The sequence below is a fragment of the Atractosteus spatula genome, chromosome 4 (assembly GCF_055471065.1).
Source record: "Atractosteus spatula isolate fAtrSpa1 chromosome 4, fAtrSpa1.hap1, whole genome shotgun sequence".
Lineage (NCBI taxonomy): Eukaryota > Metazoa > Chordata > Actinopteri > Semionotiformes > Lepisosteidae > Atractosteus > Atractosteus spatula.
In genome coordinates this window covers 60274276-60561775 of record NC_142709.1, presented here as the reverse complement: position 1 = coordinate 60561775, position 287500 = coordinate 60274276, and the positions used below count along the sequence as shown (strand labels likewise).

Below are 287500 nucleotides of genomic sequence, written 5' to 3'. Positions count from 1 at the left end.
GATAATTACAAACGCCGCCGCACGTGTTAATTCTCTTCAGACGTCTTACCGTGCGGCAGGCTGCATTATTTAAGCCGCCCTTACCCGCATAACACTGCTCGGTATTGAGTTCTCCACCTGTGGCTCTACCTAGCGTTACTTTCCCTTTGCTTTATCGGATTTTCTGACCTCTTCGTTTTGCCTTCGGACTTTGCTTCTCGTCTCGCCCCGTGGATTGTTTGCTACCCGTACTATTTTTTGGTATCGACCCTGTTGCTCTTGTTCCGACCACGAACCTGTCTCTCGTTCTGGATTGTTCGCCACCAGTGCCTTTTACGGATCTCAACCTACCTTTCGCCTTCGGATAACGACCCAGCTCCTGGATAGCTCTGTCCGCCTACTCGCCGCCCCAGGAATCCTGCATCTGCATTGGATCCTTTTTCATCGCAACCCAGTCTCGTTACACAGAAGACTTTAATGCTAAAATACAGTAGGACTCTGACCAGATCAACAGTAAAAGATTACTTAAGATGATTTTACCTGTATCTTAATCAATTCTTTACATTGTTCCAAAGAATGCTGATCTCAGGTGACTCTTGTACAATATTTAGTATGGTTATTGTTATTCTGATTAAATAATACCTTTCAGTCAGAGATCTTCAATTATAAGATGATTTTGTTTGAAATAAAATTAATAAAAATAGATCTTCAATAAATGTACAACACCTTCTTCTTCTCCAAAGGACAATGAATACGAATTAAAATTAATATAGCATTGTGAGAGCAGCGTTCATTTAAATTGGATAGGATTGATTAATGGAAAAAAACTCTAATTAAAATCGAATTTAACCAGCATGCAAGGGTCATTGCTGCTAAAGAAAGATGCATGCTAATGATTGATGTCACACATCACCGTATGAAGCATGCATAGGCTTGCTGAGATCCCTGCAGTTTGCCTTCAAGAATGCACACTTATCTAACACGGGTACAGGTACTGTCCGACCTGCACTGCAAAGGAAAGCTACAGTATATGCAGTGAGCAGAATAATTAAGGGGAAAAATCTCCTCACCGGCCCTCACTAGAATGCTGTGTTCTGTACTATGACTTCTAATTAATTATGGGAAAGATAATTCATTATTTTGTGACATTTGAGGTGCTATTACAGTATAACTAAACATTAGTTTGTGTATGTTGAATATATGAATACATGAACCTACATTTTATGTACAGTATATTGTATTCTTCTGCATACAAAGGGTGTGTGCTTTACACTACTTACATGGCAGTATGCAGTACTTATTTTAAAGATATGCATTCCATATTGATCCACAAACGTAACACAAATTGATTCTTCATGATTATACTACTGGACATTATATCACATAGGTATGCTTTTAATTTCTTTTTCTTTTATATGACATTTAAGATACCCTGATTTATGCAGACAATATCTCCCTATCTTTGCTTCATCTGTTTACCACATTTGATTCCATTCATGCTGTATCAGGCTATAAAATTAATTGGGCAGTATTACTTTAAAGATCTGCAAGGATGAAAACTGAATTAACTTTTCTTCTGTTACTAGTTGAACAGGATATATACTGCATCTTGTTACAGAGATTTATTCCTCTCTGTAAGCTATCAAGGAAAACAGATTTTAATATATAAAAATAAACAGGTAGAAACAGACATAGACATATTTTGGATTGTGAATTCATAATTCAGAGTTATGTCTAAATAATAAAAATGAATGTTGTGCGTGCCTTGAATGTCTGATTTAATCCAGACATTCCTGTACTGTATACTGTATGGCATCCTCTTAGAAAAAGGTTAATCAAGGAGAACAGCAATTACACATTCAATCTGAGCATTCTTCCCTTATCAGTACTATCCACTTCCTGTCCATTCATCAATTAGCAATCCAAACAAACACATTATCTTGAATGCCTGCAACCTGAAAATGAAACTTTTATTAAAGGGCTTCTTAAAATCTAAATATACCTACAGTATGCTATGTGTGCATCCTTACTGTAGCCACTTCTTCATAAAAAATCTTACAAGTTATTTACCCTACTGTAAAATCCTTTTTCCATATAGATGATCTTTTACTTCAAGAAGCACTGCACATACTGTGGGCAAGCAGCTCTTGGAAAGAAACTTTTATATTGAAATATTAAGGAAGTTTGACCTGGATATGTCACGGATGTTGGAAGGGACGAACCGTGGAATGGCAGGAGAGCGAAAAAGACCCTATGCGTAGCGGCGAGATGGGGATTAGCCCAGGCTCAGCTGTTCAGGAAATGGCATACAGAAACCTATGCCCTCAGGCCATGGACAGGAGTGACCTGGTGCTAGGCGAGTCTCAGAACATCTGAACCTCAATGCTGAGCAAGGAGCAGAGCAGACACAGGAAGTAAATAGGCTACACAACAAGACACACCAGAAAGACATGAATAATCACAGGGAACTAGGAACAGGAGAGAAGTAGAGCGCCCTCTAGATGTATTGGACGTGACAGGATATATTTGGAATGTGTCTTGGCAAACAAGTATGTAGCTACATTTTGTCATACAGTTTAGAGACATACAGCTGAGCTGATATTATATACAACTATTCCTGACCTCTTTCTTTATTCTTTTTTCAGGCACAGTAATGGTATTTAAGGTGTTTTTATGTATATTTAATCCAATTTCATATACAATACTACATGAATAAGAATAATACGGTGTTTGAAAATAATATACAACAACATTCATCGACTGTTAAGTTAATTAATTTCTTGAAACTGCAACCTTGATATACAGTACTGTCAAGAAGATCCTTAGGACAGAGAATTTTATCTTCAGCATGGAAATAGAACACAATGTATTAATCAAGGAGCAGGGCAGCACACAGCAACCAGCATTCACGATGTTTTCATTCTTTAAACCATTTCATCCAGAACGGGGTCACAGGGCACCCAAACCATTTGCATAATAAAAATCCCACCTTTGTGTAGTGTAGTGGGATTAGTCTGAGCATGTGCCAATGTGCCATTATAGGGTAGCACGGTGGCACAGTGGTTAGCATTGCTGCCTCAGCTCTGAGGCCCTGGGACCAGTTCCTGACATTCTATCTGCATTCTATTCCTCCAGGTGCTCTGGTTCCTCCAGCACGCCGAAGAAATACTACTAAATTGACTTCTGGGAAAGCTCGGTCTCATCCGGGGCATATCCTGCCTTGGACGTGTTGCTTGCTGGGACAGACTCCGGCTCCCCTATGATCCCCTCTGAACTGGATGAACCAATAAGATAATAGATGGACGAGCCATAATACTTACTTCATAAAGTGGTACAGTATGTATACAAATCAATTTTTTAAAATCTTTTTAAAGATTTTGGGGTCCTGCAAAATATGTGCGACTTATGTTGTGGATTATTTTTTACCAGTGACCTCCAAGAAACTGCTTGAGTAATAATTAGCCACATGTACCAAAAAAGCTCATGGACCGGTCTTTTAAGTATAAATGCTTTGTTTTCATGCACAAAAATTTTTTATTGAGGCTAAAAAAATATTCGAAACTACTGTAAGGAAAAACAAGAGAATGGCCAAATAAAATTTGTTTTAGATAAATATAATTCATTGTTCAGGAATTATTAGTTGATCTCATTTGGCTTTGTTGTATTTCACCTTCCAAGTAAATGATGCTCCACAAATAATGGAACTTAATGCTTTATTTTCTTACAGTTACAGACTTAGGGAATAAACAACATTACAATTCTAAGGAAACACACAACAACCTATAAACAATCTCCCAGTCTGTCGCTTTCTGACGGAGGTTTGGTATTGATTTAAAGATGGTTATTTTCTGCCGATGAAGTGCTCCACTTTGTTTGGCGGTGCAAATCATAAGAATTGCCCTGAAAAGCACACACTTGAAAATATTGATTAGACTCAAGGCCAAAGTTACTGGACATTAACATATTGACAAGAGATGACCATGAAAAATCATACAATCTGTCATTAAATTAGCCATTTTTAAAAACCTCTGTATATTACTGCTTGGAACTTGACCAGGACAAATCACAGAAACAAAAAATGATTGGTAAGCGATATTATCATTATTTCTTTAAATAAAAATGAAAATGGATATTTGAAAAAAAACTTAAGACACCTTGTATTAAATTTTAAGTGTATGTTTATTTGCCTTCAATCATGGAACAGTTATGTATGGATCACATGGCTAGCCCTCAAGTAAACAGTTTTTTTTATTTGAAACTAAATCTACAACCATGAGACATGTAATTCTAAGACTGCAGAACCAGGTCAAGAAAAGCAAAAAGAACTGATAAAAAATAAAGATATCTAATGTTTTAGGTTACGTCGTATGTTGTGGTATTATGTAATGTTACAGTATATCTGGAAACACATTGAAAGTTATTGTATTTTGACTTTTACAGAAATGCCACTGGCATTCTTGTGGTAACAAATTATGCTGAGTATGTTTATTTATAGCAGTTTCAGTGCAGACTCTTCACATGTGATGCGACACTTTGTTCTTATTTTAAAACTTCAAAAGATGCCTTTCAGAAATAAAGGGTAAAAAAAGAAACTTATGGTAAGGGTGAAATGTATTATTGATAATGTAATAGTAATGATAATGTTGCTTTATTAACCCTATACAATTTCTTGCATTAGGAATTCATCTTTTCACATACTCCAGCTTGCTCACCATGAGACACAAACATGGAGAGAAGCTTGGGGTCAGAGTGCAGGGTCAGCCATTGTACAGCACCCCTGGAGTTAAGGGCCTTGCTCAGGGGCCCAACAGAGTAGGATTCCGCTGCCAGCTGCAGGATTTGAACCAGCAACCTTCTAGTCACAGGCACAGATCCTTAGATACAGAGCTCCCGCTCTGCCCAATTGCTGTATTACACCCATTGCTCGCCGGGATAGGCTCTAGCTCCCCTCCAACCCTTTATTGGACAAAGTGGTTAGAAAATGGATGGATAGTTGTATTATCTTTATCAGTAAATTCCAGAAATAACAAAATTAAATGACAGAAAATGCTTGAATTTATAACTTGCAAATTGAACCACTTTTAGTTCTTTCTATTTCATTTTTTTGGTTTCTGTAGCACAAGCTTTGCCCTTACACCTTTGGCTTATATTATTGAGAATGTATTAATTTAGTTTCTTTGTACTTGTTTGCAATCTATATATCTATTTTTTCCTTTGCACACAGACGTAATGTAACTTTGTGAAGTGAACACTGTAAGTCACCCTGGATAATGGTGTTTCTAAGTAATAATAACAGCCACTCTTTGACACTGATAAGTCAAAAACATATTACTAGAAATATTGGAAGAATGTAGACAAAAGTTCTCCTCAATGGATGGAGGATAGACAAGATGCACATGCTTGGGTTTCAGTGTTTTGCTGATGATTAGATATTACTGCTGCAGTTTCTGCATTTCACAGCTGCTTGTCTGTATTAAGAACTTTTTTTAGGCTAAACTGTGATAGTTCTGAGGAGCTTATTAAGCTCCAGCAACATCTACATCTAGTTTGGTAATTTTGCTGATGGTGCTGAAATTAACCCTTTCACCATGTTAGAAAAACTTATTTTGACTTTTTTTTCACTCAAAGCTTTCATTAGAAACCTCTCAAGAGTATATATTTCCATCTGCATAAAACTGCCAGATGTTCTATAAAAGCTGATTTATACATTTATATTGTGCAATATAACTTTTTTGTGTACTGTTCTGGTTTGTTCTTTGTGTGTTCTGGACTGTGAGTAACTCTTCTTAGTGCACTTCTCACTGTACTGATTGTATTGTATGTATTGTATTATTATTATTGTATCATTTTGTTACACTGTTGCTGTGTTGTCTGTGTTAAGCTGCTGTTGCACTGTAATTTCCCTCATGGGATCAATAAAGTATCTATCTATCTATTTGAGTTTATTTTGACATTTTCCTTCTTACATAAAAGCCATAGAACTGTCTAGCTCCAGTTTACGTTAAGGACTTACATGCGAGTATTGTCTGATAATCTAAGATCTGCTGTCTCAGGATGCCTTATTCTACCTAAAACCAGGCTCATACAATGGGCAGTAGAGCTTCATGATTGTTCATGCTGCTTTAAAACCTGCTAAAAATATCACTACAGCTTTTGCTGTATGTTTGTATCACTTTGTATCTGTACACTATTATACCTCATATTTGTATAGTCACATACTATACATTCACACATACTATTTTATTTCTGAAAATGTATTATTATTATCATTACTAATAATCTACATCTTCTGTACAACAATAGTTGCAGGCACAAGTTAAATTGCAAGGTCTTTCATCCATCTTGTGATTTAAATATAATTGCACATTATGTAATAAACATCACTGACACTTTATTATCTTGCTAGTATTGTGTGAGATAATGAGCTGGCTTATTTGGACAATGAGAATAGACCTTTTGTTTGCCATCTTCCACTTATCAGCAAACAGACGGACCTGTTGCTTTAAATGATTATGAATAGAAATAGACTGAATTGTATGCAATTATATTGAATTGAGACAAGACTAATCGCACTAGCAAAATACCTAATTTTTTTTAATTTACTTTAGGCTGCAATAGATAAATCCTTGGTAATTATCAAGCATGCGGACGCCATGTGCACACAAGAAACTTTTCATAAAGGGATTCATCATGTTAAAGAGCAAGAATTGAGAAGATATCATTTTACTGGGGTTTTAACAGTTACTTTACCTTTTTTTTTCCCTTTAGAAGTTCAAATTTCTGTCCTCATCCTTTGGTTTGTTTCTTTGTTCCCAGAGACAATGAAGTCCACAGCCACAGGAGGGCATCTCATCTCAAAGTGTACTTGTACTTAGTCAAGTAAAACTGGTAGCTTCACTCACACATTCTGTTTTGATTTAAATTAAGGAGAAGTACCTTGCTTCTGTGCATTACATAAACAGTTTTACTGACCATTGCTGACATGTTACTTTTAATTACAATTACATCTTTTGAAGCAGCAAATAATTGCAAACAAACCCCCTGCCAAAAAAAACCCTGCAATGTGAGCACTCATGACACTCACGTTGTGCCTGCTTCCTATCTGATCATGCCTTGAGAAGGATCATCACGTGCTTCTAGGAAATGAGTACATATACATTACATCACATTAAATAATAATGCCCAAACAATACCCACAAGCCTTGATCACCCCACTGAAGCAAATTAAAATGCTGCAGTTATAATGACATTTTCCACAACTGTTCTGCTATGTCATCGGAATTCCTTAAATCCATACAGCACTTTTCTTCCCAAAGATTTCAAAGTGCTTTACATACAAACCCACTTCAATCATCACTGAATTTACTGCATGAATGAAAATAAGAAAAATGGGAAAATGATATGAAAATCAGCAATGTGGGCTGAACAGACATTGTTCTTCCCATAATGTTCTCTGTTTAATATTTTTGTCTAAAGGTACCTACAGAATTGCCCTGCCCCTTTCAAGATAAGATCACTCTATTGGCCATATACAATTTCTTGTATGCGGAGTTTGTTTTTTCGTATACCCCAACTAGCTCTCCATGAAACACACAGACAGGGAGAGAAGCCTGGGGTCAGAACACAGAGTCAGCCATTTATACAGCACCCCTGAAGCAGTTGATGTTAAGGGCCTTGCTCAGAGGCCCAACAGAGTAGGATTCCTCTGCCGGCTGCAGGATACAAACTGGCAACCTTCCAGCCGCAGGCGCAGATCCTGAGCCACAGAGCCACCGCAGCACCCAGGGGCAGAGGTTCCACCGAGATGGAACCTGTGGTTCAATGTGGTTCTTTTAAGACCTACTGTACAATAGGTCAAATTAACTTCTTTATTGTTAGGTTTATGCACCTATTTTTCTATTATAAGATCTATTTGTCAATGTTGGACATGAAATGAAAGTGTACACATTGTGGATCCATGAAAATGTTGTGCATTCACCCTTTTTTAGGAAAGATATCAACAAGAAGGCTGGTGATTTGAAAGAGTCTCATGTAGTACTGGTAGTACATTATAATACACTATCATGTCCCACAAATTTGTGATTTTGCATGTTGCTTTGCAGCCAGGTAACAGTTGTACAGTATCTACTGAAAAATTAAAATTCTTTTACCTGATTAACGCACTGTGCTCTTTGTATGTGCAGGTGAATTGGCAAAGTAATTATCGTTTGTCATTACAAATGATCAATTAAAGCCAAACTGATAAACATAAATTGCTTTCCTGTATAGTGATTTCCACGACACATGGAAATTATAAATAACCACATATACCTGAAACAACATGTATTTATAGGCATTGCTGGCAATGCTTTAAATGTGTTGCATGTTCCACAATGAGGATTAGCTACTAAAATGTTACAGTTTAAAAAAACCCGCATAAACATACTTTAGCAATTGTTTAGTCTTTTACTTTGCCTTCACCAACGTGGATTAAAAAGATCCTAAGAGCAAATCCAATACAGACAATGTGAAAGGTACTGTATGAGCTGGGTTATATAACGGAGTTTAACCATCACCTCAACTGGTTCACATTACACAATTTAAAACATATGGTTATTTTTACTCATTGACTAAAAAATGAGATTTTTTGGTTTATTGCTGATATAAAATGTCTGATCGAGGTGCGAGTGGATTATTCTTGCGCACAACCAATTCCTTAAACGGAGCTAATGCAGCAGAATTTACAGTAATCTACCTACTGTATGAGTGATATTCTATTAAATTCTCTTCAATCTAATCGATAAAATAGAAATAAAAACTGTCAGATATTTTCTGCCTAAAACGTTTTTGTGTAGAATCGCGCTTTGAGCGGTAATGATTTTTCATTGACCAATCGCTCAGATACACCGGCCTAATGTGAATGAGATGTTTAGGACCTTGGACAGCTCGCAGTGGCTCCTTCATCACAGGTTTGTTAAAAACAGCAATTGACACCGAAATTTCGATAGTTTTGCTGATAGATTTGCTGTAACCTGAGCATGAAAGAAAACCACATAACTGCGACAAATTCACAGTTATTATCAGAACAAAATAACAAAAGGATAGCCGCAGTTTCGCAATCTATCGAAAACGCATGGCATACAGTAGGTGAATTTCTGATTAACGTATTGTACAGTATGTCAGGATTAGCCAGCGGCTATATCACCCTGCAGCTCTCAAGCGGCTACCCACTGAAGCTAAGCAGGGTTGAGCCTGGTCAGTACCTGGATGGAGACCTCCTGGGAAGCTATGGTTGCTGCTGGAAGTGGTGTTAGTGGGACCAGCGGGGGGCGCCCACCCTGCGGTCTGCGTGGGTCCTAATGCCCCAGTATAGTGGCGGGGACACTATACTGTAGTGGGCGCCGCTTTTCGGATGAGACGTTAAACCAAGGTCCTTACTCTCAGTGGTCATGAAAGATCCCGAGGAATTTTTTTGATAAAAGTAAGGAGTTATCCCGGTGTCCGAGCCATATTTCCCCCCCTCGGCCTTTACCGTGGCCTCCACCCTGTATAATTGGCTGCGATGGACTGACGCCCCGTCCAGGGTGTACCCTGCCTTGCGCTCATTGCTTGCCGGTTAGTCTCCGGCTTCCCGCGACACCGTACGGTATAAAGCGGTTTGATAAATGACATGATATCTCAGGATTGACCTATGCAGGGTCTGCTGTCAAAATCCCAGACTCTTGGCGTCTGTGGCTATGGTTGGAGGCAATTGTACCCGATTGTAAACGCTTACCCTGCTTTACACGATTAGTTCCTTTCAAAAAGCTCTTCCTCCCAAGAATCAAGTGACTTTTCACCGGTTTTTAAAACCTACAGTATTTTCCACACGTCCCAGTTAACCCTTCAAACGTTTTAAATAGGACTCAGGCGATCAAGGCATCCCTGGGATAGCTGTTTGATTTCATGTTTCACGAGAGATCTGTCTTTTTGATCAGATTACGGACAGCGCATCTAGAATCTGTTCTAGGAAGATATCAGTAGCCAAGATTATCCTCAAACTAGCATCCTTCAGTTCACAATGGCTAATTTCTTCCTAAAACCTTTTCATGCATTTCAGTTTTTCACACTTCTCCTGAACGTTTCCCGCCACATTTCCATTCGTTTGGGCACTGTTTAAATATCACCGAGGCTGGCCGTGCTCGTTCTCATATACTTTTTTCTTTAGTTCTCCTGTTTTATATCATGACACCTTCTCTCTCTTTCCTTCTCCCCTACCAGAAGGACGTCCTAAGGCACAACAATCGGAACTCTTTTCATTTACCACTGTTCAGCGGGGAATTAACCTCAAATTGTTCTGATTTCGCTCCTACAGTGTGTACAGTAGTAGTAGTATTTAAAGTGACTCGAATGCATCACAGTCAGTCATGAATGATCAATCAAAATGACGGCAAAAGATTTGTCAATATCCAAACAACCTATGCTTTATTATTCTAAAATCAAACATGCACAGTGATCGGTTTTTTTTAGAGATGCACAGATGGTCGGTATGCATTCTAGCACAATTAACTACCGCCTCGTCACCTAAAAGTTCAAATAAAGTAAGTCCTCTCCAAGCTAAACGTACTGCATTCACCATAGCCCCATAATAGTGAACATCTGCCTCGATACTAACGGAGCATACTGTAAGTGTAATGTCAACATATTTTATTAAAATGCGCACCTTGACAATCAATAAATGAACGGACAACTAAAACAAATTGAACACATTTTACTTGCACAGCCTTCATCCGAAATATAGTGGAGACCGTTACTTAAACTAGTTACTTTTATAGTTACTTAAATAGTATAATAATAGCAATAGTAACACCTACGAGAGCAGCAAACAAGAAGTACACCGTACAGTATCTCTGCGATTCAATAGAAATATTTATTATTGGTCCTACAACCTCTAAACAGAAACATAAAACATTAAATGGAAGGCACGAAACCCGACATTTGGCACTCTCTCCTCCTCTCTAGTCCTCTTGACCTATATTCCAATTTCAGGTCAATTTCCCCAATGAAGATGTTCTCTGAAATCCTCCACCTCATATAGTACAGTGCGTCAGCTGGGATGGAGTCGATATAAAAACAGACTGGAGGCACACGTTCTGCTGTTTGTGACGATCTGAGCTACCACATGGTGGAGCACAGCCAACTGGAATACTTTCTAAAGCTAAAGCGCCACCTGATACTTGCTGGGGGAAAAAAACTTTCGCAAACGATAACTGAGATTTCAAACTTTCATCCTGTTATCATCCCTGTTTTCTTTTTTATTTGTTTTCAAGGCAGTTGCTAACAGTCTAGTCAAACTTAAATGGATTGCGATGTTTCTAAAATTCACTGCCGAACAGTAGCTCAGTTTCTAAAAGAAAACGTACACATATATGTGAAAGCTGTACACACGGTGAAAATCTGCGCCAAAAGAGTATCGTCGCTATGATAGTATCCAACGTGAGCCTTACCTGCACAAGTGTGCAACAGTGTGTCAGCGGCAATGACGGGAATGCAGAGGCACCCTCAAATAGCGACCTGTCCCCAACCGGACACCTGGTTGTTGCCGTGTGTTTAGGTTTAATTGGAAGTCTTGGCTTTTCTAGCAATTTCCTTGTTCTGCTGCTGTTCTGCCGCTACAAAGTGCTGCGCTCACCCATAAACCTGCTGCTGATGAATATTTCAGTCAGTGATATGCTGGTCTGTGCGGTGGGGACTCCGTTTAGCTTCGCAGCGAGCACGCAGGGACGCTGGCTCATAGGGAAAACTGGATGCGTCTGGTATGGGTTCGTCAATTCTTGCTTGGGTAAGTTGTGTGACCAGTCTTGCATTTCTGAAAGCGATTAGTCTATCAAGTTATTTTGTGTCCGCTCGCATGAAACTGAAAAAAAAAACATGGATATACACGTACTATTGCACAAATTGCTTGCTCGTTTTATAGATCAAATGTCTTTTAACGAATACTGGTTCATTTTCATAGCTTGTCTGTGCGTTTCTCCGATTTCCACTTAATTACGTAAACATTAATAGTCTTTATTATACGCCGTACTGTAGCTCACTCTCTATGCCTCACACCGAGATGTCCACGGGGGATTTTTTGGATTGAGCAGATATTAATAAACGTTTCATTTGTACCGCAAAACTTCGTTATTCTAGAGCGTGTTCATTTCTTACTCAGAAAACTTTTTTTTATTTTTTTTCTCTTAGAAAAGGGCCTTTGGAGAGAAAACACCAGTACATGAGAAGACATACTGTATATACAGTATGGTTACATTTAACTCAAAAGAAAAGCAATTCAAGTATTCCAAAATCCCCATTTATCTGCAGACAGATCTTTATGCTTTACCTGCTGTACATTGCGCAAGTATTGTACAAACTGCATAATACTGTATGAAGTGGCTGCTGGATCTCTCCCTGTCTTTGTGTATTAAAATGAACTAATGCATGAATCAATTTTTTACTTATCTGGCGAGTGAAATATATAGTAGGTTACCCGAAGGAATATCTAGTATTCGGTAGCTGATGTGTTCCCAGCAAATTAATGCCTGCGCTGTCGGCTGCTACCTTCAGTGGCAGAATGTATAATCAGAGACAAGAAATTGTTCCTCACTATTTTGCTTATATTCCCGAATGCTGTGTTGTGGCCAGAGTATCAATAAAATCCTGACATGAAATACAATCCATATAATTTGTTATATTTTTCTGCTTTATTGTAATGTTTAAGTCAATCACGTTATTCAAAAACTTCTGTCTTGTTAATTGAGCAACCTTTGGAGAGAATAAAGTTTTTGAAAGAAAAAAAGCTACTGCAATATTGGATTACACTCCTAGAACTCAAAAGGTATTTAATCCTGGATCAAAAAAGATAGCAATTCAGATGTGAGTGTAGATAATATGAGTTATAAAAATGTAATTTTTATGTAATTAGATGTAAGCAGCTAATAAGATAATACCTTTAGGAGCTGGCTAGGACATTAAAAAATGAAGTTATGAGTGGCGTTCATCTAATTTGAAAATAACCTCTCATGGACAGACTTCAAAAAGACAACTAATTTTCCTAAAGTGCTAGAGTTTGGCATCATAAGCAGTTACTGTTAAAACGTCACAACATGAAAAGCTTGTTGGCATTTGCACTGGAATTGCTGTTGGGTATCTAAGAAGTATGTGAGTGTGAACAGAATTACTGAGTGAAATCCAAGACAGCATGGAAAACGCTTTCAGAGAAACAAACCGTTCATTTGGAGTTGTCACTTTAGGGCTACAGCTATTAGATCAAAACCCCTGTCTGAATCTGAAGGAATGAAGTGGTGAAAGAACAATGATGTATTTTACTCCACAAAGATATCCATGAAATGTTCCAGTGATTATAAGATGCTTCAAGATGGGTTTATTGCTAAAGGGGATCCTTCCCCTTTTATATAAGGAACAATAAACCAATTGTAAAAAAAACTAACTACAGGATGAAATGTATAACTATTGGAAAATAACTGCAGCTGAAAAGATTGTTATTCACCACAGCATTAAAGAGGTTAGTTGTCACCAGAAAAAAAACAATCATTATAATATGTTATAGTGACAGTTCTGCATCACTTTGTATACATGACCTATACACCGCTTGTGTCTGTTGTGTCTGCTTATACACTACATTGCTAATGGGCTTCCTTTTAAGAACGCTTAACACTGATGTAAAGGGGTGTTGTGCACTTGGATTAGACAAAAAGTTGAAGGAAAGGTGTTGTCCAACTAGAAAAGTGTAAGGGACATATGCAGATTGTAAACCTTTTATCACCTTCCGTCTTTTATTTTGAATATAAAAACGTGTGCTATGGCTCTTAGTTAAGAAAATGTCTGTTTCTTTGCAAAACTCTACAAACATACTGTATAGTGGAAGGCTTTCAGTGCAGGGTGCGTGTGTTCTCAATCTTGTTTGCACACTGAAGTCTCACTCATACTCAAGTCCAGATTCACCATTAAATGCATACACTCAACACATAATTAAGCTTTGGTATAAAAATGGTAAGAGGCACATGTACTGTGTGCAAATCTATTGTGCTGTTTGATCTAATTACCATAATACATATGTGTATTATAACACAGAAGCTGCAAGCTCTTTTCTTTTGCTACAAAGTAGCACAAGAATGAATACTTGCCACTACAAGAGTTGAACGGGGTATCAGTTACTAAGTTACACACTTAGTTTAAATAAATAAGGGGCAACACAAGCACTGAAACCAACAACTTTGTTTTTTACTTACAGTTACACAATTTAATGCCCATAACAGAGACATAAAAATGTATTTAAACAAATGTCTTTAAACCAGAATTGAAGAGATTTCAACAGGAGGGTTATTTCACTATCACAGCTATTTATTAAACAACTTTTGCTTCAGTTCACTGGCTCCTGGTGATAACTGTACAGTAACAGTTGCACCTAATTAAAAAGCATTTGAAATCCAAAAGTCTTTTTAAACCTTTTTAAAAGATGGTGATGTTTTTAATACTCCAATTTAAAAATAGTCATTTACTGTACATGCTGTTACATTGATACAACAGCTGAGTTCAAGTCAGTCACTGGGAAGACTGTTATGATTGCAAATACTCTTTTTATTAAAGAAGTTCTACAATATAAAGCTATGAATCTTTAGACTGTCACTGCTCATTGCTGAGTTAAGATGAACCAATAAAACTCCTCACTTCTGCCATATGGAACACAATTGAAGCAGCAGTTCTTTAGGTAAAGAAATAAGTTAAAGTAAGAAAAATCTATAGCTGTAAGCTATTTGAAAGAAATACTGTACACAGCAGTCATTTGACTACAGGTTATTGAAGCAGGTTTTCTACTGTTCGGCTGCATGAGCTGTAAAGTATCACCTGTGTGCTATAACCAAATCATGTGGAAATATTTTGAAAACCTCTATAACATGAAAGTTATAAGGTCAGCAAAAAGTTGACTTTTTATTTGTAGATTTTTTTAACTTGTGTGTATAAAAATATTATTTGCATTTTATGGTCCAACCCATTTTCCCCTGAGAAAAACATTGTGTCTGGGTTTTTGTACAGCAAGGTTTACACTGCTTGTTGAAACTGCAAATGTGAAAAATATGTATCTTCAACAACTGTGGGATCTACTGAAGGCCAGGAATACGTTACCACTTTCGCCTTTATCTTATGAGCAAATTTAAACAAACTACAGCACAGTTTTCATCTGTCTATTTTCTGTAACTGTTTTAACATTAAAGGGCAATAGTGTATCCAGAAATCTAACACAGGGAGCGCAGGGAATTTGAATTTCACCCTGGGTGAGACTGGTTTAACACAGGGCACTCACACACATGCTATTCACACATGCACACAGGGGCCAAGTCAGAGAGGCAAATAAACCTGGAGAGCATGTCTCTGAACTGTGGGAGCAAACTGGAGCCCCCAGACAAAACTAAAACACATATGGGGAGAAAACACAAAATCCATCAAACCCAGGACACCACAGTTTTGAGGCAGTAGTTCTAACTCACACACCGTGGTGCAGCCAATACCATACTATACTATGGTATAAAAATAAAATTAGTCTACTGTTAACTGACAATACCCATTTCTAAACACAACATAATTCGTCCTTATAGAAACATGCAGCATGAGTCCCAAATTACAAAAAAGAAAAAGAAACAGTCTACCATGATATTTTATTTGATGTCTAAATCAATGGCAAATAGCTTCCTGTCATTCTTTTTCTTGAATGCTTTTAAAGTAACAAAACAGCTTCATTGGAAATGTTTTAAGTACATGATGAGATATCACTTTTTGCATTAACTACTGAACACATCTTTACTTAAAAATTCCGTCTTTAAAGGAAGAAGAAGGTAAATGCTTCTTTTTAATGTCTTTGGGCTTTTGTGATACTGCAACTTGTCACCTTTAATGAAATTGTCAAACACCTTATCAAAACCAAAAGCTTGTGTTAATTATCAGCACATTGTTCATATTCAGCATCAGGTAAGAGAGAGAAAAAAAAACAGAAACTTAATCACCAGGGTATTTTTGGTTTCCTGGAATCATATTTAATTTGTACATGAATCCTTTCATGTTACTGAACACTTTATATTCTTGTACAATGTTGTACTGACAAAATAACATAAACCAAAATGGTCTTCTTAAAAGATTTCTATAGATATTTTTAAATGTGAAATTAATCAGTTTCTAACAAACCTCAAAGACAGTCTGTAGGGGCGTGTTAAGAGCTTTAAAATGTCAACAAGATTGCTTTTGTACCATGTGAAGATCAGAAGTTACAGTGTCTTCAAGGAAGTCTGAGTAGATACAAAAATGCCCCAAACTGGCTTCTTTAAACTACCATATCTCGATAACTATTATTATATATTAAATATATTAATACCTCAATTCGTTCCTCCACAGAACAACTTTATGTACCAACATTTAATGAATGTTTGAGATAGTCATGCCAAAATCAACTTGATTTCATGTCTCAGTGCTATTTAAATTTCATTATGGCTTTACAGTTAAGGGCTTTGGGCTGCTATCATTTTCTAACAGAAACAATGAAAGACTTCATTCAGATTGAATATTTATCGAGGCAGACATCTCCATTCAGCTTCTAGGGATAGCAAAAGGCGAAATAAAAAAAAAACAGTGAAAAAACAATTAAGCAGAATTGTGAGAGTCATGAGGGAAAGAGGAGTAACATACAGTAGCATTTAAAGATTTTCGATTTGCAGTAGGAACAGAAATGCCCTGTTCTTTATAGCTGTTTCTAATTTTTATGAGTTTAAAAAATCCTGGAATTAGTCTGTTTTCACTGAAGGAGTGTGCAATTCTGTGCAATTCTATTCAGATTAAAGCTGTTCTGATTTAATGTTCGAAATGCAACTTGTCACATTATACACTGGACTTGATAAGAAAAAAAAACGGTTTTCCGATTAACATGCTGGATTGTTTTTGATGTTTAGGTATGGTGTCTCTTATCTCCCTGGCTGTCCTTTCCTATGAACGGTACAGTACAATGATGGGCTCAACAGAAGCAGATGCAACCAACTACAGGAAAATTGGCATTGGAATAATGCTGTCCTGGGGGTATTCTTTGCTGTGGACTTTGCCACCACTCTTTGGCTGGAGCAGCTATGGTCCGGAAGGACCTGGAACTACATGCTCTGTGAACTGGAATGCAAAGGATGTGAACAATATCTCCTACATCGTGTGCCTCTTTGTTTTCTGCCTCGCTCTTCCTTTCTTTGTCATCATCTACAGTTATGGTAAGCTGTTGCTCACAGTCAAACAGGTGAGTTAAAAAAAAAAACTGATCGCAGACTTTGATGTCAAACCCTAGTCTTTTCTACATGCAGTATACATATCACACTTCCTGCTTCCTCCTCCCCATCTTCACCCTTGCAGCAGCTCCCTGGCTTTTCCTTATAGAGACACACTGTTCTCATTCTCCACAGGTGAGTAATACCAATAAAGCTCACTATTCAAATTCAAAACTTTGGACTTCCAGTTAGTCACCGTTTTAATTGGAATACATGACACAGAGCTGCACATTGCCTGACATTCCTGCTTTATCCCATGAAAACACTTTCACTTTGCCTTCCAGCTATAGAGGTAATTATTTATGCACAATGTGTAATTGGCACCAAAGCTCTTACCTTATTTTAATATTTCCTCCTCAACTTAAGTGGTTTTGAGTTACTACAGTAGTTCTCTTGCTTTTGTATTCCACAGAGCCATAACATAATGGGATTATTGATCTATTTGTAGACACTTAGCTTGCTGCTTGAAAAATCCCAATGATAGTAGTACTTGAAAGTCTCAAGACAAATTTCAGTAGCTTGTTGGCTCTCCAGTTAGGTGAGATGACTGTGCTGAAATTTTCCTAGGCAGAAGATACATTCCCCTGCTGTGCTAATGGGAACAGCGGTCAGATATACAGTACTGTATTTACAGTAGTTTCTTTTAACTAAGTGATTGATTGCTAAGTAGTAAAAAAGGGAAAAGAGATACAGAACTAAAGAAGTAAAGCTAGCTTTGCAAAAATTCAGGGTGGGATAACAAAACCTGGAATATGACTGGAATAACTGTCGATTGTGCTGAGTGGTTCGGAAGCCTGTGTATTTCTACATCCTATTGTATCGCTGGCAGGGGAAATAAATCTGCAATACAATATGTGTGCCAGAGATTATATGTGCATGTCTAGTGTGGTAGAGTGCAGCAGCTCTGTGATGTATTAATGCACTTCTAGAGCACTTTCTTTTTAGCTTTTCAGGCACTAGTGTTAAAGATTCCCTGGTGTACCCATGAATGCATTTCCCACAATCTAATAGCAGAATAGAGAAGGTCTGATAACCTTCAGCCAGAAGAGAACTGTTCAGTCAGAAACAAAGGGGGTATTGGCAGATACCTTAGTTGTATTCAAGTGGAAATTATTGTTGATTAAACAATAAAACACATCTGAATGTCCCTGATTTTCAGGCTGTAAAATGAAAGATAATCAACCAGATAACAACTGATGCTGACATGCACTATGCAGATATTTAAGAAGATCACTCCTTAAATAGAGTGGGTTCTGAAATACATACAGTACAACACATTTTCAAAAATGCTGCCTAACAAATTGTACACGCTTTAGACAAAATTTTCTTACTTAAGCAGTTTGTCTACATTGGGGAATTCGTAGAATGTTGAGGGTTAAATCAGTATTGAGCTGCTGTGGTTTTAGTGTAGCTGTAATCTTACATTTTTTTTCTTCATTTTGTCATTCAAGACATGGCTCTTCAGCGACAAATCTTGCTCCCATTCAGCAGAAAATAAAACATGTGGACATGCTTCTCATACCTGCTGAGCCATTCCTCTTTCAATGGGCTACAGCCTCCCCAGGGCCTGACAGGAGAATTAATTCTGATTATCTCACATTTCAGATTAATGTCACCGCAAGCCTGCAGGTTCCAGGCCACTCCCGGGAAATTGCTCCCTGCTAGACAGCCAAGGGAGCCCTGGGTGTTTTAGCCTGCCCCTGCCCAGCACCACTCAGTCAGTTCTGAAGGGTTGCTTATGTGATAGTCATGGTTCCGCGCGGGGTTATGCCCCCCACCACCTGTTCTGTCCCCCACACCTGGGGCGCGAACCCGGGGCTCCGGTGTAACGCAACAGGGCACCAACCGCGTGAGCTAAAGGAGACCTCCCCCAGCCCAGGCAGCTGAGGACCCTGATACGCGCAGTGAGGGCACTGATGTCACCACACTAGCTCCGCTACACTTGGGCATTCCCAGTCACAGCTGGCTAGAGACATTGTACTCAACCTGAGCTTGAGTGAGCACCTTGGGAGCTCCAAATAGTTATTATATAGTTAAACTACGTTGCTGCTGCAAGTGCTGCATGTTGCACTGTGACAATAAACGTATAGCACAGCAGTCTTACACTGAACTGTTGGGCTTCCAAGTGTAGAGCTTTAATTGGTCTACAGTGGCTATGAGTACACTTTTAAATGATCTGAAACAGAAATAAACGTAGCTCAGGTGGGTAGCTGCATCAGGATTTTAACGCCAGTGGCCACCTGTTGGATGTAATACAAGACGTACCTCTTTTCAACAGGCTTCAGCTTGTGGGATTCGATCTCACCCAATTCGTTTGTGCAGTCGGTTCACTTGCTTATGAGCCCTAGACGACACATTTTGTCCCAACTCGTGATCAGCTGGACTCAGGCCTGGTGAGCCAGGCATCCATGGTGTACCTGTCAGATTCTCGCCTCACAAGAAAACCTGTTGTCACGCAGACAATATGAAGATGTCTCATTTCCTGTATACTGTATAATAATATTTACAAAATTCTGGTCATTGTACTGGGAAGAGGTGCAGCCATTAATGGCTGGACTAAGTATGAGGGTATACCAAAATTTAGTTATTATTTGTCTTCTATCAGGATAGCATGGTGGCACAGTGGTTAGCAATGATACCTCCCACTGCTGGGGCCCTGGGTTCAGTTCCAGACTTGAAGTGCTATCTGTGTAGGATTTGTATGTTCTCCCTGTGCTCATGTGGTTTTCCTCTGGGTTCTCTTTTTTTCCCCCACAGTCCGTGAACTGTAGAGTGAAACAGTCACAGTGGTAGGTTAATTGGTTTCTGGGAAAACTGACTATGACATATGACTATGTGCATGTCTGTGTCTGTGTGTCTGCCCTGTGATGACCTGGTGTCCAGTTCAGGGTGTATTCGACTTTCTGCCCATTGCTTGCTGGCATATGTTATGGCTCCTCTGTGACAATGAATTGGATAAAGTGGTTAGAAAATGAAGGAAGTTATGCTTCTGAATATTAGATCTGATGTAGGATTCTGTAGTCACTAGTACAGTATTTCTCTGCATTAGCATAACTAGTATTTCTATTAGCATAAGCATAAGTGTCAAATGTGAAATATCTATGTCATGCCCTCTTCCAACTGCATTAGTTAAATAATTTGTGGTTAATATGCTTTATAGGAGCAGAGTAACCAGTTGACATAAATATAATTGGCAATGCTTAAGCTTTTTATTTAAATTAATAGCTTCAACAAGGGACATAGCCTTGTTGGAAAGCCTGCATGAGGAGTAGGAGCTTTAATGAATACAAGGGCATTTAAAGTGGTTTGATTAATTTCACTATGCTATTGATGTTTCCCATGTCTTTTTATCTCAACTCAGCAACTCAAGGAGCTAAATTAATTTAGATTGACCTTAAATTCTCTTTACTTTAGTAAAATGTTTTTTATCACAAGCTGAAATTAAGTGACTGCTATTTTGTTTATTATAAATTAAATGGAAAGTCAATAGTCTTTTCAGTCTATCCATAGGAGATATAAAGGATATAATGTGGTAATTAGAAAGTTGCAATGATATTCAAAAGTTTTTGCTGTGATAATAGTAGCAGAAGCATCAAATAAAAATTACATTTTTTACCATAAACAGAACATTGTGGATGAGAAATAAAATGAAAGAACTTCACAGATAATAAAGTCTATCATTCAGTCTATTTCTCTCTCCTGTGTGCAGTGGTGCATAACATACAATACTGTACCCGAGGACTCCCTTTGAGTTTCTAAAAGCGGAACAACTGGTACTAGAGCAGTCACTTTTACTTCTAACATCTTCCTTTTCTGTTTGAGCAATATCAGCCCTAGATTTCTTTGGGTGGCGGTTTTTTAAGGTGCTAATACTTAATGACTTCTCACAGAACAATATTAAATAATGGATTAGTCCATTTAAAAAACCCATTTATTCCATAAACAGACAGCTACCGTATGTTAATGGTACTGTACTGTACAGTATATACCTTCAACTGTATTCTTATTACCTCTGCCCATCAAAACATAGTATTTCAGTTTGGGGGTGTAGTATTGACTTGGCGGAAATTAATACACTTAACAACGTATAGCTTTTATCCATGAGCACAACTGTTTTTTTATTTCTGTATTATGTCTCATACTGTTCATTTCGGAAAACTGCTGTGCAATTACTCTATAAAAGGAGGGTACCTACTGTATGAGCCCATTTCATGAGACATCAAGCCTTGATTAAAGCATGTTTTTGTATTGGGCTATCAACAATAACGGCAGCTCTATTTGCTAAGTTTGTATGGGCTACGGTGAACTTTAGAGTGGTTTGGGTCATTTATTCAGCTTTGTGCTTCCGAAAGCAGTACTTAAATTACATTTCATCATGTCCAATAATATTTTAATGTTCTGGCTAGATAACTGTTCTCTTGCTTAATTGCAGTAGGACTGCAGAAAAAACCTGTCTGAGTAATTGTTATGTTGAAACAGATAGAGGTCTTGAAATTACAATTCTTCGATTTCAGCTTTCTTTATGACCATTATACAGTAGTTATTCTGATATACCCTGAGTTAAAATAACACTTCTGTGCTTATATACAGTATAAAAACCTTACATTTGGGGTTCTCTTAAATGAAGACATTTAATGGTATTATGATTTAATTAGGTTTGTTTAAAGGGTGTAATTAGTTCTGTGAATTATTTGCTTGCTTTAAATGATGTAAGTATAATACACCTTCACACTGTCAAAGTGGATATACTGTATGTGCTGTTTATACTGTATATTTGCCAATTTGTAGAACAAAATTACACTGGTCAAACTGAGCCAGCTAGCTTCCAAGTAGTTATTTTTCTTTCTAGACATAAGAAATAGAATTCATATATCATTGGATATGATTGAGCTATAATAATTTTCTCTTCTGTTGCAATAATTTATTTTTCAATAGATAAAATGAAATGGACTCATCATTTACACAGCTTATACAGTTTCAGAGAAATTGCCTTTTAAAAGTGACCTTTTAAAATGTTTTTCCTGGCTTGAGGACAGGCTATCTACAGTTCCCACATATACAGTTATTGTGGAGAGTCAAAATTCACCACAATTATGTCCAAAAGGAAGACGTAGAAATGACATGATTTGCACCCACATCTTTTCAGCACATCTTCAATAAGTGCTCTGTCACTGTCTGATTTTCTCCTGCCACTCATTCTAAACAGGGCTCATCATTATGTGCTCTAAGTCAAGGAGTACACCACTCAAAGACAAATGCCATTTGTACTGTATATCTCAATTTTAACCATAGCAGAACATAGAATGTTTGGGATCAAGATGTTACATACTGTAAATTTCAAAGCAGCAAAAACAACTTTGTGTTTCCCCCCAAAAAAACAATGGTCTTCAAAGACTGTACTGTACATAAGACTATATAAATAGAAAGAATTTTAAAGAAAATAAACCATTGCTTGCAAAATGTGCCAGAGGACGTTATTCGTTATGGCGCGAACCAAAAATCCCCCAGCAAAAAACACAATCAGCCTTCGTTTTTCAGAACAGTCTCATGGATGTCAGTCTCTCTCCTTCCATTACATGTTATATCACTCTTGTAGTGTCATATAAAATGACAGTCCTGATGTTGGTGAAAGAAGAGTCATTTATTACGCTTGCAAGCGGGAGAGTAGCTTACCAAAGCCAGTCTCCCCGAACGGTTATAAAGTTAGTCTTTTTATACAGTGTTACAAACAAAGTATTAACACATACTGTACATCATATGACTTGCTAACTGTCAACTCAGCCCTTTCCGTTCTTATGCTGGTCCGACAGAAAAGACCTTCTTATATGGCACTTTGCCAGAACTCAGCATTCACAAAACAGGATGTTACACATTCCGCATAGACGTTATGATAAATCATGAACAGACAACAGTTGCTAAACTGACTTTTAAACAAGACTTTAAAGATATAAAACCCAAGAGGAAACTATAAGAAAGTGCATTTAAAACCCAGAAAAAGAGGCTCTTCTTTTCCTAAAGAGTTTTGTTGGAGTAAGGAACAAGCTACCTAGCTGGGTGTTGAAGCCGGTATCCTGGGTTTCTTCAGGAAACTGCTGAATGAGATCCTTGGATCAATTAGCTACTAATTACCGAACAGGCTAGACAGGCTGAATGGCCCCTCATTTGTTACCGTTCTAATGTTCTTATGAAAAGCTGGGGTCTTATGTCACATGAAACTATGTCAGTTTCATTAAAAACATTTGACCAACAAATTGCAGGAAAAATTGAAAAACACAGATTTGAGTTCTTCTAAAAGAATTTTGGAAATCATACCTGCTGTGCATTTCAACAAATGTTTTATTTGTCTTTGCTCCTTTCTTACTCTGCATAATGTGAACCTGTGTTTTTTCCATGAAATAAAATTTCAGTCAGATCTGTTTGCTATTTAAATCTCAACCACTTTCCATTTACAAAGTTAACTTATTCCATGGTCATGCACTGCCATATTCACCTTTTGCCTTAAAAGTACTTATTCTAGCACTGGTTCTGGAGTATTCATCTTTGTTTCTAAAGATAAATCAGATTTAAAGACTGATAGAAGAGAATCTCACTCTCAGTCATTTGTCAATATGTATAAATTCCCCGTCATTCCCTGTCTGATAGTAATACGGTGCACTTTGTCTAATTTATGATGTGACATTTTGAAATATCCACATTAATATAAGGACTAAATGATCTGGGGATTTAGACATGTCTTTTCTTGTAAGAAGCTTGAAGCTGTTAAAATATTGATGGGGAGCTTGTCCAAAACTCCTACAACTCTTCTTGTAAAAATTCACTTCTTGTAATTAAACTTATTTTAAAAATAAACTGGAACATGTCTGCTAACTGAAACAGAAGTTGGAATATAAAATTATATAAATATAGGAAACATAAGAAATTATATAAATTATAGGAAAATAGAAGACGTATTGTAGAGAACAGAAAGCCTTTTTGAATGGCATGGTAATAGCTGGTGACTGTATAATAACTTTCTCTCATTGTTCAGTACCCCAAATATAACACATTATTACAAACATCATTTTAGAAATACCAAAGAGGTTGGATTTCTACAGAGGCATGTCATTCAACATGATTCCTTCTGTCTTCAACATATAAAACAGTCACTGAAATGATGTAAACAATTTTAAATGCTGTACTGATGTGACCAGAAAGGGACGTGACCTGGGATTCTGTAGCTTTATTACTTAAAAAAGCATGAGACTCCCTTCTGCTTGGATGGAGTGTTATTCTGTTACAAGATTGCCCATTTATACAGCTGGGTGGACTGGATCACTCGGTAGTGGAAAATAACAGCACATGGTCTACAAAGGAACCATGACTTCTAAAGAGTCCTCCTTGAGTTTCTCTGGAAGTGACTTCTGCACTGCTTCACTTATGGCCCACGGAAACTTGGAATGACTAATTATAGGAAATGAACGTCTGTTGTCAGAAATTAAATATTCAGACCGTGAATGATTTACTGTGACATACTATAATATGTATCTATAACAGACATACTGTAACTCTTCTGAACTCTCTGATACAAACTGTATGCCAGGAATGTGCTGCTACAATATGTGAACAAGATTTGATGAGCCAAGTTGTACACAGACCAGGACTACTGATCACATCCACGTACTTTGAAATCATGTTGCTGCCTTATCAAAAAACAGCACCTGTAAAAATAACTCCTCATATTTGTGGCACAGTTTTTGATAGTATCAGTATCTTGACCTTAACATACTGTAGATAATCCATTGATCAGACACTCCACTTAGGCTCGTAACTGGTGACTGCTTCAGATAAATCCCTGATAAGGAACTTTGCAGATCAGATATGCTGTCTTTAATTTCCAACTTCACAGGTGGATGGGCATTGTTTATTTTATACCCCAATGCTTAGGTATAAACTCCATGCTCTGCATTGTTCTATGTAACATCTTTGTACTTTTTCCCAGTATGATCTATCACTCTGTATAAATAATAAATTTCAATGTTTTTGTCTAAATTATTTTCACATTATGCCTTTTTGTGTTAATAGCCATTTAAATCAGTAGGAGATTATACGTAATACATTAGTGCTCAAGAAGCCAATATTTATCCTCTGACACTAACAGCCAGGCAAATACAAATTAATATATTTTCACATTATTAGATCTTAATGTTATACAGTAATTCTAATTATTTCTGTTAATTAAAAATTATATTATCAAATATAATGTGCAGACAAATTAATCAATAATTTATTATGTTTTTACTTTGCTGGGCATATAAATCATTATTATGCAGATTGGATAATATTAGAGCTTAATCATATGAGAGCTTACTCAATTATTGCTGGTATTCAATTTAATTGTACACTATTGGAAGAGTGTATACAATGGCACATTCAGCAGTTGTGTTCCTCAGCATGATCCTGGGACAGAACCAAATTACAACAGTTATGATCTATTTTCTATTCATTTATGTTCTGTGGGCAATATAAATTTTGCATTTCTCCCTTTTTGTCTAGACAGCTTTAATAGCAATACAAGAACAATAGAATAAAGACTAATTTGGGTGATTTGTGAGCAGCATGTTACTAAAGTTACAAATAAGAGATTATCTTTCTATTAAATTTAAGTGACTTGAGGGAAAAATAAATGTGGGTTTAAATTGTTTTGTACAATCTTTTTTTTTATAAAACACCAGTATGCAATGCCCTACAAACTAAAATCTGTTGATTTCAACCATCATTGTTATTTTGAAAAAAAGAAAATTATCCATTTCTTGTCTGAGCTGCTGTTTTTAACATACAGTAATATCTATATTTCCCAACAATAAAAGGCATTTTTAAAGAAGTAGAAAAAAGGGGAGATAATTAAGACCCAGGAATGCATACATTTACTCTGTGTTATTCCCTAAGTCTTAATATCTTCTAAAAAATTAACTTTAGTTCAGTAGTTCGGTTAGATCCTAATGAATGCGAGAGAAGAAGATTAAGTATAAAGTATCTGACGAGGCTCGTCTAGCTAAAAGAATAGCAGCCTATCCAAGGCTGATGCAAGATTTAAACATGTAGCCAAGTGCAAGTGACCAAGATTAGGACCTAACATCCCTCCTGAACTTCTATTATAACTTGTGTTATAAATCCATTTATGTCCCATAAACGATTTATGAAGATCACATTAAGGTTGTCTAAGGTAGTGATTTTTAGATTCAAAGGGTAGAGGACAAGGAGTTACAATACCTGCATATTCAGTCAGTGGCAGAGCAAAGCAGTGAATTGTAGACTTCATGATAACAAAACACCTTCATTAGAACAGTGGACCTTGTGACGTTTCTGTAACTGAAAACAATGTGCCTCCCAGAAACTCTCAGAGGGTCTGTGAATTTGTTCTGTTAGTGGGTGTGGCACCTACTATTTTTTTTGCTGGAAGTTTTCTTCCATTGTTCAAAACATCTAAGCTTGCTGTGAATATCACCTTACTGTTTATTCAAAGTTATGCTCTCTGTATAGTACATCTCTAGAGATGGGTTTAGATTCATTTCAGCTTTACATAATTCATTCAGTTTGAATTGCACTCAACAGGAGATGAGAAATGAGGTAATGATATTTAATTTTTAGTATAAGCTTTAAACTTAAAATTTGCAAATGAGACATGATAAATTATACACTGGAAACTATGCCCTAAGATTATTTTTAATACATCTATATTATTCATTTGTAATGGACCTTTGCAAGGTACTGTTAATAACACTGTAATATGCATCTATGGGGCATATGGATGGTACAGTCTTGAAGCCTCTTTGAATGACAGAACCCTGGCTTTCTTCAGGTTTTTGTTATGTTATGGTCTTCAAATACAGACTACTGTACAATTTCAATGTCATAAAATATATAAAGCTCTTAAAGATGTACTTTTCCATGTTTTCAGACAAATAGCTCTGAGAAGGCAGACATCCAGTGTGATAAAATTAAAAGGACTAGCTGTAACAGAAATCTGGGTAAAACATTTCAGACTCCAGTATGACACAGAAAGAAGAATCCCATAGGGTATAAGGTGGAAAAAATAATAGAAATGTTCCTTGCAGTATTAAGTGAACCATGTAAGCATCTCCCTGAAAAACTATTAACCAATGACACTTTATGCTCAAAGGATAGTGGAGCTCTTATCCAGATACTCTTAATGCAACAAAGCAGATAATCACTCAGATTTAGTCAAGTTGCATAGGTGCCAGGTGTCAGGATAGCTGTGCTTAACCATTGAAATGAAGCAGACACACTGAAAGACATGAAAAAAAATGAGACAGTACTTATGGTACTTGCCCCGATGGTACAAAGAAGCCAATAAAAAGTACTTTGATCTAAAAATACTGACAATAGCATACAGCCCCCCAAAAGAACCTGCCTGATGTATATACATTTATAAATATATCATTCAGTTATGTCTTGTTCCAACCAATGTATGTCTTCTAACAAAGCACATTTTTTCACATTAAAACTAGTGACAAAGAAAAGCCATTTAATATGACAGATCATAAATCCCTGAATTTGCAAGGTGTATATCTAGTTTATTTACTGGAGCATGAGTGGTACTGTGTGCAGAATTTACAAGAAAACGTCAAGTAAACATAAATCCATAACAAGAATATTTATCTGTTCAATACACATTCATAATTACCCAGCGATGACTGGAATCAAGTACTGGGTATGCACCAAGGTGAATTTAACAACAAGCAGTTGCAAACTGTCACAGAAATCAGTAGTGCAGGTCTGAGATATTACAATACTGGTCATAACATCAAAGTGTAACACAAAGCAGGTAGACCTGTCAAATGGGTTCACAAACACTTGATCAGCAGCCTAGGACCCGAAGAATCCACCAGCACATAGTCATCAGCGGATGTCTCAAACATGGCACTTATGAATGACTGAGTTTGAGACATCTGCTTATACACCTGTATGATGTTATGCAGACCAAGAAATAATATTTTGAGAAGCTTTGAATGACTGTGGTGTATTTTAAGTGTTAGGAATGTGTCAAGCATGTTTCATTTAGTTTCTTTTTGTACAGCTATTGCATACTTCAATAATCTACCACTCATTTACAGTTTAGTTTATGGTACATTGTAATATTATATACTGTATAAAGTGTAGTGTATATTAAATAATGTTCTTCTAGCCTTGTCACATAACACTATAGCAAGATGTCTCTGTGTGAATGGTATGCCCCAAGAACCCAGAAGTACTCTATTAGACTTCATACACATAAAGGATTCTACACTATATACATTATACACATTATAGGATTCTACACTGTATTCTCCAAAGATTGTACAAAGCAAATAGTACACAATGAAGAGAAATGATCTACATATACAGTACATTCACCCATATCATTTTGTATACTGTACATGAAAAATGGCTTTCCTCTGGTCCCAATTCATCATCTCTTCTGGGCAGCATGGTGAATTATGGCCAGTTTGCTCAATATAGCAGTGGGTTTAACTGCTGTTAAAGCTATATAATATACTGTATACCAACATGTACTGTACCTAACATTTTTCTTCCACTTCATCTGTCTGTCTCCAAAGGAAGGCTTTGGAAATTCGTTTCCCTTTACTTATGATTCCTCCTGGCTAAAATGTTTTTAAAAGTATAGAAAAAAACATGTAGCAATCATAAAATAATGCTGGTGAAAGAAAAATTAAAAGTCAGATACTAGAAAAAGTTTTTTTCAAGTGAAGACAAAAGTGAAGTGGCACACCGTGTACACAAAGTGTAACACTAAAACACAGTAAACCAGAATCACTCACGTGGATGTGGAGTAAACAGATAACATAATGGGCTAGATACTTATTTGCTTCCTTTATTTAGAATATTATTTAAACCCAGCAATTCTAAAATTAAGAAAGCCAACAGAGCATGTTTTCATCTAGAAATATTTGTTCTCGCATTGGCCTTTGTTGAGCTGACATCCAGAGTCTGAAACAGTGATTTGAAGAGCACACACAGCTCTGCTTCATTAGAGGGAAAGTACTGTATAATTGCGGTGGTATCTTCTCTAATGCTACAGCTTCGCGGTATCATCTCAGCAGTTTTGTCGAATCCTAATGAAAGTGGAGAAACGGCGTAATTTTAATAATGAGATTTGAGAGTAGGGCTGTCTGAACCCTTTCCTCCCATTCATGAAGAGTGAGCCAGGGAGCTGGTGCAAGAGTGAAGATAGGGTGGTGGGAGGGATGCACATATACTGTAATACGCGCAAGCAAATAACGAAGAAGTGGGATATTTTACGCAGGCAGACGAAAGTGTACGGTATTAGGATTTGACCCACTCCTGCAAGTTTTAAACCCCCATTCAGTAGTTCAGGCCAACCCTAACTGAAGTGGAGAACAGGAGTAATGATTGTGAAGGGATTCTAAGTCAGATCAGTAAGCTGCTGAGACAGAAGGTACCATTCCAAGGTAAACAAGCACAAAAATTAAGCTGAAGCAAAGTCAAAAACCAAGTTAGGGCCGGAAGAACAAGGTCAAACTCTGCAACCAGCGAGGAACAAAACAGGAGTCATAATCCAGAGCAGGCAAGGATCAAAAACAGAGCAACACATGAAGAGCAGTGAGACTGCTGAGATCAAAACAACCAACTCCAAGACTGAGCAGTGCATGAATCTAGAAGCTGGTTTAAATAGTAGCCTTAAATGATAGTCAGATGCAGGTGTGGGTGATAATTACTGAAGCAGAGTGGTGGAGAGTAGTCACAGGAAAGCTTCTGATGCAGGAGATGCCCAGCAGGCAGAGTGCTGGTGCTAAAAACAGCATGACCATCGTTTCTGACCCACTGCCACAGAAAATCTTAATTTTAAATTGCATAATGTTACCGTACATCACATGATACGAATAGTGAGCTTAATTGGGTTAACTCATCTAGTTAAGGAGAAAGACAACAGAGCTCTCACAAAACAGATGTGAGTTATGAAAACTAAGCATAAAATATGAATAAAAATATGGTTAGCAGAGCAAAATCATGAGAGGGAAGTGAAATGCCTAAGAGATGTACTGTAAAATGCTTTACAGACCTACTCACAAAATATTACTTTAAAACCCCATTAAGATTCATGTTGCATTTCTTTCTTCACACAAGAAATGTTTAGATTTATAGTAAGTTAGAGAAATGTTGGGAAACCAGTCACATCTTTTAAGTAAATGCTAATGTTCATCCTATTGACAAACCATCCTATTGAGTTTCCACAAGAGAAGAACTGCAGCATGCTGTCTGTTTTTCTTAGCCTTTCCTCTGAAACCTTGTTATTGCAGCTTTCTTGGCTGTTCAATAACTGAAAGATCTTCAGGGTGCAATGCTGGGTTCCACTGATAGCTATCGTACAGAACAAGCTGAAATTAAGATTTCAGGGCTCTCAGATGTTTTATTTCTATAATGTTGAACTGGAAGCCTGACTTCTAAAATCTATATAGCCAAGATGGACAGAATCTGACCAGCCCGCTGGGTCTTTTACACTCATCGAAAAGTGAGAGCCATTGGATAATTAATGTCAACAAGGAAGACAGGACTTCAGTTTAATGCTTCATTTATTGGACAAGATTCTAACATCATGCTGGGGCATGTGACCAGAGGCAAGCATGACACACTTCCAAGCAACAACAGTGCCTGCACCTGCTGTTTCTTAGAGTAATCCAATCCAATTTAAAGCATGACCGTATCCTTATTACTTTATCGCATCTGACAACATAGAAGATCAGTACATACCTCAGGTAAACTGGGTCACCACATCAGCAAATTCCTTTTATGGTGAAAACCGAAATAATTTTAGGTCTTTATTTTAGTATGTCTGCTGGTTGGGGGCAATCCCAGTGTAAAACAGTTTAAAAACTACAGTATTGTTACTTTCAATACCGTTCATTGTAACCAGTGAAATAGGCAGTTATTGTAAAAAGGCAGTGAGGGGAGTTTTCCAACTAAAAAGGAAAAAATATGATCTACAGTATGCTACAGTAACATGCTGTTGACTCCTGTTGTACAGTAGGTGTTTTTTTTACCTGTTTTCACAAGATTTCTTTTTCACACAGAATTCTTTATACTGTATAAATATCCACTATGTTGTCCTTGTTGTTTATGATGATAAAATGAAAAGTGAAATGCATATATTCTATTATACACTCAGGAAAATACACAACTACACAACTCAAGATTCATATGTTATTGTATGCTTCTTATTTTATAATTTTATTTATTTTACAGAATGTATTCCGCTTTAAGAAGACCTAAATCTGTTATATACAACTCATTGAAATGTTACTGGATATACTAAAAAGTTTCAACACAACGCTGGGTTTTCTTTCACTAAAACCTCATTACAAAAAACGTGTCACAGTCATCACAGGACAAGTTAGTATACTGTATCTCATAGCTTTCTCCTGAGTACTGCATTTTACAGGTTTCCCTATTTCTGAGTAATGTATTTTAGCCCAGAGCTGAGTGGAAAAGGACTACAATGTTTTTTTTTTATTCCTAACAACTTGTTAAAACTTCTAGGTGAGGTTTAAGAATGAGGACTAAGATGCTGGACTGTATTTTGTCATGCGTAACAGCTACCAGTACTGTTATTGCCATTTTACTGTGACTGACTAAATGAATGATGACAACAGACTTAATGCCAGATCATTTCCCATGCTGTAATTGCCACTGTAACAACAGCTGTGACACTTTGCAGTGGCCATTAAATAGGAAACCGTTAAGCTGTGTTCCACAATTCCAATAGTGGCCTGCAGGCTGTTTTCATCATCACTGAGAAATATATTTTAGTAAGATTTTCACTAAGGAATGATAGTTTTCTCTGCAAATCTTCAGCAGTTTTAACACTCTGCCTCAAATGGCTCTTAGGCCCCTCACACAATTATTTCCCAAATAAGGGATTGATAAATAGATGTGAGTTATGATAACAAATATAAATTAGCTCTTGCCATTTCACATTTCCTGGGGGTGGAGGGTAAAGAGCTAACTAAACCACCTTTGCATATTTAACATCAAATTTCACTCTTATTAGGACACGTCAGTGTGACAGCATGTTCCTTGTAGGACAGATAGGTCAGCAAAATATTTTCCAGAAGACTGCTCTTCTTCCCCAAATTTTAAACACAGCACACAAAAGGCATAGAAAATCAAGGCAACAAGGCAACATGGTGTATCAATTATTGTTTTAAAAGTGTGTTCTGAGACTCACATGACTTCATGTACTGTAGATCGCGGAAATACTCAGTTGACACCCCAGGCAGGGTTAGGGTTAGGATTTACACACTACTTAGACATTTTTTAAGTTCAGCGCTGGATTTTGGAATTCAAGTCAGGTTTAGGACGAGTCGTTTTTGGCTCCTACTGTATATGAAATGTTTTGTTTCTGAAACTCCCAGGGGCCTGGATAGCGTGGTCCATCGCGCGTTCATTGTATCCCAAAACTGAGTCGGTTGGATCTAAAGTTGTAACCAAGCCCTGTTGAATCTCATTCACTTGCAAGAGCTTTGATCAGTGATCTTGATTGTTTCCCACTCATACCTTTAGGTTTGGGGAACATGTCAAAATCCAGTGCCTAGAGATGTTCATATATACTGTACATGCTCTTCAGAAATCCTGCCTAGGTCCTTTCCGGAATGTATGATTTTTTAGTGAGTACTTTCAGTAAGGTTCATATGCCACCTTTTTCTTTTATGAGAATAACAGATGACAAATACATGTGAGCTTTCAAGTATGATTTTTTACTAGATACAGTATATACAGTACAGTATATATCAATGACTGCAGTTGTATTCAGAGTATTTACCAAAATGTAATTGTTACTTGAGAATTTATTTCTCAATTATAATTTAATTAAATTGATTTTAAAACTGAGTCTATGGGTGGTAGGTTGGCGCAGTGGTAAGCCTTAATGCCTCGCAATGTTAGGGCCCTGGGTTCAAGTCCTGGGGTGCTATTTATGTGGATTATTGTATCTGCTACTCTATGTTTTTTAAGTGTTCATGTGTATTTTTTCTGGGTGCTCCAGTTTCCTCCCACAGTCCAAAATCATGCTGAGTTCTGGGAAAATTGGCCCTGGTGTGAGTGCGTGTGTGTCTGTCAGTATGTGCCCTGGGATGGACTGGCATCCTTTCTAGGGTGTATCCAGCCTTGTGCTTGTCGCTGGCTGGGACAGGCTCCAGCTTTCCCATGACCCTGTATTGGATATAGCGCTTAGAATATGGGAAGATGGGAATATTGTACATCATAATTATGGTATTTGATATATTATTTGCTTACTGTATAATTACACATATGCAATTATTTACAATTACCTGGTAAAGTTAAAAATTGCATGTGTATAGTGTAGTGTATAAAATAGGATAAATAGTGTCTTTGTAATTACAATAATAATTGTAATTGAACAATACCATGTTAGTATTTGATTCCAAGTTATATTTATATAAGTTATATAAGTGTGGTTGAAATTATAAGCATTAAGTTGTGTTTCTTGTCAGATACAGATACTGTACATGGCCAGGAAGACTTACTACACAGTACTTTAGCCGAGAGGAGTCAGTACTGATCAGTGAAACTAAAGGTGTTAAGAAACCTTATACAACTTGTCAAGCTTCACATTACAATACTGACTTCATTTTGTAGAAACACTAGCATGCTTATTGCCTTAGGCAGCAGGTTGAAATGGTGCTTCTGTGCCATTTAGAAGGTATTTTATGATGCATCTGCCAGTGCTGACAGCTCGACATGTTATACTGTATATAATTTCATTCAGTTGTCCTTCCAGATCGAAACATTAAAAAATAAAATTGATCAGGCTATGACAATATTATTTTAACTACAGTTAATAATTCTTTTTAGTGCAAACCATTTTGGAATATTAACAGTTTATTGATATTTTTACCACTGACATTTTGATAATAGGGTAATGGATAATAATTTCAAGCCATTGGTAGCTGAATAAGGCATTTAAATTACAAGAGCAAGGACATTATATTTTTTGCTAATGATCAGTTTAGAAAGGACAGCAATAGGTTATAAACACAATTTGTTTAAAAAATGCCTTTTTTTCAAGAAGCAGAATTCATGATGCAGATGACTTTTTTAAAAAAACCTATCATATCATATTTACACATACAAAAGAATTCATATTGCACCATCTATTGAAACAGTAAAATGAGTGACAGCTCACACTGTTGGTATTTCTCACTGTTGTATGTGCTCAAATGTCACCAGTTGTGTTGGCAACAAGTGAGGCATTTGTCAGTTAGAGAGCTGCCTTGAAAACGTCAGTCTGTGGTTAGCATTCTGAAAAACCTATCTTCAACTTCGGAGTTAGTGAGCAAACATTCTTTATTTTGGAGTCGTTCCAAAATAAAGTTGTTCTTATTTTTTCCCCATGCGTGTCAGCACCATCCTTCAGTGTTTTGGTTCCCTCGATATGATTGATATATTTTTTTTCCACAGGCGGTCAGGCTCTTCAACAAGCTCCTGGTACCTATTGCACCTACATGTACTCCAAATCTGGAAACTTAGTTCTTTTTTTGCCTAATGGCAGGCATACTGTCTGATGTATTCTTTGCACAATTCTTTGCACAATCCTGTAAAGTAAATTGCACTGTGCATATTGCACTTTATGTACCCTGTACCCTGTCAGAAATGTCTGTGTTTACGTTGTCTATCTATAGCATTGTTTTGTCAGTGCCTTGTCTGTATTGGCACCGTAGACCTGGAGAACGATATCTCGCCCCTCTGTATACTTGTATATGGCTGGAATGACAAATGAACTTGAACTTGATATTGATATGGCAGAGGAAAAGGACTGACTGTACTTAAAGGCAGCATCAGTTTCTTAATCTCTATTTTTAGTTAAGGGTGCTTAACAAACGCTTCCTGCGTTTTGTCTCAAAGGTCAGTGTCGTCAACACCGTTGTGGGGCGTTCCCGGGAGCAGCGCATTCTCTTCATGGTGCTAGCCATGGTGATTTGCTTCCTCCTGTGCTGGCTGCCCTATGGGACTGTCGCCCTCCTGGCCACTTTCGGGAAGTCTGGCCTTGTGACTCCAGAGGCCAGCATCATCCCATCCCTTCTCGCAAAGTCCAGCACAGTTTTCAACCCTATCATATATATATTCTTGAACAAGCAGGTGAGTGACTGGTGCTCTTAAGTCATATGGGATAAGAAACTATTTAAATAAGATAAAATAAACTTTCAAGGTACTGTATCAGTCGGACTTCTGAATTGAAGAACTGAATTCTTGGGAAAGGTTTTAGGTTGCTAAAATTGCCGCTAACACCCAGTAGCCATTCTACAAATGGCTAGAGGAAATGTGCAACGATGAACCGATATTGATTGGGCACAATGTATTTTGATGATCATGATGAACATGATCTCTTGGGTTATGAAAAGCCTTTTTAATTAATAAAACTTTTCCCTCCTTTAGTTTTCTTTTCTTTGTGTTCTTTTAGAAAAAAAATATGTACAGTAGCTTCCTTTTGTCTAGGTTTTAGCCAGGTTTTATTCAACTGAAATGTCACACATGGTACAAAAATGAACACAACTAAATAGAGTTTCTGCAGTGTCAAGGAGTCTTGGAGATAAAAATGTTTTTGATGGAACCTGTATTCTCCTATGGTGTTTCATGCTATGTTTTACTATCAAAAATGTGAAGCAGTCTCCATCAGATTTGTGCTCCTGTAGTTATTAATGGAAACAAAAAGAGCATGACTGACAGGGAAAATACAGACAGCTGCTGAGGGGCATAGTAGAACTTTATAAAACTGACACCAAAGGCATCCTCCAGGACATGAAAAATGACTTTGGTGACAGCAATTAGCTCTTCTAATCTGCAAATATTCAAAGACTTCAGAACCTGACCATATTCTTATACCTTTCCTTCCAAATTGTTTTTATTGTTATATGTTATTACTGTGTTTATATTTATTTTTATTATATGATTTATTTTTTATATGATGTCCACAGCATAAAACTGTGACATGACATGACACTTCTTTCTTTGTACAAAAACACACAATATATACAAAGAGACAAGAGACACTGTTGATTCCATGGAAAATGTTTGAAGTCTGAGTTCCAGGTGTGTAATATGATATGTCCGTTATAACAAAACGTGTTATTTGTTCATTTATTTCCTATTTAAACATGTGTAGTACAGTAGTTCTGGGGAAATATATACCTTTCCTTTATTATTCTTTCTTATTATATTATAAATACATATGAAATAATTATAAAAAGAAATATACTGTACATTATACTTTTTATGACTATTCATATATACAGGACACAAATAATTTTAATAAAAAAGCTATTTAAAATGTCTAAAAATAAATACAAAGTAAAATAGAATTAAAATGCATGATTTGTCATAGCCCATATGTTTTATTGTATATACTATAGATGCTGTGGGTTTCACTGTTGATATATTAATTTGACAGCTAGTGTGCAGGTAAAACTAATTACAAATACTAATTACTAAGTACAAATAATTTTAGCACCAAATTTGTGGAAAATCCTTGCATGTGGAGTAATTATCCTGGAGCTTGATCATCTTTGGCATTAAATGAAACTTTAATAATGATTAGATTGATCATTAGATTCAAGATAACTTGATTTATCATCAGAGCCCTGTTATTTAATTGAGAAACCATCATAGATAATCAAAATGTATTTACATTTAGATACTGCAGATTTAGGACATTAACATTTCTTTTGAATAGATGTGTAAGATTAAAATCTTGTGCATTGGTGATGTTCCTTAACTTTATTATAACTGTCTTTTCCTTATAATGCTCTTGGAAATGGAACAACAGGAGAAAAACATTGTGAGAGGTTATACTTTTAATCACTGCTTGGAGCAACAATTAAACAAGCTTCAATTTATGGACAATCGTAGATTTTTTTTATTTTTTTCATTTTTGCATTTTCTCACTTCATTCACCCAGAAGCTAAAAGTTTCCCTAATTTTTGGATAGTTAAATATTAACTTATTAGAAAACACTCATACTTCTATAGCCTACATTTGTCTGTCATTCTTTCTTTCTGTCAGTCAGTAGTTTCATGTGAATGATTTCAGAATGCGATTGCTTATAAAGTGTGAAAGCATGCACAGGGAACCAGTGGAGAAAGAGAAAATTCAGTTCTCACATAATCCTTCATCTACAGTAGGCACAACTCATCTAACATGTATATACAGTAAAACAACAAGTACAGGTTTATTCCATGCTGAAAACAAGAGAGACACAAAGTTTCAGCTATGGACCTTCTTCATATGTCACCTGAAGAAAGGCCCACAGCTGAAACTTTGTGTCTCTTCTCTTTTCAGCATGGAATAAACCTTTGCTTGTTCCTTCGGAGCCTATGCATGCTGACGCAGCTACCCACTTGAATTTGTACAGTACATTTATTACATACTGCTTTCCCTGTGTGTTCTCTCATAGTCACAAATATAGACTTTATCTTTATGGAAAATTAAATAGAAAAGATTGTCTTGAAATATCTCAGTTTAGTTGAGTCCAAAAGTGACCCTGGTTCACCAAAGGTCCGCAGAGAATGGGATGATTCAGAACAGCCCGTTGAAACTAGCCAGCAGGGGGCACACAAGCAAGTTTCGCATAGCCAGTGTCAAACCCTGGACTCCCAGAGATGGAGGACATCACAGCTAATCACCAGGATACCATTTTGCCCATTATTATTATTTAATTAGCATGTGCAATTGTTCTTCTTCAGCTTATATGCCAGCTACATTACTTTTAATCTTTCCTTGCAAGAGTTGAACTGTCTCCAGATGACACTAGCTAATGTTTATAAGTATTTTAGGACACAGTTAAACTTGCCATATTTCATGCACACACGATCTCACAGAATGTCTCATCCTGCCAATCACATTCTACGTTATAGGCTACAGCTCTGCAGAATCATCTAACAAAAAATGGATAGACATGAAAACAATATGCATAACTCCTGCTCCCTTTTATTTCATTTGGAAAGGAAAGAATAAGAGAGAGGAAATGAAAAAACAAATTTGACCCTCCATAATTATGTCTGAATTTTGAAAGTGTGTATAAATGTACGTCAACTTAAAACATTCCAAATCTAGAAAGAAATTAACAGAGTGCTAGTGCTACAAATGTAAAAAAATGATATACTGTAAATTTAATTTTCTTATTTTCAGATACCTTTGTAAGTCTTATCTGCTGTATTTGGTACATACTGTATAACCAAGACATCTCTGATTCGTTTCTTAATTTTACAGGACATGGAGGGAGTGGCAGTTGTAAAAACGTGATGACACATGGGGATATATATAGTTTGGTGAATCTATTTTATAATAATGACAAGGAGTGTCTCCATGTACTGTAATCACAAAACACTGCGCACCACTGAAGTAGAAACATGTATACATCATCTGATGGATTTCCTTGACCATTCATCATGCACAGTTCATCCATTAATCTTGCCTGTCACAAGGAAATGTGACATACAACAGGATACAATAGGAATCTCATGATGGATGTGAATATCCCATTTGAAATGAGAACAAACCTGATCAATCTTCTTGTCTCTAATTATTGGCATGCCGGATGCTGGTGTGACCATGATGCTCTTGGTAATAAAAAAATGTGTGTTAATTAATTTCCCACAAGGCATTGATTTTTTAAAGTCCTGAGATTGCTGGTTAAAAGGTGAGAGATGTATGCAGAGGTAGAGGAAAAATACATCTAAAAAGTAAATATGGAAGAAGAAATAACTGAAATTTGTCCAACCAAAATCTCATGAATAGTTGTGTGTAACCTCATTGACATGCAGTACATATTATGTAAAATGAACATCAATTGAAATGAAACTAATTAATTGAAAATGCAGTTACTTGTGCTGCTGGGCACATTTCAATTTCAATTTCAATTTCAATTCACTCTTTCATATTCCTTCAAAGAGGATATCTTTGTAAAGATGCCAAATGGATGCCAATTTGAAATCAAAACAAATTTTCTCTGAGCCTAAAGCACAGTCATGTCCAGAAACACCATGATAAAAAAACAAACAGCTGCAAAATGATGTTAAATTTCAACACAAAAATGTATTTGTACATTTTAATTTACAAATATTCAAACTTGTAATCATAGGCTTCTGCTTTTTGCTTTTCCTTTCTAGTTTGGTCAAGAAACAGGCACACAGAAAGATGCTGATACAGTATCTGCCATTTCCTACACCATCAGAAGAAATCATTTAGGATACGAATATATTAAATTACAGCAGAATGGCATGCTAGTTTTCCTAAATCAACACTAAATGCTCAAATACAATGCATGCTGCAATTTAATAATCTGCTAAAGAATGGTAGAGAGACCAGACACTCTCCTCTTTACCTATCCATGGCCTGATTATGTCAAAAAGACAGTGAAGGGATGCATTTTTTATCTGATTTTTCCTGACTGTACAAGGAGGAACCCCCTAAAGTCCTGTTGGTATCCAGGAAGTTGGCAATATTATTTATCTTTGCTAAACAAAACTTAAAGGACAGAATATACAGTATTTTACTTTTCAGCCAGTGGTAGTGACACAGATTTAATTATTCCTTTTTCTTATGCAATAAATTGTGCTTATATATCTGAAATAAATGAAAACAGAGTACTTATTTTTTCAGGCTTGTGCTGAGTTAAAACATATGAACCTCATAATGTAGGCAAAGTTCTTGCTGGGTTTTATCAATGATGCTATACTGTATGAAACATACATTCAGACCTTAAAGAATGTTTGTACAACGCCACTTCGGTTTCTTGCTGTACTCTTAATACCAGCTTAAAATCATCAGTGCTCTCATTTCTTCTGTAGTCTATATATTGGAATATACATGTGAATTTTGCACTCCAGTGTTTTTGTTTGTGTCAGTAAGATCATTCTAGGAGCTATTTAAGCTCCTAGATCAATAAAACTTTCAGGAATTAGGTTTTATTCTAATGGCCGTCGGAAATATATAATCCTGTATGTCATTTTCAGTCTTCAATTCCTCCCAGCCCGTACTATGGTAATTGTGAGTTGAGGCGAGTTGAAGACTAAAAATGCTGTACAGATACAAGTAGCATTGTCCCACTATGAAGAGAAGAAGACACAAGGCTGGGCCTCAGGAAGGGGCCTAGAGGACAGGGGTGAGTAAAAAAAAAAGGACATTTTTTGTTTCACAAAAAAAATGTCATCACTGTGTGAATCCATTTTGCATGCTGTTCATTACATTCTGTATGCCACAATTCAAATTCTCTTAGAGCTAATAGTAAGTGCCCTCAACTATGTGGTTGCAATTAGTGGTAATTGCAGTTTATCTCTGTAGGGACTTAATTGCTTTGCTAGGTTAAATATTGCTAATAGAAAACAAGTGCTTAAAGACAATCCAAAGTGTCGCACAGCAAGCCAGTGCTCCTCCAAACGCTCGTGAAAACATTGCATCTTCCCTGAAACAAAAGACAGAAAATTGCTTATAACTGTAAAGAGCACAACTCTTATCCCCAAAGGCTTTCAAACCATTATTATGGTTCTGCTTAAGTAACTGTCACAGTAGGTGAAATCCAAGATGCAGGCAAAATTAGGATGTAGACAAAATTTTAAAATGGCTGCCATTCAAATGGAAACACAAATATGAAGTGTTGCTTTTTTCTTAAATTATGGAGTGGGACGTTAAAATAGTCAAAAAGGATCTTTGAAAAATATTTCCATTGTTTGGTTCCAAGAAAAGTGTCAGGGATTCGAATGAATCGCTTTCCTTTATAAAAAGAAGAAAAGGTATCAGTATTCTTTATCAATCTTTGATCCCCGTGCTGATTCATACCTATATGTCCATATTAACTCGGTTACAGGGTGCTTGAAAAGTTTATTCAAGATTTAATGTAATGACATTGTACATCAGCAGATGTTCTTATTCTAGGCAACATTACGGCAAGTGTAAATACGGGAACAATTGTGGTATAAAATAAAGTGCAGAAATGTGCTCACCCTGTAGGTATGGAAACCTTGTTCACAGTGAGCAGGTGCTATTACCAATATACCTTGTCCGTAATTGGCAGTTGTTACAATTGCCCAATACTGTCACGGATGTCGGAAAGGGCATGCCGTGGAATGACTAGGTGAGGAGTAGAGACCCTATCTGTAGCGGTTAAAGGGGCAACACGGAGGTTAGCCCAGGCTGAGGGGGTCGGACGATGTCGGTAAAGAAACCTATGCCCTCAGGCCACGGACGTGGGGTGACCTGGTGATAGGCGGGTCTCGCTACATTCGTACCCTCAATGCTGAGCCAGGAGCAGAGCAGACACAGGACGTACAGCAAATAGGCTACACAACAAGACACGCCAGAAAGACATGAATAATCACAGGGAACTAGGAACAGGACAGAAGTAGAGCGCCCTCTAGGTGTACAGGGCATGACAAATACATTCTAGGACCCCTGTAAGGATACGCTGGGAGCAGTTCTGAGGTCTGTGGGTAGTTCATTCTACCACTGAGGGGTAGGGTGGCGAGTGAATGAGCTCTGGGAGCAGGAGTGCAAGAATGGAGAAAGGGTAGAGAGAGGGAGGAGGTGCAGGACAAGATGGACAGATACTAGTAGCAGGAGATTAGTGCATGAACAGCACAAAGTTGTTCTGGTCACTTAAAACTAAAGAGCAGGCATCAGCCTTCAAGACATGTGTCCAGAGAATTAGTAGATTCTGTTTGGTTTGACATTGTATTTTAATCTTGATTTGTACAGCTAACATATTTTTTTGTATGGTACCTCTGAAAGATTTCAATTAGCTCTGATGTAAACTGTTAATGGATACAAGTGCTGTACAGCTCATAGCCAGAAAAGCTGTGCTATGGGGAGAGAAAATTTATATTGGCGATTCAGGATAATCATCTTCCTGATGTTCCAGGAAAACTACAATGCTTTTTCATCAAAGAGACTTGTCAACTTTTACAAATCAAATAGGCAGCAGGTGTGGTTAAAAATATGATTAAACAATCAGACGAAAGAAAGAAATTTCAAAAGCTGTGCTGCAGGCAGTTTCTCACTCCAAGTACCCCTGGTGACTCTAAACCTAAGACAGAGTAAAATGATGGTAGTCAGGCAATGTTCAGAGACCGTGAAACACCTGCTCCTGGATAATTGGTGTGCATGGAAAGAGACCTTGCACTCCCATCAGGTGCAATTTATTGTTATTCAGTTCGCTTATATTGTATGCTAATTATCTTCCAACTAAACTTTATAGCTCATTAATCCTGACATGAAGTTCTCGTGGTCTGAAAATTTAGAACAGAAAGATTCTATTAGCACAGAAGAACTTGTAAGAGTGTCAAATTAATTGTCAGCAGGATTCCTTAAACCCTTTACTGAGCATGGAAAATAAATATTTATGTAAAATGTATCATTGATGCTCACCTAATAGAATCTGTAAAGGATTTGGTTTTATTTTTGTTTGGGTCATCTGGGGCATTATACATGCCATTGTAGGCTGTTCATAAACCCTGGGTACTTTGTTGATGATGTTGGCAATGTTTAGAAAATCATTTGAAAACCTGAACTCAAAACAAAACAGGAAAGGCTCCAATCCTCATGGTTTAGTCCATTGACTCTAAATGGTTACCCATGGGAAAAACCTGAGGTGACCAAGTCAAAGTTCAGGGCACCTCACTGGAGATTCAGCAGCAAACCTCTGACAGTTCTGCAGAAGGATAATAAGCAGCACTGAGCTCTACATGCTCATGAACTTAAGCAGAAAACTGAAATGCATTTGAAGTACCAGGTGCTATGAAACAAAAAGTTTTTGAGAATGTTTTCACTCTGTTTGTTTGGATACCAAAATGCAGTAGCAAATATCTAGGAAAATAGAAATGATTCCCAGCACATCACATATTAGTGTTTCAGCAATGACATGTTTAATATCAGTATCATACATCCATTATCAGTTTTGATAAGTAGCACAAATATATTTTTATCATGTCACTGTACAGTTGTTTTTGGTTCTCTTTTGTCAGGTCACTTTTAATTTTAATACATACCAAATTTAGAGTTATTTTACTAAGCTCTTGGATAACTTAAAAAATTGAGAAATAGCCAATACCATTGTCCAAATACATATAATAACCTTTAAGCAGCTTCATGTCTCACGAACACGCTTATCAGAAATTGATTGATCTCGTCAACGTTGGTTGTTTCATTTTGAACTGTTAGGCTTCAAACATCATATATGATTTTTTGGAATTTGGTTTTAATCTTTACACATTGCAGCCTTTTGACAAAGGAAATAATTTTAAAAATGCCACACTTAATGTATTCATTTCTTCTTTGATTGTTATTCAGAGTGCAAAGTTAAAGAAATGTAATGATGAAGTCTTGAAAAGTAGCTTGTGGGGCTGCTTGAGCATTAATCTATAAAGCACTCCAAATATCATTTTTTTAATCTACAATATGAATTCTTAGCAAAACTATAATTGCGGTCTGGATTGTTTCCCGTTCACTCTGTGGTTTAATTCCAAAAACGTAAACATATTCTGTCTGATCAAAACTCTTCTAATGCCACAAACTTATGAAAGGCTCCTAAAATGTAAATATTTAACATTTACCTATAGACATATTGCTGTAATCAGCTTAGAGCTAGCCCACTGTAATGTTTTACTGCTCAAGTTGAACAGGGAAATACAGTTGCTTCATGCTCGACAGCATTAATGCTCGACAGCATTAATGCTCGCTAATCTTACACCAAACAGCCATTTACAGCTTGGCCGAAATGGGGCAGATATCAAGGGAACTTCCCAGTCACGGCCAGTAACAATGACCTTCGTTTCTGCCTTGTGTTGTTTTGGATTAATATAAATTGAAGTGCTCTGTTTGTTTTGTTCCTTGCCAGTTCCCAAGAGCTGCTACAGTATTTAAGAAATGAAAAGTTCTGAAAATCAAAATACTGTACATGTCACTACCAGATATTGGCTGTGAAAAAGTATATGGTATTTAAACCCATTCTTGTTAATAATCAATCATTTCCATTGATTATAATAATGAAAGTAATGTTATTTACTAATTATATTAATGCAGCATACTAATCATAACGTTTTTTTATATTGTTCTAAAACTGTTAAGACATTTAAAGAAATATGAAAAGCTAAAATCTAAAAGAGTTAAGGAGTTTTTGATACACTTATCACTGTTACTTTGGCATTCCTTGGAAAAATGTAGTATACTATAAGTGTACCTTCCACATCAACAGTATACTAAGTACACTACGTTTTCTTGAGGAAAACTGCATCAACCCAAGCCGAGACATAAGAAATAATCTTAATAAACAGCAATTGAAAAAGTTCAGGGAGTTAATCCACTCTCCTCAAAAACAGTAGTTCAGGAAGATAGTGGTCTACTGTATCTACCAAATTATCCCATTGACAGGTTATAGTGGTTTCAGGTCTCCTCCGTGGTCTGAACTCCAATCCACATTGGTCAGACTTTACTGGCAAACTTAGCAATGCATGTCATTGAATATTATTTCTCTTTTTGATGCTTAACAAAAATATTAATTCTACCTATTACAGACTAGGTAGGTAGTTTTGTTAGACTAGTGTGTGCATTAAATCATTAAAACATTTTCCTAATAATTGTTCATTAAAATACCTCCTCATTAATTGGTAAAATACAGATTTTGGTGTGTAAGTGAGGAGATCTTTGGGCTACATGGACTTCCATTGATTTGTGGTGTAAATGTAATTTACCCAGTCAGTCAGTGAAAGAAACCTTAACATAAGGAGCAGGAGTAGCTGGGGTTCAATTAACTAAGTCATCGTCATGAACATATAAAATATACAAACTACTTTCCATATTAAATCCAAACCAAACTCATGTTAATAATTACCTAATATCATGAAGCTGTATTGTAAGAATGGACTCTTGGGAGTTGATTACATTTTGTCACTTACTAACATCTGAATTTAAGCAATCTTTTATCTTCCATGTTCTAATCTGCTGCATGTGTGCTATGTGGAGCATGTTCTCCCCATATTCTTGTAGGTTTCATCTGGATTCCTCCCACAGTCCAAAGATATGTTGTTAAGTAAATAGGCTTCTGGGAACATTGCCCCTGGTGTGCGCCTGTGAGTGCCTGTGTCTATGTGTGCCCCGTGATGGCATCCTGTCTGGGGTGTGCCCTGCTTTACGCCCATTTGCTTGACAGGATAGGCTCCGTCTGCCCTGAAACCTGTGTGGACAAAGGAGTTAGAAAATGGATGGATGGGCATGATGTCATTAAAGGAAGTACTGGTAGCTCAGCGTTTAGTCTTGTTGTGTTTGTTGGCTGTATTCCTTCCTGATGTGCAAAGATTTGTCAGAATACATCAGAGTTCCATTAGTGTGAGCCGAATGATAACCGGAGCAAGTCTAACGTATGTACAGTGACCCTCCTCACACCTTTTTGGTGTCACTGGCACACAAGATGCAGAGATTTGTACTAAAAAATACAAAGCTGATAAAAGCCCACTTAGGTCTCCCGGGGTGATTTCAACTGGTACTCACTTGTACTTGAATGACATTTAAAGTTTAAAAATTTGAATGTAACTACATGAGAAAATGTACATGTAACTTTTCACCATCATGCTCCCCAAATAACCAGAGTATGCAGCAACGTTTAAAGCAGGCAATTAATTGCATTGAAATGTGTTTTTAGTGTTTTTCAAGCATAAATCATAACCCAAAAGTAGGTAAATGCATCCACTTTTTCCTGTCCTTCTTTTTGAGCACTCTAGCACACTTCTGCTATTGTATGGTTCATAAGCACTAAATAAAAACTGACGCTTTTCTCAGTAAGACTTAAGCATGTGAACGTACAGTAAGTCTTAATATGGAAAATGTCATCTGAACTTGTGGTTGTCTCCTGCCGCATATCGACTTTGCACTGATAACTCTTAAAAGATTAAAGTCTGTCTAAAAATACTCATTGACATCCATGTACAATATGAGGGATGATGGGAACTCAGGGCCCATAGGGAGCATTTGGCTTCTTTAGGTTGATTGACACATTCTGTGCTGACTAAAGATAGTTCAGGTGGGGAGCTGCGTCAGCATGCGTAGGTTGCAAAGGAACAAGTAATAGGTTTATTCCATGCTGAAAAAAAGGGAGAAAGAGAACACAACGTTTCGGCCGTGAAGCCTTCTTCAGGTTACCATTTTTGAATTCATTGTGTTACCACATCTGTAAGTTTCGGATAAAAAGTATATACTATATAAGCCTTATAAACTTGAAAATAATTTAGAAAATCACTGTAAGTCTTAATGGTGTCTACATGGACTATTTCCAGTACAAACATGAAAACAGTTTCACGATGTAACATCTTTGATTAAAGTGGACAAAACATTGAAAATCAAAGAATTGTAACAATTCATTCAGCTTCCCGACAAATATCTTTACAATTATTAAAGTACTAGGCTAAGCAACGGTCCTGCAATAAAAATTTACATAACCTTATACAGTATGTATCTGAGATGTAATTAGTCGAGCATTTAATCCTATTAGAGAGATTAACAAATAATTAGCATTAAAGCTCCAGTCTGTCAAAAAGGGAGGAAAAACATCTGAAAGATACAGGCTCTACTTGTAGTATAGAGGAAGAGGAACATCAGCCACTAATAGAACATGCTAGAATGATTTGAATAATTTTGCATTTCCCTTTTTATGAGCTTTGTTCTCAAATTAATTTCCAAGCAATGTGGATTTTAATTTGCAAGGTTTTTTTTTTGGTTTTTCAAAAATTAAAAACATCCCCGTGGTATGAATTTAGTCTTGGGAGTTTTTAAACGAGTGACTGAAATTCTAATTACAGTAATAATTGCTCCACATTATTACTTCTCTAAAAGTAAAAGTAAAAACCGGATTGATTCAATAAAACAAAGTGCAGAAAGTCAAAGGAATATCGGAAAAGAATGGACAAATAAGCGTAAGAATCACCAAGTCATCTGCTCCACTCCTATGTATCATGAATTGAAGATTTTCACATCTTCCGATTTGATCGTGTTTCTGCCTTCTGTCTCAGTTCTCCAGATGTTTCCGTGCTTTCCTGATGTGCCAGCGCCCAGCGAATGGCTCCAGCGTTAGGAGTTCATCCAAGACCACGAAGCCGTGCCGTGCTGCTCGCCGGGCTATCAATGACAACCTCAACTTTGCGGTGGCTTCTGTGGGTCACCCTACCACCCTCATCCAGAACCGCACCGACAGCGTGGGCGAGAGGGGGTCCTCTGGGGACGCATCAAAGCCGCCCGTGTTGCTCGTAGCTCATTACAATGGCTGATTGCTGACTTACTGTAGGTGTCGATGGATGCGGAATCGATGTGGAAGCAATTCTCTCGCTGAAACATGCCAATGAGACCATTTTTAACGGGTATTTTATTTTTTATATTAAACTGTTCAAAACTTAAGGGCCATTTTAGAGAAACGGTTATTTTTTATGTTAAGCAATTAACTAATCCGATTTAGCATTTTCATGCTTTACACATCTGCAATAATCTATAGGATGTATATATGTAAAATACAAATGCAGAAGGAGGCGTACACTCGGAGGAGGTACAAATACTGATCAGGGATTATTTATTGGGCATGCGATATTGATATTGATACATATTTATATAAAATATTGATAAAATAATGATTATATTCATTCATCTTATAATATAGCTTGCAGTTCCTTTCAGAAGTACTTTTAACACACAATATAACTCTTAAACTTAGCCTAATTAAAATATTATCAGCACATAATAGCAGAAACCAATAAACTATGAAACTCCTAGTTTGAGATGGGAAGACCACAAAAAGTACATATCCTATGTTTATGAATATGAACTCCTACTCATAAACATATAAATATAGAGCTATATACATACTTAATACAAAATATACACAGATCTGATTAAAAGCTAGAGTCAAAATAAGTCCATATACTGTGTAACTTAGTTGTCAAGCCACAATTTTGTGCATCACATATTCCTAGAAATCTTTGGGTATTTGGCTGTTTTGTGAAACAACTTTACCCTTTCTTACAAATTTGAATATGCAAAAGAGATCAAGATGAACCATTTGTCAGAATACTGTAGATAAGAAGAAGACTGCAGATCTCTTAGGTTGTATCCATAACATAAACATTTTCTTTCATTTGTAAACCAAAAATGATGCAAACAATGTTGGGCTATCCTCACTAAGTATATTCTGTAGTGTTCGGTATGGTTAGGAGAATTTAATATTCTGTGTTCACTTTTAGCTCAGTGCAATTCCGAAATGGTCAAAAAAGAACTTAGGACAGGTAGTTGAGAACATGCAAATTTATTTTAAATGTATTTTATTATATTCATCAGCTGTTTGTTGGCATAAAATGAGCGATGTGGTGTATCCAGTGAAGGTTAATTTTATTTTTATAGCTATTGACTTAAATGTACAACAGCTCAATATTAGTGATCCTCTGGTTTGGGAAGCTTCTTGAAAATATTAAGGTCTGAATATATTTTTACCTGTAACATAATCAGAGTTATAATAAACAATTTTTACCTTTCATACGCTACATACAGATTTTTAAGAATACTGTAGATACAGTATGTGAGGGAGTAAGAGGCTTTAAGAGAAAGCCATTGACTAAGGAGGAAAGCCAAGGTAAAGGCTAGAAAGTGGGAGAGTGAGAGGGCTGTGTGGAATTGAACACGCCTCTATGCTAGCTGAGAGTTGTATAACAACAGCCAAGAGGAAGGGGGCATTTAGTCTGTCTCTGGGACCAGCAGAGGAAGGAGGGCTTGAAAGCAAATGGTTGAGCTGGCTTACATGCCTATGGGGTGTCAGGTGCTGGATAGGAGGCCTGTGTGGTCATTTGTATGCGAAGCATAAGGAGAGAAGGTCAACACGGCACAGCTGTAGTCCTGAGTACTCCCAGGTGATAACATCCAGAGACCAGTGGGTGTTCTGAGTGTGAGAAATAAGAGAGAACAACCCAGCTGCAGATGTGTCAAAGGGTGCAAATGGTCATTATGGGTGGCATGGTGTCCCTGGCCAAACAGGATTGAATTTTCTGCTTGGGGGGAAGATAGGGAGTGAGGAGTTGAAAAAGCAGACATGGTTAAGGAAGTGAGTATTGGGATTAGATGATATGGAGTGAATCGGGTAGAATATTCAAGGCTATGCATTGAAGGAAAGAACTGTGAGAAGAATCAAGAAACGTACGATTATGCAAACTTCCCTGAGAGTTCTGTCAGTGAGGGTTGATGACAGACGTTAAAATGCAGAAAACTAAGGTGACGTGCTGGTAGAGTTGTGATTAGTGGTGAAATGTTGGCACTGTCATAAAATGGTTTAGATCTTTTCCTCAGATTAGATACAAATGGAGACCTTATAATTCTGTGTGAAATTTGAAAGTAATTCTTCTTTGTGTTAAAGAGACTTAAGCACTGTTTTATGCTAACTGATCCCAGTATTTTACATTCTGAATGTAATTTAAGTAATAACACCCTACCATTAGGATATTAAGGTTTTGAATTTTATCAGTTGTAATGGCAAAGCGATAATATAATCTGGTTTGTGAAAACAATAAGGAACTTTTATTTTATCCACTGGAACAAATACTGCTGCACAATGAACATTTTACATTAGCAATGTTATTTACACTCTACATTTAAATAGTGAGGTTTTCTATTGAGTATTATTCTTGTAAACTGTAGTTTGCTGTCTGCATGAAAACTGATTTGTTCTACTCAGAGGATGTTCAGCTAAGAGACAAAGCTGTCATTTCCTTTGTAGACCAGATAGCGATTCAGTGGCAGCAGAGAGAACAGTGGAATGCTACCAAATTTGTAATGTTTTCATTCTGACAGTGTTGCATTTCTTATTGAAAACCTGTCAGTATTAATTTTGTTTGAACTGTTTCATCTGTGCATGTTTTCTGTTTTTTGTTTCTTATCAAGATTTGAATTAAAAGCCTATTGACCCTGAGAGCTGCTTTAGTAATAATTAAACTGATTTTCAGAAACTTAATAAGGGAATGGAACGTAGAAAATACAGTGTATTAACATCTAACTATAAATATACTGTACTTTCCATGAAATAATTGTTGTTTGGGTCTTTGTGTGTTTAACTATAAATTGTTAACATACAACGAAACATTGACAAATATCGACAAAACATTACAGCATTTCCATCAAGACGTCCTTAGGTTCACTATAAACATTCAGATCTTGTCTGACTGCACAGTAAAATCTTGTCTTTGAGACAGTCCATGCTATAGACTGCTTGACGTTTTTTTCCCTGTATAAAATCACACAGTGTGTAGATGTATAGTACCTATGAGACCACATTTAATTACAATTGTAATGGTTCCATTGCAGATTGTGATACATAGGCTGAGTTGGGGTATTTTTGTCATTAGTATATAGTAGTCCTGTAAGTGCTTATGTCTTGTGGTCTTGTGTACTGTTGTTTTTATGTATAAATGTAAAATATATTCAGATATGTATATATTTCTCATTCTACATTTATGGAATTTATTTAATGAAAGTTCGGGAGGGATGACAACAACCATGCTCAATCATTCCCAGCTGTCAGCGATTAGCAATCACTCCGTCCTTCCTCCACCGAACGCTATAAATACCAAATGCGATATCTCTCTTCCCCTCGCGTGCGACTTTAGCATCCCACCTCCACCCCAACTCCACCTCTGCAGCTGCCCCTTGGTTACCCTGCGTGGGGGTCCTGGCCTCCTCGTCCTACGGCCAGGAGGTCGGCCCTCAGCCAAGCGGGTTAAGCCAAACATTCGCTCCACAATAGTTCGTTACGCTTTGATTTTGGGCGTTGTCATTCCTCGTGAAACTATTTTATAACCAGTGAACCTATGTGTACACTATGTCCTTTGTGCCGAATGTTCTGTAGATGTAAAACTGCTTAATAAAAGTTCTTTGAAAACCAAGAAGTGTCTCAGCTCAGATACAATATCCTTTATCTAGAAACAAACTTTAAGTTTAAGACGTTAAGTGAGGCTTTGTTTGAAACCAGTTAGTTAAGATACTGCACACTATTATGCATTGTATATTTCCATATTTAGTGGTGCTGTTAAGCTTTTTTGTAATTAATCTTTCAGGTAAAAAGATCACAATACTGTGTACAGTTTGTGGGTGTATATAATTAAGCACACACAGACCGCTCTTTCAACTAGAACAGCATTATTTTCTTCCAGCTCTCCTGGATTTAACACTGTACAGTATGTCAGGAGAAAACAGAACACAAAAGCACAAAGATGACTTGTGCCTATTCCTCTTTTTGAGGAGACAAATCAAGGCTAAACACACACATTGATCAAGTGAGATGAACTTTATAACAAGTTGGTATGGTAATAATAGGCAATGGCAGAAACAAACTGGCAGTCTGTACCTTTTGATACAATATTGGTGGAGGTTCCAGCGTGATAAGACAATGCGAGAGGCTTGATGCCACCAAGTTTGCAAAAATTAAAATCCTCTAATAAAACCTAAGAGAGCACTCATTTCTGTCCTGTAACTGACTGTACACCTCACTTTTCTATTCTTCCCCCAACACCAGTTTTAGTTTTGTCTTGTACTGTATTATGAACTCCTTAAAGACCCCCCCCCCCCCCCACAGTACTGCAGCCCCACAGGTAAAAGTGGAATTTGTTTTTCCAATCCGATCTAGTAACGCAGGGATCTTACTAAATTAATTTTAGCCCCTCGTAGCTTTTCAAATACTTTTGGACACAAATCCAAATCGTTTAACTCCAGCTGAGTGCTGAGAGTCCGAAAAGTCTGACGGCACGAAAAAATCAGTAAGGTTCCCTGGCTCCTTGCTGTCAGAAGCTGAGCTGTTCACAGCAGAGGCAGTCCACACACTCAACATCTCCATGGCGCCTGGAGCACACACTGGTCACCGTAGTTACCATTCTAGAGTGCACTACTCATTCTGAGCGCCAACATTCTCTCTGTCCCCACTACCCCTGTCTGAACTGCTTCCCATTGGGACTGGGGGATCTTTTAATCAATAATACAAGACAGTACCATACATACTGTACCAATATACAGGTTGGAAAAAGAGACCAAATGGTCCAAGAGTAGTAAATGGCATTTAAATGTATGCATCATACATCAGTTAAAACAAAAAGAACACATGAAAGGCAATAAAGCACAGACCAGAAATTATTTTGTAAAACAAGTTAGTTTCTGAAATAAGAAATTATATCAACACAACAAAATATCATATTTGATGGCAACTTTAATAAAATGCACTTCATTTTGATCTTCATACTTCTTTCACATTCACAGCTAAAAGTTGTTATAACTGTTATAAGTGTGCAAGGTACTGTATACGTCTAAAGGAATTAAAACTACACTTAATACAGACACCAACAGAAAGACAGCTATTTGGTAAGGGATGATATCTGATGCCATTTAAAAACTATCAATATGTCCCCTGGGGCTGTCTGCCTTGTATTTTTAACTTAATCTTGGAAATGAATGATCAGTGTACAGATGTAGCCATTCAGAATGTGCATTAAAACTAACACATTACAGGGGATGCGGTTTGCTTCACTGTACTGCGGCGTACTTCCTCGTGGTGATTCACTGGCCAAAGACGATCGTTATGTTGCACTTGTGGTTCGGTTCAGTTTATTGTCGTATGCACAAGTGCAATGAGATGCTTATTTGCATGTATGCTCCAATACAAAGACATTAAGGAAACACCAAAAACATAAACACAGAACAGCAGCAGCAACAACAAGTTAAATAGCATCCAACTTAAAAATAACATCAGTGTGAGCCAGCTCACACTGTTTGTACCTTTATGCTCTTAAAACGCTTACCGGAGGGAAGGGAGCGAAAAATGAGAAAAACAGGTTGACTGGTATCCTTAGCGATACTTCCAGCCTTCCCGAGACAGCGAGTTGTAAGAATATCAAAAACAGAGGGGAGCTGTACTCCAATGATGGACTGGACTGACCAGATCACCCCCTTTAACCCCCTTTTGTATTTCTATCTTGTTACGGTACTGCCTTTTAGCATCCCTGATAGCTCTCCGCAGGTCATACCTTGCCTTCTTATAAAGGTCCAGATGGCCAGATTTAAAGGCCTTCGATTGTGCCCACTTCTTATTTCAGATAGTACTTCCTACATCAAGAGACAATTTCCACCTGGAATTTTCGCCCTTAAATATTTTGTTATATCTGCAGCAGAACGAAGCAGAAAGCTTTTAAATTGAAGCTACCCATATGGCTTTGAGTGTGAGCAGTCATTTTTTTTATCTCTTAATGTGTCCACTCAGCAAACAAAGATATGAAAAAAAAACAGCTGGTGAAACTTTCTTTTTGGTCTTCAAAGGTCAAATATTTCCATTTCTAGGCCTGAAACTGTTCTCAAGAAGCTTGTAGGCCTTGTCTTAGGTGTCTAGTAGCTTGGATAAAAATGTGGGACAAATTTATCAATTTGAAACAGTTCTACATCATTTTTTGAAGACTGGACCTGGAATTAAATTTTTCACCTTCCCCCAAAAATTTAGTTACTGTTAAACTAAGTTACTCGAAAGCCAAGGAAAATAGGGAAATACCTATTGCAGTTGCTATAAAAAGCCTCTAGGCACTGCTAGAGAGGCTTTTCTGCTGTTAGGCATTGGAAAAAAAACTTAGAGTAGCCTACGGTTGTAAAACAATGAGCACTGATAGGAATCTAATTGATCATCCCTTCTGTACCAATTATTGACTGCTGCAATACAGGTGGAAGGCAACCCGAGACTCCCCGAGGAAGTCCCATCCCCAAGGGGCTCTGAATGGCTGAAAACACAATGAATGACAGCATTTTTCACCAATCAGATCCGTTTGTTCCAGGTGGGTTAGTTCAAAATTCGCTTGCAAAAGCTTACCCCTTTCGGTTTCCTCCAGGTCTGGAGATGAGTAAAAACTAAGCACTTTGTGAATATATAACTGCTCTTTTGGATGCCTGAAATAAGGTTAAAACATGGGATTTATCATTTTTTTGCTGATTTTGGCTTTTGCGGTCATGTTTTGCTGGCTTATCGATTACCTATCGACGCTCTTATGCGAAAGTGCATCAGCCAATAAAGAGCATAATAAGTGTTATGATCGATTGCCGTGGTGTAGAACAGTTCTGAAAACCTTTTTGTGAAGCTCCCGTTGTCTATTTTCGACTGATGTGAAGTTTTCTGTAAAGGTTTTGTGGCTTCATTTGTTAAGCACGATGAAATGAGCATCGCGTCCCATTGCCAATAATAGACTCCGCAGACACGGGGGCGGGATCACTGAACACATTGGGGTTTTAAACCATGGGTCCTGACTGGGGAGAAAGAGAACTGTCTTTGTGGGCAAACAGTCATCCACGCATTTCTTAACAAACTCGGCTGACGACTGTAGTGTACTCATGGAGGTTCGCTGATGAACTTTTAAACACAGTTCACAGATTCAAAGCAGTCCTGCAGCACTTCATCTGTCTCCTCCATCCAGTGTTGAGCTGTTCTTGTCGACACATGCTCCCGCTTCAGCTACTGCTTGTAAGCCAGCAGGAGAAGCACCGACGGATGATCCGACTGTCCGAAATGCGGTCGAGGGATGGAGCGGTAGGCGTCTTTGATAGAGGTGTAGCAGTGATCAAGAGTATTCGCACCCCTTGTTGGGCAGCAGACATGCATCAGGGTAAGCAGTTTCATAGCTGTTAATGGTGGCATATAATTCACTGAGTGCTGCTTTCACTAAAGGAAAAAATTCTGAAAAAACAGCTGAATATAAAAATAAGTTTCCGAACATCAAAGGTTAACAGTATTCATTTATGAATATAAATACATTTAGCTGGTTGTAGTAGGATAGGGTATTCCACTTTCTTCCTAAACAGCTGTATCTAAATTAACTTGGTCACCTGTGGTTATTTTGGAAACAGTTTAACGTGCCTATTACATTTCATGTCATCACTGTTGGAATGAACATTAAAGGCTTGTTAAAAAAAAAATCAATCAACCCAAGTGACAATTTGGTTAGTGGTACTGTAGCATTTTTGCCTATAATCTACAAGGTCCCAGGCTCACTTCCTGGCCAGTGTGCTAGTTCAACTTTTATGAATTAAAGACTTTCTATAACATTGAAATCAAATAATATGTGTATAGTATTTTGGATATATTTATTAATTATATATACCACAGCATTTATATCTAATTAAATGCATAGGCTGCATAGGCTGCAAATAGGTAAATTTTTATTCAATGCTGAAAGGAAAAGAGGCTGTGGAGCCTTCTTCTGGTGTGAATGAGCAAACGTGAGTACTGACACTGGGGGTGTAAAAGATCTGGCCGGCAGAAAAGACCAACAATCTCCAGTTGTTTAATGCCACAACGTTTCAGCATGAAGTGGCTTTAAAAAGGCGAACAACCAACACTGAAGATCAGTGGTATTAAATCACAATCAATCCTGCAGAGAATGGAATGATGGACTGTGGATGAGAGGTGCTTGTTGGCTCCTTCTCGTTTTACCCAACTTCCACTAAGTAGAGGAATCATTGCTCTGAGCTGCTGTAAGGAGGGTATAAAACTGAAAACGCAAATGCTCCCTTTCATTCAAACCACATCAAAAGAGGCTACAGAGGAGGAGACAAAAACACAAAGATAAATATACCAGCCTGGTTTGAGAAGTTAAGCCTGATTTATTGCGACAGCTTTGATGTGCTCAATTCATGCGTTTTATGAACCAGCGTTGCAGTTGTATTCTCATTATCCATGCTGCTTCGTCTCGGGGTGACCTGATGCTAAAGACTTGGCAAGAATCTTCACTGTGTGATGAAGCTCCTTTGCACTGAGCAGGGGAAAGGCTTCTTCTCTCTGAGACTCCCTTTCGAGGATGCATGATCAATTCCACTGGGAATGACTGACTCGTGCTTTGAAAGACGGAAAAGGGTTCTTTTTACAGTTAGCAAAGATACTGTACACAATCTTACTTATTCATTAATATGTCAATATATCAAGAAAATGTTGCACGAGGTGTTTATTAGTAGGTTGCCATGAAAACCTGTTCTCTTTATGTTGTCCACGCCAAGCAAATCTGCACTCACGAGCTTCTTTCTGGGGATGTACAGTATAATTACACAATGTGTATGGCATCAGTGTCTTTTCTGCAAAATCTCAAAAGTAATATAAATATATACATGTGACTGAAATGAATAAAGGAAGAGTAAACCTTTACTGTATACTATGATTCTTTTATTATTGTATATTCACTTTATAGCGGGTTTAATACTAATACTAAATTTATTTTCATGACTTAAAACAATCTTGATCTGCAATGTGATTAAAATAGCTTGGAAGTCAAAATAAAAATAAATGATTTATTGTCTTCCATTAATAAGATTAGCATCCAAACAAGCAAATACTTTGTATGATCTTATAGGCTACGTTTTGATTTTAAGTTTCGTGTTGATAGGAAATTTAAGGCTTCTCACGGATTTGTTCTTTCACAAAAGGGACAGGTCCTATATGAAAAATATCTTTTTAATGCACAGACACGTACAGTATACTATACATTCATGTGATGGACAGCTTATTGCAAGACATACCTTGCATTCTAAAATAAGGAACAATTTAAGCAAGAGAAGAGACAGGAGAGCATCTCATGCCTACGAACCATCATTCTCCAGTGATTTCAAGCCACGATGTACTGAGCAGAATTGAACACTCTTGTTCATTGTAATGCTTTACTCTTTGGAACAAAAGCTTTTCAGAAATGGTTAAGAGGACAGGCTCACCTGTGAAGGATTATTGAATTTATAAAAGCAATCCCACCTACATTAAAAAGATTTATGTCCACTGCTGGGAGCATTAAGGTGAAGTTACAGGGTTACGTTTATTAAGGGAAGCTTCAACAAATGAATTTGTAAAACTGTGTGAAAAACATACAGTATGTATATACACAAAAAAAAAGTATAATATTAGAATCTGGATTTATTGGCTGAGATTCTATCAAATACTTGATCCACCTGCAAATGGCAAATTCAAGTCTTCATGGTATCTTGTTTGCCAAATTCTAATTTTCTTTCGGCCATAATATTGCCCTTTTGTAATATATAATTCATCTTTTAAATACATGTTATGTGTTACCAGTGATACTAAAATAGTGACATATTTAAACAGGGAAGGTACCATTCATTGTATTCACAATGCTGAAGCCTGAGCAGGTTGATATTTCAAAGGCTGTAGATGATGGGTTTTTCTCTCCTGTCGAACTGTACACGGTGACTGAATACAATACTTCCAACAGCATGGAAAATTCAAGGTGGCCTTCTACTGCTGACAACCAGAAAAAAGAAACAGAAATGCTGTTTTCTGCTTGCTCTGGGATTCTGCAATTCTACAGTATGTCCCTCACCTTCTCAAGAAGAAGCTGACTTTCTCTCTTCATTCTTCATTGCAAACCCCAGTCATGCCTAATTTCATCACTAATGGAGCCTGAATTATTTTTCTGGCTGAGATCTTACATAACGTTTGTTGTATAGAGGATATTCTTAGCCACATTTTTCATCCTTTTTATCCAGATTTGGCTGGAGACAGTTATTACCCTAACTGTACCAAACTTTCTAACAAAAAGAGCGCAAGATAATAAAACGTTTAACTAAAGGTCTGCATTTTCTAGCTTTGTTTTCATTTTTTGTCCGCTGGAGGTGCATATTTCTATGTGCGCCCCCATAATTACCATGACGAAATACAGCCAGTTCGATAAGGCACGCATCATAATCCTTGCCAAGAGCAGGCTGGAACACGTGCTTGAATTTCAGAAAAAGAAATTGCCATAGGCAAAACAATTACAGAGATGCGTTGCTGAAAAGATTACATAAAAACAGGTTTCTCTATTAGTTTATATTTTTAAAATAAATACCAGTACCTCTTTTCATTCACATTGGAGCACTTAGTTCCACATGTTAAATTCATGTAATACCATGTGCCCATCTGTCTGTGTGACACCCGACGTTACTGAAATAATGCATAACTACTGTAGGAGTAGCTTTGATCGATACAACAAGGACTGAGTGTGTCCTGTGCGTCCATGCTGTATGACTTCCAAAATTATGGCTGTACATATATCAGCAACAGATGAGACGGGTTGCTGTTTCACTTCATGACAGAGCTCACTTCTCCTAAATTATTCTAATTAAAGCTGATTGGACAAGATACGGTATACATCAGAGTAACGCCTGTGATGATAATATTTCTGGTAATAGTCATGTTTTCCAAGAGAAAAAAAAAACTGTAAAAGCTTAAATAGTAAAAATAAACAGCACCATTGTACAATGTTGTGCTAGAATTGAAATGTATGTTTTTGTTTTAATTCCAGACCAATATTTAACTTCTTACATTATGTACAGTCGACACAGTATACTGTATATACCAGATATTTCTGGCCCGAACAGAAAGAATCACAAGAATCACATGGTACATTCTAATTATCTTGATGAATCATATTTTATACCAGAACAATGATTATTAGGAAACAAAATACATTTTTGTCATTATCTTTGCATTGCAAAGCGTCGGTATAATGTACTGTGCTAGAAGCATCAAGCAGGAATATATTAGTGTAGAGATAACGTAATCCATGTCACAGAAATTGGATTGCATGTAATGCTTGAAATCTGCCTGTTAACACTGTGTATAACAAGAATGAGGAAAATACATATTTAAGTATTGTTTCAGAAATAGCAAAATACTATTTTAGAAATTAAGCTCAAGTGTTGGTTATCACAGTGAGACAATATTAATTAACATAAAATCTTCTCTGGGTATTTATTTACTTTTTATACAATAAATATAAAATAGGAGTTTTCTCCTTCAGAATTTTATAAAGGTAGATGGAATTCTTTATACATTGCTCATATATTAATTTGTGCTTCATCCAAGTATTTACAATACTTGAACAGTACTTGAACAGTTTAAGTATGAACAAAGGAGCTGGAGTTAACTCTAAAAAATAACTGTCTGAGTGTCTTTTCTTCCTTGGAAATCTTTAATTTCTGCAAATAGCAGAGGAAATTGGGATGACCTATATTTTCTAAAAACAAAGTATATTATCACCTTCTTTTAACTGACATTTGTTGGACATCAAAAAGCAAGGCTTAGTTGTTGTCTGGTAAGATTCAGCAATTATTTTTGTTCACTTAATGTCTCTATCAATTCCTTCCTAAGAATACTACTTATTAAAAAAAAGTTTATCAGCACTGCATCGAAGCTCTATAATTACCTCATTAAAAACTGTATTTTCCTTTCAGTTTTCTTCCTTTATTTTAATTAAATTAAATTCTTCTGAAATCCTGAAATTAATTCTTCCTTTATTTTTATGTTAATTAGTAATTGTATTTCTCATTCATTAGAGAGGCCATATAACTTATATATAAGATATAAATCTTACAAGTTATTATTAATATTCCTTACACTTATATAATGTTTTTCTGGACAGTCCATTAAAAGCATTTTTATAGGTAATGGGGCCTCAACTCCACCACCACCAATGTGCAACCCCACCTGGATGATGAACAGTGTGATGAAGTCACTTCAGAGATGGAGATTATTAGGAGGCCATGATTGGTAAAAGCCAGTGGGAAATTTGGCCAGGACGCCAGGGTAACACCCCTACTCTTATAGAGAAACGCCCTGGAATTTGTAATGACCACAGAGAGACAGGATGGCACCTTTTCATAGTATAGTTGAACTTGAACTTGAACTTGAACTTGAACTTTATTGCCATATGTAACTGGTACATGTACTGGTACAATGGAATTCTTACTTACAGAAAGTCTCTCGATTGTTAAAACAAGTGTAAAAGCACAAAGTGCAGACAGTGCATCAAGACAATATACAAACAAACAGTAGACAATGTACAAGTAAACAAGTAAACAGTCTGAATGTAAACAATGCAGACATGTAAACAATGACTGGAGATGTGCAATAAATAAGAAATCATAATGAGGTAGATGGTGTAGGTGTGGTCCGAGGAGCATGGCTAAATGTGTTCGCCAATCGCACTGCTTGTGGATAGAAGCTATTGAGGAATCTGGTGGTAAGTGTCCGTATGCTCTTGTATCTCTTGCCTGAGGGCAGTGGGGTGAAGAGCTCATGCCCAGGGTGGTGACTGTCCTCTGTGATGGCCAGAATTCTACCACGGCAGCGGCCCTCATAGAGCTGTTTAATCTCTGTGAGACCACAGCCGATGATCTTCTGGGCCATATTGACCATTCTCTGCAGTGCCTTTCTTTCTCGAGAAGAGGTGTTGCCATACCACACGGTGATCCTGTTGGTGAGGATGCTCTCGATGGTGCAGCGGTAGAAGTTCACCAACACAGGTACTGGCATCCCTCATCACTTGAGGCACCTCAGGAAATAAAGGCGCTGCTGAGCCTTCTTCAAGACAGAGTCCGTGTTCACAGTCCAGGTTAGATCTTTAGAAATGTGAATTCCCAAAAACTTAAAGCTGGTGACTGTTTCCACTTCCGTTCCATCAATACTGAGTGGGCTGTGAGTGTGTGGCCTGTGTCTCCGAAAGTCCACTATTAGCTCTTTCGTTTTATTTACGTACAAGTCCAGGTTGAACTACTGGGATATTAGGAACCCACACAGACCACAGGGTGAGAAACCTCTACTGGCCCCACTAACACCTCTTCCAGCAGCAACCTTAGTTTTTCCTAGGAGGTCTCCCATCCAGGTACTGACCATTTTTAATGGATTACAAATTTTATTTTTAAATCAGTCACTGGTGGATGGATAAAGGTTTTGAGTTAGGAAATTGATACATCTTTCAGGGTTGCAAAAACAACCCATTTTTCACTTTTTGGTTTTACAGAAGCATTAAGGTGTGGTCATGCAGTGCGAAGTGGCCCAGTGGTGTGGCCTTGAGCCACGATACCTGCCTGTTATTTGAGAAAAACAGCAGAATGAGGCACAGCTGCGCTGGGGGAAAGCTCTGAATTACTGGCGCTCGAAAGGAATGAGATTTCATGTGAAGGAAAGGCGCTGTCAGGCTCTGCACAGAATTAGCCAATACTTTAGGCTAATTAACATGCTTCACAGACAGGAGGTTTTTGCTTTAAGTGTGATGGCGTGGCTTACTAGACCTGTGGGACACAACGGGTTACAAGGTAGCTTGAGGAAGTCTGTAATGAGGTGCATCGTGGTTTCTATGCAGGCTAGCAGCATGGTAGTTCGTTTGCCAGGCCCAATGATGATGAAGTGAGCTGCTATGGAGCAGGGTTAGTGTGCCTGACCAGGGCTGACAGGCAGCATTAACAGCTGGGGGAGTTGAGCAAGGTGGCAGGGTATCTTCTTGCCACAGCTGAGAGACAGGAGGCTAGATGGCACTGAATGAGTATGGGGTACTCTCTGCACTTTAAGAAATGCGAGCAGATGGGTGGTCTTTGAAACAAAATAAGAGAGACAAAAAAGAAATGACAAGCCTGCTACCGCTGTGTCAGGGACCTAAGGGTTTATTATAGAGAGGTGTCCCTGGCCAAACAGGATCATCTGGGAGGTGACAGCAGGGTTAATCATTGAGATAGAACAGAAGCCCAGCTGAGAGAAGAGCCTTTGTGAAGAGAGAGAACGTGGAAGCATTTGACAGATCTAAAGCAAGAATGAGAGAGTATGAGAGTAAAAAATAAAAAGATCAGGAAGTCAGAATGTATATGAATAATCAAATGCCTAGTAATGAAGAGTTAGAGAGAAGACGGAAAGAGTGTCAAACAGCAAGAGACCTGTGTGTGAGAGAGAGAAGAGATCTGGGAGGTTCCGCAGTTGGAAGCAGTCCATTCAGCCTTCCACAGAAGGGGAACAACGCAGAGCATAGATTCTAGGGGGAATCCAAACAGTATAGCAGAGTGGACACAGGCCATCTAAACTGCCCAAAGACAGGTGAAACGCCAACCGTGTGGAGTGTAGATGAGGAATGTAAAGGAGGAAGGGCCAGCGCTGTCACAGCAATATATTTGTTTGAAATAATGAAATAGCACTATTTTTAGTTAGACTATATAAAGTCTCACTGTGCTTTGCATCCTCTATTCAGATTATCACTAGGTATAGCATAAAAACTGCATTTGAAATTGTTCACTTGTGTAATAACCTATAATCCCCCCCACCCCCCTCCCAGAATGTGCTATAATTAATTTCAGATGCTTCTCATCCAGCAATACTCCATAGGTGTCCTCTCACATTTAATCATTTCAATACCCATATCACTGGAGAAAAAGCTAAGTAAATCAGAACTAAGTAAATCAACACACCAGAATATCCTAATTAATTCTCACTCCAAGGTCTCTGTTTAACAGATGTGATTACTCTTTCATGCTGTTATTTGAACTTAATATATAATATTTCTTATCAAGGGATTTGTTTATTCTGTAGCATCATCCTTATACAGTATGTGCATTGTTCTAAACTACTGATGGGGACAATTTTAATTACAAGAAGATGTTGAATCCTTGAACTTTAATTGAAACCTCTGGTCTTCTCATTGTGAGAACAGTGTAGTGGATCTTTGTGTTTCAGAGTAATTACTGAATTCTATTCCAAGAGCGAATGTCACGTTGCATAATTAGCAACAGAAATAAACTTTTGACCAACAAGTGATTTCAAATATCCTTTGAAATTGTCTCCAGGTGAAAATGGATACCTGTCTTGATACTTTAATTATGTATCATTGTGCATACTGTATGTATTATATATTCACACAGAATATGAAAAGATTTTCACCTACTTCATTGATATTCGTGATTGGTCTTATAATACTTTAATTATTATTGCAATAGTTTCTTGTTCTTCTTCCGTCAATTTTGAAATCTGTAAACGACATACAGTATATATAGTATGAATCCTAGTATTACTTTTCCTTTACAGTAGCTTCTTTCATTATGGCAGTGTGTAAGCACCCTCTTAAAAAAATGTCCTATCTCGGTCTCTGTTCGCTCTTGAATCCCTCTTCCATGCCAGCGAGATGAGGGGATAAATGGGTTGATCTGGATTTGCAGTGAAAATGGTAAACTTGCCGTGGGTGACAACAGTAGCCTGCAGGTGACCATGCACAGAATCCATGGCACTCTAAGCCCCAGGAGTTGATTTGCTCACAAGAGGGAAGATTTATTTATCTTCTTGAACGTGCAGTATCATGTCAGTCACATGAATCGATTCCTATCTGCAGCAAGTGGGCACAGTTTGCTAAATTGCTTCCACATCTCTGTACCCTTCTTTTGAGTTGGATTCAGATTAAGATAGATGCATGCGGGCACGCATGCAAGTGTCCTTACATTTTACAGTGCTTTTACGATCAAACAACATTGTGAACGCAAGTCTTTTTTTATATTTCATTGTAGGTGAAGTCACTGTTTAAACAATTGAATGCTGTGAAATCAGTTGAACTATCAACCTTTAATATATTTGTCTTTACTAGCTGCAAATTTTAATATCTACTGTATTTACCAAAACAGCATTTGTTCACTCATACACTATTTTATGCCTTAACCTCTTCCCACCATATTCCTTTGACTGGTGTTTTCTTTTCTAACGCATCTACAGTATAGTAGTGTCTGGTGGAAATCCTACTGTATAGCAGGTGACTTTGTCTGTAAGGGGAATGATTTAACATTCTACAAGGAGACTGCAATTATTCATGACAGAAGCTAAACATGGTTTGAAGTAGACCAGAATTCTGGCTGGCAGAACATTAAAAGAAAAGTATGATTTCAAAAGAGAAATTAGAAAACCGGAATCCTTTGAGTCTCATGCAAGACATACTGTACACAGATCATGTCATCTTTTATGTCATGTTCCTTACAAATTTAAGCCTCCTGAGATCTGTCAGCAGCTAAAGATGGAAGTTATTTTTTAATAGGTTTTTTTTAATCTGTTGATTTTTTTTAATCTATTGATTAAAAAATGCTTTTTTCTCTGTTTCTTTATGTTGAAAGTCTATTGTATCTAGATGGCAGTTACTTCAGATGACCTTAAACTCAATATCCCCCTAAAAAATTGTTTTTTTTAAAGAATTGTTGTTTACAATGTAAAAATTCAGTTCCAGCAATTCAACACGCATATAAATATATACTATGCAAACCTGTAGGTCCTTGACTGTGGCAAAGTACCTTAGGCTTTGAAAGATCTTGGCTTTACTTGCAAATAAAATCTACTGTATGACAGGGGTGAATGGAGACTTAAATACGTTTGACTTGTACCTGGTTGATTTTTATTTTATACAAAATATGCTTACAGAGTTAAGTACAACTAAAACACTTACACCAAAGCCAAAATAGTGTAAATCAAGACTGATACATTTTTTCATTTTCCTATCGTTCCTTTTTTAATTTACAGTATGAAAGCTATTTAATTTGCCTCTTTTTTTCTTTTCTTTTAAACAAAAATTAAAAAGCACAAATGAAATGTGTTTGGAATAAGTCAACCATTGTTTTTTTATGTGAGTGATTTTTTTGTTTTCTGTTTTTTTCTTATGAATATAAATTGGTAAACACTATATGAAACCAACACAAACTTACACCAACATTATTGTGCAGAAATTGGTTAGGATTGCTTAGTGTTTTTGCAAAATATAATGAAATATCTGTCTTGGTTGCAATATTTAATTTATTTACATTTAAATTTATTAATTTATTCTTCTTTTTTCAAAGGGGTTTTTCAAAGGGGTTTTCAAAGGTGAAATTGTAAAATGTGTCAAATCTGCTAGTAGTTGGTTCATTGATAGAAGGATGCTCAGAATATCTTACCCATTGCACTGTTACTTAAATCATGACTTTCCTACATCTTTGGGTTTGATACTTGGGTGCTAACACTTTTGCCCTGTCTTTGGCACCTTGTCCTGAGATTTAATTTTTGCCCTTGGTTTTCATTTTTTTAAATAGATTTAATCCTTTTAACTAACACACTTGAATTTATTGTCTTGATTGTACTAAAGCAGTTCTGTTAGAGACGGCAGGTCAGTTATTGCATTGACCTCTGCTTTTTCACATTGTTAAAAGTGTTTGAAGAAGAACAAAATCTCTGTTCTCTTGATCACCAGTCAGTGTTATATAAATATAGTATTTAACAACTCAGAGGCAGAAAATGGGGTGAGTATCACGTCCTATAAAGAATTGAACAGAGTAGATTTGAAATGGATGATGACTAATAAAAGGACTAAATATTGTAGTATAAATTATGGCTTTAGAGATACAAACGGTATAAAAAATGATTAAATAAAAATGATACTGAAAAAATATAAGAAATGTTTTTCAGGCTGTACTGTTTAGGAACTTTGTAGAAAAAAAAACAGCCTTTTTTTGGTCAGATTTTTATTTATTTATTTTTTCTAAACCAATTACTTTTACCAAATCACCCATGTAGGTAATTGATCACAGTTCAGTTGTTACAGGACATTAGCAAGTGGTAATATAATGGCTGCCTACAGTATAAAACCTGCTAAACAGGGGATCTCCAGCTGCAGAGTTGAAGACCTCCTGGTTTGAATATGATTTACCCAGTGCAAAATGTACATGTCCATGTTATTGCTTAAATCAGGGTGAGGTTACTAGAGTCCTACTAAATCGTAGAAAGATATAGACTGGATTTTTGGAAACCTTTTCAGTATTCATTGTTTAAATGCCACTTTCATTTATTCACATAGTCGTATTTGTCTTTATGTTCCATAACCAAAGCAAGAGGCCCTATACATATGTCAACGCTTTTAAAGACTTTAAAAGTTTAAATAAAAGTGAAGTTGAAATTAAGGAAAGAAAGTACATTAGCCTGACCAAAAAAAAGGCTTTTTGAAGTTTGTTATACAGAAAACAAATAATGAGTTACTGTATGTGGTGTCACGATTATAGTCCCCCCTCCTTAAGGGTGCTCCAGCCCTTTCACTCAAGACTTTATTCTCTGCACCTGTTTCCCATTCCCAGCCCACCTTAAAAGCCAGGCGCTGACGCTCATCCGGGTTCTGCATCTGATTTCCATATCGTGCGAGTCCGGGACCTGGAAGCGCCTGGTCCCGTTCCCGTTCCCTGTCCGCCGGTTCCGACCCGGCCTTCGTGGTTTTTAATTCTTTGTTCTGATGGATCTCCTGGTTTTGGATTTACCCTTGTGTTTTGGATATTCCCTAAGGACTACTCTTTTGGATTGTTCGCCTCGGCCACACCTCCCCCGTGCACCAGCGCACCTTGGACACGCCCCCCTGTCTTCAGCCCCGTATTCCTGCATGACGTTTCCCCAGTGTTTCCCCACTCCGTCGGACTGTGTCGTCCGCATAGGGTCCGGAAAGAACTGTTCGTTACATGTGGTTTATTTGTGTCGTTTAAAAAAATGAAATTCCTTTCTTTTGAGTGGTTATTGAAGGTCAGTCGTGGATTTGAAAACCATGTCAAATGCAAAAATAATAAAATAAGGTCAGTCGTGGATTTGGAAACCATGTCAAATGCAAAAATAATAAAATAATAATAATGGGTGTTTAAACAATTACAATTAAGGCAACAAAAGAAAATGTTACATCATCTTTCTGGGCATTTTTTTTTTGTTAGGCAACGTTTTTAAATATGCAGTGCCTAAATATTAGCAATTATGTAGGACTCAAAAACTAATAATTTTGCATGTTGATTTGCAGTTTTCATTTCTTATTTAAAATGTGCATTTAATTTAAATGTCTCCTATCAAAACATGACATTTTCAGCCTGACAGCATTTTATGTTAGGGTACTCAGTAGCTGTGCATTAAACAGAGAGCTTTGTAAGCCTCACTGAATGGATCAAATGCATTAGGTTGTTCACTCAGCAGTTACCAAAAAAACAGCCAAAAACAAAACTAATATGTGACTGTTTTCAAAGAGTAATGCAACTGTAATATTACTTTGAGGAACAAGGTCAGTTAACAGGCGACTAACCTAAAGTAACTTCCTGTCACCTGTTCCTGTGTAAACGCATGTCATTAATTCTCCATTCTTCATTCTTCTCTCTCATCACAGCCCTTGGCCTTACTTCACACGCAGGATCATGACTACTTTGTCCTAATTTCTAGGCTGTCAAACCTCATTCAAGCAAATAATTCTGTAATTCCTTTGCCTATCCACCTAAACACATGACATTGCAAGGTACTGTATAGTGTGCATCTTCTTAAACGTTTAAGTTAGGTGCTGTAGCTGCGTCAGCATGTGTAGGCTGCAAAGGAACAAGTAGGAACACACCTGAAGAAGACCCCACAGCTGAAACTTTGTTTCTTTTCTTCTCTTTTCGGCATTAAATAAACCTTTACTTACTCCTTTTCTTAAACGTTTAAGCTTCAATGAAAAGGGATTCCACTAAACCTTTAAAAGTGTTGCACGCTGTGCTTTTGGGACAGATTTTTTTTTGTTTTATTGGAGCAAAACTCGGCAACAGCTGAGTTTACTGAAATAGACATGAGACCACAGTTATTGCATTCCCTAAACATACAGTTAGCTGACCTTCAGTACAGCCAAGGTATCTTGAAATGAAAGAAATAAGTTGCACTTGGGGAATTGGCCTTTGGGTTCTCAAACATTTGTAATGATGAAGAAACAGCTGCATCAACAGAATGTCTCTGCGATACCATGGTGTCTGGAGATGTTTTAAAACTGCCTGGGAGAGATGAAGGCAAAAAAACAGAAAGTCAGAAATTGATCGATTTATTCCGAACCTTTTGATGGGTTATCCCTGCAGGCACAGGAGACAGGCAATTTGGATATTTTTTTTCTTCAAGACGCCTGAGACTAGAAAGAAGATAAGAAGTTCACACTTGGACTGTGTGGAGTATGTACTGTACTCCTCATGCTTCAGTTTCATTCTGCCTTCCAAAGACATCCAGACTGGGTGAAATAGTACCTGTAAACAACCCCCCTGTATTTGTGGATGGTAGTGATAACCTGTCCATGACACAGTCCCACCTAGTGCCCTACCCTTCCGGTACTTCCAGTATAGACTCAGGGCTGCCGTGGACCTTGTGAGAATAGTTTCCTGAAGATATACAGATATCAGAAGGAGGAGAAATACCGCATATTAAAATGATGCATGAACAAAGACTTCCTTCTGACACATTTTGGATAAGCAAAGATAGGAAAGAGAAAACATAGAGAAAAATGTAAAAACATGCTTATTTCCTTCAAAGCGAATGGTTGCAATGTGTAATTATTTATGCCGTATAATACTTTCTGATATTGGCTTCCCTCAAAATGCTGTGTAGGTTCATTTGTGTCTTTAAAAAGTCGTGTGTGTATGTTTGAGCTCTCAGATGGACTGACTGTACAGGGTATAGTCCTGCCTTCCAGCCAGTGCTTCCAGGATAGGCCCTGGGTTGCCTTGATTCTTATGTGGAATCAGGCTGCAAGAAGTTAGAAGCAGCACAGTGCTAGAGCCCCAGCCAATAGAGATCCTAAGAAACCCAAATACTGTATATATAGCAATGTGCAGCCAACTAATATTTTTTTTAATCTCTTTAAATGATGTTGAATATTGTTAAGGTTGAAAAGAAGAATAAACAGTATGATACACGATCTTGACATCTGAATGCTCCCCTCTGTCCATCGATGAACCATTTCCCTTTAGAAAGGGATTATTTTTGAATAGATACAGGAATAAGGGGCATTCCTGATAAATGAAGGTTGATGGAATTTTGTTTTTTTTCTTATTTCTCTGTTAAGAATAATGGTCCAGCTGTATTTTTATGACATTAAAACACAAAAATAAATCTTTTCTGCACTTGAAAAATAGCTTTGTCACTCCTCATGAAAAGGCGCTCCTTTGATATGAAAAGAATGCTGGGTTAAAAACTGGCTTACAGCAATTTAATACAAACTGTTATATAAGGTCTTAGTACTTAGGTAGTTGAATTAAGTATTTTCACAAAGCTTAGCAATGGAGATTGATGACCATCCCTTATCTACCTTATAATAATAATTGTTTCTCCTTATTGTAGCAGGGAGTTGAACTCATAACCTCGGATCTCTTAACCCATAAATCCCTTATACGCTCAGAGGCTTACCCACTATTCTATGTCTTCCCCTCTCTTTGTACCTACACCACCCTAAAAATAATTAGGAGAACAGAAAAACAAAGAAAGAAAGACAACAATCATTTCACAATCTGAGAACAATTAACTAATAATTGATTAACTCAAAATTCTCTAATGAGCTTATCTGATGTCTTCACTTGTCCTCGTGAACATCCACGCTAGAGTAAGGCTTCCTGTGTTGATTGACTCTATGGCCAGCTGTGCTCTGGGTGCTCTCTCCATTTCAGCTGTCCCTCTCCATTTGATGTGTATTTAATAGTGTCATCATTGCTCTTTTCTCTAGTATATTGTTAATATGTTTATTTTGTACCATTGTGATATTACTGTACAAACATGTATCATTTTCCTTTTCTACTGTGGACACCTGCTATGAATTGTTGTTCTTGCTATTTGCCACATGTTTTCCCAAAGGTATAATTTTAATTTTCCAGATATAAGTTCCTGAGTATATCAATGCAAGCAACATTCTGAAATTTAAAGTGACTCCTGTTAATGATGGACATAAAGGCACTGCAAGTGGGTGCCGTGATAGTTGAATAAGATATCATTAAGGTATTACAGGAAGGAACAAGCATTTCCTTTGCCTCTATAGTACATAAGGTAACAGATTGCATATGGGAAATAAGTTTATGCTTTTTGAAATTAAAATACAATGTCCTTAGGTTCTAAAAACTATTCGGCAGCAGTGCTACAACCTTGTAGCTTGTGCTCTCCAAATTCTGAAAGCTATTCAAGCCACAGTACTGGAATGGGTGACCTCCAAAAAATCAAGTGCTGATGGTACACCTGTAGATGGTACTCCTCCACCTGAACTAGAATTTCCAAATCAACGCCCCAGTATGGTAACCAAGGACACTGCACTGTAGAAGGTGCCATCCTTCAAACAGTATGTTTGATTGAGGTCATGTCTGCTTGATCATTAAAGATTCTATGTCAGTTACCAAAAGAGTTAGTGTTAACCTTGGTGTTGTAATTAATCAAGGCTCTGTGTTTGTTCAATATGGCTTTTGAAATGTCCCCCCCCTTAGAAGATCTGCTGGTGCATAATGGCTGTTATGAGAGTGATGAAAGATTAAAATTATCTTTAACAGCACATTTTTAAGGTCTCCAAGGTCTCTTGGAGAATCTAATAATTAGTTTAACTTTGGTTTTACCATAACGACTTGTGCACGTAAGAAATATATATTTTTGCAGCTTTGCATAAATCACAGCTGCATGGCGAATCAGGGTAAACCAGATTCTTCTGGGGCGAAAAACTCATTCTATTGGCTGAACAGGTGGCCAGAGGCAGTTCTCTGAAAGGCAGCTGTCTGACACTGTTCCTGAGGCTAATTCTTTCTCTCTCAGACTAATTTTTGTTTACACTTCAAAAACAGTTATATACTGAGAGGCAATACAAAACGCAGCAAATGAGCATTGGAACCTATTTGTTACTACTCAGTACTCGGTATATAATTTAACTCTCAGTAGCGTAAACAACATACAAGAATGAAATGCTTTGTGAAAGAAATATTTGGTGAGAGAACTTTGGCTTAACCTGCTGGGTAGTGGGTAGCCTCCTGGACAAAGAGGCTCAAAACCTATTCAGAGAGGAGTAAACTAAGGGGTAGCTGAGAGGTGGAGATACAGTGGAGAAGGGACAATGTGATGGGAGGTGTTTTGTGTTTGATAAATATATAACTATTTTCTTTAATGAAGGTGATTAAGTACAGCTGTGTGATACTGAATTGCCATTATTTCTCCCAAACGTCACTTAATAACGTCCATTTTATAAAGCACACAATGATTTTCATCAGTTACTCATCTTTGCTAAAGAACATTTAAGCTGTAGCTTTTAACAGGTCTGCAATGTGCAAAATGCCTGCTATTGTCATGCAGCACTCCATAATTGAAGAATTGAGTGTACAGAATGAATACCTGAAGTATCTGTTCCCATACCAGACAGAGTAGCCTCCAGTTACCCGAGACTATGTAGTTTCACAAGAGATTACAGTTGCATTAATCCCAAAGGTGCTCCATCGATACACTCTCGGGAAATAAAATGGATCAAGGAAACACTGAAATCTACTGACACAGCAGAAACTGCTAGACAGGCCTAACTAAATCGCACACTGTTGTCATGGTTATGTCAAACCTGATGTCTGAAAAACCAGTTGAAAAGTGGAATCGGCCATGCGGCAGGGCTGCTTATTCACAAAAAGAGAGGGACGATGGTGGCAGCATATTCCTTTCCATCTCACCACACTTCCCCACCTTTTTTACAAACAATATATGCTTCCCCACACAATCATGACTGCCTCCAAGCCTGCTCATTCACAACCTGCCTACAGTATCTACTGCGCACCCCCTTCTACAAAAAATACAGTTTGGTTCCTGCTAAAGTCTCCTTGTCTTCAAATAGTATCTCCTCAACAAGGGTTATTTTTCTGTACAGTATATGAGTAGCTGTTCTATATTATCTCTATTTTATTTATTTTTCATCAAGCATATTTCTTGGGGGGAACATTCTTTCCTAATTTTATCCATTAATTTTTGACATTTTTCTCAGTCAACTGATTTTGAAATAGCTATCAGGGTCACGGTTATGTTTTCTGTGTGAAACATAAAAGACTTACATCTTCAATGTGACGTAAAGATTCAGCTCCTTTTGCACCCCTCAACAGAATCCAGGCAGCACAGTTCTGAACGCACTGACAGGTAACTGGAATTTCTTTAAGCAGTGCATTACAATAATCCAGCATCAGTACAAAAACATGGCCAATTCTGTCTGCATTTGATTGAGAAAAAAAAAACAGGTTGGATCTTGACAGTTTTTCAGAGGTGAAAAAATATTTGTTACCATTTTTTGCAACCTCCTCCAAGCCCGAAACTTCTCTAGACGGACACTTAGATGCTCAACGGCTGCAGATGAATTTGGAACTGTGGAGGTGTCGTCATCATAGCGGTGAAAACTGATACTGTGCTTCCTGATAATTACTTGTTGACACTTCATTGATAAAGAGCTGCTGTCTAATATTGTCTCTGAGCTCTTTTGTACAATATAAACATGCATGGCAAACGCAGCTTCTGGTCTCTTATTTATAGTAATGAAAAACTTTATCATTAGATACTTATGTTGTGGCAATAGGAATGTAGAAGTCAAAAAAGGGGCGCAAAAGAAAGAGAACTGCTATCTAAAGCTAAAAAAGAAAGCTCTTCACCTAAGTGAAATGGATTAAACGTTGCCTTGGATTGTCAGAAAAGGGATTAACCTTTTGGCTGTTTAGACAGGAGTTGCAGGTCAAGTTAATTAGGAACTCATGTAAGAGTAATTAGGAACTCATTGCCCTGCGATGGAGTGGCGCCCCATCCACTCTGGTTTCACCGCGACCCTCACCAGGAAAGGCAGAAGTGTTGGTTTTAATCCCATGATAACTTGTCTACGATTAGCACCCCACAGTTTAATCAAGCTTAATCACTGAAATACTCGTTGAGAATAAAAGTTCTAACCGCCGGTTCGACCAAGTTGGAAGAAATTCAGAAGGGTTTCCTTCTGGTTAAAAAAAAATGTTTAATTTTACATTAACAAAGAAATAAACTAATTTAACTAATAAAACTAATAGATTTATAGAACCTGACACCATTTTCTGTGGTCTAACCGGGCGCAAATAGAAAAAGGTGGTAGCAAAACGACTAAGTAAAACAGTGAGACAACAATACATGAGGTTTTTTAAAAAGAGTAATTGATCATTTTTAATCAACATTTACTTCAAACCAGCAGAAACGAAACAATCTCAGTGCGATGAATAAATTTGCCTCTTACTTCTACACTTTTTTTATTTTTGGAGTTATGGTTGTGAATTGCAGTCTCATGTTTGACTCTGCATCCAATCTGTTGCGATACTTTGTTTTTGTGGACATGTACGCCGAAAATCCGGTTTCACACAGATAGGAGGTCACAAACAGGAGAAGAACAGAAAGAGCTTTCTCTGATAATACTGGATATTCGTTTTTGGTGCTGCACCAAAACTCTGCCAACTGCACTTCATTAAAAGCTGTTTTAAGGAAGAGTCTGAAATCAGGTCAATGAACTTCTCATTCTTGTGACGTGAAGTCTGGAAGTATTTTTTTATTGGTTTTTCCACATTTTTTCCTTCTTTTTATTTTTCTCTCGTGGTTTCAGTCATTTCTAAGCGATCTTTCTACCTAGTAACACGCTATTTTCTCTCATTGCGAGAGTTTTTGAGATTTGCCGGAGGGGGAAATGGCAAACATTTTTGTCTCCAAACAAGATAGAAGAGCAGATGGAAGAGGAAATTTCATCCGACACCTTTGAGGTTCCTTCTGGCTCCAGCAGCGAAAGTACAGAAATGTATTCAGAGAGTGAATTTGAAGGTGACGTCTCAGAATAATATCCCTAAATGTTCTGACTTCTTGGAGACGTGCAAAGCCATCATAACTCACTTTTTTATTGATAGCAATTTATTTTTCTTGTAGCCTATGTGAGAGCTCATGGAACCCCTTCCGCGGAACACGGTTTGAGAACCACTGAGCTAGAGCATAAGCCTGTATGTCACAACACATTCAATGTGACGTTTACACGTACAGAGTGTCATGGTATATAAAGTGATACATGTTTGTCAGTAGATTTTCCCACTTATTTCTATTGGACAGATACTGCGTGGTATAGACCCTTATGGTGGGTGGCACCATTTTATGGCTAGTGTTGCTTTTGACAGTATGGATGGTGATTTCCTGCATGTGACAAAAGGAGTTAAGAAGTGCTCGGTAATGTTCGTGTTAGGAAAATCACTCGAATTTTTCTTAAGAGAAGATTCTGAAAAAAACTCAGAAACAAAAGAAATATATGCAAGAAGCTAATGAAGGCTATGAAGAGTATGAGAAATGAGTCCTGATGATGCACGAATGTAAAGCTTTCAGATCAGGGATCTCAGACTCAATTCGTGGAGAGTGTGGTTTGTATTGGTTTTCCTTTTACCTGAGCTGGTGCAATGATGTTTTAATCATTTAATTAACTGCTTATTTGGGTACTTCTAACCAGAAAACATGGTCATTTAAGGTAACTGTACCTACTTTATAGTAAAGAGAATATTTTGAGTGTACAGTATAAGTAGTAGAGATTGGAACAAATACAGAAGATACTAGGTCCTCCAGAAATTGAGTTTGAAATCCCTGCTCTAAATGTTCATCTTCAATGTCTTGTCCTTTCTGTTGAAAACCTCTGTGCCCGTGGTGCCTTTTTAAACATCATGGGAGAAGAGACCATTACATTGACCACTCTCTTTGCTGCAGGTGACCCCTATAATAATCTATTGATCATTTATTTCAAATAATGTCATGACTGTTTGTGCATTCCAGTGTTAAATCTTTTTAGATGGTAGAAATGGATCAATGGGTGCAAAAGTAGGTGCAGGTTCAATTCATTAGCTACCCTGCAGGGAAATTGGATAGCCTCAATAATTAGAATTAATTCCACATGGAACTTGATATCAGAAGACCATCTCTACCATGGTCTTAGAAACTGTAGGTTACCTAGAATCCAAGGTTAGTGGACAGATTCTTTGTTTACATATATAGATAACGGTGTTGACGGATACATTACTGCTGGTCAATGGGTCAATTAAAGATGAATCACTCAACCTAATTTATGATTATTCCTAACTATCCATTAATCCACCCAAAAGATTTATATGTGGAATAATATTTTGTCACCAATTTACAGTATAAGGTACTTTCTTAAGCATTAAGCTTTATGTAGAGTGTATGTTGTATTTCTTTTGGCATATATTTAAAATACATTGTTTTGTGTATTAAAATACATTGAATGTCTCAAATTAAAATATCCATATGAATGTCTGTCTATGCAGTATTTTCAAACAATACATTTAGAAATTGAAAATAATGGGAGACCACCAACAGCAGACAGGTGCTCAATAACAAGAAAGCTTCTTTTGCCTCCGTTGCATTATTTTTTAGGAAAATATTAACATTGCTATCATAGACATCAAAATTACTGTGGACTCTGATTAAGTAGCAGAATAGTGCTTGCATATTGTTAAATTCAGGTTTTGTAATTGTTTAGTATAAGACACCTGGGTAGTAATTGCATACAAATGTTTAATGTACTGTATTAAAAATTTATAATGTACTGTGCATTTATTATACAGTATATCCATAAACCAAAAAATGCATTAATCAATGTTTTTTCAGAGCATATATTGAAAATGCATGGATAACGGGCTGCATTGTCTGAGCAGTGTCTGAAAGATCAATCCAATATAGTGTACATATATTTTCCATTTGACGAAAATGGTCCAATTATGTATTGTCTATAAAATGCATTTTGAAAATATAAAATCTATTTAAGACACATAAAATGCATGTTTTTTGTCCAAAGACACTGAGTTTCCTATGAATAAAAAATGTTTAAAATATACTGTATGCTTTCATACCTCTGTTTATGACAGACAGATCGATCCAAACACTCTTCAGTTTGAAAGGCTGTAAGATAACATGAATCATGGTAACACAGGCAAGTGACAGCCATAATAAAAGGATTGTCTCAATAGGAGCTATGGTAGATATAGGCAATAAAAAGCACAGCCATGCACATAATTAAGAATTAGGACATGGATTGGATGGTGTTCTTTTCTTTTCAGATCACATGTCGTGCTTTTTCATTTGTCTTTCCCAGCAGAGGACAAAGTATTGTATCACACAGCAAGAAGCACATATTATATACACTAGTTTCAATATGAAACTTATCGCAATTGTAGCCAACATTCACATTTCTAACAAAGGCTTGTGTTCCCTTTTGCTTAGTATGTTGCAGATAAGTCAGTATGTGTGTTTTCAAGTCAGCTTCACAGCTAATGTGAGACCAGTTGTAAGAATACAAATAAGTGCATCTACTGTAAGGTTTGTAAGGTGACTGTAATCACAGCTCCTTTCCTGCATTATTCTTCAAAGAGCACAAGAGGATGTTAATTCTTTGGGAATATGTGATCTGTAAAGGGAACCCCAAAACATCCCACCATTGGGTGAGCAGTGAGATAATTAAATGCAAAAAGTGTTTTTCATCTAATCTATACTGTATATTATGTGTAGTAATTTGAAGAAGCAATATATAGGTCTGCTTGCATGTCTCCAAAACTGTCTACTTGTTTTATGCATAAATACCTACTAGCACTGCAGGGCACAAAAGCTGGAAAATAAGAACATGATTTTGGAATATACTTATCTGTCAGGTAGTGTATGTCAAGCAAAAATTCAACCATGAAGACTTAATAATTCAGTCATCTGCACAGCAAGATACAAATGTTTGCCACTAAAATTTCTTGTTGGTGTGCTATGTACCGTATCCAAGGTTATGTAGTAATGCTGCTGTATCTGTGTTTAATCATTGAGAGTTAAGCATTGAAATCCCATACATGAGTGATATCAGATGGGAGATTCAGGAGCAGTTTTTTAGATGGTATTAAATGAGAATCTACTAGCAGCTCATGCAATCAATAGCAAGGTTCGTGTCACAGATGAGAAGAACCGCGGAATGGCAGGAGAGCAAAAAAAGACCCTATGCGTAGCGGCGAGACGGGGGTTAGCCCAGGCTCAGGTGTTCAGGAAATGCTGTATAGAAACCTATGCCCTCAGGCCACGGACGTGGGGGAGCCTGGTGCTAGGCGGGTCTCAGGACATCCGAGCCTCAATGCTGAGCAAGGAGGAGAGCGTGACCCGGAAATATATAGCCCCAGACAGAGACACACCGGAAGGACAAGCAAAACACAGGAAACTAGGGACAGGACAGAGTGGGAGCGCCCTCTAGCTGTAGAGGGCGTGACGGTTCGAAGCGGTAAGCCAATATAACTTACAAAGTGTTTGGTTAATGATACTGCCTGGAATTTTTTCTTTTATTGAAATGCAGTAAGGCAATATATTTTCTTTCTTTTGACATAAAGAATGATAACAATATAAAAGTGAGACATTTTACTAAATGCCAAATGTAATTTGGCTCCACACATGTACAAATGGTCCTTAGACTAAAGTATTTATGAATGGCACACCTGTTACTATCCAGATGCAGAACTTCCGCTTGAATTTAGCTGTATGTTCAGTTCAAGTCACTGCCAAAGAAACTGAGAAGGCCAATACACTCAGGCACTTGAAACGTATAGGACAGTATGCAACAAAGATAACGGGTTTTTAAAAACACTTGTTGGGTCTTAATTTGCCCATTGGGGAAACTCCTGGAAACTCCTTGTAGAAAATGAATTAGGGGAGCAGTATAGCCTAATTGTATCCACAGGGACAATCGGAGTAGACATCTATTTTGCTACCACAGCCTTGTATTTTTGCTTACAGCAAACTGCACAGCTATTTCTGTTTTTCTTTTCTGAATATGTGCCATATGATGTTTTTTTTTTACACTCTGAGAGTTGAGTTGTTACTTTGAATAAGACTACTTAGACACACTGAATGCAAAGGCTCCAGATTTGTTGACTGAAATTCAACGGCTCTGCCTTGCAGAGATGCAAGTTCAGAAATATATTAAAAATTCATGCATCTGTTACCTTTTAGAGCACAAGTTTCAGACCCCCTGGGACTGAAGTTTGCTCCAGATGAAGCAGCTGTTTACTTTATATATTTCCCATGCTACCAAATTAAATGCTTTTTTCCCTGACAAGGCACCTGAGAAACTTCACCCAAAAAGAGCCGAGTGCTACTTAATAACTAAAATACTCACCAAACAGTAGAAAAGAAGTGCTCAATTGCTCCAGTCTGTCCAGGACTCCCCTTGCCTGATTTATTCCATTAGAGGTGATTGTGTAAGGCTAGCATATTAAGTGTACTGCTATGGTACCATCATCCAACCACCAGGGGGCTCCAAACCCACAGGCTTCTACCTCAGTTACTCAGGGAAGATTCAGACTACCTAGACCTCGTCAACCAATCCCAGCACATATTCACCACCCGTCTCCACTTCCCAGCCTAAAGCCCAGCTCTCTGTCCCTTCCCTGCTCAGTATTGGGTTTTTGTCACGTTCGTAAGCCCCTCCTCTTAAGGACGCTCCACCCTTCCTTGTTTTCCACTCATCGCCCGCACCTGCTCCCTGTTCCTACCCCCTTTCAGTTCTCATTAAAAGCTAGGCGCTTACTCTATTCGGGGCTCTGCTCTGGTTCCCGTACCAGGCGAGTCCGGGACCTGGAAGTGCCTGGCCCCGTTAAGATTCCTGTTCCCGTGCCAGTCCTGACCTGGTTCCTGTTTTTATCCTGTTCATCTTGGATGGACCTCCCGGCTTTGGACTTTTGCTCCGTCGTGGATTCCCCACACCTCCCCTGACCACCGGCACACCATGGACACGCCCCAATGTTTTCATTCCCGTCTCCTGCATGCCTTTTTCCCCCATGTTTCCTCACTCTACCCTGGATCGTGTCGTCCACATAGGGTCTGGAAAGAACTGTTCGTTACATTTTTTACTGTGAGAGCTGTTGCTCCTGCTTACCTCGAAACATTGTTCGCTTCCCTTGTGCCCCACTGATTCTAGCCCTGCTTTTGACCATGACTTTTGGATTCTCCCTCGGGTATTTCTTGCTTTAAGACCTTTTGGCTACCGACCATACTGCTTGTTTGGACTTTGTATTTGGATACCCCCTTAAATCTGTGTTCCAACTCTGGAGTTCCCTGGATGTGCATGGAGTCCATTTCTTACTATTTCCCTAACATGTACAGAATGTGTTTTTTTTTTAATTCTAGGAATTATTTCAGATTTACTACTTTGTACCGAGATCCTTGAGTCCAAATAGGCATGATTGTCTCCTGGTTCTTTTTTATTAAAAATGTGAATGAGCTTAATTTAACCAATTTTAGTCTGATCTTAAGCACTAGTGACTTTTTGTAATTTGAAAAATTACAGAGATTACATAACTAAAGAGAAAAATGGTAAAAACATTTAATGTGCAATTTAAAAATTTAAATAACAAAATTACAAGTTATTAGATTCATTTTGCTTATTTTTTAAATTGATACCATTTTCAATAAGTTAATCTAAACAATTTGAAAGAGCTTCTGTCTTGCGTAGTGCAATTTATTTTAAATCACAAAGATTTAAGACTTTAAACAATCCTTCTAGAGAACGGAAGTACAGTAAAGAGTTTATTAATATTGCTGTTATTTTCACATTGTGCCCCTTTAAATTTGAGTATTTTTGAAATTGCAATTTAAAAAAAATAAACCACCAAATCAATTCAATATTAATTTATTTTAAAATTAAAAAAAAACAATATTTAATTTAAAGCATTATAAGTCACTTTATAACTAAGTTTGAACAAACTGTATCCCACTGTTGTGCAAAGAACTTTCGGATTTGAACCCAACGTATTCAGTGTTCCCCGTGTACCCAATTTACTCAATGTACCCGGTGTACACACTATACTCAATATTATACTCAGTGTAATCGAAATCCTCAGAGTACTCCATGTACTCAGTGTTCCCAATGTGCTCATGATATAGGATGTACCCAATGTAGTCAAACTATTCGATGTTCTCAATGTACCCGGTGTACTCGACATACATTACACCATGTGCCCAATGTACTCCATTGTACTCAGTCTACCCCATGTACCCAATATACTTAATGTATTCTAAGTACTAAATATTCTCAATATACCCAGTGTATTCAAGGTACTCAATGTACCTGGTGTACTCAGTGTATGCTGTGTACTCGAAGTGCTCAGTGTACCAAATGTACCTGTCTTTCTCAATGTACTCAATGGACCCAGTGTACTGTATGTATTTGATATTCTTAATGTATCCAGTGTACCCAGTTTACTCCATATACCCAGTGTTTTCAATATACAGGACTCAATATTCTTGATGTACCCAATGTACCCAGTGTACTTAATGTACCCAATATACCCTGTGTTTAGAATTTACCCAATGTATACTCGAAGTATGTCTTTGCACATCAATTCAATGTTGATTTATATTCAAGATCGCTCAATTTATTTTATTTAAATCGCGTGTATCTTTGGATTCCAACGAGCTGTCCCCCACTGTTGTGCAGAACCTTTGGGATTGAATCATATTCCCGCCCTGAAACAGAATTCATTTTTTATCGGAAAAAAACGTGAGCAGTTGTTAAATGAAGCAAGGTCAGCTCTGGTGATGTTCGACCTTCTCTTGTTTTCATGTGATAGTCATTTTTTCTCATGACAGACTTTGTGAAGTACCTGTATTCAACGACAAGGAAAGAATCGCCTGAGGCATGTACATGTGGATGATCAAGTGGATTTATATCCTTTAATGGTATTTAGTGTTTTCTAGACTCCAGGGTCTCATTCTTAAATAGTCATTAAATACATTTAGTCTATCCGTTAAACAAAAATTTCAAGACGACAAAGTCCTCTTTGACCGAGGCACAGCTTTTCTTTGGTTATTATAACCTCATTGCTTGACTGGACCCGTATCAATCTGAATACAGCTCCTAACAGGATTTATTTGATTACCATCAGAGATTAGTATGATCGATTCTGGACCTGGTAAAGAATAATTTTTCACTATTAAGACCAAATATTTAATATTGTTTTCACTAAATGTATAAACACTGCTTTTGATAAAACCCATTAAGAACAAGCTAAAACACAAAAGTGAAAAGAACTTTAAATTATTCGGTACTAAGGTAAATGTAGATTTCTATCCAGTGTATGCATATTAACTCCTTGTTTTCTTTTAAATTTAAGCAATCAACTTTGTATGTAAATATAGTATGTGCTCCCATGCAGTTTTTGAATAACCTTTTCTAATTGTATCTTGGAGTATTTAATCCCTAATAACTTTTTTTAGGCAGAAAACAGTCACCTGTGAAAATGTCTGCCTCCTGAATGTTTCTTTTTTAAGTGAAGCAACTGGCATTAAAACTTGCACTTAATTTCTTCTTAGTGTGCTTTCTTGGTAAAGTACCAGCATTTTATGTTAGTGACTTTTTCTAACTCAAGGCTTTTTATACTTTTAATGTTTTTTTAAGTGTTTTTGCCTTAGTTAAATGCGATTTGTTGTCTCAAAGTTACATTTGTGTAGTCTGTAGTCTTGTCTGTATTTTTTGTATAATAGCTGCTATTCAGTAAATATAGACATGCATTAATGTGCTTGCAGGGCTTTTAAGAAGGCTCAATTAAATGTTTTAATGAGATATTCCTGGCCCATTTTAAATATATTTTTTTGCTTCACATAATAAGTTTCTTTTATTTTGTTGTATGATACTGTATGTAGCAGAATGAGCTACAAATATACTTAAATGGGGATTTTATTCATGGGGAAAACCCCCCAAGATTTCTAGAACCAAAGGAAACGGTTTCAATCTTTGTCAAGCAGCACGTAAAATTAACACTCTGCTCTGATAGTGTTAACAGTGGGTCTGGTGTTCTGCAGTCCCACTCGGAATATTACAGAATTAATAGTAGTTTTATTTAGTATTCAGACCATCCTTTTGGTTCTCTTTACATTGTGAGATCTTGACATGGAATCTTGACTTGGCCAGGAAGTGTTCAACACCCCTGTTATAAAATCTCGGTTTTGTGATTTCTTCTCATTTTAGAGTTTTTGAAATGTTGTCAATATACAGTAACTAATAGCATATTCCTACAGGTGCCTGGTGTTAATTAGATTTGGCTCTAATTAAACCGGTTCATTATGCTTTATCTTAAAACTAGAATTCTTTTAGGAGCCAAGCATATGAAGACAGTGTTGGAATGTTTGATATTTACTCTCATCGGGAAATCTGTGTATGTACTTTAATCTACCAAAAACAGTGCGGCATGTTTTGCAAACAACTCTGTTAGCAAAACAATTAATGTCTATAAGTATCTATTAGCATTTTAATTAGGTCTGCATTTCAAGTCATGGTTTAGTTTGTATATTATAAATGATTTATTATAAAGCTCCAGATAAAATCCATGTAATTAAAACTGTTTTAATATACTGGTTTGTATTTTATATTCATATATTTAATATGTTTTATTTATCTTGCAAGATGCATTTTGAGCTTCACAAACCACCTTCTTGGTTTGTATAAGATAAATTAAACTACATCATAAAGCATACAGCCCAAGGCTGACAGGAAAATAGAGCCATCCATCAAACAAAGGCTACTTAAACAACTTGTCAGAGTAATATCAGAGTACCTTAATGCAGTCTGCTACTGTTTAAAACCTTCTATGGACCATGACTGTGAGATGTACTTGAACCATAAAAATAAAATAGCCTTCATTTTTAGACATCCAATAGGTTAAAAAATGTCAAGTTCAATTATAATTCTTCTTTAAGCACTGTAAGAAAGAAAAGCGATTGACTTAAATACTTCTACTGGCTTTCCAAAAATCTAGTAACCTTTGTGGAATTCCAATATACAGTTTTTGTCTGCAGGGTTGATCACCAACTTTAATACAAAAAACCTCCTTCATTCAAAGCAAAGCCTGTTGGTATTAGACATTTGTATTCTTGCTTACAATTCACATATTTAACCTTCTATTTTTTGTAACTATTCTTATTCATAGTTGTATCAAGATAGAATCCTTTCAAGAATCTTGTTTTTTCCCAAACAATTTTTCAGTATATAGTTATGAACCAGTGCCAGGATCCATCACCTTTTTTCTTACTTGGTCTGCTTAAATCTGCAAAAGCTGAAGAACTTTGAGAAGTGTTAACGTGGTCCAGGTACTGCAATGAGCTCCACTTGTTGGAATGATAGCCTGTAGGCACTATGGCCTTCCAGGACTGGAGTTGTGTATGACTGCTCTAGCCCTGGGTTTCCCAGTCCTGCTCCCATAGCACCTCTCTTTTAGCTTTCAAACCAGTAGCTGAACACTTCATTAGCCATAAAAAAACCCAGTTGGACCAGCCTGTCTATTTTAAACTGTTCCGTATACTTGGGTCATTGTTCCATCCACTACAGTGGGATACAGAACTGTATGTCAGCTTGGTTTAAAAATGTTGCTGTCCTGTAGTCTTGGACACAGCTCTTCACTGTTTGTCTGTATAGCTGATATACAGACACAGATAGGAATAATACTGTGTGGAACATTCCCAAAATCATTCTCCTTGCTGCAACACTTGCCGGCTAAAGTCTTCCAAGGCTCAAGAAAAGTAAACCTTAGTATAAGAGGGGTTTTGAAATCATCCACCTTGCATAGGGTTCATGCTCACTTGGATCTTGTCAAGCAGTTTAAGATGAGATTCAAACATAAAGATGTGGTTTAATAAGCCCAGTTAACGAGCTTGATTGGAATTAAAGCCACAAGATATGGGGAACCAAGACTGGGATACACTGCTCTAGACAATGTGGTGAAAGCAATTACAAAGCAAAGCAACCAGAACATCTGGACAAAGACAAAAGTATAGAATTTAAATCAAGAGATGCTATGTTAAAATCGTTCAATGCACTAATAAGACTTCATTTAAAATATCGTGTGCAATTTTGGAATCAGTCCAGAGAAACGTAACCAGATAAATTATCAAGTTTAAAGAAATGTTCCTGCAGGCTAAAAAAAAAAACGTTTTTAGTAAAAGAATGAAAGTGCAAGATTTTTTTTAATGAAAGATTAGTCCATGATATGATATACCTGATTGAAGTATTGAAAAACCTCAAAGGCACTAACCAAGTCAGCCAAACAAATGTCTTCGAAACGAGCAGTGAAGCATGAACCAAAAAGGCGTAAGTGCAAACTATGGAGACTCTTCTTCACACAAATGGCCGTGCGAGCCTTAATTTGAACTATTCAGCTATGTCCTTGGAGCTGATAATCCATCTTTTTTTAAGAGATGGATTGATTTGATTTTAGGTCAATGAGCAAACGGCAAGCAAATGAACTAGATATACCAAACGGTCTCCTCTCGGTGGCAGAGACTGGTAGGGCCCCACGCCCCAATTCCCAGTGCGAGCAACAGCACATCCGTATACCCACTGACACTTGGTTTATTACCACTATCGTCCAGCAGCACGTCATGGATTTCCAATAACTCCTAGATCTTTTTAACAAGAGGCAGATTCGAGAGCAAAAGCGAATATGATAGGGAAAATATTGTTCTCCTCCGGATACATTAAGAAAGATTTCAGACCACCAGTTGAGACCGAATTAACATGTGTGAAAACAACCATGACACAAATTCTGAACTAAATTCAGCATATCATCCAATAGCCAAAAAACAGGTAATGGAGGCATTGTGTTGGTGTTAAATCAGGACACGGGCTAAAACTCTCCAAACACTTTTTTTCCAAGGACATCAGATTTGGAAGGGACAGTAAATGCTTCACCAAAATGTTAACGGTGCATAAGGTAGATTGATTCAAATGAGAAAACTGCTAAGGTTGATTAGACTATAATTTGCAGGTTTAAAAAGTGCTACTTTAGATACGGTTTGAATACAGAAAGCAGCTCCTAGGGAACAGGAAAAAAAATCCACTGATAAAGAAATGTTTAAAATCAGAAAGCCTAAAGAGAGCTCCCTGCTTTGTTCTCAGTAGGCAAGACAGGCAGTCAGTAAGCCTGAATCAAGCATAAGAATGCATGCAGACAGAACGATAGTGCAGACCATAACAAGCACCATTGTTCCAAAGTGTGCACTGTACATATTGTTAAAATAAATAGTTAAAACCTTTACCGTTACTCAATGTCAATATGATTGGTGCCCCTGGCAGTTTGAATTGAAGCTTTCTCTTAGAGGAACTACTGAAAACATGCCTGGGAGCCATGTCCATCTACTTCTCTAAAAACGTTGCACTGAGACATGCATGAGCAATAAACTAATTCACTTCATATTCAGCCCTCCACTGTTTCAGTAATAGAATTTAGGCTTACATTTGTGCATGCAGTGGGAATATAGTATTCTCAGTAGTCACAGCTTCGGCAGTAATGGCTGATATAGTATTACCTTAACTTGCAGAAGAGCTTAACTTGCATGCCTTCTGAAATACCATGACTTGATGTGGATTCGTACTTGCTGAATATGGAACTTTATTGATCATGTCCAGTATGTATTAAGCCAAAGTATTTAGCTGTCTTATGTCCCAGTATTACCTTTACATGTGGCTCCACACAGACTTCATACAGTAGTAATTTAAAACCTGCAGAGCAGGCAAGGAATTAATCAACCCCATAGATGTCCACATCCTATTTGTTAAATGGGATTTTGCTTCTGAACAACATTTTACATTGGGGCCTGATCAATGCCCATAATTACCATGGCATAGTCTTTGGCAGATCAAAGGCAAAATCTGATCATACCTATTTACCAATGTAACTGTGTCACAGCAGGGAAGAGGTTTTTCAATACCCTGTGAAGATCTTGGTCTGCTAGACTAATTGAAATATGCAAAATATTACAAAAATTATACCAACAATAACAAAAATACATAAGGAATAAACTGATAGCACTAAATTTTTGTTTTTGTCATGTTCATGGACCTAAGCAAATGTTAGTCGTCAACTTCTCTTAAGTATTGTAGCATAATACAAAAAATGAGCTGCACAATAATTTTAGAAGAAATGCTATATCACTAAAAAACATGTTTTTCTAATGTCAGTTTTAAATGATCAAATACATAGCCTCAAGCTTTTAATAAAACCTTATCCTTACTAATTCTATTGTGTTCCTACTGTATTTCCTTTTAATATTTTAAATTCCAAAGTTATTTCCCTTCTGATCATGGTGTTGCTAGATACTGACTGTTTTTTTTTTTTACTGAGCCTTGTGACAAGCATTCAAAATGAAATTGATTACGTTATAACTCTGTTCCTTGATTATTTTCCATTGATTTGCAAATTTATTTTAGAGGACTTCTCCACAAAAGAAAAAAATGCTAATTTTGAATTTTATACACCATACTTAAATATTTGGAATTTTCAGGTTGTTCCTCCACACAGATCTTTGCAATAGCATAATTTGGGATTTCAAAATGCGAAATATTAGAGTATACCATTAAAAGACGCAAATCACTCAACCTTTTAGGCACAGAACCTGTTACAAATTCATTCATACTCACTTGAAAATTTTAAAGCTCAATTTTGAAATTACATCATTAATTGATTTTGACCAATTACAGCATAAATGGATCCAGCAAAGCTATTGGAAATGTAAAGGGCAGATGTGAAATACTTGACTCGGAAAGTGCAAGTTGTCTTCCTTAACAAAGATGATAAAATAAAATTGTTTCTATTCTGCCAATCATAAAATAATTTAACAAAAAGTCACAAAAAGATTAATTCCTTTTCTCCGTTTGTTTCAGAATCAACATCCAATTAACTCAGGATTAAAATGGAAAAATCATAGGTTGCAGGTACTAGAAACACTTAAGGAAAACAAATCATCAGGGTGTGGTGGCATTCTACCATCTGTATTTGAAGAAAAAAGATGTTATTCAAAGACTATTAACAAAAATTTTCCAGCAGTCACTCAAGACAGAGGTAATAACCACTTACTGGAAAATGATAGTCACACTCATCCAAAATAATAGTGACAAAACTGAACAAATTAATTATAAACCAACAACTATTACTTAAATTATACGCAAGGTTATGGAAATTCTAGGAAATTGTCTTGAAAGTTAACTTCAGGACATGACAAGGTTTTAGTTCACCAATGCCTTTAGAAAATTCTGCATTTAGGAGAAACTTCTTAAATTCTTGTTCTTCACTGATGAATGTTGACAATAAAGACTACATACAGTAAGTGCTGTTTTTTAATTAAAAAGTGAACTGTTACAAAGCGAGAGACTCAAGTTTGGAAATTAGAGAAAAGTCTGAGAGACTGTTTTGGGAAAGACTTTGTGATTTCTTCTCTGGCCAGTAAACAGTGTAGGAACTTGACCATGATAGTTAGGACCTGCAAAGAATTTATTTGGGGGCTAAAGGAAGAGTTTAGGCTTTTGTTTTATAGGCTTGGTTTGGGGTTGTGTTTTCCCTGATACTACAAAAAAACTGCACTTGGGTGTTTTAAAACCTTACAGATGTTTTTTTTTGGTGTGCTTGTTAGCCCAGACCCGCTTATTTTCTAAGATCCTGTTATGACACACCCACGGGTATGTCACAAGTGTTAAATCTATTACCTTTATCACTCAAAAAAATGAAGTCAGAAAATATTCAGACTAATACATCAATATGAAGTCAGAAATATACATTGAGTAGAATGGGTGAGAAGGAACAGAACTTGATTTGCCTAGTCTTTCTCATCCTCTTCATGCTTCACTCCAGTGGGTCCTTAACACTTCAGTAGCTTCAGTAGTTCCCCCCAATACCCTAATGAATATGATAGAGGGAGGAGTGTATTAGCAATTATTTGGCATGACTGAGAAAATGGCAGTGTGACCATGAGAATGACCAACTCCCCCTCCCATTCATTGTTGAGTGGAATGAGCTAGGGAGCTGCTGCAAGAGTTCAGATGGAGTGGTGGGAGGGGTGCAAGAGAGATGGGCAAAAGGAAGTCCAAAATGAGAGAGATACTGTTACGAGCGTCCAAAGGGACTAACCGTGGGGAGCAGGAGAGCGGAAAAAGACCCATATGCGTAGCGGCGAGACGGGAAAAAGGCCCGGGCTCATTAGTGCAAAGAGTTCAGGAATGCCGTATAGAAACCTATGCCCTCAGGGAGCGGACGTGGGGCGACCTGGTGCTAGGCGGGTCTCAGGACATCCGAACGTCAATGCTGAGCGAGGACAGAGTGCAAGACCCGGAAATATATAGCCCAAGGGAAAGAGAGGGACCGGAAGGACAACAGACCGGAAACTAGGGACAGGACAGAGAAAGAGCGCCCTCTGGCTGCAGAGGGCGTGACAGATACAGTACATTAGGATATAACCTTTCTCCAAAATGTCTGTTCTCTATTTGATCTTAGAGGATAAGTGTGTCTTCTAGCTTTCATTTGGAAACAAGTCAACAACTATGAATCAATAACATGTATTAAAATGTAGACAGTAGATTTTTAAATATTTAGTTTATTTTTGTAATTCCATCAGTAGGAAATGGTTTGGCATTGTTACTGTTAATGTATATAAGTAAATTTTACATTTCACTGCATTTGGATCAATATACTGTAACTAAAATCATCCATTTGTAATTAAAATCCTGCAAAAAGATTTTACTCAAGACACTTTTTTGTAATATCTGGATTAATCAAAAGATGAAGAGCTGTTTTTTTCTCATCCTCTTTATTCTTCACTCCACTAGGTCCTGGAGCCTGAACTGCTGCTGTGTTTCTGCTCATTTTAAGGTTTTGTGTAAAAACCCATAAAATGCGCATTCATGCAACAAGGGAAAATCAAAGAATTTCAGGTGGGTGGATTAACAAAGTCTCTGCCTTTGGGATTCAATGGAATAAGAAGCTCTACACACATGCAAGGAATTTTTATTTAAATAAAACATTGTTTATATTTATAATCATGAGATGACCCCTGTGGCACCCCTTCTGACAATAGAAATGTGTTGCAGTGCTGGAACTAACTGAGTTGTGCATAAGCCCAGTCAGAGATATGAGCTGAGCATTTGAATGCTGCTGTGTAGTTTTAACTGTAAAAGATATTGCAAAAAATGAGTCTTTATTCCATATTACGGGGTACACGTGAAGCATAATTTTCAAAGATTTCTGAAACGTTTGAAAGTTGCAGATATACCAAGAAACATAATTCTAATATATCTTCTAAAATATCATTTTTGAAACAAAAATGTTATTCAAATTTACAAGAATTTTCACATTTGGATGGGTCTTTTAAATACCATTTTAACAGAATATTTTTAAGTGAATAAAAATTTACCTGGAGAAGAAAAGTAATTGAAAATGAATTTACAAGAGGATTTAGGAATGGATATGATTGTTCTAGGCTCAAATTTTAGTTTGAGGATCATTTTCAAATTTGAAAAATGAATGCAGGGCTTTAGAGAAAGATTGCACGATTGCTCAGTTTAAATCCAAGCTAGGGTTTGGGTTAACATTCTCCCAGTTTTTAGACAATTGTTAACCTCATGGCTGTAATTTAGGGCCCATGTAAACTTTGGAAAGAGTGATAAATTTCTCCCATATTCATTTTTGTTTTTTGGATAGATATGGGTGCTTATAATGTATTGCACAGTTCAGAAACTGCATTCCAAAACTGAAAGAAATTAAGTGTCAAGAAAATGCGTTCTATTTGGTAAACTCTCTCAGTGTCATTTCAGGTAAAATTAGTGTATACGCTGTTAAAACTGGATTGATCTAATAACCCTAACGCTAGTGTAGCTAAAAATATAAGGTGTTTTAACTACAGTTTAAGAAACATTTTTCACAGGATTGAAAGTTTGCCCATGAAAAAGTATATCATTGACCAAGATGAATTTACAATAAGTTTTAGGAAAGTTTTTCTTAGGTTTATTAAGGCTTATTTGAGAGTCCTAGGCTCATATTTGTATGTTTAAGGAACATTTTCAAATCTGATGAATGGAAGGCTTCAAAGAAGACTGCAGGATTGCACTGTTGAAACCCCAGCTCGGGTTAGGGTTAGCATTCCCATACTAAGACATTTTATATGCTCAATACTGTAATTTAGGCCCCAAGGCAACTGTAGGCTGAGTGATAATTTGCTACTAAACGCAACTTTTTTTTCCCCAGAGACCTTTTGATGCCTATTTTGAATATTGAAGAGTTCAGTAATTGAAATCCAAAACGGAGTCAGATCAAACGTTTTATGAAAACCTGCTCTACTGGGAAAATCGTTTTAATGTCATTTAACATGTAACTAGTTGTATAACTAGAGTCAAAATTTAATGGTTCTTGTAACTCATACCCTACATTGGTGTGAAAAGCGCGCTCATTTCAATATCATTTTATGGCATTTATCAGCTGATTGAAAATTTTCTAAAGAAGAAAAATTATTGAAGGCTTGCAATTGCTAAGAAAATATTTTCAATGGCTTTGGTTGATTTTGATATTTTTTGGTTTGAGGAACACTTTCAAATCTGATGACTGTAGGGCTTCAGAGACAGATTGTGGGATTGCTTAGGGTTAGCATTCCCACACTACTTAGACATTTTTTACGCTCAGTGCTCGATTATGTGTCCCAAGAGAACTTTAGAACAAGTGATAATTTGCTCCTATCTGCAACTTTTTTTTCGGAGACTTTTGGCTGCCTATGTTGTGTATTGTAGCGCTCTGTAATTGTATTGCAAAACTGAGTCAGATCAAAAGTTGCCAGAAAACCTTTTCTACTGGGTAAACTCTCTTCATTTTGTCATTTATCATTGAAATAGATGTACTGTATCAGTGGAGTCAACATGTAATGCTTCTTGTAACCCATGCTCTACACTGGCCTGAAATGCTTGATCATTGCAATACAAGTCAGAGTATTTTTCAGGTGAACGAAAGTTTGCTAAAGAAGACACATTTTGCAGATAATCAGTTTCTAAGAGGTTTTTTCAATGGCTTTGATTGTTTTAGACTCATTTTTTGGTTTGAGGAACATTTCGAATTTCAAAACAGTCGAATCATATGACTGTAGGGCTTCAGAGACAGATTGCAGGATTGTCCTGATGAAACCCTAACTAGGGTTAGGGTTAGCATTCCCATACTGCCTAGAGATTTTTTACTCTCAGTGCTGGATTTTGGGTCAAAAGGGAACTTTAGGACAAGTGATAATTTGCTCCTATCTGTAACTTTTCTTTTGGAGACTTTTGGCTGCCTATGTTGAACATGGCAGCGCTCAGAAATTGTAGTCCAAAACTGAGTCTGATAAAACATTTCCAAGAAAACCTTTTCCACTGGGTAAACTCTCTTCATTTTGTCATTTAACGTGCAACTAGTTGTATCACTGGAGTCAAAATGTAATAGTTCTAATAAGCCGTGGTCTGCACTAGCCTGAAATGCCCAATGATTGCAAGACAACTTTCAGTGCATTTTCCAGCTGACTGAAAATTTGCCCAAAAAGACACATTTTAAAGATTATCAGTTTCTAAGAGCTTTTTTTCAATGGTTTTGATTGTTTTTCACTCATATTTTTGGTTTGAGGAACATTTTCAAATCTGATTACTTTAGGATTTCAGAGACAGATTGCAGGATTGCCCTGATGAAACCCCAACTAGGGTTAGGGTTAGCATTCCCAGACTGCCTAGAGATTTTTTATTCTCGGTGCTGGATTTTGGGTCCCAAGGGAACTTTAGGAAAAGTGATAATTTGCTCCTATCTGCACCTTTTTTTTGGAGACTTTGGCTGCCTATGTTGAATATGGCAGCGCTCTGTAATTGTATTCCAAAACTGAGTCAGATCAAAAGTTTTATGAAAACGTACTGGGTATACTTTCTTAATTTTGTTATTTAACCTACAATTAGATGCATATCTGGAGTCAAAATTCAATGGTCCTTGAATCCGTTTCTCTACACTGTCCTGAAATGCACGTTCATTTCACTACCATTTTTACAGCATTTTTCAGGTGATTGAAAATTTAACAAAAAAAGACACATTCTTGAAGATGATCTATTTCCAAGATCTTTTTTCAATGGTGTTTACGGTTTTAGACGTAATCGTTTTATTTTTTGGTTTGAGGAACATTTTTAAATCTGATGAAAGTCTTCAGAGATTAAAGAATTGCTCAGTTTGAATCCCAGCTGGTAATAGGATTCTCACAATGCTTAGACATTTTTTTACATCAGAGCTATAATTTGGGACCCAGGAAAACTTTAGGAAAAATGATTTTTTCCCCCATCTTCATTTTTGTTTTTTGGATAAATATGACTGCTTATATCGTATTGCACATAAATTGTATTCCAAAACTATGTAAATTTAAAACTGACTAGAAAATTAATTAATTCTTGTAAACTCTCCCAATTTTGTCATTTCAGGTGTAAACACAATTATATATGGTGTCAAAATTGGATGGGTCTTGTAACCCTATCACTAGTATGGTCTGAATTTCACGCTCCTGTAATTACCATTTTAACTGAATTTTTCAGATTAATGAAAATTTAATAAGATATAATACTGAAGAAGATGCATTTTCAACAGGTTGTAGGAATGGATTTGATTGTCTTTGGTTCAGGGAACATTTTCAAATCTGATGAATGGAATGCTTCAGAGACAGATTGAAGAATTTCGCAGTTTAAATTCCAACTAGGTTTGGGGTTAGTATTGTCACAGTACTAAGACATTTTTTAGCCTCATGGTTGTATTGTGGGGCACAAGTAAACTTTTTAGGAAGAATGAGAATTTGCATTCCAAAACTGAGTGAAATTGTCAAGAAAACGTACATTCTGTTCAGTGAATTCTCTCAATTTTGCCTATTCAAGTGGATACAGAAGTAGAGATGGTGTCAAAATTGGATGGTTCTTCTAACCCTAACCGTAGTCTGGCCTGAAACTCATTTTTAAGGGAATGAAAATGTGTCCCGAGAAAGCACATTGTTGAAGAAGATGATATACAAGAGATTTTAAGAATTGATTGTTTTAGGCTCTTTTTTTTTGGTTTGAGCAACTATTTCAAATCTGATGAGTGGAGGGCTTTAGAGACAGATTGCAGAATTGCTAAGATTAAAAGCCAACTAGGGCTAGGATTCTCACAATACTTCTTTTTAACATTATGCCTGTATTTTGGGGTCCAAGTAAACATTAGGAAGAGTGATACTTTTCTCCCATCTTCTTTTTGTTTTTTCAGATACATTTGACTGCTTTTATTGTATTGTATGCCCATTTCAGGAATTGTATTCCAAAACTGAGTGAAATTAAGTGTCAAGAAAATGCATTCTTTTGGGTAATTTTTCTCAGTTTTGTCATTTCAAGTGAAAACTGTAGTATAGATGGCATCAAAATTGGAGGGGTCTTGTAACCCTAACCTTAGTGTGGTCTGAAATGCATGCCCATTTAAATAACATTTTAACAGAATTTTCAAGTGAATGAGAATTTGCCCTGAGAAGGCACATTACTGAAAAAGGCGAAGAGGTTTTAGGAATGGATTTTATTGTTTTAGGCTAGATTTTTGGTTTGAGGAATTTACATTTACAGTACTTACATTATACTGTATTTGGAATACTAATTCCCATAGACAAGTTGAGTGCTGTGGAACATTACAGTTGAACACTATGTGCCTTTCTTCTCCTTTCGTAACTTTCTTCTTGTTACACTAGAGAACAGGTACGTGACTTTTCCTTTTAATATAACCTGACCATTCCCTCTTTTGTTCCCCTTCCAGAATAACTGCAAGTTTTAAACATACCCATGAGTAGTCTCTCTGTTGAATAGAGCCTAATTTCTGCATGTTTCTTACTTCCTGTAGAATCACTTGGCAGGATAAATTACGGAAATGATAAGAAAATGAACACATGAATAACATATCAGTCTCTGAAGAATAGCTTTCTATTAAGGTAAATTTGTCATTTTGAACCATCTAATTTCTCTGTATTTTGTGGGTAAGTGTGGGTACTGGAATTGATATAAATTATTGACTATGCAGTTATGATCAGTACGCCTACAATTTTTGAACACTACACTCTACTTGAGTCCTTTTTTACTTCAAGACTAAAAGGTATTGAAATGAAAGTGCACAATATTGAGGCTGTTAAAAAGAATAAGAACTAAATGCCGTCAACCAGCTATTTTATTACAGATGTTTCTGAAAAACTAGACATAATGAAGACATTATAATGAGGCACATAGGCTGAAAACAAGCTGAATATTGCTTTTTTTAATTAGCGACTGCCAAAAAGGATATTTTATTTTCTGCAAAGGGAAAAATGCAACAGCATTGGTGCCACTTGTGTTTGACTGCCAAAAGGCTCACATACAGAGCAAAAGGCTTCAATGTATCTTTGTGTTTACCTGAATGAGTTGCCAGAGAAGGTAGCTGTTGAGAGTATTTTCACTGAAGAATGCTAGAATGTAATTGACACATAGCTCTTAGTCATAAAGGGAGGACCTAGGTTATGTTATTACAGCAGGTGCAGAACCATGAAAGTTACCATGTTATTTATTAGTCGGCACTGATGTTGATATGGTCCTGTCGTAGTTTTACATTTAGTGGGGTCAAAGCACACCTCCAGGCAGCAGGGGGCTGTATGAATGAGCATCTTTAAACTTGTTTTTTTCCACAGGTGAGCATTTCTGACATTACAAATTAGTATTTTATTGTATTTTTGGAATCCCTTGATTACCCATCACTGATCTTAAGAGTTTTAAACATTTTATATTACGTTATTTTGCTTATACACAATGTAGTAAAATGTGTATACTGAATAAAATACATAGTATAGACTTTATCAACAGGAGCCACTTGATCTCTTGTGCTGTTCGAAAATAAACACTCAAGGAGGTGAAAAGTTGTAACAAATCACTTAACTAAAGTGTCCTCTTATGACATAGATAGTGACGTGTTGTGATTGTTAGAGGAATTCAACTATGTTTATGTGGGATACTTTCTTGGCTGGTCTGTGGCTCACTGGCAGTTCTGGGGGATGCCAAGATATATACAGTATATATCTCGTCACCATTACCGGATAGATAGACTGGTGACCTCAGAGTGTGAGAAGTAAAAGAAAACAACAAACCCACTGCTGCTGTGTCAGGGACACAATTGTTGTTTTACACAGAGGTGTCCCTGGTCAAACAGGATCATCCAGTAATATGATGGAAATCATGGAAATGATTAATGATGGAAACTGTTATGGGTTGTTAGTGAAAATCTGGTAAGAGCAAAGAGCTAAGTAATTATGTAAATGAACATTGCAAGTGGGCAGTTGAATATTCAAGTGCCTTGTAATTAATTAATATAATTAATGAGAGAGTGAAGACCCGATGGGAAGATCTAGTAAGCGTGTGCAGTGTTTGGTGACTAATGGAGACAGAATAAAGCTAGTCAGAAGATCACGTAACTTGTATGAGTAGATCCAAGTGTACAGCAACTGGGAAGGTAGAGGACCGCGCAGTTTTCTCTGTGAGGGGAGCACAGAGAAAGAGCTGGGATCCGAGAGGAGGTCGGAAAGAACAAGGATAGACCACTTAAAATGCGAGGAGAGAAGGTGACACGCAGGCAGTAACAGATCAGAGGGTGGTGACCTTCCCAGTTACACAGCTATTTAGACCCAGTGATATGAAATATTCATCTACAGTAGTTCTTCATATTTAATTTTCGACTGAATTTTAATGAAAATTAAATGCTACATTTTATTTAGAAACTCAGGAAGATTTTTTTTTCCATTTAAACCTGTGAAAAAAAGTCAATTTGTTCCAATTTTACTGACGGATAAGTTTTAGATTTCCCACATGAAATGGAGAAACAAGAATGATGCGATTCCTGGCAGCCGTTGGTTGAATGCAAAGGAAATCGATGTTTGGTTTGATTTTGGTTCAGAGAATTCTCAATTCTCAAATCCTTCTCAATTTTCATATTCTCTCTTTTTTTAAAAAAAGATTTATTTGTCATGGGGGGACTGGGGCTGTGCAGCAGCCTGAATCAAAACTTAAAATGGAAGAATTAAAAGCCACTTTGATTTAGGAGAGAAGTCTACTGGAATATATTACACCCACCATAAGAACTCCCATTTGAGACTACCTGTTATGAAAAATGTGGAATGAACAGCTATTAGGATGGGCCTCTGTGGTACCACTTGCAAAGCTCAAGTTAAAACACCAAAAGAGGCAGAGTACACAAACAAAAATGACAAATAAGCAAGATCAGAAATGAGAGCTGGGAGCTCGTTTTAGGTACAGTGTTGTAAGTGATGTTAACGGACAATAATAATTTAAATTAATAAATTGCTGCAGCCCCTCAAGAAATGACCTGATGAAGATCTTGAATCCCTAATCTGCCCTAACCTATAATGTTATTACAGAGACTTGCTGCGTTGCTTAAATCATACTAAAAGCTATAAATCCACTGCCATCTTTATTAGTTGTACAGGAATAATAAAACAATCTAGTTCTATGTCTGTAAGTAGTTTCACATACAGTTTTAGCAGCATGTTGTCAGGTCCTGAGCTGTTATTACATTGCAAGGTGTCAGGAGGTGTCAGCAGTAATATCCTTATGAAAAAATGTACTGGAAAATGACAAGCTTGTGCACAGCAAAATGTTTAATTCTTGTTCTGTCAGGTCTCTGTCAGAAAGAAGCACTGTTGTGAACGAGCCAGCATTATGTTTTGTGAATGCTATCTATTGAGCTTATAGTTGGTAGGACATTAATTATACTCATATACAATGATGCAAAATTGATTCCGTATGCTAAGACATTTCAGCATTTCAACGGCAAATTAATTTTTCAAAACATCTTTGAGTTCTTTTCAGCAATTTCCCATGGCATTTTTAATCTGTAAGATACAGAAAACGCTCCCAAAAAGTGTCAAGCAGATTGTATAAAACACAGCAGTAATGTTTTCTCGCCTACATACCATCTTTCATGACCTTATCTGAGACAAAAGAGTATTCACAGTAACCCTACAGCTATCTTTTTAATAATGCATTTTTGTTTTTCTTTAAAGATGACGACTTAAACATTTTAAAAGGTGAAAGCTGCAATATAAAGGTTATGTCTGCAATGGCCCACTTCCTGACAGCACTGGTTTACAATCCACAGAGCAAAAGCTTCTGAAAAATTTTCTAACCGCTTTATCCAAAGCATGGTTACAGGGGACCCAAAATCTATCCCTACGAGCTGTCACGGATATCACCAATCAGACACAAGCCCAGGAAAAACAAATCAAGCAAGACAATGGTTATAATATTGGCTCCTGGATTTAAATGTACTACATTTGCTCTTATAACACTCAGGAAATGTTGTGGAGCTTCCTCAAATAAAGGTTTCTGGGTAAGCTCTGTGTTTTCTACTCTTTTTAATTATTAAAATAATTTTAAACTTCATTATCTCAACATCATGGTGACAATAAAATCATGCTGTGTTGGGAATATTAAAGAAGTATCCTTTTACCATCACTTAATCATACAGCTCATTGTAAATGTGTGCCAGGTATGCCTGTTGCCAAAAAAATGAACCAAGCACACATTTTTGCAGAGCAATGACAAAAAGTTATAGAAGCAAACAAGGAAATCAAGGCATAAGTAACTATCTTTGTTTTCTTGCCAAAGAATTTTTAAAAACCCGCATGCTTTAAAAGTACCATATAACCTACTGTAACAAGTTGTCTTCAACTATAACTATAATCTGGTCTGAAAACTATTTCTGAAAAAGTTACAAAATCTTTCAGAACTATACAGAAAACACATTGATTTGTTCATGGTTTCTAAAATCTTATAGAATTTTCCAACTCAAAATGGGTTAATTACCCATAATAAGAAACACTTGGGCTCAGATGTCTCTGCACTGTTTACTTTCACCACTGGAGGGTAGAATGAACTTCTGTCCTTTCATTTTCCTTTTAATTACAGCTTGAAGCAAGAAGCAGATGCAGTATCCAAAACTACCTGTCAGTTACAGCAATAAAATGCTTTAAACTCAGCTAATAACACATCACTGATAATAATAATAACTGTTTTCTGCAAACATGTCTTCAAAAAGATGTCCTGTACTCATCTAAAGATGAATTAAGGAGAACAGATATTGGATTGACATGATAACTTAAAACACATTTAATATTTGTTTTAGAAAAAGTTTATCCTAAACTTTTGCTGCCTAGCATTTCACTGCGGAAATACTTAAAATATTTGGAAACATTTAAAATAATCCATTTTAATGGTATAATGAAACCTACACACTATTTTATTGGAACAAGAGCAATCTGTTTTCACTCAAGGTCATTTCCACAATGCAGCTTTCAAATTTTATCTAAACGTCCAGTTAAATGTATCGCATAGTGGAGTTTAAATTCATATTTAAAAACAAATTGAAACTGTTCAAAAATAAAAATATCTGGTTTGGCAACTGAATATGTTACCCGTATGATTTCACTCGAAACTAGTTTAGCAGACATTGTTTTAGCGTGACATGGTATGTCAGACTTCTGTCAATATGACTGAGAACATTTTAAACAGTGATGTTCTGTTTCAGCATTTTATTAAAAGTGACACCCGTATGAAACTGATTCCTTTGGGTCATTATCTGTCCTACATATAATGGATGTAAATGGCATTTTGGTTTAAATTTGAAAAGACATTAGATTAAAATGTATCTCGTTCCTTATAGTGTTTATATGATGTACTGACTGGAGTCATTGTTTCACACAGCTTCTAGGCATAGTACACTTTTTTTTATTTTATCTGAAGTGATAGGCTGAAAATAATCCAGAACTGATGAAAAAACTCCAGACAGGCAATACGTAGCTCTTTTCAAAAGTCAGAGAATTAATAGTAGTGACGTTACTCTTACCCTCTCGGGTATAATTCTGCTTACAAACTTTTTTTTCATAGAAAATGCCATGATAACATTTTTTCATTAACTTTCTTTCCATCAGGGATAGAGGCAGTTGTTCTTTTTCTCTTGGGTGATCAGCTTGGGAGGCACGAGGGAGTGACTGTAATTAAATCGGAGCTAAAGCTCAAGAAAAACTGCTTTCTGTGAACAAATGTAAAGAATGCTTTATAGTAAAGGCATAATAAATTGTTTTCTTATGAATCCTGAAGTTAGGTTTACAAATGAGCAAAAAAGATCAAGTGATATACTGTAGGTAAATATGTACATTTTCCTGGTTGCTGTACTAGCTAGGGATCAGAAGGAAAGGAAAACAGTCAGGATGACAAACAAAGCAAAAAATGAGACAGCAAACAAGTCATCTCATCTTTACCTGAGCAAATAAAAGAGTGTCTCTGTTTTGAGTTGATATTTAATTTAAATAAAACTCCATACTACAGTACATGCCAGACAATATACAATATTGAAGTACTAGAAAGGTATTTAAAAAACAATTTCAGACAAGGCAAGCATTTAATTTGCATACCTAAAAGTAGTATAACTCTCGGGTCCCCCCTAGAAACAAAAACATAAGCACAAAGCTTTCATTCTTGAGTTTAACAAGCAGTTCCACACTTCCAAGGCTATTAAACTTTCATGTCCTGCTTTTTTGGTAGCTGCTGTTTGGAAAGCTCCTTTAAAAACTCTCAAAGAATGGCAGTTTCTCTTCCCTGATCTTAAACGAAAACATGGCTAATTCATTTTGTGAACCAATTTTTATTTAACTTTCCCAACAAACAAAACAAACCGATGTAAGACCTTCCTAGCCCCCACAAACACATCATCAGGGTTACCCCCTCCTCTAAAAAAATTAAATTACATCTTTGCTCCCAGTGTGTTAATACATACATGTGTACAGTAGATATGTCCTATTTATATGTTTTATTGACATATAAAGTCAATATGACTGTATGACTGTTGCATATTACACAGTACCAATACTATGTATTCAAGCCTGACACATAAATTGAGAATTATAAAAGCTCATTGGCAAAATCTTACAATTTGAAAATGTTAACCGCCCCCCCTGCTTGTATATCTTTTTATCTGTTCTGATTTACATTTTTTCCTTATATCTACAAGTATCTTAGTGAAAGTAAATTAATGGAAACAACTGCAGTATCGAGTTTTAGACCTCGTATCCTTAACTACGACATTGTTTTTTACCTTCATTTAACAATTTTTACTCAAACAGCAATGTAATTGTTGGATGGCTTTCATTTTAAAATAGAGGTAAATTCTATGACTGTAATTTTTAAAATGTATAGAAGTGGTTCATGAGCAAATCAAATGCTTGTTAGTTTCTACCATGAACAGTTTTACAGTATGTGGATCTTGATATTCTTTATTTGTGGGAAACGTTTTATTCTATGATAAGTAAATTGCACCTATGTTCTTACCATACACTCTATACAGGAATACATGAATTTACTGTGGAAATATGCACAAATCTTTAAAGAAATACGGACCAATTGTATTACATAAATGGTACAGTTGTAGACATTATGTGTAGACAGACATACTGTAACAAATACCAACAGAAACAAAGTAAGCAAAGAGACAACATTATTTAACACAAAAAAAGTGTGGGAACAAACAAAACAAGTACAGAGCATGACAGGAAGTGAAGCAAAGAGCAGTATCAAAAACAGGATGCTGATGGTAACTAAAACTTTAACATTTGTTTCGTAGATGGTTGATGACAAGATATTTCCACGAATGACTGGGTAGAGGGGGTAACAGAGGGAAGTAAAAATAGAAAAGTTAAAACAAGTTTGACATCATATAATCAAACAAAACCTTTCTATTGTGTATCTTGCACTTTATCTCCTATACAGAGAAATGAAGGCTGACAAATTCAAGCCTCTCAAAAGAAAAATATGCTGTCATAAACCAAAGGCTGTATACTGAGGACGTAAAGACTTCAAATTGTCTTCAGTAGAAGACACTAATTGAAGCCAATGACAGCCAGCGCACATACTACATCAAATATCATGGCACTGTGGTGATAGTTTCACCATCTGATGTTCAACACATTTATACAGTACATTCTTAAATAAAAAAATAGAACTATGGTATAGTGCAATTATGGTAATCCACTAGATATTTTATTTTTTATTTATTCTAGAACATATTCATTTCAAATTATGGATTGGTGTCTTCTTCAATTTATCATGTGATAAACAAAATTCATTGAAATTATTCACATATTATAACAATCTATTTTAATTAAATGCATCTAACCATAAATTAGTTTGTGGAGAAAATATATCAGTTTATCTAAAAGCATGTAAGAACGGTGGGTGTACTTAAGTTCATTTAACAATGTTTTCCACCAAAAGAGACATCTTAGTACTCTTGTACCCAAAACAAGTTAAAAACGAAAGCAAATTAAGTGGTGCCTACACAACACTTAAGCTAAGTTATTTCACAGTGTGCTCCTTAGATATGCTGTGGTGGTAACACAACATTTCACTGATATTTAATATTTTCACACTTTCATACTGAAATATTGAAAAACAAACCACATATTGAATTGCTTCAGAACAGATCTTTAGTAACAGAAAGAGGACTTGTAGTACTGTATATGAATGACGCACATTTTCTCAATGCCTTGTCTGACTTTACCCCTGATGTGCTTGATTTGCTGGAGGACAGTAGTATTGAGAGAATCCTTTTAAGGTCACCTTTCCAGAAGCCGTGACGTCCTGAGAACTTCCGTGGTTCAGACGCTGAATTAAGTTCTTTTCGAACAGAAGTGGGTGGTAGTATCCCACAGTACAGGCTTTGTTGCGATATGTTTGGAAGTAATAACAAAAGTCTGTTTTTCTGCGTGACGGCAGGAATTCATACACGCTAAGTTGATCACAGAGACTCATCATTAAGACAATACCTGGAACACATGCAAAAGCAGACAGAAATTTGTCATCTAAGTTCATCCTTAAAAAACTTGAAGGAAAATTATTTATTAATTATTTTATAAAATTAACATTGTTGGATGTATGGTATAATCAATGTAATTAAGAAAAAACAGTAGGCTTTTATTCCATTTTATTATCTGTACTAGTATTATAATAATCAAATTGTAAACATTTCTACAGTTGCTGTTTTTATAGGAATATTTTAGTGGGCACTAGGGGAACTGACAGCCCCCCAGTTCACAGTACTATCAACTAACTTACCAGTAGAGGCCCCTATGACCTGTAATTAGATGCACTGGGTGGTAGTTAATTAATTAGATTGTTGGCAATGAGCTAAAAGTGCACATTCTCACATGGGTTTGGGATATATAAAAGGCATTGCAGTAGCTGCTGGGGTTGGGTTTAAGTTAGTAGCATGGTGGAGACTTTTCAAGAATCTTTTAAGTATATGGGTGGTGAAATATTGACAATAAACCCTCTTGTAGCTTACTAATCAGGTCATCATGAGTGTTAATTTCCTCATAACCCTGGAGCTGCCTTCTCTGTAAGGCTAGACTGTATCACTAGGATAATGGAGGAGAGCAATTTTGATTATTTCTCATCCTGTCCTTAGAGTTTCAAATGAGAGTTTTTATAACATTGCAATGATCAGAGAGAGAAACTGAGGCCACCAAAAACATTTTTAGCTTGTTAAAGTTTATAATCTATGTGCTTTACAAAAAATAACAACAAAGCGTAAAGATATAGGGCAGCTATTTTTTAATTTGACTGATAAAGTTCTTTGAAGCAAGTGCAACCTGTTGCTCAACTGACAACTGCTGCTACATAATGCTTCTTTATGTAGATGGCAGTAAATGCACAATAATGTATATAATTTGTTTAACACAAATTAAAAATTTAAAGTTGGCTATCACTGGGTTAATGTGCAGCTCTTCTTCATCCATGGTTACTGGCTTTTTGCCTTTGAGTCAGATATTAAGAAGTGGGTTTCCCTAACAGGATAAGCTTCAGTTTATCTATGTTCTTTTGTGAGATGTTCAAAATCTAAGTTGAGTCAAAATGTACAACTAGGTTAACCATTTCTCATAACATCACTGCCAAATTGTTATTGCCCATTTTGTTAAAATTTGACATGACTTTCAAGGTACTAATTTTTCAAGATATTAATACATCACAGTATCAAAATATTTATCTGCAAGAAGTTCAACCCACTTTAAAGATATCTTAAGTACTGAGTCGTCAACATTAAATTTCAGCACAATGACATACTGTACTGTTGTTCATTGTCCTGCTCCACATTACAATACCTTGCATTCCAGAAGAAGGTGGATTGGGCTGAATCTCCTCTGCTGTGTTCTCTTGGATGACATTCCAAAGTTCCCACTGCATCTCTGGGCTTAAGATATAAAATGGCTGATCAGGATAGAGACTCCGATAAGCCTTGTATCTCTGAAAGAAGTTGTAGTCTGGTTTCTTGTACCACTGTAAACACAGAAAATAAGTTGCTCAGAATTAAAAAAAAAATGTATGATTTTAAAAATAGAGAAGACAGACTAGTCTTTAAAGATAGTACAAACAATGAGACTTTCTAACTTTGTATTTTTCAAATATTTCCTCTACGTATGGCTAAATTGCCCAAACCTTGCTTTGAAATCGGAACCTTTTCTGTTCATTTACGAATTCAAGCGAAATATACATACAGTATATATGATAATGACAAAAAATATCTACTGTCTTGAAGGCATTTATTTTTATATAATGTATATTACATTTACTTGTATATTTTATGGTACACAGCATTTAACTTTTTTTTTAATTGACAATGTTTCTAATGAATTACACTTAAAGCACTTAGATTCACTATACTTATTATAAAAGCAGAATAATCCCCACATAAATGTAGTGAAGTCACAATTGCCAAATTCAGATTACTACTGAGTGAGTGAATAGTAATTGACTGTGCCCTGAACAGTAAAGGGCCAACCTTACCTGTGCCCTGGAAATGCCCGCGGGACCGAAACAACCATCACATTTCATAGTATTTCACAAAAAAAAACTAATCTTTATAGAAAAGATTATATCTATCAAAAATAGACAACCGGAGCTTCACAAAACCGTTTTCAGAACCAAAATACCCCAAGGCGATCATAATAACACCTTTTATCTGATGATGCACTTCAGCAAACTTCCAAAGTGCATCAATAGGTAATCAATAACCCAGCCAAACATGAGCGGAAAAAAAAAACAAAAGCCGGCAAAAAATATATCCCTCGTTTTTTACCTTGTTCGAGGCATCCGTAGGACCAGAAATACAGTATATACACAAAACGCTAACCTTACCTGGAGGAAACTAAGAGTTATTGGCTATTGGAACTGATTTTTTAAACTGACCGCCTCAGAAGAGCTGGTCTGATTGGTGGAAAATTCTGTCATTCATTGTGTTTTCAGCCATTCAGAGCCCTTCTCTGGGAGCCTCTGGTTGCATTCTAGCTGTATTCCAGCTGTTAATTATTGACACAGAATGGTGATAATCAATCAGATTCTTATCAGTGGTCATTTTTCCACACCACTCTAGAGTTTTTTTTTCCAATGCCTAACAGCAGAAAAAGGCTCTTTAGCAGTGCCTAAAGGCTTTTGTATAGCAAATGCAATATTTTTTATTGACTTTCAAAAAAGATTCAAATTTTGGGGGGGAAATTTCATTCCAGGTCCAGTCTTCACAAAAAAAAGTAGAATTTATTCATATTGCTCAATTAGTTATCCAAGCTAGCAAACACATAGGACAAGGCCTACAAGCATTTTGAGCCTGCTGACGGACCTAAAAATTTAAAACTGTGACCTCTTAAGACCAAAATAAAATTTAGTCTGTTTTTTTTTCGTTTGTCTGCTGAGGGGCCCATTAAGAGACAAAAGAAATTTGACTGTTCACACGCAAAGCCAAGGAGGTTAGCTGAACCAGGCTATTGCTATGTTCTGCTGCAGAGATCTAACAAAATATTTAAGGGGAGAGAATTCCAGGCGGAAACTGGCTATAGAGGTCTAGAACAATAAAGCGTCAATCTAAACAACAAATAACAATGCAACATACGTTGACCTAATTGGCTCCAGTTCACTGTACAGTTGTTTGGTCAGTTTTGCTTAGGTTAAGATATTATTTTTGTGCATTGAAATAATAAAAAAACAAATGTTCTGCTGAAAAATTAAATAAACTTAAAACTTTGTCACCCCTTTTATAAAACAATAAAGTTAAATATTTAATTTGCATTATTTTAAATTTCCCAGTTAAATTACTATGGTTATATATTTTACCATACATTAAATAATTGATGAACTTGCTGTGCAGGCACATTTTATATTTTTAATATTAATTTGTCTGATACATTAAAGTCCATAATATTTGCATACCTTAATTTACAAAATGGAATGAGCAAATTTTGCTAAGTTGTCACAGAGTAGCTAAACTGGTTTTAGCAAAAGAAACGATATGAAACTATAGAGTTTCTGCAGATATGATTAAGAGTTCGATACTTACCTCATAGAGGTCTTTGGAATAAGGAGCTGGGTCCCACATAAGCAGTACTCCAGTTTTGTAAAGAGGGTCAGTAAGAAACTTGTGTTTTTCAGACACCACAAGCTTTGAAAAGAGATAGATTTTTTTGTGACAAACGGTATCACCAATGATTTTCATACTGCTTAATTTGATATTGGTATTAGATTTTTTTACATTGCCCAAATTTCCTTTTCATCCCATATTAGTGTTGCTTTTTTGACTAAGGAAGACGACAAATTCTTATTATATAGACCATTCAAAGCAAACTGACAACAGGAACAAAAAATTCCTTGAATTACCAAAAAGTCATCTGGATAATACAGACTAGCACATACTGTAACAGCTAGTCAATTTCTCTGTTGAGTTTGGTATTGTATGCTGACAGCGGTGACTTGTGGTGACTTGGCAGGATTACAGACATTTTGTTAGATAATTTCTAAAGACTTTTTAGGAGAACTGGTGTAGTAATATAAGGCTCTGTTGCAGTTTGTGTTTTGCAAGTGAAGACTTCTGATGTTACAATAAACAAAAGCATCATTTAACATTGCTGGAATAGATCAAGATGTATGTAAAGCAGCTTCAATATTCAAGTCTCTACCTGAGAGTTTAATAAGCGAAGAGTGGTTTTCTGTCCAACATCTATACTATAGCCTTCAGTTGGAGCAGCATTAAACCGCAAAACTGCATCATGGCTATCTAAAAGTAAAAAGAAAAAGGTTAGGCCTACTTTACTACTGCTTTACTACTTTACACCACTATTTTATGAATGTACATAGGAAAAAGAACTTATAAAACCATCACACGTGCACGTGCACATAAAATATGTTTTCTGGAAGTTGAAACAAATCCTAATAATTGGCTTCATTACTCTGCTCTCTCCCCACTGATAGCTGGTGTGTGGTGAGCGTTCTGGCGCACTATGGCTGCCGTCGCATCATCCAGGTGGATGCTGCACATTGGTAGTGGTGGAGGGGAGTCCCCATTACCTGTAAAGTGCTTTGAGTGGAGTGTCCAGAAAAGCGCTATATAATTTTAAGCAATTATTATAATTAATTATAATAATATCTGTTCATCCTAGAAGCCAAAAATGACAAACCAAGGAGAAGTAACATGCTTGGAGCAGAAGCTATTCTGCTCTTTCGCTACCTGGACCAAATGAAAACCAGAGTCTTTTGGAGCTCCACATGGCTCAATGTACACTGGAGAAAAAAGCTTGTGAAAACATCCTTACCCACTTGCTGGAATTTTCCAAGTAAATCTCATTTACATAAAAAACTATGAAATCTGCATAAATTCCATACCCACTAAGTAATGTAAACAAAAATTCACATCAGAATAGTTAAAAAGGTCACAATACCACATCTTGAACAGTAAAGATTATGAGGGCACCTAACTATCCAAAATCCTCAAAGGCATTAACCAAGTCAACCCAGTGGACTTTCAAGAACTGTAAGAATTCACATTCATGAAGGACTGAAGGACTGTAAATTTTTGTGATAAAGAAAAACTTTGAGCCAGGGAAGAAGGTAATTGTGTTCTTAAGCAGAGTGTGTATGCAGGCTGTTGAAAGGCACTGAGGTCAAAAACCGCAATGACAGCACATCTGCACGAGTACAGGAAATCAGGATGAGGAGAATCTGGATGTTCTCAGGGTACTGAGCTACAAGCTCAGCTGAAGAAAGGAAACAAAGTGTTGTTTAAAACAGCTCATAAGTACAGATCTGCTAGCCTCTAACCATCAATATATTTAACCAGTGAGGTTAATGGTTAACCATGAGATAACTGCAATGAAAACAAATGATATACAGAGTGCAAACACTGTAGATTTTAACTTTCTGTGGGGACAGTCTAAACTTCTGAGCCGTTAAATAGAGAACTGACTTTGTAAAATGAATCAACAGAGAAATACCAAAGCCTTGTGTATATTCTGGCTCCCAAAATAAAGTGTATTGAGTGGGGTTTTATCACCATTATTTGTTATTTTTCCCCTACAGTGCTCGTTCTCTCAGTGTACATGTAGGTGACGACAACGATTAAAAAAGTGGAAGAAGTATCATCCAGTATACAATATAAAATGACATACACTATACGATATACAGTATAGAAAACAATATACAATAGTAAATGTATGTAGTGCAGAAAATACAACATTCAGCAGTCAGTGGTATTGGCTGGTAGCCAGCTTGGATTCAGCTGTTATTCATTATACTTACTGTACAGCTTGGGGACTAAACCTGGTGGTCTGTGTTTTTATGTAGAAATTAATTCTAAATTATAGTTCACAGTTGATGATAAAGAAGCAATTGCTTTTTCTCAGTTCCTTCTTCATTTGAATGATGTTGTGCAAAACTGTTGAGGTCCCCAGACCGCCCTGAAAATTGACATCATACAGTATATTTGTGATGTACCCATGTATTTTCTGTTAATTGAAAAAAATTAATAAACAAATATTGGCATACTGTATAATGTGCAAGGGTGTTACCTTCTTCCATAAACGTTTTTGTAAAGAAGACCCACTGGTCTCAGTTCTAAATGCATTTCCATGTGTTTTCTGTTTGTGTTCTCTGGCTCACTGAAGAAGTCCACTGGGTTTACTGTGTCAGAATTCTGAGTACTCGAATCAAGTCCCCTTCTCTTTCAAACAAAAATATTTGGTTCTTATAATCTATCGGTGTTACATAGTCTTTTTGTTATATAGCATTTGTCTGGTCACACATCTCCAGGCCAGTTCCAGAGCAGCAATCCCTATATCAAGTAGTTCAGTTAGATCCTAATAAATTCAATAAAGGGACGAGACAAGTAGAGAGTTTTTTATGTCACTTGCTTTTCTGAGGAAATGGCAGCCTAGCTGTAAGGATGTGGTTAACTACATCCTTATTATGGTGAGGATTGAGCCAGAGAGAACTGCCACAAGAGAGATATGTGAAGGGAAGTCCTAGGTGTAAGACTTTTGTGCATGCGGATGTTTGCGAGATTAGGATCTAAACTACCTCAGGAACTTCTGTTATAAACTCCATACTGTGCGCAGACCGAAGCTGTACACAATATTCTTAATGAGATCTTAATAATACATGGTATAATTTTAAGATAGATAGATACTTTAGATAGATAGATACTTTATTGATCCTGTGAGGGAAATTGCAGTGCAACAGCAGCTTAACACACACAACACAGCCACAGTGTAACGAATTATATAATAATAGTACAATACATACAATACAAGAGTTACCCACAGTCCGGACACACAAAGAACAAACTAGAACAGAACAGTACACAGAAAAATCGTATCACACATATGAATATAAATATAGATATAAATATAAATGTATTGCACAGGTCCTGGCATATTTTGCACAAAAAATGGTTGTAAACGGGAAAAAGAAAAAGAAAGAGAACAGATGCGGCAGTAGATGTGTAGATGCGTTTAGTCCAGAAACAGGTCACTGTCGATGTTGCCTCTGCCAAGACGCAAGGTGGATTTAAAACAGCATCCCTTCATTTAAATTCAAATGTTTTATCTATATACCTTACATTTTCTTTGTCTTTTTATTTCTTCTTCACACTGCCTAGGTAAGGAACATATTGTATGCATCAGTATAAACATCTAAATAATTTCCATGAGAATTCTTTGGGTTAAGTGTTTCTCATCTTGTATTTATCATTTATATTTTTATAATATTTTATCCACACAATATTCTAAAATTGCTAATATTAAATGTCATCTATAAAGTGTTTGTAAATGCTATTTGCCAGGGTACGGACAAAAATGAATACTTTAAGAAATATATATTTAGACATACTATTTTGAATGTCACATAAGCCTTCTGATTTTGATTTGCTCCTATCAAACAATACTGAATGTACGCAGGGAGTTTAATGCTAAATCAGTTTAAGTTTGAAGTTTGAGATTTGGATGCAACTGGAAATCTTAATTTCATGCAAAACATGTATTCATACTGTGTGCGTTCAGGCATTCATGGATAGCTCAGTTTTTATGCAAAGCAACATGTGTTTGTTCTTTCAGTTGCTGTGTATTCATACCAACAAAATTAAAGTATTTAAAAAAGAGAACTCATGACAAGTCCTACATACAGTCCAACATAGGAACATCCTGTTCATACTGTACTTCTCACCTTTACATTAGTGTCAATGTGCCAGTGTAACAGGTTGAGCAAGATCAAATAAACTTAAACTTTAATTTTAACTTAAAAAACCCTGAATGCTCATCACATTAGCATATGATCATAATGTTTTTGATCACTATGTGTAGTGCACATTTTGTTTAGTGATTTTAATGAGTATAATTTACTTGAATGCAGGGTCCTCTTGCCTAAAATCTCTCCATTGTTAATGCTTTTACATGCACTGACTGATGTTAGGCTCTAAACGCTTAATAGTTACCACCTCCTACATTACGTCTTGCTCGTTCTGGACATTCATTTTTAAAAGTGACACAGAGTTCATCACATCTGTTTTTCTAAAGTATTTTTGAACCTTGTGGAAAAATAATTGGCTGTATCTCTAGGAATTAACTTGAGGACTGCATGGTGGCATAACGGTTAGCATTGCTGCCTTGCAGCACCAGGTTCAATGCCAAACCTGGAAGGCTATCTGTGAGGAGTTTGTATGTTCTCCCAGTGTTTGTGTGGGTCTTCTCTCACAGTTGGAAAACATACTGTTAGGTTAACTGGCCCTGGTGGGGATGTGTCCGTGTCTGTGTGTGCTGTGCGATGAACTGGCGTCCCATTCAACATGTACCTTGCACCTGTTTTCTGTCAGGATAGACTCCAGTTTCCCCATGACGACGAAGCAGTTAGAAAATGGATGGCTGATCTGAGGAGGCATTACTTTACACACGGGGTTGGGGAGTGTGAAACAATTTACCCAGTCATTTTGACAATACCCAGGCTTCTTCCAAGAAGAGTCTGGATGATACTTGGTTACCTCCGCTACAAGGAACCAAACAGCAGGATAGCCTCCTCTCCTTTCTTATTTTCTAAAGCATTGAGCATTTTGCTTTTTACAAACTTCTAGTGTTGGAAAACGAGTAGTTCTTTCCCAGTTGATTAATATTCTATTAAAAGTCTAGAGTTGTTCATAAATATTTACCACTAAATGAAGAAACGTAAAATAGAGCAGACGATGTTTGTGGCACTTTTTCACACCACATTAATAGTATGTCAATTAATCCAAAATATCAAAAAAAATCAGAGAAGGAGTTAATTTGAACCGCGTAATACATACATCGTGGTACATAAGCAGGTTTTTTTTCCACTTATGAAATACCTTGTTTGTACTTGTCCTGTATTCGGAGAGGACAGTTATTTCAAATTCAAAATTAAACGTAGACGAACCCTCGTGCAAGTGACAGTTGCAGGGACAGTGACCATGGCGAATGAGCTGCCTTAGATCAATACGCTTGTCCGTATGATGTTGTTTGCATAGTAACTGTCTTTCTTCGATTGAGAGGAAATAAGACCCTTTATCGGAACACAATATAGCGCCTAACAACAGGACCATTAAACACCTATTTCAGCGCCTCATCTTGTTATCCTCGGGAACAGCATAGGGACAAAAATAACTTTGACTGTAACAGCCTACTATGATGTTAAAAATAAACATAGCTCGGGAACTACTTACCGATTTCCTTCCCAAGCTTTGAGTTTCTCAGGGACGCTGATGACATTACTACGGCACAACTCTTAAACGGTCCCAGCCTTTCTCTCGGGTTGTCCTTCGGCAAGTACTTCTCCCACGCCTCCCCTGTGAAAGGTCCATCGCCAGCTTTTATCGTTTTCACAGGAACACGGGTCTTAAGTTGGCACAGGAGCTCCCTGTGATTCAACCTGTATTTTTTCCTTCTTGGGAAAAGGAAAGTGACATTGAACTTGTTTACACTCTTGAAATTCGCCACGGCCTTTTTTTGGTCTGAAGCAAGTTTTGCGCTGTTTTCACCCCAGACAGGCCAGTGCCACTCCATTGTTCTCAAAGGTTCTCCAGTTGTAGTTAGCTCGGGGGAAGACGTAGTGCTGATCCTTGCCGCGGTATCCTGCTTATTTTCCATAAATCTGGTGGAATTTGCACTCGGGCATTTGAAAAAACGGGTATTCAGTATAGACTGCAAATATATGCATCCAATAAGGCAGAGTAAAAACATACATAACGCAAAGCGGTTAAGTTGCGTTCGTGCTCTAGAACTGTGCTTCATCTGCGCCTAGAAAAAAAAAAGAAAATAAGTTGTAGCTAACTTTAACTTCCCTTTCTGGCGCGCCATAAACCAACTCCTGCAATAGTCACGAAGTTAATAATTCGCCGTCTAAACTATTTCTTTCCATGTTTGCCGCATTTATCTTGTTTTTTTGCGTCGCGTCCTATGTAGTCGTATTTTTCAGTACGCTACTGAATTTGTGAAAAAAACCTAGCGATGCTGTGTAAACCTATAAAACGACACTTCTGCTTTGAGAGTTGCCAATCAACATGACGTCATCTTACTGTACTTCATTAGCCCAGTCTTCTATTAAAAAAACAACAACCTAGTTATGTCGGCTTTTATAGTATTCAGGTGAAGGAAACTTGTTTCTCGCAAACTCCGTTACCCCTTTTTGAAATAATGCGAATAGCATCTCTCGATAACTACAATTGTTGGATTTTGAAAATTAAATAAAAAAGTGCAGCAGTATTTTAATTAGGCTCTTGACAGCGAGCAACGTACCCTATTCTCTTCTGTTACGTACTTCGACAATAGTAGATCTACTGTACATACTGTACATTGAAAACGAAGTAGAAGGTAATTCGCAATATTCAGATATTAATTTTCATAGGGGAGTGATATAGCCTACCCTTTCATTTATATATCAATGGGAGGTAACCTAAAGTCTGTTAAATAATGTATAAACACAAGCAGCATATTTAAATTACCATGCTGTAAGACCTAGCTCGTGCTTATGTAGCTAGTTTTTTTTCACTTGGTACTTTTTAGTCGTTTCCCCTATTCCTGGTGTCGGTTTCTTAAATAATCGATGTCTGTTCCGATTCATTGGGTTCTACACAGATATTAAAAAGATAATTACCTTATTGAGTTCATATATATGGATTTCCCTCTGCTACTTACATTTTTCTGGCAAAAACAGGAAACTTCACGAGTAAGGCGTCGCGAAATACACAATGGCCGTTCTATATCGTAGAGTGCAAATGACACCAATTGCGTCTGCATTCATAACTTAGTGTTTAAAATTCAACAACGTAAACGTAAATCATTTTCTTTGACTTCTAAGTCCCTTAATTATCATTAAGCACAGCTTTCTCACCACTTAGACTACTTTTTGATACCATGTATTTTTTTATACATTTTGATACCAGACAAAGCAGGAACTTGTACTTTCTAATGACATTACAAGTGGAAAGATTACAGATTTTAATCGTCTTTAATTTTGTTATACATTTTAGAAACGTTTCATCTATGCAAACACCACAAAACTATTCTCGATTGTATTTCTGAATGTTATGTTACACTTAGTTCATTGTTTTGAATACATCTAATTAAGAAAGTTAGGTGTTAGCATAAAATATTAGTAATGTATGTTTTTTATTTTGTTTCTTTTTCATAAATACAACAGTGGTACCAGATGTCTCAGTGGCTTTCAAAATTAAACTATGAATGCAAACCTCTGAACTAGAAAGATAACTAAGATATCCTTCCATTTATAATGGTGGCGAAGTGGTTAGCATTGCTATCTTACACCACTGGGGCCCTAGGTTCAATTATTGCCGTCCTGTGTGTGTGGAGTTTGCATGTTCTCTCTGGGTTCCGTGGTTTTTCTCCATATGTGTGATATGATTCCCTCTCGCACTCCAAAACATACTCGTAGGTTAATTGGCTTACAGGAAAACTGGCCCTGGTGTGTGTGTGTGTGTTTGTGTCTGTTTGTCTGTCCTGTGATGGACTGGCGCTATGTCCAGGGTGTATTCTGCCTTGCGTCCGTTGCTTACTGCGATAGGCTCCAAATCCTCTGTACTGGATAAAGAGATTAGAAAATGGATGGTAGTAAAGGCACTGTGTGGATGGAACTATACACAGTGTTAGAAACCCACTATGAGATGGCAGCATCTCACTGAGGATAAATTATTTTATAGTTCTGGCTTAAGGAAACAGCCTTTCCACCTATCAGTGATACGGATGACTTCCCTTCACTTGTGTTGGTCTACGAGAACTTGTCCTGTTCAATCTTTCCCGCGCTGTCTGTCTGTCCATCCCTGATGGAGAAGGACCGCCAGTTTTCTATCAGTATTACACGTTCATTCATCACAATCTACTGTATGTGATACTGTCAGTTGTGCTCCGATAACAAATAATATTCTGTTATACAATTGTGCGCTAACACTTTGGCCTTATATGTAATTTTTATTATATTCATTAGGAATTTGGGGCTCTTGGTAGTTATCTTCGGAAAACTGGGGGATTATATTCGTGTTATGTTATTCTTGTGCAATACAGCCATAACCCATTAGGAATTTGTTACCTATTAAAGTGTTATCAATTACTTTTAGTCGAATAATAAAATAAATACAACACTAGGTATTGGAAAACACTGCAGATGTGTACCTAATAAATGTTTAAGGTATTTTATTAATTAAAAAATGTTTTAAATCCAGAGATGTACTGTATACTACTTCTGGGCTGGTTAGTGGCATGAAATATATTCCTGGAACTACATGACTTGTCGAGGTTTATAGCTTATGCAGTATATAATATCACATCTCCCAACTAAATTAAAAGGGAAATTAAACCTGCACTGGAGTGTTAGTTAACATCTAAAATGTAAATTAACTGCCAGATTACCCTAGGGTAAGTCCAACAATTTTTTATCGATTGTCATCATCGACAACAACTACAGTATAATGTGCCGCATATATCAGAAAGCAAATATTTTGTTCAGTCAAAGCCGAATAGCTCCTCACACTCTGCACAAAACTCATGTCTGAATCAACATGCTGTATCATGTGAGCACAGAATGAAAAAAGTTCAAATCAATGTTACACCCCGTTTATTATGTGAATCCTCCATTATTTGTTGGATATACCCTTCTGCATGTATGCAGGTGCTTATGTAAAGCTCTCCGATGTAATTTGTATGACTTTAATGGGGGGAGCCAATAAATTTGCCTTTAAGATGTTAAATATAGCCACCGCTTAACAGCAACCCTCCACTGTTGAGTGCGGATGCACTCCATTTCCTTTGGGAGTCTAAAATGAAATGGTAGCTGGGAGGGTTTGACATTTTCAGATTGTGTAAAATAATATTGCAGTAAAAAAAAAACAAATAAGGATTATAAAAAACAACTCATATTAAGACAATGAATAATGAAAAAAGTACAAATATAATGGCATTGATGACCTGCTAACTACAGAAACAAAGATTTATTCTCATCTTCATCTTCAAAACAATGTGTGAATGCTATTAAAACGGTAAACAGAATGTTGATAGAAAGTTAAAGGTTTACCATGTAGCATTTAAATCAAGGTTTGTTAAATGGTACATTGCCCCTGTAAGATCTCATTTAGAATATTGTGTACAATTTATCATGTTACAAATAAAACGCTGCTGTTCTGGAATCATTTCAGAGATGAAGCAACTTGATTATTTCCCGGGATTAAAGGAATGCCTCACTTTGACAGGCCAAAAGTTCTGAAACGTTTTAGTCCTAAAAGGAAAAAGGATACGAGGCGGTCTGATTCAAGCATTCAAAAGCCTAAAAGGCATTAGCAAAGTGAAGCCAGTGGACTTCTTCTGAGCCAGCAGTGGAACACAAACCTACAGGGAAGTGCATTTAGACCTCAGATCACGAGGCACATTTTTAAACAAAGGGCTGTGGGAATTCTGAACAAAACAAACTACCCACATGTATTGCTCAAGTTAAAACCCTGGGTTCCTCATCCTCAGATCACTCTGCTGCTAGCAACAAGTTCATCAAAGTTGACCAGGTAGCTCTTGTTTGTAATCAGTCTTATGTTCTTTGTATTCTTATTTATTTCCCCTCGTTATCCACAGTTGCCTCATCCTTTAGAGGGTCTTGTTAAGATGGAGACTCATCCAGTAAGCAGAGTGGGACTGCACCCTGGATGGGACACCTGTCCATTGTAGGGCACACAGATACTCAAATATACTGTACAGGGACAAGTCCTTGCTGGTTAAAAAAATAAGATCTGCCAGAAGTTTGCTATTTCCCTGAAACAAAGAATGTTTATGTTGCGGATTGGTACAGGTATAGAAAACTGTGAAATCATGGACTAAGTAAATTTCATTCCAGGGTGTTTAATCAAGATGGGCAACTATACACAAGGGTCTATTACAATTAGGAACATATGGAACAGAAAACAGGAGACACTTGTTTACAAAAAGGGTCATGGGAGTCTGAAACCATCTCCCTAGGCTGTTGTTCACGCCATGAGACGACAAGCGTTAGATGGAATTCTTGGTCTCTAAGCTACTAACAACTAAAGGATCATGATTCACCACGTGGCTTGTTTTTTATATAAGTGTTTTAAAATACTTATGTTAAAATAATCTAGGCTTTTAGACTGCTAAGGGAAAACAATTGATGTAGGAGTAAAAGTTGTAAAATTTCTAAGAATGCTCTTTGAAAACGAAGAAAGACTAGATTAATCGTATTTAGTAATCGGTAGCTTAATTTCCAATATTCATTCCTTTGTGTGAGATCTTTAAGTTGGAAAAAGAGTTCAAGGGTTGCGTTGTGACCAGTCCCTCAATGTCTGCCTTGTCAGTGGTCTCTTTACTCCACTGATGTTTATATATTTAGAACCACACATTAATTTTCACAAGATAAAAATTTTAAAATGGGAGAAAAAGATAGACAGTACAGTACAGTATATACATCCAGCTAGGAAATGATGTTTTTAAGGTGCACAAATCAGTAAAATATCAAACGATATCAATGACTTTTTGGTTTGTCACACATGCATTTAATTTAATATATATATTACTGATAAAGTACTATTTTGCAAACCAAAGACCATGTTTCCATAGAGAGGAAGAGGAAGCTGCATGAGAAGTCCAAGCATAAAGGATATTTTAGAAGTTAATAAAGACGTCCAATGAAAATAATTAGCCAATGTCAATTTACGCTCAAACCGTTTTGACAGTATGAGAGGCACGATATGAAAAAGATGATAAGCTGTGTTTGAATGCAGACCACACAGCACATCGCAATGAATGCATTAGCATTGCAGGTGCTTTCAGAGATAGCTTCGTTTTCAGCTCTGAACTTGTCTCGTGTAAAAAAAGGTTGCAATACATTCTTAGAGTAAATGGATAATTATATGAAATCAATGTCAAACAAAGTTATGTATAGACAGGTGTGCAAAGTAAAGGTTAATCTGCTTGCTACACTGAATCCAGTGTGTTATATTTTATATAAATAAAGTTTTTAATGAAAAGGGGAGTGGACAGCAGGAGTTAAGTACATCTGACTGGGGTAACGGGAGCAGGAGAATCTGGATGGTGCCCTTTTAAATTAAAGAATCTGGATGGTGCCCATTTTGGCAGGGATAAATATAGGGTGACAGGCAATTGATGAAAGTTACACATGGTCTGCAAGGACAGTGAGAGCTCCTTGACTCCCAAGCCAACAGCCATTTGTACAAGGAAGAATCGTGGTCTGTGGGTAAGGAATTGCTGCTTTCATTCGCTTCATCAAGAGTACTAACTGCAGACAGTACTATACTTTCTTTAAGTTCTACAAAATACACATTTTGGTCATTTTTATTTGGTAGTTGTTAATGAGTAATCAGCATGTAGTAAATCATATACTGTATATCCACCAAATAATGGTTTGTTAATTGTTTGCAATGATGATTCTCAAACAATTTTCCAAAAGGCCTTTTTATGAGCTTCAGTATTGTGCTTTTTTCCCAGTTTTAGAATAACTTTTAATAGCTTAAAACTGTAGTTTCTGTTTCACTCAGGAATTGTTTGTGACACAGATTTGATCTGAGAACATTTGTTTGTTCTAAGTTTGATGTTTGGTATTTCCTGTCTCTAAATGTGTGCTGCTTTTTTATTTTACATTTTTATTGTTTTGTTTTGAAGTTCAGATAATAGAGGTCAGGTCACTTCTAAGAAGAGCTGTCCTACAACACATTTGTTATCGGAAATTCACAAGTGGTTCATGAAAAGATCTTGAAAAAGAAACCAGTAACAACATTACGTCAAATATTTACTTTTAAAAAAATGAAAGACAAGCAAGTGTGTGTTGTGGATATTGACTACATCCAAATGAAAAGTGTGTAACAGTTATTACTGTGGATAGTTAAGAACCCATTACAGGATATTCTGTTCAGTTATTGTATCGGAAACAATAAGAAATATTCGTTTCATTTCACACAGCTGATGGAACAGTGTGGGCGTACGATTAACGGCTGGTTATTTTTACCCCCCCTACCATGCAGTTTAGTGTACGAGCTGACACCAGCAGCCAGTGGTTTAAAAATAGCTTTTGCTAAAGGAGGTCTTAAAGGAGGTACCTCTGGGTATTCATCTCGTCTAAGAAAGGTGATTTTGCTGTGCAAACTATTTTGGTTTGTCGCAGGAGACCCAGCATAATTTAGATTGATGCTTCTAACCTGTTAATATATGTTTCACATGCCTCTTATAGTTATGAAAGTGGTGTCTGCTTTTGTGGGAAGGTAAAAGAAGGTATCACTTTTGTTCTGTACAAAAATACTGTATATACATCATAGTATCTGTAATAATGCATTCTTAATTTAAAATGATCCAACTACATGGTCAAGGTATTTAACACATAATTACTCTCAGAGTGCATATAAGAGTTTTTTTCTTTTCACTGATGAAGTTGTAAGTTCTACTTTTAAAATATTCCAAGTAGGTAGCTGCGTCGGCATGCGTAGGCTGCAAAGGAACAAGAAAAAGGTTTATTCCATGCTGAAAAGAGAAGAAAAGAAGCGCAACGTTTCGGCTGTGGAGCCTTGAGAGAAAGAGAATTATTAAATATTTGTTCACTTTGATTTGATAGAATGGCTATCCAGGCAGTAGTTGAACATGTCCATTCAACAGCACAGTATCTGCACAGTTTAGTATAGTTTAGAGCTTAAAAAAGGCTCTAAATGAACTGCAAGTCCATAGATACATCTACTCAGCAGGTACCTTTCAGCATTGATGATCTCTAACTGATGATGCTGGTTACCTACTGTGTACTCAAAGCGTTTCTCCAAGTCACTGAGAAGTGAAATACGTGTGCTTACTGTATGGATGTGGTAGATGCATAACGGCACTAACCGCAAGTTTAGTAGATAATGTGACTCCTTAAAAAACGGTCACTAAATAAGGAACAAGCATTCCAAATATTCCAAATATTCTTAAGGACGGACAAATGAAGAAAAGTTATGCAAGTGTGCAAGTACTGTACAAACATGATAAAAGTGTCCAAGTGACAGGCATCGCAGATGTGCAGACTGCTGATGCGTCCTACTCCACACGGCAGGTTCCAAGGACTGACTCCTGTCGCCATGAGGCTGGTCTGGGTTGTGCTGCTTTGCCTCTCGATCGGGGGGGAGCGGTGCTTCTCAGAGGAAGAAGAAGCAGCCATGTCCCCAGCTGCAGGTCCGGAAGCGGAGGCGGAGGCAGAGGTGGAGGCAGACAGCGCTGTGGCTGACGAGAGAAAGCCCTGTGCAGGCTGGATGGGAGGAGTCCCAGGCACTCCTGGGCACAATGGTGCGCCAGGGAGAGACGGGCGAGATGGGCGAGACGGAGAAAAGGGAGAGAGAGGAGAGCCAGGTAACAGACGGAATCTTTCACTTTTCAGCTCAGTGCGAGGTTAAAAAATAGGCAAGAGACAAGATGCTGGAAATATTTGTATAAGTGATGTATAAATTGTCGATATTGTGACAACGCGAAAGGGAGATTATCATTAAAAATAAAAATAGACCACAGATATGCTGCAGCCTGTATAAACTGCACTATAAAAGAACAGGTTGCAGTGCACGCAAGTCAAGATTGAAGAGAGCGCTTTGACTTTAACCCATCTGGCTTCGGAGAAGATTGTCTGACTTCTTAAGAAGTCTACCTATGTCAATGAGCTTGAAACCCCTTATAAATTGAGGCAAAGTTTTGATGCTTTGGAGGAGCCTGTGGGTTTGTGCAGGGGCACTGGAGCAATGTACCCTGGGAAGGAAATATGGAAGTTTTCATTCATCTATGAAGTACGCAAGTCTGTTGGCCTTTGCATATACAGGTAGCTCTCTCCTTTACCTCAGGTACACCAGGAGAGAAGGGAGATGGTGGAGAGCCAGGGGCTACAGGCCCGGAGGGTCCTCGTGGCTTCCCAGGGACCCCGGGGCTGAAGGGCGACAGAGGGGAGAGTGCTCTCCTCTACCGCTCTGCCTTCAGCGTGGGCTTGACCGACCGCACCCCCATGCCCAATGTTCCCATCAGGTTCAACAAGATCTTCTACAACGAACAGCTGCACTACGACCCGAGCACCGGCAAGTTCCGCTGTGTGATTTCCGGGGTCTACTACTTCACCTACCACCTCACCGTGTACCTGAAGGATGCCAAGGTCAGCCTGTATAAGAGCGACAAGACCATCATGTTCACTTTTGACCAGTTCCAGGAGAACAACGTTGACCAGGCCTCGGGCTCCATTGTCCTGCACCTGGTGGGCGGGGATGAGGTCTGGCTGCAGGTCTACGGTGAGGACGACTACAGTGGAATTTATGCAGACAACGTAAACGATTCCACATTCACTGGGTTCCTTCTGTACCCCGACATTAAAACTGTAAATGGAAGTCGCTAGAAGACGGGAGTGCACCAGAGGCTGGTGGCCTAACAAATTAGTTTCTTTAATGTTCAAGGTCCTTGCTTCCTCAAACCTCAGTTAGAATACCTGTGGGGACTCTCAGAGTCACAAAAACAAAAAGTCCCTTTTAAGGTCTGTTGGTGAAATGTATGCATTTAGAGAGACTGGGTGTTTGGAAATGTGATTTTGGTTTGTCGTTTGTGTATTTACAAAAATCACTAGTATTTTGTTGTTGTTTTTTTAAGGAAACTCCTGAATATCCAGAATAGTTTTTCATTTCAAATATTTCTTTTGTTTACTAATGGGTTTATCAAATTGGCATAGACCTCTTGAAGAATTTATAGGGGAGGGCTATTAAGGTTTGCAAAACAATGAAAAAATCAACACTTTTAGTGCGAGAGTTTGTTTGATCATACACCAGTGTTTTTCCGAAAGACAATACCTTCCAAGTGTAAGATTTCCATTCCAGAATAAAGCCTGTTGGATGGGAGGAAAACATGTTTTTGTGTTTTTTCTGTGCTCCCTGGCAGCACGAAAGTATTAGAAGCACTGGGAATTTGATGAAAGACTTTATATATTAAGGTAAAACTGACACTTTTCTTATTTGACACACTAAATCACAATATACTCCATCATTTCTTATTTTTAGTGTTGTCACTAGTTCTATAGTTTAAAGCACATCCAGTTCCTTATAATATTCTTTCTTTTTTCAGAATCATACCACACAATTTACATAGTACTTTACACAGTTTAAATTTTATTGAACTATAAATACAACTTCAGACGTAAAATCATACTGAATACAATGTCAGATAATGTGCAGTGACAATACAGATAACAATACACATCTTAAGATATCGGAGATGCTGATTATTAAACTTCAGACTGAGTTTCCGTTTCTACAGCTTTGAATAAATGCCATAAACCATGAAGATACTTGCTGGACTCTAAGGAAAGTAATGAATAATCTTCTCTGTCATTGTGATGGACAATAATAGGAGTGTGTTCTTCTAGGTTACAGATTATGTCTAACATGACAGGACCCTTGTGTTCTAGTGGACCTGATGGGCCTGATGTCACTGGGAATAAATAACCCTGTTGAAACAGATATGAAAGCTGCAGGATCTGTAGGCACACCCACAGCCTGATGGGGGATTGCTGCAAGCCCATTACTCTCAAGCCAGTTGGCCCCAGTCCAGGATTCTAGTTCTTTGAACCTCTCAAGCGTTTTTATGCATTTTTATTCAAATGCCAAAAGGTCAGGAGAATGCGAATTGCATTCTCATGCTGGTTACACTTGGAAACTCCCACTGACATGGGCTCAGTAATGTATAGTGGCCAGTGTCCTAATCCAGAGGACATCCCTCGTGTTTGATAGGATTTAAGTTTTCACACAGGAGTTTAGCTTGTCAAAATGACTCAAGGTTTATAGATGTTAAATTTACAGGTACATTATTCAATTTACATGTTCAGAAGCAATAGTGCTCAATGCAGTATGTTTCCAATATTTGTTTTGTTGGTTTTTAATTACGATCTGTGTCTTTAATTTAATGTTAGACTTTATTAAACAACGTTAAAAAATAAATTGTACTTCAGGCTTCTAATGTGGTTTTTAACCTTGCTGTGGGCTCCTCATTTAGGACAGGGTTCTAAAAACACCAGTACCGCATTCTGTGAAACCAAAAATAGATGTTACAATTGTTACAAAAAATGTACGTTTTGTTGCACATATACTGTAAGTAATTTGCAATTTTGTTTTCCTGCAGCAGAGGGCAGCCAAAGGTAATGCATGGCTCTGATATACGATATGCAGATCATGTGGACATTAGTATCCAGCAACCCAGAGAAGTCTTGCTTTTTTTAGAAGTCTACATCAGGGCGTTCTCTATCTTTGCTCCTATACTATACCCTTAGGAATTATCACAGTTTCTTAGTCATTATTTATAATCAGCAACTTAAATCATAAACATATTGCCGCAACCATAAAGCTGAGGTCCTATACTCCTATGCCTGTACACTACAATACCCTATTATAACCACACAAAGCTGACAATAGTGGATTGACTTGAAAAATGATACATCTGTTTTGTAGGTGTGGCATAAGCAATGTTCACAACTGATATCATCTGATATAAGAGATTAAAAATAATTGACTACAGTTTAACTTCACGTGTAAGACAGTAAGATTCATCAGTCTAAATGATGGCACCTCTGACAGTGCAGTATTACAGGTAACCACGCCTTGGTCACTAATTTGGTCATTCAGATCCAGAGGGAAGATTGCAAGCTTCTGATCCATCAACACTACATAAAACAGCAGCTTGATTTTCTTTAGAGGTTTCCCATCCCCATCTGAAAATAGACTATAAGTTGGCAAATGCCGTAAAAAAAGATAGTGGCCATGCCACCTAAAATACTCCCTTATATGCTGATGCAGAACAGTGCATCTTACAAAAATTCATTTATCAATCAGATATAAACTATACTTGAAAGATACAAATGGCAGACTGTGTGTGAAATACAATTCTTCTTCCCATGTCCATGTACTGATAAAATCATGATCTAACTAAACAATTTGCATGATTGTTACTTTCACAGTAATAATAACTTATAAATTTAATTACAGTTCAATTACAATTTGAATGCAGTTCAAACTTCACGGTTTGATACCTATATACAATGTGGGTGGCATAACCTTTTTTTTGCAAACTATTGCATGAGAACACAAGAAACAGTTCAAGGTTGAAAGGAGGCTATTTTGCCCATCTTGCTTGTCTGGATGTTTATTAGCTAAGAGAATAGAAAATAATCTTTGTATCCCCAAGCAGTAGCACATCTCAGCCACAAGCCCAAACCACAAGAAGGGTGTAGCAGACTGGATTCTCTAGTTGTGTACAATATTTCGGCTTATTTCTTTATTGATTTATGACAAATTCCATCTCTGACTTTAATTTATTTACTTTATCTATGTATGGCGAATTTAGGAAGCTGTGCGCACACGACTATACCACTGGAGCTACACAGGCAGAGGCTGCAGGCTGCAGAGACAACACAGCTGCAAACATCTTCAGGGTCAAAAGCCCATTATATCAGATTGAAATACATATTTAAGAGATGTATTGATTTGGACAAATAAGAACATGGTAAGCAGTTTGCATTCTAAGCATTCTAAAGTATATAATGTATCTGAATAACAAATATTCCATGTAGATGTCTAGTCATTTTATTTTGCTGCCTTGTTATGTCAAGGCAAAGGCTTCTAATAACTTCATATATGTAACTGCAGCCATAACCACCCACCTTCCACCCAACATCTGTTCAGGGCAATCACTGATGAGGATCTATGTGCTACAGTACACTACACTGCTCCTGCAGGTACCCCCGATTCAGAAAAGCTTGAATTTCTACACTTTATTAAGATCTAATAACAGTAATGGGATGAAAAATTGTTTTTTATATACATACTTATATACAGATTTGATATAATATTCTCCCGTAATTAATACTATTTAAGAGCTAACACACGTCAGCTAAAACCTGTGGGTGTATTCTGGTAGGAGACCTTATTATCTCCATTATGACTCAATGTTTCACAATTATTCACAAGCTGTGGTGGTAGAAGTGGTTCTGTAATTAATAAAACGCTGATATCGAGAACATCCTGAGATAAAGTTATTTAAATTAAACAATAAAATTCAGGTTTAAACAAATGGACAGCATAGCAATTCATTTTAGAATTTAGTACCAAATACTATTTTCTTCATATTTATTTAATGCTCTTCTACATCTATCATCATGACTCATTGAAATGTCTACATATATTAGATCCAGTGAGAGCAATTATTTTTGGAGTACATCAATTGTATTAAATGTGTGATAATTAAATATTGCATTTCTTTTATCCAAATGAGCTGTTCCACAGGACACGCTGTGATGTAGTTCAGCGACACAACAAAGTAAGACAGGCTAAACCAGAGCTCTCAGACAGCTCTGTAAATTAACTTACTTGTGCATTTCTTTATAGGCTCACCAAATGTTTGAAACTGTATATACTGCACGTTTCTGGTATATGAAAGCGCACAGAAGGTAGAAGACAGCACCTATAATTACAAAATGTTTCCATAAGTCTTTACATGCATAAAAGCATTTACTTGCTGTGAAAAGGTTATTATTAAGTTAGTGCACGCTCCATGAAGTTCATTATCAGATCATCCCCTTTGCAACTCAGTGCCTGAGTTGGAATGTACAGTTGGTACTGAAAAACATCCAGTCCCAGCAGCTGTAGCTAAATCTTGCCCATGGATCGAATGTCTGTATTTATTTTATTTTTTTATTAAACAAGACTAGGATTCAAAGCTTCAGGTGTGGATATCTCATGTTCTTTTGGTAAACAGTTTTGGTGATTAAGATATTTTTACATGTTTTTTAGAAACAATTTGAGCATGTGTGTTTAAGAACGTGTGTATTTTTTTTGGAAAGTAAGTTGTTTTTCTTTGATCATCCAGATGTTACACTTACCCGAGATTTAGCTAACCCACACAAGATTAAAAACCTCTACATACACTCCTGTAAGTTTTTATTAGTGGAAACCCAGGAAACATCTGCCTTTCAGTTATGCTTATAGGAACTTCATGTGTCTGCACAAAAGCTTGTAGAGATCTGTAAGCTATGAAGTGAAGGGGGTGAGAGCCTGTGTGTGTGTGTATCTGGGAGTAGTTTTTGGCTCCAGTGGCTATTTTCCTGAATATTTTGCTCTGTCTGGAGCTGCAGGACCCCATGTTAGCCTGGTGCTAAATAATTTAGGCTAAAAGCTTCAATTAATAAAACAGAATGGAATTAGTGTTTCCCAGGTGTGATTCCTTCTGCAGGTTTTTGAACAATTTCAGGATAAAACTTTTCAGAAGAAAATAAATCAGGAGCCTAGATACGGTATATGGATTGAATAAATGATTGATGGAAGATTTATTGATGAGGCATATGCTAGCATTAAGTCTCAGGAGGGCATTTGAAAAGTTCAAAATTTATTTTGGGCGGCAGAAAGCAGGAAACACTGATTCCGGAAAAGACAAGAGCTACAGGATGTCCGAACTGATTGCACAGTGCCGGTGGTTGTTACTTGGTTTTTCCAGAATGGTGAGGGCTTGAAGATCTTAAATCAGACACAGTCTTCCAGTCATAGAATAACTGCTCCTCTCCCTCACCATAGGTGGCCAATGTGAGGCATACGGTAGCTAACCACCCAGAGCAATCTCCATCTCTGCTTCAGACCAGAATTTAGCAGACTGATCTTCCATAACTGTGAGCTCTGTAACTACAGTATGTCTCCCAACATAAAGTGAGTGCATGAGATATGCACCCCCCAAACAACCAAAACCACTTATTACATCTTTGAAACCATACATTTGCATTATTATAGAAATATTAGACTAATTGCTGTCAATAATCACCATCAACTCTCTTCCCGCATTCAAGAAAAGGTCTGTTTAAAACTTTCAAAAAGTATTACATCTGATTATCTGCTAACAGTACTGTAATGTTGTTGAATATCCTTGAACGTGTAGGCAATTAGGCAATTACTGTGTTAGTGGCAAATTCCTGTCACCACTCCCAGTTTACACATTAAAATGTAGAAGAGAAAATATTAAATTGATCAGGTGCTTGAAAACAGATGTAAATCATTTTGGATTTTGTTAAAAACAGAGCTCGTTGTGCTGTGAGATAAGTCCTTTGAAGGAACCGAGTAAATAATAGCAGGTTTACTCTAATCATCAATAGTAATATTACAACTGATGTTGATTTGCCAGTAGTTCACTGTTGGTAATATTATTATTTCTCACTGTTATATGCATGTTTGTATCGCTCCTGTATCATTCTGGTCTAAGTTTTAAGATATATGAAACTGACATCCCACATTCTTCATGTTTAAGAAGAAGTTACATAACTTGTCCAGAAAGACTTACAGCCCTGATGGAGGAACATCAGTGGGTAGTGAACCAGAACATATACCAGTAGGTAAGGGCTGGTAGAGACTGGCTTTATGAAAAACATCTAGGATGGGGTGCACTGCCCACAACGATTTCAAGAAGAGGACATCTTGTGGTTGCCTTAGTTACTTCCTTGTATGACCACCAGTTCCTGTGATGAAGATGAGGAAGACTAGGGAAGACGTGTTATAGATGGGTGGGGTAGGTGGGATGGCTAAATGATTAGCAATTGTGCAGTGCCCATTTTTATTAACCAATTAGGGCTAGGAAGTTACAGCTGAGGTGGGGAATAGTTAGCCAGCCATCCCCACCTAAAAGTGTGTTTAATGCTAGACGCTTGCTCCTCTTCTCTATGATTCCTGTTGCTTGCACACATTGAGAATCAGAAAATAGAGGAGGAAATTCACCTCACTGCTGTCTCATTCTGGGGACGATCCTAACAACTTCACATGATAAAAGTTGACTAAGTTGCATAGAAATGGTCTTGCAATAAAATGAAAATGACATGTCATCTTGTTTTATTCAAAGCCTTTTATTTGTAACATCAAAAAATCTCACATCGTGTAAAAGGGGTTGAGGTTGTAAATGCAAATTTCAGGAAAATGAAATTTATTAAATATTCCCGAAGAGAAGTACCCACACAATACAAATGGAAAACGAATTAGAAAGAAAGCTCAGTAAAGAAAGCAATGTACATATTCAAGTACACTGCACATTATATCAAGATAGTTCAAAGGCTCTTAACTATGGACTTAGTTTTTAATGGAAACACAAACAAATAGATTTCAGAAGAACATTGCAGGCTGTGATACACATTGGCAATGTTCACCACAAGGGTAGCTACCCATATTATGCAGTAACTCCACAGCATCAGACAATCGAGCAAATTCACAAATTCAGAAGCATTGTCTAATCCCAATCAGGTGCTCTTACACTGCTAGAACATTGCACTTTCCAATGTTTGCTTTGTTTTGCAGATGGCATGGCTCACCAATCTGGCTTGTTCTATGCTTTTCTTGTTTGGTTGTTTTTATTTTTTCTTGTACTCCCCAGCGCTGTCATGGCTCGATGACTCGTAGTGGCCGTGCGACTCATCATATCTAGGATACTGGTCCTCGTACCCTTTCTGGGCCTCTTCGTACCTGGGGTCATGGTGATCTTGCCCTTCGTACCCGGCGTATGGATTGTAGGGATCTTCCTGCCTGTCCTGATAAGGGTCATATTGTTGCTGCTCATAGCTCGGCTGTGGCTCCTCTTCTTTGTGCTCATCAGCTGCTTGTCTCTCTTGGTGTGGTGCATCCTGGGCAGGCTTGGCCCCACTCCTGCGAAGGCGGCAGTTGTGGTCGTACTCGGGGTCGCAGTCAGGGTCAGGCTCAATCACCCCTTCTCTGTAACCAGCAGGATTGTGCTCAGGGTGGTAGGTCTCAGGGGCCCTTGGTTGTTGTGGGCTGGGCTTCCGGCAGGAGGGATCATAAGGATGGCAGTCGGTGTTTGGGCTCTCATTCATCGACCGTCTGGGGTTGTTTGCACTGTAGTAGAGTGGGCAGCTGGGGTCATAGGGATCACAGTCTTGCATGGTGCTGGCAGCGCTCGCACGGGAGGAACTCGAGCTGTGCACTGGGTAGCACTCTTCATCATAGTACATGTAGCAGTCATAGCCCTCTTTCGTCTTGCCCTTGATCCTGGGGTAGTGCCGAGGGTCATGGTGTGCCTCGGTTTGCACAGCACTGGGGCTCTGGAGGCAGTAAGGATCGTATCGAGGGTCGCAGCCATTGCTGGGTGCTGGCTCATCCTTAGGCCTATACTCCTGCCTGCAGCTGGGGTCATAGTAGGGGTCGCATTCTGGTTTGGGGGGCACAACCATCCTGGTAGCTGTCAGGGGGTTACAGTTTTCATCAAAGAGGGGATTGCAGCGATTTAGCTGGGAGGGCATCTGAAGCCCCTGGGCTCGTTCTGGAGTACAGTAGGGGTCATACTCTGGGTCACAGTTTGGGTACTGGTGATAGACTTCTGCCTTCTTTTTCTTTTGCATGCAGTAGGGGTCTTTCTCTGGGTCACATCCAAGATATGCATAGGATGGAGCAGACACAGTGGGCACCACAGTCTTGTACCCATAGGCAGCTCGTAGGTGATACTGCAAGCATTCGATATCAGAGGGGTTGCAGATCCGCAGCAGCTCAGCTTTTTGCTGGGCAGACAGCAATGGCTGGGGGGCTGGAACATAGTAGTAGTAGCCCATAGGCGTGGACTTGTATGGTGCAGGGAACATTACAGGGGCTCGAGAGGCCTGGCAGTTGGGATCTCTGTATGGGTCACACCCCTTAGTTGGGGCGGGCTTTGGTACCTCAGGTTTGGGTTTGGGCTTGCTGGTGAGCTCAGAAATACACTCTGGGTCGTCAGAATTGGCACAGGCCTTGTACACCTCTGACAGGTGGCGGAGATAGAGGTCATAAGAACGGCGGCCCTCCGCCCGGTTCTTGTTCTGCAAGTACTGGAGGTAGACACGATCCAGCTCATTAATCTGAGAAAGCAAAGCAAGCGTTAGGACTTCCATCGATGTCTACAACCCATAAAGGCATCAATTAACCCCTGTCCTTGCCTACCATTGAATGAAGTTCTGTATACTGAGCTTAGTAAAGACTTACAGTTATCAGTATTAAATTTAGAGGATATTCAAAAACCTTGTGATTCCTTCTGTGTTATTGAGTTTTGAAGAGTATGTTTGTAGGTAAATTACTTAAGGTACATATGAAGGTCCTCTTTTGCCTCTTTCCATTTTATTTGAATGAGTCAAATAAGGAACAACTTTTCATATGTTGTGCACATGAGGTCAAAGTAATACTTCCTTGGCAGGGGGGAAAGGAGCTATAGACTGACATGGAAACTATACTCACTCCCTCCTGGTTTCCATTGTCCGTGAAGTATTTGTACCAGCCCCAGAAATCAGCGTGCTGTTTATACCAGCTGATATTTCGTCTGGAGCGAACCAGCTTTTTGAGAAAGCCAGAGGTTTGAGCATTTTCCTCACTCGCTGTCTCTTTGTCCCCCGCTGTCACAAAAGAAGAGATTTTTAAAATAATTTACTTGATTAACTTTGCCATTCTCTTCTATGTATTGAAGAGTATCTGGCTTTCTAAATCCATTTTTTACATCTTTTAATATTGCATGTCTGACTGAACGAAAGATGGAATACCATTTTATATACAGTACATTTTGAAAAATAATACTCTATTCAAAGTACTAAGCAAAAGGATAGTATGAAAAGCCATCATAAAACTTTTTTTTCTAAGCTCTTTCTTCCAAGAGTTTAGAATTTAGAATTTTTCTAGGTCTTGCTTTATAGTTGTTCTCCTGAACTGCATTATGATGCAGGGTTTCCGTTCCAAAACGTGAGAAACACTTCAAAAGATAATACAAAATTAAATATGAATAAAATAATTGGAATGAATACAAACTAAATGGTATACGACAGCCAAAACAGCCTTTGAATTTGTACAGCTCTACATTTACTGAAGTGTGCAATTACAAAATTTTGGAGTTAAGAAATGATCAACATCCATAGACCAAAAACATTGCAAGGTTGTATGTTAAGACAACTTCTTCATATCGGAGGAGTGTAAAATAAAAGGAGGTTCGTAAAACGATGTTCTAGATAAACTGGGTTGGGAAATTTTTGGCCTCAACAGCTTATGACACTGTGTGATAACAGCAACTGAAATAATTGTTACAACTCTTAATGGCACTTGGAATGGAAGGAATTCCAGACAAGCTATATTTACCATCCCCCTTGAGGCGCTGTCCTACTGGACTGGCCACCAGCAAGTCTGCGAAGAGAAAGAAAATCACACTGTAAGAAACAAACAGATGGTGTGTGTGTTTCAAATGAGCAAAATGTTTGCCTGTTAATCACCCCTCCTAGCACACAGCAGGATTTTTCCGCACTGGAATAATACCAGTAGTGTCACGTGGATTAATCTTCAAACGATACGCACTACAGTGCTTTGAACATGACCAGCAGGGATTGCATGTTACTGTGCCTAACTGGAGAAACACCTATAAAACTACAAACACAGGGCAATGTGCCCAAAGGCAGCTCCCATTAAGAATACCTTGTAAAAAGGTGGCAGGGGGTGTGCTTCTGCACACAGCACAGCATTTTCCATCATTTAGTCCCACCATTGGCTGACTGCAGGGGTTTATGGCATAAGGAAAAGATTGCAAGCCAGCAGTTGAGCTTTAATGTTAGTTTTTACATTATTCTAAACCCATCTGTGAGAACAGATCCTCCCTTTCAAAAAAATTATTGCATGTTGAGTATATCCGTCATGCTACTTTTTACAAGTAGGAAAGGCATGTGGGTCCAATATTACAAAAAAACAAATAGGAAAGCAGACCCTTCTTGCTGGCAAGCAATTCCTTTCATCTTTTTAATTAAAGAGGACGAAGAAGCCCTGGTGGACAATAAAATGATACTAGATATTTTCTACTTTTTTGCACATAATTGGTTTATACTTTCTTTTCTAGATTCGTGTGTGCTAGGATTAACATTTTATCAGTTACGTTGATAGTGCCGCCATTTCCCATCCCCTCCTTCACACTTAACTTATCACACGAAAGGTTTCATATCTAACTGTAGTCACTATCACTCAGGTAATCAATGGCACTGGATATCCCTGGAATGTGCTCTGAAATAAAGGCGGATTTCCTGAAGTTCTCACAACAGGGACAATGCAGCTATCCTGCTCTCCATCATTCTGCACTACAGCTCTTGTTCATGCCTGAAAGTACAATTATCCTTCATAGTTAAAACCAACTAAAGAAATTAAGAACCAAATTCTACGATGATTAAGAAGACTTTTTCCCTATTGTAATAAGTTCAGTCATTAATAGCATATTGGTTTTACATCTGTATTGTTAAGTGACATTTGCTTCTGGAAAGACACATATCAGAAGTGAGTGGCATCAAAGGAAAAGAAGGGTGTTATGCTTATTCTGCTCAGTCAATACATAAACTGTGAGAGTAACAGAAAATGTAATCACCCATTACTGTCAAAGGCACACCAGAGTGGTGTATTTGAGCAACAAAATATGACCTTTACTGTTTATGAACGTTTTATTTTCATCTTATAAGATTTAGGTGAATATGTAAACTTTTAAAATATGTGGAATTAAAATGTTAGAGTAAAACTTTATATCAGTTTGTTTTTTAAAACTGTTCAGTGACATCTGTGGTTGTTTATTTTGGAGTTGTGTAGCATGAGTGAAAGGGATATAACCAGCAAGATTCACTTTATATTTAAACCACTTCAGTGACCTTTTGCGTTTTCCTTGGAAGACTTTCCTCTGTTTACTCGGTTTCTAGTGAGAAACACATTCTTATCTTGCACAGTTCCGGCATAGCTGTTCTGTACTGGGTGGCATGGTGCATAGAGCTGCATGCAGGTAGATTAAGGGTCCTGGGTTCGACTGTACCGGGGTGGGGTTTCTTACTCCCCGTGTCTGTGTGGCCCAAAGACAGGCTGGTCTCCCTGTGTGTGTGTGTGTGCGTGCACCCTGCACATAACCAACATCCCAACAGGGGTGAGGACCCACGCCGCACCCATTGCCCGCCAGGCGAAGCTCTGTCTCGCAGTGAGCGGGTATTGTGGAGCTTTTTTTTTATCGTTAACTTATCGGACTCACCAGGCAGTAATGCAGTTGCCAGCAGCACTCCAGCGAAGACGCAGGAAAAGGCTTTACTTCCTAAACACGCCATGATCTCCGCTCTTCCGAATTCTAAAGACAGCAACGTTTTGAAAAAAAAAAAGTAGCAGTTTTGCCCCGATTGTGAATATAAATGCGAGTGAGTTAAATTCTTTGTAACATATGCAACAAAAGAACATTGGAGCCATCATGCTGAAAAAACAGCCCCTTTTCCCATCAGTGAACCTATCAAATTATCAATTTTAATCATCTTGGTGGTATACAACTAAGAAGAAGCGTTTAATAACGTATTACATTTAAATCTTTCGAGTACACTGGAAGGCGCTCTCCTTTCAGCACCTCATAGCTGGAACACAGCACACAATGTCCTGAATCCTTAAACCTTTTCTGTAAAAACACTACCGTCGCCATTAAAAATGAATGGACTCCTCATAGAAAGTAGTCATAAAATCTAAAAGTGATCTTATAAATGTTAAAATTAAAGGTTTGAGCATTATATTACGTTTTAGATTTCTATGAGCTTTCTAGCATCCTGTTTAGGCACTTGAAAGGCATCTTATAACATCAAAGCATGAATGTCTTTTTATGTTTTCTATATTTTATGGGAAGTGCTATAGAACAAAATCCTTATTTATTTATTTTAACATGAATCCCATGTAGGACATTTAAGAAGCATGCCCTGTTTGGGATACAAGTTACAACCTCAGAAGGCAGTTCTCAGCACTAATGTACATCCCATGCCTACTGGTCATGGCTGAAACTAGGAGACCCATGTTTAACATTGTTCTCTACACTCATTTTTTCTGTACCTGTAAAGCCAATGCAGTAGTAGCCCAAAACAGAATGGAATATTTTACTGTGCAAAGGTGATATATTTGCAGATGTTAAAAGAAACCGATCCATTAAAGCTGTTTTTGGAAACCTGTTTTGTTTGAAACATCAGAGAAGAACTGAAAAATTACTTGCTTTCAGTTCTTCACAACAGGTGGTCATACTTCAATCCCAGCATTACACTCATTATCAAAATAAGTACCAGTGGCAGTGCTTCCTTTCTGTTCAGATTGACAGATCTAACTAAAACTTGACAAAAGCACAATGTCTATTAATGGATTCATAAACTCTTAAACTGTCATAGTCACAGTAGTTGCAGTAAGAAGATTGTTCCTAGGCGAACAAAATGGAAATGTCTATACCGGGTTGTGAACATTTTATCCATACCTTTCAAAGACATTTGCGTATTCAAAACAGAAATGTAAGGACAGGCTAAACATACACTCGATAGTATTTTGCACAATACAATGGAGGTCAATAAAATACTGGCTTACCTGCGAAAAGGGGAAATGGATACTTGTCTCCTTGCAGATGAAGGAAGAAAACCTTTGAAGAGCCAGTGGCCCTCAAGGTTCAGCTCTAAGGTGTTGCAAATTAAGCACTAGGCGCCAATGTGCTTCCCTCAGACCTTCTGTGTCAGAACCAAAGAGGGGAACATCTTAAATGGCACCTCGTTAATTAAAACCAAAAGGCGCATCACATGGCAAGCTCATGCTGCTAGCCGAAAGGAGATTGGCTCCTGCCATCACATTCATCTGACCAATGAGGTCCTGTAATTAGGCAACCAAGCTCAGGGGGGACAAAAAGAAAGAAATCATAAAACCGCAGCTTTTGGGGATTAATAGGCTGTAATTTACAATTGCCACGTTCTATACAGAGCTGGAACCAGAACTGCAAAAATGTGCCACATAAGCGGTTTTGATATTGGTCACCTTCCCTGCAAGGGATACTTAAAACTTAAATACATGCTACCTCCTGCAAAAACAACTTTCCTTCAAAAACACAAGTTTCTGAAACAAGTTTTGACAAAGTAACACCTGCAGGTCTCACCGAAGGAATTTTGTTACCCAGCAGCAAAGACACTTTCAGATTGCAGAGTCTGTGTGTTTACAGCCCACGATTGGGGAAAAAAAACAAGCAATTCATCTAAAGGGAAAAGATAATGTCCTCCCTGTGTATTTAACTGTAAAGCAGTGATTGCTATAATGAAATTTCACGTTTCTTGTTTAATATGGAATTAAACATTAATTCTTGGAATATGGGAGTACCAGATTATTTTTGAATGAAAGCTCCTTAATGACAAAAACAAGACTTTTATGTCAAAGCCCTGTATATAAAAAACATTTCATTATGAACGTTATTGATAGATGTTTTAATGTGAGGCCCGAAACATGAGCTTTTTATCTCTGATCTTTAAAATTTTTTTATACACTTCAAATATTCTGGATCATTTTCATTTTACAATGTTAAATCTATTTTCCTTTAGCTGCTTTGTGATATATGGCTGTCCGATTCCTCCTTAAAAGTTCAGTACAAAAAATTAATAATTGATTTCTAGGATACCAAAATAGCACATGTAAATAGAGTATATGAACAAATAAAGGACTAACAATATTATCTTCCTCCTTTACAATATATATACCTTTATAAAAATGTTAGATATGCAATTCATGTCAAAATATGAATTAATCATCCACCATCTGTTATATCGAACTGTATGTCTCCTCTGAATACAGCATTCTGGAGCTACATGTATAATTAGAAACAAAGTTCAGCACCTTTACAGGTGTTCTGAAAGACACATACCCTGCAATCTAAGTTTGAAACAGTTTTAGACAAGAAAAAGATAGACTTATAATTTTAGCATAAAATGTGGAATGCTAGAGATTTTTAGAATTTTCCAACACCTGGCAAAGATAAAATGGACTTTTTTTCAGTAGTTTATTGAAACAAAATACAGAGGGAAGACAAACACAATCCAGCGCTCTGCTGAGAAGAACAGATAGTATCCTCAGCTCAGTCAGCAGGAGACCTTACACAAATTCAAACTCCACTCGCATAATTATTACAAACATGAACAACTGTTTAGTAGTATTTACAAAGGTCTTCATCGTACAGAAGCTTCATCACTGGATATCATCATCATCAAAGAGGTCTTCAAAATCTGTTAAAACAAAGAATGAAGGAACTTAAACTACTAAATAAAAGAGTCTGGAATCATTTTTTTTTCTCCGATATGCAGAAACCTGGTCAAACAGAACGCTAATTGTACAAGCTCGTGGCTTGCTGCAGTGAAATCTGACAGTCACAACAGTGCTGGGATTTCAGGACATGGACATACATACTGTATTTTACAAGATCTTCTGCATAGATCACGTCCCAAACTATAAAATTAAAAGTATACTCTTTACACACATTTTAAATAATTAAAGCAAAAACTAAACTAGGTAGGAAGCTGAATCAGGATTCTATTAAACTCAGAGTTGGACCCCGCAGAGAAAGCCTGTGTACGGCTTGTGCAGGCCACGTTGTCGACTGCTTGGATAGAACCCCACAGTTAAGTCAAGACTCCTACAGCAGGACACATGTTCAGCTTTGCGAGCTACTTTAGAAGGATAAATTGGTGCAAAACTAGGAGACATGCTGAGCTCGTGTCTAATAAATGCTTGTTAAATGTTTTACAGCTGATTCTTTTCCTTAACACTTTCAGAATCAGTTTCCCTTCTAGGTCATCATCTCTTAAAAAACGTAAGTTAACTCTGGAAAAATGTTTTGCTTTCTTTTTGATTAAGAAATGGTGAAATTCTAAAAAAACATCCTTGCTTTTAAACACTACATAATGTGTATTTACAGTATATACTGTCTTAATTAGTGGAGTAGAACATATAAGATATTCATTCATTTGCATTACATTATATATATGAAACTGAAAAATTGTCTTTTTAATGGGTCATAAACAGCAATACTGCAGTTGTTAAGAACAGGACTAAAGAGTCAAAACAGAAGAAAACATTAGACTGATGAGACCCCAAATTTAAACACAGAATACAAAAATATATTTATAATGAAACAGAAGGAAATACCACAGTCTAACACACCATAACTAACCTAAATAATGAAAAACACACTTCTAGAAATTGTAACTGTGGTTAATACCAACAGTTCAAAACACTGCACAGAAGTCATCACAATGTAATGTGTGTGACACATGGGAACTACATTTTCCCTAAATTAATCCCTTTTATGTTCTTTCGCTCCAGGACAGGGATCACACTACATTATAAAATTCTCCTCACTTTGTAAAAGAAGGAGAAAAAAACATCAATGCCTCTAATGTTGCAGATGCCTGCTGATCCAAAGCTAGCAGAAACATGTAATTGTGAAGTTCCGGCTTTATCAGGGGAAGCCCAATAGTAACACAGGTAGCAGCTGCAAAATTAAACACTGGTAACTGATCTAATTTTATATTAGCACCTTGCTCTGGTGAAACCCTGTAATGAAACTGAGTAGAAGGACCAGTATTTGAGTGAAGAGGGACTCATTGTATATTAACCTGCCCCGACTACAGTAGCACTGCTACAATGTAGATCCCAACATACTGTATTTGGGTTCGGAAGTGTACTACAGTTAGTGAGAATAAATGCCCTAAAATTTGTAGATTTCTCTGCAGCCAAACAAAGTTCACCAGGTTCATGAGTGCAGGGCTGTTACCCAGATTCCTGTGGTCAGCTGACAGGGACAGCTTCAATACTGACTTTACTCCAAGGGTTAAAACATACAGATCTAGCTTAAACAACAGTAACACCTGGAAGCTTGTGTTACTGTTTTGTAATTTTACTATATTTGCTGTTCATGTAATTGTGTAGGCCTAGACATACAGATTTTTATAATCATGAGAACATGTCGTGTTGCTACAGTTCCATACACAACATCTGCCAAGGGACAGCACCATTATACTGAACCATAAAATCATTAAAGGGGAACTGCAGTCCTAATTTCCCTGACCGGTTACTAAACCTCAGTAACAAAATTAAATAATGGAAAGCATCGCAAAAATGTACAAATTCTGAAGCACAAAATCGTGACCTTTGTGAAAATACTGGATACCCACTGTGTTCTCATAAACCCCTAGTCTCACCAAGGGCGAGAGCGAGAGTTTGTGTGAAATGTTAGGTGAAGTGGCCCTTCCTGCTCACTAGTCACCATAATTTGGTGGAGTACAGGTTGTGCAGAAGACATTTCACAGCAGAAATGCTCCAACATGAAACATGCAGAGATAACATGTAAGTTGTATTGTGATGTAAAGGAGGTTTTACACGTTACTGTGTGCATTTTACTTTCATTGTGGTTTGAAATGCAGTCACCAATTCCAATTCTACCACTGAAATATAATAGTAATATAATTATAGCTTTGCTGTTCCCCTTTAAGAAACGGTGGAACATGTTCTTGCAACCAAATAAAAAAAGGAACCCATTTTTTCCAAGCACTAATTCTCATTTACTGTGTAGGATGTCTCCTCTTTAATATCACACCATGATACACCATATTGCCAAAATTATTTAAGTGTATATTTTCCCTGGAAATGTACTCTCTACATTTTGGTGCACTTGCCCCCATACTTCAGAGCTTCTCCACACTGAAATAGTAAATTGGGGTTGTTCTACTACTCTAAGGTATGTACACCATTCCAGCAGCAACTTTTATAAAAAAAAAATGCAAGATCATAATTTCACAAATAATGATTCAATAAATGAACGCTAGATGAATGCTAAAATGAATGGCAGCTACCTACAGCATCATTACACTGCTGAGGGTCAGTGGTACAGTAGATACTGTAGCATTGCTGTCTTGTAGCGCTGAGGCCCTGGGTTCTACTCCTGATGTGCTACAGTATATACTTGGAGTGTGTTTGTGTGGATTTCCCCTGGGTGCTCCTGTTTCCTCTCACAGTCCAAAGATTTGCTGGTAAGTTAACTGGCTTCTGGGAAAATTGGCCCTGGTGTGAATGTGTGAGTTTTTGTGTCTGTGTGTGCCCTGTGATAGACTGCCATCCCGTCCACTGTGTCCAGCGTCAACCCCAGCCAACTTCTGGCTGGTGAGGATCAATCTGTAAAAGTAAACTGCTCTCTCAAAGCTTTTCGAGGTTAGTTGCCTTTGATTCTTGTAAACCTGTTTGAGAAAATGATCTACATAAATGCATTTCTTTCAAATAAAAAAATAAAATATTGGTAATAGATCATGGAAAAAATGTTAAAAGTGTTACTCTCTGGCATAACAAGGAAGAGGAAGATTTTAAAAAACAACATTTGTTGCCAGTTATTTTCTTATATCCAATAATATGTGGGTAAAGGGTTATACAGGGATTGTGAAAAGACCATTGCAGGGCCTCACCGTTGAAGAAGTCAGCGTGAACAGCTTTCTCGTTGGCTGCCAAATCCATTAAAAGTCCTGTGCTTCCCCCTGCCTGTGGAAGTCAGAAGTATACAATTTCAATTTAATTGCTGTCGTGTACCATTCGTCTGTAAGCATGGAAACGAAATGAACTCAAATTATCTGTGAATCAAATTCAATCAAAATATGAATTCAAGTTGACATATAATAACCGATATACCTATTTTCTTATGCAAATAATAATAATAATTAAATAATTTTAAAAACCTGATACATTACTGTCTCGGTCATATCAACCCCTCGGTTATCTAGTTCCTAGTGTCAAGATTTCACAAATATAAGCACCCCGTCCTTAAGTTACGCATAGCTTTTTTGAAATACAAATTTAAAAACGGTACTTTATGATACTAATACAAGACAGTAACAGCATGCCCGAATCCATCAAAGTATTTAATGCGTATTAATAAAATAATTAAAAATTGAACCTCGTCAAGATCGACGTAGGGTCCAGCTCCTTCAGGGAACATCTCATCTACAGCAGGCTTCATTGTGATCAATTATTTTCCCGGGGACGTTTTCTCTGGAAATAACACAAATAAACACTGCCGAAACTTATCTTCTAAAGCAGTCCTTCCGTTTGTAACACCGAAATGTCTCCCTCTAGAAACAAATGGCAGTTGGCGACTAACAAGACTTAGGCGATGCAAAACCGTTCCGTTATTTTACAATCTGACCAACTGTGAGGTTCATCAGGATCCACAGGCTTCATTACTGGATATTATGCGGGAGGCCATTAAACTAGGATAACCTTCAACATATAAAAACAATGTAAGAAAAAAATGTTCCGCAGTGTATGAAAGACACGTTTGTATTTCCACATTTAAACAAACAGAAAAGATCCAACAAAGCTTACTTAGCTATGAGCTGCATGACTATAAAGAAAAAAAAAGTGTTGTGTCAATAGTTGCACATACTGTACAGTGCAACCATTATAATTTAAAAATAAATATGACTTTACCCAAGGTTGGACGATTTCCTTTTCGGGGGGGGGGGGGGTGTTATAGAATCAAGCAATATAATTGGGGTATGGCAAATCAGTTTTTAATTTTAAAAAATCATGGAAGAAACTAAACTAGTTCAAAGAGCTAGACTCTGCTGAGTCGTCGATATTTTTTCCCTCTTGCAGAGAACAGAAAATGAGCTGAAAGAGATCTGCACACGAACAGGGCTACATAGCAGCAAGCATGAACTACATCGTATAATGTATGTGAACATAATTGTTTAAGTTTTCTCACTTTACGAACGTGTGTAGACATGACGTGCGTGTAATGTGCTACGTAGATCTGTAAATTGATTTACACCTTTCTAATAATTTTGTGTATTAAATATACAACAACGCACCTGCATTTTCTTTTAAAACTTTATTAGTACAGTATTGCATTCTTGTGTCAACACAATATTATTACATTGAATGGCATGCTTTTTACATTTTGTATCAAGCTAAGCGTATAACTGTAAAAATGGTTATACATTAATTTGTTCTAACTCTACATCTTGTTAGTACTAAAGCTTCTAATATTATAGCGCTATGAAGCCTATCATTAAACGAGTGGCAAACGGGGTATTAGGTTTTTAAGGTTCCTGCTGTGCCACCTCGAACCCCAAGGTGTCTCCAAGCGGTTGATGAGCGAAAAATGTTCTGGCCATTTCATCGATGTGCTTGTAGGCCCCGATGGTGCGAAAATATTCCACATATCTCCAGAAGTCACTGGTGCTGTAGGGCCAGTAGGGCACTGCCGGCGGTTCATCATAAGGGACTGAGAGGGGGACAACACAGTCATGCACTCGTCTTAACTGCTTTTGTGTCAGGTCACATCAGAGTGTTGTACTTCAAATAACATTACTAGCCTTGTGAATACTATGCAATTGCAATGTAATTAACACACAGCTAGTGATATCTAAGTTGTGCTGTACTTAGATTGCACTACCGTTCGATTGTCTTTCTAAGTGGATGTACTGTATATGAAAAGGCTAAATTGGCCGAAGTGTGTAAAAAGCATTAATCTTTTCTGCATCTGTCTCTTTCACTTTTGTTTCATAGAGCTGTAGTTGTTTTAGTTGTGTCTGTAATATCAACTCATATCACTTTATTAATGCAATGTTTACTGTTTTGGTTTATATCAAGCTATATTTAAAAAAATCGATATTATATACAATATTATGATATATATATCATATATCAGAATTTGGTAAATTAGCTAAAAAACATTTTTTACCTCCTTCTGGAATATTTCTGGCATCTGAAAAAAGGGAGAAAATGTGTTTTAGATATTTAGAGCCCAGCACTCACAATGAGGTAATTCAAGTTCTTGAGGTTAGGGTCCACCCATGGGATTTCAAAATATGTGTGGAAAAATATCAATATTATTCAAACTGTGTTTGCCCTGTTCACTGGATTGAAGACCTGCACAAATAGCTTCTTCAGTGCTATTTCATTTACAAATTACAGACCTGCACTCTTTCCTCCCAATTTATAGATTACATTGAGTTAGCATTAAGGTAAATTAATAAAAATTGTTAAAGTGCTCAGTGTGCCAATGTTTAAGAATACATTTAATTATTTCAAAGTTTCAGAAGATATTACAATAACAAAAACAAGAAGCTTCTGATGACTAATACATGATGTAAACATAACATTTTCCGAAGAAACAGTACAACAACATATAGTTAAATATTTGACCTATATTTATATATTTAGACACATTCATTGAATTGACAGTAAGAATAAGTTTGGAATTTATTATCCACGTATACTTACAGGCTACATGGTTGGCCAAACAGATAAAGAAGATTCCCACACAGATAAACCACCTCATGCTTCCTAAATTGAAAAATAAGAAAACAGAGCTAGTGACACAGGACTGTTCGCTATCAAAAGACGCCCTGTCTGAACAGCAGTCAAGAAGAAAACATGCTTACTGTAACCAGTTGTTACAAGCCAATTAGTTAAACCAAAATTTTCCTAAATAAACATGTCAGATAATGTGTTAAGAATCTGGTAAAAAGATTGCCATAGACTTTTACCTGTTTGCTGCTTTCTGTAAGGCAGAGGAAAATGGTAAGTCTATCTCTGTAGTGCTGAATGGATCCTTGTACTTGGTGCAGGAATGTTTAAACTGGACTGTAACGTCATATATGTCAAATAGCTGTTGTCCTCCTCCCCTTGATAGGACGTTTTCTGTATATGAAATAAAATAGTTTTGGTTCATGGCTGATCTTAAATAAGTGTCTTTTTTTGCAGATTTCATGTATATTGTTATATATTGTGCATTGCACATATTAACATAGCAGATACAAGTTTATTTTAATTATTATTATAATGCTGTAAGGCATATTCACAGATAGGAGTCAGTTTTCATGAGCGTTGCTGGTTTTGTTTGCTTCACAGAAATTACTATTTTTGTTAAAATCTGTAAATTGATCCAAAGCCATCTGTACATTTCTAAATATTGTTCTTTAAATAAAAACAAGTTGGAAATCCAAGAACATAGTCTCAATTGGGAATTATAGAATTTTATCATGGATCTTTTCAATGCACTTGCTTTGAACACACAAAGTACAACAATTACAGTTTAATGATTTTATTAGGAACAATCTAAATATATTGTTATTTTTTTATAAAATATGCACCAATTAAAGAAAATGTGAAATCTATTGGATTTTCAAAAACATGTTAATGCAATTTTAAAATGTCCTGTATTTACAGTACATCACCTCCATTTATAATACAGTCATATCCGTTTTATCAGAAAATAATTCTTCAGTTAAAGCTATGCGATTATAAAAGTTAGTGTGACCATTCAACGTCATTTATTTTTGTTATTTGCTGAATGTTCTTTTAACACAGCCAAAAATAACCAATAAACAGTAACTGGAAAAATGTGATACGAGCTGCATCTGATGTCCGCAAATCCAAAAAACAAACACAGCTAAGAATAAAGTCTGTCGTTGAATCAAGTCCCTGAAAAAAGCTTCCGTCCCTCTTATAATTGCGAACATAGCATCATTCTTTCCTTTTTGTGTCTGATGTGTTTCAATTCAGAGTCGATGTTTTATTGCCAGTTAATACACGCAGTACATACGGTTTGGATATTTCCTTTTATTGTTCTATATGTATACATATACGCAGCTTATACAAAATGTAAGCAGTCGCAAAAACAGAACTGAGTTCTGTACTAATAGAAGAAGACGGAGACTAGAACAGACTGCTCTACGGGATCATATTCATCATACAATTCGCCTTGGCACCACAAGGTGTCAGAAGATACTTTCACTGCAGAGCAGACTCGGCGTACGTCAGTTTTGCACTGACGTGGTACGTAATTGTTCTTGAAAACAAATACACTACGAAACGTGTGGTGCTGTAACAGAAACAAAACCACGAAATGCATTTGGTTGCCCAATAATATTCACGGAGACTGTATTTAACCGGACACTGAGGACGACAGGAATAAATTGGCAGGAGCACAACGCGAAGAAACAAGTTGTCCTTCGATGTTCTTACTGTAGCCTTCATTAAAAGTCACAACTATTTTCGTGATAAGAAACGAGAGGCAGCGAACTACTTTGTTAAAGTGAATACATTTACATGGTTTTGAAATGTTGGCGCGTATGACACCTAAAGTGGACTCAGCATTAGTGATTTTGTGAGTTTCCTTTGTTCTACAACATGCTGATCTATAAAAGAAGTCGATATAAGCAGGTACTTTAGTGAAATAAGTCAGTCTGACGTAATAGCATTGAGCCTGTTCACAATGTCTGAATGAAGACTATGATGAGGTGAATAGAGCCTTTGGCAGAAACTTTTCAATGAGCAATGTGGACACATGTAATGAATGCTTTGTTAACTAAAAGTTTATTTTCTATGACGCAGTGTAAACAGCAACTTCGGACTGAGGAAAGTACAGTTACATTACAGGTTATAATCTTTTGTTAATCGAATTGTCATCACACAAATTAGACATGCAAAATGTTACTGTGAAAAGCACCGTATGGTATTCTGTTATGCATATAAATACAGATATAATGTTTCATCCATAGTTTTAAAAGGATTTTCCGGATTTTCAGTTAAGGTCTCATTCACATCAAGAACCCGCCAGTAATTTCAGCTAAACTGAGACCTTCCTTTCATCAGTTTCCAAACAAACGTGCACACATCCCATTTAAGCTTGTACACCAACATCCCGTTTTACTGGAGAACTAGATCAGGCATTTATTTACCTCTTCTATTATTTAACTATTATTTGTACAGCCTTCTTGCACAGTTGCAGTCATTTTGCTAATGTCGATTTTATTAGAAGTGAAGTGAGCTTTAGCTGCGGCGATCGTTTCTGCAGGCAGCGTGCGAGAACGAGCAAGGATCCAGGCGAAGTCGAAGTGGAACAGGCTCTTGACACCAGAGCAGGAGTAGACAAGAGCAATGTTGTCATAGTCGGTAGACAGTACCCAGTATGGACTGTATGGCTGAACTGAAGAAAAAAAAAACAGACAAGAGTTTCAAAGAGAGGTAAGCATCTTCTTTAATCACCACAAATGCATCTATTAATATTTATCAGCGTTTTTTTCCATTGAATTTACTAATATTGACTGCAACCTGATGGGAACCAGACAGGTAGTTTTCGGTAACCGTTTGCTGTATGACAAAATTTGCTTCTAAATTTAGGAATTTTGGCTGAGTAAATTCGATTTGTTGGTCCTTTGACGCAAAACAAGCGAAATTATTCGAAAGCACCTTTTTTACTAGAAACTATTTAGGGAGAGTCCTTGTTTCCATGATTTTATATTTGGCAACTGAAAAGAGTTTGTAGCAAAACAACAAATTTTGGCTTGTGTCTGGTGAGCATTCTGCTGCCTCAGCTGATGTATTTATTACTGCTTTCTTCCTCGTATGAATTAGTCTACATTTGTGCACGAATCTTCAACTGTCAGACCCCCACTTCGTATACTTACAAAAAAAGAAGCTAACTCCCAGTTTTGCCGGTTCGTTGGTATCTTTTATTACGGCAGTCCCTTCAATTGAGTTTATCTGGCCATCCCTAAAACAAGTAAGGACAGGTTTGACTTACACAAACACATTATTGACAGTCGCTGAGCATATGTGCATATTTATGAGCAGTATTGGTCTTTTAGACTCTTTTAGTGTGTATTTTAAGCATATTCAAAGATAAAGCACTCAGAAATAATACATTCAGTTAGAAGACCAATATGAACAGTGTTGGTCTTTTACACTCTTTTAGTGTGTATTTAAAGCATTTCAGAAATAATACATTCAGGTCAAAACGTAGGGTTCCAGTCCTGGAGGTACTCTAGTGAATTTTGGCATTCTTTCTAACTCAGTTCTTAACACCACAATTAAACTAATTATTGGCTTAATTTGTTTTTGTCTAAACTGGTGCGGTTTCCCAGCTCTTCTCGGATCTTGGTACTGCTGATTTAAAGTGGCCTATGAATCTTGACAGTGCAGCCCTGCAGGACTGGAAATGGAAATGGGTACCCCCTGGATTATAAAACAGATACTTACCGGAGTTCTTCATTCAAAACCTTTACTTTACCATCTTCTCTGAGGGAATAATTAGCTTGAATACAGATTCCCTTTTCAAAAGACGCTGGCAGTTTCTCAATTTCATACCATCTCCCAAGGTACTGTAAAAAGGATTACACAATTATTTGGGTGTATAACAGGATGCATGCTGATAATTACAGGTAGATCAATTACTGTAGGTGCCTAAGAGCTCAGGTGGAAGAAAAACCTGAAGACCCAACATGCCCCTGAGGCTGGAGCTCTACACCCCTGTATTACAATATCCTACGACCTGTTTTGTTCAGCTTATTGTACATTCATAATGCTGTTCAGACTCCAAAAAGAGAATTAGGGACAGCAGTGGCTATGTGGATAGCACAAAATTCCAGAAAAGGCCATTTAAATCTGCAGAGGTTAGTTAGTGCATCATTAAAGCAGGCCTTTGGACTATAATAGCAACAGAGTGTATAAATTAAAGCAGACAAACAACTCCTTGATAGATAATTTTATAAGGAACAAATAATAGGTTTATTCCATGCTGAAATGTATTCCTTCTTACACCCGAAGAAGGCTCCACAGCCGAAACATTGTGTTTTCTTTCTTCTCTTTTCAGCATGGAATAAACCTATTACTTGTTCCTTTGCAGCCTACGCATGTTGACGCAGCTACCCACCTGATAATTTTGTAAGGAATATATGGAAAGGAAAAAATTCCTGAAATGAATGTAGAACTGCAAATGGCAAATTTAGTGTTTGGAAAGATCACAGCATTTAATAAATTTCTTCCTAGTTATTCTTTCAAATATTGCTTGAAGAATGTACCATAATTTTCACAAAGATAATAGACCCCCTGTGATATTCGAAAACAGCTTGAAGTAGTGTCATGACTCTATTTCTGTGTGATCATGAGCAGGGTACCTTTTGTAGACTGAAGTCCTTTTGAACAGGCGGATCTGGGCAGGATCCCCAGTGGAATGTCTGGCTTCTGGTCACAGAAACGGACACCAGGGTCAGGAACAGGACAAGGAGAGCCTTCATGTCCACAGGCAATAACACACTGCAAAAATACAGTGACATATTCTTTCAACAGTTTTCTGATTACAACACTGAAATATGCTGATAGGTGAAGTGGGAATCTATTACTTATCCATCCATCCATTTTCTGACCACTTCATCCAATTCAGAGCTGCGGGGGAGCCGGATCCTATCCCAGCAAGCAACGGGCACAAGACAGGGTACACCCTGGATGGGACGCCACACACAGACACTCACACTCACACCATGATCAATATACCCAGAACCAACCAGTTAACCAACCAGTATGTCATGTCACTGTGGGAGGAAACCAGAGCACCTGGAGGAAACCAACACAAACGTGAAGACAACATGTAAACTCCACACAGACAGCACCCCAGGTCTACTTGACACCCCAGGCCTAAGGGAATTGAACCCGGGGCCCCAGTGCTGCAATGCAGCAATCCTAACCTCTGCAGCCTATGTAGCCCATCTGTTAATTATAATTATTATAATACAAAACAATTAATGATAAAACATTCACATATCAGAAAACAGAGCTATTAAAAATCATCCTGTTCTACTATACACAGTGAGTGATCCATTAGTTAAGTGAAAGCTGAATGATTGATTTTCCTGTGCTTATCATCACTGAAAGCTGCAATTAAATGAAGAACCTATTATGTTTAATGTTCCTACAGTGGACTGTTGTGGTTTCAGAGTAATACTTTTTTTTGCTCAGACAATACCCCTTGCTACAGTAAGTGTTTCTTGTAAACTGGGTAAATGCAATAAATGTACTGTGCCTATTTGCACAATTTCAGATCATGAATAAATAATCATCTTTTACACTTTTAAATTTTAGAAGCATAATCCCTACAAATCCTAACTAAGCTTTACACCAGCAGCCATATCACCCTGCTACTCACAACTGGCAGCCCACTCAAGCTAAGCAGGCGTGAGCCTGGCTAGTACCTGGATAGGAGACCTCCTGGGAAAAACTAAGGTTGCTGCTGGAAGACATGTTAGTGGGGACAGCAGGGGGGTCACTCCTAATGCCCCAGTATAGTGACGGGGACGCTATACTGTAGAAAGGCGCCGTCCTTTGGATGAGATGTAAAACCGAGGTCCTGACTCTCTGTGGTCATTAAAAATCCCAGGAAAAGTTTACATTGGCCCTTAATAATCCCCATCTATGAGTTGGCTTCATTACTCTGTTCTCCTCCCCACTGATACCTGGTGTGTGGTGAGCGTTCTGGTGCACTGTGGCTGCTGTTGTATCAGCTAGGTGGGGCTGCACACTGGTATTGGTGGAGGAGAGTCCCCATTACCTGTAAGGCGCTTTGAGTGGAGGGTCCAGAAAAGCGCTTTATAAGTGTAAGCAATTATTATTATTAATTAGTGGAGTGAACTAATGTGCCATGCTGCAATGAAAAGATAGTGGTTACATTTCAAAGGCAGAGACAATTTTTCCGACTGAATGAAACATCAGCACACTGTAGAGTTGTTCATACAAAAGTTCTTTGTGTTTTGAATTCCTTGCTGAACTTTCTACCATATCTTCTTATGGGTGGATATCAGCAGCAGACAAAAGGTGATTTCCTAAAGATGTATCAACTCACATGCACTAACCCTTCTGGTAATTTGATGAGGTTGGCTTAACTTCAAAATAAGATGATGGTGGAGTGTTTATTAATGATTCATCCCAATGGGATTTTATGAAGAAATGAACGAAAATTACTAAACCAGACACAGGCTCTTGTGAATTGTGAATGAAAATTACCTGCATTACACCACATCAAATTAAACCGGGATTAGAATAGTCTGGGAAATAAATGCTGTATGTCTTTAAAAACATCGATGATGAAATATGGCGTGTTCATTTGTAAACCATTAGAAACACCCATTCTGTCTCACCTGATTTCTCTATCAAGCTAACTAATAATAAACGACGTCTTTGATTAAAAAGTGAGTTTCATTTCCAATCTTATTTTCAATGTTTTTAGTATAGTCAATGAAGATCTGTAACTTAATGTAAACGTGTTCGAGCATTATGCAATAGTCAGAAAGATGCACTTGATTTCATTCTAATAAAGTATACCTGTTATAAGAACATTCATCCATTTCCTAACTGCTTTTCCAATTCAGGGTCAGGGGGGAACCAGAGCCTATCCCAGCAAGCAACAGGCACAAGGCAGGGTACACTCTGGATGGGACGCCAGTCCATCGTAGGACACAACAGACACACAGGCATTCACACCAGTGTCAGTTTTTACAGAAGCCAATTAACCTACCAGTAAGTCGATTAAGTGGATCGTGGAAGGAAACCAGAGCACCCGACAAAAACCGACACAAACCCGGAGAGAACCACTGCGCCACCGGGGCTTCTTCAGTATACAGTAACTATATAGTGTACTGTAGGAACATGACAAACTAAATGAAAATTACTAGCCTTCCTATTACTAGTGGTGTCACAGCAATATACTATAGAACTTTAATTTTCATACCTATCATAACTATCTTTCTAGTCACATTAAAAACACAGCGGTTAGATTTTTTTTATTTGAAATTCCCGCACCACTTTCGAAGTAAGCATTCTGTGAAAACTACGAAGAGAGTTTCTTAATTTCAGATGGAGTGTCAGATCCATTTGGCTAAAAGAAACACCTACTTTTACGATCTTTGTGCGTCTTATTTATATGTGCTTTAAACACGACGACACCTTTCATTCTGAGCAGCCAAATCAGTTGTTGAATTCTCCGTGTTTTTATCCGTGGCTAGTAGGGTAGAACACAACATGCAGGTGTCGAGTCCTAAAAGACAATCACACCCTTGTCTAGCAAAAGACCGTCACAAAACAAGCTTTTTAAAAAAGAAATTAAAAAAAAACCCAACACTGTCACACTTTACAGAACGGGATCAGAATGTTATGCTATATCACATGCTAAAATACTGTAGTTCGTGTATAGTTTCGAGATTCTTACCCGTCCGTAAAGCTTGTGTCTGGCCAGGAATGGTAGGAAGCCCGTGTAGAATATGCAGCGAGCCGAGTGATCTGCACAGAACAGCAGTCTCTCCGAGATCAGATTACGAAGGACAAGACGCTACTTGAGCCGAGCTGCACTGTCTGCTACAGCAGTAGCCCGCCCTTATATAATGTGGATGCTCAGTCAAACTGAATGTCATGAGACTTCCCGAAATGCAGGTTACAAAACAGTCGTGCTGTTGCTCACTTGTTATAAAACATTGGTTTTGCTTTGTGTGCATTGGAACCGGTTTCTGGAAAACAAAGGGAGTTAAGAAATATTTCCCAATCCTTAACCTCTAACACATCTAACAGTCCTTGAGGTTAAATGTTGTGTTTGTGATATCTGTAGCCAGCTCCTTATTTTATTTATTCAGTGTACTGTAAGTTCTGCATATTTCAGCAGCAGGGAAGGAATTCCGATTTAATTTCCTGTCTTCTTTTATTCTTCCGTTTTGAGATACTGTATATAAATATTTGACTAAAAGATTTAATGTCTGTAACAGCCTCAGTAAGCAGATTTTTTTAAATACTTTCATTTAGGGAGTTTATTGTTTTATTACAACACTCAGAACATAACCCTGTAAGTGATAAAATAAATGTTTTGGTTTTTTCATAACCAGATATATTTGTGCCATTCACCTTTCATAAGAATAAAAAGTCAGAAGCTTATTGTTGTTCTTTGTGTAGTACTCTGTTGTGCAGTTGGTGGTTATGTAAATTTGGGCGGTTTTGTAACATTATGTTTTTAGTTTCACTTTCTGTCTCCTTTTGTAACAAGTTGAGGCCGGTCCAGTCTTTCAAACTAACAAAAACCCAGAAATGCAATGAACATAAGAAAAGGGATTGAGTTGCACATTATTTCTACTAAGGAACAATTACAGCTTCCACACTGGAAGGTAAAGAAAAAAGACCACGCATTTGCTATGCCCATCCACCCACAGTGCGCACACACTGCACGCCGTGGTTACGAAATCTGAAGCCTTTCAGCGCAGAGCGGTGCTGTGGCAGGCTGTCAGGGTGAGACCCCAGTGCCGGACTTTGGGATTCTCCTGGGGGTCTCCGCAATGCCGAGGAAGCAGCGAGAGACAGTAGACAGGCTGTCGGGGGTTACGAGCGCGGGCAGGCTGGTCAGTCTGGACACACCACTCAAAGCTCTTTACAGGTAATGGGGACTCCCCTCCACACCCATCCATGTGCAGCCCCCACCTGGGTGAGGCCTGCCTGGAGAACCAGGCAATCAGGGCCAGCTGGATGAGGGCAGCCCAGAAAACCAGACAGCAGGGCAGCTGGACAACGATTGTCCGAGGAGGAAAAATCTTTTCCTGGTCTTGGCAGAACTGGGGTTTTAATTGTTGTTGTTGTTGTTGTTGTTGTTTTTCTTGCCTTTGAGCAATTGGAACTTATACCTGCAGAGCTGATTGCCAGACAGCTTTCAGTAGCTCACTATCGGAGTAAGAGGGCAGTGAAAAGTTGAGCCTTTAAAAGGCGGTTTAATTGGGAGCTTAATTGGAAGACTGGCGGCCTGATTGGAAGGCGGACGGACAGACACGTCGCCAGATCTCGTTCTCACGGAGTCGACTGGAGGGCGCGCGTTCGTGAGAAGGTCACGGTCTCCCATGGCAACGGCGGGCAGCGAGCCGCTCCCCGCCCGGGCTTAACATTAAGAGGATACAATTTCATTTCAACTCAATTATTTAGTAACTCTTCTTACAAAGCATCGGAAATCCATAGCAAGACTTCACATGTCCGGAACAGAAAATTATGCTGTAGACGCGTTGTGGTAAAAGTAATTATATTTCTGAGCACAGTCTAATCAAGAAACAGATAATATGTGTTTAATGTATTGCCCAAAGTGAAATAAAGGAAATGGATGCTGGCTCTGTTGGTTTTCCCTTCCATTTATTGTAACTGCATAGAAATGCAACCATAATTACAAGCAAAAAAGTCATGTGGCTTCTTCCTTAATACGTAAGCAGATACAATTCCAAACATATTCTATAGGGACATGAACCCCTTACATGTCCTTGGGACAGTCGGTCTGATCAGTCATGGTCGTCCTAGCTGTGTCTATGCCATTGGAAGACAGAAGGAGCCTCAGACGGTGTATGGTCTCTGCTGGGAGAGTGCGAGACCCGCTGAGAATCCAAGCGAAGTCAACGTGGAGGACACCCAAGACATCGGTGCAGGAATAGACCAGCGAGTAGCTGTCACAGTCAGTGGACAACACCCAGTATAGGCTGAGCCGCTCCCCTGAAACAGAGCAATGCCATATGAGATGACAAGAGTTGGACATGCAGTGTAACTGTACTGTAGCTACAGTAAGAACTGCCATTTCTGTCATGTCTGACCTGCCAGCTTCCGTTTTACATGCGTCCTTGCCCTGTACTGTATGATTCTTCCAAGAGTGTGTGATACCGATCTGCTCCCAGAGCACTTCCTGACAGTTTAGACAGGACGGATTGGCCGACAAGTACCGCGAAGTGAGTTTGTGAGTCTCCTCTTGCCCTTCCTCTTCCTTCTGTCACCATTTCATATCACTGGCTTATGTGAAATCGCACAGACAAGGTCAACGTGAGGCCCTCAAAGTAAAATGTGGGTTGGACCCCAGTTCATTTCACTTTATCCTTGTCTATTAGGAATTTACTACTGTTGGGACTTGCCTCCAAAGAAGCTCACTTCCAGTATGGCTGGGTCAGCTGCATTCTTCAGTTTAGCCATCAGGCCTATAAAAAGACACAATTCCTTCTCTAGGATTAAAATAGTATTTGAATAGTATTTTGATCATGTTAGTGGTGACATTTATGAATTAAGTAATGATGAGGATGAACACCACCCTTGTATTTAATTAAAAAAACACGAATTCATTTTGATGAATCCTTAATGTGGCTTGTCAATAAGGGATTAGCAATAATAATAACAACAATAAAAACCATAATCATAATCATGAATAGTAAAAGAGTAACCCGTACAGAATTTCTTGGTTCAGAACCTGAACTTGTCCATTGCTCTCCAGTGTGTAAGTGGCCTGGTTGCACTTTCCTTTTTCAAACATTGCTAGGAGCTTTTCAATCTCATACCACCTGCCAAGATACTGTTGAAACAGAGAAAAACGTTTGCACAGATTTAAGCGGTGAGAATTTATCCACCCATAATTTAATCACAGCCTCATTCAATTTAGGGTCATGGGGGAAGCGGAGGCCATCGTGCCAAGCAATGGGCACAAGGCGGGATACACCCTGGATGGGACACCAGTCCATCACAGGGCACACACAGACACAAACGTGCACACACTCACACCAGGGCCAGTTTTACCAAAAGCTAAGTAACCTACCAGCATGTCTTTAGACTGAGGGAGGAAACCAGAGCATGCAGAAGAAAACCATGCAAACACAGGGAGAGCAGACAAACTCCATGCAGATAGCACCACTGTCTGCAACTGAAGACCAGGCCTCAGTGCTGTGAGGCAGCAATGCTAACCACTGCACTACTAAACTTTCCATGATAATTTCTATTTTAAAAAATAAATTCCTTTCTTTTGTTATTCTGTCATTGTGGTTGTGGTACTATTAGCTACAGTTTAGCAGTGAGAACAGTTCATGAAAAACAGGAAAATAACCTTGCTTAAGTCAAAGTTACGCTGAACCGGCGGTTTAGGACATTTTCCTGTGTGAAATGTTTGACCATTTGCACCCAAAAGAGGGAGGAGGGCCAGGAGCATTGCTTGTACTACTTGCATTTTCACAGCTGATCTTAAACCTTCTGCAAATAATGGGGACCCCCCTCCACTACCGCCAATGTGCTGCAACCACCTAGTTGATACCATGGCAGCCATAGTACATCAGTACACTCACCACACACCAGCTCTCAGTGGGGAGGAGAACGATTAAACCAATTCATAGAGGGGGATTATTAGGAGGCCATGACTGGTTAAGGGGTAACACCTCTACTCTTTTCAAGAAACCTCCTGGGATTGTTAATGACAGTCAGGACCTCCATTTTACGTTTCATCTGAAGGATGGCACCTTTTTTTTTTTTACAGTATAGTGTCCCCATCACTATACTGGGGCATTAAGACCCACACAGACCGCAGGGTGAGCGCCCCCTACTGGCCCCACTAACACTTCTTCTAGCAGCAACATTAGCTTTCCCAGGAGGTCTCCCATCCAGGTACTGGCCAGGCTCGCACCTGCCTGCTTCACGTCAGTGGGCTGCGAGTTGTGAGTTGCATGACGATATAGCCAGGCCGGATGAGAGGGGGGGTACGTGACTCCGGGGGCCCGTTGGTCTCTGAAGGGGCCTCGGCCTGTTCTGTTATTATTTTATTATGGACAATGTTTGCGTGTTGCAGATTTTCCAATTACTGACTTTTTGAAACGGCCTTCCCTTTGTCGATTAACACGGTCGTTTACTACGTTTTGACGTTTATCACTCCGGTACATTTAAAACCAATTTTACAACGCAGGGGGTCAGGAAAGGTTGTCTTCCCTGGGGCCCGTGTTGGCTCTCAACGCCCATGGATATAGCCCATTCTATACGAAGCACCTCACGCTACTCGGCTCTTTGGCCGTATCGACCTCACGGACATGGGCATCCCACGACCGAACCAAACCCCAGTTTTTACATTCAACAGACACGCCCGAAGCCGTCAGAGGTGGGGTTTCTCCCAGCACCCCCTTTACGTCACGCATCACGAGGTAAATACCTCGTTTTTGGTCAAAGTGATCTGAGATCCGCTTTAATCCCGCTATCGTGGTTCGTCAATTTAAAAAAAAAAAATGAGTTCATATTCTTAATATACTCTGCACCCACTTCGTGCACTCTAAAAGTATCTAGTGTTAGTCTTAAGTTGACTTTGATAGTATTGGGAGCTTCTGGTCTCGTGTACCACGCTGAAATACACTGTGTTAATCTTAAAGGCTTTAATAAACGGGTTTCAGTGTATAGATCAAAACAGAAGACCGGTCCATAATATTCTCTTCTTACTGACCAGAGACAGAATTAGTTGTAAACGCAATAATTCCTCCACAATGGTTTGTAGTACCCTGGTAATATGAAAACCTCATTATTTATAACTATTTTATTAATGGCCGTGCAGACCTACTGGCGATTGCAATGCAATGGAGTGGAGACGACAGGAGGAAAGCTAGAAACGTGAGTTACTGATTTTTTGTCAAGCCAAAAACTGCGCAAATCTTAAAATGCATTCAAAACTCTAGAGTCGGATACCTAAATGGAATAACCATAAGAAAGAGAAAAGAATAAACGAAACATGTTTCAGACTCTTAATGCCCGAATTTGGAAATGTAGGAAAATTGCGTTGCGCGGAAACAACTCATCACGGGCATATCTAAGGTCGTTACAGAAAAAAAACTGGCCTTCTCTCAGTTTCCTCCTTATTCACGTCTCCAGCCCCCCGTATTCACCTCTCACGTAACCTGCAAGCCGTGTACGTGTGAAGGCAGGGAGGGGTAGTGTGCTGTGTGGTAGATGGGTATTAAATGTCAGCAACCGATTGCAAGATTGATATTTATTCTTATCCTACATCAAACAGAAAGTAATCCAATAACAAGTTATGAAACACTAATGAAACCCATTAATCATTATTGGGCTTTTCAAGGAGTGAAAGGCAGGGAAATCGAGAAATACGAGGTCACTGACTTAGTTATCGCTGAATAACATACACGTACGCCGGCAGTTTAGATTAAACAGTGCACCAGATCAGTTTTAGGACTGCTAATGTTTTATTACCACTTTAGGGGATTTTGAGAGTTTTGCGAATTTGTTTTTTGGTCAGGCTGTTTCGCTGTAACGTTCATTGCGAAGCAGAAAAAAAATGTAAAGTCCCTGGCCTTGTGTTCCATCATTGAAAGTAAAAAAAAAACACCTAAAACTCATCTTCAATGTATTTTAAAGTAAATAAGTGACAACTAACATAAATCCATATGGGCAAGTCTTTGAATGCGGTTATTAATAGAATAGTCGTGGCTTTTCTGATATATGTTTTTCATTTTAGATGCAGTGAAGCACAGCAGAATTCATAAAACCGATTACTTAAGTTCACGACAAGGTGGACTTCAGAAGTCGTTACGGCAGTTGCGAGCGACAAATGTAACCCGAAAATGTAAGCTATGTTGTGAGGTAAGACGTTTAGTTCTGTTTGCATCTGGGAATCTGAGGGATTTCTTAAAAGCTTTATGCTAGCTCAGTCGTACCCTGCGCGCAAGTCGATGATAAAAACGTATTATGTTTGTAGCAGGCAAAGAAACACCGTTATTAGTTATTTTTGGATGTGGGTAAAGAGACATTGCTATTAGTTATGACGTTACAGTGACAGACAGTATTAATGCCGCATTTTAACGTCATAAAGACATGGGGTGTTTTTCGAGTACAGCAACGGAGATATCGCAACAGTCGTTAAGACAAGGGGTATGTCGTAGAAATCCATTTCTTCGATGATTGTGAGGATTTTAAAAACCGTTGTGAGTTGACATTGTTTCAGGTTGGCATCCGACAGGGCGTCGTTCACGTTCCAAGCGCAAGGCATCAAGAAGTGTCTTGGATGTTCCGCCGAAGTTTCTCTTTCCCGGTTGAGACGCGTCGCCTCCGGATCGGTTTGCTCTGTGGGAATGGAGGACCGGCAAAATCAGTCCAGGACCTGCAGGCCTGTCATGCCGAGAGCCCTTTTCTGCACCCAGCTGAGGATCTGGGCAGCTGGGAGCATCTTTGCCGTCAAAACTGGCCCTCTGACCTCTCAAAACGAAATCCTTCTGATGACAGAAAGGGTTGTACTATGGCACCGGTCTCCATCCAACAACCCAGTGGCAAGTACTGAATATGTGTCTTCATTTGGTTCAGAAAATGGAAAGGAATGCACACCCAAAACTACCGAGATGCATTCTTTGCTTATTTTGTTTAAATTTGGTAACATCAAAAAGTGACAGCTTACACTGAGAGGTGATCGGGGGGAAACATGGCTGTGAGAATCGACTCCATCTTCTTCGTAGTTTAAGTTTGTTCGATTTCTGTCTTTTCTCTGGAGCCTTGTACTGATTTCCTCCAGAAGAGATGTTAAATACAGATCCTTTCGATATTCATGGTCTCTTTCTTTCACACATGTCCTATGAAAAACAGCCAGCCTTTCACTGCTATGTGGTTTCCAGGACAAGTCCTGCTTTTGGGAGCGTTCGAGACCCCGAAGGATGTGACAGAGGATGGCAGTGACAGTCTTTATTCGCTGGAAGAGATTGTGGACACAGATTCGAATGGGAATAATGTGAATGACATCAAAGAGAGCAGGTGACGGTGGGCAGGGGTCATCAGGAGCTGTAAATCTAAATTCACATGCTACTGTAGCCTTTACAGCTATCGTGAAAGATCTCAAGTGCTTTTACCTCACGGAACACTTTAAGATGCTCTTAAGAGGTTTCTTTGATTCATTAATTTTGTTTGAGATTAAAAGCAGTACTGTAACATAACAAGCTCAGTCCATTGTAAAGTCAGGCAACCTCTGGTAGCCAGTCAGTTGCTTATTGTTTGGAGATGACTGTCAGTGCTGGAGCTTATACTGTACCTGAGAGTCGACTGAGGTTTAATCTGCGATGGCTAGAGTAATACCAAGGATGGAAAAGTCGGAAAATCATTGAATCACTATCGCTAGATCCACTGGTAGTTTTCCATTAGTTATCCTGGTTAAAGAACCAATTGTATTTGGTGACCTATAAGTTAAGTATGAAGTGCTAAGAGACATTTGTACACCATATGCACACAAAATCAGATTCAGGGAGGTAATGGTTTTCATTTTGCTTAACTGTGTCTGCCTTTTCTCTGTCATCCTTTTTAGGTTTTTAGAGACCATCGAAAGCATCTATCAGCTAGAAAATGGTAGTTATTTGAAATTGCTCATTTACCATCTAATAATGTGCTCACAATGTTTTTCCTTTGCCACAAAACAGTTTTATCTCTTGGACTTTTTTGTGTCTGATCACCCATGAAAAATCATTTAACCTAAGAATAGTTAGAAATAAGAGGAGCTCATTCAGCCCATCTAGAATGTTTAGTAGTTTGTAGGTAATTTGATTCAATGGGAACATAAAAATACAGACAAAAATCTTTTGTACTCTAAGGTGTTCTGTCCTCATACTTAAGGTGTTTCTCTTTTTTTTCTGTAGATAAACAGAACGATTGTCAGCACAACCACTTAACAGAAAAAGAGAAAGTCGCTAATGAGTCTAATTTGTAAGTCTCTAATTGGTATTCTTTTTTTATTTGTATGCCAAGCAATGTCTAAAACATTTCAGATGTGGTATGGCAAAAAATATTTGCTTGTAACTGTGGTTTTTTTTTGTTCTATTCAGCAACACTTTTTTGAGTATCTCAAAGTTGGCATCTTTTTGTTTTAATGTCTGTCCCAAAAGGAGCATGGCATCAAAGAGCTACAACATTGCAGAACTGGTGCATGCCAGAAACCGTCTCGCTGAGGAGAACGCAGAGATCCAAAAGTCCATGGAAATGACAGAAGAAACTAATGCACGGCTCCACAGTGAAAACACTGCCTTGAAGAAGCAAGTCAAGAGGTAAAACTGTTATTTTAGACTTGCTTCTCGGAAATTCTAGAACTATTAAAAAATACGCCTTTTTTTGTCATTTTCAGTCAGACATCAGATGTCAATCTGCAGGAAGGCCAGTTTAGCTAGAGAAAGTGCCTCTTATCAAAAATAAGTAAAAATAAAATAAAACATAAAGCTCTCTTAAATGATTTGGATGGTTTTGTTTTCTGAAAAGAGGATAACAGCTGTTAAACGGGGAAATCTTGGAACATTCACACGGGAATTGTACCGAGAAATAAAAGTGATCCTGTACTGTCAGTTCATATATTGCCAAGAGTCGTGCTTTTAATGTGCTGCATTTGCTTGTCTTTCCTTTGTCTCGTGTTGTGTGTTTGTGAAAATGACTCCTGAAGTATAAAACAATCCATCCTTCAGGCTGAGGAACTCGGAGATGAGCTAGAGGAAGTGCGGAGTGCCTTATCGGAATCAAGCATCACAAATACCAAGTTACAAATGAGTGTCAAACAACTGGTAACTGAATCATGATTCATACTCAAACACAGTATTCAAAGTATATGCTTCATATTCAATTGTTTGCTGTTGTTGTGAGTCACAGAGGTACCTCCCATGAATTAACGTTCTTAATTCCCGTTAGTTTTTTTTTCTCCAAACAATCTCTGACTGTGTCTTCTAACATGTTGTTTAATAGTATTGGTAGGAAGTAAATAGCCTTCAGAATTTAGATTGTGATCTGCCATCAATCTACAACTTGCCTTGGTGCGAAGATTTTATATTTATTATAGTGGGGAAAAAAACTACACAGTTGGCCTTGTGAGAGGTGGCAGGAGAAAGACAAACCAGCTGTTTTTTTCATTTGCAACAACTGTATATTTTTCTTCTCCATGACAGGAAAGGGAAAATGAAATTCTGAAAGACAAATTTGATTGTGTTACTGATGAGGTACGTATAAATTAAATCAATAATCAACTTCAAGATTTACCAGTGTCATGTATCATGTTCATTGATTCTTCCTTTGCACTCATATTATGCAGTGTACCTGTGAGTAGTCCCAGAGAGTTTGTTTTTCTGTAGTGGGCTTTTGGAACACCTTATTGTTGACTTTTTATCAAACATTAGTAAAAAAAACCAACAGAAAAATACAAACATTAGTGGGAATGTTGCTTTGAAAAAGTTTGGTATCTTCACAGTTAATGTTTCTATAGACTTTACTGAGAATAAAGTACGCATACTATTCTTTATGTAAAAGATTTTAATGTATTGCAGTATGTTTGTGTATTCTTTATGTATTAATGCATACATTAAAAAGAAACTATATATATATGTTTATATTCTAGATGGCTAGTATGTTGTCAGAAAGAGAAGTGGATAAGAAGAAAATTATCCATCTTGGCAGTATGTTAAAGGTTTTAGAGGTACTATTGATGTCACTGATTTTAACTTAAAAAATCAGTTACTGGGGTCTGCTGCCTGTTGTCTTCTGTGTGTCTTTCACATCAGACCAGAAACAACATGCACAGAATGTAAGATCCTATTATATTACGTTTGCTTCAAAGATTTTATTTACCTCTTTTTATCTTGTTCTTAACTGTAGTTATGTAATAAAGGTTATGAAATATAAGCTACTAGGTATCTCCGGATGTACTGTAATATCATTATTAAAATAGCATTTAACATTTTATCTGATTCAAAGCTGGTTAGTTTATACACCCACAATTAACTTGATAGAACCAGATGCCACAGGACAACAGATGAGATATTCATGTAATGATGGTAATTATGTAAACCAGATTTGTGGTATCTTAGGGTGGCTATGTAGCATTAAATTTAAATTTCATCAACATCTGTCTGATATTAAGAGGCTTTGCATCCTTTCAATGAGATCTATTAGTAGTGGGCTATGCGATTAAACCTTTTTCTGATTGTTGTCACATTTTGTAACCATTGCTTTGAAACCTTAAAGCTTGTTGTTTGTTTGTTTGTTTTTTTAAGAACCAACTAGAAGAAGAAAGGCTTGCTCTAAACCAAAAAGATGAAATTGTTTTAAAGGTAAATAAAATTATGCTTTCATGAACGGTTGTTTTTTATTATTAAGTATTTGGGTATGGTTTACAAATATTTACTTGCAAATCAAATTGGGTTTTTTTTATGTGGGCATGGTTTAAATGTTTCCTCTTAAAGGAAAAATGGTAAAACATTTACTTAAATCTGAAACATTTAAAGTACATTTACAGCAACAGTATCTAACAGTGAAACGCAGTTGGACCCAAATGTTTCAGGTCCGAGTTTAATTCTAATACGTTAGAATTGCATTTTTTCATTCAGACCAATTATTTTCGTTCTGCAGAACAATTCTCTGTAAATCAACAGATCTATTGCAGCATTTCATTTATTGGAATTGACATTTCTGGTTATGAGTTGTTCTGTGCTTCCAGTTACACAACTGGAAAAGAGGAATTTTCTTGCCCAGCTTTGTCAGATTTTGTGAGAAAAATTCACCTGAGGAATTATGGATCCCCTGAGATTTAAAATGTAATTTGACCCCCTGTTTTTTTACTAAATTGTTTTCTCTTGAAGCTTTCTTTACCAGATAATTCGTAATTGGAACTTAGGATGCTGCTTTCACCTCTAGAACTCTGTTCAAATCTTAAGTGAGAGTTTAAAAAATATGAGTGCCTAAGTTCATTAAAAATTAATTTTGGTGAGTTGCCATATGAGGGTGATTAGTAACATTTTTTAATTCTAATTCACCCACGCTTTTTGCCCATGGAGAAATGTAAGTGGGCTTTAGGAACCACTCTTCCATGTTTTTGGAAACATTTTTTATTTCACATTTTCTAACGAGTCAAAAACCTCCCTGGAATATTTTTGTTTGGGTTTTTTTTGGTGCTATTTTTACCAAGTTCAATTTGCAGTAGATTGCTTGGGTGGGTCTCCTGAAACCACCCAAGATTCTTTGGATATCTGATAAAAATGTCCAAGAATTGAGCTTAAAAGAATGTTGATTTTTGGATGGGTGCTGAAGTAGCATTTACCATTTATTTGAGCATTATTGATGGTCACTATGGCATAGCTGCAGTAGCAGACGGTGCTCTCCAAACTGCCAGTGTTCTTCATTTCTTCACAGCCAGGGGGAGCTGCAGAGCTGTGCCAGCCTCCTGCTAGTGAGGGGATTAGGATGGGTTGGAAGTAGGGTATAATACATTATTTTTCCTAGGACATTCTGTCCCTGGCATCTTTTAAAAATAAGGGATTTGACCCATTTTAAAAAAACGAAAGAAAGGGTTATAAATTACAGGAAACTATTCAGCCTGTCTAGGACATTTGGTTGCTAAATGATTCAAAGACATCATCCTGCTGTGTCTTGAATGAAGTCAGGATATCAGCTTCAACAACATAGATGGTTAGTTTCCCAATGATTTGACGGGATAAATCAAATGCAAATTCTCATTTACATGATTTCCTAGAGAGTTCCTTTTTATACGGCAGGGCAAAATGGAGTAATCTGACTGAAGCGACTTGAACTACCTTGCTCAAGGGTAGACCAGTATTGTCTCACCTGGGATCGGAACCCTCAGCCTGTGGTTATAAGTCTCTAGTGTCCCAGCTCCAACTCCACACCGGGGACCAGCTAGAGTAACGCATCACGGGTTAAACAGCCTCAGACAGGAGACTCAGTGCTGATTAGAGGACGGGTGTCCTTCTCTGACACCACTACAAGCCAGCAAGCAGTCAGGATGTCTCATATGGTACAGCAGCCTCTGGAGAGACTTACTGGGAGAAGTGGAAGAATAGTGGGGTGTGCTCCCTGCTGCTCTCTCTGCTGTAGAGCAGACAGGTTATGGCCCAGTCTGTGGGACTTGGGTTTCTTTTTGGAAGCAGTCTGGAGTGACAGCACGAGATGATAGACTCTGAGCTCATTTTTCTGGTCAAGGTTAGCATGACGTTTTCTAGTTTCTTATAAGAATTTTGTTTTTGGAAAAAGAGCAAATATATTTGAGATCATTGCAACTGCTGATTTCTAGGACATTTAAAATAATGGAGTAAAGTCCTAATGAATTCAGACTGAATATCTCTGCTGTTTTCCAGGCAAATATTTTTCTTGTTTCTTACCAAGAGCACCTGTTACAGTATATTGTTTAAACCATATGCTGTACTGTTATTTGACTTTGCATTTTTCTTCTGTTGTAGAAAGATTTCGTGATTGAGCAGTTGAAGAATTCACTGAGTGAATACTCTTCAGTTGTACAGGTACATATTCAGCATGAGCAATTCAAGAAAGTGAATACCCAGCAAGCATTACACTTCTTGCAGTTTGCACAGTGATGTCTCATGAGAACTTTCCTCTATAAAGGAATATGATACTTTGACTAAAGGAACTGAGTCTTTTTAGCTTGGAACAGGAAGGACTTGATTCAGCTATTCCGAATGCCTGAATACTTGGCAAGTCAACTCTCAAGGGAGCCTTTTCAAGATTAGCAGCAACAGCAAGGGCCATTGAAGACTGAAAACAAGAAATGTTTCTTTATACAAAGAATTGTGGGGGAATGGATCAAACTTACATCATGTGGTCGAAGCTTACTCATGTAATCCTTTATGAAAAAATAGAGAACTCATCAAATGTGAAGCTGCTAACAATAAAATGACTGAGATGGGCCAAATGACCTCTTTTTGTTTGTAGCCTGTCTTGTAGTCTACGAGCCTTTTTCTAAATTTTCAGGAAGCTTGTTAAATATATATTAAAGAAACACACAGGTAAATGTTCATGCTTTGAAATAACGTTTGAAGCACATCTCCTGGAACGTAATAAAAGAAACTTCAAATCATAAACTTGCCAGACATGTTTTTAAAACTGCAGTTACAAAAGGTCTGCTTGACCTTAATGTGGAGTTAATGCAGTTATACTCTGTAAGTGAATACATGTGACTTTTAGGCTTGAACTAAAACCAGACAGTGGAATTTTGAATGGTTGCTGGTTATTTTGTTACGTTGCAGGATCTGCGTGACAAGGTGAAGGACTTACAAAATCAGCTTGCTGAAATGCAACAGGAAGCTGTTCTGTATGTATATGATTTCTGCAGTGAGCCTTTGTGTAACGACAAAATTCACCAGCTGCCATTGCAGCACAACTTGACATTTTTGTAAAAATAATACAATAAACATTGTTTCTATTGATACATTTAATAAGCCTGTATCCCTCAGCAAAGTAACATGTCGAAAAATATTTTTTCTTTTGAAGTTTTGATTTAGTTGAGAAACAAACTGAATCATTGGCCAAAAATAGATCCATATGAAAATTAATCGAAATGTTAACATTTCAAAATATTTATATTGCGCTATAATTATTCTGATAAGTGACATATCCTTGTTACTAAGTACAATGCACAGATGCACAATGACATGACTGACAAAATTAACTGCATGTTTATGTTATAGATATGCTGATTAATTTAAAGGGACAATGAAAACGAACCTGTTACAAATATTAACTAGTCAATAAGTAGAAACATACAGCCTAAGGAATTTTGAAACCGCATTACTCTCAAAGATTTGACAATTAAAGATATTGCTTTGGTTCTCTTTGGTTCACAACTGGCCATTTGTGCTGAATTCAGTGGCGTTCTCAAATGTCAGGTCTGCCTGACACTAGGTAGAAAACACCTAAGCAGAATTCTGACAGGAGTATTATTATTATTTGCTGAGCAGATGCTCTTGTCCAGAATGACTGAGTTACTTTACATAAGCGCAGGTACGAAAGGAAAGAAAATCTGTGGTTCCAAGCAAGGTAAAATTATGAGAGAAATTAAAAGGCAAGCACAGTCATGCAGGAAAAGAAAGTGTAGGTGCCACACCAGTACTCGCACAGCATCAGTGCTATGCAGATAGTGTGGCTCCCCACACTATGTAGTGTATGTAGTGAAATACGGTTTAGTAAGAGTGACCGAATAAAGTATTGAGAGCCTGGAAATCACGAGTGCTGTCTGAACGAACGCCTCGTGATACACTAGAGATTAAATTAAGTAATTTGGTCTGTTTTCTTTTCCTTATTTTTCAGAAATGCTGAAAGCGTTGCTTCGGGAGGGTTCAACAATAATGTTGCTTCAGAACCCTCGCTAGGTTACGAGTTAGAACAGTGCACAAAGGTGAGGAATTATCAGTGTAATATACGTTTGTAGGTTAGGTCCCCTTTTCAGGCCATAGAGGCCCATGGGGGAATAGGGGGCAAGGGCCACCATTTTTCTCAACCATCCAACACTGGAGGTGATGTGATCAGCATCACGCTTCGGCCAGCCTGTTACCCCCAGAAGGATTAACTCTCGGTACTCACTTGGCTCCCAGGTCCACTCAGCCTGCTTTCCGTCTGGAAGGAATTAGAGCAAGTTATATCGCTTGCCTCTACCTGGGATTGAACCCGGGACGCCCTTGCCGTCTGAGCTACCATGGCTCCTTCAGTGTAATATCTTCTTCATCCTAGCGTTAATCCCGCATCAGCAGGGTCCGCTTGTTGGCACGCCCGTCTCCATTTGGTGGTTTGAACCAAATCTTTGAGCTGACGTTGCAATTAAATGGGACCGCGAATACTCCAACTGGCGCATCGCTCCGGCTGCCGTCGGAGTGGGGGAGGAGAACAAAGTAATGTAGCCATTTCATAGAGGGGGATTATTAGGAGGCATGGGAAATTTGGTCAGGACGCCGGGGTTACACCCCTACTCTTTTCGAGAAACACCCTGGGATTTTTAATGACCACAGAGAGTCAGGACCTCGGTTTTTACGTCTCACCCGAAAGACGGCGCTTGTTTTACAGTATAGTGTCCCCGTCACTATACTGGGGCATTAGGACCCACCTGGACCACAGGGTGAGCCCCACTGGCCCCACTAACATCTCTTCCAGTAGCAACCTTAGTTTTCCCCAGGAGGTCTCCCATCCAGGTACTGACCAGGTTCACACCTGCTTAGCTTCAGTGGGTTGCCAGTTGTAAGTTGCAGGGTGACATGGCTGCTGGCTCCTTCAGTGTAATATATTCCGACTGAATTTCGGGTCCATCTTGTGGCTGTCATTGGAGTTGCAGCTGCAGCATTTAGTAGGCCTTACTACTTGCTGTTTTGGAGGAACACTTAAAGGTTTATTCCATGCTGAAAAGAGAGACAACATTTCGGCTGTGGAGCCTTCTTCACACCTCACACCTGAAGCAGGCTCCACAGTCAAAACCTTGTGTTTCTTTTCTTCTCTTTACTTGTTCCTTTGTAGCCTACGCGTGCTGATGCATCTACCTACTTCAACTACTTGCTATTTCGGCGACTATCCTTTATGAAGTGTGATTGCAAAGACTGGATGAAATATTCAGTCTTTTTTTTTTCCATAGGAAGCCAAAATAGATGAAGAAGCAGATGACTTTGGTATCGTCAGTGGCCAATTTAGAAGGTGAGACCAATTTTATTCCTTATTCTGTGTGTGGGAGAGGCAGGAAAGTATTGTTGTACCTCCATCTGCCCTGTGCGAAGCAACAGCATTTTAAAAGCTGTTTGTGAATTCTGTAGCCCAGGGCTGGCACGGGGCTCTAACAAAGTCTGCTTGGGTGCCATTCACAGGAGAAAAGCAATGTAATAACATATTAATCCTACTTACATTTTTTTCATTGCTGTCTGTGGTTTCAGAATTGTTTTTTTTCCTGCACCCGGATATGCGTTGACATATGTCTAGTCTGTTTACGCGCGAAGGACAGGGTTGCATAATGTGTCGCGTTTAGTATGAGTGTGTCCAGCTTCTGTGTCGGCAGGCTGTGGCGAAGGTCTGTGAGGCTGAAGACAGCGGTGCAGTCTGCAGGCCTGCTGGGATTGGGCTTCCTGCTACCCCTGGGCGTCTACACTGCCCTGATGCCCACCGTCCAGAGCCACCTGGGGGCCCCCTGCAGCGACTCGCTCTGGAACGCGGTCAGGCACTACCTGAAGCCTTACTGCAGCCTGAGTCACGTTACCCCTCCTCCGTGGTGACTGGCTCACCGAACTCGGAGAGAGAGAGGACCCATCGCTGTGTGTTTTGGATCAGTTCTGGATTAAACCTGTAGTGAACTAAGTACTGCTTGTGAGACAGCTGCCCATGTCCCTTCCCTGCCTCCCCCCACAGGACTTGAATGCTGTAAAGAAATAAAGGTTCAGACAGTAGTGAAGCGTTCTTTTCTTTTGTCATTTTTTGTTTTCAATTCAGTTATGTGGGGTGAATCATGTGAGATGCACCAGATGACTAAATGACATGGTGAAAATGACTAAGCACAAGAGAAAGTGGGTAAAACAGCGCTGAGGTCATCAGTCTCTGTACATGACCTGTGAAAACTTTACCAAGAATCCACGTGTCCGTGCAATAGCGCCTTTTTTTGGAGGACACACTTCGCCGGAAATGACGGCACGTCGTCACCGAAAGGGTTAAGGGCCTTGCGTCTGACGTATTCGCAAAATGGCTGAATGAGAGATTAAAAATGGACCAAACCTTTTATCAGGTTAGTTTAAAAGAGCGGTGTGCATTATCTTCAACGCGAATCTCGTTGTTTAAGCTTTAAATAAGTTCCATCGGTGATAACGACCTGGTTGCGCATGCATGATGCGATAAGTGTATTACAACTTTGTTTTTATAGGCAGTGTCCGGCGTGTCTTTTCGCAATAAGAGCCCTTTGTTGTGGAAAAAGCAGTCTGACCGGGAGACTACTAATGTAAAGGACAGATCTGCGGTTTATGAGCTTTATGAGACCGTACCATGCACATAGTTGCTTATTCAACATCCAGAATTTTTCCTTAAAGCCAGAAAACGTAGAAAGGGAGATTCTGTGTTACATATGAGCCATATTACTGTTTGTAGCTCTACAGTCCAATTAGCTGTGAAAGCTGGATTTCGTACTAATGACAAATTTAAAACTTGTGTTTACATTTAAATTGCTTAAACAATATTGCAAATAACACTTAATGAATCTTCTGTGAGCCACGGCTTTAACTATTGCATATGTTGTATAAAGGGTTATGTTTTTTTGGCTTTTCCTACAACTTTATGTAGACCACTTTGTGTCTTGTCAGTGCAGTGTAAAAATATTTTTGCGTGTCTTTGATTCTTCACATTTCCACGCTGGGTTGAATAAATTCACAAGCTTCGCCTGTGGTGTTTTGCCTATGCAGCTGGGGTTGTTACAGCTGCTTTAACGCGTACTCTTAACTTCGGGATTAATATTTAAACTCCCTGAAGTGTGATCGACTGGCTATAAACCGTAGAGCCCATGTCAGCGTCTGCGTGTCACTGTTGTGTGACTGAATATTTGATTTTTAAGTACCCACGAAGTTATTAAATTTCATGCCGTGACGGTGCATTTCATCCGCACGTTGTGCTACTCTGCTTTGAATCAGGAAATGTCTAACGGAAGTCTTTGACTGATTTCGGATGCATTTTTATTTTTTTTAGTAGCTGATGTCAAAAGATGATTTCTTGATATCCAAAACTGAAATGCCAACGTTTTTGTGGATGTGACAAATGTGGGGAAAAAAAATTTATATCGTATGTGCATACTCCCCAGGTTTAATGGAGTGACATCGGTGCCTCTTTACCATGCAACCCCTACATCACTGCAAGCATCTTCTAGACCAGCTGAACAAGCAGCGCGAGGCAGGGTTCCTGTGTGACTGCACTGTTGTGATCGGCCAGTCCCAGTTCCAAGCTCACAGGAATGTACTGGCAGCATTTAGCGAATACTTCAGCACACAGTGTGGGGATCCAGCTGGGAACAGCGTCATGCTCCTGGACCCGGAGACAGTGGACGCAGCGTGGTTTAAGAAGCTGTTGAAGTACATGTATACTGGGGACATTGAGTTTGAAAGGTAGGCAGCTGTGAAAAATGTTATTAAATAAAGAAGCACTACGGGCTCACCAGTCCTTCTCCGAACTTGTAGCTTATTTATGTCAAATGTCATGAAAATTACACCAGAAAATGTCTTGTATAGTAGGCGCATTACCATGTATCTCTTAGTAGAATACAATCAATGTACTTACGGTTGTCAATTTGTTTAGAACTCTCATTTAGTTCCATTTTTTAATATTCTTAAACCTGATGGTAGCCTCTCTGTGCCAGCTGTTTTTCTTGAACATGGTCGTTCTTTCTGCAGTTGCAATGTGAGAGAAGTCCATAAGGCTGCCACCTTCCTCAAAATGGAGGCACTGGCTGCCCTGTGTGATTTGACCCTGGGCTACCTGACAACAGACGCCAAGCCTGTTTTTACTGAAAGCGCGAGCGCTGCTGGAGAGCACGAGACCAGCGAGCACTCCGTCGCGTTGACCAGTGACGAGTTTTCCGATGCGGATGATGCATTGATGGATGCCTCACCGGAGAGCCCAGGTTCTGTCCTCTCGGCAGCCGAGAGTACTGAAGTCCACACACAGGGGCCCGAGAAGATGGGAAAGAAAGCCAGGAAGCCCAGAAACTTGGCTGATGGCGACAGCCAACCAAAGAGCCATCAGAAGGAGAAGAGACAGCAGAAGGCTGGGGTGCAGCCCCAGCAGGGAGAAGCCTTCAGCGATGCCAGTAACAAGACAGCTGATGCCGCTGGACAGGGGACCCAGAGCCGGGAGGGCCCGGATGGTGAATCCTTGTTATCCGTGGACAATGGGACCCCGGCAGACCAAAGTCCTGCTGCTCCCAAACTTTCCTTAAAGAGGGGAAAAACGCGGAAACATTGCACGCTGAAGGAAAACTGTGCCACCGACCCCGCCAGCGAGGAGAACAGTGACATTCCCGAGGGCGCCGAGATGGAGGACTTGTCCGACAAGCAGCTGAAAACGAAGCCGGCCTGCAGCACCTGTGGGAAAGTGTTCTCGGAAGCCAGCAGCCTGCGGAGACACATGCGGATTCACAAGGGCGTAAAGCCCTATGTATGTCAACTGTGTGGCAAAGCCTTCACGCAGTGCAACCAATTGAAGACGCACGTCCGCACACACACAGGTATGGCGCCTCCTGAGCTGCAGCCTGCCCAGACCTCGGTAGAATAAAGCGGGCACAATCTGTTAGTGCACACTTATGAGGGTAATGGATAAGTCTCTCCTTACCTCGCAACGTGGGCGTCCATTTAAAGATTAAATGAAATTATATCCAGTAATTGGTTTGTGGAACATTGGCGCAATTAATAACAGATCCTGTAGCTCAGATACCAGTTCCAGGTCACGCATGGAAGTCTAAGAGATTTTCTTGCTTGTATTTTGCTATAGGTTGGTTTTTAGAGGAGGGTTTTGGTAGGCCTTCTCCAAGGCCTGCGATATTCTCTGAAGCCTGCAATTACCTACTAATAGCTTGTGGTATTAATTTTTTTTCAGTTTGTTGATTTGCGTAGGTACAGGGCTCCTTAGGAGAATGCAGAGTTGCGTCTGTAACAGTCCGATTGCGAAATGTGGTTTTTGTAGGGGAGAAGCCTTACCAGTGTGATCTGTGTGAAAAGGGTTTTGCTCAGAAGTGTCAGCTGGTCTTTCACAGTCGCATGCACCATGGCGAAGAGAAACCATACAAGTGTGACATCTGTGGCCTACAGTTCGCTACATCCAGCAACCTCAAAATTCATGCCAGGTGAGCCTCTCAACAGGGGGCTTTTTGGGGTCCTTAAGGATAATAGTTTGTTATTAAGGATAATAGTTGTAAACATTTTTCTTTTATCAGCGCTGAGGGTCTAAGGCAGGTACTCTTACCCATTTCGCGGAGGGCCCAGTATTTTCTGGTCTTTCTCCTAACCTTTATTCTAAAACCTTGAACTCTGGGCCTGGACACTATGCTGTCCAGAAGATGGTTTGAAACCCCTGGTCTAACCTGAGAGTCAAAACTGGAATGTTTGGGTTCATCAAGATTTTATTCTAGACAGAAATACTTTTTTGGCAAAAACAAAAATCCTGTATGTTTCTAAAAGTGCAGGTATAAGCCAGATGCATTTTGACCCTTATCTCACACTTATTCACAAGTTATTTAATTTGTCTTTAAGCAGTCCTTAAATGTATCCATAGAGGTCATTCTGTATGTGATATATGTCTGCATGTCAGGTGTATTTGTTTGTTTCATTTCTTGCTTCAGTAAGAAAGAGCACAGCTATTCTTTTTAGATTGTTCCATTGTGGTTTGTGATGTTTGTAATGTTGGTCTTCTCGCAGAAAGCACAGCGGGGAGAAGCCATATGTGTGCGATAGGTGTGGTCAGCGCTTTGCCCAGGCTAGCACACTGACCTATCACGTGCGCCGACACACGGGGGAAAAACCTTATATCTGTGACACCTGTGGGAAGGCTTTTGCTGTCTCCAGCTCCCTCATTACCCATGCAAGGAAGCACACAGGTAGGAGAGAGTTTCCTTTGCTATGTTTTATACTCCACATATTGCAAAAGGTAAATCATCTCAGCCAATCACTGAGTTATATTTGGCAAATTAATTTTTAATGACAAAAGTCCATCTTTAATTGTTCTTCTTTCAGCAATAGTGTTATTTTTCTGTGTTTAATTTTGTAGGGGAGAAACCATACATGTGCCGTACTTGTGGGAAAAGTTTCATTTCTTCCGGGGAGCTTAATAAACACTGCCGGTCCCATACAGGTAGCTATAGTGCGATCTGAGTACCTTGTTTAAAACAAAAAATGAGTAAATCATGTGTTGGAACAGTTTTTGTTTTCTTGGAGTATGTCTCTAAAACGTATCCTTTTACTTTCTTTATTTCAGGTGAAAAGCCCTTTGTGTGTGAGTTGTGCGGAAACTCCTACACAGATGTAAAAAATCTCAAAAAGCACAAAGCAAAGGCACACGGTGGTAAGTCAAAGCCACTGTCAATAGAGGTGCACTTTTCTTAACTAAATCCAGCTCGTTAATAATATTGTAAGTATAGGGTGGCAGGGTGCTGAGTGGTTAGCATTGCTGCCTCATAGCACAAGGCCCCAGACCTGGGGTGCTGTCTGCTCTGAGTTTGTACATTTCTCCCTGTGTTTTCACGGATTCCCTCCAGGTGCTTCAGCTTCCTCCCACAGTCTAAAAACATACTAGTAGGTCAACTGGCTTCTGGTAAAATTGGCCTTGGTGTGAGTGTGCGCGTGTCTCTTTTTGTCTGTGTGTTCCCTGCGATGGACTGGCGTCCTGTCCAGGGTGTGTTGCGCCATGTTGTGCTTGCTGGTTGCCGGGTTAGGCTCTGGCTCCATATTGGATAAAAAGGTTAGAAAATGGATAGATGTTTACTGATATATGCAGACATTGTAAATTATGTATAACAGCTTAGTCATGTCAAATACATTTAATTGTACTGTTTCAGAGCGATCTCAAAGGTAGAAACTACACCTGTAGAGAAAAGTAAATATTGTGTTTTGCTCTCTTCATTTTCCTTCTGTAGTTGACAGAGGCCTAGACCCCAGCTCGAGTACCTTTGAGGAAGGAAACGTGCAGCAGAAAGCCTCCTTGCAGGACATGGTGGAGCTCAAGCCTGCCGACGTACCTCTTTCCCTGACTCTGCCCATTGCCCCTGAAGAGCAGCAGATGCTGCTGTCGGGCACAGACAGCTCCTCCGTTCCTCCCGATCAGCTGCTCCGACCGACGGTGACAGGTTACTCGGAGCCCCAGTACATCTTTCTGCAGCAGCTCTACTGAAATTGCGCCAGTAACGTACCTGAGCTACAGTGTGCGGCAGAAGGACAAAAGCTTATATTCCGATCCTGTCTGGGGGCATGATGGCAGCTCGGTGCTGCTTTTGAGTTTTGAATAACATCATTTTAAGCACATTAAGTTAAACACAGATACTGTGGGGAATTTAGACATGGGCTACATCCCGTTTAGGTTTTCAGCAAGGAGTATAAAACCTACAGTTGCTCCAGCTGTGATACAGTTGAATTACAGATGAGGCCAGAATTGCGATAAAATATAGCTGCACCCTGCTGACATTTTTAAAAGCTTTTGTTTCATTTTTTGCCGTCGAGAATTTCAGAGTGTTGAGAAAAAAACATAGCCAGTAAAATAAAATGTTGTAGCTGGTGTTGGCTACACTATACATTTTGGGAGCCCTGTATACTACAAAAAAGTGAGATGTTCAAATTTTCTCCTGTTGTAACTCTGTTTGTCACCTGGACATTTTATTTCATTGCTGATCTAGCCGATTTACCCACAGTTTAAATCGAGACTGTACTTTTTGGAAAGTCTACATGAAAAGCCATTTGTTATTGCTTTTGGAAAGGTGCTTGAAAAGACAGTTCCTGATGTGAAAAGAAAGACCCCCTTTTGGCAAGACGCCTTATGGCCTTAAGATTGTCTTGCCAGCATCTTCCTTACTTTGAAACTGATGTGAAAGTTCATTATCTCTTCACTGTGTATCAGCGTTGACTGGCATAAGGGAACATGGGGGACTGGAGGTGAAAGATGTAAATGTTCTCATTCTATTTAATCTAGACACATAATCTAGATAACAGAGGAGGCTCAATCCCTGACACCATGACAAAAATCAAGTTCCTAGTTTGAAAGAAGCTTACATCTGCAGAAGGTGAGCATGGCACCCACTCCTCCCTTCAGATGGACAGTGTCGCTGGACAGCTCTGGCCCCCACCCTCTTTATTTTTCTACATCTTCACACACGAAGTGACACTGTACGCCTTTTCCAGCTTCTGTCCATCACAGTAATGGATCCCTGTGCGTCTGGAATGAAAAGCAATGTAAAAGCATGAACGCAACCAGTATAAACTGCAACACACTCTTGATTATGGTGTTCTGATTATATTGATTTTGCATTGAAAGAAAGCTGAAAAAATGTTTTGCAGAGGTTAATGGTTCGAGCTCCCAGATTATCACTAAAAGCCTGGAAGCAGATTTCTGCAGCTGCAATTGTAAACATACAGTAATATGTAATATCAAATCCAAAATCTCAGACATTCCCTGTTTTTAATACCTTTCGTTATAGGTTTTGTTTTTCTGTGTTTTGATTTGTGGATAGACCATCATATGCTGGGGTTCTTTCATCATTTCAACCAGTTCTTCAAGCTAAATGTTGGTGTGTTTTTTAATTATATTTTCTTTTTAAAGCAGGGGGAGTCTCAACAAAAAATATTCTTCCTTATTTCATTTTCTGACAGCATCAAGAAAAGGACCCTGAAACAAAGTTTGTGATCTTTGTCTTTGATAGATGACTGATAGGGTGCTCCAGTATTGACTAAATTAAAGTATTTTAATTGGTCAAGTAATATGGAAGAGATACAAAAAAGAATATCAAGGATTGATCCCTCATGTTTTGCTAAAGCATTCATTACATCCAGCGTCATGGTCTGCTTCAATGGTATTGGCTTGAGCATCACTGAAAGCGCAGGACCGTGCAGAACTTCTGAAGCAGAACTGTGTTGATGCTGACCATGCTATCAGGCTGTGAATGTTGTACAGAGACACTACTTCTCTGTGCTGGTTTTATTCTAGTCTGGTTCTGCCAGAAAGCTCTTTCACTAAATTCCCAGTTTGTCATCGTCTTCTGTGGGGGGTGATAGGAGAATAATGTTAGTAATTCTCTAAACCCAGTGCTGTTTGTGCGATGAGGTTTAATTTGCTGTGACAGAAGTCTGGAACAATGGGGCCGATCTCGCACAAAGAACCTCCATTCCAATATCATCTCAGTGCTTGATTCTTTCATGTGTCATCTTGCATTAAGATGACATACTGTATGTACCATAGATTGACCCTGACATTTTCTACATGTAAAGCTAAAACATTCATAAATGTTTGCATCTTGCAAATGTTGAATTGTCTTAAAGGCAACGGAATATGATCAAGTTACAAGGTCTCGAAGTAAGAAAACTGGCTACAGAAAGAGAGATTTTCTATCTTAAAAATGGATGCCAAGCACTAGTGTATCTGAGCTACAGTAGTGTGGTTTTTAATGCACCTCTAAAGACGAGATAGATTTCTGTTAGTGAGTCTGATAGACAACAACTGACAAACCCGTGGCTGGGTTTAAATCAAACACAGAATTCAAACAGCCGTCATAATATTTCTGGAAATATTTCCACTATTTCATTATGAGGGGAATCATATCACTGTACCTGCTGTGGCCTAACAAGTCTGACTGTTAGAAATGTTGTCATTAAATCATTGACACCTGGTATGTTGTAATTCACTGTGGTGATGTTGTTTTTGATCTAGATGAACATTAAAATGTGCCTAGGTTTGAAACAAGTGGTAAACCTAACCACTTGTATACTGTAGGTGGTCAGAAAGGACACTTGGAAAAAAATTACATTCCCATTTAATTCCAAAGGACATGAATAACAATTAAAAAAGGCATAGAGAAAAAGCCTGTCATATGGTATACCAACATTTTTCTGCACTTTTTGGTGAAAATATGTGGATTTTTTTGTTATGCAGAAATGACAGAGACTTTTGAATAATCATCTCAGTTTTTCTACTGTCCTTTCAAATGATCACTTATCTGTGTAGGGAAAATTCTCAGTGCAGAGTGTGTAATAGGGGATCCATTTATTTGTTGTATTCCTAGAGTGAACATTGGCGACCCTTTTATTTTCGATTAAATAGCACTCACCGTTATGAAACAGTTTATGGATCTGTCTGGGAAACTAGAACTGTCATGCATTCAGCATATGCAGATGTTTTTTTAAGTAATAAAATATCGTGCTCTGCTATTTTGCATTTTACTGTGTAAAGCATTCTAGGAATTAGTGCGGAGTTGCTTGAGTACTGAAATTTTCGAACGGTGACTGCGGTGTGTAAGTGTTCGTAAATGCAAATATACTATATGAAATCGACAATGTATTTAAAATAAGCTGTACATATATTTTTTGTTGTCATGCATTCAACGATTTAAGAAATGTTTTTGTATATTTTCCGAGCTATTCTTTAATAAACCAGGTTTTGACAGTTACAGAGGGTCTGCTAAAGATTTTGGCCTCTTTATGTTCAATTTACTAACTATAAAACGACGTGAGTGCGCAGCGCGAGTGGTGGTTGCTATAGAGACAGCAAACACTACCGCTGGGTCCTGGGTACTGAGGCTGGAATCTAAGAGCTGACGAGGTAAGACAGAAGGAAAACATTTTATGTAAGGAAACGTCCTGGAAACTGTAGTTTATCATGTTATAAATTTAGTAAGGAAAGCGAAATAAAAAAAACATACACAATTTGTAAAATACGTATGCGTTCTCTTGGCAGATAGTGAACCGAATATGATCATATCGACTTTATGGGTTGTGTACGATTAATTTCTTGATCCGCAGCTGGGACAGTCATGAGCAGCATCAGGGAGCGTTACTCGGCAGTTTGCTCAGAATTCGAGTTGCCCACAAACCCCTACATATTGCATGTGTTGCATGACACGGACGAACGAGTTTCACGGTAAGCACTTCGTTAGCCGATTTCGGTAGTATTGCAGCTACTGCATTATAGCTACACAGTATGCATCACTCGTTTTTACTCCCTCTAAGCATTATTTTATCATTCTAAAAGTACACGTTTAATCATTTTCTTGTTATACACCTTAAAAGGACTCCTACTAATCCTTGTTTAAGTCAGGTTGTCTTCTGAAGATGGCGTCGAAATTAAACTCACCGGGAACAGCCGTCTTCTGCAGGTCCAGAGGTTGTCGGATACAGACGTTCTAGCTTTGTCGAAAGCTCTGGCCGACAATGTGTCTGTGACAGGTGAGCATGATCCTACAGATGGCACATATTACCAATCAATGCTGGAGGCACAGCATTGAGAGGAGCTGTAAAGCAGAAGAGCGAGTCTTTTATTTTAACCGCATCTAGTTTGATCTTCTTGAGATTAGTATGTTCCACTCTCTCATTGCTCTAAACACCTGTACGTGCAGATCTTGCAATGTGCTGTAGATTTGATGCTTCAGCATTCTGCAACATGCTCTTGTCAGATGAGTTATCTTCTGTTGCGCTGGAGCAGTGAATTCAATTTCCCCTGATATCTGTGTGGAGTATGTATGTTCTCCCTGTGTTTGTGTGGCTTTCCTCCAGGCAGTCTGGTTTCCTCCCACAGTCCAAAGACATACTAGCAGGTTAATTGCCTTCTGGGAAAATTGGCCTTGGTGTGAGTGTGTGCGTTTGTGTTTGTGACTGGCGTCCTGTCCCTGAGTGTACCCTGCCTTGCGACCCAACGCTTGCCAGCACAGGCTCTGGCTCCCCCAAACACCCTGTATTGGATAAAGTGGTTAGAAAATGAAAGGTTGGGACACTTTTACAGGATTTGCTTTTTCTTCACAGGCCTGGACTTGAGGTACAACAGCATAACTGATGAAGGAGCTGGTCATCTTGGGGTCCTCCTTCAAGTACAGTAAAACTGAAATGTTATTGTCTTTAATCTCCAAAAGGGGTAGAGATAAATTAAACATTTTATTTATTATGGAACGTTCAGGAAAGAACACATGAAAAAGGAGTAGGGATGTCAACTAAAAAGAAAAAAGGCACTTCTGTCAGGAAAGAATCTTTCAAAGGAAAATTTTAGTCAGTAGCTTCTTATTGCATAAGAAGTAGTAGAAGAAATATACAGAACAAAATAATAAATTATTTTCTGCAACAATCAAATTACTGTTAGATACATTTTTCTAATAAAGATGCTAAAATGGTGCAGAGCGGCACAAAGCTGGGGCCCTGATTTCAATTCCAAACCTACGGTGATATTATTTCAGTAGAGTAAGGATGTTCTCACCGTGTTCATGTGGATTTCCTGCCACAGACCACAGACATACTGGAAGGTTAATTGGCTTCTTGGAAAACTGGTCTTGGTGTGAGTCTGTGGGTGTCTATGTGTGCCCTGAGATGGACTGGCGTCCTGTCCGGGGTGTATACTGCCAGCCTAAATTTGATGGAAATGGATGGATGGACTAGATGGTGCTTGCATTCTATGAAAATCATTTGACATAAACATCCGAGTTCTCCATTCAAATTGTCATATGTATTTATTTCCAAAAATGTTTTTGCAGAAAAGGTTTATAGTTATAATTTGATTTATAATTATAATTTCGTTTAATTTTAGAATTGACACACATTTTGCATTTCACAAAATAGCCATACAAATATTTTGCATTTTACGGATAAGATTTTGAACTATCCTTTAATGGTCTGTACTTTGTTTAACTTTGCCTTTACTGTAGGCTTCTAAATTGAAAGCAATTGCTTTTCTCTTGTCCAACATTACTAATGCTGTATTTTACAGGAAAATGTCTCTCTCCGTTATCTTAATCTGATGGGCAATGACATTGAGGTCAGCGGAGCAGAGTTCATTGCAAAAGCACTTCATGTAAGTGAAATGGTACCTGACCTTTTTATTAGTATGGAGGAATATTATAAATTAATATTCATAGAATGTGCAACATTCACAAAGTTGTTAATTTGTAACAACAAGAAGCAAAAGCATATTTAATAGTATCATCAAAATCATGAAGGCTTCTTTAAAGATGTAGTGAATATACAGGTTCTTAAAAAAATTCAGGAATGGTTGTGTTATAGAGAACATTAGAGCAAACATTAAAGAAGGCCTGACAATCCAGCACTTCAAATCTGATTCATTTTCAAATATTCAGTTAATGCACAATTATATATCCATCTACTTATTTCATGAATCTGCTAGCTTTTTCATTTTGTTTTTTTGTTTTTTAAGCGGAATGAGACTTTGAAGACATTGCAGATGACTGGCAATAAGATAGGGAATAAGGGTGGCATGCACTTTGCTGCAATGCTACAGATCAATTCATCACTAGAGGAGCTGGATCTTGGAGACTGTGATCTGGTTAGTAAAACAATAGAAAGAAGAGAGCATCTGTTCCTGTTTGAATGTTGAAACACAATTTGCACCGATAATATGATGTACAGATAATGACCTTGTATATTTGTTCTCATTCTTTTACGCAGGATACACAGAGTTTAATTGCTTTTGCAATTGTCCTGAATCACAACAAAAATGCTCGCGTCATTAACCTCAGTCGCCCCCTACTCTTTAGCCAACAGGTATGTTTGATGAGAAAACAGGGCTCCTGGAGCACCTCTTTTGAAAACACATGTTGTACAGTATTACATACTGTACATGCTCTGGATGTGCACGAAATGAAATGCTAACTTCATTATGCATATAGTAATAGACTGCGTTTAACACCGTTCATACTGAAAGGAGCTCCAAGCACATTACAAAAAGCAAGAGTTTAAAATACACAAAAAATGTACAAACTAATACATAATAACTCTCAATGCTAACATTCAAGACATTGATCATATCCTGATATTGCATTTATGTTTTTAATTTAGTTTAATAGTGCAATCTGGCAAAGCTATGACTTAAGTCTTGATTTAAAAACAGTCATTGAGGTATCAGCTCTTACAACACATGCCAGTGAGTTCCACTTCAATGTTAAGGAACAAAGTAGACCACCGTCATTTGACTCTAGTGAATGTGCAGGCTGTTTGGACTTAACATCTTGGATAAACAGGTACCATTACATTAAGTGCTTTAGATGTTGGTAAAATAATTTTAACATCAATTTTATGTACTGTAAACCAGTGAATTGACTGCATTCTGCACAAGCTGTACGTGTGACAGAGCGTGACTTGTAATATGAGAGAAAAGAGTATTATGATAGTTGAGATGCGATGAAGAAATTTCTTCATTTCAGCCCATGTTCATTAGATAAGTAGAGAAATTATATAATTTTATCTGTTTCTCACATGATTAAACGTACATCTCAGTCATTTGTTTAAAAGGATCGATGCAAAATCATATGTAGCCCCCAAATTTCTCACTTCAGATTTTACATTGCAAGTCATGTCAGTGGAAACTCAGTTCTAAGAAACAGGTTCTAAGAACCTGTTTATAATGTTTTTATGTTTTATTCTAAATGCAGGCATTTGATATGTGCATTTTTTAATATCAGAAAGACACTCAAAACTGAAGTAGCATTGAGGTAGCCAGTTATTTTAATGAGACATACATTTCTGTTTCATTAACACAAATAACCTCATGTTTACGGATAGTCTCACGTAAAGGTAACAAATAGAAAAGAAAATAATGTATGACCCATAACAGATACCTGAGGCACACCACAATATTAGCTGGTTTTGATAGACTCGCCTAAGAAAAGAAAGTACTGCATGTTGATAAGATATAATCTAAAGCTGTCCAGTACAGTTCTAGACAAGACACTATTTTAAAGAAAATTTTAAACAGTGGGTGGAAAGTATTGTCAATTAAAAAATGCAAGTTCTGAAGGGACAAAATCCTTTTGTAATGCTCTCAGGAGGAGACCACAGTGCACATGGCTAGGATGCTGAAAGTAAATCGGCATTTGAGGGAGCTCCACCTGGGGAAACATGAGATGAAAGATTTTGGTGTGGAGAGACTGTGCGACGCGCTGAGTTTCAACTCCACCCTGCGCTACCTGGACCTACGGTGGTAACTGAGCCTCACTTGTTCTTCTTAAAAGTGATGACTTTAGATGGCTTTAAGATGACATGATAAATGCAACATATGTATGACTAACAAAGAGTAAAGATGGGGTACGTCTAAAACTACAGTACTACAGCCCAATTTCATGTTTATTCAGTTATTTTTCCAAGCAATTTTGGAGATTTATAATTTCTTATTAAATCCATATTTTTTCTTTAATTGTAAAGAGTAGAGATGCCAGGTGTGCATGATGTGTACAGTGCCAATATCACTCATGTACTGTACATCATTCACGTACATCTCTGAAAACACTTTGTAATGTGACTTGTGCAGATGTGCACGTATAAATATAGCAAGAAATAACTACCTAATTTGTTCATTATGTGGTTCTTGTTTTTTTAAAGTAACAGCATCACAAGGGATGGGGCAAAATGTCTTGCGGAGCTGCTGAAGCAAAACACAGGACTGGAAATTCTGGACCTGGCTTCGAATCGCATCGAGGATGATGGGGCTGTATATCTCAGTGAAACTCTTGCCGTGTACAATAATACTTTGAAAGCGTAAGTCATTGTCATGAAATTGTTGAGGAAAAAAAAAGTCTAAGATGAAAAGAAGCTGATCTGCAGTTGAAACCTGCCTGAAGAAGACAAGATGCACATGCCATTTGAATCCAGTGTACACATTATGCTGTTGTAAGTGAAAATATTTTCTTTTTTTCTTTTTCAAGGCTTTCAATTCCAAGCAATAATATTGGTGCACGAGGACTGGTGTCTCTTGCCAAAGCCTTAAGAGTGAACACCACACTGTCTCACATTTATATCTGGGGCAATATTTTGGAGGAGCCAGCCTGTTTGGTGAGATATTGTCTAAGTTATATGTAAAATATATCACTAGCAATAGTCAGTTTTACAGTAACAGAAATTAACTTACCAGGTTTCAGCTCAAATAGTATTGGAGCTCATAGTTCCCCTTCACTAAACTCAAAATAAAACTGACGATTCCTTACTTATACTGAGAATACTATTTTAAAGGCAAAGTATTGCCTTTGTAAAGTATAAAGAACGACAGCAATGGGTATGAATGAGACATAGACCTTGAAGAAATTGTAGCTAAACTGCTTCCATGACTTTTTTTTTTCAGGATTTTATGATGTTGGCCTTCCCCATTTTGTTGTTATCTCTTTTCAGATTGGAATTTCAAATTAATAAGTAAGATGAAGAGAGCCATAGCCTCTATCCTACTTTACAGCATGTTTGTTGTTAAGAAAAAAAAGTCTTGAAAAAGCATCTTTTATCTTTTCGCAACCCCCATTGCCCCACCCCTCCATTTGTTTCCAGGCATTTTCCAAGCTCATCGAAAGCGGGCGGCTGTCAGAGGAAGACACAGATGTTTCTCCTTATGAGGTGGAGGGTCGTGTCTGCCTCTCAGAACTATTTCATGGCCTGAGGCGGCACTATTACTGGACACCCAGTTACGGGCAGGATGGAGATCCGGCCAGCAACTCTTCACTGGCCCTGAGAGACACTGCAAAGGAAGGAGTCCCCTCAAGTTTTATTTAGAAATAATAAATTCTTCTGCTAATGTGTATACAGGTGGCTGAATTCAATCAATATGTTCTATTAAAGCAAATGTAATTGTGCTGGCAGGTCTCCATATGCTTTTCTTAGAACATGAGAGCACCTTACACCCTCCTACAATAGGAATCTGAGATGCCACTGACTACACATCCCCGAAATGTCTTAAATACAAGTATTATTGTGTAGTAATATTTAAGTATTATGGAGTATTGGAAAATGCATTGACAACTGGAAACTTGGCTGGTAATAAAAAAACATTTTATTTTTATTGTGCATGTACATGTATGCTTTAAACTTATTGTAACACATTGTAATGCCAGTCATGAGATGACAGTTTGATTTCATTTCATTTCAAGTTTGTTTATTGACTCTTTAAGGAAGCACTGCAGCACATGGACAGAATAATCAGGTCGAATAAAAAATAGCTTAATGTATGTTGTACGCTGCCAAGTGTTAAGTTTATCGCGATTGCAAATGATATTATTTGTAATAATTACTCAAGTCGGCAATGCTGAATTTAAACAAACGGTTTCAAAATAAAGGCAACGAAGTGTTATAATTGTATCGGTAACGTGCACACCTGAAACAATACGTTAATCTCCTTTTGAATGAAACGAGTGAGCCCGTAGCTGGATGTGACTAGTCCTGAAACGTGTGTAGCGCGGTGACGTTCCCAACTCAGTTGACCATCGCCTCAACGTCGCCGTCGCACTGAAATCACAGCTGCCTCACCCAGGACAAAAGTGGCAGCTTCCTATCACAAAAGTATTAAACCTTCGTGCTTTTCACAGTCGCTGACCGTCCGGATGACATGAGTTGTTTTTTTAAGCCGTTTGTCTTACGTACGCGTTGTACCCATGAGAGAATGTAAACGGTTCTGTTGAGCTGTAGCTACTGAGTGTGTCTACTGCCTCCATGGCGACCAGAACAGCTGAAGGAGGGACTTGGCAGGCCGCCGACTGGGCAGTTAGCAACAGTTTACATACTTCTTACACCCCTTACTGTCTAACAAATCGAAGATTTAATATTAGCGGAAGAGAAGTACCGGGAGCTGCAGAATTTGATTGTTCAGTACAGTAATTGGGCAGGTGTTTTAGAAAAGTGTGAGTACTTGACGTTTTTAAAAATGTAAACATCGTTGCATAGAATTCTACGCACTTAAGATTTGGTCTTGGTTTGGCTTCCACAAAATTAATGTTCGTCATATTTAGTTGGTTTTTTTTTTTAGAATTTGACTTCTAGTGGCTACTTCCGGTGAATAACCTATAAGCAGACTATTCCAAAAATAATTTTAAGGTATGAAATTTCTGATTTATAAATGTGATCCATCTGGTAGATTTTAATTCACGGATTTTTTAAAGTAAACTAGTGAGGCAACAGTTGTGAACATACTGTTTGTAAAAAAAAGATTACAATATTTTCTCTATTAATGCAGTCGGTTGTAATCTTTAAATTATTATGCAGCTATACTGAATAATTACAATGAGCAGTATTCAGTATTATTGTTACAGACGTGAGCACAGAATATTATTATTAGTTGTTATTATTTTGTAACTTGCAAAGGGTGATTGAACATTAGCACTAAACGTTTTGTGCCGTATAAAAATGTGAAAAGAGAAAATATTGGTGTTGTTTGTAATGATTTAATATGGGAAAATGGACAGTTTGTTAGGTGATAACTTTTTATTCTCTATCCACAGTTTTCACATGCTCAGTTAAGTGCATGAGTATTTTCCAAGAATGCGCGCTGTCAGGTTCTCTGACACTGCACCAATGAACTCAGCCCAGTCTGATAACTGGATGATTAACTGTAATATGCCAGGAAATACAGGGGAGAAGGTCTTTTTTCTGGACTGTTCAGCCCAGCAGCTGGAGGAATTCCCCTCGGCGGTACTACAGTTACAGCATCTGGAGGAGCTGCATCTTGAAAAGAACATCATCCATACGATCCCTGGAGAAATCCAACACCTGAAAGGCCTCAGAGTGCTGTATCTCCAAAATAACCACTTGCACAGTTTATGTGAGGAGCTGAGCGAGTTGAAGCAACTGCAGAGTCTGGATCTGAGTGATAACCCTCTGACGTCTGGCCCTGGTTTTTTTCATGTCCTGGCCCAACTGTTTTCCCTCCGTGAGCTGAGACTCTACAACCTGGGCATACCAGCTCTCCCAGCCCAGATCTGCAAAAATATTTACAACCTGGAGCTGCTGGGTCTTTCGGGAAACAGACTGACGATGCTTCCGAGTGAGATCACAAACCTCACAAAACTCAGAGAAATCTACTTGCAGAACAACCACTTGGAGATCTTCCCCAGTGTGCTCAAAGAGCTTCCACTCTTGGAAATTATAGATGTGGAACAGAATGTGTTAGTTTCTTTGCCAGGTGAGGTCTGTGGCCCATCTTGGAAGAGACTCTTTCTAGCATCAAATAGACTCACATCACTCCCCACACGTCTCTGCAAATTTGGCAGCTTAACAGTACTTGATGTCTCCAGCAACAGCTTGAGTAAATTGCCTCGTAACTGGCATGCCCTAACTGAACTCCTGGACCTGGGACTTTCCCATAACAACCTGGGAGCATTCCCACCTCAGATCAGTAGGATGTGCTCTTTGCAGGTCTTGTACCTGAAAAACACAGGTCTGACAAAGTTACATCCGAAGGCCACAAGCCTGAAGAGGCTGCGTCTTCTAGATCTAAGCCAGAATGGGTTCACTGAGTTTCCAGAGGAGATCTGTGCCTTAACAGACTTACAGCAATTATCTTTGGATGACAACAAGTTGCAGGAGGTATTGTTTCAACATAACAAAGTATTTTTTTTTCTTTTCCCTAAGGACCTGGCAACTTAATTTCTGACCCTTTGACCTGCAGATTCCTGGGAACATCAGGAGCCTGACCAAGCTGAAATGTATGGGGCTGACAGGTAATAGGTTCTCCCATTTCCCGGAGGCTATCTGTGGTCTGCAGTCTCTAGAGAAGCTGTACATGGGCCAGGACCAAGGGCTCAAAATCCATACTCTGCCTCAGAGCATCTCTCTGTTAAAGGTAAGAGAGGAGATAAACCTGTTCCCTAGACCTAAAATTCTGTCTCTACAGTTCTATTCAGAGTTTCTGTGCTCATGTTTTATATAATATGTTGAGAGACTTGTGTATTTAATTGCATGTTTTTTACATTTTAAGAATCTCAGAGAACTGTACCTGGAAAACAACAGCATAGAGGTTCTACCTGAAACTATAGGGCTTCTGCTGCACTTGGAGACTCTTGACTGCCACAACAATCTGATCAAGTTCTTACCGGACACTCTTTGCTGTTTACAAGGTACTAAAGCCGTGAATTATACCTTTTCAACAATGTTTGTGCATTGGGATTTACATAGTAATGTAGCTACAAAGCAAGCGATTAATTCACAAATCCCCTGTTTTTTTCCTTTCAAGGTCTGAAGCATCTCCTGGTTCAGAATAATTGCCTAACACATCTTCCAGAAAACCTGGACAGGCTGCGGGCTTTGGAGACTTTGCAGCTGCAAGACAACCCTCTGTCTGATCCTTCATTGACAGTGTGTAGTCAGGGCATTGCTGCTATACACAAATACTTACTGGACAAGAAATGGAGAAGAACTCAGTCCACAAAGGTAATACTTTACTGCACGGGAGAGTTGCATAGTATAAACAGTTCACTTGGCCTTTTTGTGTGTGTTAAATTCTAGGCGAGAAGGAGCAAATCACTCATTTCCAGTCTTTGTTTATTGTTGCTGGGCTGTTTGGTTTTTGTGATTCTGTGAACCATATAACAGTCTGGCCATGCAGGGGCAATGTCTGAGCTGTGTGTAAATGCTTCCTATGTGACGCCTCACAGATCCAGGCATGGTGGCGAGGAGTCATGGTGCGAAGAAGACTGGGGCCGTTCAAAGGGCTGGAAACGAAAGAGAAGAAAGCAAAAGGAAAGAAAGATGCTCGAAAAGGAAGGAAGAAATCCCCAAAGAAAAAGAAATGAGGGCAAATATAAAAAACCTGATGAAAAGTACATCACGTTACAAATTAAAGTGTCAAATGTTAACACTGGGTGATTAGTCTGTGCTACTAATATCCATATTTGACATAATAAAAAGTAATAAAACTCTATACTTTGCACTATAAAGGTCTCTCTTTATGTAGTTTCACAATCCTTTTTCCACTTTTTATTTGAATAGTTCCAAAAACCAATTTGACATATGATACCTTTTCACTGGATAAATAATGTTGTGATTACAATCTTAGTCCCATAATTAAAAAAATATTATATTTTTATATTTTTCTTCAGGTAAATAATGGTATAAAAATGCTATCTTTTGGAATTTAAAAACACTTTTAAAATGATTTGTCTATGTAAAACAGTGGGATCAAATACCGTGCCTTTCAGTTCTGGAGCATAAAAAGTAGGCATAAAACCGCCTAAATCATAAATCATTTAACACCCCACATATCATTATACATAAACTATAGAGACATAAAACCCTATTATCCAGGGCTAAAAAATGACTTAGACCATCAGTTTTCCTTTATTAACACTTGAAGAGCGTTCTGTTGTTGAGCCGCCTTCTGCTGATTTGCACCTGTTCAACAGCCGAAACGGTCTTCTCACTTTTCAGCGTGGAATTATCCCTTAGGGAGACAAGCATCCACTTTTTTTTATCATTTCTCTATTGTCTTCCCAAGATGCCGGCTGTCTGGTTCCCCTTCTTCCGACCCTGTGGAGGACTGATAGCAGCTGAAAGTGATGTTCCTCTTGCCGTCTCTGTTGAAGGCCTCCAGGCTGGCCCTCTGCTGGGCAGTGAGGACCCAGCGGTGCAGGCCCAGGTCAGCAAGCGCAGCGAGGCGGGGCAAGCAGCTCAGCAGGCTGCCCAGCCAGGGGGACGTGTCCCGGCGGGCAGAGGGACGCAGGCTGAGGTCCAGTTCCACCAGCTCCCGCAGACCCTCGGCCCTCTGGAAAAAGTGGGCCCAGCCCTGGTCCCCCACCGTGTCATTGTACGTCAGGTCCAGATGTTTCAGGTGGACGAGCGCTCCTGATCGTGAAACAGATGCTGCAGAAAAACAAAGCAAAAAAATACACATTGGGGTAGTACTGGTGATTTCAGTACTTGGCACACTTCAGCATAAGGGTAAGACAAATATGCTGCAAGCAACGGTACTTACACATTTCTGAACAGCTAGAAATATTTTTAATAGGATGTCTCAAAACCGTTCCACCATATTAACATAGTCAACTTGAAATAATCATTTTCAGAAAAAAAACACATCTTAATGATGTTAAGAGGGTCCAAAGGGGTGTAAGGTAACACTCATATTAACGTTTTGTGTTTGAAGATGTCGGTTTCTTGTTGTATGGCTACCCTAGAATTTTCTTCAACAGGTAAAATCCCTCCGGTGTAACAATTCCAGTCCAGTGCAACACTGCTCTTTTCATACCTAAGTGCACCATGTCTTCTGTGGTCAGGTTGCAGCTGCTCAGCTTCAGTTCTTGCAGGCGAGATTTAGGCTTCAAGGAATCCAACAGCATCTTGAGGTTCCCCCCCACACACTTATTCCAGGACAAGTTCAGAGTCTCCAGCTCACACAGTTGCTGCATCGCTTCAGCTACACACACACACACACACACACACACACACACACACACACACACACACACACACACAGAGCAGTGAATGAACAATATTCTCCATATTTAAAGAGCTGTTGCATCTCACGATCTGTTGTGAAGATTGTGATGTCTACTGCAGGGCAGCCTCAGCATGCTGTTTAGCAATGAGGACAATTCAGCATCTCGAAAGAGGAAATCTGAAAAAATATCCCCTTTTTTCTCTACAACTAAAGACTTCATTATAAACAAGAGGCAAGGAAATGAATGCTGCCCACATGGAATCAACTGTGGTTTCTTGTGCTTAGACTTGGGTACCTAGCGATCGGTAGGAGTCTCCAGTCAGACAGCAGTTGTACAGCAGAATTTGCCTCATCTTTGACAGTGGAAGGCAGGGAAACAGCTGTTGGGATACGCCACCAATCTTCTTATTGGATGATAAATCCAGCACTCTGAGGTCACAAAGGGAAGTAGCCACCTGGTCTGGGAAGAAGCAGAAGGCCCTTCTTCAGCAATGGGAGTGTGAATGGCTTTAGGTGAAATGCTTTCAAAAGAATCAAAAGTGTGAATTACCTGGTTATTTAAAGGCATAAAGAGACTTAAAAAAACTACCAACACAAATCACATCTTTATTTTAATTCTGAGAGAATGTCTTCTGTTTTCCTGCATAGCTGCAGTATGTGTGCCTCAAAAACTGCACTTTCCTGCATTCTCATACATTTATTGCTCTGTAAAACTTTCTTTTTGAATGTGGGTAGATGGAACAGTTCATAAACATTAGGAAAAGCAAGGTTCAGTTATTACAGAAAGTACTTCTCTTGGTTATATAGAGGGTTCGGGCCAATTCCAGTTATAAAAATTCTAGTTTTCAGACCATCTCCTAATTCCAGTTTCTTTTTTATATAGTGTCCTTCGTATTACCCAAGTTATGGTGAGAACTCTTCCCAAATCTGGCTTCAAGATCACACAGTATGGTGTAAGCTGTACAGTATGTCTCTCTCCCAGCTGTACTCTTCCTGTACCCAGGGCTGGTGTGACTGAAGACTTACTAAGAGCTGCCATGTCCTCCTCTGTCAGGCAGCACAGGTGTAAGTCCAGGAGCTGCAGGTGTTTCAGCTGAGCCATGGGAGCAGCCCCCGGGGCAAACCCACCGGCGGCCTCCTTGTTGCATGACAGGTCCAGCTGCTGCAGATCTGGCAGGAACTGGAAAGCGCTGCCTACAGGTACAACAAGGGCTCAGTGCAGTCAGGGAAACTAAGAAACCTTGGGGAACTGAACTGATTAGGTGAGAAGCTGTTTTGTTTGATATGCATAAGTGTTCACAGAAATAAATCAGTTTATGCTAAATGAAGTTCTAATTAAAGTTCAGGAGGGATGAGGGCAGTCAGACTAAGCCATCAACCCACAACTAATCCTGACGTAATTTTTCTCAGATTCCCATCTCACTCACACCTCACTCGCTCACTCCTCTTCCTCACTCATTTTGCATCCCTCCTCCACCCTGTCTCCAATTTGCAGCTATCCCTTGGTTGCCTTTTCCCCGGACGTGGGCATCCTAGCCTCCTCGTCCTGTGACCAGGAGATGGACCCTCAGCCAAGCGGGTTAAGCCAAGTTTTCAGACGCTCATTCTATTTTCACACATTATTTGGCTGCCCTCATTCCTCGTGAAGAAATATTAAAAAATAAATATGTAAGATACCAAAGTAATGTTTCTTTTTTTGGCCATTTATAATTTTCTGCAGGTATAATCTAATAACATTAGCAAGGGTTCTCGATGAGTATTACTCATACAAAGAAAGTCCCAGTCAGCCCTTGGCACTGTGTTGTGTTGTATGGGTGGGTCCTTACCCAGCGTATGAATGCTGTCCTGCTGCAGTCCACACAGGTGCAAGCGGAGAGCTCGGAGACGAGGGGTGTGCCTCAGTTGTGGGGTCAGATCCCTCAAACCCCCAGCCAGGAGTTTATTGTCAGACAGATCCAGAACCTCCAGGTGAGGCATCATACACAGTACCTGGCCTAAAAAACATGGATGCACTGATGATGCAATACAGTGGGTCACTGCAAGGCTTTGGTTTTGAATGTGACATAGAGGCACTCTTGTGGACCTTTAACAAATCTGTACACTTTTTCTGTAATTAGGGCCCTGTGTTCAGTTAGTAAGATCATTAGACAGATTAGTTATTTTTATTTAAGAATCACAAGACAGCTATGATTATTAGCCAGTACTTAACCTGAATCTACACATTTCTCTAACTACACAATGCAGCTACCCGTACTTAACCTACAGTGTCAAATCAAGAGATCTGTAACAGGTCACTTAATGATGATGACAGATGACCAAGTTGTTACCCAGAGTTTCTGCATCCTCTGCAGTGAGCTGACAGTCCACTAGATGGAATTCTTTCACCTTGCAAGCACGCACAAAGCACCTTGCGAGACACTGCAGGTTCCCTCCAATGCAGCTGTTCCAGGACAAATCCAGAACCTCTAGCATCGGGATGTAATCGAGCGCTTCTCCTAAATTGCAGATAGGACAAGGAAGCATTTGAAGGAAAACAAATGGATTTCATTTTGTGCAAACCAGAATTCATCTGTTTCCATCCGTTGCTTTGAATCCATGAAGCAGTGCAACAGCATGCAAGCTTAGAAAGTAAAACTACAGTTTCAAATTGCAAAACAAGTTTAGCAAGTGAACGGACACAAGGTGGAAATTGTTTGTCTTAACACTTCAGTTAATTAAAGCTGCTTGTCAGTGTTGGTGCCATTTATGGATGTGTGTGGGTGGTTTCTCAGGGTGCTGTCTGATCTGACATGATAACTAAGGGGGATATCAAAGCGTACAGAGCAAGCTTGTCCTACCTAGTGCTGTGACATCTTCAACTGTAAGTCTACAGCTGCTGAGCTTCAGGGTCTTCAGTTTGTTTACATGCTGGAGGTGAAAGGTCAAAGCCTTTAGTGAGCCACCAATTAAATCATTCCAGGAGAGGTCTAGCTCCTCCAATAGTGTCAAGAATGGAAGCATTGTTGCTGTAGGAGACAGAAAAAAACAACAAATCCATACAGAGTCACTGTAGGATTATAAAAGGTGTTGGAAAAAATGAGACATCTGGTTAATTGATTATCTATTTTTTTCATTTCAACATACAGCTTTACTACTTTGCATATCAGTTTAAAAAACTTGTATACTTTGAATTAGTGCCATTTCTCCACAATGCTATTTTCTGACAAATCCATGCAGTGAGAAGGACCAGAGTGTGGACTCCACTGCTCACCCAGTTCCACCACATCTGTGGCTGTGAGGTCACAGTGGCTGAGACTCAGTATCTGTCTGTCCGGCCTCTTCCCCAGTTTCTGGGCGAACTGCTTCACGCGACCCCACCCCACCACTGAGCACACATCAGAGTCCGCGGGGTCCCCACCTCCTGGGAGCGCAGAACAGAATAGACAAAAGGGAGAGCAGGTACAGCAATACTTTACTGCAGTCTTAAGAACAAAATGTGGTGAATAACATGCAAAAAGGTCAAATGTTACCACTATTACTGTTACCGGTGGTTATTTCCTACATTGGGGTTGGTGCTTGAGAGTTTTAGAGGAACCTTTAGATCAGAAACAAAGGCGACATGAGGAAAACAACTGACTTCATCTCCAAATAACTTCAGGCGCTCAGCTGAAGGTCTGTGGTGGAATGAAACCCTGATGACACCAACCCTCGGGAACTAGAGCTGTCCGTCGGTCCTTTGCATGAAACCCAGATACAGTAGCTTTCATATCTCAAGATCACCTGTTTGTGGTCCAACATTTTCCTTGCCCCCCGCTGGGGAACTTTCTTTGCTCTCACATTCCTTCGTCTCAGAGTTGCCTTTCCCCCTTTTCTCCGAGTTTTCGGATGGCCGGAAGAAACGGCTGACTGAGGGCCGCTGACGGCTCTCGGTGAAGGATTTCTTCCTCCGGATCTGATTCATGATCAATTCAAAGGGGGATCTCTTCTGGGAGCCCTCGTCTCGCCTCTGGGAATCTGCAAGGTGTCGTGCAGTCAAAGGCTCTCTTTACAGAATAGGGTACATGCACTCATTGTACAGAATTGCACAGAGTTCTTCAAAACATTGGAAAATAAAACCATATACAAGAAATGGTCATAACACAGATGTTACAAACACAACTTTGTCCAAATGCATACAGTATGCGAAGGTATGCATTTCACAAAAGAATGTGTATGACTTTCATTTTTTCCAACAGAATTTTTTCGATACAATTTAACACCCACCTAAATGTTCCATGGTAGGATTTTGCCACAGCAGTCAGGTGGAAAAGGTCTGCACAGTTCTGGAAAGGAATAAGACAATGTGAATCCATTTAAAATAAAATAAAAAAATCTATAATACAGAGGCAGAAGCATGTATAACTTTGATTCAGGATTAGCTAGAGTTTCATACTAAGCAGAATCAGAAATATTCTATTGTCATTCTACTCCAACTTTTCTTGCATAATTCTCAGTCGGCCACAGATTATAAAAGTTCAAAAGATACTTAACTGTTATTTACGTCTTGTCCTGAAATAAAACAATTGTATCTCTTTTAAATGTGCACCTTATAAGATTATCTCCATACAGAAATAAAAGAATCAGAATTATGAATCAGCTAATTAGTTTAAAGATGCACCTTAATTAAACATTCGTGCTAGGTATATTTCCTCACTAAAGCAGCACAAAAATAATCAAAACATGAAATGTATCTGCCTCGCTTTTTTAATTGGAATCCTCAATGATTTTAATGATACGTCCATGATGCTGTGTGGTTACCGGTTGAAACTTAATAAGACACAGTGAACAAGAGCCTGTCTCTAACCACTCCATATAGGAACTGACATCCCACCTAGAATTCATTAATTCATATTAGGAACGTTTCCATTCAAATGATATTTTAATTAGCTACAAACAGCGGGCTAAAAGCAACATACCAGTACATAAATTACCTTATTTGTAAATCGGTCGGTACCTCATTAGATTTGCTGTTTTCTGGTGTTTGTTGTTGCTGTGTTCCTACCAGGATTTAATCCAGGAAGTAAACCTTCCGACGTGCTGTACTTTGAAACCTAAGATCAGGTGAATATTCAAATGAGCTGAGATTGAGACGCCAATTCTCTCTCCACGTAAGGTAGTGAAACACCCTTCTGTATCAGAAAGATCTTCCACTTTCTGATCACAAATGTTAACAAAATGCAAAAACACCGGATTTTCAATATAAACTTTCTTAAAGATGTATGTAAATATATCAGTTCGGACTATATTTCTACTAGCACCTGTTCTGTGCTTGTTGCCACACTGTCTAGCGTTACTTCATACATGTATGTGATTATACGTTTTTTTTATTTTTGAAAAAAAACTTGAATTGCTTTCCTGTTTTTTAAGTAAACCGACTTAGGTGTAAATCGTATTGGATTTGACACATATCTATGACAATGTCTTGTTTAGTCTAATGTAACTTTAATTAACTTTCTCTTTGTAGTATATCTTGTAATCGATGAATCGTATATTTCCTGTTCCGTTTCTTTAGCATTTTATTTTTGCTTGTGATATATTTATATCTGTAAATGAAATCATTCACATTCTAATGAATGTATTATTAGTATAACATCACTGTTTTCAAAAATACACAGGGAATGGCAGACGTGTAGTGTCTTTTCATTCAGCTGCAGCAAGTAAAGAATTTATGGAGCTATAGAGGTTAAATCAGCTCTTATCCTTTCTGCCCCATTGTGACACTATAATTCAGAGTACACTCGGAGGACAGAAATCCTTTAGAAAAGATTACACCCTGCAGATGCTTTAATTAGAGGTTTAAATGTCTTAATGCTTTATTGTTAAGTACTATGTTTGCCACTCCGTAAGTTGCACTGAAGAGAGACATCGACTCATGTACATTGACTCCGAATTTGACCTTTTAAAAATAATAGCCTTTTTTATTTATTTCGAGTCAATAAAACTTTCACATGCTTGTTTCTGCATCCCGCAAGTTATATTTATATAGGAAGCGCTTTTCGTCCAGTCTGACCAGTATCATTTTGGTTTCAGACATCTAATTAACTCGCCATGCAAAAAAAAAAACCTACTTCATCTTTTAGCCAAGAGGACTTCACCAATTCATATTAAAAACAAGCCAATACCCAGATAGACAAGTGTAATTACAGAACATCACAATGTCCAGATAGCCATGATCAAACTTCAACTCAATCAAGTCGGTCTTCTAAATAATCAGATGATGCCTATAGCAGCGCCGTTAAAAACGAACTCAGGACCCGGCAAGTTGTTTTTGTAACGAGATGAAGTCTGATCACCATTCCTACAACAATGCAATGAAAATATCTACATTTCGGCGTAAGATTTAAAGCTGTTGAAGATCAAAAGCTGATACGTTTAAGCCTTCAGTCCTGGTAAGATCCAATGTGCTTATTCAGCTGTCCAAAGGTTATGTGCTTGTGATTGGGACATTAGGACCCAGGAAGAATCTTTTTACATTGGCAATAGAGTTACCCTAATCCATCAAAGCTGTTTTTTTGTGCGTGTGTGTGTGCGCGCAGCTCAGTAATCAGATCAATGTTGTCGAAGGCCCCGAACTCAAGAGGGCGCGACTGGAACAGAACCAGGACGAAAAGAAACTGGACCTTCTGACATCTTGACAGAGGGGGGAAGAATTTCTCTTGCAGCCACACGTTGTCTTCGAGCCGGCTGCAATGAAGTTTATTTTGGCGACATTTTTTTAAATACGTTTTTTTTAAAAAAAATTGTACTACTTATGAATGTAGAAATATATATCTTACAACCCAAGCACAGACAGAAGACTGCTGTTTCCTGTCTGTCCTTAAGTTAACTACTTAATAAATATGTTGTCGTTAATTTGTATACCCATATGTAAAAATATAATACTGCTCGTCATTCGGCCAATGACGTTTTACAATGGCGTTATACAGTGAGATGGTACAGTACCTTGTTACGCTTTCTGGTGTGAAGACCTCCACAAAATCGAATGATAGCCTGCGGGAACTCAGTAAAAAAAAGACAGGAACGATTTTCTGAACAGTCCATCAATACACGGATATGAATACACTTGCTCTTATTAAAGTGTTCAGAAACGTTACATGGTTTGGCGGTGTACTAACGGCTACCGTGGAAGTGGTGGACTCCAGTCTCATGTGTGGTTCTCCAGGGCACCTATACTTTTTTCAGGATCTTAAACTTGCGTTTGCTTTACTCTGCCGCGCTGATGAATTTATGGCGTTCAGATATATCTTGAACCAACGAGTAGTGTTATACAATCAGCTAGCAATTAAGAAATCTCGATGTTCTGCATAGCCTTGGAGAGTTTGTGCGTTCTTGAGAATTATTTTTTTTTTATTGAACTGCCATTATTACTGAACTGAAAAATACCCGATTGTGCAATTTATCGTTTTAGCACATTAATTGCACCTTTGTTGATTGCAACATGTTTTGAATGTACTTTTACTGTTATGGTATATAGAAAATATGGTAATAGGCGTAATTGCTAAAAAAAAATCAAGACTTTGAATGCTATGCCCTACGGAAGCGCATTGCAGCCATCAATGAGAAAAAAAAAACATTTCATGTGTTATCTCGTAATTACGATATAGCACTGTACATTATCTCGTTAGGACTGGATAGTAAATTATCTCGGAATTGCGAGATAGTACATTCTCTTGTACTTTGTGTGATAATCACGCTATAGCACAATTACTGTACCATACCTACATGATCGTTAGCGTAGTTTCAGTTTTAAGCAGTGGAGTGTTCCATCGCACACTCGTTATTGTTTAAGGGTAAGCGTGAGTAGCTTCATGGTTAGAGTGATTGTCTTCACATTAGGTACACATTGTTACATTTTATTCTGAATAAACCCCAGCTGAAAGCAGTTCCGCGCACATTCTTCAGCGCCGGACATTGTCCGGAGCACTATCCCCACAGTCCCAGCTTTCCAAAGTCCCAGAGCTACAGTATCGGTAGCTTCTCGGTGGTGTCATTACACATTGTTAAAGGTTGTTCATAAACTCTAATGATGATTGGTATCTCGTACTAGAAAATTTACTATCTTGTAATTACGAAATAACATATAATTACCTAATTACGAGATAGCATGAAATATTTTTTTTCCTTGATGGCAGTAAAGCGCTTCCATACTATGCAAAACACAGGTATTAATATCAGAAGGAGAAGCAGACCTGTTGAGGACTGGTGGTTCTCTGAGTGCTTCACTTCTTTTAAACTGCCTTTCGATATCACAGGGTTGAATATGTGCTTGAAGCTGAACTGAAAGATCGCCTTTTAGTAAAAGGCCTTTCGAAATCAAAACCATGATACTAGCATATTGTGTCTATGAGATGGGAGCTGCTGTGCTTGTGTATCCAGGGATGAACTGGAACAGCTCCTAAATCCTACTATATTGTGGGGTTACAGAGGAAGTTTGAGAACTTACCAGGAAGTGGGGAGTGTAGAAATGAGGCTCAGTGAGTTGCTGTGTGGTCAGGCAACATTACTACACCGAGCACAGTGTCTCATATGTCTTTTCTGCAGGGTAAAAGGAATCACAGTAAAAGGAGAGTTCATATTTCACTGAAAAAAAACATCTGTTCATTTCTGAATTTTTAAAAAAAGACAGAACAGGTCACTGCCATCTTCGTCAGATAGTGACACAGATAAGTAACAAAGGGAAATTAACAAAACCCTGTGATAGGTCCCATCCAGGCATCCAATCGAGGGGGAGAGCTGTCATCTTCTGTCTGTCCTGCCTCACACCCTGCGATTCCAGGATAGGCGCTGGCCCGTCACAGTGCTCACCAGGATAAGCTGCTTTCTGATGCTGGTGTGGGCGGGTAAATGGTGAAATGGAGACATATTTAACAAGACAAATTCAATAAGTCCAAACAGGGATTCAGGGTCTAGTTTTATACTTCTACACAAACATTAATATTCATAATTTGATCAATATTGTGTTTGTTTTGAGCATCTTTCTTGTATTGACCTAACTGTTTGGGGGTCCAACGTTTCCACTGTTTATTTAGTCCAGCTGTTATTTTTTGTTTATAGTGATTAATAATTGGAAAGGAAAACGTAAAACTGTACTATCTTCACAAATTTAGCTATTGATTCGGTCCGATCTATAGAAGCACCTGTCAAATAAAGAGCCTGGCAGTTATGCTGTAAGAACATACTCATATACAGTCCATTTTTTTCAGGCGGCTGAAAAAAGCAGTTCCACACCACATGCTCAGTCTCCAAATCAGCAAGAACAGGAGCATCTCGCCAAAATCTTGTACACCTGACTATAGACTAATACTCTTTATCCTAGCAGTATTTTTAAAGAACAATTCTATATACTGCTTGGGGTGCTGTAAGCATTTAAGCACAAACTGTCAGATTAGGAAGTCTGAGAAGATGATCCCAGCAACACATTCAGCAGGATTTTTGCAAACTACCCACCGACAGTCTTAGGCCAGGTTCCTAAGCCTCAAAACACCAGAACTGCTTCTGTAAAATGTATCAACAAGAACATAAATAAGTATAAACAAAACCAAGATTGTTAAGGAGTACAAAAGCAACTCTCACGGACTGTTGTGCTGACGATTCTTTTATTATTGAAAGGTAGCGGTGTATTTAGATGTCTTATACAGTCTTAAGTGCTAACAAGAGATTATCAGGGTAAATGTTGGAAGAGGTTTAACCTTCCAGCTTAGGCAGTACTCATGTAATTACATATTCGCTGCTGTGCTCACCACGCAGTTGAAGGGGAGATCACAGTGATGTCAGGAAAGGGAGGGCTTAGCTCATGGGATGAAGCATGCTAATGAAGATAAAACGAATCTGTATTTAAAGGTCTGTTTTTGCTAAGGCAGTTTTCTTGGCATGGAAGGCATAGGCGTGGTTTCTAAGCTGTCAGACCAGCACTCCTTGGGCTCCAAAGCGAAAGTGCCTCAGTGGTTGAAGTCCTGGTTTGGGTGTTAGTTTGTTTTTAAGTCATACACTTCTTTTTTTTTTTTGCCTTCTTCTCTTTTTCACATTTAGATGTTGTGGGGCAAGCTGAATTCACACCATCTTGATCTTGTTGCTGTTGGCAGGTGCTTTAAGGGTGAGTTGAAACCCTGACTTCAGGCTTGTTTGCATCTTTCCTCCTTTTGCTTTTGTGATGTGGTCTAGGCCTACTCCTGCACCTCCTTCTCTAGCTGAGGAGATGTTATCTGTGTAAATGGTGTTGCTCCACATACAGCAGCATCTCTCAGAGGAGACAATGTGTCAACCTGTCACTTCTGCCTCTTCAATACTATGAGAATGCTGTGGTTGTTTTCTACAATTTAGAGAAAAAAAGTGTGAACCCACTTATTGAAAAGATTTGGAGTGTAAATATATTTATACTTATGTAAATGCATTATATACATTATATAAAATGGTCTGGGGGCAATGTTTGTCAAAGTTTGAAAGATACAGTATGTATCTAAATATTTATTTGAAGAATCTTACGTAATATCCTAGTAATTAGCTGTATGACCCTGGAACTCTGTATAAGCTATTTTATACTGCAAATATGTCATATGGTGTATTTACAGATAAATATCACTGACCATTTATTTTTTACAAGATGTGTGGTTTGATTAGTGGGGATTCAACATGTTGACTTTATTTGTTTTTAACAAATCTTTTTCAGATTGTTTATCCATTTTTACTATTATCTAAACAAATTGGTCTACCTAGACATTCACATATTGATTAAATCTCTTCTTAAACACAGCAGTGCTCCACAGTATAAAATAACCTACAGTAGTCATGTAGACTTGCTATTACCACTGTATGTACGGAAGTACCCCTAACACAAGTTAGATGGCAGTTTGGCGATCCAGCTTTACAAGTTTAAGCAAGCCTTGATCTTCCTGATACTGTAAGTGTCACAATGTCAGATGACAAGTAATTCAGAATTAACTGTCAAATTCTCCCTGCTGAATTCTGTTCCAGTATTTTCTGTTGTTTGTTAGAATTTGTGGTTGCTTTGGATTTTAGTGAATCAGTGTTATCTGTCTGAACTGTATTTGAACTACAAAACGTATCATATCACTCAAATTTTTTTATTCTGATGAAAGAATGTGATCTCCTTTAAGTCTTGATAAAGGCAAAAAGGTTTTCTGATGCTTTATAATCTAAATATGTGCCCAGGATTTTCACAGTTGGCAGGATTGGAAGGAACTCTTTTAATCTGTATTTTCAGGCTCTTGAAGGCGGTTCTGAGTCAGTAAAGACAGGTCACAAGGAGAGAGACAGACTGTCAGAGACAAAGTAAGAGGAGGGTTAACAAAGAGAGGACAGACACTGCCTTCACCCCGCAACAGGCAAGAACAAAATTCTCAACCCCTTATAGTTATGAGAAAAGAGGAGGAAATGTATGGATCAGTTTAGCATTCCAGAACAACAACTGTACACTCTCAGTTCTTCATTGACCATTGAATAGAACACATATGTTTGATCAGATGCTTAATTTTTTTTTTTTATGCAGTTACAGTAGAAATCTTAGACAATGTGATGCACAAACATATTTTAACCACCTTCTACCTTTAAAAATATGAAAGACTTCGTGGTATTGTTTTCAGTTCTATAGCCAAAGTGTTGGAAAAAGTGAGAACTGCCTGTAGGCTTTTGAAAGCTCTCTGCTTTTGTAGGCATTGTGGGGGTTTTCCTAGTGAGCAGATCTTTAAGGATCTCTTTATGAGTGTTTGACAAGCTTCCCCCTCCCACACACCAAGATATAAGCATCTGTCTGTGCTCCTGCTCGTTGATGAGCAGGGTCGCACTTTTTCAGTGTCTGCTGCTAACCGTCTGTTAGACATGTTTCCATTTACAACCATCTGAAACCAAACAGAAAATCATACTGTATAATTCCTCACACAGAAAGTCTCGGAAGTTTTGTCTCATTTAACTGTCTAATTTACCACTAGTGCAATAAAAAAATACATTGTGTGATGTGTATGCCACATTTTGACACTCCTTACTAATCTGATTACGGCACAGCTTTATCCAAAGGTGTTTTCAGGACGTCCTGGAGGCTAATGGAGGGGGATAAGATTAGCACTTGGGTGTATTGGTAGGGCTGCTTACAGCCAGGGTTTGCTGAGGGTAAAACTCTAAAGGCTGAGATTAACTCTAACACATCTCTTTAAAGTGCTGTATAGCCAGGATTTAACTAATAGGATCACAGGAGAAGTAGGAGGCTGGATGTGGGGTGAGGGGTTGGCGAGTAACAAGACTGTATATAGGGGCTGACAGATGTTACTGGCAGACTTTTGGAATAACAGGGGATTAAGGTACAGGGATTAGAAGGGTTTGACAAGGAACTATGGGACAGTTGTTAACGTACAAGCAAGACGCCTGAGATAATTACCCTCCTGGATGAAATCAGCATAATCCACCCCAGTCCTAGTTCAGGAGCGTGATTGTGATCTCTTTCACCTTTTTTGTCTTAATGGTGGAAAAAAGGTCTGTTTTTATGAGGGGAAGGAGAAAACCATTAAGGTTATAGTGTACCCAGTGGCAGAGGAATTGCTGTCTTTTTTTTTTGCGACGGTACATCTTTCAGAAAGTGATAGCAGTCCTACCTCTTGGTACCTCTTACAAGACTGCAGTGCAAAGGTGTCCGTGTTTCACCAGCACAGTAAGAACAAGCTCGCTTGAACCTGTCACGTTAGCAAGCCAGCACACAGGATGTGTGCTTTTGCACTTCATACAGTCATATCCCAGACATCATCAGCTTTGAAAGAGCCACATATACCATCACCAGTAGACCACATAGCCTGGGTCCTAAAAGAGAAATTAGCATCACTGTTTATCACACCTACTTGACGTAACCTCCTGTATTCATGCTCACATTAAATTTTTATTTTTGCATGTGCATTTGCAACAAGGTACAGTATTTTTTAAGCAGTCTTTCATATTTTCCATTGAAATACATGGGTAAACCTGACCAGGGACTTTCCGTTTGTGGGCCTTCTAATGTGTGATGCTTCAAGACAGAGACCCTGTGCCTTTTATCTCCTCAGCCTCGGCAAGGAGCCACTGCTTCGCTGCACGGGCTCCTCTTCACATCTCCGTCTGCCTTCGGCTGTTTCTGAGACAGGAAAGAAGCAGCAGCTCTTTTCAGAGTGGAAGCTCTGGAGGAGGAACCAGAACACGGCCAGGCTCCTGCAGGTATGTGACAGACTCTTTCTGCCTCAGAAGGAGAGACCACTATAATTATGAGAAACAATTGTTCTCGTGTACACCAGCTATCGTTCTGGATGTTGGGCGCCACGGGGGCACAGTGGTTCACAACGCTGCCTAGCAGAGCTGGGGACCGGGGTTCAATTCCAGGGCCGCTACCTCTGTGACGTTTGAGTGCTCTCCCTGTGTTTGCATGGGTTTCCTCCCTCAGTCCGAATACATACTGGTAGGTTCATTGGCTTCTGAGAAAATTGGTCCTGGTGCAAGAGTGTGTTTGTATCAGTATGTACCCTGGGGTGGACTGGTGTCCTGTCCAGGTTGTATACTGCCTTGAGCCTGTTGCTTGTTTGGAGAGGCTCCAGCCCCCCAGTATCCCTGTATTGCCTAAAGAGGTTAGTAAATGTAAGGATGGGTGATTAAGTGTTAAAGAGCAGACTTGGTGTAGGAATTCCCTTAACCTTTTCATTTTTGCTCCTGTTTCCTTATTGAAGTTAAAATTATTCCTGTGTTGAGTTAAACAGTATATTATTAGCTGTTTATCTACAGATTGGCAGATAAAACAAGTTTTGACAATGGAAGAACGTCGTGGCCTTTCTTGACCCTCGAGAGATAGATACAGTAAATAGATACACAACGGAGGCTGGAGTTCGGTCTCTTAATGAAAAAAACTGTGACTATGTGTAAACAAAAATGTAAATGGCCTTCTATTGAGCCTTCAATTAAATTCACATTCGGGTATGTGAGACTGAAAAATGAACCTGGGATCGGGTACTTTTTGATCATTTGATATTTTTACTTTCACATAAAACATAAATCAGTATTCTAGCTAAGAGCAAGAATAGGGTAATATCTTGAAAGTTTTAGGGAGACTTTAGCTGAGTTGAAGTTCTTGTGACGTCCATGTAGGGAGCCTTTTCCTGACTGTCATGTGCAACCTTTAGTGATGGAATCTGTAAATTGCTAAAAACTTTAGCAGACAGGCAAGGGCCTAGCTCAGAAAAAAAAGACAGCCTGTTAGTCTTAAAAACAAACATGTACTGATGGAGTTATTATTGAAATTGCCTCAATGGACTTTCACCATAGAATACATTTCTTATATTTGACAGCGCAGTGCTCTTTCACAGAGCTGTTGGCCCATGTCCAGCGCTATCGCAAACAAATGTAGAATAGGCATTTGTATAGGCAGTTAGCCAGCTATGCATTGTAAAAGGTAGAATACAGTAGGAATGACAGCAGAACTTTAGTTCAAAACCTTCCAGGAGGAGAAACTAGCAATATGAACAGGTCACACTATAAAGGAGAGGTGGAGTGGGGGGACAATATGTACTGTATAACTGTGAGCTGAAAGGATGAGATAGATCTTCCTTAATTAGAGAGGCTGGAGATAACACAGTTTTGGGTATCTGAATTCAAATGTGGTTTCAATGAAACATTTTGTTTTATGACAGCTATTCTTGTGGTGGACACATAAACGGCAGTTGTCTAGTGGAAAGTGTAGTCTTTGACAGTTAGGTAAGAAAGCAAATAATGTCACACACTTGTAGAGGAGGAAATGGTGAGCCTCCCCCTGGTGGAATTATTGAGCTGTAATTGTCTGTTGAAGCTCCTTCAGGTGTGAAGAGGGCTCAGTAGCTGAAAAATGGTGTTTGTTCTTTCTGCTTTTCATTGTGGAATTAACCTTTATGCGATCCTTTGCAGCCAACACACACTGACACATCTCCCCACTTGAACCTGTATCTATTTAGCTGTATTTCTGTTCAGCACTCATAATTCTACAAATACAAAACCATTTGTTTCTGCTTAATCTATATATATATGTGTGTGCAAACAACATTCTTTATCTTTACAAACTACAAAACCACTCGCTTGACACAAATTACTAGAACACCCTTTATACGCCTGTCAGGCCCGCAGAAAACACCGTCGGCATATGTCCAGGCGGCCGACCTGCAATGACAAGAGCTGTGAATTTGGTCTGCGAAGTGATTCAGGTCATGATCCCGCGGAGCAAGAGGTCAGAGGTCTTTGTGTTTGTGTGCAGAGAGACGTTTCTGCACCCGGGAGAGCCCCGAGTGACATGACCCCCCGAGACCAGCTGAGGAAGATGTCGGCTCTGGGAGAACAGGGGCCTCTGGATGAGAAGCACTGGTACCGACTGGTCAACGGCATGTCTGCTGGGGGTACGAGCCGGCCCTTCGATGACATTTAATCTGCGGTCAAAGTGAAGCCAAGGCAATTTGGCCATGTACCATAAACTCATTTGTAGCTCTTGTGGACCAGAAAAGATCATTATGAGAAAACCTGGCATGCGTATGATTGAGAGCAGCACAGGTGCAGCAGCTCTGCCATAATCTTCGATTTGTGGTGATATGTTGTTTATGTACTATATGCATGAGCTCAGACTTTCGATCTTTTATGGAAAGAATAGCATGGTGGAGTTTTCAGATAGTAAAAATCCCCAAATAGTTAATTTTATCTTAAATGTTGGGGGGGCGGGGGTAATGCGCAGGTTACGTGCATTGTATCCATGTTATCACTTGGACCTCCTGGGTGTTAATGTGTTGAGTTGGTTTCCTATGTTATTTAGAGCTTCCTGTTTTTTCATCATATAGTTTAGGATGTTGCTTATAATGGCACTCGTGTGCTTGTAATGACACTGTAAATTTCTCCGCTCTGTAATATTAGAGGCTGTCCTGTTAAGATTAATTGGGATAGCTGTTATTTATTACCCATATACATATTTTTAACCATTCTTCTTTTTAATTAAAAAACGTGTCTGTGGGCATAATACACAGCTCAGGGACAGAGTTTCTCTTCACAGCTATGGAACTTATCTGGAGCAGAAGATTGGATTCTAACTTATAACTTATGAAGGTTTCCTTATTCCCGGTGAACGTGTTCCTGATTTTCTGGGGTCAGTCTGCACAGAGGAAGGGGTTCCCCATTGAAGGCTCAATCAGCTGCAGGGGCTCAGGGTGCTCCTTGTTTTCCAGCAGAGCTGCGGCAGAGACAAGAGCTGATCATAAGGAACCAGATGGCCATGAACCCCCAGCTGCTGGCCCCTGGCCAGCACAGACTTCAAGGCCTGTCCGCACCGTTTGAGCCCCGGCTCATGGAGAGGTAAACCTGACCCTGAGGCAAAAGCTTCTTTATTTTCTCTGATGCAACCATTGGTGCGGTCATGGTGGCACTGAAAAACAAAAACCGACACACAGCCACAGCTTTGTTACTCTATAAATGTTTTTTTTTTTCAATTAAAAACAACGCATGTATTCTAGTGTACCCTGTGACCCTGAATTGGAAGAAGCAGTTAGAAAATGGATGGATGGAAAAACAATACAGACCTTCCTTAGGGCGTCAAGACGTCGCCTTTTGTTCACTGTTTGTGGTTTGAGTCCCAGGCCCTGCAGAATTCGCACGCACAGTGAGCTCTTTTCGAGCCACCTCAGATTCCGTCAGTATGGGCACTCGTGTTCAGCACAAGACCTGGAGGAAATATCAGGTGCTCAGATCAAAATGAGAGCGCCTACTTTTGCACAGCAGTGACAGGAAGCTCTCATGGTGTACCACAAATGCTCTCTACGTTACCTAGAAACATTTTTCTAGCCCTCCAAAGCTGCCAATTCAGAATTTACAGAACTATTACCAAATTGTTATTTTCACATCAACTGCACTGTAATCAGATGCATATACATTTTTTTAATGCAAAACAGGAGAGTCTTTTGTTCATACGTCATTTTATTGTAAGAGCAGATTTTATCATTCATTTTCAAGAAATCAGATGTTAGGAAAGTTAGGCTTTTGGGTCCAGTAATTAAAGTTTCTTTATTTTCAACTGAATTGACAAAAGATTATTTTTCATTGTGTGAAACATTATGACACATTTAATCAGGTTAATTATTGCTAAGTATGTTTTAAAATACTCTGTACTCAAATACTTCATATGGTCTTCAGGGAACTTGTGCCACCATCTGATATGGTGCCATCAGAGACCAGGCAGATACACATGAGTGCTCACCTGGGTCCTCCTATCCCTCAACACTCCAGTGTCCTTCCAGGTCGGCCTTATCCTGGGGCAGGTAAGAGGGACTAAGCAGTCGGAGATGAACGTGTGGATTAGCAAACCGAACTTGAGCAGAAGTGGAAATATCCTCTGTCTATTCCACAGCTTGGCTACATGTACAGTAGAAATATAGCAAAAGAAAACTGTGGCTTCTCCTCGACAGGGCAGTGTCTGTGAAAGAATCATCAGAGTTGGAAAATAAAACATTGAACACACAATCATGTCAGTCATTTAGACATTTACTGCAACAGAAGTCATGTAATAATGTCAAGTCCCATGTCGGGCTTCAAGGGTTGATGTGCACTTTACACATGCAAGGGATTGCTTTAATTAATTTTTGTGGATACACCTTTGTTTCTTTATACCACATGTCACTTTTTAATGTTTATTTCATTTTTTTTTCAAATTTCTTTTTTAAAATAATCATTAAGGAGCAGGTTTTACCTTTTGATGCACTGTATAGTTACTGTATAGTCTTATATGAACATATGAAGGTTTGTTGGAGAAAATGCACAGGCAAGAAGTGTTGACCAACACTTACATTCAAGACCTTATTCCAAGACATTAAGCAACACCCCTGACACAATTAGATTTTTGTAGTTTAAAAATAATTCATAGTACAATTGCAGTTTAGCTTTACGATCAGATTTAGCAGCAGGAGATTCGGTTTATTGTGAGCTGCATTACCTGCTCCGCTGCCTGTTAAGATCTCACTGTCACCTTTCCGCAGGGTATGGGTTCCTGCCCACTGAACCCCTCGAATCTGTTGCTCGGCGACAGGAGATGATTCATAAACAGAACCTTGCCAGGTATGTGCTCCTGCTCATGTACAGTAGACATGTGCACAGCATGGAATCCATCGGTATCACCACATTGTGACAATACTCTCTTCAAGGAGTAACTAATCACTCGATTAGCCGCAGCACAATAAAGAGAGGCGCAACACTCATAACCAAAAATATTTTTTTAAACCCCCAACCACCCCACAATCACTTTCATGAAGATAATGATGAGACATTTTATGAAGTTAAGTCAGCCAAATGGATTATTTTGACAATGAAGCAAAGTTGTGAGGTCAGATGGCCAATTTTATGATTATCTGCCTTTAAGAATATTATGCGTTTCTTTGTGTCAAGACCTGCGGGGCACTGAAACAAACTGCACAGTTATGTGCTGAAATTGAGTCTGTGGCATCGGTCCAGAGCAGAAGCAGGTGGATGACATCTCGGGATCAGTTAACTTCCAGCAATTGAACTATCAAGAAGGATCAAATGCTGTCCTTTGCTTTCTCATGTTCTCATGTGCTTACATTTTTATTCAGAATCCTTGGAACATGTCTGTATTTTTTTTCAAGGATGGAAATGAATGCCATTCTTCACCAGAAAGAGCTGGAGAGTGCCCATCAGAAGGGAATGATGGGAATGGAGGCCCCCTTGATGTATCCTGGGATTCAGGCCAACGCGATGGCATTCCGGAGCAGGCAGCGGCTCCCAGAGGGACATCTCCCCAGTGACGTGTATGTCCACCGCACCACTCTGGAGGACCTGCAGGGCAATGCCCTCCTCATGTCCAGCAGCCCTTACCCTCCCATAAGTACTCTGCACAGAGAGAGGGGGCGGAGGCCAGGGAGGAGAGCGACCAATCACAAGAGTGCAGAGGGGAATGCGCTTGGTCCAAAGGGCCAATCAGAAGAAAAGGTTGTCGAGCAGAGTCCTGGAGGCTCAGGGGAAGAGAAGGAAGTGGACTGTAAAGGGGAGAATGGGAATGAGAATGTGAACAAGATGGACCAAAGTAAGATGGATGTCGAGCTGTCATCTGGAAGTGGGAAAAATCACAAAGAGTATGAGCAGGTACTGCGAAAGAACTGCAGCAGTCATGACAGCTGTACAGAACCTAGTAACTGCAACACGGCCTGCAGCACAAGTGACAAAGATCTTCCAAATCCCTGTTCTCTGGACAAATATGTGTATCCCTCAGCCAATCCGCTATCAAACTTGCCCTACGGATTTCCTGTTCCTGGAAATGGACTTTTACCTCCTGGTGAGTTCTGTGCAAATGTAAAAAATCATAATAAAATTGTAAAGATCACAGGTTCCACTAACACTTTCCTTCCTTTGAATGTCCTTTATCCTTTTGAGCTCTAAATATTTGTAGGATAATCCTGACAAAAGCACAAAGTCTCCAGTTACCCAATTAATACTTTTGTATCAAAAGACAAAAGACAGTACAGTACCTTCTTTCAGCACATAAAGCACACTGTTCAAATGTAATCTATCCTATAAATGCCCACGTGCCATTCAAGTACTAAATCTCTGATGGGTGCCAATGTCTTAGGGTCTCATGGTGTTTTCCTCAATGGGGAAGAGATGTCCTCCATTGAAGACATAAGGAAGTGGACAGTGGAAGATGTTTACAACTTCATCAATAATATTCCAGGCTGCTCTGAATATGCTCAGGTTAGTTTTTTCTCTCTTTCTTTCGAACTTCTTTCCTGGTAGAATATGTAAGATGTGGATTCTTTATTATTTTTCATATTTAGGAAAACATTTTGTGCCATTTCCTTTTCAGTCAAACACTATTGCTTACAATCTGGGCTGTGGAATAGATACCACCGATGGCTATGCGATCATCTGGCTAAGGGGGCAATGTAACATATAGCACGTGTGCATGGAGAAATGAAATTAACATTTTGTTGCCTAAACAGGTCTACTCATTACATTCCAGATTCTGTTGGCAGCTAAAACAACTGAGTGACACCAATATGCATGGACTACAATTAAAGAACAAAGTGAAATGGAAATTTGTGATACATGCTTTGCGTTGCTAATGACGTAATGTTAACTCTCTACAGACGTTCAAAGATCACATTATTGACGGGGAGACCCTACCACTTCTCACAGAAGACCACCTGCTTGACACATTGGGACTGAAACTGGGACCGGCGCTGAAAGTCCGATCTCAGGTAGGATCTCCCTTCAGAAGAATGCCACGCCTTTTCAAAAGTACATGCAGCCCAAGTGCCCAAGCTGCACCAAGCTCCCACCAAACTTGCTGTGCTGACAAATGAGTGTTGCGTACCTGGGGACTATGGGGCAGTGATTTGAGTGTAAGACGATCCTACACTAGGCGCCCTATTACACACCCTTAAGTCCTTTAGCTCCCTCAGTGACTGATGGGCAACAATGCACTTGAACTGCACCACTGCAGGATATGAGCTTAGACTCAAACTGCTGCCTCTGCAACACATTCCAGTACCAGGCTAGAAGACAGCAAGTGTCACGGACGTCCAAAGGGACTACCCGAGGGCAGCAGGAGAGCGGAAAAAGACTCATATGCGTAGCGGCGAGACGGGGAAAAAGGCCCGGGCTCGTTAGTGCAAAGAGTTCAGGACTGCCGTATAGAAACCTATGCCCTCAGGTAGCGGACGTGGGGCGACCTGGTCCTAGGTGGGTCTCAGGACATCCGAACGTCAATGCTGAGCCAGGGCAGAGTCCAAGACCCGGAAATATATAGCCCCACAGAGAGAGAAACACCGGAAGGACAGCAAATAACCGGAAATGAGAGACAGGACAGAGAAGGACCACCCTCTGGCTGCAGAGGGCGTGACAGCAAGACAACAAAGCTTAACAGATTTGAACGCTTCTGTGTTTGAAACCCCTGTAGCCTTGTTACAGTCAGACAGGTATTATATTATGGTTTTAGAGACAATGTACAGTGATCCAATTAACCCAAATGATTTTATGTTCACTATTTTTCCCAACCTATTACAATTTGCAGTACCGATGTTACCAAACCAACCAACAACAAACGGGACATCAAGATACGTTCAATAACCAATTTGTAGAGAAGTCCACCATAAATAAGCTAAACTTCCTTAGAGCCTTCTTAGAAAATGTTCTTACATTTTACCCTATGTATGACCAGTCCCAGATACCTGTAATCATTGAAAAGGTTTACAAACTGATTGTTTATTATAGTGGATTGCAGGGGGACTATATTTTTTCCTAAAATCAATAATAATATTATTCTGTTTCAACAACAGTTACCTCAAAAGAGAACTTGTTGCGCTTTCAAGTAATCATTGGTCTTGGGCCCGTGAAGATATTGTGAGGAGCTTAAAAAGTTGACAAGGGCTTTGTCGTCGGCACACTGAATATGTTTACATGTTTGCTCTCATCATCATTTGTGTCCAAAATATATCGGAAAGGAGACAAGACACAGTGGTGTAGGACAATCCAATAGACATATACATCACATAACCACTTTCCCACTTCTAAAAATCTTAAAACCCCTCTTTCAACTTTCCATTTTATTGGAAATTCTCAAAAGAGTTGTTGCATTGATAAGAGTTGCTGAAAGCAAAGGACAAAAAGGACAAAAGCTCACTAGAAATATCACACAGTTGATCATAGTCACACACATTATCTAGGACTGCACTCTATCTTGTAAGGATCCTTCGAAACTGCCTGCGGACCTCTACTGTGCCAATCTTAATAAGCTTCTCAGACTCTGGAAAGGCACATTTACAGCAGGAATAGGAAACATTTATAAATCATATTGGCATTATATAAACATTGCTGTCCTGAAGTGGCAGTATTCTCACACTGTGGTGCTCTTCCGGTATTTCCCGGTTAAAGACACATTGTGCAGCTTCATTTTGTTCTTTCCACTTACTGCATAGATCAAAGTTATTCTGAAGACTGCAAAGAAAGGCACACATGCACTTTTGTGAATGTTAATTATCTCTAAAGTTTTAAGCGTAGTTGAACTTATTTACTGAGTAACAACACTTCACCGTTTTAGATATAGGCGCTTGATTCTGTTGCAAAATGCTTTGTTCCTAGTAACACCCAGGTGGATGTCCGTCACACACAGATGTCGCACTCCCTAAGTGAGCGATGACTAGACTGGCCGCCAGAGGGCGCCAGAGGGAAACAATCTGTAAAAAGGAGTGAAGTATTGAACAGGTCTTGCCTAAGAGAATAGTCCTGTCCTGGACTAAACAGGAGACAAGTCTTTTACTTTTAAAATTTTGGTTTCACTTTTTGGTTCAACAAATGAAATGGACAATGAAATAACACAATGTGCTTAAGGTGTTTCTAGGCCTAATATTACAAAAACAGCTGACAATAAGATTTTATATTTAACCATAATTTAAAATGATCTTATGTGCATTTTACCCTTGTTCTCCACAGGTGTCGCGGCGTCTGGGAAGTATGTTTTACATGATGAACCTGCCTCTTGCTGCTACTGCCATGCAGTCAGTCCCAGAGAAAGGGACCGGCGATCAGTCCTCAGACATCAACTCTCCCCTTACCTGCAACACTGTGGAGCTGTTAAGCAGCCCTTGTCCAAGAGAGACTGAGAGCACAAAGCCTCCAGAACAAAGTTTAGCCCAGGAAAACATCTGCAATGAATAACACAATCTGTCCACCCTAAATCATGGTTGGTTGGTTTTTTAACTCACTGTGTTTGGTTTCATTCAAGCTAGTTGGATCTTGCTCTCAATGAAGTAAGAGAAGCTTTTATTTTAAAATGTCCTTTTAAGCAGTGGACCAACATGAAACTTATTCTCCAGTGTCCATTGTTTTTTTATTAACAGTGCAAATATCCTGTCTAACCTTCCCATTTGCATTTTTGGAGATTACAAAATATATTCCTTTGTCAAAATGGCATGATCTTGCCTGGGATATGAGAGAAGGATATGAGTTGGAATCCATTTTCCAGCCCCGAAGACAAGAAATTATGTCATTAAAAAATCTGAAGATAAATAACAGCAGAAATACCATGAATAAGCAGCTGCTGTCTTAATGTTAGGTTGCATAGTTTGGTACCTGTATTCTGTTAACATACTTGTTCATGTACATAGGAGCTGCTGAATGATCCAGCAAAGAGTACTTTATTTTTGTAATATGTGATTTTGTTATTCATGTTTGTCACGATAAATAAACTGTACTCATATGGTCTTTTTTGTATGCGTGTTTCTGTACCTTGATTTGTCATGATTGTAACCCAGAATGCGTTTTGCAGTATTATTTCTTTTTGAAATAGGTAGCTTTGATTTTGCCAGTGTATCATTAATGTCATTCTACAGATGCCTGGGCTTTACAATTTTCCTTCCAGAATTCTATGCCTGTTTAAATAGCTATATCAAGACAAACCTGAAGGGTAAACACAGCCACTGCAAATGTAGTGAAGAAGTGCCCTTTTAGTCACTGAACAACTACAGGATACACATGTGCCACTGTGGTAAACTTGAGAGTATGCACTTACATTGCTTTTAAAAAAAAGTGCACCCTGGTTTTTCACTTTGCTAATAATAACCATGCACTGTTGCCAGATTTGAAAATTCTGCGCTTGTCATGTTAGTATCTTGACACTGGTGAGGTCATTCACCCAATCTTACGTTAGGAGCTAATTGGTTAGAGAATCTCATGCATTCATCTCTTGAAAGAAGACGCGATTCGATAGGATAGCTGCGCAGCTCGTTCCATCCTTCTACAAGTCTTTGCGTAAAGAAGAGTCTCCAGTTTTCTGGTTTGTGTAATTGCACTCCCACATGGTTTCCTCTTGTGTCCTCTGGTGCAGGATTCACTGCTGATTCTGTCGAAGTCTGCTGGGTTAACGTAGTGAGGGTTTGGGAAAAAAAGGATCGAAAAACACTTTTTGACCTTAAAGGTTAGACTTAGAGACAAACCTTTGGGTGCAACAATTCAGGCTGCTCAGCCAGGCAGTTGTCTTTGTCAACAGTTGTCTTTGTCAACTAGAAATGTGGCGGGCCCATCAGACTGTCATCAATTTGACCTTCACTACATGTCCTTAGATTCCCCACAGTACAAGAGCTGCACATGCATTCTTATTGAATTTGCTGCTGTAAGACATGGAGCACTGCTGATGGATCCCAACCAGAGGGCAAGAAAGAGAAAGTGGAAAACCTTTGAGAGCGTTTAGGTATGCATTCACCTTAACATACTGACTCATGTCTTCTTAATTGAGCATATCCATCCGTCCACTTCCTAGCCACTCCTTCCAGTTTGGGGTCATGGAGGACCCAGGTTCTACAACAGACACAAAGGAAGGGCATATCCTGGACGGGACACCAGTCCGCCAGAGGCACTAGTCCACCAGAGACACACAGACACTCCCACACTCACGCCAGGGGTGAGTCCTCCCAGGAGCCAATTAATCTACCACGATGTCTTTGGACTGTGGGAGGAAACTGGAGAAACAGGAGGAAACCCGCATGAACACAGGGAGGACATACAAACTCCACGCAGAGAGCATCTCAGGTCCGGAATCAAACCCAGGGCCCCAGCACTGCGTCGCCGTGTCGCACTGATCTGGCATATCATCATTGCAAAACATGATTACATAATGAAATGCTGTCCTCTGGAAGAGAAAGTGGAGGAATGAGACATGGGGGCTCACGATGGTGTCGATTTCCACAAAAGGTCGGTCGACTTGAACTAACAAAGCAAGGTATATTTATCTGAAGTATACCCTCTTCATAAGAGCATACATATTAAATAAGCACAAATAGAAAATATCCCTCTTGAGATATGTAGATTTGATCAACACTGCTGCTAATTGCAGAATTTCACAAGCACAACTAGAGATCAAAAGTTCCACCGAGCCTGCAAATGACTTCATGCTGATTTGACACACGGCAGGGCGGAAGATGAAATGTTCCGCTTTGTTAACGGGGACCCCTGCATGGGACCCCTCGACCCTTCTTTGGGAAAGCACCGCTGGGTGAAACAGGACCCTCTCCTCTCGCCTCTCGCCTATCGCGGGGCTTCGTTTCCTGTCCACGTCACACCGACACAGGGCTGGAGAAACATGGCGGAGCGCAGGAGGCACAAGAAGCGAATCCAGGTATAAAATATAAAAGACAATTGCATATATGGGCCTTGCGTGACACGGAAGGTCCAGGTGATGCCGAAAAATCACGAGTTCCTTTTGAGACGGGGAGCTAAACGTTTCTTTTATTAAAGAGGATGAGCTCGGAGGCGGGGACAGTTAAGGGGTTGTTATTTTGCAGGAAGTAGTTTAACAATTAGCTGCCGTTGACGAAAATGCTTGGTTTCTGTTTGAGCAGATGGACGGCTGTACTTTAAAATTTAACCGCCCTAGGCACGATTTCGACCATCTAAAAATATGTGACACGTCTGTGCTAAGATCTTTGTTGCTTATTTCATCTGCAAATAAGAGAAGTGGAGTGCTGGACTACCACTTTGCCGGCGACGAGCGACCAGATGTGTTGGCACTTTTTGGTTTGAAAAACAAATAATAGATGAGCTTGAAAATATTTATCTTAGGTGTCCACTTCCGTTTTGGCGTAAAAGGTGTAGTGTATAATATATTGGATTTGGATCTGAGATCTTTCCTTCCCCCCCCCCCCCTCTCCCGTTCAGTCTGAAAACAGAACAAGAAGAAAACAGTTTATTATGAGAACAGCAGTTGCAATGCAGAAACATCTGGCGGCCCGCGAGGATTTAGCGTCTGCAGCGCAGTAGTATCCTGAAAATGTATCTTACGGTAAATGCAGCTTGATAACACGTATGCAGTAATAAATGCAGCATACTGTTGACAATAAGCGTGACTACCACTCCAGCTACCACGGATTCCTGCAGTAAATTGTTAAAATGTCCAGAGGGATGAATTTCGCTAGGATTCCCTTTCCTGTTTCGGCACGTTTCTTAGTATCGATATTTGACAGCGTGCTCTTTCTTATTGTGTGTTCGAGCACATTAACGCGAGCTGAGGTCGATCAATCCAAGGAACGGTTTGGGTGATGAAAAGAGAGCCGAGATCTCTGTGATTAAAGCGTTAGGCAATTCGTGATGCTGCTGAATATTATTAGACGCCCAGTTTGTGTATGCAAGCTTTGTTTTCAGCTCAGGAACGTTACTTTAAATTGACATCTGCTGCCTTGCTCTCTTTTTTCCCCAATGGGAACCCTGTTGGTAGTGAAGGTGCCCCTGTAGATGCTAAGGGGCTGGATGTGCTTTGATTAGATCAGTGGTTCCCAAGTCCTGCTCCTGGGGGACCCCTGGGTCTGGAGGTTTTTGTTCTGGCTGAGCTCTAAATCACCAGAACTAATAGATCTGTAATTGATCTGCTTGCTTGTTTAGACTCTTGCTTGACTTGTTTCAGCATGCTTTCCCGAGTTTCATAAATTCCATGCTTCAGGCTTGCCGTTTCCAGCTGTGGCATTCAGATCTGTAAGCAGCATCTCCACAGCTTACTTACCCTGCATCCTGACCAAACAGTTCTTAATAGGCGATCACTTTGTGATGAACTGACAGTGGACCAAATGTATCCACAATGTGTTTGTTTTCTCTTCTGTGGAGGTCCATTTATTTGCATCTTAGGTAACACACTGGATTGAGAATAGTTCTGCAACTGAGAAATTGCCTCAGGGTTAATATTAATTCCATGTTTTGGTTTAAAAGTTTAAAACACATTTAATATATACCCCGGATTAAAAAAGTGATCATGTATGGTAATTATCTGGCCTGTTACATTGATTTTCATGCCCTGGTTAAACTATTACAGTCATTTAATGAGAAACCAAGTAAGTAGTTTTAGATTTCTTTGTATTTGATCAGTATAAGAAGGCTCTGCCCTATGGCTTTGATTCAAGGATTAAGGAGGATGTTTTGGTAAATGTGTGCAGGGCTGGAGAACTGCTGGGTGTGTGGTTTTGTTTGGGCTGCTTGAGTGAGTGAGATCCTGTACAGAGCAAAGGAGAGCTTGTGTCCCGAGAGCACTGGATGGGTCTCGTCATGCCTGAGCAGTTCTGTAAAAAGCTTCTTGAAGCGGTTTGCAACACTGTTGAACGTAAACATGGGTTGTATGTATGACAAATATTACCTAGCGCGTTTTGTATTAAGAAGTTGCTCAAGGGTGCAATCCGGGAATCTTACTGAAGTTCTCACCAGGATGTTTTCACTTAACTTTTTTTTTTCAGTCTTTTCCTTTGACAGGGTAAGTAAGGACAGTACAGGTTGAAGGACAGTCTGTGTGATGTGTGTTATTAGGTGTGCAGTTCTGGTACTGCAGTGTTGTTTTAGTTCTTAGGTGCTGTTCTGCATGTTCCTCCAGACAGCCAGTCTGAGACCAGCACACGCAGCACACACCACACCTGAAGAAGGCTCAAAAGCCGTTTTTATCTTCTTTACGCTTACTTGTCAACTTTGCTGTCTGAGAACATGCACTTGCATCGCGAACTTTCAATTTCACTTCCATTAATTGAAGGTGTTCCTCTGATTTGATCTGCTGGTAATGTACGACTTGTGAGCTGCTCGTTGCGTCGCACCCTGAGAGAGGTTCTTGCTGTGCTTGTTCTTTTCCCCCGATACACAGCAAATCATTCAGGCCCTGCACAGAGGCGTCCTTCTTTGATTCCTTTCCAGGGGTATTAGCACTCTACATTAACAGCTTTACAGGACGGAGGGAATCAATTATAACAGAAAGTGAGGATAAAAGAACTACAAAAAGAATTTTCAAATGTTTTTCAAAACACACTTTTGCTTACAGTTCTGCACACAAACATATTTAAGGTTTCTCACACCTGAAGAAGGCTCCACGGCCGAAACGTTGTGTTCTCTTTCTTCTTTTTTTCAGCATGGAATAAACCTATTACTTGTTCCTTTGCAGCCTACGCATGCTGACGCAGCTACCCACCTGAACTACTACCATATTTAAGGTTTGATAAATCCTAAGTAAGGGCATTGTTGTGACCTAATTCATTTTAATGGCTCAAATTCTGATGGGTTGTAGTGTAAAAGCATGTTATTTTGCTCCTTGGACAAAGGTTCCCTCGCCAGAGTGATAGAATGAATGGATGGTTTGCCCCAGTGGAAGTTGAAAATCTCCACAGGTTGAGCTTTTCGGAAAAGCTTTTTTTCTGACCAAAAGGCTTGTGTCTCCCGCAGGAGGTGGGTGAGCCGACCAAGGAGGAGAAGGCGGTGGCCAAGTATCTCCGGTTCAACTGCCCCACCAAATCCACTAACATGATGGGCCACAGAGTGGAGTACTTCACCGGTATGAGCTCTGCCTCCCCCTTCTTACTTCCAATCTGTGCCATAGTGTTCTGCTCCTGAAGTGGCCGTTTGACTCTTCATTCAGTTGTCTAATTTTTTGGAGGTCTATCCTTTGGCAGTGTGCATGCAGTATGCCTTCTCTGTGATTCCCAGCTCTAATTTCTCCTGGGAGTATTTGCAGGGCTGCCCAAATCAATACCTGACAACTGCCCCTCTGCTGGAGTTTCGAGGAGTGCAAACGAGCATTGCACAAAGCCGGCTTCACAGCGTTCAGCACCCGGTTGATTTACATCCTCACAGTATTTTCTCCCACTCCGCTGGAATATAGCACTATTGGAGGCTTTGAACAGACAGGGTGTCCAGAAACAGACTCGCGAGAAAAGGCGACAGATTTCAGTGGATCCGTGTTAGAAGATTCAGAGCTGCTAATGACATATCAAGAAAAGGCAGATGGTTACTCGTTGCATTTGAACTGTAACTTTAGATGTAAAAGCTGATGATGAATTTTTAGTCATATTTAGTTGTTACAGGAAGGTAATAAAATGCTAATTGAAAACTGCTGATAACAGAACTAATTATTCTAATCTTTTTTTCTTTAAGGAAATTGTAATTATTTAATAAATCTAGCGTTCCAGTGCAATTAAAATGTGTATGAACTTTGATTGAATGGGAATAAAAGTTAGTAGCAGAAAAGATGGTTATTTGGATTTCTGTACATTCGGCTGTGACGATAATGTAAGATTAATAAATGAGAAAATCCATCAAAACCTTTTGACAGCTAAATAAAATGGCTTTTCAGTCAGCTGTTTTGCAACTTTATCTATGCACGATTACTGAATGGAGATGCATAGACTTACAGTTTCTGTGTGTTCACCCCTTTCTTTTCTGTGGAATCCCAGCTTCCAAGGCAGTGGACTGTCTGTTGGATTCCAAATGGGCAAAAGCGAAGAAAGGAGAGGAGGCTTTGTTCACTACCAGAGAGTCTGTGGTTGATTACTGCAACAGGTAAAGGTGATACTAGATATTTTTTACATGGAAGAAGCAAAGTATTTTAAAATGGCCTTGATTCAAAAATAAAATAACATGGCTTATATATACTAACTTCAATATACTAACTGTCCAGTACAGACTAGCAAGGGTTATCGGTTTCCCTCAGTGTTTTGTCTCTGTGTCTGGAGCTGCTTCTGTGTAGGTTTGTTTCCTGGCCTTTCCTTACACAGATGCTGCATTGTTTTAGCGAGACATAGCACTGAGCCATGAGTCTGAATCAGTGTCTGTGCCGAGAGAGTATCAGTGTGGACAGATTGTGCTGAGTTTGTGCGTGGGGAGCAGGCTGTCTCCTCTGGTTTTTTTTATTTGTTTTTGAGAATTATTAACCTCATGGACTATACAGCCGGAGTAAACTGCTTGAAGACATCCTTCACAAATCTGCCTAACAGTGCTCCAAGAATTATGTTTTTTAAAGGAAGTAATATGAAAGCTAAGACTTTCTTCCTGGGGAAAATACACATTAGTGTAACTTTTTTATGAAAAATGTCCCCAGTAAATAGACTTACTGAGACTAAAAATCTGGTTTCCATGAATGCCGTGTTGAAAATACCAGGCTTGCATTTTTATTTTGGCTGTACTATGGTTCCAGCCCAGAGAATCTTATTTTAGTGGGCCAGATTCCAGTGAAGTACAAACTTCATTAACCATTCTAGTATCTAGTATTTTGTTATAATTCAAAAGCACTATGAGAAAAGCCCAGGACTCCAGATCAGCAGCATGTCTGGCTTTTTGTGGCCTGATTCTGTCCAAAACGTCCTAAAACTTTCATGTGTTTGAATTTAAGCTGTGTGCCGTTTATGTAGATTTTAAGTATAACGGTTGTATTCCTGCTTGTACTTGCGAGTCTTGTGTCTGTGCAGTGAAATTGTGTACTGGTGGGTTGATCGACCCCCAGCCTCTCAGCACAGACACCCAGCTCTGGTCCTCCTCTGTCAGGCTCCTGAAGAAGCAGTTTTTCCACCGGGCCCTGAAAGTGATGAAGAAGAAACCCGAAAAGGAGCTCAAAAAGGAAAAAGAGAAGGAAAAAGAAAAGGAAAAAACCAAGAGTGACAGTGGGAAGGAGGAGGAGAAAAAGAGCAAAAAGGAGAAAGAAAAGAAGAAAGAGACTGAGGCTGCAGACACGAAGAAGGAAAAAAGCGTAAGAATTTATTTTCAAAATAAATCCTGTGTGTCAAAGGAAAATACATTTGTCACAGCTTCCAAGTCACAGTATAATCACTATTTAGTGTTGTATAGAGTAATGATCCTTAACTCAACACTTAAAAAGCTTAAAGTGAAAAAAGGAAAAGCAGTGCTACATAGTTCTCTTCTTTGTTTGGGTGCTATCGAGAGACAATATTTCATTTGACTGTCTGCCGTTACTTATTTTTATAAAGCCTTTTTAAATTACTCTCAGCTGTTTTTTAATCACATTATATTCTACACTTCCGCTATAGTGTACATATTATATACTGTATAATTCTATTGTACATGGTACTATATATTGACTGTAATATTGTAGTAGACAAGAAGTCTGAACACATGAATCCCTTTAGGATGAAAGTCCAGGAACTCCAAAGAAGAAAAAAGAGACCAAGAAGAAATTCAAGCTGGAGCCACATGAGGACCAGCTGTTTCTAGACGGCAATGAGGTCTGTAGTGGGACATGATGGTATTGTTCAGGGACAAGCAGAGGTGTGTTGTACTTTTAATAGTCCAAAGTGAGGGAAGGCAGGGCAGAGCAGGCATTGGAAGTGAAGGGGCAGTTAAGGAGAAGGGCTGAAGAGATTCAATCTGAACAGTGAAATCCATGGAAATGTGCTGGACTTTTAAAGCATGTGATGTCACAGAACAGAATGTTCTTGTTTTATGCCTGTACCATTTCATAGTTAGAGCTACACTACATTCTACAGCATTATAGGATCAAACCTGATTCTTTTTACACCAGGGATTAACTGAGTGTCTCTAATGTTACTGTGTGACCTTTTGTGCCACATAATAACTGTTACTCTGTAAGTCAGTGTTCACCACCAGTAGATCTCAAAGATAGTACATATCAATGTGCTTGGATAGCCTGACGCACATAAGGAAGAGATCACAGGGCTTTCTTAAAGTGGTTGTGACTTACATATACTTTAAATGAATAGAGTACTAACTCTTGTGAGGTTTCTCTATAATTTGAAGTATAAAACAAAGCATAAAGCACATAGCTGACCAAATAATGGTGAATGTGAATGAAAAGGGCACATTATTTTTTCTAGGTGACTACAGCTTCATGCCACATCACATTTTTATAAATTAAGTTCATTAAGTCCAAATCCTTTTTAAATCTTTTTTTTTTCAGTGGATTACTCCTGAATTTTTCTCTCTATAGGTATATGTGTGGATTTATGACCCAGTTCATTTGAAAACATTTGCCATGGGACTGATATTAGGTGGGTATTGAACTTACCAATTGAGATGCTTAGTGATTAGTGAATGATGAATCAATTTGGGATGCTCAGGTCAATTTTAATGTTGCGTTCTATGATTAATGGGTCTGAGTTTCCCTGTGGTAAAACCGCCTACTCCATAATAAACTCTTTAAATGGGTTGTTTTCCTATAGGGAATATCAGTGCCCTTGTGTTGGAAATTAAAGGTGGAATTCTTGCTAATCCCTGTAAAATAATTAAATTTTCATTCAAGTACCTTTATCTGTTTTTTTTTGTTATATTTAATTAGGCAATAGTGGTTTATTTTAAAATGTTTAAAATGCTGAGCTGCCTGAGACCGGCTTTATTCCCTCTTTGATCAATGCAAAATCTTGTGCAGACGTCACCAGTATCTCCTCTCAGTAGAGCTTCAGAATGTAGAGGCACAGGAGCCCGGCAGGCGAATGAGTAATGAAGCTTTTCTTTGTTGAAAGGCAGGGCGCCCCAAAACCCATCCTTGGGATCCCTGTATCTGCAGGTATTCATTCTAGCCTAGCTGTGTTGCTTAATTAAACCCGAAATGGAATCATTTCGTTGCTTATGTGGAGACCTTCCTGCAGAGTTTCAGGACTCATTAAATATTCTGGCCTGGCGAGGTGGTGTGAAGAACAGCACTGCTGTGCCTCACGGCTCTTGGGTCCTGGGTTCGAGTCGTAACTGTGGGGTGTTTGCTTGTTCTCTCCATGTTCATGTGGTTTTCCTGCCATCTTCCAAAGACGTTGACTAGATGAATTGGTATTTCTAAGTGTCTCCTGTGTACAAACGAGTGCATGCCCCTCCATGAACTGATGTCCCGTTCAAGGCATGGTCCCACTTAGAACCGTATGCTTTCAGGACAGGCTACGGGGTGTCACACTGCAACCCCCGAGCTCTAGAATTAGGCAGCTCTGTTCTAAGATGTACATGGAAATGGCTTCTGATGGATCTGTCTTGTTTTTGTTCTCTGTGGTAGTGATTGCAGTCATCGCAGCCACCCTGTTCCCTCTCTGGCCAGCTGAAATGCGCGTTGGTGTTTACTATCTGAGTGTTGCAGCAGGATGCTTTGTTGCCAGTATACTCTTACTTGCAGTCGGTAAGCTGTCTCACCTTTTTTCTCCCTCTGTGTAGGCTTAATCTGTAGAAAGACATGGCGGTCCTGGAAGTAAGGAACTGAAACAGCAAGGAATATTTGTGAATTGCTCTTTTTTCTGCCTTATTAACTGTTTAGAAAAGGGATGAATTGATTATCCTGATACAATATATAAAGTGCACTGGTTTGCTCTCTACCTATAAGGTACATGGGGGAGCATACAGGAAGTGGATTAAAAAAATGATAGAAAGAGCTGAGAAAATGGAGAACACCAGCTCTGCAAGTGCCTCCACACCAGTGTGAATTGTTAATTAAGGAAACTACATCCAAGTATGCTAAGAATAATGTCGATGCGTCTGGTTGACTATAACTATGATTAGCAAGTCTGCAAGAGGAGACCTCTGTGACTTTGAAAGAGAGGTGATTGTTGTGGCACATTTCACAGGAGCTTCTGTGAGCAGCACCTGCTGACATTTCACACGAAACGGTGCCTTAAATGATTTGTGTGTGGAACTGTGATGGAAAGACATCATCGGTAAAGGGCAACTTGATGGCCCAATACCCTGATGAGAGACTTTACATTGGTGTTTCATTTCTTTCCCACTCCCTGTAGGTGGTTGCTCATCTTTGTTGCCCTCAAGTTCTCATAACTGTATCGGAGACATCCTGAATAGTAGCTATTCTTTAAAAATAAATTCCGGAAGTCGTGGGAATAGATGTTAGGCACTAAGCAGTACAGAAGGGTCTGTTTTCATCTCCTTGCAGCGCAGGAGTTTCCATCCTGTTGGAACTCAACCTATTTAGCAAGTGTGGGTTAGGTGTTGTTTTGATAAACATTCAGGCTGTGCTTTTAACGGAGTGAAGCTGCTGTTTGAAGCGAGCCAGCCTGAAGTCCTCCACATTAAGAACGTCATGTGCAGAGCCCTTGAACTGCGTGGTCATCCTGCTGTGCTTTCTGTCTTTGCAGCGCGGTGCATCCTGTTCCTGATCATCTGGGTGGTGACGGGCGGGCGCCACCACTTCTGGTTCTTGCCCAACCTGACGGCTGACGTCGGCTTCATCGACTCCTTCAGGCCCCTCTACACGCACGAGTACAAGGGGCCGCGCTCGGACTCCAAGAAGGCCGTGGGCGACAAAACGGAGGCGCCGGAGGCTGCGGCGGGGGTGGGGAAGGCCCAGAAATCGGACAGCGAGGAGAAGGAAGGCGAGGGCGACGAGGGGGACGGCAAGGCGGGGGTTGTTGGCACGGCGGCGGAAGGCTCGGGGGCTGAGCGGCAGTCGGACACGGACAGCGACCGGCGGGAGGACGAGGGATCGCAGCACAGCAACGGCAACGACTTCGAGATGATCACCAGGGAGGAGCTGGAGCAGCACACGGAGGAGGAGGAGGAGGAGGAGGAGGGTGAGTACGAGGAAGAAGAGGAGGAGGAGGAGGACGACGACGAAGCCAGGCCTTTACACACAAAAACCTAAAAAAAAAAAAAAAGGTGCTCTCCACTGGGACTGCGAATTCCAACTCGCAGAAGAGAGAAGCTTTCCTATGTTGGGTGATCTTCCAAATATATTGAAACACGTGGCAGTTTCGGCTGAAAATAAAAACACAAAAAAATAACGAAGATAAAAAAGCCTTATTGTGATATTGAATTCCTCCCACTGTCAGACCAGTCACACTATTTGAAGTTTGTGGTTCTCCCGGGGATAATGTTCTTTTTTTCCTTTAGTCCTGTTTCTCTGTTGTGCTGGTTTTGTGTTCTTTAAAACAGTACTTGTTTTAGGAAACTCGTGAACTTATAGCTGTGATACATCAGTATTCAGATGTCTTGGTTACTTTGTTCATTTAGCCCCCTCAGCTGGGCACATATGCAAACTTTTTCTTTGTGTTTTTCTTTGTGTAGCTGAGCAACTGTAATTGTACACTTATTTTAAAATGTGTCTTCTGTATCTAAAATTTAACCATTCCGAACACCAAAGCAATTGGTTGAATGATGCATAACAGTTGTAAGTGCATTTAGAAACCAACTAAATGCCTGTGTTTAAGTGATGTTTACATTCTGAGACCCTTTAAGAAGAAAGCGTTGTAGTTTCTCTCGTCTATTTTGAAATTATCACCAGAAGTGTGTTAAAATCCACAAAATCTTAGTTAACAGGACAAAAGTGGGTGAACTGAGCTGAGGGGGCTGTATGTAATGTAAGCATAACGTAGATCCACTTTTAAGCAAATTGGCAAATTGTAATTTCCGTGAGCATGCGAGACTTGTTCTTTACACAAAGTGACCTGGTAAGTCTATAACTGTTAAATAAAAAGCACGTGTAACAATGAGACAGATTTCTGATGTGAATCCCCTGCCCTCTTACCGGTATAGACCCAACTGTGCAAACTTCAGACGCCACTGCCTCATTGAAAAGATTAGCCATCCTACAACAGCCTGATGTACTCAACAGCCTGCAGAAGGCAGAGTCAGTCATGTATGAGTGCATGCTGCATCTCTCATCTGCTGATGTAGTCTGGCTACCTTCAGGAGTTTTAACAGTGGTGCTTAAATAGACAGTGACATTCCATGCAGTTTGGTGAGGCTTATCTGAAGAAACATTTTGGCCAAAGTGAAAAATGCATGAGTGAACTGTTCAGTGTTTCTGGGTGGTCTCCTTGTACCTGTGCCTTATGGTATGGATATTAAAATGGCCCAACTCTAAAAAAGCCTGGCTCATAGTGACTGTGAATGCAAAAGTCTTTCAAAAGTCAGATTGAAGTTATTTACAAAAAAAGTACGGAGACCTAGTTTCCATTTTATATGGCTGAAGAAGGGGCAGCAATGTCAATGTTTGTTGGTCACCAACATTGAAGATCTGAGTTTTTTGTACATAAGTACATTTAGTATTTCCATTGCCAATAGATAGGGAATGTCTGACGTTGGGTACAAACCTGTCTTAGTATAGTCTGGAATTTGGAAACTGTGTTTGGAAAATGTATTCTGTCCCATTTATACAGGTCACTCTATTGAGAAGTGTGGGTGTAGTTCTTAATCCAAAACAGTCTGGTCCCATGTGTTCAAACATCATTTACTTGAATAAAATGCCTCAATAAATCATTTGGTACTGATGAAGCTCTTTGCAAGAAAGTAGTTTTTTTTTATCTTGCTGGAGGGTAGGGTGATCATATTCCAGTTCAACCAGTCAGTAAAGAGCATAGTAAGCTTGACTTATTTACATGTTGAAAATTGGTTCTGCATGGAACAATGTTCTGAATTAAAAAGCAGGATAGTGCCAAACACCAAATGTTATTAAGAATGTGTACTGACTTTAATTAAACGTAAATCAAAATCATTTGATGTACCTTCCGATGCACATTGCTGTCCGCTAAAACAAACATGAAATTTATAATTAACTAGAATAATCCAAACCAGTCTCTGAGAGATCACATACCAGAGCAGATATTTCATTGGACATTTGAAATATTTATTCTGCACATTTCCATTTCATTCTTGTTGCACATTTGGGTCTTCATGGCTTAAAAAATCCTCATGTTTTCTCTCCTGTACAGTACTTCAGAATTTGTGATTTAACAGTTTTAAATTGGTGACATTTTAAAAACATACCAACTAACCCCAAGCAACTGTGGATAACACTTCACAATACCAGTAGAAAGTTGCCAGTCTGGGAGGCAAAAACTCTAGGGCATCACTGAAAGTTTTATTTTGACAATATTTTGTTCAAAATATCCTTAATATCAATTGGGTGGAAAGTCAAAATGAGCCTGTTCTTCAAACTGCTGACAATTTATAATGATTTACCTGCTCATGTTGCAAATTAATACATTTTTTTTAATTGAGGATACTATTTGGAATATCAAAATATACCTTAAAATTAGTAGCATATTTAATACTGGGGTATTTTTAAATGGTATAAGGATTGCCTGTCTAGAATTTTATTGTATTCATTTTTTTGTAAATGGTTCTTCAAATGAGAGAAAAATAATCTAAAACAGACTAACTAACCACAAACTATTACTGCAGACTGTAATAGTGTTTAGGTTAGTTTATAATTGAAACAGCTGGTAATTTTGCAAATGCTGTTGATCTGTTAATGCATTGCTTCCAGAGCAGTTACCATAACTTCATCTTTTTATTACAGTTCAGTCATGGTCACATAGAACACAACAAAATGTGTTCAATTGTTCAGGTGGCATTTTAAGACCTGTTCCAACAATTTGAAAATATTGTTATATCAAGTTATATTCCTTCGTTTCCTTGTTTACATCATCCATGGTTTGGTTATTTTGCCCACTCTTTATAACTGCCCTTCTGTTCAGACATGCCAGTCAGTGAAGGTGCACGGTCTGAAACAATTCCAGTACTTTTCTGTCATCATGTAACACTGCTGTGTGCCTCTGCGGTCTTCACTTGGGCAATGTGTTAATTGTAAAGACAACGTCTCCACTAAGGATATTATCCGCCTTTATTTAAAAAAAACAACATGTACTTTCATGCTGAGAAAGAAATGTTTGTCCATGCATCAGTACTTTTTGTGGCTGCTGCTCTAGAAGTACAAAAAAGTTGATTGATTACTTTGCCCGCAAACCGGATATTTGGATGCTTCTCGGCTAGACATGTGAAAAGTATAATGTACTGTTTCCAGCATAAGCCTATTGTACTTCAGTATATAAAAAAAATCCCTTTTCAAGGGTGTAATTTAAAAGCGGACCATACAGTTTGTAGTTACAGTAGCACAGAAAGTAGCATTAGTTTTCCATATATTGCTTCTTTTTCTTACCAGACACATGCAATTTTTGTGTTTCTGTTGTTTCCATTTTGTCTTTCTAAAGGAAAGATTTGCCAGTGTGCCAGTAGCTGTACTGTAGATATTGGCAGAAATACATTTTAAAATCTCAAATTGTATTTGAGTGTTGCACAGTATCAGTATGTTGTATATTGTAGTATATATGCTGCTTCACACATTTCAGAAAGAAGGACTATCCTTTTATCGTTTGCGGTTTTAACTTCTTTAACCACTTAGTTGTTCATATTTGGATTGATATAATTTAAAGGATTGTCTTTGCAGTTACTGGAATATAATTTAAATAATTAATGTCTATCTGAAAGTATATCTTATCCTTTTATTGCAATAAAAATATAGAAAGCAATGCTGGTGTTTTTCTTTATAAAATTAAAATAGATACAAATAATGGTCTTCAGTGCACTATATAGCATTCTTGTAAACCAAAGAATTCTTGCATTTGTTTTGTGCAGGTCCTGCTCTTGCAGGTAAATAGGAAAAACACTTGAACTATTTACTGCAAATATTAATTTGTGTTGAGGATGATCCCTTTAAATATGATCAAATGTACAATATAGTCCTGGGACTATGTAACATTAATGGGAATGCTAACTAGATAATTCTTTAAATATTATCTTTGAGTGTGCTACCTTTAGCTGTAGTATTTCAAAAATAATTTTACCTAATAGGGTGATATATTCGTTTTTAATGTAATTTTAATGTATTCAGCACATTTTCATAGGTGAGCACCCTCTCAAATCATGACATGAGTAAAGCTTAGAAATATAATATTGAACTTGACTGGAAGCTTTAAATTCACAAGGATAAAAAAAATCAGAAAGGCAAGAATAAAGCAAGCATTTTTAATGTTTGGCTGATATACAGTAAAGTAAATCCAATAATTTATATATATATACACACAATAGTAAACATTAATTTTATGAATAGTCATTAATAGTTAAACAGCAATTAATAACAGGCAGCAATGTAACCACTCTCATCAGATGGTGGAAGCTGCACAAGGTTCAGCCTGGGCTGTATGAGACCTTCAATGATTCTGCCAGTGGTGCTGGTGTACTCCAGCAGATGGTACTCTGCCCTCTGGATGAAAATTTCCATACAATACCCTCAATAAAATGACCAGAGGACACTGTACTGTAGACATTCTTCAGATGCGATGCGGAGCTGAGATACTATTGGTCATTATATAGCCCATGGTAGAGATGTTAACCCCCAGTGTTCTGTGCTTGTATACACGGGCCATCCTAAAATAGCCTACTCTTCGTTCTTCGTTCAAGTGGTGAAACAATTTCTCACTTCTCTGCCTGATCTGCTGTGGGTGGACAAAGAGGGTCCCCTTTGTGCTTCGGGAACCTTTGGGATAAAAAATTCCAAGTGTGAATTTAGCTAAATATAATTAAATTATGTCACTGTTGTACCGGCTTTAACACTGATAGATTTTTTCTTGAATGGAGTAAAGATTCTTTTTAGCATACATAGTTTAATTAATTATATTATGATTGAATGTGCTTCAAAAGTCCTTTAATATTGTATGTAACACATTATGTCTAAATTCCCTCGTTGAAGTACTGAAACCATCACTTGTGTCTCCTTCGTTATCCTGAATCTGGTTTAAGTAGATGGAATGTTTGGTAGATCACTCAAAACTCCAGCATTGTCTTGAAGCATTATAGTTATTTGTCCATTTCTGTAGCTGCTGGTTCTTGTATTTATAAATGCGTTGCTGTGAAGAGAGCCTTTTTAAAAAATGACTTTTTTTTTTGGCTCTTCACAGTACAGTACGCCTCACTATGGAGAAACATGGAAAACGCAATGTTGGCATCGGTGAATTCCGCATTTCTTCTTGAAGGTTCAGGGTGTGACTGGTGCTTTCTTTCCTTTCCCACTGGAATGGATCTGTTTTGGTTTCGGTAAACACAAGGCTCTCTGAAAGCAGGAGCAGCAATAATAATACTGTGTAAATTCTGCACACTTGGCTACATCTTGCAAGCAGCATATTGGGAAACATCATAAGATGGTAAATGACTTTTGACCTACAGTATAGCGACAAACACCCCATCGATATGGGGCAGACAAAGACGCCCATATCCTCGTACTGTGTCAGTTCTCTGTGTCGGAGGAGTCGGTGACGTCTGTAAGCCTGGTCTGTTTCTTGCGGATGTTCCAGTGCAGGCACTCAGCGAGGCTCTCGAACCAGTCGTACACCAGGTCGTGGCAACAAATGCAAGGGACTGGGTAGCAGGACGTAGTTATTTTAATGCTATAAATACAAAACCAAGTTGGGAATTAAAGAGCTATTCATCCCTTTTCACGGTAAATGAGTTCTAAACTAATGGAAATAACACGTGTAATTTTGTCCGCTGAGAGACACTGTACCTGTCACCGTGCTGGATCTCCTGCCTCTTTCTGCCGTCAAAAGAAACCCAGGCTGTGTTTCGGGCATCGGGGGACAGCATTATCTGAAGAGAAGAAAACAATGACTGTGTTATGGACCAACACATTAACTGACCATGAAATTCCTCTGCTACAGCAGATGGAACAACTCTTCCAGGTAATGCTGAACCCTAGCCTGTGAAATGGATTCATCTGATGACAAGAAAGAGACACCAGGGGGGTTCAAACTGGTTTAATTTACTCTGCATGCACGCCAGGAAGGTGGCTTCTTTTTTTGTGACGGACGAAGAGACGTTTCGATTAACGGAGCTGACCGTCGCTCACCATGAGCTCCACGCCGGCGGGCACCACGATGGGCCGGAAGGAGAGGGAGTGCGGGCAGATGGGTGTGACCATGATGGCCGGCACGTTGGGATGGATCATGGAAGCGCCGGCGGCCGCGGCGTACGCCGTGCTACCCGTGGGGGTGGACACAATGACACCTGCACAACAGGGGCACAGAAAAGGCCGTATTGAAAGAATTCCTCATCCACTGTCAGCACAGTCTTCATCCCTAGAGAGCTGTGGTGAGCACAAGACACAGGGAGCAAGACAGGACTACATTCCAGATGGGACATTAGTCATACACACCCATACGTTCATATCCACACACACACATTCACATACTGTACACACATGCATTCATACCCACATACATACTCACACACACCAATCCCATACTCTCACACAACACATTCACAATCACACACACATACAATCACAAACACATGCATCCTACCCATACTCATTCATAACCACATACACAAACGTTCATACACTCACATACACTACATTCATACCCACATACATACACTCACACACACTAATCCCACACATACACACACATTCATACCCACCAACATACACTCACACACATTAATCCCACACACAACACATTCACAATCACACACACATACAATCACAAACACATGCATCCTACCCATACTCATTCATACCCACATACACAAACATTCATACACTCACATACAGTAAATCATCCCTTTTAAATTTTAACAAACAGCATAAGAAAATAAACTGAAAGTTCTCCACTCTCAGTAGAAACTCACCATCCCCCTGGACTGATGTGATTAACCTGCCATCCAGATATAGATCCACATTGGACAGGTATGAAGAAGGGCCTCTGTCTACAACCACCTCATTCAGCACCTTAGCAAAGCAGAAACACTGTTATAAGTGGTACAACAACACAGTAGTAAGATTCTGTAGAACACTACAGAATACAGGTCACAGCATAATTAAATCTGAATGTGTAATGAAGGTCAAAATGGTCTGTCTGCATTTATAATGGACCAGAGGGAAAACTATTTGAATCTTGGGCATTTCCCTGTTTCATGTGGAAACTGCTTATGACATTTACTGTGGTTTCTGAGCTGGGCTAATGTTTTAGGAAATGTCAGCAGAAAAAAGATCCTCATGTGATCAGGTGAACTGCTGAGTCAGAAGAACACTAAAGCAGAGCTCTCGATTTAGGAGAATTATTAAAGATACAAAATTAAAAAAATAACCTGTTTTTTTACAAAAGAAGATCCTTTATGGAGAAGAATCCTACGCACTGTAGGTCCTCTGCCTAAGTCCAGCTGGGTGGGACCTCTCCCAAGTGCTTCTTCACCTGTAACTGTAGAGTGATTTTCCCAGCCTCACTGTCCATGTGGCTCTGAGGAACCAGCCCGTTCTCCTCCACTCTGTAACACGGTCCCGTCTGCTGCACGCGAGCTATATCTTTCACCACCTTGACCTTTAATCGGCTGCGCAGGATTATAGCTGCATTTCCTACAGAATCGTCAGCACAAAAAGATCTACATTACTGTTTTTATCTTGGCTGTCAGGAAGAATGTGTTGCCTGAATGCACGTTGAAATAAATAGGTATATATAAATGACATCAGCTTTCAAAACTGCATACAGCCATGAAAAATTCAGAACACAAATTCTATTGATGAACTAGATCAGCAGGGATTTCCAGCTTGTGGAGGTCATAGGGGTCAACAAGGTAATATGGCTTTATATAATTGAGGACTGAGTTAATTTGCCGTTTTTAAGTCTAAGTAAGCTTCCAGTTAGCATTCATAAAACCTGCTGGACTTACAGACATTTTTTAAACTAAAGACTGGGTGAAGACAAAAGGCTAGGGTATGGTACAGCCCTCAAACATCAGTCATTCAGTCACCTATCAACTCATTAAACATGGGTCCTCACCAGCTGAGTCCCAAGATTATACAGCACTCCACCAATAAAAACGACAAGTTTAAAATTTTCACTAGGAGAGGACGAATAAAGATATGTATGACAGTCTAAAAACACTGAATTGTAAAATGAGTTATGATTCCTGTCATTGCACCTGTAGTAAATGGAATTTCAAAACTATTCCAGGTGCTTTATCTGTCATTCCCGAAACTGTCCAGCGGGTGGGAGTATGGAACACGCAACCACACATAACAGCTAACAACGCTGATTACGACAAAGGATGTGTGTAATGCTGTGATGCCTTTCATTTTAAAAACATTGTGAACCATCACTTCAAATCAACTCAAAATCAAATCAAAGTGTATTCATCAAATGCACAACAATACAGCTTGCAGCTGTATTTATATTATACCTGTATTTGTATTTGAATTATACTTTACAGTAAAAGTATAATTAGAAAGAATGACAAAAACAATGTGAGCTCATAAAAATGAGTAGTCTAATCTAGACAATCAGAGAAAGGAAAAACTAAAAAGATGTGTTTTATGATGGCTTGTAATAATGGTCAAAGCCTAATTGCACAGGAATGGTCTGATGCAATCAAACAGACTGTGGCTCTGGGGCTGAGGATCTGCACCTGTGGCTGGAAGGTTGCCGGTTCAAATCCCGCAGCCGGCAGAGGAATCCTACTCCGTTGGGCCCCTGAGCAAGGCCCTTAACCCCAACTGCTCCAGGGGCGCCGTACAATGGCTGACCCTGCGCTCTGACCCCAAGCTTCTCTGTCTGTCTGTCTGTGTCTCATGGAGAGCAAGCTGGGGTATGCGAAAAGACGAATTCCTAATGCAAGAAATTGTATAGGGCTAATAAAGTGATGTTATGTGTTATGTTATTTAGGGACACTGAATAATTCATGATCACTAGAACTCGTGGTGTGTTATATCGTGACTGCGTGTTGTATTAATACTCACACAGACAGTGGTAGGAAGCAGGATATGTCAGAATGCAGTTCTTTTACTTTCGTTATGAGCGCACTGACTGAAAACCTGCAATTCCTGCCCAGACCAGTTTAATTTGAATACTTATATCCAAAGATAAGAATTCCTGCTTCGCATCACAGCCCAGAACACCCCCACTGTACCTTCAAAAACCTTGGTGACTTCTGTTTTGTAAGACTCGAATTTGAAGGGTGTGAGGAAGCCGAGAGATCCGAGATGGAAGGCCATGACTGGAGGAACACTGCCCTGTAGAGAGAGCCAGAAAAAACTGTCCTTCAGTGTGCGATTTCAACGGTTCTACTGGACAATTCTTAGTTTTGACCACAGAAATGTGTATTCCATCAGTTTGTAGTCACGAGCTGACATTCTGTGCCATTATTTAAAGCTGTTCCCTATTGTTTGTGGGAAGTGAAATTTCCCTCATGCAAACTGTGGAGGTGTTCCAATTTTGAAAAGGGCTAACCTGACATTATGATTAATTACGAAGACAGCATACTAAACATGTTCCAACATGGTTATTTACTTTAGCAGCCTGGATATAGAAATAACCATATAAGAAAAATGTTTTCTGTATACCACAGTTTTCATTAGTATGGGTGAAGAATTATTTCCTTTCTTTAACTAAGATGTACGCTTGTACTGAAAGACTGAGAATGTTTACAGTCATCCTTTTGAATAAACACACCTTAAAAAGCCAGGTGAGCATACTTACTACCTCTAATGAGATAACGAGGTGGCTGTGTGGCTGTTGTACCTGAAATAAAGAGGAGGCATACAGCAATGTTCCATCTCCACCAAGACAGATGATCAAGTCTATACAATCTGAAATGTCATCATAGCCTTTAAAAAAAAACAGAAAAAATAATATCAAACAGAACTCCATTAAATGCAAAAACACTCATTAAATGCATTGAAACATTTTTATATCACCACCAGTTTGGAGGAAAACAGTTTCCCCGTTCCTATCTATTCCCCGAGTGGCAACGCTGCCCTTTGATTGGAGAAGCTTCGATTGATTTGCTTTAATTGTGCATGGCACCTTGGCAAAATCATTATCAACGTTAGCATTGTGATGTGTTAGAAGATGAGCCCTCAACAATAATCCTACTGTATAATGTGTTGTCTAAATTAGGTATGAGTGTTTTACTGATTGATCTGCAGTCGAACCCCATATTTGCGTTATTGGTATTTTTTCCTTTTTTTGGCGTTACCGTATTTACGTTTTCCCGCCACGTACGCCATTTCCCCCCAGTTCCAAACAAAACAATGCCTCCTCAGGTGCCCGCCGTCCTCCATTACTGTTTCATTGTGTCGTGTGTATTTTTTTAATCGAATAATTTTTAAAAGCCTAACATGGAGAGGAAGAAAGAAAGGAAGACCGTTTCCCTCGAGGAAAAAGTATCTGTATTACGTGAGGTGGATCCTGACGTGGGACCGAGGGTTGAATTAGCGAATGGGCTGAATATCGCGATTTCTACATTAAACACTATTGTGAGGAATCGGCCGACTATAATGAATAACGTGGCGAAGTGTGGACCGATGGCTAAGAAGATTGAGTATGTAAAGTCAGCGAAGAAGAGAAGCAAAAGTTGGAACCTCCATTTGTTCAGACATTAAGTGCTGTGGAAACGTTAAAAAAATACCTGTTGCACAATAGTGGTGAAGACGATTGTATTTTCTTTCATTTATAAATGAAGCTTTTATTTTATATTACTTCTTAACCCTCTTACACGAAAGATGTGTAATGTTTAATGTTTTGTGATTGAATATTTGTCTATAGTATTACCTTTTCCCGCAATTTGCACTTTTTTGAGAACTTTGAAAAGTGTAAATAAGGGGTTCGGCTGTAATTCTCTCACTATAATACAGATATTTACACACCTACGGCCCTCCACTTAAAAGCAACTATACAGTATTAAACATAAAATAATTAAGGACCTGAGATGAGCCAATGAGATCAAACTTCTGAAAGCAGAATATTACCCCCAGTTATTTATGAGACCACATTTGCCTCTTCTTCACAGCCCAAAGCTGGTATTTCCGCATGGATAATTTACTGCCCTAGTGACCACTGCATCGTACAAACTCTGCTACACACAGAAGGCTTCTTTATGTGGCTCTGGCTGCTGCGCTGAGAGGAGAAAGCTTTGGGACTGGTGTGCAACGTTGCAGAGCTGAAGGCCTCCATGATACAGCACTGAGTACGGAGTTCATTATACAAGGATCTAATGTGTTTGGTATTGTTGTGTTTTCCGAGAATGCAAATTCGAAGTGGAAAATAGTGGCAGCTGCTCTTTATAGGAAGGGAAAGGAGGAAAAGGTTCTAATGCAGTATTTCTTTGTCTAAATCGGTTCTAAAATTGTCATAAACATTGTTATTACATCGTGATACACACAACATATAGAGAATATGGCATTTCTAAAGGTTGTGAGCTCTACGTACTGCATGAAAACTAACCATGGGACCAGGAGAGCACATTTCCCCAGGGTAAAATCAAGGTTTACCAGATTTTACACACTTGAACCAGACCACATGTCCTCTGGAGGAAGCTGGCAGCGTTAGTGCCCAATGGTGCGCACTGTCATCACCCATGCCATGTGTATCACAGGCCAGGTAATTTTACATGCACCCTGTATAAACTAATTCTTGTAAAAAACGTATCCAAATCCTGTAACTGCTTCATGTAAGCAGCATTTTCAAGAAGCGGCTGATTGAAATATATAGCACGTTTTTCTTAGCTAGTGTTAATTACTGATGACAGACCTTGATGTTAAAAAGGTTCAACAGTGTGGAACATGGTACAGCACTGGTTCTGTTACCTTCTCTGAAAGTGCACAGCTGGTTTTGGATAGTGCCGAAAGCCTCGTCCTTAGACAGAGCAGAGTCCTCCGTCACTTTCTTCTCCACATAAACCACCAGCTGCTTTTCCTGCAGGAGAAAGAGAGACATGCACGAGGGAATGAGGTGCTAACACTGGAAGAGAGGAGCTGTGAAGGCAAATCCCCTGAGGAATGACTGGCAAGGCTGTGAACTGATTGAATCAGTACGGCTAGGCTTCGCATGGCTCCTTTTCTATGCAGACAGTCAAACTCTCTATCCAGCCATCCATTTTCTAACCACTTCTTCCAATTCAGGATCGCAGGGGAGCCATAGACCTTGACAAGCAACAGGTACAAGGTAGGATGCACCCTGGACGGGACACACACACATCCAGAACTGAACCCAGGGCTCCAGCTCTGTGAGGCAGCAATGCTAACCAGAGTGCAACCGTGCTGTCCCAGACACTCTCTGTACAAGTCCAAATAGGATGTACGATGATTATTATCTCTAAAACATTGCATGTATAAATAAATCATATATAAATCAGTTATAAATTATCTATAATTTGATTATGAATTAAGCTATGCTGTGGAAGTTGTTTCCCAAGTTAATATGCCAGGAACACTGTGCGAGTTTCCTTTCAGTGCTCCAACCAGAGCGAGCCCCAGTACCTCAATCAGGAACCTGCAGAGCTGTTTAAAGGGCTCTCGCAAGCTGTCATCGCGGATCTTTTTCATGACAAGGATGTTGACGGGGGGCTTGTTCCAAGTCAGGCGCTGGCTGGCCGGATCCTGGATGTGCCTGGGATGGCAAAGATTGTCTGCAGGTCAGTATCCTCAACACCAGGTTAAAATGAAAATTTGCCCGTATTCATAGTCCTTTCAGGTGTTCGGGGATTTTGTTTGCTTCCCCCCATTGAATTAAAAACTCGTTCTGAAATTTAATGCCAGCTCTTCTAATTTATCTCTTATGCACGAGAGAGAACACTTGGTTGATTTCTTTCCAACTTACAGCAGATAAAGCTTTGCATTCAGGGGGAAAGTGGGTCCCCCTAACAATACCTGGTTGCAGGTTACGGGTTCACAGCTGTAATAGCACTGCCGAACGTATTTTTTTTTCTGATCGGGAGAATTTATTTTTTTACTGTAAGAAACATCTGCAACAGATTTGATCATGAGGCCAGAGGCCACTAGAAGAAAACTGAGCAAGCAAACAAAGCAGTTTCAGGGTCCAAATTCCAGTAAATTCGAACAAATTGGTTAGATTCCATAGCATGCTGTAAGCCTGCATGTATATCCATTTAAAATCTACATGCCTTTAATTGGAAAACTACAGAATATAAAATACATTACCCTTGTCCCATATCCTGCTGGACAGTTGGCATTGTTTAGTCACAGGACAGCTACAGTAAGCTGACACCTCTGTGGATATGTGGATTTGGGGCCGATATGAAGTTCTTTGGAAACATACACATGCCAGAACCTTTGGAATTCTCTGTACCTCATCCCAAAGCCCTTCAATGAGCCAATCAGATTCTCTGTGTTGTAACTTTTCTCTTATCTTTGATGACCGTACTGTACTGAAAGTACCGTACTGTATATAGTCAAGGTTAGGGCCCACGTTTCTTGTCCCAGGAATACACATGTATATTTTTGCTTTTATTTGGTTTATAAAATGTTGTTACATATTATTTTAAAATACACTACTTACATAGATATATACACACTTTCACATATTACTTTTTTTAAACATAAAAAACCCAAAAAGCTAGTATTAATTATCACACTCTTTCTTTCACTCAAGTCAGACATTGACACTTATTCATGTACAGGTACAGTAAATATTTGAGAAAATTATTTTTGTGCAGTTTTCTTGTGATATAATTGCTTGAGATTTCAGGAACTCTTCAGTTTATCTTGAAACAATGTTTAAAATTCCAATACGCAATCTTAAAATTTGAGCATATAAAAGAAAAAACTAGATGCAGCAATTCATTAACTAACACAAGCTTCCTTCCTAAATTTAAAAATTAAAACTGTTTATTTCTGCAATCTGTGGAAATTAAACAAAAACTAACTTCTCTGTGGTGTTTTGAAAGAGTCCCATTGTGAAACAGCTGTCTAACCTAGAGACAAAGAAGGATGTTCTGCACACAATCATTCTTCTTTCATATGGTTGCTGGTATAAAATGGTTGCATGGCTGCCACCCAGCACTTCAGAGATAGATGAAGTGGTGATATGGGTCCCTTCCTGTGTGTGAAGTACTTCAGGATCAATTTGAATGAAAAGTGCTATATAAAAGTGATGATTAAATAAAATTGTTTCAAATATTTTCATTCCGGAATCTGTGGTGTACGTTTTGAGTAGCAAATTGCCTTACATGACTGATGTGGGGTTGGGCAGGATACAGGCTTTGGGTCCGAAGTGAGTAGCTGGATATGGTCCATGAAGAAAGTGGCCCCTCCTGGAAGGAACAGGACAGAAAGGAATGTAGTCGGAGTATTACATCGCAACATCACTTCCGAAATCCAAAGCAAATCAATTTGCTTGAAACTCAAGATACACCACTAGAAAAAAAAACATATACCCTGTATATGCAAATAGATATAATACAAATGTGTCCTTGCACGAGCCGCTCCATATAATGAACAAGCACAGGTCAAGTTTAGTTTCCACACAGTTTACACAGGAGGAAAAACATGCATCTCTTTAACAGTTCATCATGTGCCGATCACTCGCCAGTCACATTACCAATTGACTCCTGTGTAGGTATGGTGTGAGACATACAGTACAGTTCCGCAGAAACAAAAACGGGAAACCAGCACTGAACACATTTTGGACTACTGTTGAATCTTGGTAAAAATGGGACTATTATCCCTCCCTGCTGTCCTACGGTAATTATCTTTACTGCAGTAAACTCAGAAAACACTTCCAATTTTCCAAGGGGAGTGAATATGACAAGTATGCAAAACTATATACACTTAACATGATGCCGTCATCTTATAGAAATAAAAAGATGTCACACAGAATGAGCACTATGCTCAGATACTAAATCAACAGGGGAAACCAAGTGATAAAAATGGGCCAAAAAGCCTTCTCTCATTGTAATCTTTCATATGTTCTTATGTTTAGGTTATATATGAATGTATTTTTCCCTGTGAGGGACTGGCTTCCCGTCCAGGGTGTACCCTGCCTTAAGCCTACTGCTTGCTGGGAGAGGCTCTGGCTCCCACACAACCCTAAACTGGCTGAAGTGGTTAGAAAATGGATGAATGGATGGACACATTTATTTACTATCTGAAGACTTGCACAATATGTATATATTTTGTGATTAGTATAAAAAAGGCATCCATGACAACATTATACAGTATGTTTAAAAAAAAAGTCATGGCTTTGTTTTCTATCCTTAAAGTCCTCTTCTGTTGCTGTTAACTAGAACTGACCTTTTCCTTCTGAAAAAAAACAAAACTGCTCAGGTTGCAGAGATTCTGCCCAGGCTGTAAAACAGGATGGCAGTGCTGTTTCGAGCGCCAAACGAGAATGAAGTACCTGCACCTCTCCCATCTCTTTGGAGACGAGCCAGCGGCCTCCTCCTTGGGGGGCAGGGGCTCTGGGTTCTCCGGTTGCCCCGGCAACGGCTGCCTCTCCCTCCTCCTGAGCAGGTGCTCCTGCTCCTCCTGTCGCCGCGGCGGCCTCTTCGGGTCCCGCCGTCTCCTGGGAGACTTGCCTTGCCTCTCCCGCCGGCGGCGGGGTCCGCTGGGCTCCGCCCGGGCCGGGGCGGCCTCCTCTCTCCCGGGGCTGGGGCGGGGAGCCCGCTGGTGATCCCTCTCCTCGGGCGCTTCCATTCTGCAGGAGGGTCGGGAACGCGGGGAGCGAGCCTTCAGGTACGGCGCTGAAATACCACCAGCAACACCACCAATTACGTAATAATCAAAAATGGACAAATGGAGACGAGGGTTACACAATAACTAACTTTATGCACAGCTAGCTCTCTTACATTGGGATGTTTTGCCTACAGACAAGTCTTTCCTACCGTTAATCAGCTAGATCCTTTTTCAGTCCCAACTAGGACTCTCATGCTTAGATGAGGATGTACCTTGTTTTCCAAGAAACAGGCCAAGCAGGTTTCTCACAGGCAACGTTGAAGAGACGTTTGAATATCGTTCTGATGGGCTGCAACATGGGCAGAACAGTCATCTATGAAACCAAGATTTTAGGAGCAGCATACGTGATGAGTGAAATCTGGGCTCTGGTTGCATAGTTGGGGTTGCTGGCTCCAGTCATAAGTTTTCCACCCAAGGGGATATTGTATTAGTACTGTTTTGGCAATGTTTCCCATAAATTATGTATTGTAGCAATAGTAATAAGTGTTTATAGAAAACAAGGGTTATTATATAAAGGTCAGAAAGTTCATGCATCTACTTTGGAAAAACAGCAACAACAACGTGGTAATATGTAACGTGCTCTTCTCCCTGTACTGGAGCTTGTTTTTATTATAAGTAAACAACCTTTACCAAGAATATTACTTTAGCATCAGCAAAAGTGTCCACAACACAAAAACTGTAATTAGTACATTTGGGACCAAAGAGATCTGCGGTCTTAATGAAGCTTTGTTGTCGGCGTTCTGTACTTTGAACGTCTTCTTTGTGCTATGCCGGCAGTCCTTCACAGTTAAATTAGTTTCCTTTATTTTTCAACAGTCTTGTTTTGTTTATTTCATGTGTCAACTTTTTCCTTTCCGATTAACGATAATATCAGTTTGCAGCGACCATCTTGTCGGCAAAGAAACGCAGTGAGAGAGCAAAATCTACCCGGGCACAGGAGAACCAATTACTAGTTAAGTAGCATCTGCTTCGTATTTACTCCTTATCCGAATGCCCGAGGGGCTATTTAACTTTCCTACGTTTTAAGAAGGTGTCCCCTTAATATGTTATTTATGTTGATTTCCCAAAACGTGCCGTTTCTGCCTGAACAGTGCTTCCAGCTCAATTCTACAGTACTGTAATATATTAATAAAATCAAATTATTTGTCAAATAATGTATTAGGAACGTTTTACAGAACGTTCAGATAAATACATTTTTAAAATCCGGTATAATATGAAAGTGCCGGCTAGTTCTTGTATCGTTTTGCAAGTAGGTGTTCTGCAAGCCGAGACTCCCGTAAGGAAATCGTCGTTGCAGGAGTCAGTTCGTGGTCATCCCCCTAAAATATCAGTCGTTTAAGCAGTTCAGCGGAAGACAATATGTGCAGGAAGGGCAATGAAAGAATTGCAACATGAGTGAAAATGAGAAACCGTTGTTGCCATCGATAAATCCCCAATCATGGTGTTTTCCTATACATCAGTTATGTTACCTTTTTGGAACATGTATTTCTAGTATAGAGCAGAAGCCCAGGCGGCTGAAATGGGCTTAGCTCGTAAATTCAAATGTAAACCTACCCATGTCTTGAAATACTAAGTACTATGATTAGCAGATAAAACGCCCTCGTTCTAACGTCAACGACAGAGCGACATCGAATTTCAGAACCGAAATTTAACCAAGGAAAAAAAAATCAAAGAAACTGCAATTCACTTCCACCCAGGAACACCAGCATGGGCTGCTTAATATTACAGACAGACATCGGATGAACCAGGGGAAGTTTAAAAACCGTCGTAATACGGCTGGGAGACGCGCTCCTGAAACGTCTGTCATGTTTAATACCGCATTATCAAAATTACCACAAAGAAAACGAAACGGCAGCGTCGCTACGCCGCCAAGTACCTTTAAAAATGACACACGCTGTTGTTTCCTTTTACCACCCCAGCGCGAAGAGCCATAGGGCCTCTCGGCAGGAACAGCCGGAGGGGAGGCAGGGTGGGCGGGGCGCACAACGGCGGCTGCTGATTGGCTGTCGGCATGAACGGCCGAGTCGCCAGTGGCTCAAACGCTTGACTGCAACAGAGCAGCCTGGAATTCCAATGGGCGGTTATGGGGGGGAGGGTAGGAGATGGGCGGTTGGGCACGACGAGTGAATGGCGTTCAAACCCATAACATCGTTCCCCAAACCTGTTGGATAGTGGGGCGTTCACACTGTGCGCCTTTCAACTCAGAGGAAACCTCACTTACGACTGTAAAAATAAAATGAGTACAACTGGCTGCAAAAAACACAGCCCTATCCCTCGAATCGTTCCTTCTTCCACCTGAAATGTTTTAACCCTCACAACAACCCTTTTTTTTAATTTTCAGTTTTCCGGGAGGTGAAACGCCCAGCATCTCACCCGGAAAAAAGGTTAGTTCGTAAGTGAAGCAGGTGTCAAAAGCTCCTCTAGTCGTAGTTTTCGCTGACAAAGTATGGTCTTCTGTGCAGGTGTGTGAAGTGGGGATATTTGCATTGGCGTGCTTTCCCACTGTACAAATAGAGGCTAAGAACCAGCAGGTTTTGTATTATCGGCTCTGGGATTTTAATGTTTTGTTAAACATATGTTAGACTGAACAAACTGTCAACAACTCTCCCCACAACACAAACACACAACCTGTTTTTGAATGCCCTTCTGGCAGAACAGGACAAAAAGCCGAGCTCTTCACAGAGATGAAAAAGGACCGACCGCGCTTTCATTCCGCTGTCAAGACTTAAATTGCCGTCTTTTGTATTGTCGTCCAACTTCCTCCTCCTTGCACACGAAGACTCCTCCCTTTGATGTTTTATATAGATATAAACGCGAGTAAATCTTCCTGAAAAAACTTTTTTTTTCTCCTATCTATGCGATAGCATGCCGGGGCTGTTCGGTAGATGGATTTTGAACAAGCAGAAGCGACGCTATCACGTTTATGCGGATGTTTAATGTCCAAGGTAAAAAAGTGTATCTTATTTTACAGTTGCCCTGTTTTGGCGATTTTGTCTTGTGTTTTCTTTTCCGCTGTTTGGTCCTTTTTTTGTTGTTAGTACGTGTAACTACAGGGTCGTGTGACGATGACCCGTACAAGGATAGTGAAACCGGCTGTTTGTAATTTAGTGATTTTGTTTACCTGAGTGGAGGTGGACGGCTTGGAGGCTTTCTCAGTTTCTGTGACAGAAGGAAGTTGCGCGTTGTTGTTATCGGTGCTGTTTTTGTTGAAATGTAGATTACCTTGCAGTCAGATATGTGTTTTTGTATTTGGGTTTAATATGTGTTGGAAATGATCTAATTAGATTAGATATGATCTTATTAAACTGGTCGTTTTTAGGACCAAGGAGTGGAAATAAACTGTTTTCAAGTGGTTTACGGCTTTGTGGTCTGCTCATAAAGCGCATTAGGAGATTCTCCCAATTTACAAAAAGCATTGTTAACTTCTAAAAATGTCTATTGAGAGTATTTAAATTTCATTATTTTAGAATAAAGATCGCTTACAAAATGCCCAACTCGTTTGTTCCTGTGTTTACGATATTTCATAATACTTGATCTTAAACGCATTTGTCCACTTGTGTTTAGTCATTTATAACTTTTACATAAAGACCTATTTTTTTCAGGAGAGGAAGAATGAAAATGGGCTTATGATTCAGCAGTGGGTGGGAGAACTTTTTGATTATAATCATTACAACATAACAAACCTTTTAAATGGAGGTTACAGGGGACAGCTATTGTTTTTAAATGTATTCTTTGAAATTATTAAACCATGCAATTGGATGGACAAACATGCTCTGAATTAAAAAAAAAACATGATTCATCTGAGTATGTGACGGGTTTTATTATAATAAAATTATGAGAAGTCATTTGCAAAAATAGATGATTATGAGGGTTTTGGTCTTTTTTGTTACATGTTTTTAATTCTGGAAATTGGGCATTTTTATTATTTTTTTTATTATTACATTTATAAGGCATATAATTTCCTACATGGCAACTGATTTTTTCTCCAGAATTTCAGCCAGTTGATTTAATGAACATAGTATGGCGACTGTGCAAATAGACCCACAGCTGTCAGCTGATGGTAGAAGCTACATTATAACCAGATAAGAGTTTGTTTTTAAATCTGAAAAGATTTTCCTCCTCTGCAGTCCACATTCACTTACCTGTTGAAACGCCAGAGATAGTTTACTCCTTAACATGTGGGAGTGTGATGAGTGTTTTTTTTCTTCAAGTATTTGTGGAAGGCGCACAACCCAGATGGATTTTTTTGTAATAAAGGTGGTAGGCCTATTGTTTGGGAGAATCTCAAAGCAACCTGATACTGAATGCAATACAATGCCAACATTCCATAACTTTGGTGATTTTTATTTTCTTTGTGCATCTCTAATTATTTATTCAGCCCCCCCCCCCTCACATTCGTTTTTAATTACTGGGGGAAGAAAGCCTTAGTTTTCAGCTGAGAGTCTCCACCTTAATTGTCAAGATTGTCGGATAGTTCGAGTAATCGAGAGAGTAAGAGCTTGAGAATGAAGACAAAACCTAAATGACATTTCCTGAAGTCTGGATTGAAATAGGGCTGATTGAAATTCTGGACTGGGGGGGTGCTGTCTGCGTGGAGTTTGCATGTTCTCTCCCATTCACTTGGATTTACTCCGGGTGCTCTGGATTCCTCTCGCAGTCCAAAGACCTACTTGTAGGTTAATTGGCTTTCGGGAAAAACATTGCCCTGGTGTGAGTGTGTGTCTGGAGTCCTGTCCAGGGTGGATCCTGCCTTGCTCCCATTACTTAGCAGGAGAGGGTTCGACGGCCTCACCTCCCAGTATGGAATAAACCAGTTAGGAGATGGATGGACGGACTGAGAAAGCTATTGATTTTTGTGGAGTGTTTTCTTGATATTATGCGGATCCAACAGCACTTCATCTTCATACGGCCAGAAGGAAAAATTCTGTTTGCATAAATTACATAGATAATTATTGGCGATGATTCACAAACTGCTAAGCTTATTTTTTTTAAATGATTGATGTTTATGCCATTACAGTGTATAATGATGTTACAGTTTTACCTTTTAAGAGAAATCCTACAGTATCAGTAGGCCTAAATTACGTTTCTGTTTGAATAGGTATACTCCCCAGTTTCAGGAAAATGACTTTTAAAACAGGTGCACTGACATTTTTTATTAAATAGGCATGACATGGTAAATGTATTAAAGAGATTAGCTAGCATTTATCATCCGCAGGGGGTCTGCCATGTAAGGGTGTGGGACCACTGCTGGAAGCAATAGAAACTGTGCGTCTGTGACGCAAGCTTTGCACCCGTTTGCACATGTTTCTGATGACAAGATAAAGCACTTCTTGTTGCATTCCTCTCTTGGAGCCTGGACAAGCATGTGCCTGTTCGTTAGTCCCTGAGCCCTAAATGACTGAAAATGCTAAAAAGAATAGCACTCAAAACGTTTTTTTACGCGTTTGATGTTCAGGCATCTTCAGCATGCAGATGTAACAAAAGTATTCTTCACCCCCTATATAAACTTACAAAGATTAGGAAGGTCATGTTCTCTGGAAGCTTATATGAGGGGAAGAACGCTTTGTTACACTGAAGAAGGCCTAACGCCAAAACGTATTTGCGCTTACAATGAAAAGAAGAAAGCAATTATGCGCGCTAACCTTTTGAGCATTTTCAAACTTTTATTAGGCCCCAAATGTCATCCCACAAATGTACAATGGGACTCTAGTCGGGTAAGTAGGACTTCTACAGTATACTGTAACTGTCACATTCTCCCAAGGAAATGGGTTACACAAGTACCATGAGTATGTAAACCTGCTGGATTGCTGTCTTGTCAGGATGTGGCCACAGGGAACGCAGAACGTCTCAGGTTCAATGTTGCGCCATGCAGTCAGGTTGCCATCAATCATTACAAGTGGGGTTCTGGAGCTGCCACACAGCCCTGGCCAGTCAGTGGCAATTTAACTTCCCATCTGATGTTTGGGAGGTGTAGTGACTCTTGGTTTTCCAGATTGAAGCTTATCATTGACGGACTCTGCTCAACTATAACATCTTGCCAGGTTACAATTTGCTGGCTGTGAACAACTTAGATGGCGAGGAGCAGTGTGTGGCTTAGCTGAGCTTCTACCCAATGGCACAAAGGTGTTCTCTTGATAAGGGGGCTCATTGATTCCTTACTGTGGTTTCCTTTCTTGTTTTTCCACTTTGCTTAACATGCAGTAGGTAAAGTCACCTCTTCATCTGTGCCCACTCAACATTCTCACTAATGAGGTAAATTAGTGCTTATTGCAGAAGTCAAAGTCATTGGAATGTATCATTTGACTGAATGTATGATGTGAATGTATCATGACCAGATATCAATAATCAATTAACCATCAATCCAGAGGAGGCATACAGAAATATTCCATCCCCACCTAGACAGATGATTGGAATTGGAATAACACAAGTTATTAAACAGAACTCATTAAATGCAAAACAACATTTTTATATCGCCACCATTGATCCATACGTTTTCCAATCACCTCATCCAGCCTGGGTTGTAGGGAAGCAAGAGCCTATCTAGTGGGTACAAGGCAGGGTACACCCTGGACAGGATGCCAATCATTTGCAGATCAGACACATAAGCATAGACACCCATGCATACACTCACTAATTAACCTACCAGTATGTCTTTAAAATTAGTCATGAAATAAAGGCGATGTATTTTTTGCCATAGATGCATCGATCAATGACAATGTGCAACAATAAGAATAAACAGTTTAGAAATACATATGGATTAGTGGCTAAATACTAAAATACCCCTGTTTATTCATATAGTGGTTCAAGTGATAGACCTATTCTCAATGACATGCAATGCGAGTTATCTCAGACTGGTTGGTAGCAGCGAAAGCATGTTTGTTTAAAGCTGTGCCAGTTTTTTAAATAGTGATCAGAAAATCTGCCTGAATTTAAAGTAACTTAATGAAGCATTTCCAATTTCAGGTTTTATTTATTGTTAAAATAGCAGAACTGACAGCTTTAAGAGCTTTAGTATGATCAGGGGTAAACTTATTTTTATTTGGTTCTGGGAAAAGTCTCATAAGAGATCCTGTTTGTAGTAAAGAAATTGTAGATTTTAACTAGAGGTTCTTCTGTGGGCAGTCTGATTTGTTGCAACATATCCACTTATTAGAAATCCAGCTCCCCACTACTTGACTTTCTTTAACGCGAGTTGCCAAGCTCCAGTGGGGTGGGGGGATACAAATCTAACTGTTCAAAATCAACTGCTAGATCTCAGTTTCTATGTTTGCTGCGTGTGCCAAGTCTCATGTTGTAAATCTGAGAATTACAGCTTGAAACATTTGTTTAGTAATGGCCAGTAAATAAGTAACCTTCCACAGAAAAGTGAAAAAGATTTGACCTGGAGCAATACAGTTAATTATGAGGTTTTAAGAGCTGCTAGAATCTGTCAATTCTGTTAATTGTTTTATGGTATCATTAAAATGAACAGAAATAACCCTTTTTTTCCTCCTGCTTTAGTTTGCAGGAGATACTGATAGCGGTTGTAGATGTGCACCTCCGAACAGGCTGAGCTACAGTAGCTGTCGACAGAGGTGCAGCAGAAGCAATCCATGCTTTGTGCTTGTTATGCCCTCATTTTGCCATGTTGTTGAAACAAATTCCATTTTTCAAAATGTAACAGTCAAACACAGCAAACGCGCACACACACACACGCACAGAAGATTGGGAGCCTGCAGACAAAGAGAAGGAAAAGTTCAGCAAGCTCTCATGGTGGAACAGGCGACTCACCGTGATGTAGACATTTTTGCATTAGCACGCTGGAACCAGGCTTTACTTCATTCCAGAAGAGAAACTTCTGTGTATAAATACAACAGAGAATGTTTGATTTACATTGTAAATTGCACTCGATAACATCTACTATGCAAATAAGAACTACAGCGTGGTAGGCAACCCTCATCTCCAAAACGACATGTTGTTATTGGTTTTTGTCCTGTGTTGAATCTTAATGTCTGAAATAAAAACCAAGTAAGTGAATATGAATTTTTTAAATCACATCCGTTTCCCAATTCTTAATCTGGTGCTCACTAAAAGGTGCTCCTACAACCTGTAGGAACCTGGACTGGAACCTGGACTGCAGTTGTCAGTCCCTGAACCAGACAAACACAAGCAGCTTTAGAGGTTTCCAACCTGCTGCCTTGTAGTCAAGTGTAATAATAATAATAGTAATTAATAATAATTCCTTACACTTTTATAGGACCCTTCTGGACACTGCATTCGAACCGCTTTACAGGTAATGTGGTCTCCCCCCTCCACCACCACCAATGTGCAGCCCCCATCTGAATGATACGACTGCAGCCATAGTGCACCAGTACGCTCACCACACATCAGCTATCAGTGGGGAGGAGAGCAGAGTCATGAAGCCGATTCATAGATGGGGATTATTAGGAGGCTGTGATTGGTGAAGGCCAATAGGAAATTTGACCAGGACACTGGGGTAACACCCCTACTCTTTTTGAGAAAAACCCTGGGATTTTTAATGACCACAGAAAGCCAGGACCTCAGTTTTGTGTCTCATCTGAAGGACGGCACCTTTCTACAGTATAGTGTTCCCATCATTATAATGGGTCATTAGGACCCAAACAGACTGCAGGGTGAGCGCCCCCTGCTGGCCCCACTAACACTTCTTCCAGCAGCAACTTTAGCTCTCCCAGGAGGTCTCCCATCCAGGTACTGACCAGGCTCACACCTGCTGAGCTTCAGTGGGCTGCCAGTTGTGAGCTGCAGGGCGATATAGCTGCTGGCAGTTTATAGTAACCTAAGGAGACTATAGAATGAGAATGATGCCTACTATGAAGACTGTATGGAACAAGTTTCCCCAAGCTGGTAAGGAAACACTGCGGGTGTAAAAAGTGTTGCTGTACACATGAGGTATGAGTCTGAAACAAGTTTTTTGCGTGAAGGTATCATGCCTCAAGTCAGTCATTGTAATGGTTTCTATTACTGGGGCAGTTGAATTTTTCAGTGTTAAATGGTGGTCAGGTTGACAGACTGGTTTAAGCATGAACCTTAAGCATGAATCTATTGATTGTCTGGACTTACACAGGAAACACATTTTCACATAATAACCATTATTTCTTTGTGGTTTAGAGATAATTCAAACCACTTTTGAGCACTTTGCGTTATGGGCCACATGTCTCAAAATGTTATTGATAGTCTGCCAAGTTTCAGTTCAGTTGTTTCAGATCCTCATAAGAAGGTTTTTAAAGGGTTTTCAAATCTATGGGTCCATTTTGATTGACATGGGACACCAGTGTAATCACAGATTTAATAAAACCTGAAGATAGATGTTAATCAGGGAGACTCGACGAAGAAGGAAACGTCATAGTAGGCACATTTCCAGAAACAGCCTAATGCAGGAGCCTCCCAGAACATACGGGCAGGAACACCACTATTTCTAATGACCTCTTTAAAAAGGGAATCCAGGACTGATTTTGTTTCTCTTTGCAGCTGTGTCCTGGCATGTTTCCCGTGACCTTTGACCTGTGATCTCCGGACTTCTTCATGGCTGTCCTGCCGTGTCAGAACTGCTCAGGGGAGCCGCAGTGGCAGCAGGAGCGCACCGACGCGATGGTCAACCCCATTTCGTCTTTGCTGCTGGTCCTGGGGGGGAAAAGTCTTCTGAACTGGGCTATTGTGGGGCTGCAGAAACAGCACATGAGCAGAAGCTTCCTGGGTTTCTTCTGCATTTCCCTGACCGTGATCGACACCCTGCTCTTTCTCTTGTTCTCTCTCATTTACTGCTTGGAGGACTTCTGCTTCCTGGGATTCCGTTTAACCAAGTATCACATTTGTCTCCTGGTGCAAATTGCCTGCTACACCTATGGCATCCTGCACTGGCCCGTCTTCATCCTCGCAGGACTGGATTACTACTGGACTCTGTCCCGCCACGGTCAGACACACTGGGCCTGGAAACTAGCATACGGAGTGTCCGTCTTCGTTGTTTGGATTTTGGCCCTACTGTACGTCTTTTGTGCTTCGGTCTTCTATCCTGAGGTTGATGACAGTTTCCACCTCCTGCTGTACGAGTGCTTCATCTCCACCAGCACGCAGTGCTTCTCTCTCTCTTTGGGCCTCCTTGTGCTTCTATGCTGCATCCTGGTTTATTGTCTGCCTGAATTTGTCATCTCCTGCAAGACTGTAAAAGATGTGACATGGACAGGACAACCCGTCTCAGATTTACCTCAGACCATGGCCTGTGGAGTTAGACAGTCTAAGAAGCATGTTCTGGGCAAGGTGACTGTGTGTTTCCTTAGTACCTGGACGCCATTTGTGTGCTTACAGGTTGTCATCGTTTTGCTAGGTGCCGAGATCCCTGCATACTTGGACATGAATGTACCTTGGTTGTGTTTTTTGAACAGTTTCCTCATCTGTGGGGTCTATTGGTCGCAGTACCAGCTGTTTAAAGATCAGAAGAGCCTGTCATTTCCTGATGGATTCTGCAGCTGGAATTCCAGCCCATTTCCAGGAGACAGTGAGATTGCTCCAGATGCTGAACTGAGCACCTCTTTAAAAGCTGAGACTCCTTAAGGCATCCTGTCTCCTCCTGACCTCTGTCTGATAAGGCATGCGCAGGCAGAAACAAATCTTTTTTTAAAATAATAAAAAGAACTATTACTAAGTAAGATTCTGGTCATTAATTGAAACCAGAAAGAAGAAAATAATGTCAGAGACTGGTTTCACATCCTGCAAATAATTTTAAAAGTTATGTTACTTATACAGGGAGGGTTATTGTTAGTAAGTCCAGCAACAGTCGGAAATTGGGTTTCTATAACTATAGCATGCTCTCTTAGAACACAACAGGGCAGGAAATTGGGAGTGGTTATTTGGAGTAGCCGAGTACTCGGCAAGAGTGGGAGAAAACCACTTAGACTACATAACATTGGCATTTAATACCAAAGCATCCAAACACATTAATCACTAGCTTAGTGCAATTACAGACCAGTTGCTAAGAGACTGTGGGGAGAAAAGTTGCTATCCTGCGGGCTGTTGTATTCTGTTCTCTGCACCTTTTGGCAGAAAGTGCACAGCAATCTCTCAGGTCTTGCAGCAGCCTTTGTCAGAATCATTACTCCTTCCTAATGTGAATTTGTGCCTTCAGTTTGTAACGCATAAAACAATAAAATTGCTATTTATTGCTAAAATTGCTAATTCAAGTGGTATTTCAATACATTTGTGAGGTTGTGTCCCTCCAATGAGCAGTCAAGTCCTGAGTACTTGGTATTTAAATTCCCAAGCACTTTTTCGTAAGAGCTGAGGTGCTCTTGTGCGTCACCCAGATGGGTGATACTCTTCACCTGCACTTGACTTGCTTATATTGGGATTTTTTGGGGATGAGAAGTATGACTTAAAAAGAGTGTTTTTCAAGGCACTGTTCTTTGCTTTATATCTGCATTCCGTTCTTTCAGTGGGTGTGTAGATTTATGGAAGCAGTCATAGTCTTTTTTTTCCATTTCCCATTTTTCTTTAGTGCTTTATTTCTGTGAGGCCAATGAAAATATGCTTTGCCCCGTGATCTTTAATTGCATTTTAGTCGCTTATCAGTTTGTGCGGGGTGAAATTAGCCACGTCTTAGAAGTTCTCTTTTGCTCAGAAATGTCTTAATTTAATACAATAACTGTAATCTGTTAATGATTCACTTTTTTATTACAATGTATTATACACTATGCTTTACTTGTCTTTAATGTTACTGAAGAAGTTTTGAATGAACTTACTGGTATTATTTTTCTAACTGTTATATCTGCTTGGGAAAAAGGAGAAGGGACTGCAAATTACTTTTGTCTATCGTTCTTGATGATGAAACTTAATATAAAAATGTTTGTTGTGTTAAAATCGAAGTCTCTTTGTGTTACATTTTAGCTTGATTATAGACATTTGAAAATACTCACCTCATAGAAGATCGGTCTTTCCAATGTCCTTATTTATTTTTGACAATCCTCATTGAAAGCTAAACTTACCAAATCTATTGCTGTCAAAATGCATTGCAATAAGTGAAATTGAATTTTGTTATTATGTATGAATGTCTTTGTACTACTCTGAACTACACTGAAACCATAGGAAGGGCCTCTTCATGTTGCAATTTGTGCAAAGTGAACTCTCACTCACTCGCCTGTGGTGCGACCAGGGGTTTGCAACACCATGGTGACAGTCCAGTACTTTCACAAAGTACACAATTTTGTGTTTAATTCCAAATTCGTAAACTTTTGTGACACTGTCAATTAATTTAATAACCAGTCTGAGAAATTGGGACTGCAGTTCCCATTTAAAATCAGTTCCCTTTTATTCATAGTGAAACCAGTGTGTCTTTTATGTTTGCCTGTAAAAATATCAGCTACATGAAAAACTGATGGAACTGTTACTATGCCTACAATGTTGTGGTTACAGCTGGCATGTACAGTACATTAATATTAATTCTGGTGTATTTAGGAATAAATGCTTCAATGATGAAAGTATACCTTATTATAATATACTGTGGTAGACTATCATAGTTTTTTTTTATTCCAGAGATCATTAACCCTAACCTGGAAAACTATAAGTACAAACACTGCCATTTAAACATTCTACTGTGATTATAAGATTCTTATGTCAGTGGAGTGCAAACATTGACCATGATCTGCTGTTCCATATCTCCAGTATGTTTTACAGAGCACAGGTCTCTCGGAAGCCAGTGTTTGCTTTACTCCTGTACCCTAGATTGAGTAGTGAGCAGATCTAGCTTTTAAAGGGGAACTGCAAAGCTTTTCTTTCTATATTGGAATTAAAAAGAATTGGCATTGATGAGTGCATTTCAAACCACAATCAAAGTAAAATGTAGCCGGTAATGTGTAAAACCAATTTATATCACAAAATAGGTTTAAATTTCCAGGTATGCACAGCGCCATATTCTGAGATTCAGCACAAGGCAACAAAACGTCCTGTGAGGTGAAGTGGCCCTTTTACGTTGTAAACAAGCAGGCTTGTGAATACATCTCTTTTAATTCAATAGAATTGGATTAAATTGAATATTGCTCTCAACTTTGAGATGATTTTGCTAATAAATTGAACTTACTTGTTAACTCTAAAGCTAAGTCTGCAACATGCAGCTCACATTTCTGTGGTGAAATGCCCGTTGCACAACCTGTAATTATTTGCTAGTACATCGTATTACATTAGTCATTACAGTGACTAGTGAGAGGGAAGGGCAATTCACACGTACTTTTGCTCTTGTCTGTGGTGCGACCAGGGGTTTGCAACACCATGGTGACTATCCAGTACTTTCACAAAGTTCCCAATTGTGCGTTTAATTCCAGATTTGTAAAATTTTGTGATACTGTCAATTAATTTCATAACCGGTCTGAGAAATTGGGACTGCAGTTCCCATTTAAAATAACTTTCCTTTTGTTCATAGTGAAAGTGAAAGTGTTTTCACTCTCGGGGGGGGGGGGAAAAAGCATTTTGTTTGTATCTTAGTGTAACCCTTATCTAGTGTTCAAAATGACTTGAGAACTACCATAATAAAATTGTGTATAGTCTGAATTTGACTATTTGTATTAACACAAATCACATCAGTGGTGTCTATATGGACAACAAATCTGCAGGCTCTGAGAAAACTTTAAAAATGAACATTAATTTGATAGGTTACTCTTTTTCATTACTTCTGTATAGGCACTGTAGACTAGTGCTCCAAGCCTTTGCAGATGTTTTTACAGGTTCTGACAGTTTAATTTGGTAAATGTTTCACTGAGGATTATTGGCTACAAATCTGACAGACCTTTTGACTTCTTTATGATGTTGTAAAATGTGTGATGAATAAGCAACTGTAGCTTATTTAGTGATGGAGGCAAGGCTAAGAAGGAGATAAAAAGCAAACTGCAACAATGCCATGATTTGACACTACAGAACTTTACTTGAATTTGATCCAAGTTCATTGTCTATACAGGGTATTTACAAGATCTGGAGTTGGAAAACACACACAAAACACAAAATACAACTGAGGTATTGGCTAAAAGCATATATGTACTTCTAGTAAATATCAATCATGAAGAACGGTAAAGAGAGATGCAGTGTCATTTGTTTAAAAAAATTGTTTTATCACAACATGAGGTAGGAGGACAGTGTCTTGTTTCATGCAATGCAAGAACAATTGTTTCATCACACTGTATAATATTGGCAACACAGTAACATCATATGCAATGATTGTATAGACACTGTTTTGCTTTGTGTTTTGACAGCAATTAAAAAATATTGTAAAGGTTTACAAAGCCATAATGAGTTACATTTTTTACCTTAGATTTTACTTTTTAGGTTTTGTTGTAGTTAATAAAGCCATCCAGCCTGATATTCATAAGCAGAGTTTTATCGATCCAGACCATAAAACTTCAAATCCTTGGAGATAATCTATAGCTGATTCAATAGTTTGGTGACCTTTATAGAAATAAACTCTTTCATTTTAAAAGCTTAACCAATAGAAAAAATATTCAAATGGGAAAAGTTTCTTGCTCATACAGGAGACATTTGTATAGCCAGAAACATTATTAGCTGCTTGAAAAACAACCCAAGATTAATGCAAACATTTTAAAACATTTCAGAGATACACTTAATAGTTAATGGGCACCTTAAGGAGAGAAGTAAATTTAATCAGCACCATTGTGATAGTTAAATTGCAGTTTTACTTATGTGACTTTTAAATATTCATTCAATGTTTGAGAATCGACTCCAATAATTAAAGAACACTTTTTTTTTCCTGAGTTAAAACTCTGCTTATTAGTAAAGGCCTAATCTGGAGCAACTGTAGCAATATAGACGTATCACACACTTGCATATATACAAAATCACATCTATATTTTCTTAACACTGCTGCTGAAGGACCTGTGCTTTACTTGTTAGGCAGCAGTTATTCCAAAGCAATAGAGCTCTCTAGTCTCCAGTTCTGCTTTATTTAAAACTGCGCGTCAAAAGACCAACGATCGTCACAAAGTTTGTATGTAAGCCTGGGGCGCCCCCTTGTGTACAAAAGGCAATTTGCACAATTCACCCAGAGTACTTGAACAATGCATGAAAGCCAAAGCAGAGACGGAAAAAACAACGAGTCAACAAAGTGAAAAGAAAAAAAACCAAAAATATGATATTGTCAGCTTCTGCAGAGGTAATTGTGACTAGATTTTTAACATAATACTGATCCTACCTATGGTGCTGTAAACATCAACAGGAATAGAAGTCATTTATTATAATTCTGTTATCTGGAGATGTCTCTCAAAGGTGATTTACACCATTTACATTTACCAGAGTTTTTCATTTTGGGCTAATTAAACATGAAAGGATTAGTGGCCTATCTTCTTAGACAATGATTCAAGTTACTTGACAAAACAAACCAAGCAGACAGTCAACAAATCAATTCACAAGAGCACAAAACCTATCTGAGAATGCCTCTTGTTGTACATATATTGCCATGTTTCAAGTTTGTGCAATCCACTAGAATAAACAGAGTCCAAATGAACGTGTGAGATTTCAAGCCATTAAATGTCAACTGGACACCCAGGAAGTGCTCTGAGGAAAGGAAAGCATGATTTGTTGTAGGACTGACCCCTCCAGCACACTCTTACTCTAAGAGTAAAGGAATGGCAGAGCAGTGCTGTTATTGTATACACTGATAAAGGCACTGTCCTTCCACGCAAGACAGTAGGCTATTTCTAGTTTTAATTCCATATGGGAGGATTAATTAGAAAATGTTTTAGTAAAATTGCCAATAGATGTGAAGGCTTTTTAAAAACCAGTAATTGTGAGTTCATGTCAAAATTTACACTAAAAAACACTCACAAACTTCACCTGCACATTTCGACTAAGTGAGGAAAGCAACCCATTAAGACTGGACTGTTTCACGCAGATTTGAATCATACTGCCAGAAGACGTCAGGAACTTGGCTTAAGCTTCAAGAGACATTTCTAAAAATGTTTGTGCCTTGTATTTTTTAAATGTTATTCTTCATTGTTTATCCATTCTGTATTTCCCCAAATACACGATGTGTGTTACCCAGCTTTTGTTAGAAAGCTGGATAGCACACTGGAACACAAGTTATTTTCTCACCATTTTAAGGTAAACAGAAACACAAGTAAACACAATTATATTCCTGTGGGATGCATTAAAAAAAAATTGTATCCGAAGTATTTCAAGACAGAATTTCACATGCATCTTGCATTTCATATCTGAACAATTTGAAGTATTTAGGGGACCCTCAACAATACATAATAATTTGTTGTTAAGAAGTAGCAAAACACAACTCATTTTCTATCAGCTTTGTATCATAAGCTTAGCTCTGAGAAGAACATTATCCACTCTCCCTACACAAAACAAGCCTTTACATGTTTTTAAAAAATATTATATAAAACCATTTTTGTTTTATGAAAACTTGTAATCTGTGGGCATTCTTTTCCCACATCTTTGCTGGTTCTATCTATATAACCTTCTGAAGATTATTTGCACTAATAGAGCTAATATATTAATAACTACTATATGTACAAAGTTCATATAAATCTTTATTAGTTAATACATTAAATATGTCATGATATAATTAAAAACATTTTATATATGCAGCTATAGCACAGCATGCACTGCAAATTAACTATTGGATCTACAGAACATTTTAATTTGTAAAATGGTAATGGAGTTATTGTCTCCTAGTAAAAACTAACAACTGGTGTCTAGTGTTTGAGACAGATAATTAATATACTGTGAAAAGAAAATATATATATATATTTGTAACATCAAGATTTTCTATAAAGTTTTCTAAATTTAATAAACTGAAGAATAAGGGAATGTATGCTGTTCTATCATTTATTGCAGATGCATATCCAAGGTCATTTTGAAATGAGGCAGATATTTCAACAGCTGAATGAGAATGTGATATAAAAATATGTGTATGCTTCAATTAGATCTTCCCTTCATTTGAAGTTAGAAAATCACCATTCTGGCGAAGCAAAGAAAAGGCTGTGCAAATCCTTCGGCTAAAACCGTCTCAAGACCCTCTCCAAGGTTATGCATATCAACTCACGGAAAATAAAATTCTGCTGGTGAAAGAAGATGGGTGAGTAGCACTGGGATCTGAAACTCGATCCCCTGAGCAGACAGACTGTGGACAAAAGTATCCCCAGCATTCTGCTGCCACAAAGGAACTCAGGGCTCCCCTCAGTCAGAGCAAGGCACCAGCTCAGGCTTTTCTAAACGTGTGCTGCTTGTTTACTGAAGCAGAATAACACTAAGTGAGGACAGAACCCATTTCACCCGTGACCTAAATTTTAAGACAAAATGAAAAACAAAAGGTGTAAAATAGACTTACATTTTCAAATAGCAGCTAAAAGTCCAATAAATCGTTCTATCAATTTGGCTTAGAAAGTGCCCTGCTCCCTGTATACATAATTAACCCACAACCGAGTGATTTGCTAGACTTCATTCAAACTATATGCAGTAGCATAATGGATCTTTAAAAACCAGCTAGCAAACTTTCACATAAAGATGATACCAGTTAACTGACAGTACCTTAAAAGTTTACTGATCACCCTTTAAATGTGAAAATTAACATTCTTATCCAAACTTCAGCAGAGTAAAACTGATGGCTAGTAACTGATCATTTGGGAGTCTCAATTGCAAATGTACTCTCATTGTCCCAGTACACTGACCAGCAGCGCTTATTTTGAAACTTATTTGGATGTCCTATTTCTCATGGAAATCAGCCCCCCAACACACCCCCTGCCTAACTCAATCTCATGAGCACACCTGTCCACCAGAACTGTGTGAAAAGCAATTTCATGCTTTGCAAACTTTAGGAAATTCAAACAGCCTATACCCCTCTGTAAAAACCCTCAGATTTCACTGTACTCTTAATACATGCACAGCGATAATTCGTTTTCAACAGCTAAGAGAGGGCTGGTGTTTGGGGAAAAAAAAAGGAGGAGGAAATGACATGCTAAGCCTACTTTGTTATTTAATTTAGTTTTGTACAGAATCAATTCATGCTTCTCAGCTTCTGTAACACTACTGTGTCCAAATCCTCTGCTCTGCATTACTAAGATAACACCACCGCAATGGAAGTCCACAATTTACACATGCTCCAGTAAATGGTTTGCTTTCACATGTTGTGAAATTGTATTTATTTTAATAATTGTTCTTCTGCATTTTACACAAGAGTAATGCTGTGATGAACCAACTCACTTTCTTGTGTACATTAACGTCTGGATGAGATAGGCAAGAGATTATACCTTCTTTGGCACACAGCCAGCTACAGTGCATTAATATTATATTATGGGTCTCAAACTATGTTTTTGTGTCTATTTTTAAAGCAAATGCATGAACAGATTTATTAGCCTTGATCCAAGACAGAAATGCTAGCAGCTGTAACATGCTAAGAGTTCGAGTTCCTGGTAACTGAAAAACAAAAACAAATATATATATATACCAGATTTCTTATTTGGATTGAACTTTGTAGGTATGAAAAAAATCAGAGGTGTTTAATGCAAAGAAATCAGTGAGCCTCAAAGGAATCGGCGTCTCAGCCTTTCGTGTATCTGTGTTACTAGAGGTTATGATCAATAGAAATGCTCTGCACAAGAATGTCTTTATGTTTTATGATATATACATACATAATTTGTTTTACATCTATAGTAAAAAAAACCTGTCCATGCTTCACAGTTTCTGATGAGGTTCAGCAATGCCTTGATGGTACGGTCCAGGAGGAATCTGCAGCCCTGCACCACTGCTTATTCTATGGCTCAGTATGGCAGGTAGTATAAATTGGACAATTGGTAAAATGCATCTGTAACTTTTCAATCCGTCCATTTAGTTAACCATGTAGAAGATGAAGTGACAATGTCGCCTGGGGTAGTTGGTCTTTCTCATGTGCCATACACACATTCACAGTTTCATATACAGATTCTCAGTTCACCGTTTCAAAAACAGGCAGGGCAGGTCAAGCAGCCACTTGTAGGTACAGTAAGCACCCAGAGACCGTTCATCTGAGGAAGGAAACCCAGTCTGTGCTGTTTTAGGAGCCTCAAGCGGCCTTGGAGTAAAAACGTTTTAAATTAAAAACATTTTTTTAGAAAAAAAAAAGTTTAAATACTGTCAAGATATTTAAAAAAAAATCATCCCTCACTCTGCTTGAAAAATATGAACGCTGGTAACAATATATATTAAATAACAACAAGCAAAACAAATCTAAAAAAAAAACAACCTTTTTAAGCTTCTCAGAGCAGTTCCGCATTCACATTTAAAAAAAAAAAGACCTCCCGAGGGTTCCTTTTTTTAGTCCGAATTTGTGTTTTTGAAGTCGGCTTCCTGTCTCTCCCAGCGGGCCGTGTCTAGTTGTCAGCGGGGGTTACCTCGCTGCCGTCTGGGTGAGCCTCAGTGTCCTTGGAGACGGAGGAAGGGGGGCTCCCCGCAGCGCCAGACTCGGATATCTGCTGCTTCAGCTCCGAGATCATGCGCTCCAGCTTCTCCCGAGCCTCCCTCTCCCTTTGCAGCTCCTCCTGCAGCTCCTGCCGGTCGGCTTCCGCCTGATCCAGCCTCTGCCGCAGCTCTGACAGCTATCCAGACAAAGTGGGGGAGGGGGGTGTTTGTTAGTCACAGGCACTCAGACAAAATGCATTGCCAGACAGTCTGAGCCAGCGGCCAAAAACCCAATCAGCAGACAGCGATTCACTGTAACTTTTATACTGCAGAACAGGGGCCATGGAAATTTCCAAGGCCAGAAGTCTCCTAGATACTGTGTGCCCATCTGTACAGACGCACACAAATGGTTGTTTAAGTGCCGGAACCTTCTGTACAGCAAACATTTCTTTTCTTACAGTCACACTAGCAAGTGATTTCCACAGCAGAAACCCTGTTGATGACAAATACTAAGCGGACAACGCATGTGTCTGTTATATCTGTCCAATAAAATGTCAGTGCACCTTCTCCAAAAAATTCTTTTGTGAATATGTTGCAATTATAAATGACCAATTTCTTTTGACGCTTACCAGCATTATGCTTGTGTGAACTAGGAACCGATGTCTCCTAATAAATGTGGATGTGTTTGTTTCATCAGCGGTGTGACAGAGCATCTCGTCAGATCTCAGAAGCTAAGCAAAGCTGGCCCTGACCACTTCTGGGATTGGAGACATCTGAGGGGCACCAGGTGTCTGATGGAGCAGTAGGTGACAGTCTTGCTTCTGGATCAGAGGTCTCAAACCAATGCCACAACTATTGTGACTTGGGACACTGTGCTATCTTTTGGATGAGAGGTTAAACCAAATACTGAGGCATTAGAGATCCAATGGCACTTTTCAAAAAAGTAGGACTGTTATCTCTGGTGTTCTGGCTAAAGTCCATGGTGGGCTTTTAAGATCTGGCCACCCGAGTTGCTCTCCCTTCATTTCAATTTCTCTCTTCTCTACTTGGCCTGCTGTGTGTGGGGCTGACACTTGTCACCTGGTTGAGACTGCACTTCAGTTGTATGTAAAGTGCTCTGATATCTTTAAAAAATATTTAAAAATCACTATATTAATGCAAGGAATTATTATTACTGCTTTTAAAATTAAAATATATAAAGTATATAAAGTATACCTAATATATGATGATGAACCCATATTTCGTATACAAAAAGCCACTGGCAAATCAGGTATTTTATTTGTGAAGGTATTGTAATACATCTGCATTTGCAGTAGAAAAGGAACAACATGCACCATTATTTTCAAATATACTTGGATAAAACTGAAAGCATGTATACCCATTTTCACAGAGACAAAATTCGAAATGTGACTGAGGAAAGTATTCACAGTAATGATTCAAATCTTTCACTCTACGACTGACTGCACAAATGTTCTTTTTCTCTTTGAAGGAACTTGCACATTCTGCAGGTGAATGGACCCTGTTTTAGGCTCTGCAGAAGGGTGGTTACTCTGCATTTAAAGCATTAAGATCCACCTAAACAGGCCTACTAATCAGGCAGCTTTTCAATTCAGCTGAAAGAGAGGACTTTATTCCATGTTTTCATTAATCCACATGGATGTGATACTGTAATAAAGGAGCTACGTTTGACAAATGAAGCAGAATGTGCTAAGGGATGTTACAAGAAAAATTGATTCCAATATTTAATGGTTGTGTAAACTAACAGATGCATAATAAGCTAATTTTGCCATATTTCATAGAAATTAAACACCCTCCACTGGTATAAGGGCAGAAATCGAACGGCTCACTTTAATCTTCAAGCAACAAGCCCATCACATCTACCTCAAATCATGAGATCAAAAAACTTTCAGTTTTATTTATTTGCAGTTACACTACGTGCTGCTCTCAAGTCAGCGTATCTATTTCAATCCCTTGGCTTTAGCGCTTGTTATTTTGCTTCATTCCCGCACGCGGGGGTGTCCCGACAGTCTGGAAAGACCAGTCCCCCCAGCCCCTCCCGTACCTGGGTTGTGTAACAGGCCTCCTGCTCCCCCTCGCCGCTGGGCCCACAGCTGCAGCTCTGCTGCCTCAGCTGCTCCAGCCTCCGCTCCAGCTCCCTCTGCTCCTGCCTCACCTCGCCCAGCCTCTGGGCGTGCTCGCTGTGCACCGCCTCCAGCTCGCTCTGCAGCTCGCAGCGCTCTGCGGACAGCTCCCGGAGCCTGGCCGCCTCGCCTCCCTGCAGGGCCCGCAGCTCCTGCCAAAAGCACAGAGGATCAGTTCGCTCCCCTGGGCACCCACTTTCACACGCAGCTGCCAAGAACCGGGGGGTGGGCACTGCCGTTCGCCGCCTCCGGCTGCTCAGCATTTCTGCACCGCACAAATTCAGACGGGAAAGAGCCATCTCTCAGCCTGCACTAGAGGGATCTAGTCTGGGGGCGTTGGTAAAGATCAGCAAAAATGACATGATATCCGAACACTGGCATTGTCACTTGGTCTTCTTGAGTGAGTGACATCTGTTATCTGTACTTTTTTTTATCATATGCATCCTTACTTTCACATTTCTGAACAGGCTTCAAAACTGTATATAGAAGTATTACTTGATTTCTACTATTTCAGTGCCATTATGGATATTTTTGCTTTTTGAAGGGGGAGTTAAAGTTCAATTTGACACAAGAATGTTACTTTGAGGCATAACTGCTCTTCTCAAGGAACATTGAAATGACTTTGGAAAACTGTGAGTCAAGGTACCTTCCCTAAAGCCTAAAAAGGGTAAAACAACAAAGTTTAGTTACCATTTGTAGCTGCGTTTGCTTCTGCAATGTGGCATTGAGCTTCTCTTGCTGTTTAGTGTACATTTGCACAATTTCCACCACAATTTTGTCCTTGTCATCCTCCAAGCTCATGTCCTTAATGAAAGGCATGTAGGCGTTCTCGTGCCGGTCTGTTTCCATGGCAACAGCCAAGGGGCCATGCTCACTGACATGCTTGGATTTCACTTCATCTGCAGAACAGCTTGTAGTGCGAAGCTCTTTGTTGGGGAAAGAAGACAGAGAGAGAGAAGAAAAAGAAAAAAAAGATAAATACGGGAACATGCAATGGTCTATGACTAATACTGATGGCACCGTGGGTGTCTTTCATACTGGAAATGCTTTCTGAACTAACATAAAATCTCACGCTCCTCTTAAAGGTCTTCCAGTCCCCGGGCTTGATCTGTTATGAGACATCACACCAAAGCAAATGAGAGTTTGTCAAGGGGTGTTTTTATCTCTGAGTCTTCTAATGAACCTGATATTTAAGATAGGTAAAAATGGGTTTTAAACCAACTTGATAGTGACTGATATAACTACACAAACACAAATGACCAAAAAAAAATGAAAGAAAATGATTCAATCCAAGAAAGGCAGCTGACAGAGGAAACTCAGTCTTCATACAGTAAAAGTTAAACACCAAAACATTCAAAGCTAAAGAGATACATTTCATAAAAATATAAAGGATTAATGAAAGTGGAATCAAATTACTAAAAAATAAAAGGTCTAGATGTGCATAATTAAACTGCTTCCTACTTTCAAGACATTTTTCTCAGTGAAAAGTACTTAGACTAGAAAGGCAAGTATTAATGAACAATATTCTGTCCGAGGGTGTTTGGCGCTGTAAAACGAATCTCTCACCAAGTTATAGGTGTCAGGGAAATTTAGCATAACATGGAGTATATAAAAATCACACTTTGTGGGGAATTTTTGTGTCATATTGTTGTAAAACCTAAAAGTAAAAACAATTCTGAAATTCTCTGAGGAGAATATGATCAATTCCCAGAATGACAAAACACTATTAAATAATACTCTCTATCTATCTTATTTATATGACTCTTATTGTTGAAAACGATGCATGTTATAAAGAAGCAGCTTTTGATTCATGGTCACTTCAACTTGTTTATACAGGTGCATAAAGTAACGAAAAAGAGTTGCAGGGTCTTAGCAGTGAACGTCAGAGTTTTTGCAACTGTAACACACTGGTTCACGCTAGGTGTAGCTGAAAGCTGTTTCAGGTATTCAAAATCCTCAAAATCACTGACGACGTCAGCCCAGCAGACCACTTTAGAATCGACAGTGAAACATGACCCACAAGAAAGAGGTGGAAGCTAAAGGGAAGTATATTAAAACAGAGACATGGAGGCACTTCCTTACACAAAGTGTGGCAGGAGTCTGGAAGAAGCTTCACATCCTTGATGTTGAGACCATTATGCCAGCTGGCGTCTTTCAGGAAATGGCCGGGTGAGATCCTTGGATCGATTAGCTACTAGCAGCCTAATAAGCCACAGGGGCCGAACGGCCTCCTCTCGTTTGTAACCTTTCATTATATTTCTGACTCAGGCTCACTGGCTGTTTTGGTGAAAATGACAGAAGTGAGTCACCTCCCTTTTTTGCTGAGAGAGACCGTGACAAAGCCGATCACGCTGTGAAAAACCCGCGGAGGAGTAGCAGACGCGCTGAGAGCTGCAGTCTGGCTGCTCCGAGCCGCCCCCGCCAGAGAGACCGGACATGTACAGGCACAGCTCCGTCAGCACAAGAGTGTTCCCAGACAACACTCCTCGACTTGTCGTTTTCCCAAAGTCACATTTCGATTAATTGTCCTCCACAACCAGCCACCCCAAAAGCTCATCTCCCCCCCCCCGGCTGCCAAACCAATCCATTAATGCTCTCTTTTAAGAAATAAATTCATTATTCTTGGAACAAACCCCTGGCAAACATGTAGTCTCTGTTGGAGGTGAAGATGTGCAAATGAGAAAAGGAGTCATTTCCTGGGGCCAGCGGGGACTCAGTGTTACAGCAGGGAATATGCATTTCGTAACACACACGCATGTACGCACAAGTGCACAGAACTCTTTTTTAGACATTTCCAGAAGAGAAATGGATTCACTGATCTACCTTCATTTATTAGGCTTCCAACTGAGTGGTGGAAGTCTAAAGGGATTTTAATTATTTTTTCTTATCACTTTTGAGCTTTTGTGTTCAAGAACTGGCTGCCAAGCAGCTTTATGCAAGACAGGTATACTTGAATAGAGCAATCATCTGAAAAGTGAAACACAAGCCAGAGGACACAAACAGAAACTGCAAGGAAATGATTTAGAACCGAGAACTGGTGGCACTTCTTTATCTAAAGGGTGGTGGGAGTATGGAACAAGCTACCCAGTGATGTTGTGGAAACCCACATCCTGGCGTCTTTCACGTTCCTGAGTAAACCATGAAGACTGCCGAGATGCCATTTTTCAAATTTCAGACTACCACTGTCTTATGAAACACTTCATCTAAGGCAGTAGGTTTCATCACACTAACACCTGCTTCAGGATGAACCTGATGTGTTAAGAGTGACACTTTGTACACCCCCAATGGGTCATCACCTGCTTGGTGAAACACCCTATACTGCCAAATGCTCTTCTTCAGAATCCATGAACTTCAAGCCTGGTAGGTATCTTTCTAGTTCCCACTTGGCGTACTTGAAGGTTACCGTTTTGACTGCCACGTAAGCAGGTAGAAACCTGCCTGGAAGGTTTAAAAAAACAGCAGGGTTCTAGTGACTGAATTATTGCTACCTGTATAAATTAAAGCAGACATACCAGACTAACTAGGTTTGCCACCTGTCACAAATCCAGTTATCCGCTTCTGTGTTCACATGGAAGCAGTTAACAAGCTGCAGTGCACAGTGATCTGGGGGCATTGTGTTCAGTCTGGGTTGCCTTACAAACATATCTGGGTTTGTTCCATGGAAAAAGGTGCCACAGCTTTATGACCTATGACCTGTGACCCTATGGTACACAAAAGTGCGATCAGCAGTCCTCCACTGACCTGTAGCTGCTGGTGATCTGCTAGCTGTCCCCAGTGGCGTTTCTTCTTCCGATAAGTGGGTCCTCCTTTGCGTCTCGGTGTAATGATGGCTCAGCAGGGTCGCTGGCGCGTCATGACACTCCTCCTGATCTTTCCCAAATGCCTTGCCAGACTCCCGGCCATGCGTCAGCGAGTGAGGGAGGGAGACATTGGGGGCCACTACTTTATCGTACATATACAGGTAGTAGCTGGGATGTAAAAAGAGAATTGGAAAGATCAGGTTGTCTAATAATTCAGTGATTTCTGTTCTGCATCTGTATTTTGATCTGATATGATTAAATACAAAATAAAATAAAAACATGTTTACAAAACAAACAATCCTGGAGGATAACAAACAAGATCCGAGGTATTGTGTTCTGTTGTTGGGTTTGTTGTGATATCTAGAACTCAAAACACTTCTTTGAATATGAATCAATAGTTTTATGATCCGCAAATGCAGATAATGAGAAAGAAACAGGAAAAAATACAGAGACACTGAGTCTTTTAAAACTTGTAAGAAATTGTATTTTTTTAAAATACTGACGCAATGAGCATATTACACAGCTAAAAGACAGAATTTCTAGGACTTTATCCTTCTAGTAGGCAGCCTCTTTGCTGAGAAGACTGGAAGAGCACTAAAACTAGAAAAACAGGTCAAACCTACCAATGCGAGGTAGGTGTGATTTCAGAAATGCAAGTAGTCAAAAGATATAAATGAAATGAAATTAAGAAAACAATACGTGAACGGAGGAACAGAGCTTTTCCCAATCTGTGCAGTCTGCAGTAAGTACATTTCATGGTCAGACAAGTATTAATTAATCCTGCCAAATCCAGCAGTCTAGCCGTTTTAGCTTGTCATTAAGTGATGACTGCCCTTACTTTTCAACTGCATTATCAATATAATCCTGCTAATTCTATCCTAATCTGTATTTGTTAAGATTACCTTCCACACACCAGCACACGCTTGCATTCAGGGAAATCAAATAAATGCTTATTCTTGGTTCAAAAATGAGGGGTGTATTATTTTCAAAATTGTCAATATAATATCATATTAACAAGAATTAAATGAAGCAGTTGGTTACCTTTTATTGTTGGAAAATAATTCAAAATAAGGGTACATTGAGCGGATTGGTGGCGCAGTGGTTAGCATTGCTGCCTCGCAGAGCTGGGGCCCTGGGTTCATTTCCAGGGTGCTACAGTGCCTACGTGGAGTTTGTAAGTTTGCGTGTGATTCTGCCAGATACTACGGTGTCCTTCCACGGTCCAAAGACATACTGGTGGGAAAACTGGATTCTCTGAAAACTGGCTCTGGTGTGAGTGTGTCTGTGTCAGTGTCTATCCTGCAATAGACAGGCGCCCTGTCCAGGGTGTGCCCTGTCATGAGCCTGTTGCTTGCTGGGATAGGCTCTGGCTCGCCCAAGACCCTGAATTGGATGAAGTGGTTGGAAAATGGATGGATGGATACATTATGCGTAAAAATGTCAATACTAAAGCTATTTCATGAAAATTGTAACTCAGACCTTTATTTAAAAAGAGGCTGCCAAACTTCATAAGCTTTAAAGTGACGAACAGACCACTGAATTGTGGACAACAGCACTGAAAATGGTACCTTGGGTGAATGACAGCTGCATTGTCAGGGTCTTCTTTGATGTCTGGATACAGGTGATTAAAAACAATGGCTGGATGGGATTTCGCCTGTGAAAAAAGAACAGTTTATTCAAGTTTATTGCCTCCATTTAGGAAAGAGCAACTACAGTGTATGATGACCCAGTAAATGTACTGATAAAATCTTAATGCTGCTGTCATTATTATCGTTACTAAATCGTTGCAGATTTCAGTTTAGTTACTCAATTACAACAGCGACAGCCAATTAATGAGAAAATAAAACCTGTTGGTCCTCACTGAAAAAAACTGATTTAAAATAAGCAGGCTTGACATCCTGTGTGTTGCACTCTCTGCTATGACATGTGAAGTGGTGTGCCAGACAGGCTGAAGGGGGAGTTATGCCTTTCAGTGTCGTGTGGGGGGGTGGACTGACTCATCAGGAGAGCTGTGGGGGTTGGGGGTTACCTTTCTGACAGGGCTATTCTCAGACAATTTGCCCTGCAGGGTGCAGTGATCTGAGCCCGGCCTCTTCACTGGAAGATCCGCAGATGGGTCCTTCTGATGGGGAAAAAAAAAGACAGAAAAGGTTTGTAAAATGCTTTAAGAAAATTAAAAGTTCTGTTTATTTGTCCTGGCCAACCCCACTTCGTGGTTACACCAATGGGGTGTTAAAAAACTCAAAAGAAAATATTCACCTGTCCATCACAGGACAGATGCACAGACACGCACACACAATTTTCCAGAAGCCAATTAACCTACAAGCATGTCTTTGGACTGTGGAAGGCAACTGGACCACCTGGAGGAAACCCACACAAACACAGGGAGAACATACATACTCCACACAGATAGCACCCCAGGTCCAGAACTGAACCCAGGGCCACAGCGCTAGACACAGCAATGCTAACCACTGGGCTACAGTGCTACCGTGGTATTACTGGTATTCTTGGTATTACTGAAAACAACACTACTTTTCTCATTTTCCATGTTTATTTAAACATTAACATAAAGAAACCTATCATTGGCTTACTTAACTATAAAATCAAGCTTCAAGATGTTTACATGAAGTTATGGGAATATCTGGAACAGTAAAATCACGAGCAATGCACAAGGACACATGGCTTAGATGTTGCTATATACATACATAAGAGAACATAAATAACAGCTCAAAACGTCTAATGTGGCTTGTATGAGGCTGCTTAGTAGCAATACTCTTAAAAGGCTGCCACAGTTCTTAAGTATCATCTGACCAAAATCTTGTTGTCTGATAGATAAAAAAAACAACCACAGCACATGCTGCATAATTTCCTCTCATGTTTAGGCCTATATCACTACATTCTAAATAACATTTCAAATGAGACAAAATCATTGTAACATTGTATCAACATAGAACATCTGATGAATAACATTACAGAGGTGTGATTATAACAACCTTTTTGGAACACATTATTATTTTAAAGTAATTCACAATTATGTTGTGTACTAAGCTTGTGTGTGAACTGAACAGCATTTCTGTGCATCCAAACTCTGACCCATGCACCTCCTACTTGACAGTAACTCATCTTGCTCTTGACTTCTTGGCATTCTGTCTGTTTGCGCACAACAGTACCCTCCATGTACTGTCTGACCGCAGGATGACCACACCACACATATGCCACCATTTGATGCCAGATAACGCCAACAATTTGACCAAAGACTTCCTTTCCTGTACAGTTAATTACTGCTTGTCTAGACCATCTTTCCCTTAACTAACTGAATATAACACGATACTTCAGTACTGAAACACACAAGTTGTCAACTTGCTGCGTATTCATGACATTCTAATCATGGTGTGTTCGCCTTTCAAAACACGTGCTCTTAATTGGTAGCTGTATTGCTGTGACTTGGATTGTAAAACAAGGCAACGTTCCCACAGAGACTTTTGCTAATAAATTGCAGAAGCCTTTCCAAGGTCGTGCTGAAAACAATGATACACTGTATTAAAAAAAAATGTTAACAAATAAAGCACATTCCTACAATTACAGGTCTCGTGTAGGGGTTCACACAGTTCCATGTGTCATGTTCTTTTTTCATCTGAACTTGCAGAATGTGATTCTGACAAGATACAGCAGCAGAAATGGAGATAAACCCAGCTAGGACTATTCCAGTCAAGACAAGATAGGGTTCCAACTATTTCCTGAACCACTGCACAGTACTATTTAGAGCACAGGCTGAGAAACGTAGAGCAGGGTTTATGTACAACTACTGCACATTAACCGTGAAAAAGATCAAGACAACGTAAAAGGACAGGTGAAATTTATCCTCACTCCAGATGTAGAATGCAAGAATGTTTCGTCTTTTAAATGCATCAATATCTACCATATAATTTTCTCTGTAATGAGAAAAACAATGTTCTTTCTTCATTAACATTTAAGTCACTCTCAATTCTCAAACAAACTGGTTGAGCCCCTTATTGGATAAGGCCTGCCTATATCTATGTTAATCTGAGACTCCTCTAGGGGACTGATTGTTATCTCCCACAGACGGCCCTTTTGTCATTGTAAACTGCAGAATGTAATCCTGGAGGTCTGAGCTCTGCTGGGGCATTTGAATACACACCTTCATCTAAGCGTTGCTCATACAGTAGTTCAACTCACATTACAGGCTTCCACACAACCGCACCATATCATTTGTGCTGATGGGTTCGCATCTGCCTAATTTGAAGCTGGAATTTTCAAAGAACAAAGTCAGCCCATGTTTTGTAAACTAATGTTGGTTAAACAGGTAACACAGGAAGTGAAGCATCTTGAATAGACCACAGAACAAGATTTTCCAGCCATGCAAAAGACAACCTCCTCTACTGGAAGAATTCAAGAACTGTAGTCTTTAAATCTCGACAATAATATGTATTATATATATATATAATTATATTGGCAAAGGGCATTATACAAAAAACTGTTCTTCTAAACTTGGAAAAAAACATAGCAACATATAATATATTTTAAATTGAATATGAGAGGACAACCATAGTGGAAATAACACGTATAATATTGTTTCTTTATCTCTTCTGAAAAAAAACAAGACATAAACTGCGCAGTAGGATAGCATATCAAACTCACTAGAGAACACAAATAATGAAATATCTAATGAAAGGCAACATTAGCGTAAACAATGTTCTGCCATAAGAACATCAGAGCTACTGGAATTAAAAAAAAATGTTCAAACACTATACCAAAAATAAAATAAAGTAAGTCATGACTGAAATTCTGCTGCAGCTGTGGAGCACTGACTGCTAAGTTAGGAGGGAATGAATTCCCATTAAGCTTTCATGTCCAATTCAAAACTCAGCAGGTATGATTGTAAGATGAAAGTTGATTTTTTAAGAATTTCCTCAGAATGTGTTTGTGAAACCTCTGCAGGCAAAAAAAACACCTAATTGTACATTGTTTTACATCACCTTCCAGGTCACTATGAAAGGAAAACATCACATTTTGATTCTAAGTTTGATTACATCTGCGTGGCAAAAGTTCTTTTATAAGTGTAAGTTCTAAGTGAGAATTTTGTTTTTTTTCTCATGAGTTTCTATTTTTTTTCCCCTGTGCCTCTAAGATTTTGTTTTTGTGTGTGTGTGTGTTGACCAGAGCTGCTTGTTTCGTTCAGCAACATCCTGACAAGATCTTGCGGGGCCTCTTGCCAGTGCTCCTCTGAATCGAGCTTGTTCACGGTTTCTTGACAATGATTCATAATCCTGCTACTGAAAGTGCTCTCGCGCTCTCTCACACCCGTGCTTCAGAAAACCCCTCTGACGAAGTTCCCGTCTTGGGCTTGATTTTCAGATTTTCAGTGGCTGGGGATCCTTCAAACAAACTTCAGGCATCTGCCATCTCCGCAGATCGCATCTCGGACCCTTCGTCGAGGCGCAGGAGACACATCTGCTCCAACCATCAGCACAGTTTGTTTTATTCATTTATTTTCAAGTGCGGTAATTCTGCGTTGAAAGCAAATGCTTATCACACATGTGAGTTAAAATGGGCCTTTATTAAATGAAGTTTACTTATTTTTTTGCACTGAAAAGCTTTTCCTAGAATAATTTTCAATTCCTGTGTTTTACACCAGACGAGCCAGCATGCAATGGACTTTGTACAACAGCACTGGCACATTTTAAAGGGATGAACTACTGCACATCCCGTAGTACAAAGAGAATGTTGTCCACATTCAGCTCATGCACCTCACAGAAGAAATGTGGTAAAAGGAATGCACGAACTATCCACGTTCCCATCCAAACAGTAATATTGTCCAGCCTGCCTGAGTTTTGAGACACCACTCTGTTTTGAGTACAGGTCAACAGCTTTGGTGGTAGAGAGGCTGAATCTCCGCAACAGTGTCCCAACATTTTCAGAATAAATCACACCACAGTGTTTCTGCCACTCCGCAAGCCATGATAAAAAAAAGTACATACGGGCAAAACACACATTCACCCAAATCCTAAACTTATGACAATGTGGATTAGCATTCCAGGCACTCAGTCAGCCTTGGCAGAGTTTGAACTCTAGCCCCCGCCAGCACTGTTCTTAATCCATTGGCAGTCTAGTCCATACCCCCACCCCCCCTATTTACGAGGACTACATGAGGTCAATTGTATTCATGGCCTGTATCCACATTGCTGTGATGAAATGCCTACAGCTTAGAAGAACTGTGCAGCCTGCAGCAGGGAAACCAAATTCATTAGACATGATTTTTTTATCATTGTAATTAGTCAGGGGCCAGCGCAAGCAAAGGAAGTTGTGAATTTGCGAGAGGCATAAATCACGGCCACATGTTTTTGATATAAGGGTGAAGTCTGAATCTTGGACAGCGTTAGGTTGCTATACAGTTATATACAATGATGGATGCAGGTTACAGAGCTGCTCGATATCAGCCATGATTTAAAAATGCATCGAAGACAAGAAGGACAGAAAGATTCACTGTGCTTCACACTGAAACCATTGGCATTCAAGCCCCCTAACTGAGGGGTACCCATCTTTGTACTGCCAATGGAAGGAATGCCACAATCGCTTTGAGAGGAGAAGAGAAGAGCCGGAGAGGGCAATTTTTCCAAGACGTAATCTGTTATAGATAGAAAATACTTAGATCTATCTCAATTATTATCCATTAATTAAGCAATTAGTTTGGCTTTGGCTTTGACCCTTCAAAACACTATCAGAAAAAAATGCGTTTTTATCATCACAGGAAAAAAAATGTTAGTACAGAACGAGATGTTTTTATAAAGAAAGCCTTATTGATAACGTTGCGCTTGAATATTCTGATGCTTTCAATCTCACTGTAGAATAGCTTAATTCAGTTTGGAGTCTGGAGACTTCTTGTAACTGTGGGATGTTTGTCTAGCGTTGATATAGCTGTTACCATGGAAAACAAAGGACAGGATTTCCTTTTCAAAAGATGAGTGGAAAATTATCTTGATCATAATCGCCATCACCAGCAGTCCCAAGTGCAGTGAGGAGTGATGAAAAACAGTAACTTCTTTCACCACTGCCACCTATTGAGAGTGTATGTAGATATTGGGGATCCCAACAGTGTAGCTGGATATCACTGCGGTCACTTGCCCACTGGCTCAAACCCATATGCGAAAGCTGTTCTGGAGAGTGTAACATGAGCCTATTTTTGTAATTGTATCTCTCAGATGCAGACCTGACACTGACAGCTACCTCTTTTTGCATAGTCTATCATAGGCCTTTAGATTTGAAACAAAGGACAATCACCCCATTTCCCTCAACTTGCAATTTACTGTTCAGGTGCTTCTCTGTGATACATGGTCAAACCTGTCCAGGACGAAACATCTGGAAGTTAAATTCTGACTAGACCACTGCAAAAGAGGTCAATACTGTGTTACTGGAGGCCTATTTTAATTTTTCATGCACAGCAAAAAAACAAACATTATTTTCTAACATTAGAAAATATTGTGAACAATGTTTAGAATATATCATTATGATTCTCCCTGTGAGAAAACTGGGCAGTCAGCACATCTAACATTTAGACTGCTACAGTATGGAGTGGGACCTTTGCTGCTCTAATCAGTAGAATGTTAATGTATATGCGTACAGGGATCTCTTGTACTTACAGTACAGTTTATTGAATACAGCCATTGATCCCAGGAACACAGCTTGTCATTCTGGGATAAATAGCCATTCAAAGTATTTTCCAAAAATCAATATTTGCAACATGATTGCTTCTACCTATCAGCCAGGGAAAACCCACAGAACTGTCCCATCTGTGACCAAATTTGGCTGTAAACCAGACTTTCTGGAATGCATGGGTATTCAGTCTAGACATCTGTCGTAAGCAGCACATGAACTGCAGCTTTCTGGCGCCGTCTCCACCGCTGAGCCAGACAACTGACATCTAAAGTGCACTCCCTTTTCCTTTTTTTTTACCAATCCAGACGTCACCCAGTCAGCAGGAGTGGATATCAATATGTACGTTTCTATCTACGTCACTGTGGGCTGCTTGAAACTCCAGACATTGGGACCTTATCAGTAGCTGCTGCTGCAGTGTGCAAGTCACTGCCGAGAGCTGGAAAATGGAGAACGCAGAGCACACAATTTCAGATTTCAAGACGGCTGAGTCTGTTGAAATGCGATCACAAGAAACAGCCAACGGGTCAGTTCAGGGAGCAGCCTACCAGCTTCATTGTGCACGGCACAGACCTGCCGCAATGTTTCTGCCCTTACATTGAATTTAACCACATTTCAGGTAACTTCACTGTCACTCTGCTGCACCTGATTATTCTAAGGCTGGAATGAAAGTGGCGAATAAGTTCAGCCTTTTTCTATTCTCCAGTTATTTTATAAACCCCCATGCCAACTGTTTGGCTAAATTGATTAATCACCTGGCTAAACTGAGTCGGAGTCACAATCAGCATTGCATATTCACATGAGTGTGAGGGCTATCTGCACAGCTGTCGCATACTACTGTAAAATAAACAGCACCGTCAAACTACAGGCACTGAGCAACAATCTGAGTACTGAGGCTTTTTTTCCACACTATGCCTGCTACAAGCAGGAGAATCTAAAGTACCAAAAAAGGGAGCAGTTTCATCAGATCTTTTCATTAAGGTTGAAGACTAAAAGCACCTTCGGCATTCCAAAAAGCAATATTTCGAGATGCATCCTGAAACAGTGGCCGACTTCTTTGATACCTCACAATATACTTTATGCAGCAAAGATCATCACAGTAATGAGCAACATGGAAAGAAGGCACCCCAATATAGAAAAGCCATCTCTGACATTACTGTGACATTAGTGAGAAAAACATGATGATTCTGAAGCAACACGCTACAGGAGTTTACAAGAAGAAACAGCTGAAGACAGTCAGCCACCACCACAGGTTTCTGTGGTGATAAGTGGACCTGGAGACATCACCACCCACCAACTCTGTGCTCTTCTTCAGGCTGAGACCTGGTGTTTCAGGGCCGCTCTATCTGCAGCACTTCTTACCTGCTCTGTTGCAGTATTTTGATATAACCCGCTCCTTAATTGTTAGATTGATCCTGGTAATTGTTGCTTAAATAATTAAGGTGCTGGTTGTGACACAACAGCATAATGGTGTGTGCTGAATGGCCACAGGCTGTGTAGCTCGACTTTAGACATACATACATCTTTTGTACGTTAAATGTTTTTGGGGACCTAATACGACACTGTTTTAAGGAAATGGTGATAAGAAAAAGCTTACCACATCAAGGCCTCACATATCAGAAACTAACTTTTTAATTACTTAATATGTATGCATCTGAAATGGTATTTAGGCCTATTGTGTATATCTATGACTGTAAGAAAGATCAGTGAATACAAAATAATCTGTTTTATTGCATTTCACATATTTCACAAATGAAGACAATAAATGCTCTTTAGCGCCCAAAAACTAAGCCAAGTCTATTCTTCAACCTAAGGTGTTACAACAAATAAAATTGTTGACTTGAAAAATGGGCAAATAAATTAAACAGTACAAATAGCACAATAAAGGCCAACAAAATTCTGCCTTGCATACATTTATGAAAAGACAGATAAATGAAACAAAGTAACTAGTTCACAAGATGATTCAAACAAATGTATCAGGCAAATCTATAAAGTACTCTTACAATCCAAAATGGGTTAGTAATAGCAGGATGGAAACAGAACACATTTCAGATCTTCTCCAGGAATTTGTTAATAAATGAAAAACTTTCCTGTGTAAAAACCTGATACTGGGAAGCATCTCATGTCTACCTTCTGCTTATTAGTTCACTGAAAAGTAAATGAAACAAAGATGGCAATAGTATACCGGTATATAGGTTCATATGTGTTTTCAATTAACAGTATTTGAGAGTCACCAAGAGGTCCCTAATCATATGAGTCAGTTCACAGTAAATTCCTTAAATGAAAGAAGCCAGTGTATCATTACAAACAACACAAGTTGGTTCTAATATTTCTAAAGAGATTTCATTGTTATTAAATAGCTGTTATGGTACATTGTAGCTATTGATTTTTTAACAGTACTCTTTTCTTCTTTTGACTTCAATCAAGTGTCATCGGGCTGTGTAGGCCTCAATGACAAAACCTAAAATCACACACTATGCTACATACTGTATTGTTTTTCAAATGACTGTGCTTTGTGTTCATTCAACAGCAAAAAACATGACCCTGTCCAACATAAATCTCCTGTATGCTCCCTAAACCAGTTTTATTTATTTTATCATGTGTTACACACCAGACTCTCATTAGATACTGCCCTCACAGCACTAGTCAGTCACTCTTCCATTACAGAACCTTCTAGAGTACTAGAGTTAGACAACAGGCCACAGTACTTAAAAAGCACTTTTAATCCATGGACTACAGATGAACTGTGCAAACACACACACACACACCACAGGGACTGTTGCAGCCACACTTTGTCTCACCCCATAAACAAAACATGAACAAAAGCAAAAAAAAACACAATTCCAAACACGTAGACAATGAAACCACAATAGAACAGCAAAAGAAGAAGTAGGACAGTTCACTGTGTTTGAAAAATAATAAATAATGCCTCCTATGTGTCATGAAGTGATGGCAGAAAGTTCGAAGCACAGGAAGCAAGACACCATATCCTAAAACTGTAATTTTCTGTCATCTCCATAGAGCTTTTAGAAGTTTGAGCCTCTTTAGTACAGCGTTAACATCTCAGTGTGAAGCCCTACCAAGCAAATGAACTGCAGCCACAACCAGGCTTATAGTGGACCACTGGTAGAGGACACATCAGCTCACACAGTTCCCTGTGGGCACGCTACTGCAGATATAATCTCGCCCAGGTGGCCTTAAGCCAGCTTTATATTTAAAAATATCATCAGATAAATTAATTATTTTCTCCAAAGCCTATAACTTTAAATTCATGGATTTATGAGCACAGACAAGGTTTCCTGCTGCTCCGAAAGTATCTTCAATATCCCTCACCGGGCTAGAATTACAAGGGATATCTTAAACCACACATACACACACAAACACGTACACAATGAATGCTGCAGTCACGAATAAAAAGCTAAAATATATAATCTGGACTCGGTGCCCAAAGGTAACTCTGGATCACGGAACATAGTTAAATACTGTGTGAAACAGTATTTTGTTCCTCTGCAGCTAGTGACAGCTGCAGGATTGATCCTGCACAGAACAGAATACAGTGTGCTACAAGGCTCCTAACATTGATTAAGGAGAATTAAAGGGAGAAAAGAATGAAGTGGCTTGGAAACATGACATTGCTTTGATGTTTAATGGCATTCCCACAGTCCTGGGCTTGCTGAAAGCCCCAGCTTTCTTGATTTATTTCAACATTCATCACATGACCACAGGGGAACTGGAAAGAGGAGGCTATCATATACTCAACCAGACACATGTCGCCAGAGTGTTTTCTACTATATTCTCCACAAAAAAACTCAAACAAGTCAACCCGATTATCAAGAATCAGTTAATTCATGAGTAATCTTTCTTTCCATATTTATTGATTGAGATGTTTAAATTACTAATTACTAAATTACTAACTGCAAAAAAAACATTATGAATGGACTCACCTCATATGCCTCACCTAATATTTTATTTTGGATAAAATAATGAGTTGAATTAATGACATTTTTAACAGATGTTTCTCTAGCACCCCTCCTGCCACCCCTTCTACACCCTTGCAGCAGCTCCCTGGCTCAATCCTCACAATAGTAGCGGGGGGCTCAGGCAACCCCATCCTCGCGGCTAGTCTGCCATTCCCATAGCTCGGTGAGTCACGCCAGATACCCACCACATATGCCATCCCTCCATTGCATTTATTAGGATCTAACTGAACTACTGAAATAAAAACTACAATCTCCATTTCTAGTGTCATGGTTCTTAAAAAATTAATTGTTGAGAAAACAAACAACATGCACACTGCACAGGATAATACTCTTGCACATTATCTACAGTATATATACATATTTGCTCATGGAGTTTCCATATCACTGGGTCCATAGGATTTAAATCATCTGTGCTTTGCTACGGTACTGCTGCACATTAATTCTGCTTTTTATAGCTAAGGTCTCAATTTAGGAAGCTATCTAACATTTGTGAAAACTGAAGCTTGAGGAACATTTTTTCAATGCTTATTGGAAGCAAGAGTAAGGGGGGAGCACATCAGTGCTGCACAAACTCACATTTTACTGGTTGAGTTACAATATTTGCAACTAAAAGCACAGCTCTTGCACCTCCCCCAGTCTCTCCCTCTCTGACAGTTTTGAGGGGCTCTTAAGAAACCAGTTTCACTGGATTAGTTTACAGAGGGAGTTAACCTGACAATTTTAAGCACAAGAAACAGAGAATAACCCAGGACACTCGCAGTAACAAGGACCTGCATAGACGACACAGCACTATTGAACAAGTGGCAACAGAAAGGTTTGGGAATGTAATTGACCCAGACAGAAACAAGACACAAGAAGCAAGCTGGACAGAATATTATTTACAGCTCTGTTAAGGGTGAAGGTAATGGTACAACACACCAAATGGGTTGAAGAAGTTCAAGTAGGTAGCTGCGTCAGCATGCGTAGGCTGTAAAGGAACAGGTACCCATGCTGAAAAGAAAAAAAAACAAAGTTTTGGCTGTGGAGCCTTCTTTTCCTGAACACAAGAAATTCGCAACACACCAAATTCTTTACTGTTATGCAGAACATCTTAACCATCCAACCTACTGCCACTCATTTAGTCTCACATTTCATTCAGACCCTAGGTGGATGTGCAGTCACATAAACATTTAAAAAACTAGTTAACGGACAGGAAGCAACTTTACTATTTCCAAGTAAAAGGAGGCTTGGCTTATATATGTTATTAAAAAGCACTTTGCTTACTTGGAGTACTGTATAATAAACCAAGCGCAGAGACAACTGTCGTGAGGCACTGTGGAAGCTGCTGTATCAGCAAGCAGTGAGGGATGTCTGGGCCTCCATCTTTCGGAGATGCCTTTTGAGGTTAGACGGCATCCCTTGACTAGGAGAAATACAGACGAACCTGGTCTAATCAAGTGTTTTCTATTTATTTTCTCTGGTTGCTTGCGTACCGTCTGCAACATCGCCGTGCCAACTGACCCGGACTGAGTCCCCGGACTATCAGAACAGCAGCTGCCTTCCACAGATGGCGGCCGATTTCATGGGCTGAATATTTATGTAATGTCAGGGATATGGCAAAAAGCAGGCAACACCTGGGCCAGCGAATGCTTTATTTAACATCCTACAATCCCATGCAATGGTCAAACAATCTATATCACGGCGACCCCTGCAATTTATCACAGACCCAGACAATCAATATTTAAGTCCCTTTTCTTCCACTCTCTTTTAAAGGTATGTACAATTGACCTTTGTTACTGTAATTGTCAGTTTATCTGGTCATTTGCCTGCTATTTGTTACTGGCAGTTAATTGGAGCCAAGGGTATTGATCATTAAAGCGCGTACAGTAAGGCCTCTTTGGGGCTTCTACATATGACTGGAATTTGTGTGGGGTAAGGAAAGAGAATCGTTTTGGGGTGCCCACCTTTGAAACACCACCTTTAAGAATATGGGCAATATAAAGGCAAAAGACTCCTGCCAGCAGTGGCTTAGGAAATCAAAGTTAGTGCTTCCTCAACACACACAGACAGCAAAGACATATCAATTGTTTTTTGGGTCATTCGGTTTTTTAGAGCAACGGATGGAACGGAAGGAACCCTCTGTAATGTGAATCTGCTTTGACCTCCATCATGCTGGAGTGTAGTGGAATTGCCAGTGATGTCAGATGAGCAGCAGGGAGTGGGAGGATGAGGAGAAGGAGGCTTGTGGTAATGAAGTCACTGGTTTCCAAATAGGAACACAATTATGCGGCTGTCTGTGTCTGTACCGCAGCCTCTCAGACAGCGAGCATGTTTTCTTTGCTTTTTTTTTTTAAAGGAAAACCAAAATCTGTAAAATGCCGAACCAACAACCACAGAGGCACAAAGACAAACTGCCTGGGCAATTTTTATATTTTTCTAGCCCACAGCCAGTGTAGAGGACACTTTGCTATTAACAGAAAACGGAGGGTAATTTTACAAAAACAACTCAAGAGCCATGAATGCTTTCTAACCTCCCCCTACCTGGCTCTCCAAAGACTCTGTTCTTCTAATGCTAGTCAAAATAGTCTTTCAGACTATTCAAGTCATCAGATGCATTTTAGTAAATGTGCTTCTCTTGTATTTGTGCATTTCTGCTCACTTCTTTATTTTTGGGTGTCTGGCGACCTGCGAAACTATAATTGAGGGTAACACATGCAGTCAAAGCTTAGTAAGGACTAACCATAACCACTGCAAATAACCTTAAGTCAGTTTTCTTAATGATATGTGCTATATCACTTTTCCACAGGGCTGAAAAAAAACACACAGACACATGCATGCAGTCTCACTCACTAAATCAGTCATGTATGTTTTTGTATGTACATGCACATTCTTCACATAAACACAACGCAATTTCACTGAAAGCATGCATTTTAACAACATCCATACATCCCATCTGAAAACAGGACTGGAAACTGTGACTCAGAACTTCTTACCATGAGTCAGGGCTAGTCAAAATGATAATTTCACATGATGAAGAGAGCTTACGTAGATGGCTCCCCTTGTCCTGTCTGGCACACTTCAACACTAGGCATTTTTTTTTTTAAATTCCCTGTAAACCTATCTGTTTCTTCAAAGAGAATAGATTGAAGGAATGAAGACGCAACACTACGAAATAACTGCAAAACTACAATATGTATACTGCTCTCGTCTTCTGCATCCCTTTACTTTTCAAATCACAAAGAAATGCAAAGACGCTTACGACTATGCTACCTGATTTTAACACTGAACCAGAGAACACAACTGGACATAAAGGTGGAGTGAACTTAAAGAAGAACTTCTTTTAAGACACAGTTGTGGGACTCTGGAACGAGTTATCGGGGCCACACCGTTGAAGCTGATACTTGAATTCCTTCAAGAAATGCCTGAAGGAAATCATTGGATGAATCATCTACTAGCAACCAAATGAGCTATAAAAAGACTAAAATGCCTCTGCTTTTTAGAAACCTTTCTATGTTATATATTCCTATGTTCTAACTAAATTATGATGCATGTGTTTACTCAAGAGCCTCACTGTTTATTTACCACTTGGCTCTTACAAATAACAACATTTAGACTGCACGTACTCCTTCTGCATAAGCTTATATGTTGATGATTACTGCAAACCCCCATTTGCTGGAATCTGTAACATTTTCAACATTTGGTACCTAAAAAAGGGGCAGCACTCAGTGGAGCCTTTTGTTTCAAACGAAGGTGTCCAAGAAAAACTATCAGGAGGGACAGGGTGGAGAATTAAGTAAAAGGAAAACAAACGCTTCCAATGCTCTGCTGCAAAACCATGTCAGGTTCTGAAACGCAATAATCAGAAGGGTCTTCCCAAGGTGTGAGACACCGCCAGACACAAATGTGTCACAATCCAGCTGTTAAGTGCTCATTATGCAGTGAGAGAGTAATTGCTTCACAGACCAGCATGGTTCACATTTAAACTGAGGCCCAGCCTGGGGGGTAGAGGCAGGAACACTCTGCACTGAATGAGAGCAGAAACAGCAGATAATATTGGCTTGTGTCAGTCTACGGCAGACAGACTGTTTCACAAAAGGACCTGCATGTCTGAGCAAGGCTGTGAAGGTTGTGATGATCAAGGTACAGCAACAGGAATGTGGTTTGAGAGCTAGACGAGACACCAGACGGTATTTCCGGAACACGTTTAAAACTAAAGTACAGAAGCTTCCCTGCTCAGCCAGATTGTGGACGAGAGATTACAGCGTTGTGCACCTGCATAACTAGACATAATAACAGCACTTACAAGTCGCTCTTGCAACATGAAAATAAACATCTACAATAGCTCTGTTTAGAGAAGAAAACAGAGGATTATTTTTTGCCTTAAAAATCCCAGCTTTGCGTGGTGTAACAGCAAAAAAACAGTGCTTCATTGAAAATCTGTGCGAATTGTAAGTATTTTTGACACATACGCCGTTTTCCTGAACACCCAAGACAGTGAAAGTGACAGTCACCTTGCTACACCGTATTTACTATAATCAGATGGATCTTTTTTACTGTACTTCTCATCATACTAGTCATGTGAGGGGCTGTCAAACAAAACTCACAGCGTAGGCAGTTCACGGTGACACAATTCTGTTTCTATCCTTTCATTTGGAGCTGGTCTTCCCCCTAGCTCTTAGTAACTTTTCAGTTTTCAGTTATGACATACAAAAGGCTACAAAATCTCCCCCTTTTCACTTTTTTTAGGGCTAACCATAACCCATGATACCGCATACCACAGTCAGATGAAACATTTATAGTAAATCAGTCTTTCGAACAGGAACATATAACAAATAATTCCAAAATGTAGGCCTGTTTTGCCCAGATCTTGTATCCGATTTATTATTTCAACATACTGTATTTAAATAGATCTTGTCCAGACTTTGAGTGTTCACCTTTTGGAAGCTAGGTCCACAAATTCATTAGACAACAACACCTCATATGGAGGTAGCAAGGACTGTTTTAAAACCTCCTTCTGTACTGAATGTCTATTTCTGGACTAAAAACAAAAATATTAGATATATGGGTACCTGTAAGTCAACTAAGGTTTTACAGAATGTCAGACATTTCACAGTAATGCAACAGCCTACTTTTGTTGAAGATATTCCTATGCTACAAGGGTTCTTAACAGAAAACTGCTCACATAAGCTTAACATACAGACATTATGGCACAACCAGTCTGCTGTGGCAATGTGCTTTACCTTACTGAGAAAGGGATCTGTTGTATTCGCCCTATACTGTAGTCTGTGGCAAATAAATGCTAAAACAAGATGTAGTAGGATTACCTCAATGCAATTTCACAGCAGGGAAACGGGCTGGCTCATAATGACATGTATGTGTTTTATGTCTGAGGTGACAAGACAAAAGCTGGCCCTGGCCTAGCAACCTCTACGGCACAAAAGCAACACCTGACCCCCTATACCACGCACAGCAGACTCATAAACCATTGATATCCCTGTAAACCATGGCATCCCCCAAGCAGGTGAACAGCTGCCAGGAGTGTCCCTTCAGTGAGACCACTCCATGGAACTACAGAACAAAATCTGTCAGATGAAACACCGCACGCCCGTACAGCCAGCCCAGGCGAAACATGCGAAGAGCAGGCCATCACAAGAATGTCAGGTACAGGAGTGCTAACCCCAGCCTACCTTCTCCAAAGCTTTTCTCGGCTGGCCGTGGAACTTCTCCTTCATCTCCTCCAGCAGCTGCTTGAGCTGGCCCTCCTTGGGCGTCTCGCAGTACCTCCTCCCGAGCTGGAGGTAGCAGGGCCACTTGGCAGCGTCAAAGCCCCAGTGGCAGGTCCTCTTGTCGGGGGACTTGTGGGAATGCATCACGAACTTCTGCGGCGAGAACATCAGCTGGCACTCGGCGCACTGGATGCACGGCGCGTCGGGCTGAGTGTAGAACCGCGGCACAAACAGGCCCTGGCACTTCCCCAGGCACTCGTGCTCCACCGCGAAGCTGCCCTCGCCCTCCTCCAGCAGGGCCTTGCCCCCCAGCTTGCAGGAGCCCTGCAGGGGCGCGCCGGGACGCAGCAGGGCGTTGCACAGTCTCTGGGCGTCTGTCAGCGTGATCAGGCCGCAGGAGGGCGCGTTGAAAGGCAGGATGCCCAGCACCTTCAGGATGTGCAGCTGGTCGGCGTTGCAGCGGGAGCAGTAGATGTACAGCTCGTCGCAGACCATGTTGATCTGCTGCAGGGAGAAGTCTCGCAGGACAGAATTGAGCACCTGCGGGAGACACAGCCTCTTCTCGCCGCCCACCATGAAGCAAGAGATGGACTCACCCTCCAGCAGGGAGTGAGTGAGCTCGGTGGAACTGTCACAGGGGATAAGGAGTGGGCCAGGCAACACTGGCGGAGAAGGAAGGGGCACAAAGACACTGGGCGACTCCTGGGGGTTGCGTGCGGAAAACGCAGCTGGCCCACCCAGGGAGCTCTGGCTGCTGAGGTGGAACTGGGCCAGCGTGTGCTTGAGGCCCGGACTGAGGTCCAGGGCCTTGGACGGTGGGACGGGCAGCTGCCTGCCCTGTCTATCCCTCTCGCAGACAGCTGCTTCCCCAGGGTCCTCCATGTGTTCCTGCTTGACTTTTGGCATTCTGGGGACTCCTTCCAGAGTCCGGCGTTTCAGATGTATTTCTGCCACCACCCTCTTTTTAATAGGGGCGTCTTCCAGTCTCTCTCTGCACAAGCGCTTCATACTTCCTTTGAGTAAGGCCACGTCTTTTAAAGCGTGTTTCAAAGTGGTCGGAGTGCCAGCCATGACTTTCCTGTGATTTTTTTTTTTGTTGTTGTTGGCGTGTGTCTTTTATTTTTTTGGTCCTGAAAGGATGTGCTCCTTAACATTCACGGCGATCATGGATTATCATCTTTCCTTTTACATACATGTTTGTGATGGACTGCACACTTGTATACTAATCCTAAAAAAAACCCAAGAAGAACAGTCATCTAAATCCTTTTAGGCATAATACAAAATGTTACACCAGACACTCTTTTCGGCCTGTCTTTTACATGTTGGTATAAATCTTATTTCAAGCTCTTCGCCATATTACAAGAACAACCAGGTATATTTGCACTTATTAGGAAAAAATGCAGTCTTTTACAGACTGGTGCATACAGAACCACAGTTTCTAATTAGACGTGACAGGGTCCAATATGTATGGAATTATGTAACATACAATAATAAAATAAGTTTCTTAAATTAGACAGTGGTATTTAAATGCTCAAAGTAACAGAAGGGGGAGTGTTATACAGATTATATGATACAGGTAAAGAAAAATATATATATATACAAATTATGACCCAACTAAAAATTATCTCAAAGGTAAAGGATGAAGATGTCTAACTTACACAAGCCTTGAATTCCAGTATCGTCTCAGTTCCGCTTAGATCCAGTCAGGTTCAACTGAAGCACCGCCGACAGCATTGACCTTCTCCGATATGCACCAGATGGCTCGGATGTAGAACAAAGTATAAAGCTGCAATCGAGGTAAAAAAAAAACAAACAAACATATATCCACTGTAGCGCAATAACGACGACAGTCCGTGCGGGAGGGTGAATCCCCAATCCTCAATCGACCAGAGGCAGGCTACCCCCCCTCGAGTCCCGGCCGATGTTTCAGCGTGAGCTAGCCGCGGTGATGCCGTGTCCACAAGGGCTGGCTGATGACTAGCGGCACAGTACGCTGGTTCACCCGATGTCTTAACGGTTCGTCCCCAATTCGCCCAAACGCCGCTTTCTCCTCCTAGCGGATAGTCACCGCTCTGCCCCGGTTCCCCTGCCCGCTCTGCAGTGTGCTCGGACACGGATGGTTTTTTCAAGCGCAGCGCTCAGCGTTGTTGTGGCGGCTGCTGTATCTTGACATTTCGCTACTCTGCTCCGGGTGCACTCCCTCCTCCTCCTCCTCCTCCTCTCCTAGCAAGGACAGCGTACACACGACTCTCACTCACTCGCTTTCCTCCCCACCTACCTCTCTTTTCTTTATTCCCCCCCCCCCACTGTGTTGTGCCACCGGCTCGCCTGTGTAGTGCTCCTGACATTCACTGTATCGTACACCTTTCACGGGACTCTCTGCCTGCCTCTCACCCCCACCCCCCACACACACGCTACTGCACAGCCAAACCCTTGGTGCCCCCGTCCTAAACCAAGTATATCCCCGAACAGAGGAAGGGCAATCCTTGAATAATCAGAACTGCACTAGTCAACCAGAAAACGCGTTTTAGAAATAATACTTAGCTAACAGATACCCCGATACAGAGGGAAGATACCTTACTGTGCCTCAGTTGCTACTATTATTTCGTGTTTTTATAAACGAAGTCTTTTTGTATGTGTGGCTAAGAACAGCAACCCAAAACAAATTAACAACGTCGGCGAAGCGACCTCCCTTGATAGCATGCGTGCAATAAAACTGTATCGCCCCAGTGCAAACTGGTCAGTTCACTCGCTAGCTACACACCTTCAGCTCTCATACCTTGCCATCAGTGCAGTACAGCATGCTGTTTACAGGGTAAACGTGCGATTTTCTTTTCGTGGAGGGGAGTGGTATAGAGGCCCGGTGACAGTGACTAATTACCGTGTGTAAATCCTGGTCGCCCGCGTGTAACCTTCTTTTTTTTAAGAAAAGAAAAAAGGGGAAAACATCCACCTCTCTCGCCTCTCCTCCCTCCTCTTCTCCGTGTCCCCTCGCTCCGTGCCCGACCGTCAACAAAATGCAAGCAGCCAGACACATCACTACACACAGACTCACCACGTCACTCCACAACCCAACAGGCTACGTCACCCGGCTGCTCGGAGCACACGGGCTTGTCACGGAAAGAAAAAAAAAACGAGACGTGGGTGTCTGTCTCGCAGTCTGGGCTTGTGTTTGTTTCTGCAGTCGGGCACACGGCCCAGCCTGCGATGTCGCCACCAGCCGCCTGTAACTCCGTTGACGCCTGAGGCGATGGAGCCGTTTCGGTTGCTACGACAAACGCGTTACTTGAAACGGAAAGAAGAAAATGTTCTCGACAGAAAAGTCTCAGGAAACGCTAACTCCCCTTCTCACACACACAAATCTCAATTGAAGTCCCGTTTCTTTTATTTTTTCTTTCTTTCTCATCTTTTATTTCCTTTGTCTAAATTATATGAGTATTTTCATTTGATTATCTTTCAAACCGTACCGATTGTCTCAGTGTAAACTGTGTAATGATTAACTATATATATATATCTTTATGCATAATTTGACTGTAATCGTCCTTCCATACGCGGTCAGTTTACCATTGTAGAGTAGGGCGATTAAAATCACTGTAGAAATACGTATTAAATTATTTTCAAGGAGACATTTAAATCTCAAGGTTTATAATGTATATTACGTAATAGTACTATTGTAATAATCATAAGATTACAATTTCAGTTTATCGGCATATTGATCTAAAATTGTAAACGACAAAGAGTTCTGTTTTTCTGTCGTGAAAAAAAATTCTCGGAACAAAACTAAAAGCCTTACTTCTTAAATCTAAATCTGGTCAAATGTGTGTTGAACTGCAGCCTACTCTGTTCCCACGGAAACTCCAGACACGGAACAGTTCACTGTGGTGACAGATATGTAGTATTCGTGTAACTTTCTGCTTTAGATGTCAAGAGATTGCCTGTTTCCAGGAAATAAAACGGTAAAAAACACTACTCCTCTTGCTATTTCAGGCAAAATATAACGCTTCCAGCTAAAGAGCTGGACACAGCGCATTACATTACGTCTGAAGTGTCTGAAGGATAAAACATGTACAACATATTTCATTACATCAGGTGATAGTTTTATTTTCACTGCTTCTGATGACATCCTTCTTAGAACGGACTTAATACACAGTAAGTTACTTTCAATATACATACATATTTAAGATATGAACTCCTAGCAGGAAGCATTAGTGCATATTTGCAACGATTTATTATTCATGCACTGTGTCAGATCTCATCTGGTGCCTAGACAATTAAGGCATATTACATTTCCCTCTGTCAAGGTCAGTGCTCAGTGAATTGAGTGTTGTTAGAATATTAACATTATATTATTTACTTTAGCATATGAAATGGCAAGGCGTTTTTGGTGTGTGCATCGGTGAAGAGATTAACCGAGAAAAGACCAAAACCAGAGGTTCGTGAATGTTAATGTGAATTTACATATTCTTAGAAATTAGAAAAAAATAAACAAAAAAGTCAATTAAACCCTGATAATACACCCGTGTCTCATACATACAATTCTTTTTCAGGGTGTGAGCAGGGTTTAATCTAAGGGTGTACTGTATCCACCAACCAGATGTAAAAAATAAAATCCCAGTAGGATTGAAGAACACCTGAAGAAGGCTCCACGGCCGAAACGTTGTGTTCTCTTTCTTCTTTTTTTCAGCATGGAATAAACCTATTACTTGTTCCTTTGCAGCCTACGCATGCTGACGCAGCTACCCACATAAAAAAAAACAGTTGTGTTTGAGAGCTTACTTCATCTCCACTATAAAATCAAAGTTTATTGACAGGATAAAACCCCTTGAGTTGCACCATGTCCTTTTCAAGGGGGCCCTGTTTGAATATTCACTGTACATAAAATAGTGGGAACAACAGTATATGGGCTCGTTACAATTCAGAGATACTGGAAAATGTCTGTTTTACTCACCAGAAATCAACACAAATCTTTTTTTTTTATTCTAATGAATTGTCTTTTCGAATAGCTAGTACTTACTGTAATTGATCAAGCACGGTTGCAGAATAAATCATTCCACAAGGTTCACGACTGGGTATACAGCGTAATACGTGTGGAGCGAAAATAAAATAATTGTTTATGAAATATTAGATTTTTGCCTCAAAGGCCTGGGAACATGCGCACGAAAATTTGTCGCTGTTATTTGTCTGACATATTTTATCGTCTGCAAGCGACGATATTGTTTACCATTAACTATTCCTAAGAAAAATGATTCATAATACTTAGATATTCGCTTCTATGTGACCCTGGCCTCTCCTGTATACAGATCTAGATTTTCATATTACTCAGTCTGAAAAACTTTAAATCTTTGTGACTCACAACCTTGCTATGGGCAGTGTTACTATGTGCTGCTGTGTGAAGGACAAAATTAAGGAATGTTGAGTTTGCTTCCAGCAATAGTGATTCACGGTTTGGTGGTTTGGGCAGGAGTTTTAAATATAAAACTGACTTAAACAGCACGAAGGGTCTGGTTTAAATATTTAAAACCCGTGTCATGCAAAGATTTACTTATCAAGACCAACTTACGGGTAGGCGACTTCAAAAATTAATTCTGTCAAGTGTAAAAACCGCGTCATGGATTTCGTTATACTCAACGGATTTTGGGAATCCCCGTTTTAAATCCTGGCGCCGAAGAACTTCTGTCTTTTGTTAAAAAGGAAATTGTTAATGAAAATGTACTATCCCGTAAAGTTTGTGTTAAAGGGAAGAAAAAAAATACAAGCAGTTTTCTTTATCAAAATAAATCTTAGTTCAGGCTGGTCACTGCAAATTATTAGTCGGTGATTTTAATTTTATTGCCATTAGCTTCTCCGAGACTCTAATTGCACCCTGAAAAAGAGACTTTTATCATGTGTCGTATATAAATGTTACGGGATATCAAACATAAATTGTGTATATTTGAAAAGATGGCAATGATGGGACAAAAGTCCCAGTGGGTAACTTGGCTTTTTATTTTATTTTTAAATATTTTATATTCAAATCGTATTTCTTTCTTACAAGAAGTTTTCAAGGCAGTAACCTACTGTATTATCACTTGAAGATGAAGTAGTACGTGTCCATGTAGGAACGTTACAAATAAATTATTAATAATACTGTTGCCAAATCGACCTTTTGTGCAGTATAAATGGAAGCAAATAATGGTAACATTTTTAAAAATGACAAAGCTTTAATCACAGATTGAGAATACATAATAAAAAATGTTGGAAACCTTACTGAACTGTAATTAACATGCATAGTAAATCAATGTTTTACCCCATCCATACTCCTTGGCATGCAATGGATTTTCACCAGGAAGACACGAGTTTGTTTGAATGCTTAATTAATCCTCTAAGGGTACCACCTCCAGATAGACTTCTGCAATTAAAGAGTGAGTGTGTTCACATCTTCTGCCCTTCAGATCATTAACACAGACCCTCAGGGTTATACAGGTTTTGTGGCTGGCAATTGTTTCGGGAGCGTGTCAGAGACATTCGCTAGATGTGCCACAGGAAAGGTCGGTTCTCCATCTGCCCCTCATCACCAGAAAGTTCAATGTCCAAATTATACCTTATCCAACCCGTGTCAACTGCTGTGGCTGATGAAGGAGCTCTGCCCATCCAGCCTCTGAGCACCTTTGTCATGAGACTGCTGATAAGCATGAAGTGCAGAATTGTGGAAGTAAGGGTATTTGTTCCTTTCTTATCTGGGGGGTAATTTGACGTTTTACCTGTGCTGTTCTGGCTCTGCGTCAGGAATGGCCTATGTTACAGGTCCAGAGAATCCATCACCATCTAACTTCATATCTACTGCTACTTTGAATAACAGTAGAAACCCCCAATTTGTCAATTATCTGCCACAGCTCTCCAGGGTATGAGATAGCTCCCTTGAAATTCTACATTCAGAACTGCCTTTTTTTAAATACAGAATATTGTAGTGGTTCAATTGTTTCTTAACATAGTGATATACAGTATGTCAAACTTATTTCACAAGAACATTGCTATTAGAAATGCAAAGGTATAATGAAAAAAGGCACTGGAAATCACTGTGAGATATACTCATGGGGAAAAAATCAAAACTTGTTATCATGCAGGGAAGGTGACTTGAAAGGTATTTTGTTTCCTCACCTCAATGATTAAGAATTCAGGGCATGTCAATGAGAATGAAAGAGGTATAGTGGTAAAAGATAAAGCCTTGGTACTTAGTCTTATAAAGCAGCAACACAAATGTGCAAAGTAGACTTTCTTAATTCTTTAACACTATTTTGAATTGATCAAATAGCAAAGATGCCTCCTGTGTTGAATACTAATAATTCAACCCTTAACAAGCGTTTTCAATTTAAAATGGCACAGAGGCCAAAAAAAACAAAACAAAACTCATGCTTTTAAGGAAGCAAAAAAATGTATTTGGCATTGATGATATTGTACAGCACCATTTCCACAGCCTAATTTACAGACATACAAAAACATATTATTGATGCATTAATTTATTACTCAGCCATGGCCAATGAGGTTTTGTTTTCTACAGAGATGCCCACTTTCCCCATTTTTGACCTGTCCTTCTACCAGTTTCCTGGAGGACATACAATATCCGTTATTCATTTTCACTTTGATAAAAAAAAACAGATACATTGCTTTTATATAATGTACTTTTTCATTTAATTAATATTGATTAATTACAGCATATCATTGCAGTATTTCACCTTACTCTCCAACTTTGGGTTTCCACATGCTGAAGACTTTATTGCTTCAAGTACTCTTTTTTTTCCTTTTCTTTATGGTGAGCATTAGCTTTCTTTTCACCTCTCTTTCCAAACTACCGAGTGACTGCTGCCTCCTTCCACAAAGACAGGAGACATGCAGCTGCTGGGCCTCAGATTCGGTTTCCTCAGTTCAGAGGAACAGCTCCAGACTGTCGCTTTCCAGCTACGTCTGCATCACTTGCTAAAAGAGGACCACGTCCTATAATTTTATTGGTATCAGAAAACAAAGACAGCTGCCAAAAAAATCCCATAGTTTTTGTGAAGGCTACAGTACAGCAAACGGTAAAAGATCTGTGTGAAGGTAAAAAACGTAAAAAATAAAATTATCTTAAGCAGTACAGTCTTTAAAACTGTAAACGAACACAGTATTTTATTTGGGCACTCTTTAACCTCCCATCTTCGTTTCTTCAGCCTTAATGTGGTCTCCACATGTCACGATTAATACAGATCTGTCACTTGATATTACCAATTCCACTCCATTTTCTCTGCAAAAAGTTTATCAAACTCTTAAACCCATACAAAATACTAAATAAAGTCATTTAAACAATGTAGTGGTATAGAATATGTAACAGCTTGTAAACAACAACAAAAAAAAACTCAATAGAAAAAGTGTAGAAAAAATACCTTACGTTTTATTTCTCCTGCCACTGTGTCCCTAACGTTTGATCATGTAAAAGGAGAAATAAAGATTACAAAAAATGTTCAATAACAGTTCCCTGGAAAGACATACAAAAGAGAAGCAGCCTTCCTATAGCCTATTGTTTTTTTTATAAACATCACTTTAAATTATTAATAAGAATTCACTGGCTAATGCTTTTCACACTATACGAGTGGTCCTTGCAGTCCAGTGGTCTCGAGCAATCATACACACTTCCTCTTTTCCTTGATAGGTCCTATTCATCATACACTAGACAACAGTGGTGAGAACAACAGCACTTGAGTGTTTAAAGATGTGTGGTAGTTTGGGCTTTTAAATACTTTAAAGGTTCCTGCAGAGGGGACCTGCTCCTGTGTGTGAAGTACCTTTATCACAGAAATGGAACCAAAAGGACACAAAAAGATAGAGATGAAGACCTTTTTCTATAACAGTTATGTAACCATGTAATTTTGACATTAAGCTTCTAAACAGTAATAAACTGATATAGTTCCAGTTTGATTTTACATTGTGTCCGAGGATGTACATCTGATAAGAAAAAAAATAAACGC

General features: G+C 39.0%; 19 protein-coding genes across 28 annotated transcripts in view; 9 read left to right on the top strand and 10 right to left on the bottom strand.

Moving 5' to 3' along the window:
• Positions 1 to 11418: 11418 nt before the first annotated feature.
• Positions 11419 to 47629, top strand: tmtopsb (teleost multiple tissue opsin b). The gene is made up of 4 exons (XM_088913435.1): positions 11419 to 11779; positions 16935 to 17263; positions 35232 to 35465; positions 47375 to 47629. The coding sequence occupies exons 1-4, from the start codon at positions 11419 to 11421 to the stop codon at positions 47627 to 47629; spliced, it is 1179 nt and encodes a 392-aa protein (XP_088769561.1).
• Positions 47630 to 99142: 51513 nt separating this feature from the next.
• Positions 99143 to 111723, bottom strand: LOC148836741 (beta-galactoside alpha-2,6-sialyltransferase 1-like). The gene is made up of 5 exons (XM_088912961.1): positions 110898 to 111723; positions 105856 to 105953; positions 105240 to 105341; positions 103015 to 103189; positions 99143 to 101679 (listed from the first exon to the last, which is right to left on the bottom strand). Exons 1-5 carry the CDS (start codon positions 111463 to 111465, stop codon positions 101411 to 101413), a joined length of 1212 nt encoding a protein of 403 aa, XP_088769087.1. The 5' UTR covers positions 111466 to 111723; the 3' UTR covers positions 99143 to 101410.
• A 5129-nt stretch (positions 111724 to 116852) lies between these two features.
• Positions 116853 to 120584, top strand: adipoqa (adiponectin, C1Q and collagen domain containing, a). The gene is made up of 3 exons (XM_088913946.1): positions 116853 to 116938; positions 118775 to 119067; positions 119547 to 120584. Exons 2-3 carry the CDS (start codon positions 118800 to 118802, stop codon positions 120083 to 120085), a joined length of 807 nt encoding a protein of 268 aa, XP_088770072.1. The 5' UTR covers positions 116853 to 116938; positions 118775 to 118799; the 3' UTR covers positions 120086 to 120584.
• Positions 120585 to 127102: 6518 nt separating this feature from the next.
• Positions 127103 to 133124, bottom strand: and1 (actinodin1). Its single transcript, XM_088914761.1, has 5 exons — positions 133101 to 133124; positions 131755 to 131847; positions 129852 to 129896; positions 128967 to 129121; positions 127103 to 128593 (listed from the first exon to the last, which is right to left on the bottom strand). Exons 2-5 carry the CDS (start codon positions 131825 to 131827, stop codon positions 127103 to 127105), a joined length of 1764 nt encoding a protein of 587 aa, XP_088770887.1. The 5' UTR covers positions 131828 to 131847; positions 133101 to 133124.
• A 1404-nt stretch (positions 133125 to 134528) lies between these two features.
• Positions 134529 to 138670, bottom strand: cops9 (COP9 signalosome subunit 9). The gene is made up of 3 exons (XM_088912960.1): positions 138484 to 138670; positions 137999 to 138071; positions 134529 to 134770 (listed from the first exon to the last, which is right to left on the bottom strand). The coding sequence occupies exons 1-3, from the start codon at positions 138544 to 138546 to the stop codon at positions 134733 to 134735; spliced, it is 174 nt and encodes a 57-aa protein (XP_088769086.1). The 5' UTR covers positions 138547 to 138670; the 3' UTR covers positions 134529 to 134732.
• An 811-nt stretch (positions 138671 to 139481) lies between these two features.
• Positions 139482 to 141151, bottom strand: otos (otospiralin). The gene is made up of 4 exons (XM_088914876.1): positions 141083 to 141151; positions 140817 to 140879; positions 140275 to 140298; positions 139482 to 139815 (listed from the first exon to the last, which is right to left on the bottom strand). Exons 2-4 carry the CDS (start codon positions 140872 to 140874, stop codon positions 139631 to 139633), a joined length of 267 nt encoding a protein of 88 aa, XP_088771002.1. The 5' UTR covers positions 140875 to 140879; positions 141083 to 141151; the 3' UTR covers positions 139482 to 139630.
• A 1743-nt stretch (positions 141152 to 142894) lies between these two features.
• Positions 142895 to 148717, bottom strand: LOC148836736 (apolipoprotein D-like). Its single transcript, XM_088913359.1, has 5 exons — positions 148576 to 148717; positions 145496 to 145634; positions 144579 to 144700; positions 144008 to 144093; positions 142895 to 143526 (listed from the first exon to the last, which is right to left on the bottom strand). Exons 2-5 carry the CDS (start codon positions 145613 to 145615, stop codon positions 143291 to 143293), a joined length of 564 nt encoding a protein of 187 aa, XP_088769485.1. The 5' UTR covers positions 145616 to 145634; positions 148576 to 148717; the 3' UTR covers positions 142895 to 143290.
• Positions 148718 to 149631: 914 nt separating this feature from the next.
• Positions 149632 to 152337, bottom strand: LOC148836735 (apolipoprotein D-like). The gene is made up of 5 exons (XM_088914197.1): positions 152236 to 152337; positions 151581 to 151710; positions 151267 to 151342; positions 150638 to 150856; positions 149632 to 149752 (listed from the first exon to the last, which is right to left on the bottom strand). Exons 1-5 carry the CDS (start codon positions 152335 to 152337, stop codon positions 149632 to 149634), a joined length of 648 nt encoding a protein of 215 aa, XP_088770323.1.
• A 2841-nt stretch (positions 152338 to 155178) lies between these two features.
• On the top strand, positions 155179 to 165175 carry LOC148836734 (uncharacterized). The gene is made up of 14 exons (XM_088912627.1): positions 155179 to 155439; positions 155716 to 155915; positions 156460 to 156500; positions 156788 to 156854; positions 157034 to 157192; positions 157579 to 157696; positions 158075 to 158125; positions 158521 to 158598; positions 159176 to 159232; positions 161375 to 161434; positions 162179 to 162243; positions 163239 to 163326; positions 164548 to 164606; positions 164947 to 165175. The coding sequence occupies exons 1-14, from the start codon at positions 155179 to 155181 to the stop codon at positions 165173 to 165175; spliced, it is 1533 nt and encodes a 510-aa protein (XP_088768753.1).
• A 471-nt stretch (positions 165176 to 165646) lies between these two features.
• mynn (myoneurin) lies at positions 165647 to 174029 on the top strand. The gene is made up of 8 exons (XM_088912548.1): positions 165647 to 165678; positions 166738 to 167038; positions 167324 to 168156; positions 168612 to 168771; positions 169343 to 169521; positions 169692 to 169775; positions 169899 to 169985; positions 170557 to 174029. Exons 2-8 carry the CDS (start codon positions 166770 to 166772, stop codon positions 170808 to 170810), a joined length of 1866 nt encoding a protein of 621 aa, XP_088768674.1. The 5' UTR covers positions 165647 to 165678; positions 166738 to 166769; the 3' UTR covers positions 170811 to 174029.
• Positions 174030 to 174432: 403 nt separating this feature from the next.
• Positions 174433 to 180260, top strand: lrrc34 (leucine rich repeat containing 34). The gene is made up of 10 exons (XM_088914776.1): positions 174433 to 174539; positions 174717 to 174844; positions 175418 to 175482; positions 176370 to 176453; positions 176814 to 176942; positions 177065 to 177160; positions 178441 to 178595; positions 178994 to 179149; positions 179317 to 179443; positions 179927 to 180260. Exons 1-10 carry the CDS (start codon positions 174433 to 174435, stop codon positions 180146 to 180148), a joined length of 1269 nt encoding a protein of 422 aa, XP_088770902.1. The 3' UTR covers positions 180149 to 180260.
• A 1646-nt stretch (positions 180261 to 181906) lies between these two features.
• Positions 181907 to 184155, top strand: LOC148836731 (uncharacterized). The gene is made up of 5 exons (XM_088913828.1): positions 181907 to 182950; positions 183033 to 183206; positions 183342 to 183480; positions 183597 to 183793; positions 184018 to 184155. Exons 1-5 carry the CDS (start codon positions 181907 to 181909, stop codon positions 184153 to 184155), a joined length of 1692 nt encoding a protein of 563 aa, XP_088769954.1.
• A 158-nt stretch (positions 184156 to 184313) lies between these two features.
• On the bottom strand, positions 184314 to 190844 carry lrrc31 (leucine rich repeat containing 31). Of its 2 annotated transcripts, XM_088913691.1 has the most exons (11): positions 190748 to 190844; positions 190041 to 190099; positions 189558 to 189791; positions 189049 to 189198; positions 188636 to 188803; positions 188126 to 188293; positions 187625 to 187792; positions 186825 to 186992; positions 186094 to 186258; positions 185607 to 185774; positions 184314 to 185221 (listed from the first exon to the last, which is right to left on the bottom strand). In XM_088913691.1, exons 2-11 carry the CDS (start codon positions 190051 to 190053, stop codon positions 184833 to 184835), a joined length of 1791 nt encoding a protein of 596 aa, XP_088769817.1. In that variant the 5' UTR covers positions 190054 to 190099; positions 190748 to 190844; the 3' UTR covers positions 184314 to 184832. The 2 variants fall into 2 exon arrangements, with proteins under 2 accessions (XP_088769817.1, XP_088769818.1); XM_088913692.1 differs by lacking the exon at positions 185607 to 185774 and having other exon boundaries at positions 184747 to 185221; positions 190748 to 190840.
• Positions 190845 to 195755: 4911 nt separating this feature from the next.
• samd7 (sterile alpha motif domain containing 7) lies at positions 195756 to 209048 on the top strand. 3 transcript variants are annotated; one of them, XM_088913316.1, is made up of 10 exons: positions 195756 to 195909; positions 198860 to 199007; positions 201061 to 201199; positions 202016 to 202139; positions 202974 to 203098; positions 203813 to 203891; positions 204437 to 205122; positions 205417 to 205538; positions 205934 to 206044; positions 208278 to 209048. In XM_088913316.1, exons 3-10 carry the CDS (start codon positions 201097 to 201099, stop codon positions 208500 to 208502), a joined length of 1575 nt encoding a protein of 524 aa, XP_088769442.1. In that variant the 5' UTR covers positions 195756 to 195909; positions 198860 to 199007; positions 201061 to 201096; the 3' UTR covers positions 208503 to 209048. The 3 variants fall into 3 exon arrangements, with proteins under 3 accessions (XP_088769442.1, XP_088769440.1, XP_088769439.1); XM_088913314.1 differs by having other exon boundaries at positions 195757 to 195909; positions 202013 to 202139; XM_088913313.1 differs by lacking the exon at positions 195756 to 195909 and having other exon boundaries at positions 198813 to 199007; positions 202013 to 202139.
• Positions 209049 to 210893: 1845 nt separating this feature from the next.
• Positions 210894 to 223836, top strand: sec62 (SEC62 homolog, preprotein translocation factor). Its single transcript, XM_088912958.1, has 8 exons — positions 210894 to 210957; positions 214023 to 214131; positions 215030 to 215135; positions 216117 to 216318; positions 216716 to 216811; positions 217534 to 217594; positions 218584 to 218703; positions 219668 to 223836. The coding sequence occupies exons 1-8, from the start codon at positions 210922 to 210924 to the stop codon at positions 220171 to 220173; spliced, it is 1236 nt and encodes a 411-aa protein (XP_088769084.1). The 5' UTR covers positions 210894 to 210921; the 3' UTR covers positions 220174 to 223836.
• A 487-nt stretch (positions 223837 to 224323) lies between these two features.
• nadkb (NAD kinase b) lies at positions 224324 to 237796 on the bottom strand. Of its 2 annotated transcripts, XM_088914791.1 has the most exons (12): positions 237707 to 237796; positions 235496 to 235838; positions 234327 to 234410; positions 232618 to 232747; positions 231946 to 232054; positions 229880 to 229965; positions 229269 to 229371; positions 227558 to 227718; positions 226995 to 227094; positions 226213 to 226370; positions 225871 to 225953; positions 224324 to 225754 (listed from the first exon to the last, which is right to left on the bottom strand). In XM_088914791.1, exons 2-12 carry the CDS (start codon positions 235789 to 235791, stop codon positions 225595 to 225597), a joined length of 1470 nt encoding a protein of 489 aa, XP_088770917.1. In that variant the 5' UTR covers positions 235792 to 235838; positions 237707 to 237796; the 3' UTR covers positions 224324 to 225594. The 2 variants fall into 2 exon arrangements, with proteins under 2 accessions (XP_088770917.1, XP_088770918.1); XM_088914792.1 differs by lacking the exon at positions 237707 to 237796 and having other exon boundaries at positions 235496 to 235900.
• Positions 237797 to 238050: 254 nt separating this feature from the next.
• Positions 238051 to 249384, top strand: gpr160 (G protein-coupled receptor 160). Of its 2 annotated transcripts, none has more exons than XM_088913803.1 (3): positions 238051 to 238214; positions 238695 to 238775; positions 245320 to 249384. In XM_088913803.1, the coding sequence occupies exon 3, from the start codon at positions 245374 to 245376 to the stop codon at positions 246397 to 246399; it is 1026 nt and encodes a 341-aa protein (XP_088769929.1). In that variant the 5' UTR covers positions 238051 to 238214; positions 238695 to 238775; positions 245320 to 245373; the 3' UTR covers positions 246400 to 249384. The 2 variants fall into 2 exon arrangements, with proteins under 2 accessions (XP_088769929.1, XP_088769928.1); XM_088913802.1 differs by lacking the exon at positions 238051 to 238214 and adding an exon at positions 238239 to 238292.
• Positions 249385 to 249732: 348 nt separating this feature from the next.
• On the bottom strand, positions 249733 to 281538 carry LOC148836725 (ski-like protein). 4 transcript variants are annotated; one of them, XM_088913798.1, is made up of 9 exons: positions 281404 to 281538; positions 280181 to 280308; positions 278484 to 279750; positions 263196 to 263288; positions 262735 to 262820; positions 261108 to 261334; positions 258057 to 258292; positions 257288 to 257518; positions 249733 to 255422 (listed from the first exon to the last, which is right to left on the bottom strand). In XM_088913798.1, exons 3-9 carry the CDS (start codon positions 279591 to 279593, stop codon positions 255198 to 255200), a joined length of 2208 nt encoding a protein of 735 aa, XP_088769924.1. In that variant the 5' UTR covers positions 279594 to 279750; positions 280181 to 280308; positions 281404 to 281538; the 3' UTR covers positions 249733 to 255197. The 4 variants fall into 4 exon arrangements, with proteins under 4 accessions (XP_088769924.1, XP_088769927.1, XP_088769925.1 ...); XM_088913801.1 differs by having other exon boundaries at positions 263196 to 263285; XM_088913799.1 differs by having other exon boundaries at positions 281287 to 281537.
• Positions 281539 to 285920: 4382 nt separating this feature from the next.
• The window catches only part of prkci (protein kinase C, iota), a 24828-nt gene continuing 23248 nt past the window's right edge, over positions 285921 to 287500 (bottom strand). For both annotated transcript variants that reach the window (XM_088913100.1, XM_088913101.1), the window contains one exon: positions 285921 to 287500. This exon is cut by the window's right edge and continues 1460 nt beyond it. The gene's annotated coding sequence lies outside the window, so the exon portion shown is untranslated.

Excerpts from the sequence above, each read along its gene's own strand:
- lrrc31 (XM_088913691.1), bottom strand. Across the intron at positions 189,199-189,557 it reads AAATGTTGGACCACAAACAG|GAGGTGGGGACCCCGCGGAC; the intron begins GTGATCTTGAGA and ends CTGCGCTCCCAG. Across the intron at positions 188,294-188,635 it reads TGAAGATGTCACAGCACTAG|GAGAAGCGCTCGATTACATC; the intron begins GTAGGACAAGCT and ends TCTGCAATTTAG.
- cops9 (XM_088912960.1), bottom strand. The coding sequence starts at position 138,546 with ATGAAGCCTGCTGTAGATGAGATGTTCCCTGAAGGAGCTGGACCCTAC. Across the intron at positions 138,072-138,483 it reads CCTACGTCGATCTTGACGAG|GCAGGGGGAAGCACAGGACT; the intron begins GTTCAATTTTTA and ends TGACTTCCACAG. Across the intron at positions 134,771-137,998 it reads TCACGCTGACTTCTTCAACG|ATTTTGAAGACCTCTTTGAT; the intron begins GTGAGGCCCTGC and ends TTGTTTTAACAG.
- LOC148836736 (XM_088913359.1), bottom strand. The coding sequence starts at position 145,615 with ATGAAGGCTCTCCTTGTCCTGTTCCTGACCCTGGTGTCCGTTTCTGTG. Across the intron at positions 144,701-145,495 it reads AGGACTTCAGTCTACAAAAG|TACCTTGGGAGATGGTATGA; the intron begins GTACCCTGCTCA and ends TCCTTTTTACAG. Across the intron at positions 144,094-144,578 it reads GTTTTGAATGAAGAACTCCG|GGATGGCCAGATAAACTCAA; the intron begins GTAAGTATCTGT and ends TACTTGTTTTAG.
- LOC148836741 (XM_088912961.1), bottom strand. The coding sequence starts at position 111,465 with ATGAAGCACAGTTCTAGAGCACGAACGCAACTTAACCGCTTTGCGTTA. Across the intron at positions 105,342-105,855 it reads TTCGCTTATTAAACTCTCAG|CTTGTGGTGTCTGAAAAACA; the intron begins GTAGAGACTTGA and ends CTCTTTTCAAAG. Across the intron at positions 103,190-105,239 it reads ATTCCAAAGACCTCTATGAG|TGGTACAAGAAACCAGACTA; the intron begins GTAAGTATCGAA and ends CTGTGTTTACAG.
- tmtopsb (XM_088913435.1), top strand. The coding sequence starts at position 11,419 with ATGATAGTATCCAACGTGAGCCTTACCTGCACAAGTGTGCAACAGTGT. Across the intron at positions 11,780-16,934 it reads GTTCGTCAATTCTTGCTTGG|GTATGGTGTCTCTTATCTCC; the intron begins GTAAGTTGTGTG and ends TTTGATGTTTAG. Across the intron at positions 17,264-35,231 it reads TGTTGCTCACAGTCAAACAG|GTCAGTGTCGTCAACACCGT; the intron begins GTGAGTTAAAAA and ends TTTGTCTCAAAG.
- LOC148836725 (XM_088913798.1), bottom strand. The coding sequence starts at position 279,593 with ATGGCTGGCACTCCGACCACTTTGAAACACGCTTTAAAAGACGTGGCC. Across the intron at positions 261,335-262,734 it reads GCAGCTGTCATTCACCCAAG|CTACTACCTGTATATGTACG; the intron begins GTACCATTTTCA and ends TTTACATCCCAG. Across the intron at positions 258,293-261,107 it reads CAGATCACCAGCAGCTACAG|AGCTTCGCACTACAAGCTGT; the intron begins GTCAGTGGAGGA and ends TCCCCAACAAAG.
- LOC148836731 (XM_088913828.1), top strand. The coding sequence starts at position 181,907 with ATGCGCGCTGTCAGGTTCTCTGACACTGCACCAATGAACTCAGCCCAG. Across the intron at positions 182,951-183,032 it reads ATGACAACAAGTTGCAGGAG|ATTCCTGGGAACATCAGGAG; the intron begins GTATTGTTTCAA and ends TTTGACCTGCAG. Across the intron at positions 183,481-183,596 it reads CACTCTTTGCTGTTTACAAG|GTCTGAAGCATCTCCTGGTT; the intron begins GTACTAAAGCCG and ends TTTCCTTTCAAG.
- otos (XM_088914876.1), bottom strand. The coding sequence starts at position 140,874 with ATGAGGTGGTTTATCTGTGTGGGAATCTTCTTTATCTGTTTGGCCAAC. Across the intron at positions 140,299-140,816 it reads TTTGGCCAACCATGTAGCCT|ATGCCAGAAATATTCCAGAA; the intron begins GTAAGTATACGT and ends CCCTTTTTTCAG. Across the intron at positions 139,816-140,274 it reads CAGAAATATTCCAGAAGGAG|TCCCTTATGATGAACCGCCG; the intron begins GTAAAAAATGTT and ends TCCCCCTCTCAG.
- samd7 (XM_088913313.1), top strand. The coding sequence starts at position 198,813 with ATGTGTGATGCTTCAAGACAGAGACCCTGTGCCTTTTATCTCCTCAGC. Across the intron at positions 203,099-203,812 it reads TCGGCCTTATCCTGGGGCAG|GGTATGGGTTCCTGCCCACT; the intron begins GTAAGAGGGACT and ends ACCTTTCCGCAG. Across the intron at positions 205,539-205,933 it reads GCTGCTCTGAATATGCTCAG|ACGTTCAAAGATCACATTAT; the intron begins GTTAGTTTTTTC and ends AACTCTCTACAG.
- lrrc34 (XM_088914776.1), top strand. The coding sequence starts at position 174,433 with ATGAGCAGCATCAGGGAGCGTTACTCGGCAGTTTGCTCAGAATTCGAG. Across the intron at positions 174,540-174,716 it reads ACGGACGAACGAGTTTCACG|GTTGTCTTCTGAAGATGGCG; the intron begins GTAAGCACTTCG and ends TGTTTAAGTCAG. Across the intron at positions 179,150-179,316 it reads TACAATAATACTTTGAAAGC|GCTTTCAATTCCAAGCAATA; the intron begins GTAAGTCATTGT and ends TTCTTTTTCAAG.
- mynn (XM_088912548.1), top strand. The coding sequence starts at position 166,770 with ATGCAACCCCTACATCACTGCAAGCATCTTCTAGACCAGCTGAACAAG. Across the intron at positions 167,039-167,323 it reads GGGGACATTGAGTTTGAAAG|TTGCAATGTGAGAGAAGTCC; the intron begins GTAGGCAGCTGT and ends TTCTTTCTGCAG. Across the intron at positions 169,986-170,556 it reads CAAAGCAAAGGCACACGGTG|TTGACAGAGGCCTAGACCCC; the intron begins GTAAGTCAAAGC and ends TTCCTTCTGTAG.
- sec62 (XM_088912958.1), top strand. The coding sequence starts at position 210,922 with ATGGCGGAGCGCAGGAGGCACAAGAAGCGAATCCAG. Across the intron at positions 214,132-215,029 it reads CAGAGTGGAGTACTTCACCG|CTTCCAAGGCAGTGGACTGT; the intron begins GTATGAGCTCTG and ends GTGGAATCCCAG. Across the intron at positions 217,595-218,583 it reads TGCCATGGGACTGATATTAG|TGATTGCAGTCATCGCAGCC; the intron begins GTGGGTATTGAA and ends TCTCTGTGGTAG.
- nadkb (XM_088914791.1), bottom strand. The coding sequence starts at position 235,791 with ATGGAAGCGCCCGAGGAGAGGGATCACCAGCGGGCTCCCCGCCCCAGC. Across the intron at positions 232,055-232,617 it reads TCTGCAGGTTCCTGATTGAG|GAAAAGCAGCTGGTGGTTTA; the intron begins GTACTGGGGCTC and ends TTTCTCCTGCAG. Across the intron at positions 229,966-231,945 it reads GCTGTGCACTTTCAGAGAAG|GCTATGATGACATTTCAGAT; the intron begins GTAACAGAACCA and ends TTTTTTTTAAAG.
- and1 (XM_088914761.1), bottom strand. The coding sequence starts at position 131,827 with ATGGCGTGTTTAGGAAGTAAAGCCTTTTCCTGCGTCTTCGCTGGAGTG. Across the intron at positions 129,122-129,851 it reads ACAGCGCCTCAAGGGGGATG|CGGGGGACAAAGAGACAGCG; the intron begins GTAAATATAGCT and ends CTTTTGTGACAG. Across the intron at positions 128,594-128,966 it reads ACAATGGAAACCAGGAGGGA|ATTAATGAGCTGGATCGTGT; the intron begins GTGAGTATAGTT and ends TTGCTTTCTCAG.
- LOC148836734 (XM_088912627.1), top strand. The coding sequence starts at position 155,179 with ATGTTCCGCCGAAGTTTCTCTTTCCCGGTTGAGACGCGTCGCCTCCGG. Across the intron at positions 158,126-158,520 it reads TTGATTGTGTTACTGATGAG|ATGGCTAGTATGTTGTCAGA; the intron begins GTACGTATAAAT and ends TTTATATTCTAG. Across the intron at positions 162,244-163,238 it reads ATGCAACAGGAAGCTGTTCT|AAATGCTGAAAGCGTTGCTT; the intron begins GTATGTATATGA and ends CTTATTTTTCAG.
- gpr160 (XM_088913803.1), top strand. The coding sequence starts at position 245,374 with ATGGCTGTCCTGCCGTGTCAGAACTGCTCAGGGGAGCCGCAGTGGCAG.
- adipoqa (XM_088913946.1), top strand. The coding sequence starts at position 118,800 with ATGAGGCTGGTCTGGGTTGTGCTGCTTTGCCTCTCGATCGGGGGGGAG. Across the intron at positions 119,068-119,546 it reads GGGAGAGAGAGGAGAGCCAG|GTACACCAGGAGAGAAGGGA; the intron begins GTAACAGACGGA and ends CCTTTACCTCAG.
- LOC148836735 (XM_088914197.1), bottom strand. The coding sequence starts at position 152,337 with ATGCTCCTGGCCCTCCTCCCTCTTTTGGGTGCAAATGGTCAAACATTT. Across the intron at positions 151,343-151,580 it reads CCAAGAAATTCTGTACGGGT|GCCTGATGGCTAAACTGAAG; the intron begins TACTCTTTTACT and ends GTCTTTTTATAG. Across the intron at positions 149,753-150,637 it reads ACCGACTGTCCCAAGGACAT|ACTGACCAGCCTGCCCGCGC; the intron begins GTAAGGGGTTCA and ends TGGTGTGTCCAG.